At 39.5% G+C, this 287,062-nt stretch overlaps 6 protein-coding genes and 1 non-coding gene across 10 annotated transcripts; 3 read left to right on the forward strand and 4 right to left on the reverse strand.

The window, feature by feature from the left end:
- Positions 1-11,820: 11,820 nt before the first annotated feature.
- On the reverse strand, positions 11,821-27,099 carry Polg2 (DNA polymerase gamma 2, accessory subunit). Of its 2 annotated transcripts, none has more exons than XM_026402281.2 (8): positions 26,440-27,099; positions 22,446-22,572; positions 22,217-22,322; positions 21,054-21,227; positions 16,270-16,410; positions 16,073-16,153; positions 14,155-14,255; positions 11,821-12,009 (listed from the first exon to the last, which is right to left on the reverse strand). In XM_026402281.2, exons 1-8 carry the CDS (start codon positions 26,996-26,998, stop codon positions 11,844-11,846), a joined length of 1,455 nt encoding a protein of 484 aa, XP_026258066.1. In that variant the 5' UTR covers positions 26,999-27,099; the 3' UTR covers positions 11,821-11,843. The 2 variants fall into 2 exon arrangements, with proteins under 2 accessions (XP_026258066.1, XP_077656736.1); XM_077800610.1 differs by having other exon boundaries at positions 11,927-12,009; positions 14,149-14,255.
- A 2,758-nt stretch (positions 27,100-29,857) lies between these two features.
- On the reverse strand, positions 29,858-36,871 carry Ddx5 (DEAD-box helicase 5). Its single transcript, XM_026402299.2, has 14 exons — positions 36,766-36,871; positions 36,298-36,476; positions 34,918-35,083; positions 34,530-34,626; positions 34,305-34,438; positions 34,117-34,182; positions 33,681-33,822; positions 33,436-33,596; positions 33,166-33,338; positions 32,679-32,789; positions 32,426-32,487; positions 32,276-32,335; positions 30,791-31,015; positions 29,858-30,562 (listed from the first exon to the last, which is right to left on the reverse strand). The coding sequence occupies exons 2-14, from the start codon at positions 36,339-36,341 to the stop codon at positions 30,159-30,161; spliced, it is 1,845 nt and encodes a 614-aa protein (XP_026258084.1). The 5' UTR covers positions 36,342-36,476; positions 36,766-36,871; the 3' UTR covers positions 29,858-30,158.
- Positions 36,872-37,030: 159 nt separating this feature from the next.
- Positions 37,031-64,332, forward strand: Cep95 (centrosomal protein 95). Its single transcript, XM_077801171.1, has 20 exons — positions 37,031-37,390; positions 38,757-38,885; positions 40,156-40,263; positions 43,922-44,032; positions 47,158-47,263; positions 49,543-49,658; positions 51,851-51,982; positions 53,079-53,269; positions 55,190-55,302; positions 55,492-55,621; positions 56,194-56,344; positions 57,459-57,598; positions 58,876-58,974; positions 59,795-59,924; positions 60,668-60,837; positions 60,938-61,012; positions 61,697-61,849; positions 63,255-63,401; positions 63,696-63,767; positions 64,041-64,332. Exons 1-20 carry the CDS (start codon positions 37,261-37,263, stop codon positions 64,215-64,217), a joined length of 2,580 nt encoding a protein of 859 aa, XP_077657297.1. The 5' UTR covers positions 37,031-37,260; the 3' UTR covers positions 64,218-64,332.
- A 2,516-nt stretch (positions 64,333-66,848) lies between these two features.
- On the reverse strand, positions 66,849-165,129 carry Smurf2 (SMAD specific E3 ubiquitin protein ligase 2). The gene is made up of 19 exons (XM_026402282.2): positions 165,041-165,129; positions 127,185-127,223; positions 120,329-120,437; positions 114,478-114,611; positions 110,827-110,892; positions 108,249-108,333; positions 105,804-105,887; positions 102,341-102,543; positions 99,702-99,786; positions 93,688-93,846; positions 83,853-84,048; positions 82,350-82,453; positions 81,289-81,403; positions 79,157-79,335; positions 77,856-77,993; positions 74,920-75,040; positions 71,865-72,066; positions 70,561-70,636; positions 66,849-70,224 (listed from the first exon to the last, which is right to left on the reverse strand). Exons 1-19 carry the CDS (start codon positions 165,090-165,092, stop codon positions 70,125-70,127), a joined length of 2,247 nt encoding a protein of 748 aa, XP_026258067.1. The 5' UTR covers positions 165,093-165,129; the 3' UTR covers positions 66,849-70,124.
- A 78,361-nt stretch (positions 165,130-243,490) lies between these two features.
- Kpna2 (karyopherin subunit alpha 2) lies at positions 243,491-254,524 on the reverse strand. The gene is made up of 11 exons (XM_077800813.1): positions 254,417-254,524; positions 253,004-253,100; positions 252,715-252,852; positions 249,168-249,256; positions 248,178-248,446; positions 247,826-247,920; positions 247,466-247,729; positions 246,891-247,124; positions 245,955-246,137; positions 244,611-244,760; positions 243,491-243,798 (listed from the first exon to the last, which is right to left on the reverse strand). Exons 2-11 carry the CDS (start codon positions 253,076-253,078, stop codon positions 243,706-243,708), a joined length of 1,590 nt encoding a protein of 529 aa, XP_077656939.1. The 5' UTR covers positions 253,079-253,100; positions 254,417-254,524; the 3' UTR covers positions 243,491-243,705.
- Positions 254,525-267,229: 12,705 nt separating this feature from the next.
- Positions 267,230-267,302, forward strand: Trnar-ccg (transfer RNA arginine (anticodon CCG)). The gene has a single exon. It is a non-coding gene; the product is annotated as a tRNA-Arg (tRNA).
- Positions 267,303-279,946: 12,644 nt separating this feature from the next.
- C7H17orf58 (chromosome 7 C17orf58 homolog) lies at positions 279,947-285,274 on the forward strand. Of its 3 annotated transcripts, none has more exons than XM_077800858.1 (4): positions 279,947-280,022; positions 282,120-282,638; positions 282,806-283,000; positions 283,475-285,274. In XM_077800858.1, the coding sequence occupies exons 1-4, from the start codon at positions 279,947-279,949 to the stop codon at positions 283,663-283,665; spliced, it is 981 nt and encodes a 326-aa protein (XP_077656984.1). In that variant the 3' UTR covers positions 283,666-285,274. The 3 variants fall into 3 exon arrangements, with proteins under 3 accessions (XP_077656984.1, XP_077656983.1, XP_026258037.1); XM_077800857.1 differs by having other exon boundaries at positions 282,809-283,000; XM_026402252.2 differs by lacking the exon at positions 282,120-282,638 and having other exon boundaries at positions 279,948-280,022; positions 282,809-283,000.
- Positions 285,275-287,062: the final 1,788 nt, after the last annotated feature.

A 287,062-nucleotide genomic window follows, 5' to 3' on the forward strand; every position in this document is an offset into this window, starting at 1 on the left:
CCTTCTGACATCTCCACAGCATCGCTCGGCACTGTCCAATAGGAAGAAAATGTGACCCACATAGGCACTTTTGCATTTGTCTAGTAGCCTCAGTAAAAAATGAAAAGAAACAGATAAAATAATAACAATATTATTATAAATAATTATTAACCTAACCAACCCTAATAATTAATGATTATAATAATAATGTTATTGTTATTATTATTTTGGTACTGGGGATTGAACCCAGGGATGCTCTATCACTGAACTGCATTCCCAGGCCTTATTTGTTTTTTCAGACTGAGTCTCCCTAAGTGGCTGTGGGTCTTGCTAAGTTGCTGAAACTGGTTTCAAATTTGCAATCCTCCTGCCTCAGCCTCCTAAATTGCTGGGATTACAGATGCAAGCCACCATGCCCAGCAAAACAGGCAAAATTGATGAGAATTATATATTTTATTTAATCCACTATATATCCAAAATTTTATTATTTTCACACGTGCCACGAGCCCTATTTCACCCAGAATGCAGCATCGCTTCTAACTCACTGTGGCTGCCATGTTGGGCTGCTTGGCTGTGGGGTCCTACTGGGTCCAAGCTTCAAGAAGCCATCTCTGTGACAGGTTTGGATCAGCTCCGGGTGTCCGTGGCATGGCATGAACTCCAGTTCCTTGATCTAGTCTTATATTTTGTTCCCCCAGCTAGGCACTCTCAGCCACACTCCCCGTGACCCCCAGCTCCTGGCACACCCTGCAGCCCTTGGGGAGATAAGCACTTGCTTCCCATGGCAGAGACTGCCCTTCCCCACCCAGGCTCTGCCGAGACCCGAGCCTGACCTATGCGGGAGATCGGGATGGATCTTAGAGAATTCTGTGAAGCAAGGAGTGGAGATGGCCAGGGGCTGCGGGGAAAGGGATGGAGGAGTGACTGTCTCATGGGCACAGACCTTCAGTTTGGGAAGATGGAGGAGTTCTGGAGGTGGATGGTGTGATGGTGCCCAACAATACAACAGCATTTAATATGGACCTAAAATTGGTTAGGAGGGTAAATTCTATATTATGTGCATTTTAGCATAATAGTGAATCAAGATGAGACATATCTGCCTCACATCAGGACTTCCGATGGCAGAGGGAGGGTGCTGTCCTCAGAGGGCTCAGGGGAATTAGGAATTTCAAAGTCCTAATACCAAGGCCTCCTCCTTCCCTGTCCATGCCTGAGGCAAGAAAACTGCTGGATGTGCCCATGCGGTCTCCCTGGTTTCCCTACCTTTGATCAAATCCTCGGCTTGCTTGTGGGCAGGGCCTGCCCCTTGGCTTTGGGAGATGAGGCCATCTTTAGAGGGAAGGAAGCCCTCTAGGTTTCCTGGTTTGCCCTGAATCAATGGCCTCTCATTTGCTCCTTGCAAAGCTTCTAATGCAGGTAGAAGAAGCAACCAGTGCTACATAATTACCATTGCTCCAAACCTTTCAAGTGCAGGAGCTATTGCACAACCCGGTGCTCCACTTTCCACTGCACCTCCCTCTCCACCTGGGGGCAGGGGGAAGGTCTTAGGAATTGTGAAGCATGGCACGCTAAGGGTCCTCCCCACCCTACTCACCACCTCGGTGGAGCCCTTGTGGTATCTGTCCACCGAGGCTGCTTCCCAGGCCCATCGACTCCTCTTTTCCTGAACTAGACTGAACGCAGAGCCCAAGATCAGGCCTTCCGGGCACATAGCTCATCTGGGAGGTGGACCCGGGGAAAGCCAACAGAAGAGTATGTGGTTGAGTTGAGCACTACAGGGGGCACCTGGATGGATCCCACTGGAACCTTCTGGAAGCACAAAAGAGCCTCTCAGAATGGTCCACTTGAGCATCAGTGGTGAGAGGCATTGATTCATTGGCTTCCAACCCCTGCTGTTTGAAGACAGCGCCAGGAGGGGAGGCGTCTCCTCCAGTTCTAGGCTCTGCCTGTGGGTGTCCCACGCAGGCTTCCTTTGGTGTCTTACCCCATGGAGCAGCCAAGCCTCAGGACAGAAAAAAATGATGTGTGTTGTGTATTTGAAGTGAGAAGCTTGGGTACAGAGTGGGGGAAGCTCTAGAGGCAGCTGGAATCAGAGGTGAGGCCCAGAGGGTGTGACACAGAGCAAGAGGTAGCCGATATGCCTCTCAGAATTGCCTTTATACCTTAATAATGACAATGATAATATTTTATACCAACTGAGCAGGCACTAAGTGCTCCGGTGCATCTCCTCTTGTAGCCCCTGTGACGGCTTCTTGAGGCAGGTACTTCTATTTCCCTCCTTTCATACACAAAGAAGCTAAGGCACAAGGTCACTCAGTAAAGCCTGAAGACAGGAAAGGAACTCGGGTCTGAGTGACAGCTAACCTACATTTCTAACCACCAGAAAGTCTTTTACTTTCTAAGATGTACACTTGGGGCTGCGGCTCAGTGGTGGAGCGCTTGCCTAGCCTGTGTGAGTCACTGGGTGCGATTCCACATATAAATGAATAATAATAAAAAAAAGTTCCATTGACAACTTAAAAAAAAAAAAGATGTACACTTGGATGTTCAGAGTGGGTTTTGTGGAACCTGGTCACCAGAGGGACAGTCAAGGTCAGAAAGGAAGCAGGAAAGGCCAGGATGTAGCTCAGTGGTGGAGCACTTGCCTGGGTCCCATCCTCAATCCTGGAGAGAGAGAGAGAGAGAGAGAGAGAGAGAGAGAGAGAGAGAGAGAGAGAGAGAAATGGAGGAAGGGCACAGGGACCTGGGGACCACACATAGTCACTGAAGGTCAGTCAAGGGCAAAGCCAGTGGGAGGAGAATGCAGCCAAGCACACAGAACTAAGTCAGGGAAATAGATTCCTACAGCCACGGAGGTGGATGGAGTAGGTTCAGGCAGGTGGCGGGAGTCATGATCCTGGGTGACCCACAGGTCTGAAGCCAGGGTGAAGGCCTGCAGCCAGGCACGAGGACACATTCCTACAGGTAGCAGGCCCTCTTTAGTTGGCAGGATGCTGGCTTCTAGAGAGTTCTGACCAAAGAATAAAATAACATCATCTTGAAATAACCGTATCTACGGTTCTGATGAAAATGGTCTGTATTCACAGCTCTTCTGACACCAAATGTGTGGGGTTTTTTTTCCCATGTCAGTAACCAGTTTCCCAACTCTCCAAAACCACTGGCGTTTGATGACTCAATGCATTTCTGACACTAACCGCTGGGAGTTAATATCAGCCTCCAGGTTACAGGGCTCAGGCCCACAAGACTGCCCTCGCTTCAGAAGCCAGTTGAAAGTCTGGACCTCATGTGCTTCTGACCAAATGGCTATAAATTGGGAGTTCCTGCCACTCCTTAGGCTGGGTAATTTGCTAAAATGGATTATAAAACTTGGAACAAGTTTAATTCCCCTGCTGCTTTATTATAAAGGATATCAGAAAGGATGAACCCCTGGATGGCCAGGTGCCAAGGGCAAGGTCCAGGACGGTCAGGAGGGCAGGAGATTCTGACGCCACAGGTTGGAAGGCACCAACCTCCCAGCACATGATTCATCCACCAAGACATACCGTGTCCTTCAGTGTGGAACAGCCCCTCCGCCTCTCCTGGTCATTTGAAGGCAACAGGCCAATTATCATTTTGTTTTGTTTTTGGTTCCAGGGATTGAACCTCTGAGCTTTTATCCATTGAGCCACATCCCCAGCCCTTTTTTATTTTTTATTTAGAGACAGGATCTTGCTAAGTTGCTTAGGGCTTCATTAAGTTGCTGAGGCTGGCTTTGAACTTGCAACCCTCCTGCCTCGGCCTCCAAAGCCACTGGGATCAATTATGTTTTAATGTCCCTCACTGTGAGTTTACCTGATGTGACTGTGATGGAGACCAGGATGTCACAGAAGATGCCTGGTTCTCTCAGTGTGTCCTCTCAGGCAGCGCATGGTGTCAGTTTCTCTCATAACTGGTGATTCCTTTGATCACTTGCCTTCAGGAATGTCTGTTGGGTTTCTCAGATGAACACATCACGTTACATTAATTATAGTATTTTTGTAATAATTAATTTTTGTGGATAGGCACTTTGAAATGACATGAACATGCTATTTATCAGTTTGAAAATCATTTATATCTTTATGGAGTCATGGATTCCTATTTTATTCAATAAGTTATCATCCATGATCATCATGATTTTTTATTTACATATTTATGGAGTTGTAATTTCCTATTTTATTCAATAAATTATCATCCATTATTCCCATGGTTTATTATGATGCTCAAATCACCCTTGATTGACCAGCAGGGTCCCCTCCAAACTGGCCTCTGTGTGCTGTTGACATGTTCCCATCCTTGTCTAAATCTTTCCTTACTTTCTGGCACATTCTCTGAACAGTCCCTTACTTTCAGGTTCATCTTGTACTTGTCCTGACCCCCTCTGGAGTGTTCTATTTTTCCAGAGTCCTGGTTTCTTCCAGGTGATTCTGGACTCTAAACTGTGATCCTGACTCTCAGGGTGTTGCTGCTTCTAAACTCTTCCAAAGGTCAGAGCTTAGGAATGTATTTATGCACATACTTACATTTACACCTCCATGGATTTCTATGTCTCTGTCTATAGTGAAAACCATGAGTTCACACTGACCTCTCCAATTCCAGCCACAACACGTTCTAGTTTTCTCCCTTATTTATAAGGATCTTGACGACGAGGCAAGGGGCTCCCGATGCCCTCAGTGTAGATATATTGACTTTCGTCAGTTCCCCTGTGTGTAATAAGTCTCCCATGCAGACACCCCCTGCATGACACTTGGATCGACACCCCACACCCCTACACCAATGTGTCCTGCTGCAGAAGTCCCTCCACTTTCTCAGGTTCCAACATCTGAGCCAGAATCACACGCTCAACCCCAGACATTCTCCTCACCCTGCTCGGGCTTTGTCAGACCAACACCCTCTACACCCCACTAAGAATCTGACACCAAGGACCCTTAACACGGTCACCCCTCCTGGCTGCCCCTTCATGAGAATACCCTTGTCACTCCGTCTGGGCTCTGACACCTGCCCCTTCCCTTCCCACTTGCAGAACTCTGTGCCCTTCACAGGCTCCAACTCCACATATAGGCTGACACTCCACTGTGTAAGATGCCCAGTACCCTGAGCGCATCACCATGCCCTGTGTGGTTCCTGCTTCTCCCCAGGAGGGCCCCAACACCAGCTCCTAGTCATTGTGGTTCCACTCCACTTTACTGCCACCCGATGCTTGGCCAGCACTGACATCCTCTGGATTGAATCCAGGAAGGGAAGAGGAAGAGGATCTGCTGAGTTTTTCATTCAGTAGCTATGGCTTTCAGGTCTAGAAGTTTCATGTTGGTTCTTCTGCAAATGCATACCTTCTTTAAATTTTTTTCATTGTGAAATAGAGCACACATTATCTGAAAATGCATACAAGTATGCCTACAGTCTAATGAGTTCTATCAGGGAAGTGCTGATGAGCCTCCCATTGTGAGCCACATCCCCAACCCTATTTTGTATTTTATTTAGAGACAGAGTCTCACTGAGTTGCTTAGCGCCTCACCTTTGCTGAGGCTAGCTTTGAGCTCCTGATCCTCCTTCCTTAGCCTCCCCAGCTGCTGGGATTACAGGTGTGCACCACAGGGCCCTTTTTGCTCAACATTGTATTTATGAAATTCACTCTCATTGCTGAATGTAGCTGGAATTCATTGCTTTCCATTGCTACATTGTATTCCATTGTTAGAATATACTGTGATTTATTTATTCTACAGCTGATGAGGCTGTTAGAAGCAATGCTGCTGTGCACATCCTGGTGCTTGCGCCCTCTCCTGGCTCCCATGTGCATGCAGCGGACACATGACCCAGGAATGGCTGGAGAGGGGGGGTTCCTGGGTGTGCTTATCTTCAGTCCAAGCAGAGAAAGCCACATCGTTTTCCGGTGGAACCGTCATCTTTGCACACCCACGAAGTCTGGAAGTCCCCATTTCCTGCGTCTGAACCAACACGGTTGCTGCTGCTCATTTTAATTCTGTCCGTTTTCTTATGAGTATATAGTGGAATTTCATAGTGATTTTAGTTGCTTCTCCTGGTGACTGATAAGGATGAGCACCTTCTCCCATGTTTATGTAACCGGGAGTTCTTCTTTTACTAAGTGCCTGTTTCAGGATCTAACCTCTCTTTCTCCAGGACTGTTTTAATTTTTTTTTCTGATTTTTATTATTTGTTTTTATTTTATTTGTATTTTTTTAAAATTTATCGGTATCAGGGATGATTGAACCCTAGATGATTCAATACATCTTTTTTTTTAGATATATTCCTAAGCACTTGTTACTTTGACACAATGGGAAATAGGATTTTTATTTCAGTTTTTGATATATAGAAACACAGTATTTTGGAAGGTTGACTTTGGATCCAGCCTTCTTGCTAAATTCTCTTTTTAATTGTAATCCTTTGTAGATTTTCTTACACTACCTTTGCTGCCTGGGCTGCAGCTGCCTCCCGAGAGGAACTGGGGGCCAGAGTGGAGGGCAAAGCTTTGCCAGGAAAGCACCTGGCTTCTCTGCCCCTGCCCCCCTCCTGCTCTTGTGAGTGGAGGATGATCACGTGCCCTGCTCCAGGGGCAAGGCACCTGTAATTTCCTAGGCTTCTGAACTCAAATAGGACAAGGGTTATGATGCGGTTTGTTTTCATTTTTGTGGTGCTGGGGAGGGAACCCAGGGCTTCATGCATGCCAGGCAAGCACCCTACCATGGAGCCACACCCCCTACCCAGTAATGTGGTTCCAGAGTGCCACTTAGCCAGTCCAATGGCCTGTGTCTGTCCAGCTACTCAAGGGGCTGAGATGGGAGAGTTATGTGAGCCCAAAAATTCAAGACCAGCCTGGGCAAAAGACCTCATCTTAATAAATAAATAAACACACAAGAGACACGGCTAAGAATCTCTGGCGAGGTCTGGGATAGAGCCTGAGAAGCTGCCTTTATAGCAAGCTCCCAAGTGATGCCAACGCTGTTGGGTACCAAGATCCTAAGAATTTCCTCTTGAAGAATGGACAAAAATCAGGAAGGAGGAATGGCACAAAAGAATCCAGAAAATGCTATGAACCAGGACATTGTCCTCTCCACCAGCATCAGTCCTTAAGCATTTAACAACAGCCAATTATAAGCAGATACCCAGAGAAAGATTCACCCTGGCAGAAGGACATCCAGATGAGCAACCTGAATTGCAAGGGAGCTTTGCTTGTTTATTCAGAAAGAATACCAGAATGTCTATAACATTTGTTCTCCAAAATTCCAAACCAGCAGCATCAACATGGGGTGAGACATTTTTGGAATCGTACACTCTTGGGTCCCATCCCAGACCTACTGAAACAGAAGTTCTGGGTATGGGGCCCTACGTTTGGTTTCCAAAAGCCCTCCAGGTGAATGTTATTCACAAGAAACTTTGAGACCTACTGATCTACACAGAGCACAATTATCAAGTAGGAAAGTGCTGGGAGATTGGGAAATTAATGATGACTTAATTGTGTACAGTCCTACAGGTTTTGATAGGGTCTTGTGATAGTAAGATTATGTGTCAACTTGGCTAGGCCACAGTTCTCAGATATTTAGTCAAATATTAAAAAAAAAAACAAAACACACAAACAGGGCTGGGGAGGTGGCTCAGCGGTAGCGCGCTCGCCTGGCATGCGTGCGGCCCGGGTTCGATCCTCAGCACCACATACCAACAAAGATGTTGTTATTAAATTCTCTCTCTCTCTCTCTCTCAAAAAAAAAAAAAAAAAACACACACACACAAACAAACCTGAGACAGAAAGATAACAAGTTCAAGGCCAACCTTATCAATATATCGAGGCCCTAACCAACTTTGTGAGAACCTGTCTTAAAATAAAAATGAAAAGGACTGGGGATGTACAAGTCAGTGGTGAATTACCTCTGGGTTCAATCCATAGTACCAAACAAATTTTTTTAAATGAAAATAATCTTAAAATGGAGTCGACTTTCCTAGGCTTGACTTACTATCCAGAAGACATGAAGGACATTTGATTAGATAAACTAGTTAAAAATTATATTTAAAGTAAAAACCTCAATTACGTCACAAGAATAATGAAAGGGAAACATTGTGAACTCAGGTCTCAGATAAAGTGCAAAGGTCCATAATGCATAGTGAGCTCTTACTAATCATTAAGAAAAAGACCAGTGTGTTAGTCAGGGCTCTGTCTCTGTGGCAAAACACCTGAGAAAAACAACTTAAAGGAGGAAAGATTTATTTTAGCTCACGGTCTCGGAGGTTTCAGTCTGCAGTTGCTGGGTGGGGGCCCTGTGGCTTTGGGCTTCTGATGAGGCAGAACATCTTGGGGGGGGGCAGCATGGAACAGAGCAGAGCCCCTCACCCACCTCCAGGCATCGGGGGAGCAGAGGGAGAGAGGGGCTGGTGACCAACTCTTCAAGGGCACATTCCCAGGACAGCCTCCCTCCAACTGGGCCCCACCTCCTAATGTTTTCATTATCTCCCAAACCCCATCAGCTGGGGAACTTGTCTTTAGGGGCATATTTAAGATCCAAATGATAACAGCCAACAATCTATAGAACTCTCGCTGGGCTGAGGAGTTGGTTGGCAGGCGTGTGCTCTGGGCCCCACACCGCTGGTCCTGCTCCCTGCTCCCAGGGTGGAGGATTACAGCCTCCTTGGCTTGCTCTTGTGCAGCCTCTCCCTCAGGCTGTCAAGGGAGACCTGCCTGGGTGTGATCAGCAGTGGGTTCAGGAAGCCTGGAGCTAATTCCCTTCTCTCCTCAGCTGCCCTGGAGGGGAATGGACTCATTCCTAACCTTTGACCCTTTCCCAGTGAGCACTGCTAGAGACAGTGACTGAGCTCTCCAGTGGCACATAATTTAGGCTAGAGAAATTAGACACCTGAGGATCATGGGACATCTGTGCCTGTCTCTGTGGCCCATCAGATGTCCCGTGGGAAGAGTGCGCCAGAGCATGACCTTTCCCTGGGAAAAGGCCAGAGAATTACCATCCGGAGTGCAAAGTCTGGGTAGGGATCCTCCTGCGGAGTTTAGGAAGGTATTGCTGCACCCCCACCCCTTGTCCTGCCACCATTATGGGGCTAAGGTCAGAGTCCCTTCACACATCTCCTTTCTGCTCCTCTGCATTCTCTTTTCCACAGTGATCTTTTTTTTTTTTTTAATGTTTATTTTTTCAGTTGTAGTTGGACACAATACCTTTATTCCACTCATTTATTTTTATGTGGTGCTGAGGATCCAATCCAGGGCCCTGCGCATGCTAGGTGAACGCTCTACCACTGAGCCACAATCCGAGGCCCCATAGTGATCTTTTCAAATGAACAATATGCCCACTCTCTGCTCGAACGGTCCCCTCCTGTCCCAGTGGTTTCCAGCCTCCTCACTGTGGCCCTCGTGGAAGGATGTGCCCTCTCAGGTCTCATCTCCCACCTGTCTTCCCTTTGCTCACTCCTGCCTTCCTGGCTGGCTCTCTGCTCTGGGGTTATTCCAGGCCTTTCCTCTATCTACGCAAGGGCCTGGGTGCCTCAGTCCCTCTGTCCAGAACACATCATAAGGCTGCTCCTTGGCATCATTCCTTCTCAATTTTCTGACCACCTTTGTAGAGCTCCCTGCCCAGCTGTTACCCAGCACGTCACCTCTCCACTTCTATCACTCATCTAGAAGGCCTTCCTGGAGCCCCTACCTGCTCACTGTCTCACCTGCTCCTGCTGGGAGGTCCCCGACACCTATAGTCTTTGTGAACGAACAAAAATGCAGTCGTCCCTCAGTATCTATGGGGATTGGTTCCAGAATCCCCCTTGGATACCAAGATCCACAGTTGTGCACAGAACCTGTGCACATCCTCCCCTGTGCTTTAAGTCAGCTCCAGAGTATGCACACCCGAGACAAGTAAATTCCATCAAACAGTTATTTAGGGAATAATAACAGGGCAGGGGAGCATGTTTATACAGATGCAAGATTTTGTGTCCCCCACCCCACCCCCGAGTACTTTTAACCCACGGTTGGTTGAACCCATGGATGGGAATCAACCTACGGATAAAAGGCCTATGTAAAGATGTAATATAGGTCAGTGATTCAGGAGAAACACAATCCTGATATTGAAATCGAGAAAATTTCTATGCTTCTTCACATGAGGACGTACTATAAATATAGCAGGCCACTGTCTCCAAGAACATTCTTATAGCTAAGTCAACAATGAGTTTCAGGACTGTTTTTCTGTCCCTCATCCCCAGGACTGGAGGTTGAACTCAGGGGTGCTCTACCACAGAGCTGCATCCCCAGTCCTTTTTATTTTGGGGGACAAGATCTTGGTAAGTTGCCCAGGCTAGTCTCAAACTTGTGATTCACCTGCCTCAGCCAATGAATAGCTGGGATTTCAGATACACACCACTGCACCCAGCCTCATAGGTTTCTAACATGTTTCAATAGAGAGCAATGTGTTGAGGCTGGGGATGTGGCTCAAGCAGTAGCGCGCTCACCTGGCATGCATGTGGCCCAGGTTCGATCCTCAGCACCACATACAAAGATGTTGTGTCCGCCGAAAACTAAAAAATATTAAAAATTCTCTCTTTAAAAAAAAAAGAGAGAGCAATGTGGCTTAACATCAATGAGGAGAAAAAATTTAAAGTCTGTAAATTTTTACTTTGTGAAAATATTTATGAGGGCTGGGGTTATGGCTCAGCGGTAGAGCACTTACCTAGCACGTGTGATGCCCTGGGTTCAATCCTCAGCACCACATAAGAATACATAAAATATTTATGAGCATGAAAATTCATTAAAAGCATCTGGGTTGGGGGAAGTTCTGTCAAAAAGAAACAGTCCAGCTATGTAGCTCTCAACCTAATAAGGTTTCCTACTAAGGCAGACTAAAATGTCATGAGGGGATGTTTTGGGGGTGATGAAAATGTCCTGTTGTCACTGTGTTGGTAGTTACTTGTCAAAACTTATCACTTGAAATAGGTAAATTTATTTTTATGTAAATTATGCCCCTCCCCTGTATTAGGGATTGAACCCAGGGTGCTTTACCACTGAGTCATAGCCCCTGCCCTTCTTGAATTTTTTATGTTGAGACAGCTACTCAAGAGGCTGAGTGAGGCAGGAGGATTGGAAGTGTTAGGCCAGCCTCAGCAACTTAGCAAGACCTTGTCTCAAAATAAAATAAAAAGGGCTGGGGATATAGCTTAGTGGTAAAGTGCCTCTGTGTTCAATCCTTAGAACTACAAAAAACCCTTTTTTTTTTCCTGATAAAAAAAACCATGTTCGGACAGTAAGATAATACTGTACTCCAAGGGATAAGCTACATTTTACTAAATCAGTGCATTCTCATTTCCTTAGATGGTGACTGATCTTGGACCAACTGCTACATGGCCCAATTCTGATCAATGAGATGGAGAGATCTTCTGATTGCAGTGACTAGCAAAGCTCTTATTTTCATAACTAAAATGGGAAGAATCTTCACTGGCTAGCTCTTGTCTCCTTGACTTTCCTAATTAGAAGGTGGACAAGAAGGATGGAAATGCAGCAGTCACCTGTCATCAGGAGGCGACAAGTCAACATACTACAGATGGTGGTCAACCCAGTGCCTAGGTCCCTAACTATACAGAGTTACACTAGCTTTAGATGGTCTGTCCCCAGCATTTCTTGTTATATGAGAAAAACAAACCTCAAATTGCTTAAACCAGTATAGTAGGATTTTTGTTTCTTGTAGCTTAACATATTCTTGATATGATAAAATACATCAAAAGTATAATAACAAATGAATCAAAGAAAGCACCAAAAAATGTCTACTTCTTAGTGCAAAGGGACTAAAAACAATCCAAATGAACATAAAACAACCAAATTAGGAGAGTATTTATTATACAAATGTGAAAACCTATACATTCTTAGCTGATGACATATACTTGATTAAAAAGTCTTTTAATTTGGATATATGCATCATTTCCTTCATTGTGGTATCTCTATTTCTCAGCTGTATTAATCCATTCTCCAAAGTAGTTTCGGTAATCAAAACTGTGAAGAGGATACTCATTTCATCATACCTAAGAAAAGAGAAGTTCAACAAAACACATAAACTCAAATACACAAACCCACAGTGCCAGCTTCAACCACAGCCCTGCCACTTCCAACTCAAGGTCAGGGCCTGAGAGCTGAAGCATCAAACCCAACTTTTTTTGTTTCCGAATCATATTCAAAGCAAAATTCCTAGAGTTTGTAATGGATTGTAATTGAGGAAGTCTTGAGAAACTAAAACCAGAAACATAAACATTGGCACCGGCACCTCAACACATCATTTGGTGTGATATGGATGAACCTCATAACCCCCACAGCCTTTGGAACTTGGCTGTAATTCAAGAACAATGATTTTAAAGTCTAGTATAATAAACAATGTCATAGTAAAGATCAGGCGTACAGAAAATTATATCAACTACACGCATTCTTTATAACTTATAGCTTTGCTAATAGAGTTTGTAGTTCAGCAATCACTGAATATATCTACACTGGCCTTTCTGCTCAGCAAGCCACACTATCTCATTAAATGCTTACTTCCCTTGTAGGATTCCATCAAAAACTATTTTATCTATTTAGTTATTATCTGTTTTAGATTCTAGCTTCACAAAACCAAGACCAGGGAACTTTGTCTTGTTCAGTATCAAAATGCATAAGGCACAGTAGGTATTTAATAATAAATACATGGATAAAAATATGTGGGGACAAAAGCTGCATAAATAATAACAATACTTGTTACATCCGCATGACTCAAAGGTAAGGTTCTAGAACCTGTGAGGACTGGAAAGTTCAATCTCTTCATTTGATATATGATAAAACCATTAGTTGCTGTTTCTAAAAATAGAAAGCTATTTTTTGCAGACATTATCCAGAAGGTAAATTTTAAGGAGTTCAGAATACAAACTTTCAGATCACTTTATCCAAAAGACATATATTCAACACAAACAGTAAAAAATAAATAAGTAAATAAAAATACACCCAAAAGAAAGAAGAATGAATCATTTTTATTAATAAAATAGCAGAACTAGCAAGACTAGATAAAGGGAGATCAATTAGGAGATGAATCTAATACTACACAAAAGATACTGGTGACCTTAACTTGGATGACCTTAACTATAAAGACAGAGATGTGAATTTGACATCTATTTAGGAGGCAGGCTGACATCTTTGGTGCACCTGGGTTTTGACCGCAACCTGTCACATGAGGTCAGGTGTGGAAATTTCCACTTGTGAAACGTCAGCACTCAAAAAGTTTCAGGTTTCAGAACATTTCAGATTCTGAATTTTCAGGTTAAGGGTGATCAACCAGTAACCAGTTTCAGTCTTGAGTAATCTGGTGAGCAGAGGTGCCAATCCCTGAGAAGACTAGTTCTCTCCGCTTGGGTAGAATTCTCTTCCACTTAATCTCAGAATGAGCCAAGGAAAGGCATCATGTTCCTTGAGTTCTGATTCAACAAATGCACCTTATGTATGTAATGTCATCCCTAATGGATAAACTGAGGTACACATACTTCATGATATGAAGCTTTAAAACTGTACACAGCATGCGCTCAAATGTACCTTCTGTTCCCTGCTATAGCAATTAACCCATTTTGTCCCCTCATCCCAGAGGTGAAACTTGAATTGAGTAACAGATATACCACCACATACGGCAACTTTTAAATAACTATTATTTTTCAGAGGTCTACATAGTCTTTGAGAAAAGTAATAGATGAATGAATATAGTGTTTAAAAAATATAATTTCCAGGAGCTGAAGTTGTAGCTCAGTGGTAGAGTGCTTGTCTCATATGTGTAAGGCAATAGGTTTGATCCTCAGCATCACATAAAAATAAATTCATGAAATAAAGGTATTGTGCCCAACTTAAAAAAATTATTTAAAAATATATAATTTACATATACATTTGTGAAAATATATATAAAAGATATGTAAATTCTAGATTATGATTTCCAACCAATTTAGTATACCTGTGTCAATTTTGTTGAAATATTTGCAGAATTGAGAATGTGGGACTTAATAGGTTTATTAAAGGGCACATGGCTCTATAAAAGGGACAATAAGGAATAATTTTAAATTACATATACATTTCGAGTTTTATTTCAATTGTCATTAACTAAAGACACATGTAATAACTGAAAAAAACACATTTCTTATGCAAGGAAAATAACTCACTCTTACTTTGAATAAAGCTGTTCCAAGGAAGATGGCAAGGTTTCCAAGTATCCAGGCCACACTGAAATTCCACTTTCTAGTAATTCATTATATAGCCCTTGACAAACCTGAAGAAAAATATAAAGACCTCAAATAGAAAGAAATAAAAAACAGTGTCCTATTTTTGTGAAACCACAAATCACCTTCTTCAGTCTCTAAGTCCAGGTGAAGTGGTGCACACCTGTAATCCAGCTACTTGGACAAGCTGAGGACAATCTAGACAATTCAGCAAGACACTGACTCAAAATAAAATGAAATAATGAGGCATTAATATCCCATATTAATTTTTTAAAAAAATTTATAGATATATTTAGAGTTGATTTGAGGATGCGAGAAGCATTCATCTTACCTCTAGAGAACTTTACACCTTTGGATAAGCCTTGTGGGGTGTGGGTGGGGGGAGATAAAAGGTCTGGAGTCAGATTTATCCTGGTCCATTCTAATCCCACTTTTGCCACTATGTGAGTTATTTTCTTTTTGCCTTTCCGGATCGATTCTCTGTCCTTTCTTGTGTCCTTTCTGTGTCCAGGCAAGGCTGACCTCTTTGGACTATATTACTCTAGCTCTCTTTGACCCTCTGGCTTCTGTTGGGTCCACATATTAATGTTTATAACTTACATACTGTGTACTTTATAAAGTGCATACTTCCTCTGAAAATGATAATTTGCATAATAAACGCAAATCTTCTGAGAGATATTTTTATATCAAATGATTTTTAATCACCATTATCATTCAAAACAAACCCAATTAAACTAAAACTGGTTCTGTCAGATAAAAAACAGGTCCAAAGAGCAATGTTAACTCTCAACTCATGTGGGAGGTGAAAATTGAGCCCTAGGATTATGCTACCATTATCAAAGAGAGAGAAGAGCCAGGAGGATAAAATGTGAGAAAAACTTGTAGCATGGAATTCCAGAAGCCAACCACAGAAATGTCCCAAGAGAACGGACTAGTTTTTATGGAATGCTGGAGACAAAGTCTGACTGCAAATGGAAAAGTAATGACTATTAAATGACACAGTGGACCTTACTTCTTCTCAATGAGCAGGAGAGCAAAGCAAAACAAAGGAAAATTTATAATGGCCAGCACTGGCTTTGTCCCCTGGGCACTTCAGACACAGGGGCTTTGGCCATACCCACTTCCCCTCCTGTGACTATCAAAAATGCCTCCAGATATGACCAAATGGGGTCCCTGAGAGCAGTTTCTCAAACCCTAGGAACCTGCAAGCTGCAAGGGCGTGCAGCACAAGCCACAGTCCTCTTTGCTGGCTCACTACTGCCACTTTACAGACCTCACCAGAGAGGCCGGGTGGGTCTCAGTCCTTGACAGAAATGATGACAGCTAAAAGAGGAACCTCCCCCAAAAAATGAAAACCAAGCCACTGGTTTTTCTCAATAATATTTAATCATTAGACCAAGACAGGTAAGAAAAACCAAAATCACTGATCTAGAATCTCTGCTTATATCAACAAGCATTAAGATAAAATGGAAAGAAATAATCCATTAGACATCTGTATACATATTTTAATTGCTAAAATTGTGGTCTTTTTTTTTTTTTTTTTGGTGATGCTGGGGATTGAATCCAGGGCATTGCAGACAAGCTCTCAACCACTGAGCTACATCACAAGCCCTAAAACTATATAAAATCATTAAAATATGAAACTGAGTGGGCATGACTTCAACAGCAAAATCCACTGAATTGTATTCAGCTTCCTTTATACCATAGTTCAACCGTCTGTAATTAACCACAGTATTTACCCACAGTTCAATATTTAATTAAAACATTTCAAAAGTAAACAAATAAAAATAAAATTTCAAGTGGCAAGCTACCAAATTTACTTGGAGTAAGAGTCATAATTAAAATCACAGCTTGCAGGTGAACTCACTTGTCTTAGCTCCACGGTAGGGCCTCTTCCCACATCCAAGGCCACCTTTACAGGGACTAAGCAAGGGTGGAGCTTCAGGACCTAAGGCAATTAAAAGTCACAAGCAAAAGGGAGGAAAAGGGCACAATTAACATAAACAAAGGAAAAAGTTCCCTAAGTTTAGTTTCCCAAGTCCATCTCTGAAATATCAAAAGCACCTTTCTATGAAGGATTTTCTTCCTTGCAAAGGAGTTCTCGGTGAGCTGGAGAGAATCATAGAGGTAGGCTAGCACGCCTCGGTCCAGATCCCCACTTACAGACAGGACACAAGGTACCACATTTTTCCGTCCATCTCGGCCCTTCACAGAAAAGACTAAAGTTGTCACATTAACAGAATTCTTTATTAAAATTATATATTTTAGAATTATATGATCAGAATACAAACTTAGAAATTCAATTCCCAAAGCATCCCGTCTGGACCAGGCCTATGCTAGGCACTGGGCCCAAAGATGATGGGGACACATTCTGCACAGGGAGTTCAGATTTCACCAGTGGATCCCAGGCAGCAGCCACTCACAGTTAGCTGTGAATCTACAACACAACAGTGCTGGGCTCTGCACCCAGAATGGATGGACTAAGCTGGAGTGGAGCAAGTGCCACCTTTTCTCAGTGCTTCCTAGGTGAATGGTAGCTAGAAAGGGAACACTCTAATAAACATCTCTTAAGAACTTGACTTTTGGGTTAAAGCTGTAATTATGAATATAAAATATAATAAATACATTATATAATCAAGTATTGATAAACTTATTTCTCTTTTAAATTGAAGAATCATCTCAAATATGAAAAAAATTCAATTTAAAAAATTTTCAAGTTTTAAAACAGTTCTTCTTTCTTTTCTTCCTATTAGCATTGTTTAATGTGGATATTTGTTATTATTATTTTTTTCCTGCAGTGCTGGGTATTGATCTTAGGTCCTCTCATACATGTTAGGTAAGTACTTTACCACTAATGTACATCCCAAACCCTTTATATATTTTATTTTGAGACAGTCTTGTCGAGTTGCCCAAGCAGGCCTTGAACTTGCCATTCTCCTACCTCAGCCTCCTGAGTAGCTGGGTTTATAGATACATACCACTGCACCTGGCTGTAATTTTTTTTTTTTTGAATGCTTAAAAAACAACAACCCTCTTGAAAGTATTTATAAAACTAGTTGAGGACAGCTGTATTTTTTTGTTGAACTATTTAGTAGAATTTGTGCCTTTTTGTCTGTATGTGAATAAATGCTGTACATTTTGCAATACAAAAAAAAAAAACCCTCAACTTCTTTTAATTATCCATGATCAAACAGTCTTCATTAATACACATACATACAGACATTTGAATTACATATGATACTTCAAAGATTAAAAACTTGCCCTCAAAGGGCACTGAGCTTTCCGATATCTAACTCCATTAAGAGTTGATGTCTTTCACACATTTATAGAACTGATATTAAGATAATTCTGAGGCACTGCAAGAGAAAGCCTGCTTGTTATTAAGTATTAAGAATGTTTTGTTTTCTAATATTTTAAAACTGAATATCCATGGATGTGAAGCTATCCAATGGTAATTGGTCTTAGCTAGAATATCTAATATTTGGTTTCTCGTATCTTCTATCTTAACTGTTCTTCAGCCTTCACTGAATTGCTTTACTGTTCTGCTTTTTGCAGTGCTGGGAACTGAACCCAGAGTCTCATGCATACTAGGCAAGTGCTCTACCACTGAGCTACATTCCCAGCTCTCAAAGCTAAACACCAAATGGCAGAAATTCTACTTAATAATTTACAATATGTTCACCTAATGATGAATAATTCTGTCAACTACAGAAATAGAAGAATAATTCCATGGAAGAGCAAAAATTGTGCAGTAGAAAATGTTTCATTTGTGAAAATTACTCCAATAAAGAATATCATGAGGGGCAAGGGTTGTGGCTCAGTTGATGGAGTGCTTGTCTAGCATGTGTGAGGCACTGGGTTCGATTCTCAGCACCACATATAAGTAAATAAATAAAGGTCAATCAACAACTAAAAAAAATTATTATTATTATTTTTTAAAAGAATATCATGAGCTGGGTACAGTGGCACACACCAATAATCCCAGCAATTTGGGAGTCTGAGGCAGGGAGGATTGAAAGTTTGGGGCCAGCCTCAGCAACTCAGTGAGGCCATAAAGCAATTTTGAGAGGTCTTCTCAATATAAAAAATTAAAAAGGGATTGTAGCTGTGGTTAAACACCCCTGGGTTCAATCCCCAGACCAAAATAAAGACTATCATGTGACTAACAGCCATGACATAAGATCATCCTTAAATCACTATTCACAAGTTTGAATTGGTCTTTGTAATAATTAATGAAGTAAGTTTCATTTGAGAATTGAAACACCCCAAAATGAAGTATGACCTTAGTGGAATTATGTAAAATGTTCGTGAATAATCTAATTATTTATTAGGTATCTTATTCAAATTTCAAAATTAGTCAACTTTCTATTTGTTATACATGAATTATAGATTGAGCATTCCTAATCTGAAAATCAAAAACTCAAAAATTTTTTGAGTACTGACATGGCACCACAAGTAGAAAATTCCACACCTGGCCTCATGTGATGGCTCAAAGTCAAAACCCAGGCACACGAAAATATTACCTAAAATTATCTGCAGTGTCTGTGAATGAGGTGAATGTGAACTTGAAATTAATTTCACCAAGGTATCTTATTTTATATATATGGCAAATACTCCAAAAACTAAAAAAATCCAAATTCAGAACATTTCTAGTCTCAGGCATAGCAGAGAGGGCTACTCAACCCATTCGTTTTCTTTTTTTTTTAAAGAGAGAGTGAGAGAGGAGAGAGGAGAGACAGAGACAGAGACAGAGACAGAGAGAGAGAGAGAGAGAGAGAGAATTTTTAATATTTATTTTTTAGTTCTTGGCGGACACAACATCTTTGGTGGTATGTGGTGCTGAGGATCGAACCCGGGCTGCACGCATGCCAGGCGAGCGCGCTACCGCTTGAGCCAAATCCCTAGCCCCAACCCATTCGTTTTCATCATCCGAGCCCTTTCAAGTTGCAGGCACATTTTTCCCCTGTCAGACTGTATTAGTCCCAATGGCACATAAAACTCCCAAGTCAGAAAATCCACACGTTCAAACCTGGAACTACTTGAGCGATACAACACAGCTCCTCCTCGCCACAGGAGTGAAGTTTTAGAAGGCAGGGTCCCTTCTCTTAAGGGATTATGTCATCTGCTTAAATTTTAGAAAATTCTGCTTTACTTTATGAAGTAAAGGAAGCTCTGTTTCTCCCCCTTGCCAGGGCTGAGCTTGGTACGTCCAGCCCAAGAGGTCAAGGGCCAAACTTGTGGCCAGCATGACTGGTAGAGGAGAAAGGATACAGTGAACAGGGCCACACTTTTCTCCTTCCCTGTGCTCTGGTGAGAACACTAGGTAAGAGGCTGTATGTAGGGAGAGAAAGCATATTCAGTATCCACTTTTCGAACTAGCCTCTCTTCCTTCTTCCCTTCACATCCATCCAGGGTATGAGGGTGGAAGGATGGTGCATCTGGAGCTGAGCTTTGTCTAAACATGGTACAGAGTTTGGTTACATAGGCCAAATGAAAAATAAGTAAATACACTGAAAATACTTGGAGCCAGGTTGCTGTCAAAGAAGAGAATTACAAATTAGCACAGACGGAAAACTAGAATAAACTCCATGGCATTGGGGTGGAATCTGAAGAACTAGTATGAACTCCTAGATTTTAAGAGATACAAACACAGAGGTTAAGTGTGTAAATACACACATATGCAATCATCCACAACATTTCCTACTTGTACCCAGGATAGGGCCCCAAGCACTGATTTCTGGTTATATGGAATATACCTCATAGCAAAATCGGTTTTTTAAAATACATTATTCCTTTAATAGGAAATGGCTGACTTCATAGCTAAATAAAGAAAATATAAAATGAACTTCATATTTTTATGACAATTTGTTATAAAAAGGTGAGAAAGTGCTAACAGAGATGATGATGGAACATGTCAAAAGGACATTGGAAGGCTGGGGATGTGGCTCAGTGATAGAGAGCTTGCTTCCCATGCATAAGGCCCTGGATTCAATCCCCAGCACAGGGGCGAAAAGTAAAGGACACCGGAAATGTCTAGGACAATTTGGGAATGAAAATCAATACTGACAGTAATAGATTGGACCCTATCATAAAAACAGAAATCTGTGAATCCATACCAATACAAGAAAACGAATAAATGGGGAAAGAAGAAAAGTTCTCCCCTATAGTATATTGCTGACCAATAAATGTAGAAGGAATAATGAAATTGGTATTAAAAAAACATTTGACAATCCTCACAGTGATAGCTTATTTGGGCAAAAATGATGGATGGATGCAGCAAAATTTAGGGACAAAAAACTATCTGCCACCAAGGACTTATTAACAAATACAAAATGTTTATTAGCATTAGAGAACTCTGGCAGATACCATCTGAACCAAGAGATTAAAGTCATCATTCTCAGTGATGTACTGATGCCATGTGCCTCCCAATGGGGTGCGTTGAGAAGAGACGGCACTGCTTCTGACATAAACCAGACAAATCCACTCCAAGGTCATTCTACGAAGCAACTAGCCTGCACACCTCAAAAGTGCCAAGGTCATGAAAGATCAAGAAAGATAAAAGAAACTGTTCATCTGAAGCAGACTATACAACACACGTGATCCAGATTAGATCCTGGATCTATAAAGGTCCTCACCAGGCCTACCAGTTGAATCTGAAGGGTTCTGTGGAATGGATAGTAACAATGGATTGCTGCTAATTTCCTGACTTTGATGGCTGCACTGTGGTTATATAGAGGTCACCTGAAAAATACACACTGAAATATTAAAAGGTGATGGGACACCAGGTCTGCAATCATTCTCAAGAGAATCTGGGTAAAAAGCACACAGGAGCTCAAGGAAAAACGTACGTGTAATTTAGACACATTTCCAGGATACTTGCGTAGGAGTTCTTGATCCCCTAGATTCCACAGAGTTTCTATTGGCTCCTTTCCCCAGGGAAAATTGTAGTAAAGTTTGTTTCCTTTACGTCCCTCTTCATCCTGACAATCACTGCTGCTGAAATTAGATGGACTCATGGCAAACTGGAAAAGAAAGTTTGTCTCATTAACTTTTTACCACTAATCCCCCAATTAGTCCTAAGAATTAAAGTTGCCTAAGACACTATCCAGCAACTGACTGAAACCAGTCAAGTCCCAAGTAAATCTTCTGAAATTTAATTAAGTATGCGTGAGTATACTGCTAAACATACTCGTTTTTAGTCTGAAAGAACAGGTGAGAAAAACTATTGATGCAACTTTTTGTAGCCAATGAATAAGAGGGAATTTAAACATGAACTAAACTGGATAAAGAAAAAAGTGTGGTCACCATTCTTATCCTTCTGTAAAGTGCTTGGTTATTTATGATTTTTCCGTTTAGGTTTGGGATTTTTAAAAGTTGGGAAAAGGTAAGACTACAGCAATATAAAACCCTTCAACTTTTCATTATATAAAAAACTTGATTTTAAATTATAAAAACCATTTTGACTAACATGGAGCATTCACAGAGATAGGAAGCAAATGCTGATGCTGTGAAAGAGGAAAGGGTCGCAGAGAAGAATGGCAGGTGAGGGGTTTGAATTCTACCTTGTATGGTTCTCTCAGTACTGGGGATTGAACCCAGGGCATCAAGCATGCTAGGAAAGTGCTTTGCCACTGAGCTACCCCCCACTCCCCACAAGCTCTTTTTGAGTCAGTGCCTGCTAAGGTGCCCCGTCTGAACTTGAAACGCTTCTGCCTCAGTCTTCTGAGTAACTGGGACTTACTAGAGTGCACCACCATGCCTGGCTTGAAGTCTACTTTCTTATCAACAACAGTATCTGAGCTCAAAAAGTGTCTTTACCAAATAAAGTCTATAATCTGAACAATGAAAGTCATTACAAAAAATTTTTATTTTTATTTGTTGATTTATTATAGCTATCTCTTACAAATATAATGTAGCTACATCAAATCTAAGTTCATTTGTCACACAGAAAAGCATTACTCTTGACACATTAAGATGATTTACTTGTTAACTATAAAGTTATAATTAGTACCTTTCTCCACCACAGGAGTCGATGACGCAACCAGAAATCAAGCCACTGGCTTGAAGTCCTTGCAGAAGTAAACCATACTAGTGAAGCTTCAGTCCTCTCACCAATTCTTTAGACATCAAAAATATCAGAGTTAGCTCATCAGAAAATTTTATAATTTATCCAAAAGTGGAATTATCTAGTTCTTGACTATTTTTAAATACAAGGCTAGGTTATTTGCCATATTTTGTACCTTTTAACACCACTAGGAATCTGCTTTATTTCAGAAACAGGATGAAAACAAACTCCAATCTGAGCGAGGCCATAAGGTAGCCTCCTGTTTACCAGATCCAGGCAATTAGCATACTGCTCCAAGGCACCTGTCAAAAAACACACCAGTCATGTATAAATTCTACTCCAGAAATCCTTTTTTTTTTTTTTTTTTTGTGGTGCTGGTGATTGAACCCAGGGCCTTGTGCATGCAAAACAAGCACTCTACCAACTGAGCTATATCCCCATTCCTCAAATCATTTTTATCTGTAGACAAACTAATAGTGTAATGTTAACACAGCAGTGTAAGTAGCATGGAGCTAACGAAGAGAAATCTTAAATTACCACTTAATTTTTGGTAGTTTCCCCCAAACTGTTAGTTTGAAGATTCTCAAATCTGTAAGAAAATTGAAAGAATAGTAGACACTTGTATATAATGAACACCTGCATACCCTTCACCTAAAATCATCAATAATCAACATTTTCCCTAGTTTTCTTTTTCTTATTCTCACCCAAACACTTCAACATGCAACTCCTATAAAACAAAAACTACTCTCGGCTTATCTTTATTACACCTAAAAATTAACCACAGTATCATTCAGCACATGGTTGATATTTTTTTTAATATTTATTTTAGTTGTAGTTGGACACAATACTTTTATATTATTTATTTATATGTGGTGCCAAGGATCGAACCCAGGGCCTCCTATGCGCTAGGTGAGCGCTCTACCACTGAGCCACAACCTCAGCCCACATGGTTGATATTTTATTCTGTCACCCAAATTATCATTTTTTGCTCTTTTCTTTCTAATTAAGGTCCATGTACTGCATTTTAGGTTTTTTCAATCTTTCCACTGAGAAGACTTCCCCACTCAACTTTGCTTTCAATGACATTTTTGTCATCTGCTTTCTAATCCAGACTGTCATTCATTATCTCACATTTGTAATTTGTCTACTGTTTTTTTTTTTTACACATATCTTTATTTATTTTTATGTGGCTCTGAGGTTCAAACCCAGCACCTCACATGTGCTAGGCGAGCCCTTTACCACTGAGTCCCAGTCCCTATCTACTGTTTTCTTAAGACTGAATTTGAGCTAATTATTTTTAGCAGGAAAGCACACATTATTCCAATACTTACACAACCAAATTTGATTATTTAGTTAAGGTAATAAGTATCTACTCCCCAATAATATCCTGCTTTCCAATAATATCCCACCTGATATTTTAAAACAAATTCTTTTTCTACCCCTTCTTCTCTACCCTTGGCTTCATTACTTTTTTTTTTTTTTAATTAACACTATGGACTGTAGGATTTATTTTACGTAGTGCGTTATGATCCATCGTGATCAATGTTTTTTAAATGCTCAATTTGTGCAAAAATCAAGCTAGCTTCTGTTTCCCTTTGCTTTCTAGTCCCATTAAGTGTTCCAAACTCACCTAGTACTTTCCCTGCCCAAGACCTGGAATCAGCCACTTCTCCAAGCATTGGTTCATTTTAGAAATTAAGATCTTGGAGCTAAATGTGCTCATTGCTATTGGAATATCATTGCTTCTATGCTCTTTCAATAAAGACAGTTGAGAAATATGTAGTTTTACATGAGTTCATGCTGATATTCCCAGTTCACAATTAACATTACAGTTTATCCTTGCCTTCCTTTTTATTTTTGCCTTTTCTCTTACAGTGAAAATCTTGGTACCAATAACATTTACCTATTTGTTTTACCCTCTAATATACGTTAAATAATTTCAGAGTTAGAATTATAACATTTCTACTTAGAATTGTAAAAAAAGTTCTTTGTGCACTCAGAATACATCTCAGTAAATTACAGCACTGTACGTTACCTGATTTGGGGAAACTAAGTTGTAATGAGAGAAACTGGTCAAAATTTTGTTAAAATCTGTGTAAAGACAGGACATTACCAAGGCAGAAAGGAATGTGAGGGTCCAAGATCTGGAAAGTAGGGAAGAACAGAGAGGTGAACTAAATATTTAGTGATGCTCTTAAAATTCCCCAAGTAGTAGAGCATCATGCTGAATGCTGTTACTGGGAAATACAAAACTTGTTGTTGGTGACCCACCAAAAAAGAGCAGGCCTGGTAAATACCCATTTTTTACTGGGGACACCAATAGGACTACACACTAGAGGTGAAGATCTGAAGCCACATCCCTCATCAGCTGAGTCCCTGATTGTGTTAAGAAGATATGCATCACAAGGTTTGGGAGACTGAGGCAGGAATATCACAAGTTCAAAGCCAGTCTCAGCAACTTAATGAGGCCCTCAGCAACTTGTCTCAAAATAAAAAGGGTTGGGGATGTGGTTCAATGGTTAAGTCCCCCTGGGTTTAATCTCTGGTATCAGAAAAAAAGAAAGAAAAAAGAAGCTATGCACCTCACTCCCTCTCTGCATTTGCCAGAGCAAAAGTATATCCTCCCAGGAAGAAACCACCACCTGTAACTTCAATTTATCTCTACAACTTTTTATGTATGAATTACCTAGAATATCAGAGTCCAAATGACTAAAAGCTCAGAAAGAAACAGATACTAAAAATAGATACATTAGAGTTATTAGACATGAACATTAAAACATGGTTAATGTGTTGAAGAAAATTGATGACAAGATGGGGAAAAGGTCTAACATAATTAGTCACATATAGGTATAAAAATAGGGCAGGGCAGTATTTGGAGACAGAATGACTAAGAAACTTTTAAAAACTTATAAGTAGAGGGTATCACAACAGTTCAGATATGGGATGGAAGGGCACAAAGGCACTTGGAACAGAAAAAAAAGGCAAACTGGGAAACTTTAAGCTAAAAACACTAGACAACTAAGGAACTGGCAGTTAAATCAAGTAAGTTTCCTAACTAAATAGATGCTCAAATGAATGGATGTCTCATTTTCTAATTCTGCACCTGGAAAGACCATGCTTCCATTTAACAGACAGGAAAGAAGATGATCTGTTTCCTGGTCATGGTAAATGAGCAGATAGTGATTCAACATCCCAAAGTAAAGCCATCATGAAATAAAGTGTTATGAATAGAAACCACCATACTGATGACCAATTTTTTAAAATACTTATTTTCTAGTTTTAGGTTGACACAATATCTTTATTTTATATTTATGTGGTGCTGAGGATCGAACCCAGTGCCTCATGCATATTAGTTGAGCACTCTACCACTGAGTGACAACCTCAGCATCTGACCAGTTTGTTTTTATTTGCTTTATTTCATTAAAAAAATCTTTAAAAGGATACAATATGGGCATAACTATGGATGTTTACGATATTTTAAGTTACTCTATAGTACTAAGATGTCAAGGACAAAGTTTCACAAAAATAAGACCCTATGGCAGCAAGTATGTCCTGTAAAGAACCTGAGGTCCTTTTTTCTTTCAGAATTTTGGCATTATGTTGTGTTTGACTTTAAAGGCCAACGATGCCCCACAAATTACTGTGTATTCCTCAACAATTACTTATATAGCTTGATTAGTCTTAAGAGTTGGCAAACTCAAACATTACCTAAAGGGTCAAACCAGTCTGCAGATCTGTTATCAGTAAGATTAATTTGGGGAGAAAGGATGAATTTTTCCTTTTGCTCAAGCGGGAAAAGAAAAACCTTTTGATTAGTCAATTAGGTAACTGTGAAAATATTTGTAAACATTTTTGTTAACAATAAGCAAATGGTTCAAACACTTGATTGAACTCAGCTCTTAATTCTAGGCTATTCAATTGAGCTGTAAAAGTCTATGGGGTTGCTCGGTGAAACTGAGAGCATTACTAGCTTCTTCCATTCAAATTCTTTAAGAAACAGTAATAATTCCATGGACCAATTTGCTCCACGGACCACTTCAATGAGGCGAGACCCAGGTGACTTCCTTTGCATGGGGGAAAAAAAGGACCAGATGCAATCCCCAAACTTAGCGAGATTGCCTTTCTACCCCAAACCTGTTTTTGAAGCATGAAATCGTGAAGAACCATACCGTGAAGAAGATTCTCCCGGAGTTTCCCAGAAGTTTTTAATAAGTTCTCAAGAAATGCTACTAGCTGTTCCTTACTCAGTTCTTTGTCTTGCAAGATTTCTCGTAGAGTTTCTGCCGAAACTAACCTGAAGGCGCCGTCTCCCGGAAGTGAAGGGCCTGGTTCGTGGTGGACGGCGTCCACCGCGAAGACCTGCTCCCTGAACACCACCACCGAGGACCACCATTCTGCGGCCAAGTTCTTCCGCAGCTCTATGCCCAAAGGTCCAAAACCCGGGTGGCACCCGCTCAGAAGAGAATCTCGGCTAAGCTGCTGCTTAGTTCCGCTAAGAAAATGCCTTCTCTGACAAACCTCCACCAGCGTCTCACTCTCGGCAGACTCGGTGGCTTCCGTGTCCTCGCAGCCCCGGGCGAGCTCCGCGTGGGCGTCCGGGTGCCCTCCGAGGGAGCCACTCCTTTCCGCCAAACGCTCGGCTTGTCCCCCTTCTATTCGACCCCCAAACCCAGACAACAGACACCTGCAGACTTTTCTGCAGGCCCTGATGGCTACATTAGAGCGCATCTCCTTCAAGAGTTAAAGAGCACGATACCCCATCACTGTGAAGAGCCCAACAAACTGCCACAAACTGTAGGGGACGACGCCGCAGGCGATGGAAACGAGCATGCGCTGGAAGGACCCGCCTCCGGAAGTGAATCACTGCATTGACAGCCACTTCCGGCTTGCCCCGCCCGGTGTTGCTCACGGGATCTTTACCGTCTACCCACTGTAGTGTAGTAGCGCCCGCCCCCCGCCCGGGCTCCCCAGCCGGCAATTGCTGGTAATTGGTCCTTTTTCACCCGTATCTCACCTACTTTTCACCAGTGTCCTGCAGTCACTTGAGTCAACTTTAACTTCCATACTTTGAAATCCGGAAATACGACCAAAACTTGTGTTCTCCAAATCACCATTTAAATAAACTATTTAATCTTAGGTGTCCACAAAAATAAAATTTGGCTTCCATTTTTAAAAAGGTTTTAGCCAGACTCAGTGGTGCACGCCTGTACTCCCAGAGGCTCGCGAGTTCAAAGCCAGCCTCAGCAAAAGCGAGGCGCTAAGCAACGTAGTGAGACCCGTGATGTAAGGTCAGTACCGGTGATCAAAACAAGACAGATTAAAAGCCACAGCTCAGTGGTCGAATGCTCCCGAGTTCAATCCCCAGTACTCCCTTCTCCCCCCAAATTTAAAAAAAATATTTTTTTTTTTAACCATTTATGATGGTTTAGACCCAGACTTTCCGGGGCACATGCTGCCGGTAGAAAGCTCCTGGAGTTGTCTCGAATTGAGCTCCAGCCATTTTTTAAAAAATATTTTAGTCAATGGACTTGGGTGCCAAGATAAGAATCTAGTGCCTCACACATGCTAGGCAAGCGCTCTACCACTGAGCTATGACCCCCATCCCTCCAGCTGTGTTTTAAAAAAAGCCCTCCCCTGATACAGAACCCCTAACGTACAAGCAGCCTTTTTCAAAAGGGGATGTTTGCCTGGGTTTAGACTCCCAAGATCAGACCCCTCAACCACCTACCTAGCAAACATGTGATGACTTTACAATCACTTTTTGAACCGGAAGAGACTTTAATTGCTTAGTGGGAAAGTACAGCCAGAGATAAAAAGTCGCTGATTCCAAACTTCATTTCCTAATAGCTTCCCTCAGGTGGTTCTGGAAAGTTTTAAGATTAATAGGCCCAGTAGAGAGTAACAAGTAACCTACATTTCACTAGGTTCCAAGAAAGGGGCTGTTTACAAAGGGTAGTCATTTAGCAATCCAATTATTTATATTTGGTTGTTGCTGGGCCGGGTGGCACATAATTATAACGCCAGCAACTCAAAAGGCAGGATGTTTTTGAGGCCAGTTAGCCAGTCCTTGTCTCCAAAGGGATGAGGACGTTTGATCATGAAAAAGTTGTAGGACAGGTTCAAGAAATAATTCCTTACAAAGTGGGTGTTAACAGATGGGGGAGAGAGAAGGTAAACAATTATAGTGATAAATGTTCTTCTACACTAATTCACTAAGGAAGAGGCTTCTTCGCAAATAAATAAAGGAAGAGAATGGGGAGGAAAATAAATCACATTTATTAAAGACAACCACAGGCTGGACACAACAGACATGCTAAAAAGTGGACTGTGTTAAAATTTCAAAGGTAAATGTTTTTTTCCACAGTCCCACAATCACTTCCATGTTTACAAATTAAAAAGGCTCATGTTAAAGACATTAAACAATAAATATGTAATAAGTGCTCCAACCTATCCCAAAAGCTTTTTCTAAGTTAAAAATCACAAGACTAACCCATGCCATTGAAAACTATTCAGGCAGGGTTCTAGAGGCTGAATTCAGTTTTCAATGTTTATTAGTCCTAGAAATACCACTCCCTATCCCAGCCCCCACCTTAAGCATGTTCTCATTTTACATTTTAGAGGTAAGGCATTAACATCAAAGCCTCAACTTAATCCTCAGAATTTAAATGAAGACTCCTTTAGACTTTCAAAATTCTGAGGTAAACATATACCAGACCCTATTGGGAAGTAGTCATTGGTAAAATCGGAAAGGTGGGTGAACCAAAGTTAACTCTAATACTATCCCCTGGATTTTTTTTTTCTTTTAAAGCAATAATCTCCAGAATCTAACATGAAGACCTGACCCTTATAATTCACTGTGCTTTTGGTTATGTTGCCTCAGATTAAACATTTTGACGAGGTTTCCCCCGTTAAGAGTATGAATAGACCTTACAGTTTGAAGACCTCTAGAACTCCCTGAATTATGAGGACATTCATGACTCTCAGTATGACCAAGATACCGGAAAAGTCTTTAAAGACTAGAATCTACAAGTAATCTGCACTAAAGACATTATGCATATTCAATTGGTAAAGACTCAGTTCTCAGGCTTAAATGTTTGTTGTTCACAATACAGTCAAGAGCATGAATGTTTTTTTTTTCTGGTGGTACTGGGGATTGAACCCAGGGCCTTTTGCATGTGAGGAAAGCACTCTATATAACCCAGCTGCTGATATAATCTTTTTGAAAAAGCAAGTTATTTGAAGCTCTTTATAGATTTTGCAAAAGAACAGTCATATATGTTTGTTCCAATTCCATACAGGTGATTCTATTATCTTACCGTCTTTTCATCTTAATAAGGAACACAGGCTATTAAAAATGACTCCCTGATGTTGGAAGCTTACTGACAAAGCTTTTATACAATTTAGTCTAAAAAATCATAAATTTACCTAAATCAATCCCATTTTAAAGGGGCCTCTTGATTCCCATTTCCCAATGGAAAAAGCAGTCACTTTATTTTTTTTTTTTTAAAAAAGCAAAACCAAAAACCCATACCATCTAAGCCAAGTTTTACATGACAATGTGTAAAATAAAGTACAATTTCCACTTAATTCAGTCTTCAAATATCTTTTATTGGAAGGCCATGCATCGCCTTCATTTATTGTATTTCAAATCACTGTACAGTTACTTTTGTGAAAACACTGCCTGCATTTTCTAGTACAAAAAAAACCTAAAAATTGTTTCAGGAATGTAGAGAAATATCCAACTTAAATAGCGAAAAAGTGCACCATAATTACTGCTGCACTGCAGTCATTTCTGCATTTCCCATGTTTCTTAAATAACTATCGTCTGATAACACACAATATAAAGAGCAATTATGAAAAACAGACATTTACATATACTTCTAAAGTCTTATTGAGAATATCCTGTTGGCATTGGATAGCCAATCATAGGTGCAGCTGCAGTAGCAGGATATGCATATGCCTGTTGGTTCATACCATTGTGCATATTTGGAACATTACTTCCATATTGCTGAGTGCTATCATAACCATTCTGGTAAGTCCCTGTTGGATTACCAGTCCTAAAACTGGTCTGTATACCAGCAGACACAAAATTACTTCCAAAGCTCCCATTGGTATAATTTGCAGCACTGTAAACACCATTCTGAGTTTTTGCCCCAAAATCTCTCTTAAGCAGACTAGAGTAACCTCTGTCATAATTTTCCCTGTCTCTAAAGGTATTAAATCCACCCCTTTTGCCCGCAGAGTATCTGTCCCGACGGTCATCCTTCATGCCTCCTCTACCCCTGGAACGACCTGTTAAGAAAATAATTGCAAATTGATCAATTAGGTCTATGGCACAAATTATTGCTAACACAGAAAGAATTGGGTAGCTCTATTCATGCTAGGTTTGAAGTGGGTTTTACAATTTCACAACAGAAATTTCAAAATTTTACTCACCCTCCGGGTTCCATTTAAGTGGATTTGTAGATAGCAATGTGATCCCAAAACTACCCATATTTCTTATTGAAGGTTTAGCCTTACCTGAACCTCTGTCTTCGACCAACTGAAGCAACTTGGGATTAATTGCTTGATTAGCTTCACGAAGCACAGAGATAAGGTCGCTCACTTGCTTTATGTTATTAGGTGTAAAGAAAGTGTATGCTGTGCCTGTTTTGGTACTGCGAGCAGTTCTTCCAATTCGATGAATATAATCCTCTGAGGAGTTAGGGTAGTCATAATTGATGACAAATTTCACATCTTCCACATCTGTAAGGTGTTGCAGTGTGGCAAAATAGCAATGTACGGAGTTTTGCACACCACAACAGCCAGACCAAAAATAAAAAGTTAGACAATTGTATTCCCAAGAAGGTACGGGCTGCAAAAAATACAGTTAAAATGGTTATCCATTCCCTGTAGGAATACCATTGAGGTTGAAAAAAAAAAAAAAAGAAAAAGAAAAAAAAAAAAAGCACATGTCATCTGTACAGGTCATTGCCCACCCAGTGATAGCACCTGTCGAAAGGAATATGTATTCTCCCTAGCACATTCCCAAATCGGCAAGTCCCCTTACAGATCATCAAGTGACATCTGAATGCTTCTGCGCAGTAGGGCCACTTATAGTTTCACAGCAACCTCTTCATGTGCTCATTTTGAGGACCTTTGAACAAAAACGTACAAGGTCCTTTGCATTACACACTCATCAGAAGTTCAAAATTCGGGCCACACTGCTCGTCTTGCCAAGACCTTACAACCGCAGCTGCAAGAAAAACATACCTGTCCCCCAAAAGTTGTTTTTATGCACTGTGTCTCGTCTAGGCAAGCGCTTCCAAGAAGCCAGGATTCACTTGAGAATGTGTCTCTCTCTGGCAGGTCTCGACATGACGACTACTGTGTAGGTGAGGGAGGAACTTTCAAAGCACTGCTTTCTTTTCCCACTGACTAAGTGTGAGAAGTTGCTCCTGCTCTAGGTCTCATGTGCCAGTACTCACCAATTTGTAAAAGGCTTAGTACCTTTTAAAGCTGCTCTCTCCATTTCAAACTTGAACAAAAATTTCATTGAACATTGAAGTTTGGAAATATTTCTTCGACATTTCAGCAAACTCACTGAAACTCAAAGACCCACAGATCACAGTAAACATTTGGAAACAATGCTGTACCATGGCAATCATGCAAAGCATGGGACAGAAGAAATACCACGGCAGTGAACTGTGAGGATAACTTCCATTTTTTTCCCCCGGAGAGAACAGTTTATGGGGCAGAGATGGTATGTTCTGCCCTTTGAAGATTACTGGCACACTTTCAGCTTTTCACCTCTCTAATCGACTGGAAGCAGCCAGCCGATCACTAGTCCTCCATCCCCCTCGAGTCCTCCGATTGTCATGCCTAGGCCTTGCCACAAAGACTGCACCTTTATGTGAAAAAAACTTGGAAAAAATGCAGAGGTTAAAGAAAGCAATAAACTTTCTTTAAAAAAACTACATGGAGATCTTCTGGGAAACCAAGCCATGAATGCGAGTTTGTACTAACCTAGCCCTCTGGAGGCCACATCTGTAGCAATCAGAATAGGAGCTTTTCCGTGTTTGAATTCTACAAAGGAAGGCATATATATATATATATAAAACCATTAATCTGAGCAAAAAAATCCAAATTAATAAGAAAATTTCTATAAATACTTACCATTTAGAACCCAGTCACGTTCCTGTTGACTCTTGTCACCATGAATACCCATGGCAGGCCACCTAGATTAAAAAGCTACATTAGCAGACTAACATTTAAAACCTGAGGCAGATTCTAGCATTTCTGGTAGCAGACCTCTTTCATTTCACCAGAAATAAGATAATTTTTCTTATCATATGATCCCCATAAATGAAACCTAAGATTCATCACTTGCATTTTCCTAAAATTATTTCAACTGAGAAAGCCCACTTACCCATCTCTCCTCATTTTTCTAGTAAGCTCATCACATCTTCTTTTGGTTTCAACAAAAACAATGGTTTTATTCTCCTTCTCACTCATGATCTCTTCCATCAGGCGAATAAGTCTGGATATAAAGGAAAAATTATGCATTTTAAAAAGCAGATCAATGGTGATAGGTACACATTTACGTTCTGAAATAAAAAAGGAAACATCTACTATAAACCACTTATTCTGCTCTTGGTCCTTAAAGTAATCCATGGGATGCATTAGTTTCCTTTTCGTATAAGAATATTATAAATTTGATTAGCCAATTATCTTAAAGGATACAAGAAATTTTTAAGGATTGGCAGAATTTTAAACAAATACATTCATATTATCAAGTTAAAGTCACTTTTTACAAAAACCATTTTTTTTTTTTAGTTATAGGTGGACATAGTATCTTTTTCTTGGATTCCTTCGCTGCGTAAGATTTTTACAAGAATCAAAAATAAAATACTAACTTTTCATCCTTTTCTACGTCATGACATACATCCACAATCTGAAGAATGTTATGGTTTGCACTTAGTTCTAGTGCACCAATGTTTATATGAATATAGTCTTTCAGGAAATCTTCAGCAAGTTGCCTTACTTCTTTAGGCCAAGTCGCACTCCACATTAGGGTTTGCCTATCAGGCTGAAAAATGGGGGAGAGGAGATGAAATTGTAAAGATGATGAAATTGGAAAAAATGCAGAATTGAGTCTGAAAGGCAACATATACAAGGGTGCTTACTCTTATCTGATCCACAATCTTCCTTATTTGGGGTTCAAAGCCCATATCAAGCATCCTATCTGCTTCATCAAGGACAAGGTAGGTTGTTCTTCTCAGATTGGTTTTCCCACATTCTAAAAAGTCAATCAGTCTTCCAGGTGTTGCAATACAGATTTCCACACCTTCAATTAAATGGATAAATATAACTGTAATACCCAGAACTTATGTCACTGCTAAGGATGAGGAAAATCTTTTAAATTGCATACCTCTCTCCAAATCACGGATCTGTGGTCCCTTGGGAGCACCACCATAGATGCAAGTAGACTTCAATCGACAAGCTCTGCAGTATTCAGCAGCTACTTGCTGCACCTGCTGGGCCAGTTCCCGAGTTGGTGCCAGCACCAAGCACTAAGGAAAAGAAACAACTTTTTAAGCAGACTTGGATACTAGGTCTGTGAAGTTTTTTTCTCTGGGTGGGAGAGGGGTACTAGGAATTGAACCAGGTGGATACTTGCTTCAAAATGCTAAATTTGTACTGGCAGATTACTTATGCTTTATAATACTTAAGGTAGCTCAAGCTAAATTGGACGAAAATACTAACATCTCTACATATAAAGCACAACAAATTAGAAAATCGTTTGCTACACAGCCTACCCATCTCCACAATATCCTTCTGGCCAAATATTTAAAAAATATACTCACAATAGGCCCATCACCTCTCTCTAGGAATGGCTGATGATTGATGTGGACGATGGCAGGCAACAAATACTATTGGAAAAGAAGGACCATGAAAGAACACATTAGAATGCTATTTTTCCTTTCCCTCTATTTTCCTTGGTATTTACCACCAGTTAACCCAAAAGTTACAATGTAACTAAACTCTAACTTACAGACAATGTCTTTCCAGATCCAGTCTGTGCTACTCCAACCATATCCAATCCACTTAGAGCAACTGGCCATCCCTGAGCTTGAATTGCAGTGGGTTCTGTGAAGTTTTGCCTTGCAATCACGTCCATGACGTTTGCTGTCATCAATAAAATAATTTCAGTAAAAAAATTTTAATAAGAAAAAGGATGGAACACGAAAGGGGATGGAAACTGAGAACTAGCACTTACCAGGGAAGTTTGCTTCATAGAAATTCAGTACTGGCTTTGGACAGTTGTGACCTCTAACTGTAATTTCCTTGCTTCTTCTGTATGTCTCTACTTCTTGCTACAAAACAAATTAGGGCAGGTTAGTTAGACTCTAACTAAACCATCACCAACAAAAAAACCTTATAACGGACCAAAGTAAACTTTAACTACATTCACATACAAAAACCCTATATAGCATTAAACCACCTGTCCTATTACACCCCACCTATTTTATGTGGAAAATTCAAAGCCACCTGTTTGCAAGTCATACCTCCTCCCCAAGTCAAAGAATTAACTCTCTCAAAACTGGAGCTACTTTCAAGATACCTATCAAATTCTGACTTACTAGAAACCATAAGAAATTACTCACTGCTGTGCGTCTAGCCAAATCAGGGTGTTCCTGGTAAAAATTCTTCTCAAATTTGGGCAACTCATCAAGGTTCCACTTCTTTTTAACTAGTTTCTCCCCAGGATTTCCAAACTTCTTTCCAGATAGGGGCCCTGCCCTACTCCCTCCAAATCGAGGTGCACCAAACCTGAAATTAGGGAAAAAAGTTATTCACATTTCCAAAATCCACAGGTTCGAATACACATTCACTTATTATCCCTTGACATTGGCTAATGTATCCTTATGCAGATATACAACTTGAGTCCTTCCTTAAGGATAGGCCCATCACTTCTCTTTAGAAACAGTCATTCTCTTGACAGCCACAATTGGCGTCGCATGTCTCACTTCCCCTGGTCCCAGTACACACTACTGGGGCCAAACAACCTGGGATTCATAGGTGGGAAACTGGCTGCCCAAAAGGCAGAAGGTTCAGATTACAAGCGTAAACAACAGCTTGCATCTACTATTAGTCTTTCCCGCGAGTTTAAGAATTACGTAGGAGAAAGACAAGAAGGAAGCAGCTTAACAACGAAGTTATTTTTACGGCTGTTTTCAAGCAAAGCAGCTTTGGTGTTGTTAGATAACGGGACAGCCCTAGTAGTGAAAGCAGCCAAACGAGGAGGGTATTCTCGGGGACAATCACGCAGGCGAACTGAAGTGGGGGAACCCCGCGGAAGAGCTCCCGACCAAGGTAGCAAAATTATATAACGCGAGGAAAAAGAGAAGGAGGAGCCGGCGACTACCGGGGGAGGAGTCCCGGCCCGGGCGGAGCCGGCCGGGCGGCGTTCCCGCTGGGGCGGCGCTTCCCCCTTTGTCTCGCATTTCTCTCTGCGCCACATTTTCTCGACGCTGCCATTTTGAGCTCCTCCGCCGGGCGGGGTAACAAAGGCGCCGCCGCCATGTCCAAGGCCGGCATTTTGTGTTCGCGGCTCGGACACGAGACCGATTCCCCCGCGCCCGACACCCTCCCGCGCACCGATGGCCTCGCAAGCGGCCCCCCCAACGCCCACACATTACCCGGCGCCCCCAAAACCCCTCCCGAAAGGCTGCACCTATCGGCGGCGCCGTGGCCTCGAAGCGTCGCGCTTTCCTCCCCACGGAGAACGAATGTCCAGATTCCCCCCCACAGTTGCTAAATCCGAGGCCCCGAGGGCTCCCTGCCCACCTCCCAGCAAAAAGCCATCTTGAAGACAATTAACTGGCAAATCCCTCCTAACGGCTTTTACCTGAAAATCAAAATGGCGCAAGCCTTCTATTGAGGCCCTAGATGGGCCAAAAAGGCCGAGTCCCCCGCGCGCCGCCCCCCTCATCCCCTTCCCATCCCCCACCCACCCGGCCTGACAGGTTAGTTCCCACACTCACCCTCGATCCCGGCCGCGGTCTCGGTCACTCGAATAACCCGACATGGCGTCAATGGTTGCGGTTGGCGGGGAACGAAATGAAGAGAATCTGGAGCGACGAGTCGCTGTTAGTGGCCTCGGCTACGACGAAGCCTTGAGGGGGCGGCAGCGGCGGAGGAACCGCGATGACAACAATTGGAGCTAAACGACCAGAGACCGGTGGAAATGAATGAGGTGCCGGCCGAGTCCCGGCAGCCGGTTTTATAGTCTGGACCGCCTCCTCCACCGCAAAGAATGCTGGGAGCCGCTCTATGACCTAATCACCCCGCCCCCCGCGCAAAGGCCGCAACGCCCGCTGGCGTTCCGGAATCCGCCATGTTCTCACCCCTCCCCCCGCGGTCGCTCCCTCACAGTTGCCCGGTTTTCGCCCCTTTCACGTCTGTGCCCATCTATCATTGGGTTGCCTCATCTTGCAGTCTCTTAACTTCACCTTTTTCTTGCCTTTCCACACGTCAAGCGAGCTACTCTGTCCTTTTTCAGGCCTAGACAGGCTATAAAAAGGCCAGCACAATCCAACCCACTCGCCCCACTTGGTGATGTTTACGTCTCCGCAAGAGCCCCCACGCCCTTAACCAAATGAGGCGAGAAGGCGGAGCCTGATATTGTCACGTGACTGCCTCATGGGGTGAGCGGGCCGCACTACTTCCTTGGTTGGCGTCGGCGGAGGAACACAAACTAACTGAGCTCACCGGAAGTGCAGTTCTTTTGCCCCCGGGAGACGGGCCAGGGCTGCTGGATGACCTGGCCTGTCCAGCCCCGCTCCCTGAGAACACTTTCGCGGGATCTTGCCCGCGGGGAAGGGTTTCTTAGAGCCCGCAAACTGCTGCCTCGTCTCGTGCTGCGAAAGGAAGTGTTCCTGTAATGACCAATCAGCGGCGAGGAGCCGTTTTAACGTCCCTCCCTTCTTCACCCCTCCTTCCCCGCAATGTGGTCCGTTCCCCCTTCTGTTCGCTCCGGGTCTGCGCAGTGTGGCCCTAACAGGACGCCGTCACCCGCGAGCCCGCCTTGGAGTCCGGCGGTGACCCGTCTCCGCGACATGTCTGGCTCAGAGGCTGGTGAGTCTCGGCCTGGATCCCTGGTTTGTGGACTTCAGCTGTCCAACTTTCCGGCGGTCCAATACTGGGTCTGGGCTGCCCCTGAAGCTCGTGACCGTATGGCACATGGTCGCAGTCGCGGGTTCTCTGGATAAGGGTCTCAGCCTTACTACTTCTGTGCTTCAAGGCAGTCGGACAGCGACGTGGGCTGTGAAAGAGGGGTCTTGTGGTGAGGCTGGTAGGACATCCGCATCCTGGCTGCTATGCAGCAGTCAGAAAGATCTTCTCGGACTTGTATTTCTCTGGAATGTCCAGCCACTGTCAGTGTGTTCTCCGCTTTTGCATTGTGGGTGCTGAGGCCGAACCTACGTTTATATTGGTCTTGAAAGACGTGATATTTTTTAAGATACGTCGATGCCTTTGCCAAAGCAAAATAGCGGGATTTTGTGTTGTTGTTTTGCTGCCCTCTGGAGTTAAGGGTTTGTCTGGCATCGCTTTCGAAAAGCGAATTGATTTGGTTGTCTAGGACGCTTCGTCCTTTTCTCCAGTGCAAAACGGTTGTCATGGTTTGGTCAGCTATGAGAAATGGGCATGTGGAGGGAAATCGGTGTATGGAAGATACACAGACTTATTTGCTTCCAAAACGTGCGTCCATTACTTACCGGAGATGCATCTAATGCTAAAGTACTTTCCCTTTAATCACCAATAATTTCAGTGAACAAATGTTTCAAGCTTTCTACATTATCTTTAGTTGAGAAATCTTTAATCTTGATAATCCTAACACTGGGGGAGGGCCGGATGTGGTATAGCCCACAAAGAACTTCAACAGTATTTTTAAGATGCTAGTTCTGGAATTTAGGGATTTTTTAATGTATATAAAATGTAATAAAACCTAACAGATGCATTAGTGTTATCATTATTCCAGTTCTTAACAGCCTAAATTAATCACCACCCTTTTGGGTACCAGAGAGACCTTGACTTGCACAATTGGTAAAAACATAACTAATACTATTGGGAATTTTAAACATCCTCCATCAATTAGTTTCTAGTAACTTGAGATTGTCATTTGCAAACTTTTTAAAATAACATGATAGTCCGTTTACTTATACCTTTTAAGTAAAAACACTTATTTAAGGCTTTTATAAAATAAAAACTAATACTAAATAAGTAAAGATTTTGGGTTGCAACAATAAAAATTGAAATTATAAACTCTGGAAATCATCCCAATACATCTTTTCAAAAATCTTAACTAGGAGGGTCTTTGAAATTTTTTAATAAATTTCTTATTTTGTAGAGTTCAATATCTGTTTTGTGGAGGTTGTTGATATTTTGTGCTTGACTTTTCCTAGTGCTAGTAAAGACTTATTTTCTCCTTTTTCCCCAACAGAGTGGGTAACCATTGCCAATAACCTTCTTTTTAAATGTCACATACATCTGAGGATACACACACTTGAAGATTGTGATTCTAATGTTTTTATTGCTCTTTATCAATCCATTTTGGGAGAAAAAGTTCCAGGTAAGTTCACTGAAAAAATGGTACTAATTGTGTCTGTATTTTGGGCCAAAAGTTTCTAGTTCTTTTAGTTAAATCCCTTGGTATTTATAAAATTTTATTTTCTCTGTCTGCATCTTATTTCTATCCAAATGTAGTATTTTTATGCTAATGAATATTTTAGGGGACCCTCTCATAATAATAGCCTTGATCAAATCAGTTTGAAGGCCAGCCCCATTTAATCTAATCATATTAATGCCTTGTAAAAGTCACACCATTTCTGTAAATAAATCTTCAAAGTTTTAAAAATTGAGCAGAACTTGGAAATTTGTTGGATTCTGCTACTTAACCAGTATTACAAATAAGAATTGATGTTTATTTTGACCCTAATTCACTAAGATAGTAAATTTATATTTTAAGTTGTGATTTGCACATTTTGCTGTGACCTTGGTTAAATAGCTGAGAATTCTTTTTTAAATTTAATTTTATTTATTTTTTTATTGGTTGTTCAAAACATTACAAAGCTCATGACATATCATCTTTCATACATTTGATTCAAGTGAGTTATGAACTCCCATTTTTACCCCAAATACAAATTGCAGAATCACATCAGTTACACATTCACATTTTTACATAATGCCATTTTAGTGACTGTTGTATTCTGCTGCCTTTCCTATCCCCTACTATCCCCCCTCCCCTCCCCTTCCATCTTCCCTTTCTACCTAATCTGTTGTTGTTCAGTTCTCTCCCTTGTTTTTTTCCCCCCCTTTCCCCTCACAACCTCTTATATGTGATTTCGTATAACATTGAGGGTTTCCTTCCATTTCCATGCAGTTTCCCTTCTCTCTCCCTTTCCCTCCCACCACTCGCCTCTCAGAATTCTCATCCATAGATTCCTTTACTGCTTTCATTTCTTTGTCAAGTCTCTGCTTATGTTTGCCTTCCTTATCAACTATTCACATCCCCTTGAATTTGGAGATACTTAATTTTAAGAAATGATCCCAGAGTTTCCCTGTTCATCTGCATATTCTTTTACATGGTACTTAATGTAAAACATGTTTATATGTTGGGTATAGTATCAAATAATTAAATAATATTGAAAAATAAATATTCAACTAAAAAGATACTACTTTGTAGAATTCAGGCTTTATCATTTTATCTGTACTACCATCTGTCCAGCTAATGCACAGCTTACTTTTGTTGCATTTGGGTTTACTCAAAAGCCTAGTCAAAGACAAATAGATAAAAACTTGGATCCTCATAGATGCAAAATAATGTGACTTTTGCTCCACAGACCTCATAGCTATTCCCAAGAGTCAAGAGGATGATGCCCACAATGTACAAGCAGTGATTGATTCATTGGCCTTGGATTATCTGCAGGTTAGCTTGTCTCACATAACAGGTTAGTATATTAGATAATTATGCATCTTAGTAAAATAACATTAGGTATTGTTTAATTAACCAAATGAGGGATCTTATAGAACCGACAAACTAAGACTGAACCAAGACAACTGATATACTTAGGGCAATCATATATTAAATCTTTTCAGGAGAATTGAACACTGAGTTTGTGATGGATCTGGATTTGAAATGAATTTCATGTATATTTTTGTTTTGTTATATTAAAGCATACCCATGCTGCATGTTTTTAGTAGCTAAAAGTTAGAAACACTTAAATGCCAATTAATAGGGACTGTTTAGATAAACAATAATAGCTCTGGAGAGTGAACTGCGAAATAGGTTTAAAAGATGATTGATAATGCTCTTTGTGCACAAAGTGTTCCATTTTAGAGAAGCAATCTCCAGTGTATATTGTGAGAAAAACACAGTGTAGTTATATTGTATAGAGTATGCTGCAGTTTGTTAAAACGAGTAGGGAAAATATATATGCAGATATATCCTGTTGAATGCAGTCAGAAAGACTCTTGAAAAATAGATTTAAAAAACTTTAATAATGATTGCTTCCAACATGGGGAACTTCAGGGTTACAAGAAAGGGAGCCCAGATTTTCACAATATATCATATTTTTTTGAATTTTGAACCATATTATATATTCAAAAGCTTTTAATAATATAAGCTGCTTTTTAAAGACTTTTCCTAAAATAAAATGAAAGCTACTTTGCTGTGTTCCAAAAACAAGCATACCAAATATATTTACAAATCCTTATGTTTGTCAAAAGTAGTGAATAAGAATTATTCCAATAAATTATTTCAAGCTAAGGAACAGAGAATCTTAGGGACTTGAAGCTATATTTCAGTCCAAAAAGAAGGCGTATACTATTGATGTATTTTTCAACATTGGTTAAAGAAGATAAATGGTAATAAGGGTAGGAAATTGACATTTCTTAACTTAATATTGACAAGAACAAATTTTTGCAGAGATACAGTCATTAGTATTTAAGTTCAGTTCTAGGGGAGTAAATGGGATAAATCAATTTGGAGATAAATTATTTTAAGAAATGATCCCAGATTTTCCCTGTTCCTTTGCAGTTTGAAATTGCTAAATCACCTGAGTATGTTGGACATTTTCTGATATTTGTACTTTTGAAATATACTATAGAAAGATTGTAAACATACATATGTTTGCAGAAGTTTTTATTGTGAAGTTGCCTCTCACAAACTGCACTCACCCATGAGTTATTGCAAATTGCTTACCTCCTCCAGTAGATTGCAGAGCAGCTTTTGACTCCTTATGTTGTGTGCAAAGTAGTTTCTCTTCCACCACAAAGCAATGCTTTCTGGCCAACAGTCTTAATTGCTGGGTTGGCAGAGTATGCTCCCCATCCTGGAAACTGAGAAGTCTTGAGTATGCCCATGGGTATGCATATGTATTTTAAGCCAGAAAAACACAGGGCTTAAAAACAGGATTTCACACTCATTATTTCAAATAGAATAAAGTATTCCAACTCTAGTATAGTTTTGTATCATAAGTTAAGAGTGGCCAGCTTTTCTCAGATGTCAAACTTCTACTCTGCTTCTCCCATTCTGGTTTGAATTCTTGAGAATGCTAGGCATGATATCCCAAAGGGATCACCAGAGCATCACAACGGCCAAGTTCCATCCATACCTGATGTTGACTGGAATCCTTTTTTTTTTTTTTTTTTTTAAAGAGAGAGTGAGAGAGGAGAGAGGAGAGAGAGAGAGAATTTTTAATATTTATTTTTTAGTTCTCGGCGGACACAACATCTTTGTTGGTATGTGGTGCTGAGGATCGAACCCGGGCCACACGCATGCCAGGCGAGCGCGCCACCGCTTGAGCCACATCCCCAGCCCCGACTGGAGTCCATTTTAAGTGACATTAAACATGTCAAGTGTCCACGCTTTTGCCGATCCATTTTTATTCAATATTTCAACTTAGCATTTGTTAATAATCTATTAGGGGCCAAGTACTGTGCTAGGAATTGTTTCAAGATTAACTTCTGGATATTATGTAAATGTGGTAGGAGATGAGACTAGAGAGTTGAGGATGAGGCGAGATTAAAAAGGGATTTAGCCAAGCATGGTGGTTGTAACTCAGGAGTCTGAGTCAAGAGGAAGGGGGAATCTAAAGTTTGAGGCCAGCTTCAGCAAATTAGCAAGACCCTGTTTCAAAAGTTAAAAAAAAAAAAAAAAAGTACTAGGGGCTGGGGATATAACTCAGTAGATAGGGTGCCTGCCTTTCAAACACAATGCACTGGGTTCAATCCCCAACACCACAAAAATAAATAAATAAAAAATAAAAGTACTGGGAATGTAGCACAGTGGTAAAGCACTCCCGGTTTAAAGCCTCAATACCCCCAAAAAGGGGAGAGGATTTTTAGATTTAGATTTAGAAAGGGAGCCTGGATGAGATTTTGGGTGTTTTTTTTTCACTTCTTGCAGTGCTGGGGATCAAACCTCATGGATGCAGTTTTAATCAGAAATATGGTTTGATCTATACAGTATGAATAGAAGTAAACAGGGGAAAAGAACCATGAATTCCTAATGAAAAAGTATTGACTTTTTTTTGTTTGTTTTGGTATTATTCTACTGTAATTACCTTTAGAACAAACCAACCCAAAGAAATAGGATCCCACAATCTGAAAGTATTTTATTCTGTCATTTTTTTCCCACCAGCCTAATAAAGTTCTGCTTTGCTGCTTTATGTTGTGGTATGACTCTTATTAGAAATTTGATTTTTTTTTGGGGGGGGGGGACCAGGGATTGAACCCAGGGGCAATTAACCACTGAGCCACATCCCCAACCCCTTTTTATATATTTTATTTAGAGACAGGATCTTGTTGAGTTGCTTAGGACCTTGCTAAGTTGCTGAGGATGGCTTTGGACTTGTGATCCTCCTGCCTCAGCCTCTTGGATGGCTGGGATTACAAGCATGCATCACTGTACCTGGAAGAAAATCTTTTCTTAAATCCAGTTATTTTGCTTCTTGAAAAAAAAGAAGAAATATGCCATTGAATTATTATTATTATTATTAAACATTATATCCAAGCCTATTGTTTTTATTTTTTATTTTTTTGGATATAATAAATAGTACAAGATCAATGTTTTTAATATTTATAATTTTATTTCTTCTGAGTTTATAATCCATATATTCTTTCACAATGTTATATCCATTTCAAGATTATGAGACTTTCAAGGCAGGTATGGTTCTCCATCCCAGTGCTGGGAGGCTGAGGCAGAAGGATAGCAAGATTGAGGACAGCCTGGATAATTTAGCAAGAACCTAAAAAAAGGGAGAGGCTGGGATTGTAGCTTAATGGTATAGCGCTTGCCTTGCATGTGTGAAGCACTGGGTTTGATCCTCAGCACCAAATAAAAATAAGTAAAGATATCATGTCCATCTACAACTTAAAAAAATATATATATATCTACAACTTAAAAATATATATCTACAACTTAAAAAAAAATATATATATATATATATATTTTTTTTTTTTAACATTTTAAGGGCTGGGGATGTAGCTCAGTAGTAAAGTGCCCTTGTGCTCAATTCCTAGTACCAAAATAAAAACCTAAAACCAATTATGAGGCTCTCAATGGTTTTTATTAAAATTTTTAATAGCTTTATGTTCTGTGTTCAGGAGAAAATATTGTGAAAGGAGACAAAGAATCTATCAGGAATCTCCTAGAAATATTTGATGGATTGCTGGAGTATCTTACAGAACACATCAGTGAAACATCTCATGAGAAAAGTAAGTTTAAGAATAGAGGGGCTGGGCTGAGGCTATAGCTCAGTGGTAGAGTGCTTTCCTTGAATGTGTAGGGCACTCGATTCATCCTCAGCACCACATAAAAATAAATAAATAAAAATATTGTATCTATGTAAACTAAGAAAAATATTTAAAAAAAAAAGTATGAAGAGGCTGGGGTCAGAGCTCGGTGGTAGAGTGCATACTTAGTGTGGATAAGGCCTTGGGTTTGAACCCCAGCAAAAGAAATCCCAAGAAGGATTACATACCCTTTTGCCTTTTATCTGTTTGGTTATTTTTCTTAAGAAGCAGAATCACCAATACAATATGCTTGATAAATTTAATTGTATATTTCTAATTGTTTCAGGTGATTGGAAACTGTATCATCAAATCCTTTGTTAATTTGGATTGTTACTTATAAATAACTTTAAAGCTAATCTAAAATGGGAACCTAAATTTCTGTCTGAGTTATTTATTGTTCTATTATTGCATAAAATTTCTTATTCCAAAATTTCCTATGTCAGAATCACCATTTTATATTACAAATTTGGATATTACTAAGGCATTAGCAGGAAGAACTGGGGCATTTCTACCAACACTGTTATTTCATGATGGCCAGCTTTTTTTTCTTCTTCTTCCTTTTTTCTTTGCTTTTTTTGAGATAGATTCTTGCTAAGTTGCCAGGCTGGCTTCTAATTTGTGATCCTCCTGCCTCAGCCTCCTGAGTGGCTGGGATTATAGTCATGCATCACTGCACCTGACTACCAGCCTGAATATACTTTTTTTTTTTTTCTTTTTGGTACCAAGGATAGAACCCAGGAGCACTATGTCACATCTTCAGCTCTTTTTTTTTTTTTTTCCCCCCCTCTGAATCTGGCTTTGAGCATGTGACCCTCCTTCCTCAACCTCCTGAGCTGCTGGGATTATAGGCATGCACAACCATACCCGGCTGAATATTTTTATTTTACTCTTTAACCCAGTTACCCAAATTATAAAAATTTATTGTGATGTTTTTGTTTTATGAATATCAATATTGCCTTATTTTTATCTAAAAGTGTTATGGTTATTTAAACTTAATCAGTAGTACTTAAGGACTGTATCATCTTTAATACATAATACTGTTGATCATGAATGGAATAATATATTATCCGTTCTTATATTACAAATTTATCCAAAAAATTATCAGCACAGTAATTAACAAATTCTAATATGTTACAATAAAAAATTTGGGTTGCCTCACCTTTTCTAATTTCTGCCATCATGGATAGACCTGTGCTGTGATTCTAATACTTTAAATTAATCTTAAAGTTTTTAGTTAGAGATACTTCCCTATCTTTAATCAATTTCTGCTAAAATGATTTAAAAGCCAGAAGGGAAGATTGAAAGGTATACATTGGAAATTTCTTTTTCTTAAAATTCTAAACTTTTGGGTGTAGTTATGTGTTAAATGCTAATCTGGGTACTTTGGAAGGATTCAAAGCTGCATGTCATTGATTTTTCTTAAAACAAAAACAAAGACTTAAACCAAAAACTTGTACTTAAGTCAGGGAGACAGCCTTAAATACATACAATAGACACGAAAGAAGGAAGTTGGGGGCGAGTATTGAAAGTGATTAACCTGTGGAATTCACCTAATGCAAGGTTACCAATAGGTATTTCGATCCTCTGTATCATTTTGTCTTTTTAGCAGCAAAATTAAGAGACAGAAAACTATAAGTAAATAAAATTTATTTGAACTGTTATAAAGTCAACAACAGTTTTTACACTTCAGTGCTTGATTGTGGGGAGGAGTGGGAAGATAGTGCCTCATTGATGATAGAGCAGTGGGGATGGAGGGATGAAGACTGCTCTCATGTGAATCTAGTGGTAGTGAAAGGCTGAAGGATACTACCTCCCAGAAAGGTTGGTAGTATGTGGTGAGCTGAGCTGTGATAGGTGGGAGTTGCTGAGTTGGCCCTCCCTGGATGACAATTGAACAGTGTTAGAATCTAAGTTTTGAGTCTCACTTATGCAGGTCCAAAATGTACTTAATTGGCATTATTATCTGGAGCTGATCAGATTCTTCAAAATGACAATTGACAGGGCTGGGGTTGTCTCAGTGGTAGAGCACTTTCCTTGCAAGCATGAGGCTCTGGGTTTGATCCTCAGCACCATATAAATAAATAAAAAAATAGGCTATTATGTCCATCTACAACTAAAAAAAAAAAATTTTTTTTAATGCCAATTGACAAAATGGAAAGGAAGTCTTTGCTAGCATTAGTCATGCCAGCAGTGCGGGGCAGCTTCTCTGTGAAACCTGAGCTAGCATTATCATTTACCATTGAAGAATGAGGGATTTGAAGGCAAACCCTCACCGTCTGAGAAACTCTCTAGACTTGTTTTTTCATACGAAGCTTGTTGTAAAGATTAAGTAAGGAGATACGTTTAGCACAGAGCCTAGTTCAGACTATATGCACCATCAGTGTTGACAAATGATATTAAGATGTTGCTTGGTGAATACAGAAATAGAAAATAATGAGGTGGATGTTTGAACAGGAAATGTCTAGAATTACGCATTGGAATATCCGGAGAGGTAAATCTGAATCAGATTTTATCCTCATAACGCCTAAAATCATAGCCCTAGTGAATTAGTGCTGCTGGTGAAAGCGTGTATTCCTTGGGTATTTTAGGTTGGAGAAAAAGGTCAGTGGTCTTAAGAAAAATTTCATCTAAACCATGATATGTTCTGACTCTCACATGAGGCATGGTTGTCTTGGAACTTGAAGTAGGTTAATAGAATCATATTATTCCTGCCATCTTAATTGATTACCTCAGACATCCCTTACAGATGGAGAAGTATAAAGAATGATAAGTGAACCTATCACATTGCTTAAAAAAGAAAATATCATAATATACTTGGTAGGCCTTGATTTGAAAGCAACGAGCTTCTTATTTCTTTGTTACTTGAGTAACTCATTGAAGGTAATGATTTGATTCTTTCTAATTTCACTGTCATGGGAGCCTAGATTACCATTATAGGTTGGGGGTTGTCTCACTTTACTTACCTCTTCTGGCCTCTTTTATAGAAAAAAAAAATGGTATTAACTTGGGTTTTTTTGGTATTGTTGTTTTTAATCTGTTTTAAACAGGTGAAACTGAACAGTATTTTAAAGAATCCCATGAAGGAGAACCTTTGGAAGAGCTAGAAAGCACTAAGGAGTCCAAATCATCATGGAAAAGAGTTTCTTTTGGGAGGTAGCCCACAATGTCTGAATTTTATCAAAACAAATTGTGCTTTCTCATCTACTAAGAATTAAAATTGCACGTAGTATACCAGAATGGTACCCAAAAAAGCTAATGTGAACATTTTTACTAACTTCTTCTTTTTTATACCTTTTTGAGGGAGTTTTATGAACATGAGCTACATATAATACTAATTCTCCATCTTAATTACCTACTCATTTTTCATTTGTCCCTTGATCATGAAAAGATCATCATTTTTTCCTTGTTCATCCTCCTTTGAGTAAACTTGTAAAGTACAGAGAAATTCTTTTATGTGTGTGTGTGTGTGTGTGTGTGTGTGTGTATGTGTTTTTTTTTTTTTTATTTTTAGTTGTAGCTGAACACAATATCTTTATTTATTTTTACGTGGTGCTGAGGATCAAACCCAGGGCCTTGCACGTGCTAGGCAAGTGCTCCACCACTGAGCCACAACCCCAGCCCCAGAGAAATTCTTTAACAGCAAGAAAAAAGATGAAATTTGTCATGTAAAACTAAATATTGCTGTTAACATTTTGTTATATTTTAGTCCTTTATATATTTTTTTTGGATGAAGTCATACTGTTTGTAGGCATTATCTTTATTTAACACATCCAATCTTTTCCCAAGTTGTCAAACTATCTATAATATTTTTTTTTTAGTTTTTAGTATTGAACCCAGGACAATAGTGCATGCTAGACCAGCATACCACTACTAAGCTACATACACCCTCTGCCCTGCAGTAAGTTTTAATTTTATTTTACTTTATTTATTTAGCATGAGCCCTTGAGCCCAGGGCTTCATGCATGCTGAGTAAGTGTTTTACCACTGAGCTACATCACTAGCTTTTTCTTTTTCTTATTTTGGGATAGGTTCTTGCTAAGTTGCCTAGGATAGCCCTGAACTTGTTATCTTCCTGCTTCAGGCTCTTGAATACCTGGGATTATAATGACTATGTATCATCATTCACGTAGTTATAACATAATTTACTACTCCAATCTTATAATGTGGAGGTTTGTGATGGTGATGATGATGATGATGATGATGACGACGACGGTGACGACAAAATTCTTAAAAAGCAAGCCAGGCAAGAAGATTGTAAATTTGAGGCCAGACTGGGCAACTTCGCAAGACCCTATCTCAAAATAAAAAGGGCTGGTGACATAGTTTAGGGGTAGAGTGACCCTGGGAGGGGAGCCTTCTTTTATTCTCCCTTTCTCTCATGTCTTTAGGTTAAATTCAGGGTAAAAGAGTATGAATGTTTTAAGGCTATTAATAAAAGTTGCCAAGTTTTTCAAGGAGGCCATGACTAATTTACATCCACCAGCAGCATGAAAGAGCAGGTACTTCATGAGCCATTTTCATTGATCAATATCAGTTTTAAAATTTATGCTACTTTCATAGACAAAATATATTGTTGTTACAGATTTGATTGTACTCCTTGCTAACTAAAACTTGAACATAATATTGTGATTTTCTTTTAAATATCTAAATTTTGATTTTTTTATGGAGTATGTCATGGTTTGAAAAACACAGGCAATACCTTTTTTTGGAGGGGAGAGGTACCACGGATTGAACTTAGGGGCACTGAACCACTGAGCCACATTCCCAGCCCTATTTTGTATTTTATTTAGAGACAGGATCTCACTGAGCTGCTTAGTACCTTGCTTTTGAACTCACGATTCTCCTGCCTCAACCTCCCCAGACCCTGGGATCTTAGGCATGTACCACCACACCTGGCTGGCAAATACCTTTTTTTTAGGTAAAGTACATTGTGAAAAATGTCTCAAAGGAGACCCATCATAAGGTGAAATTCTTGACTTTATTTATCATTATATTTTAAAAAGTAAAACAATTGCAAAAGTGAGACAATTCAAAGATATTTAGTGCAAAATTAATGCCCTACCAGACTTCCCTCCACTCTTGCACTTTTAGATTCACCCGTGTTAGCTGTCCTCTGTATGTATTCTGTCCATTTCATCCTTGACACTTTATACACAGTTTTTTTCATTATATATCTATCAACACAAAACAAGCAGCAAGGATTGATAAGCATTAAGAGGAAGATCATGCACTATCATTTATTTTGTACATCTCAGGCTGCAGGCATGCTAGGCAAGTGCCTTACTGCTGAGTTACTTCCCCGGCTCTGTTTTTTTTCAATTTTTTTGCACCTAGAAAATGAGCAATCTGAATACCTGCAGGCTGGATGTTGGAAGCAGGAAGGGTCCTCTATGGTCAGGCTGGGCCCTGAGTGAGTGAGAATTTCTTTCTAGGAGCTCCTCCTCACCTGAGGCTTTGGGACCCTCTTGGGATGAAGATGAAGCAGAATCCACTGGTGAAATAATTAGACTCGGAGACACAGCACACACCTTTTCTCTAAGAAGTAATGGTGAGTAGTTAATATCAGTTATTATTCAGTATGCTGTTAAAACAATATGAAGATTATGTTCTTTAATATTAGAAGAATAGAGTCCTAATTGAACCTCAGCATTGAAATTCCAGAATAGCACCATTATGCACTAAATATGAATAGTAGTCTGAAATCATAGGCAAGTAGGAGTCACAAGCACAGAGGCACATAAGATCAAGGCAAATCTATGGGTGCAAGGTTGTCATGTACTTTGTGGGACCTGATATCCCGAGAAGAGAATTGTGGATGTATCTTTACAGTTTAGTCAAAATTCTGGAGTACCTCTTTCCCAAATTGGACATTTTTCATCATTTCAACTAATAAGTTCATACTCCAATAGCAAATTTCCTCCCAGGCTTTAGGCCATATTTCCAATAATCTGCTTACACACAGTAGAACTGTGTGTAATATCTCTCATTCCCAGTTTCAGGCCCTGTGACTATCCTACCCACCTTGCATGCCATGTTCATCTTTGACATATATTGTTGGGGTGCTCTTTCTTCCTATTACTGACAAACTCACTCTCCATAGCCCAGCCTCTCCTACCTGCCTCAGGCTGTCAACTCTGCGTTCTCTCTTCCTTTCTATTAACACCATTCCCACATTGCTTGGTAATTTATAGCTTGTTGTGTAAACTGTGAATTCCTGGGAAAGTGGCCACATCATAGTCATTAGGCAAATACTTACTTGGTGCTTTTCCTATACCACGCAGTGGTGAGAGAGTTGGGAACAAAACAGGCACAAATTCCTGCCTTCATGGAATTTACATTCTACCTGTGAAAACTGCTGATAAATAAAAATATATAGTAAGATTATTCTTGTTCATCATAATTTTTCAAAACTTAGGAAAACACCCATCCCAAATAAGTATTTTTTGAATAGAAAGACAAGAATGCTACCCCATAATTAGTACTTTGAATTGGAAATCAGGTGGTCTGCTTTCTCATCCAGACTCTGCTACTGGCTGTGTGACTTTGGACAAGGTTCTTACCTTTTCTGAGCCCCATTTCTTCAAATTTGAAATAAGAGAATTGGACTAAACCAACATTAAAGTCCCTGTAAGCACTAATACTCTAATTCCAAGGAATGGATGCTGCACTCCTAAGAAATTATGTTCAAAAACCCAAGTCTGAACATCACAGTAGACCAAAGACATGAGTTTGTCATTGAGAGAGGCAAAGTAAAGGACTTTTAGCACCATTATGCACTAAATATGAATAGTTGTCTGAAATCACAGGCAAAGTGTAAAGTATAGTTATTTCGTAAGAACATTACTTGAAGGAAGTCAGATACATTCACAGTGGAGGGGATGGTGATTTTAGAAATGGGTCCTCTGATATTAAGTGCCATGTAAACTAAGTACAACAGTAAAAGATGATTTACTATTCAAGAATCTCTAATCCAGAACTCTGAAGGACTGCAAAATCTTAAACTCTGTGAGCCACTGACATGATATCACCAGTGGAAAATTCTACACATGACCTCATATAACAGATCATAGTCAAAATTCAGGAAACACTAGAAATAGTGTATAAAATTACCTTGGGCTGTGTATATGAAACATAAATGAGTTGGGGCCCATCCCTAAGATCTTATTCTGTATGTGCAAATATTCCAAAATCCAAAATACTTCTGATCCCAAGCATTTTGGATAAAGGATACTCAATCTATACTTGTTTTCAAATTGTAGAGAGTGGAATTTGATTTAACGTTTTTAAGGCAAAGGAGAAAAGGTTGAGAAGGAAGCTAGCAAAGGTATTTGGGATTGATTTGATGAAAGGGCTTATGGCAGCTTCCTTTTATCATTAGATTAAGATGTCAACTGTCACATTCACAGGTATCTAATTTAGATTTTAATTTCTGAACTGTAACTCTTTGATTATGGTACTAGCCACAAACCCTAATTCATTTAACATCTTTATACCTAGAAATGCCCATATAACAATCAGCATTTCTACAACTCTAGCACCTATTTTTCTGAAGCAGAGTAATGAAACATTGAGTAAAATCTTGTTTTCAAGTCGTAAAAGTGATTCTGGACTATAGAACTGCCTTTTAATATGTTAGTTATTAAAAATAATTGGTATCTTTCAACATTCCTCTTGGCATTTAGTATAATATTTAGCAAACATTTTGATAGATAAAAAATTTACCTTTATTTTCTTTCCTAGGTGCTCAAAGTCCTGTCCACAAGCAGTCTAAAAAAATGTCACCCTCACCAGTTGCAAAACTACAGGAAGATATGTTAAACCCTCCCTCATCTAGTTTTCTGTTCAAGGATAGGACATCCTTTGTTGAAGATAGTGAGTCGTAATGTGTTGTTCGTTCTTTAGTCTATTCCTGGGTTGACACAGTCATTGTCCAGGACATTTGCTAATGGTCTTTTTACTTAGTTGCACTATATAAGAATCTTTTTGGTTTTACGTGATCTTATTTGTAATTGTTTTTTCTTAATTCTGAGCTCTAATTTCTGCTTAATATGGTCTTTGGCCACACATTTTTTTCTTTTTTCTTTTTTTTTTAAGGCAAAGGTGCTTTTTTAATTTTAGTATCTTTATTTTTATTTATTTCTTTAATGTGGTGCTGAAGATCGAACCCAGGGCCTCAGGCATGCGAGGCAAGCGCACTCTACCTCTGAGCTACAACCCCAGCCCCACCACATATTTTTACTTCCCCTGTTTTATTATCTAAGTCATCTTCTCTCAAAATATTTGGGGTTTTTTGTTTTTCTTTTAAGGATAATACAGTCTGATACATTTGTATATGTATATATACATACAGTTGATGGTCTTCAACTTATAACTGAATAACAAAATATAGTACTTGAAAAATATTCCTATTTATTACAGAATTTTTATATGGTAGTATTACATAAAATCATTGTTAATGGCCAGCTGGTTTTCTAACATGTGAATGAACCATAAGTTTACACAGCCATTCTTTAAACATTGGTTGCTTCCAGTTTTCATTATTTTTATTTCTTTGGGGATTGAACCCAGGAGCACTTTACCACTGAGCTATATCCCCACCCTTTATTTTTTGAGACAGGATCTCACTAAGTTGCTGAGGCTGGCCTCAAACTTGTGAACCTCTTGCCTCAACCTCCCAAGTCACTGGAATTACATGTGTGTATCACTTTGCCCAGCTCATTATTTTTAAATAACTTTCAGGGTCCATTTTTATACTATATAATATTAAGGTTACTTTCATTCTGATTTAATTAGATTTCTACTTGTTGGCTAAGGATGTATCACTGCTTTAATTATGTTTTGTGTTTTTTATTTTTAATCAAGTTAAAAAGATTTGTGTGTGTGAATGTATTTATATAGGTGTAGGTGTATGTAAAATGATTTATGTCTTAGAGTTTCATCGTAGATCCACTTTAATTTGTCCTACTAGTGGAAACCCCTTCTGTGAGTATGGTTCCAAGCGCTAGAAAGCTAGGGGAGCCCATCCGAGCAGCTATTCCTTTACATCCACCCTACCACCCTTCAGAACCTCGAGCACCCTGCCCTATAGGAAAAGAATACCTGCGTGCAAGTCACTTCTCCCCTGCCGGGAATTCATCTGGAGAGCACACGGCATTTTCTGTAAGTGGAAAAATTTGCTTGCATTTGGTTAGAAAGCCCATATTTTTAAAAATTCATTTACTTATTGTACTGGGTGTCAAACCAAGGGCCTTTCTTTTGCTAGGCAAGTGCTCTTCTACCACTGAGCTCCATCTCCAACACCAGAAGCCTATCTATTTAGAGGTCTCTTGTTAGAATAAGTCAAGTATATTGCATTGACCAAAGCATTGTACTTCTTAAAATCTACTTCTACATACCCCTGCATGTTCTTGTTATAGGAAGGTTGGGATAAAATAAGTGTATTTTATCCCAGGCACAGTTTTGGGTACTTTACAGGTGTTGGATAATTTATTCTTCCAAACAGTTCTGGAGAAATCATTATATTTTCTATGGAAACTGATGTAGAGAGGTCCATATATTGTCTGAGTTTACACAACAATTATTAGAGGCAGGATTTAAACTCAAGCATTCTGACTTCAGAACACTGTTGTATATCCCCAATTAAATACTTAAATATGTTTGAAATATTGGAAAATGTGAAAAAGCAAATTGCCACTGGGCACAGTGGTGCATGCCTATAACCCCAGCTCTTCAGGAAGCTGAGCTTGGCAAGTTTGAAGCCAGCCTGTGTGATTTAGTGAGAGACTATCTCAAAATAAAGAGGCCTGAAATGTTCTCAATGGTAGAGCAACCCTAGGTTCAATCCCAACTACTGTTTTAAAGCCGGGGGCAGGGGGGGTGGAAATCTATTCATCTGTATTTCCATTGTCAGCATGAACCCCTGTTATTATCTTGGCCTGTTGGCTTTTATTTTTTTCTTATGGAAGGGATGGAGAAACCCGGTCCCTTTAAAAAAAAAAAAAAAAAAAAAGGATATATATATATATATATATATATATATATTCTGCCCATATCTTCCTAGAAAGAACAGGCAAATATGTGCCAGGGTAAATTTATAAACAATGATACATTCAATTCTCATTATTAAAAAGTTCAAACAGTGCAGAAAAGGTACAAAGATGAAATAAACATCATTAGCATTAGGTAATCATCATTTTAAACATTCTCTGTGTCTGTTCAGATAGGAGGGTGGATACATTAAAGAGAGAGAAAGAAAGGGGTCATAAGATAATGGTTACCTTTGGGGAAGTCTTGCCGTGATGGTATAATGCCGTTATTGGTAATTCTTGTTTCTTCACTAGGGTGGCAGTGAATGGGAGAATTCATTTTGAAATAATTCACTAAGCTGGACATTTAAATTTCATTTTAAAAGTTTTTAAAATTTGATTAATTATTGCTATTTACTAAACTGTACTAAATTTAATAGAAGAAAAGGATTCTGAAGTGTAATTGAGGATATCATTAAATACTAAATAATGTTTATCACAAGAAATTTTCTAAGATTCCCTCTAGGAGATGGGTGTGTGGTTCAATGGTAGAGTATGTATGCTTAGTGTGCTCAAGGGCCCTGGGTTCAATCTGTAGCACCAAACATACAAGCAAAAAAGATTCTCTCTAAGGTTAAGAAAATATTATTGAAAGTGTTGGGTCTATATTTATATTTTGGGAAGTTTCAGGTTTGTTTAAAAGTGTTTCAATTTTAGACAGTTTTAGTTGATTGATTCTTCAATAGAAGAGATAAAAATTTGTGATTTGATCATTTGTAATTGTCTAGTTGTAGGCATTATCCCTGAAATTTCATGTTTGAGAACGCCTCACCTGGCTTTATATTAGAATAGCATTCTAAGCCACACTTTTCCTCTGAGTAGAAATGATAGACATGCTCCAGTCCTTTAACATTGAGTATCAATATGCATTTAAAAATAAAGGAAATTGAAGAATCTAGCTTTGGTGCCACAGTTTTATTGCGTCCCACCATCAAAAGGATTTTGCCTGTCGTCTTTGTAGCTTTTTCAAATTAACTTTGTTCTGTGTTAATAGGAACCAGATGATAGAGTTACCTTAACTTCCAAGTTGCCTGACAATAGTGAACAGGAAGCCTACCCAACTCGGGTCCCCAGCCCCAGAACAAGGAAGATTCCCAAAGGAAAAAGGTAACACTACCCAGGCTTACATGTTGATAGTTTGTTTGCAAATGGATTTGAAAAGTGAAGGGTACACTCTACAAATTTAGCTGTGGAAACCAGTATGAAATATATATTAAAGTATATATTACATGGTTATTTTGAACTAAATAAAGTATACGTGGCTACTTAAATGTCACATGGTCACTTTCGTTACAGAAGTGAAAACAGAGCTGCAGTCTCATCATGGGATTCACCTTCCCCGCAGAGGTCAAGAAAGAGGTTAACAGAACAAGAACTACATGTAGTGTCAGAGAAACTCTCTCAACGGCTCTGTGAGCTAGATTGGGCAAGTTTTGTTTTTTAATGTATAATTACTATGGTTAGTGAGCATTTCAGTGTCTCCCAGTTGAAGTTGAAAGCTAAGCTTAGGTATTGGAAAATCAGTTGAGTCTTAGTTATTGTGAAAATGTTCTAGAAGTCAAACAGGTAAGACATGAATAATGATCTCTTAACCTTTCTTGATATAACCAAGTATGACACAGATTTGTCCAAATTATATTGACTTCTGATGAAAACTAAATCATTTAATATACAAGTTAATGTTAAACCATTTATCTTTAGTTTCCCTTTGTTATTAAAGATGGATCTGATATAAAGTTGGATGGATCACTGATTGCCACAAAATGCAGTGAGACAACATTGAATTAATTAAATCCCTACTTGACTTACTGTTAAGCTTACTGAAACTGAGTAGCTGGTAGCATCAATATCCAGCCTTTAAAAGCTAAAGATGCATAAGCATCTGAAAGCTTATTATTAGTAACTATCAGAGGAAACTTTAAAAGTCTGCTGTCTACTTCTACTAATTTACATTCTGTTGAAATCAATGAAAGATGTTGAAAAGAATTTTCTCAATAGATGTTAAAAAGTGCTCTGGGTGATCGAATTAAAGAAAAGACTGTCTATGAAGAAGATATTATAAACAAAGAGATGGCGAATGGAAATGAGGAGACACTTTCTCAACATAGTGACAGCATCATGGAATATGAGCCAAAGAAGCTAAGGCCAGGTACAAACCCAGAGGGACCTAGAATGGTGGTGTCCATGTGAACTACTTAGGTCGTTCTGTGTGTTTTTAATGACTTTCTCATTTGAAAAATTTCAGAAATATGCAAAAGGATAAAAAAAAAATAGCACTTTTTTTTTTGGTACTAGGGATTGAACCCAGGGACACTGTATCATTGAGCTACATGCCAAACCTTCTTTTTTATTTTGAGACATGGTCTCACTAAGTTGCCAAGGCTGGCCTTGAACTTGCATTCCTCCTGCCTTAGCTTGGGGATTGCAGGGGTGTGCCACTAGGCTGGGTTTATGACTATTTTCATACTTTGACTGTTTATATATTACTTATCTAAACATACTATTGTTTTATGTTCTTTTAAAATTTTACATAGGGCTGGAAATACAGCTCAGTGTAGAGCTCTTGCCTAGCATGCCTGAGGCCCTGGGTTTGATCCTCATCACTCCCCAAAAAAAACAAAAATTAAAAAAATTTACATAGATACTATATATATCATTCTTCAGTCTGCTTTTTTTGTGTGTGTTAACATTGTTTTGGAAATCTATTTTGATACTTAAAGGTCCAGCTAATTCATTTTAGCTGCGGTATGACCAAATTTGCAGATGTATCCCATTGGTATGAGCATATATGTCACTATTTATTCATTAGGGAAGAATCTGGACTGCTTAGACAGTACTTAACCATGTTAACTTTTGTTTATAAGTATTCTACTTTGTAAGTATTTATAAGCTATGTGTATATATTTTCATCTTCTCCTTAGGATCTAGAATGCAGACACATGGCCCAGATAATTTATCTTTTCTCCATCTAGATTCTCCCCCCATTGCCAGTCAAGGAACTTTATGCATATAAATTCATATTGAATCTAATATTGAATTCAATCCAAAATTGAATATATAACTAAATGCTTGAGATGGTTCATATTTGTATTCATTTGTCTGTTTACTTGGTATGACTAAGTATACAAATATGAATTAGTTATAATACATTTAGCACACTTACTTCTCCTTCTCTTTGGATTTGGTGAGAACCAACTAATTGGTTTCCAGCTTAACATTCTGCCTGTCAGGAACTAATGGTAAATGGCCTTTCTGTGTTGCAGGATTTCCCAAGCACAAAAAGCCACCTTACAGATCCCATTCGCTTTCTCCATCTCCAGTTAACAAACACAAACAGTTCCAGATAGAGAGAAGGCGGCAGCGTAAGCCAAAAGAAACAGATATCCGCCATTTCCAAGCAAAGGTACTTCTCCATTCCTTGACTGTTGTTGGGTAGGAGACAATGCCATTTATCCTTGCTATCCTGAATTAAATTAGCATGCTGTTGATTAAAGGTTTTGAGTTGAGTGGATGATAGAGAATTATGTGATATGGTCTATGTCCCTCTTAAGGAGAATAAATCATGAAATTCTCAAGAATGTTAGCTTATTGTTCCAGTGGATTAAGGAAAAGATCGGTATGAGTTGGTATTTTCAGAGAGAACTTAAGATATAAGGGGAATTTGAGGTGGATTACACATGATAGATCATTTGAATTACATGATGGGCCACTGAGTATCCATTGGAGGAGATGGTTGGCCTCCAACAAGGAGACTGGTATGATGATGATTGCTGAGGACGACTTTCTGCTGTGGCAAAGGGATTTTGAAATGTTGCATAAATGTAGGACACTTAGTTGTTTGCTTTAGTAGGTTTCATAATCTCCCCACCTCCTTTTCTTTTTTTGGCAGTACTGGTGATTAAACCCAGGACCTCACATAAATGAGGCAAATGCTATACTGCTGAGCCCTTTTTAATTTTATTTTGAGACAGGGTCTCACTAAGTTGCCCAGTCCTCCTGGTCTCAACCTCCTGAGTAGCTGGAATTACAGGCATATACCACAACAACTTTTCTTTTTGTGGTACTGGGGACTGAACCCAGTGGCCCTCTACCCCTGAACCACATTCCCAGCCCTTTTTATTTTTTGTTTTGAGAGAGGGGCTCAATAAGTTGCCTAGACTGGTCTTGAACTTGGGTTCCTTCTACCTCAGCCTCCTGAGTAGCTGGGTATACAGGCATTTGCCTCAGTGCCCAGCTGTAGTATTTATAATAGTGAAAACTAAAATTAATTCAAATGTCTTACAGTAGTTATAATCAGTATGTAATTCATCATGTAACTTCCATTTAGGGGAGTATCAAAATAATTATAAAACCTGTGAGAAAAAAATGCATTATGTAAAATTTCATTTTATGTCCCAATTACATATCTTTTAAAACAACGTGTATAGAGCCTGAAAGGAACTGTTTATAAAAAGGTGGGAGAGAATGAGCTTGATATTTTTGGCTTGAAAGGTTCCTAGATGAATTTTTCCCCTACATATATATGTGGGTTTTTTTGTTTTGTTTGTTTTTGTGGTGCTGGGGATTGAACTCAGGGCTTTGTGCATGCGAGGCAAGCACTCTACCAACTGAGCTACAGCCCCAGCACTCACATGTATGTTTTTTAACAACTATAATATTATATAACCTTTCCCCATTTAGGCATTAACTGAAGCATTTGAAAGGGAGCTAAGAAGAAATAAAATTCAAGACAATATTGGATCTCAAAGGATAAATGAGGAGGAGGAGGAGGAGGAAACAGTGGGTAAAAGTCTCCACTATAATAAATGCATTTGATCAGATCAGTGGGAAGTACAGTTTTTTTTTTTGTTGTTGTTGTTTTTTTAAAAAAAAGACCCAACAGGGTCTTAATCAATAGCTATTTAGGAAAAGACAGGATTTCATTTCCTAATTTCATAATGTAGGATTTTTTTCCTTACTCATAGTCAGGTTGCTAAGATACAGCAAGACATGATACCAGAGAAAGCTAGTGTTTTCCCTTCTGCCTAAAACTTGTATCAATTTTTATGAGTTTCTACTTTCCAGTTCACCAGGGGGTTAAAAAATTGCATAAGCTGACCAAGTTAACGGGGAATAAGAGAAGACAGAAGCCAAGTTGCTTTATTGAGTATGAGAAACCCAAAGCATGTGTAATGCTTTTCAAAAGGTTGACTACAGAAACTAAATAAAAGCATGGGGAAATGCTTTTATTAAATGTTACTGAACAAAATGGGTTATGAAGTACAATGTGGTCACAACTAAACCTAATGCATAGTTGCTTGGGAATTTTTTTAATCTATGTGGGAAAAGTTCTGAAAGAAACAAGCATATCACAGCATTAATACTAGGTGTATTTAGCGTGTGGGACAAGGTGACTGAAAACTTGAAAAATTCCAAGGGACACCAATGGCCAAAAGATGTCTTTACCTTAGAATAAACGAACATTAGCTAGATTTTTAGAGATTTAGAAGAAAGGTGATTTGTCGAGGGATTGGTTAGCTATTTTGTCAGTATAAAATGTTTAAGATGATGTATGAAAGAGTTTTACTTACTTCCATTCTGTTCCATATCTGCTTTGAAGGGAAAAATATACAGAGAAGTCATTCATACAAGAACTCCCAAACATAGTCAGCCCTGGAAGATTTACTCCAGAAAATCCACAACTCAGAGTTCAAGAGGTGGCTTCCAAAGGCCAAATAAAGCAGCTCCAAGTAAGAACTACAGAATTGTACTTTATGAAAAACTGGCCAACTTTGAAAGTATGCACTGCATTCCAAGGATAGCTTTGCAAACTAACATCCACCAGTTAGCAGCAGAAAGTGACTCTTTATTACTGCCATATGGCTGGTTTTCTGTAAAGAGAGCTAAAAACTCTGAAGAATTGCCTTAGGGAAGCCTATATATTTACACCAAGAAAAAGCTGGGGCTACCACTCACAGCTCCAGCTTGAGCCTCACTCTGGTTGCCTTTTTTTGTTTTTGTTTCTGGGAAGTTGGTAGAATGCAAGGGATGCTCGAAGGCAAACAGATGGCCTGTCCAGCCTCTATATACTGATAGTTGGGTCATGTAAAATGCCAGATTTTCAACTATTCCCCAAAGATGACTGGCCTTCCAGCTACATGCCATTAAACAGAGTTTTTCTTCTAAGCACATGCCTACTAGGAGGGCTGACGAATCTTTTAACACATAGGAAGCATCCACCTACAGGTGCTGAGGCAGCCAAGCAGTTGGTATGCACTTTCAGGCCTAGCATATCATCAGTAAGAATGTTGAGCTTATCTTCATCCCTAACAGGTAGCTGGCTTACTCTGATCAAAGAAGGAATGCAAAAGTGATGAGTACATTTAGAATGGCTTTTTTCAGGATCATCACCATATCAACATACCAGGAAGATGGGGTAAGAGTTCTTATTGGCACGTTTCCCAAATTAAGAGCATCTTATTTGTCCTTACAGTGAAAGTAAATGAACACAGTCTCTTGCCCCTTATGCTGGAGCAGTTTCCATTTCTCTATGTTTCTGGCCCAACACTAAGCAAAATGTGGAAACAACAAATTGCACATGTTGAACAGCTCAATAAAGAGGCACACAGGGACAGTCGATCAAAGAAGAAACTCCAGGATGAAGTAAGTTACCAACAGTTTGCAGTGTAGGAATATAAACCAGAAAGGGGAAGATCTTGTACTTGAACATCATTGTTAACTTGCCTTGTTATTTCCCTTAAAGATAGAAGAAGCCCTGAGAAGGCATGAAATCCTCACTTCCCTTGTCAAGAAAGAATATGAACATAACAAGAGACTGGTATGTTAAGAACAAGTTGGGCATTCTAATTTTGAACTTAAAAGGAAATAAGTATAACTTAGTTTCTATCTGTATAGCTGAGCAGTACAGATTCTTCTAACACTTGCCTGCAGAAGCAATGAGGGCTTTATCCAAAATTGATTAGGGGCAAATGCTATAGAAATGCTAAATACAATTTTCCCCCCAGTGCTGGGAATTGAATTGAACCCAGGGGCACTCTACCACTGAATGGGTGAAAATATCTGAATATTTGAGTTGGAGGCTTTGGATATAGGACCTCATTTCATCCTCATTGCTTTGATATTGTCCTAATTAAATATTGACAACTCAAGCTTAAAAGTCCAGAGTGCCATTTTCTTGTTCTTGTTAAGTAGGCATTGGCTGTGACTTAGTGATCTCTGGTAGAGTGAGGAGACGAGACCCTCAAATTTGGGAGGTGCTCAGGTCCTGGCTGCTCTCTGCACTGTCGGGTCTTGCCAGTGCTGCTCTTCAGATCAAGGTGATGAAGCTGCAAAGGATGAGGGTTTCTGGGAACTGATGGTCTTTCACACTCTGTGCAGGATGCAGGGCCACTGTCCCTGCATGGCTGCCTTTCTGCTCAAAGACATCTTAAGGGACTCTGGGGGAGATGTGATGCTTGTATATGCCTTCCTCTTATCCTTACATCCTCTTCTCCTTTCCTAGCAAGACTTCAAGGACTGCATTTATAGACAGAGGTTGACCCAATCAAAAATAAAAGAAAATCGTCAGCAAATTATTCGTGCCCGAAAATATTATGATGATTATAGAGTTCAGTTGCGTGCAAAAATGATGAGAATGAGAACCCGGGAAGAAATGGTAAGTGTGTTCTTTCTCCCCAGCCCTGTTAAGAAGGTAAATTGTGTCTTACATTTTAGGACTACTTTCTTTGTCATAAGTCTTGCCTCAGTTTAAATCTGAAATCCGAGCCAAGTGGCACACGCCTATAATTCCAGTGACTCAGGAGGCAGAGGCAGGAAGATCACAAGTTCAAAGCCATCTTCAGCAACTTTAGCAAGACCCTGTCTCAAAATGAAAAATAAAAAGGGCTGGGGATATAGCTTAGTGGTGAAATGTCCCTGGTTCAATCCTAGTACCAAAAAAAAAAAGAATAAGTAGCGTCTCAAACCTGCTGAACAGATTTCTTTTCCATGGCTCCCCAAATGCCAACCACCTCATGTAAGTGTTGCACAGAAGTGCAGCATGTTTTGCTCTGGAGTTCCTGCCTTATACACATGGCTGCTTGAGAATTCGTTTCTGGAAGCGAGCAGTAAAGGATCTCTGTGATAAGTGAGAAAATACTGAACATTATTAATCAAATACACATCAAAACTACAATATATCACTGACATGCACAAGAATGGGAATACAAAAGACAAAAGTCAGTTAAGGATGAGAAGCTGGAACTCCCATGCAGGGATAATGAGGTTGTAAAGTGGTGTGACTGCTTGGGAAAACAACTTAGCAGTTCCTCCAGAGGACCATAAAGAGTTAATGTTACCCAGTAATTTTATCCTTAGGTATGGATGTACACACATATTCATAGCAGCATTATTTCTAATGTCAAAAGGGGGAAACAACTAGTATGGATGAACAAAATAATAATTAAATGTAAATATAATTAAAATATAAACTCATGTAGAATATTTAACAATAAAAAGGAATGAAGTACTGATATATACTGTAATGTAGATAAAACTTGAAAACATTGGGGCTGGGGATGTGGCTCAAGCGGTAGCGCGCTCGCCTGGCATGCATGCGGCCCGGGTTCGATCCTCAGCACCACATACCAACAAAGATGTTGTGTCCGCCGAGAACTAACTAACTAAATAAATATTTAAAAAAAAAAAAAAAAAAAAGAAAACATTATGCTAAATTATGCTAAGAGAAAGAAGTGTCCAGAACAGGCAAATCCATATATAGAAAGTAGATTAATGGTGCTAGCTAAAAGGAGGGGTATATAGGGAGTGACTGCCAACAGACATGGGGTTTCTTTTTGGAGCAAAAATGTTCCGAAACTAGCGGTAATGATGGCACAATTCTGAATTATTCAAAGCTACCAAAGTATACATTTTTAAGAAGGTTAGTTTATGATATGTGAATAATAGTAATAAAGCTTCCCGTTTTTAAAAATCTGTAAAAAAAATACTATTGGTATTTACCTGTAGTTGAGCAAAACGATCATGAAGTTCAGCTTAAATTTATCTTTGTCATTAAATGACAGATATTTAAGAAGCTGTTTGAGGAAGGTTTACAAATTCAGAAACAAAGATTACAAGACCTGAGAAACTATGCCAAAGAAAAAAGAGACGAAGAAAAGAGACAGCATCAGAATGAACTGGACTCGATGGAGAACTACTATAAGGACCAGGTGGGCTCATTAGAATGTGTTGGATCTTGACCACCTGTGTCAAAAGTTGGCTTAGTATACAGACAATAAACCTCTGTTTGTTAACTCAGAACTTTGCAGACTGTATAAATTACAATGACTCTATTTCCAAGACAAATTTAAGATAAAATAAGCTAGTGCTTGGCTATAGTATATTGTATTGCTTTTTTCATTTCTAAGAAAAGATTTTAAGCCTGTGAACAGGGTTTAATGTTTTCAGTCCAAATGTAAAAATTCTTACACTAAATAAGATTTCTTTTTCTTCCCTATAAACAGTTTTCATTGCTGGCAGAAGCCATATCACAGGAACGTCAGGAACTCAAAGCCCGAGAGAAATTCCAGGCTCAGGTAATAATTAACAGGATAGAAATTTTCTAGAAAATAGAAAACAGTATTGTACCTTTTAGGGAATGGAGAGAATACTAATAAGATAATCCATTTACCATTCAAGATATTTGTCCTGTGAGTTTAACTTCACTCATTCAGGTCTCTATAAGAGCTGCTGCTAAATTATAAATTTATTGGAGGAGCTTGATGAGCTGGAAGGTAGAGCAAAGACTAAAAATAGACAAGGGCTAGATAAATGTTTGGAGTAAAAGGATGACATGAATCCTCTTTTAGACATTACATAAGGTGAAGAGGGAGCTGAGATCTAAGATGGAGAAGGAAATTCAGCAACTACAGAACATGATAACGCAGAATGACGATGACGCTTTCTTCCGGGAACTGGAAGCTGAGCGCTTCAGAGCTCGGCTACAGCTGGCTTCTCTTCAGTATGGTCGGAATCCCTTCTCATGAGGCCAGATTTCATAGGTGAGGTTTCTGGAGGCCTTTACCAGGACAGAGCTAGAACTGAGCCAGTAAACAGTCTGAAACAGAAGAATTTTTTTAAATGCCTTATCTGTGTATTCATTCCAATACTCATAATATTTTAAATAAAAATGTTTTCTTAAAGCTTACTGCTTTTTCTTTTTTTTTAAATTCTTTTTGGATATTGGGGATTGAATCTAGAGACACTTTACCACTGAGGAGCATCCCCAGCCCTTTTTACTTTATTTGAAGACAGGGTCGCAAGTCACTAAGTTGTTTAGAGCTGGCTTCAAACCTGGCATCCTTCTGCCTCAGCCTCCAGAATCTCTGGGATTACAAGCATGTACTACCACACCCAGCTTGCTTTTGAATTTGACTTCAACCTGGAAAAGGGAAGTGAAGGTACATATTCTTCATTAGTCAGATTTGTGCTAAACTTAGCAGCCAGTCCCTAAAGCCTGTTGCTACATGTTAACAATAAACACACACACACACACACACACTCAAGAGGATTCCCCCCATCTCCCCCAAATTGGATAAAAGCTAGAATATAGGTTGGGTCGTCAGAGGTAGGCCTTTGAGTTGAGCCTTTATAGTGTATGTGCAGGATTCTTGCAACACATTGGAAGATAAGAGAAAAGAAGCATCACGGCTTCTATTGGGTGGGAGAAGACAGCAGTGAGAAGCAGCAAAGGGTATAAAGCCAGACAGTTTGCACATGGACTCAAAGTGGACAAGAGCACACCAACCAAATCTCTGGTTTGGGCATGTGGGGGGAGAGAACCCATGTAGGGATGGTGTCCTCCATAGCAAGGAGGCTTTAGAGAAGGCCAGGAGCAGAAAGCTTCAGGGCAATTATGGATATGGGGGCCTTGCTAATCAAAGCAAGTCGGGGGGCAGAGGGTACCACAGCAGGGATGCAGGGAGGAGAGAGGTTCCCATGAAGGCATGGGGAGGAGCTTGTGAGTGAAACAATGCCCAAGGAGGCAAGAAGGGGTAAGATCTGACTGTCCTGGGGTAAAGTAAGTGATTGGATCAAATACTGTGGTCTCAAGTGCTGCCCTCTTGGAATGGCAGCTGATAGAAAGTTGAGCTACCAGACAAGAGACATTTTTGCTCCTGGAGCAAAACCAATTGCTTTCTCAGCCACATCTCAACAAATTTCCTGAAAAAAGGCTTAATCATGTGCTCCTCCGATCTGAACTGATTACTTTGCTGGATGCAGACTGAGAACTGACTTTTGAGCCAGTTTGAATTTGGCCTTCACTGAGACATAGGCTGAAGCATTGGTTTGGAAATTGAGTTTTCTAATAGCCACCCACAGCTATGACACACAGCCTCGCATACAGGAGAAAAGCAGTAAATATCTGCTGAATGAACAAAGAAGTCGCATCTACTGCAAACAACACCTCCCATATAAAGTTTAACCTATTTTTTGTTTGCTAAGATTGCTAACACAGGGAGGTAACCCTTTTGTATAAATGCCTCATCTATCCTGGTGCTAGGCTCCCGTCCAGTTAAATTTGTCCTTGTAGACATCTGGGATAGAAAGTACAAATAAATGTAGTGGGAAATAGAGTTAACCTTGATTATAATTAGCAAAGGGAGAAACTTCTCCGGTTACCACACAGCAGAAAAACTTCCAACAAACATTAAATCAAACTTTCAGCTAATTTGTCGACTATTAAATTATCAAAAATCTTTACTAAAACCTTATAAATTTTAGCTAAAAGCAGTTAATGTGGCAATGAGACAAAGGAAAATAAATAAATTTCAAATGAATATTTAAAAGCACAGCATGGGGCTGGGGCGGTAGCCCAATGGTAGAGCGCTTGCCTTGCACATGTGAGGCACTGGGTTTGATCCCTCCCCAACATCACATAAAAATAAGCAGATACTGTGTCCATCTACAACTAAAAAAAAAAAAAAGCACAGCATTCCCACTCTTAAAACTCTTTAATACATGCTGCTACTTACAGGTCCCCCAGGTCGTCCATTCTGTTGTAGCCTGTGCTGTGTAGACTCAAATAGACTATGTTTTCTAGATTAAAAAAATATACCACATGCATTTCTTTTCCCATTATGTATTTTAGCTGGGTTTTCATTCACTAGCATTTACGGAGTTGTAAATCACATAACTTAAAATTCTTGGCGTTTAAGGAGAGTAGAACTGATTTTTCCTTTTCATTTTGAGGATTTTATTGCAACACCAAGGCAGGACTGGCAAATGTTGAGGTCCCTACCACAGCTCTGCCCTCTAGACCCGACAGTCCTGGGTACAGACTGGTTTCAGGACCATATCACTCTAAATCCAGACAGACCTCACAGCCCTCAGCAGGCACAGGCAACTCATCAAACTGCCATGGCAGGAGAAAACATGCACTTTCCTGCTCTACTGGAGAAAGAGAAGGGGTCCTGAACTCTCTAATGTGATAAAGGATCTTTAATGATAAAGCTCCTTAATGTGATAAAGGAACAACTAAGGCATGCATTTTATCACTCATGCTTATCACCTTTTATAGAGCCAATCAGATTTTTTCAAGACAATTCATTACACACAATATTCTTTAAAAACTTTGATGCTGTGATAGTGCAAACAGCATTCATTTTATTGCTCAACTTCGGCATGGGCACATACATAGTTAATTTTTAAAAACCATTTATGTAGATGTTATCGATAAAGCTCATGTAACTGAGTGAAAATACAAAGAATATCAAAGCTAAAACACTCTGTAATAAATACAAATACAATGAAAATGATAAAACTTTGTTTTTAAAGTCAGTTCAAGAGAAGGAAGAAAATTACATAAGGTGAACTAATTACATCTAGAAATAAAACAACTCAGCATTTGGTACAATCATCATCCTAACGTAAGAATGTTAAATACCACAACAAATGGCACCCGTTGACTACGCTGCAGCTTAAACACAGAAGCAGAGGGAGCTGCTCTACCAGACCACAGAGGTGGCTGGAACCATCTCTAACTCCGGCCAGTGCAATCAGTCCAATGCACCCGAAGTTTAAAGCAGATTTAGTGTTGTAAAATAAAGCAAATTACATTGTATTTAAAAGAGGAGAAAGTTGTGCTCTGGATTGTAAATACAAGAAAGAAAAAAGGACTTGATAAAAAATAAACCCATTCAGGGCAACAAACTATGTGCAAAACAATGTACACTATACACAGCACTATTTAAAAACTCTTTACATCAAGAAACAAGCCCTCTGAATCAAAATGCACCGCTGTACTGCATATAAGCTCTACAAAGTAATCACTGTTCAAAATAATGAATTCATGATGGAATTGGCAAAAGTATGGAAAGGTGACACTTAACATTATCCCAAATAATAGCTAGAGAAAGGACAGGGAAGAAAAACAGTTAAAGGGATGTGTGGAAATAAATATTCACATTAAACATGAGGTGCAAATCCAAGTTTCAATGATACACTGCGTGTTTTTGTTTGATTAGCACCCATTTGGAAGTAATCAGTTAAAGTAATTTTGAAATTGAAATCTAAATCATGTTTTCATTTATTATGTTGGTGGTACCATAGACATATTATGTAGGATAATTTCTTTCTCTTTAAGTTCTATTAAGTCATTATTATAAAGTTAAAAGGCACTCAAAAAGAGATGACATTTGCCTGTTTAATTTTTACTTATTCATATTTATTTATTTGTGTGTATGTGTGGTACTGGGGATTGAGCCCAGGGGTACTCTACTACTAAGCTAGATCCCTAGCCCCTTTTGATTTTTGAGATGGGGGTCTCAGTAATTTGCTGAGGCTGACCTCAAATTTGTGATCATCAGCCTCCCAAGTAACTGGAATTACAAGTGAGCACCACGCGCCCAGCTCTGCTTTCTTTATACTGTACATGAAAACTGTTAATATCATTTTATTATTACAGCATCCCTGTCAGTTATGAATTCTAGAAAATATTCATCGTGTATTTACTTTTTACTGAAATATTATAAGAGTAGGCACAATTACAAACTGCACTCGTGCTTTATAGAAAAGAGAGATGGACCTGTAACTAATGTACTTTCACAAAAGCTAAAAATTACTGATAATCAAATAGCATTTCTGTACATTTCAAGATTTTCTTCAGTACTAAGAATGCAGTAGGAAAAACAGTGGGAAGAAAGGTTGGCATAGCTGCACATTACTGCTGCACAGTTATTATGACTAGTTTTTGTAGCAGTCAAATTTGGCCAAATAAAATACATTAAAATATTCAGAAAACTGTTTTTAAAGCAGCAAAGTCTCCACTTGTTTTATCCTACTCATTTCCCTACCCCCCCCCCACATACCAACACACCCCAGGAAAGCTTACTTAGAATTCCAATATATAAAAGAAAAAATAGAAGCTGCTTTGGGTGAAGGGGGAAGGGATGAGGATAGGCTAGGCTTTCCCTCCCTTTCTAAACCATCACTCATCAGGCACCTCTGAGGAACCCTTTGGCTTCAAAAACACAGACTGGAACCCACTATATCACATGAACCAGAACATAAATATTCTTTTCACTTGATATTTAAACTGCAAAATCCAAAAGTTGTCCAAAATATCACATCAATGTTTTTAAAAACAGAAGGTATATATTTTTTGTTGGCTGAATTTAAAAATCCACCTGTGATTTCAGATTTTTCCAATCTCTCACCTCGGAGTTTTGGTTGCCTTCTGGATTGAATGACATGCCACGCACCTTGAAAGTCAGATGCAAATTTTCAACACTTAGGGAACTGGGATTCCTTTACTTCCAAAATTAATTCTTCCATTTTAAAGTGATTTGTACCACAGAGTTAAAGCTTGCTAAATAATATTTAGAAGAAAATTTTCATTCTTAATAATTTTAGTTGACTGAAGTTATAAGCAGCTAAACAAAGCTCCAGCGTGGTTTACTTGATAGACACTTACACTGTAATTAAAATATAAATTAGGTGCACTTATTAGAGGCTTTGGTTTATAAGAGCAGTATATATACTAAAGACAAGCTGACCCAGCAAAAGAATGAAAATCCTATCCCTTCCACATGCTCTGAGAAACTATAAAAATGCAGTATTTCAATTTAAGGTGAAAAGTAATTCCAAAAACTCCTGATCATATTGATTCAAGATAAAAACATCAGTTGTTTTTTTTCTTTAAAGTCTTCTTAAAAACAGGAACCCCTGAACATATTTTAGATAAGAACTAAACTACTAAGTTTAGACTAAATGGTTGTATTATGAATTTGATAACCAAAATTATACAGCTGTATTTCCAGGAAATCCATGCTTGAAAAATATAAAAACAACCCACATAGGCTAGGTTGAACCACATAATGCAAAATATAATGCTCTATAGAAAAACATGATTAAACATGTAAATGGCTTGATTTCTCAAAGATAATGATTTTTTTAGCCAATTGTTTACAAAGGTAGAATAATTCAAAATAACTTTATTTATTTATTTTTACAAAGAGCAAGTACAGGAGCTGTTCAAAATCATGTATTCAATCAAAATGAAATGTGACTTGTACCGACTGCTGAAGTTGTCTTGATGTATGAAAAACTTGAAATCTGTGAAGCGTTCTGAATAGATTACCTTTTATAAAAATAGTAGTAGTCTTTAAGTGTAGAATACTGCCTAACTCTGGAAATGCAGGAAAAGTCAGCATTCTGTAAGGTTCAAGATATTAATTTTAATAGCAGCTGAATGTGTCCTCATGGCAAAGCATAAAGACTTTTTTTTTTTTTCCTTGAAAAGGAATTTCAAAATTGTCCTTTCCCCTCACAGTGTCCTAAAATTTAAAAGGGGGGGAGGGCGTTTTCCTGTATTTCAGCATTCTTTAAACTCTGCTGAAGGGAGGCTGTCAGTCAGGGGTATAAATAGAGTCTGGGTAAGTCCTTGAAGTTCATCATTCCACAGCAAATCCACATGTTTCTTCAATGGCTGTTAGCAGCTTTTCATAGAGCTTTTCATAGCTTTCATAGGGCGGAATGTCTATTCGATTGAAGCTGTGAATAAGTAAATCAGATATTATAGAGTTCATTTAAACGATCTATATACTAAATGTGTACTACTAATACAACCATGTCAATCTTTATGTCACTCAGTATGTTAAAAGGCTGTATTTCTTTATAAAGTATAGATTACTAATTTGGGATTAGTAATCTATGCTTTAAAGATTACCAACTTCTGAATAATATTCTTTTAAATTACTTAATTTGAGTTATTTATCATTCCTTTTAAGTGTCAATTTACTGGTAAAAACAATAAATGAAAAATCAAATCTGTTAGGAACAAACACACACCTACACAGGACAGTGAGGAAAGTTAAAAAAATAACATACCAGGTATGGGCTTTTGGCAGGTTGTTAGTACAGGCATCGATCTGGTGGATGGTAAAGAGGCGTGGGCCTGCAGCACCTGCAAAGGAAAAAAATGGGTCAAATCACCGTGGGTATAAGTCTCCATCTCTAAAATCTTAGATTAAAACTGGTAAATAAGCCACAGGATGCAGGGATAGGAGAATGCTATAAATCCACACATGCTACCTCGGGGGCAGCAGAAAAAGAATCTGGGTTTTTAAAGTTGGTTTGGGTAAGGCTGTTTGCCTTTATATGCTACCATTTCATTTTTGGAAAAAGCGCTGAATTGAATCCTTTGGTCAAACTTCTTTTATAGATCAATATTCCAAAGAATGAGGGGAAAAAAAGTAACTGGGTAAATTCAAGATAAAATATATGCATAATTTTTTTTAAAAAATGACAACCTAATGCAAATTTAGATTTCATGACTCAAAATGGGCTAAGAGCAGATTAGTAGTTTATCATATACAATTTTAACACAGATGCCCCATATAAATATATGGAGAAGGAATACAATTTTGAGTTCTCCAAACAGGGAAAATAAACACATCTCAAAGGACACAACTTTGCCTGTGGAATTTCAAGGTATGCAATGTGCATGGCACTGACATTATGTACCAGCCTTGCTTTGTATATCCTCCCTCATCACCAGTAGCAGCAGCTTTTAAAATGAAGAGCTTAAGAGGTAAGGAAAGCACAGTGAAGTACCACAGTCATTAGCAATATTACCAACTCATTCAAAATTAAACAGCTTATTCCTCAGAAAACAATTCTTTAAAAAATGGAATATTGTTATACATCAATGGTGTGAGGCCATGCAATAATTGAAGTGCTCTGACCAAACAGATGGCTTCCATGACCCAAACTGCCTGTTTCTATTAAAAGAAAGAGTAGAGGGGAGAGGCATGCAAGGGAAGTAAATATTTTGCCAGGTTGAAATGTGAACATGAAATGAACAACTTCCACTACAGGAATGTGCAACAGAAGTATAAGCAAGCAACCAGAAAACAAAAGGCAGAGCATCACCATGAATAGTCCAGTCTAGCATGCAGCACTCACTACAATCACAGAGAACCCGGCAGAAAAGGCTCTTAGGAGGGGAACAAAAGAAGGAAGGAGAAGAAGATTTCATGGTATGTATTACAGATAAGAAATAGAGTGAAAAGAGAATCTGTTTATAAGCACATGGTTTGTAAAATATCTGTACAAACTAAATATTGCCATCCCCACCTCCACAAGCTTACAAGAAGCTTAGAGAAGCTGTGCCAGTCTCTCCCTCTTTTTACCTTGTAGTGCTTTGAAGCCCTGCAGAGGCACTCTAGATGATCCTGTCACAAACTGAAGCAATCGTGCTCGTCGCTCTTCATCAAAAAACTCCACAGCTTTCCAGAACCACTTAACGACATTGCTGTCTGGTGTACAGTGTTTTAACCGGGTGTTTACCTTCCAGTCATTGACATCTATTTTTCCAAGTCCACAAATAATGAGCTGTTAAAATATTGCACAAGTAGATGAGCCACTAGAAACCAAAGCCACACCAAAAATTCTTCAAAATAGAACTTAAGATTTGTGGTGTTAGTTCTCATTTGGTGCCTCTTAATCAAAGGTGCACATGATAAAACATTCCAAAATATATACACCAAATCCTATGCTCAGAGGTTCTAATTCATTGCATCTGGGTGACAGGATCTATATTTTAAAAACCAACAGAGGTATCTATTCACTGTAGATTCCCTCTCCAGGATCTGAAAAATCACCATTGTGTTGGACTCAACAAGACAAAAGAATTGTGAAAATTACACAGTTTTATAACAGAATTGCATTTTTTAAAAAAAGGTCAGAAATTGAGACACATACAGTTTATCTGTGCCTTCCACAGACCCACATCACATTCTATTAGTTTCAACACTATTAGCTTTGTGATTTGGGGCATTTCAATTCCGTCAGCCAACAGTTTCCTCTGCTGTAAAATGACAGTTACATCTACACCACCACATTCCATGAAAGTGACTCAGTACACAGCAACTCATGAAATGTTGTCTTGAATAAGTGATTAACACAACTTGCTTAATAATCTTAAAATTATATTAAAATATGAAATACATGAACACATTGCTATAGAACTCTGCTTAGCATCCTAATGCAGGGTTAGTAGAGATGAACTATATCAAAATCATTTGACACTACTAATACATCTCTTTAGGGTCAAAGACTAACTCATCTTATTAATCTAACATGTTTATAATGGTGAATTATGAAAGTATATAATGTAAAACACAATGTAACTTGTGTATCCTAGATTATAATTAATCCTATTAATCCAGTGTAACTCTAAAAAATTTAAACAATTTCAATATAGTAGTTGAAACTATAAGTAAATCCTACCCCTACGGAACAAGATCTCCAACGAAGTTTGTATAGGCTTCTAAAAGATTACTGAATCTAAGTCACTGGGAAAAGGTTACCATATAAGGATTATGGATGCATTCAGAACACAAAAGACACCTTCTAAATTCTTTGCTTTCTAATTTCCGCTCCTCTAAAGAAAACTCATTTAATGTTTCATAAACAGATGAAAAGGTCCTGTATCTCAACTTTAGTGCCCCTCCTGCTGCTATGTGTCCCTCCCCTTCCTGATCACCTCCTTCTGGCCATATTACTATGAATAATAAGTTGCAGAAGGAATGGAGATAGCACTAAGACAAACGAACCTTTTTAGATTTATTTGCAAACAGCACATTTAGTTAGGACACTGATATTAATGAATACATGTTTTAAGATAGTTGTAGATTTCAAATATTTATGCTATCCCTAATCACTAAATAAATGTGGAACCTTTGGCAGAATAAAACCTCATTAATTTTTCAAAGTAGTTCAGAAGAAACTTCAGATGTGTTTGTTAAAGATGTTTATTATGTGTTTGTTAAAGATGTTTATTATAACTTTAACCAGATTGTTAAACTTTAACCTATTAAAGATGTTAATCATTAAAGGTGACTATTAAAAGACGTTAACCATCTTTAACCAGATCTGAGGTGCTATAAAGACTAGCTTTAATCAGAAACAAACTTTTAACTGTTGAGTATAGCTACTGTTGGTATATGAATGTTTCTAAAGGTCTAAAGGTGATTAGATACTGTACAGTTTTCCTAAGTGTTTTATTTATTTCCTCTAATGATCTGTCTACTAAATGTTTTCTGGCAAAGTTTAGTACAAATACAACTGAGCTTAGACCTTTATCCAAATAAAGTTCAATATGATAGTTGACAAGGCTTTACTTAGTTAAATCGATAACCACTAAATCATGGAACAGAAAAAAATTTGGAAGAATATACACATAAGACATGAAGTCTGTTTAAGAGAAGAAAGGACAATAAGGAAATTAAGAATGTTCACATTGTGCCAGGCATAATGGTGCATGCCTATAATCCCAGGAGGTTGAGGCAAGAAAATCTCAAATTCAAGACTAGACTCAGCAATTTAGCAATGCCCTAAGGAACTTTGTAAGACCCTGTGTCAAAATAAAAAATAAGAAGTGCTGGGAAGGCTGGGGTTGTGGCTGAGTGGTAGAGTGCTTGCCTAGCAAGCTAAGTTCGATCCTTAGCACCACATAAATATAAAGATATTGTGTCCACTTAAAACTAAAAAATAAATATTAAAAAAAAGAATAAACGCTAGGGATTGTGGCTCAGTGGTAAAGTACCTCTGGGTTCAATTCCCAATACCAAAACAGGAGAAAAAGAAAAAATGTTCATAATGTAAGCTTACTCAAAGATATTCCAAGCATAAAAGACTTCCGGTGAATAAGAATTCTCAAAGCATTGAACCATAAAACTTTCAAAGCAGGGAGGAAGAGCATGAGAAGAATATTACCATTAAACAGGGAAGAGAGGTGGGAGGGAAAAGAAGGGAGAAGGGGAATTGCACGGAAGATGGAAGGAGACCCTCATCGTTATACAGAATACATGTATGATGTTGTGGGGGGGGGAGTGTGTCACATTAGATTGGGTAGAGAGAAGTGATGGGAGGGAGGGGAGGGGAAGGGGGGATAGGAAGGGCAGCAGAATAAAATAAACATTATTATTGCTGTATGTATATAGGTGACTGTATGACAATGTGATTCTACAACCTGTACAATCAGAAAAATGAGAAATTATACCCCATTTGATTCAAATGTATGAATTGTCAAGATCATTGTACTGTCATGTGTAACTAATAAAAAAATTTAAAAAATAAAAAACTTTCAAAGCATTAGAAACACAACTTACCTCTAAAAACAAAGAAACAAAATAATTGCTAATCTTATCACGCTAGATGATGTCATAACATGGATGTACTGACCTCTAACTCTTTCTCATCAAATGTCTTCAGCAGGTGCTGGGGAATCACTTCATTAAACCCTTTCTGCAGAGCCAGGAACTGAGCCTCAATGCCTCGTAAAAATCTCCAGTTCACATAGAGCCTATAAACATCAGGCAGGGGTTTCGTATGATCAGATATATTTAGATTTGGTAATTAATGTGAATCACTTCTTCAGCAACACTGTACTTTATAAACACCTAGCATCAAGAATTTATTCTAGGGCTGAGGTTGTGGTTCAGTGGCAGAGCGCTTGCCTAGCATGTGTGAGACACTGGGTTCGATTCTCAGCACCGCATACAAATAAATAAAAAGATCCATCAACAGTTAGAAAATAATTTTTAAAAAAAAAGAATTTTTTTCTAAAGTTTTTTTTTAAAAAAACTCAAACTAATGGGGATAAATGGATCCCAAGCTGTGAGGCAGTTTAATCTTGATAAAATGTAAACTTCCACAAATAAAAGCAATATTAATGAAGCAATTCTTCAAATCAGAGACACTACTAGTAAACTAGAAGTCTACTAGAGCTCAGATAGTCTGAGGTTCAACTCCTATTGGCTGAGGGTATAGACCTGTGGTAGAGCACGTGCTTCTTAACATGCACGTGGCCCTGAGTTCAATCTCCAGCAAGCATACACAAACAAACTTGATAAAATTTCTTTCTTATAACACACATTCCAACAAATCAGAGAAAAATAGCCCACTGACTCAAAAGATGACCATTTTTTCTGGCTGTATTTGAAAATGTTATCAGAATGTGTTGCTGGGTCTTCTGTTTATATCTAGGGCAGGACTATTGGGGAAAAGGAGGTAGGGAATCTTCATATCCAAAATGAGAAGAAACTAAAGCCAATAGCACTTTCTGAATAAATATTCATTGTTCACTGGAAGCTGTAAAAACTCTGGAAGATGTCACTTTATCCCCTCCCTGCCCCCCCCCTAAAAAGCACTAAACTATACATCAATTGTATAACTTGTGCTCTGACTGGAGTTTGTCATTTAAAAATAAATTGCTTTCATTTACCTGTCTACCCAGGAAACCTCTCAATCTAACACATCAGGACTACTTTTCTATCAAATTTGTTATCAATATTTCCTTTTCCAAACTTGGATGACTATTTCTCTAATTAATAAATAATTACTTAATACTATATTGGCTGGAGGATCTGTTTGTTGGTTTAAAGGGGCAGCAAAACCATATAATTCTTGTCCTTGTTTATCTCACTTCTACAGTTGCACAGGATTTATTATTGTGTTGATAAACACATAAGCCCTGGAAAAAGTAAATCTAAAAACTGAGGACACACTGGATCCTAGACTGACAATGCAGCAGGGATGAGAGAAATTCCAAGCCATTCTTACAGTTTTTATCAGAAATGTAACAGAGCAATCACCAATATAAAGAAAAATCAAACATTAACCATGGAGACCAAGTGAAACCTGAAAGTCCATTCTTCTGCCCTCTTTACCCTCCCTATTTTCAGGCCCCCACCTCTGCTCCCTCCTTCTAGCAAATACTATATTTGGTATAGAACCAAATAATTATACAGCCATATAATTAAAAAAAAACAACACCACAATTTTGTCCCTAGGTAATTCTTCTAGAACTTGCTTCTTAAATCTTATAGTTTATACAATCTCTCTTCTTAAACATCCACATAATATTATACTGAATGTATAATCATTTTACTCTGAAAACATTTTGGTAGTTAATTTTTCTATAAGCATTCTTTAACTGAACATCCTTATTCATATTTTTTTAATTAGATGTGTGTTTCTGTAGGAGAGTCCCAAAAACAGAACTGCCAGTGAAAAGGCATATGCAAGTTCACTTTGGTAGCTGTATCAACTGCTTTCCCAAAATCCCACCAACAGTGTATAAAACTGAGAGGTCTCATTTTGAAGAAGGAAAATTTTAGCTAATAAGATTTGGGGATAGGGGCTGGGGTTGTGGCTCAGTGGTAGCGCGCTCACCTAGCACATGCAAGGCCCTGGGTTCAATCCTCAGCACCACATATAAAGGTATTGTGTCCAAAAAAAAAAAATGATTTGGGGATAATAATATATACAAAATAGCAATAGTATTCATGTTTCTGTGTACATATGAAGCTCAAACTCCTAAATCTGATCCAGTTTTATATTTAGAAGACTTTAGTTACCATAGTAAGTATTAAACTAATTTCAAAATTCCTCAATTTGTATAAAACATGAACAACATTTTCTTATATTTCTCCCTCAAAACTCACTAGGTACTCATTTATAAATAGGCAAAGTGCTAGGAATACAACACAAAGTTCCCTGAAATAGCTATACTACACATAGCTTTGATGCTCCGAGTCTCTGGCATTCCCACCTATGTTCAGCCCCTCCTCCCCAATGAACCTGGGCTGGCCTGTGACTCATTTCAACCAAAACAATACAGCAGACGTCAAGTTGACAGTGCCATGCTAGTTTTTAAAAAGATCTGGAAGCTTCTGCTTTTGTGCTCTGGAAAGCCAGCCACCCCCAAGAAATCTGACTGTTTTGCTGGAAGAGAGATAGAGATCTTTGATGCTATAAAGGGAGTACCAAGGAGCCTAGTGGCAATGAGGCCCCAGACAATGCCCTCAGATGACAGTTGTTCCTGCCAGCCCACAGCCATTTGAGCCATCCTAGCTGAGTTCTCACTTGTAAGAATGAAGAGGCCACCTTGGCCCTTTAGTCCAGCTGACTTTTTGTGGAACAGCAATGTGCCATCCCTATTATTCTTCGCCCAAATTACTGACCCCTGGAATTGTGAAAAACAACAGTGACTGTTTTTAAGTCACTAAATTCTATGAAAGCATATTTTATAGGAATAAAACTACTTAATGTTTGTCCATACTGACATTCTAGAACATTACAAAAATTCTCAATCTTGAGAACAGATAAATGTTTACCTGACATATTCTTTTTTATTTTCTTCATTAACAGGGATACTCTTGCCATTTGGTTTGAGTTCATGCTGAATAATTTCACCATATGCGTTATGTTCAACACAGAAAGTATGGTCCAAAACACCTGTAATATCATTTTCACTGGACAGGAAACAGAGAAAAAGATACATAACTGGGAAACCTAAAACATCAGTCCTATAGGTTTATTAACTGGTGAGACAGATAAAACTAAGATAGTTTTATGATATGATAAACATAAGGTCAGATTCATTTTTTACTTTTTATACTACCACATACTTTTCTTGGGCAGAAAAGTAAAAAAGCTTTAATATAAATACAAGTAACATTTCACTTCCTTACTAATGAGAAATAACCTTGATCAAAGCTGATCTTTGCTAGGACCACAATGTAAGAAAAGTTCAGTTATATTTTGACATTCAGATAAAAGGCCTTAGGGAATCTGGGAACCTCCTTCACTGACCTGAATAATCCAGAGAAAGTAATCTGTATATTTCATAAAAGTAAGTACTACCAGCATATCTTCCTAAATTATTTATTAACTTAAATAGAATTAGTTCTTATTTATGATTCTTATTTATGATTCCAACAATCAGCACTTCATTAAAAAGCAATGGATTCAGAAATTTGCTATTCTTCCACATGCAAAACAGGAACAGAACTTTACCACATTGAGGAAATCATTACACATAGTACTGTATATGTAAATAGTATAGAATTGAGTATCCCTAATTTAAAAATCCTAAATCCCATAAGTTCCAAAATCCAAAACATTTTCAGTGCCAACATGCTCCAAATGGAAAATTCCACATCTGACCTCAAGGGAGGGGTCAAAGTAAAAACATAGGCACACTAAAAAATAAGTATAAAATTACTTGTAGGCAATGTAGATAAGGTATACCAAAAACATAAATGAATTTTATATTCATACTTGGGTCCCCCCCACCACAAAAATATCTTAAGTATAGACAAATATTTCAAAATCTAAAACAAATCCAAAATCTGAAAGCAATGCCAGTTCCAAACATTCTGGATAAAGGATACTCAATCTGTACTAGAATTTTTTCCTTTTTAAAGTAATAACACCTGCTAACTTTAAGGAATTTGAAATGTATAGGAAAGCAGCAGAAAGGGGGAAAGTCTTATGTGGGCCTATTACTCATGTAACTACATTTAATATGTTTTCAGCACATATTTTTTTAAGTTTTAAAATAAATAGTTTTGGAATGATTCTTTTTTAAAGCTCATATTCTAGCTATAATAAACAGATATAAGATTCCACCTACAGAATCCACACCAAACTGTTATGAAGATCTGGATCAACTAACTCCATGTCATCCAAAGTAATTGACTTTCCAAGCAACTGTTTATAAAAAGGCAATGTAAAACCACCATCAATATAATGTCCATGAAACACAGCCATTCCCATTATTCGTCCAACGAAGTGGAAATATGATAAATGTTCCTGAAATTGAAAAAAAGTTTATATAAATACTCAAGCTAGAAACTATCAAAGAAGTTTTTAAATAAAAAGTAAACATTTAAGTAGGCATTAAGATTTTTTGATAAATATCAAATTTGTACTCCGTGACTATTTAAATGGAACATATTGTCACATCAAAGCTCAATAAAACTCAGGAATGTTTCTGTAGGGCACACACAAGCTTTTATACATCACTATAAAATAACGTGTTACAGTTGATGCCTCTCTCAGAGGGTAAAGGTACTTTGTAAAATTTCTCTTTTAGAAATCAGTCCAAATTATAGTCCCACTGCAGCTTCACTTAATTGCCTGTAGACAGCTTCTCTTCCTAAGTTCATAATAATGTATAATAGGGTTTAAAAAGTATAGCACTAGCTGGGGTTATGGCTCAGTGGAAGAGCACTTGTGTGAGGCACTAGCATGTGTGAGGCACTGGGTTAGATTCTCAGCACCATAAATAAATAAATAAAGTCCATCAACAACTAAAAAGAGTATATTAAAAAAAAAGTATAGCACTATACTAAGTTCGCAATGTACAAGGTCCCACTCAACTCTCACACTCTTCTCTGAGACATGAACCATACTTATTATTTTTAGTAATTAAAAAATTGAGGCTTAAGTTAATGAGCTCACCCATATCACAAAGCTAAGTAAATGATGAGAACAGGATATGATTCCATGTCTTCCAATCCCAGAATCTGTGTTCTTAACCATTTCTATTATTCTGCTTTATGTCATAATTTAACCAATCTTCCTTCTTATGGATAACTGTTTTGTTTTTCTTTTTTTGTTCTTCTTAGATATACATGACAGTAGACTGTATTTTGACACATTATACATACATGGAGTATAACTTATTCTAATTAGGATCCCATTCTTGTGACTGTACATGATATGGAGTTTCACTGGTCATGTATTCATATACGGACATAGGAAAGTTATGTCCGATCCATTCTATTGTCTTTCCTATTCCTATCTACCCTCCCTTCCCTTCATTCCCCTTTGTCTAATCCAATGAACTTCTATTCTCCCCCCACCCCCACTGTGTGTTAGCATCCTTATATCAGACAAAATATTCAGTATTTGGTTTTTGGGAACTGGCTTATTTCACTTAGCATGATAGTCTTCAGATCTAACCATTTACCAGCAAAAATCATAAAGTAATTATTTTTTATAGTTGAGTAATATTCCATTGTGTATATGTACACCACACTTTCTATATCCATTCATCTTCTGAAGGGTACCTAGGTTGGTTCCATAGCTTAGCTATTGTGAATACAGCTGCTGTAAACAATGATGTATCTGCATCACTGTAGCTAATTTTAAGTCCTTTGGGTATATACCAAGGAGTGGGAAAACAATCAAATGGTGGTTCCATTCCAAGTTTTTTAAGGAATCTTCATACTGCTTTCCATAGTGGGCACCAATTTGCAGTCCCACCAGCAATGTATTGAGTATACCTTTTTCCCCACATCTTCACCAATCTTATGGATAACTATTGTTTTCAACTAGGGCTATTATAAATAATAAACAGCCCTGTGCTTAAATTGTTGCATATATCCATAATCATTCACCTGAGAAAATTTTCTAGAAGAATTACTGAGTCAAAGAGCATGACTAGGACATGAACAAGTAATTTATATTATAATAAACTATATTGAGCCAGGCATGGAAACTTATGCCTGTAATCCCAACTACTCATGAGGCTGAGACAGAAGGATCCTAAATTCTGGGCCAATCTCAGAAATTCAGTGAGACGCTGTTAAAAATTAAAAAGAATAAAAAGGAATGAGGAGGTAGCTCAGTGGTAGAGTACACTTGGGTTCAATCCCTAGTACCACAATCAATCAATCAATGTAATAAACTTCACTTGATATTTAGAGATAAACAAGCACTATAGGTCCCAATTCACATCATTACAACTATAAATCATACCGGATTCACTGCAGAATCAGGGTTGATCTGCAATGTATAGATGTCATCTCTTGAGTACTGGAAGAGGCCATAGTACGGATTCAACATTTCATGTGACAGGAGATACAACCATTCCCTAGAAAACAAGATATAACAAAAAATTTTTGTTAATCGATAATGTTTATTGATATACCATTCAACATTTTAGCAAATATTTTTCTTTAATTAAGAAAGGAAAACAGCCAGGTGTAGTGGCACACCCTGTAAACCTCATATATAAATGTTTCTCATTTGTCTGGTTGTATATGATGTAGAGTTACACAGGTAATTTTGGGCAATTTTATTACATTTTAGCATCAGAGAGTGTAAACACAGCTTAAGGCAGGAGGATCCTGAGTTCAAAGCCAGCCCCAGAAAAAGCAAGGCACTAAGCAACTCAGTGAGACCCTGTCTCTAAATAAAATACAAAATAGGGCTGGGGAAGTGGCTCAGTGGTTGAGTGCTCCTGAGTTCAATCCCGGTACCCAAAAAAAAAAGAAAACAAAGTAATAACTGTAGTTATACTTAAGTCTCTGCTCACTCAATTTTGGGCAATTTATTTATTTATTTATTTATTAAAGAGGGGGGGAGGGAGGGAGGGAGAGAGGGAGAGAATTTTTAATATTTATTATTTAGTTATCGGCGGACACAACATCTTTGTTTGTATGTGGTGCTGAGGATCGAACCCGGGCTGCGCGCATGCCAAGTGAGCGCGCTACCGCTTGAGCCACATCCCCAGCCCCGGGCAATTTTTTTAAATTAATTTTTTTTTACAGTTTTAAAATTTGTTCTAATTAGTTATAGATGACAGTAGAATGGATTTTGACACATCATACATAAATGGAGTATAACTTCTTAATTGTCTGGTTATACATGATATAGAGTTACACAGGTAATTTTGGGCAATTTTAATACATTTTAGCATCAGAGAGTATAAATTACCTAGCAGTTCAGCTACTCATGACAAAGCTATATCACAGGAAGTGTCTTAAATTTGTAAGTATAAAGATCCACATATCATTAACAGACAAGCAAGTCTTTACCTGGCAACCCCTCCATAATCAAGGCCTTCTTCTCCACGAAATTTTATCATTAATCTCTTCCAGAGATCTTTTGGTCTCATTTTCATCACCTGTCTATATGACTCCTGAAAAAAAATACATATATATTATTATTAGGTGTTTTTAACCTATTAAACTCTCCCTCCCATCTCACTCACAAAACACAATTTAAATAAAGTGAAATTTTCCATTAAATCAATGAATAAATTCCAAATATTTTAAAACGCTTAATCCTTCTGAAAGCAATTTATTTAATAAATATTGTATGAAAACCCTACTAGGTACTAGTAATGTTTCCACTCACAATCAAAAGAGAATTTGGTAGAAGAGCAGATTTTTTTAAAAGTTGGTTGAACTAATCTTAGATTACAGGCACCAGTAAAGTAAGTGTAAGAAAAACAAAGTTCCAAAAGAAAATCAGCAATCATAAAGTGGTCTTCACTACATAGACAGCCTTATATCATTTTAAAATATGAATAGTAGACTACAAACAAGGTCAGAACTGCTCTGAAAGTAAAAAGTGCATCCTAATTTAGGAAGAGGGTTATCAGGTTCCAAATGTCTTTTGTACAAGAATCCTCTAATGAATGGGAAACCCCTACCTTTGGCCTCTACCGAGTATTATAACAAGAATTTTGAAGCTGGCATTAGGACCATAATCCAAGGATAAAAGTATATAACAGAAAGATTTTCAATAAATTAAAGAAGTAGTCCAACAGTAATCAGACAAAATAATTATTTTTTAATTAGAGTCCCTTAACTTTCAGAAGAATCAGAAAGCAAGGGATAGATAATACTTGGGGCCTTTATCTGTGATAATCTATACTAACATGGGCTGGGGCTGTAGCTCAGTGGGAGAGCACTTGCCTAGCATGGGTGAGGCCCTCGGTTCAATCTTCAGCACCACATAAAAATAAAGAAATAAAATAAAGGCATTCTGTCCATCTACAACTACAAAAAAAATTTAAAAATAAATAAATAAAATTCACTAACAGGTTAGGTGTGGTGGTGCATGCCTGTGATCCCAGCTGCTCAGGAAGCTGAAGCAGGAGGATCACGAGTTCAAAGCCAGCTTCAGCAACTTAGTGAGAACCTGTATCTAATAAAATACAAAACGGGTCTGAAGATGTGACTCAGTGTATAACTGTTCCTGGATTCAATTCTCAGTTCCAAAAAAAATTTAATTAATTAATTAAGAAAAATAGAATTCACTAATAAATAAGAATTTGCAATGCAGGGACCAAATTGAACTAAGGGGAATGTGTGGCACTCTTCATTCCATTTAATGGCTATATCACATACTGAGTATCTCCAATATTACTGCCTTTACTTCCCACAATCAAAAAATATAAATGAGAATGCTTCCATTTGAGAGGGATATGAATCCCAAAAAAGTATTCTTCGAAAAGGGAGAATAAAGCACTAAATTTAATTTTCCTCTATTTTAAAATAATACTTGTCAAAAACAAAGATTTCCAAGTTTACCTCAAAAATCTCTTCCCTGGAAACCTCAATGCGGCAGTGGCCAGCCTGAGGCTGTTGTTGGGAAAGTTCTTGCCGCAAGACTTTCAGTTTCTGAACCAGGTCTCGCTTGTACCTTGGCACTGTCAGACACTCTGTCTCATCAGGGCATAATGAAACCACTTGCTGTTGCTGTTGGTCTTTCAACTGGTTCTGCCGACTGGAAGTAACAGAAATGCTATTATAAAAGTATTTTAAATTAAAAAGATTGCTATTATACATTTAAAATATCAAATACCATCAAACTATAAATCAAGTCTAGCTGTATCATTTGCCAAGCCTTATTAGGACATATGGTCAGCCTAATTTTGGGGGGGGGGGCAACAATAAACCAGTTCCAAAGTTTATTTCTTATCATCCACAAGAACTGATAGAATTAGATAATGAAGTTTATCCACAAAGCTTTATACTGCTGCTGGGAACAAATTTTTCAAATACCATTTCCATTTTCCTCTACATTTTTCCATCACTCATTTTAAAATTCAGGCAGATGCCACCACTGCTTGCTATCTTGAGTCTGTCTTTCTGGAAGAGCCAAACGAAAGTTTAAATTGGCAGCATGGCAGAAACTCTTCCTCTTTTATCTGTTATAATCTATACTACAACAATTTGGGAGATCATGTTTAAGTTATTGTCACAGAGAAATAAGCACTTTACAAACAAGTCTAAGTACTTTATAAAAATGACTATTTCTCTGTGTGTGTATGTGGTAAAATAAATATAAATAAATTTCAGAGACACTAAGAAAATTCACTGTTGTGCTGAAGTGACGTCTAACTACACATATAATACCACAACATGAAAATAATGTTCCAAGTACATAATAATAATAATTTAAGAGACACTTTACCTACATATGTTTTTATTCTCCTGACACAAATTCTAAGTTGCACTTGAGATTTTTAAAAAAGAACTCTATAATATAATGAAGTAGTTAATTCCAAAAGTTTGTCAGAAAATAAAGTTATAATTTATTACTGATATTTATGCAGACACCGAGTGACAAAGATGGAGTTTAAAATTAATTTTACATGCAATAGATAAGAAAATAATCTCTCTTAACCTAAAGGAAAGAGTAATGGTAGTGATGATAAAATACATGAAAATAACTCAGTTTGTTAGCAGGTCATCCTAATTTACTTTACATATAGTGATTCTCACACCAGGCCAAATTTCATGTCTAAAACATAACCATACAAACAGCATTTTTGAAAATGTCAGTATTAACTGTTCTTCTAAACATAATAATAAAGGTGTTATTACACATACACACACACACATACACACACACACTCAATGTTATAAAAAGTATTCCCTTGGGCTAGGTTTTGGCTCAGCAGTAGAGCGCTTGTCTAGCTTGTGCGGGGGAGCTGGGTTTGATTCTCAGCACCACATAAAATAAAATAAAGGTATTGTGTCCAACTACGACTAAAACAAAATATTTTTTAAAGTATTCCATAAAAATTATACAATCCTATTTTTAAAAAATTAACTTGGGGGACGAGGGACATGGCCCAGTGGTAAAGAACTGTTTGGTGTATGTGAGGCCCTGGGTTTAATTAAGTCCCAGTACTACAGGATGGGTTGGAGAAAACTTGGGTATATTTCATACCAGATACAAAAACTAACTCAAAATGGATCATAGACCTCAGTGTAAAATCTAAAACCTTAAAACTTGTAAACAGAGGAAAATATATTTATAACCTGTGTTAGGCTATGATTTCTTAGATAACACAAGAACAAGTGAATAAATTAAACTAAAAAATTTTAAAGAAAATTTCTGCTTTTAAAAATGCACCAACAAGAAAATGAAAAGACGAATCATAGACTAGAAGAAAATCTTTGGAAAGCATATATCTGACATGTAAATATCCAAGAACTCTCAAAAACTCAATAATAAAAACTAAACAGCTCAAGGGGGCTGGGGTTGTAAGCTCAGTGGTAGAATACTTGCCTAGCATGTGTGAGGCCCTGGGTTTGATCTCCAGTACCACATAAAACTAAAATAAACAAAATAAAGGTATTGTGTCCGTCTACAACTAAAAATATCTTTAAAAAAACTAAACTAAACAGCTCAAATGAGGGAGTAGAAGACAAAGATTTCCCCAAAGGAGATACATGGATGGCAAAGAAACACATGAAAGATGCTCAACATCATTTGTCATTACAGAGAAGCACACTAAAACCAGAATGAGATACCACTACATACCAATTAGAATGTCTAAAACTAACAAGGTTAATCATACCAAGAGTTAGTAAGGATACAGAGCAACATCTCATGCATTGCTGGTGGGAATGTAAAATGGAACAATACTTTGAAAAGCGATCAGGCACTTTCTTTGAAAATTATACATAAATCTACCATATGATTTAGCCTTTCTACTCCTAGGTACTTTTCTACCCAAGAGAAATGAGAGCATATATTCCTACAAAAACAGGTACATAAAGACCTTTATCTTTTATAGCCAAACACTGGAAACAACGCAGATGATATTCCATTGTAACACTAAAAAGAAATGAACTATACATGTAAGAGAGATGAAGCCCAAAATTATTTGGGGTAAAAGAAAAGAAATCAAACAAATATACTGTTAAGATTCGATTTATCTAATATCCAAAAGGTAGTGTTGTGGATTGTCCCCTCCCAAAACATGTTGAAGTCTCAACTCTTCAGACCTGTGAATGTGACCTTATTTGGAAATAGGGTTTTTGCAGATATAATCAAGACAAGATAACAATGCATTGGGTTGGTCCTAAATCCAACTGGCATCCTTATAAGAGAGGGGAAATTTGGATGTAGATACAAAGAAAATAAACCTATAAGATGATTGAAGGCAAACATCAGAGTGAAATGTCTACAAGCCAAGGAACACCAACGTTTCCAGAAACCACCAGAAGCTAGAGGGGGCATGGAACAGATTCCTTCAGATCTTCCAGAAGGAACCAACCCAGCTGACTCCCCCAGTCTGGACTTCCCTCCAGAACTGTGAGGGAATGAATTTATTTGTTCACCCAACTTGTGGTATTTTGTTGCAGTAACCCTGGGAAACTAATACAAGGTGAAAGCAGCATAGGGAGGGAGAGGAAAAGAAATTACAAATGGGCATGAGGAAACTTTTGAAGGATGGATATGTTCACTTTCATGTGATGATAGTTTCTTGGGTATATAACATGTTAAATATGTTAAACTGTATAAAAATTTATAGTTGATTGTATGTCAATTATATTTCAATAAAGCTGGGGTCTTTTTTTTTGGTACTGGGGATTGAACTCAGGGGCACTCAACAACTGAGCCACATCTCCAGCCCTATTCTGTATTTTATTTAGAGACAGGGTCTCACTGAGTTGCTTAGTGCCTCGCTATTACTGAGGCTGGCTTTTAACTCTTGATCCTCCTGCCTCAGCCTCCCGAGCCGCTGGGATTACAGGCATGTACCACCGCGCCCAGCAAAGCTGTTTTTTTTTTTTTTTTTTAAATCCAGAGACAGCAAGCTCATTCACAAAGCCTTGTGTGAAAGACTGTCTGAAGACCTGCAAATAGAAAAGGCTTAAAACTGAAACAGTAAATAATCTCAGATTCAGCCACCAAAAGCTATTATTTCTCATACACACAGGGAAAAGAAAAATACAATTACCCAATAAAGCAGTCTGTCTCTTCAAACTGTACTAGGGTGCAAAAGGCATTTATGTAAAGACTAATGTCTATGCTAGGAAAGAAACACTGCAGGTGTCAATCCTATATCCTTCAAGATGTCTAACAATGCCTAGTGACTTAATTAGGAAATCAAACAATTTTCTTAAAATAAGTGAACCTGACATGCAAAGACTCAAATTGTAAAGTCCTTGCCCATAGTGATCTTTAAAAAGAAAAAGTGAAAAGCTTCCTTTATAGTAATAACTTCCTGCAATGCCAATCAAAGGAAAGGAAATAATTACTGTTAAAAGAATAAAAACAGGGGGGCTGGGGTTGTAGCTCAGTGGTAGAGCACTTGCCTAGCACATGTGAGGCCCTGGATTCGATCCTCAGCACCACATAAAGATAAATAAATAAAATAAAGGTATTGTATCCATCTACAACTATTAAAAAAATAAAATAAAAACAGGAAGAGAAAAAAAGGGAAGAAAAAAATACCTCTCTACAGTCAAACTGGTTGAATTCAAATCCCAGCTCTCATGCTCTTTATATATCTCTAGACAACTTATGTAACTGAGGCTCCATTTTTCTCATTGGTGAGAGGGAGACAACATAGAGTTACAATAAGGATGACACAGTGCTCAGAGCACACTATGCAGAGTGAATGCTAATCATCAGAACTGTAACGGTATAGTTACTGGGTTAAAAAATCTATAAAGTTTGCTTGAAGCAGGAAAATTAAAAAAAAAAACAGATTTTAAATTATTTCTTAGAAGAATATGTCCTTTGCCAAGTTATTTACTGAATCCCAATGACAATATTTTGTAATAGTTTATCAACTCTGTACCATCACTGACAGAGTATGTGCTGAGGCCTCACAGGTACTGCATAATCTTCATAATATTAAAAAAAAATAACACCAATAGTATTTCAGGAGGGACTTGGGAGTTAAGGAGGGAGAGATTAAAGTACTATATAAGAAAGAACTTAAATAATATTCTCATAAACATTTTATATATAATAGGCCTAGTACATATTTCTAAGAGGTAACTTTTCTTATCACTTCCTTTCAAAAATTTAATTACCAGTTCTTCTTAGTTTGAATCGGAGAGTTCTCTCTAAAACATAACTTGCTCCACTACATTATTTTCTAGCTCAGATAAGTACCCTTTCTATGATTGACTGCAATCAGTTCTCACTTCCTAAATGTTGAAATAGGCACACACACACAAACAAAACCCTTAATTAAAAATCAAAATCATCTAAAAATACTTATGAAAGTTATACAACAATAAAGTCCATACATCATAGCTTCTCCTACAATTCAGACTAAAGGTTAAACTACTTTCACCAATTCATAATTAGCCTAATAGCAACAGCAATACTCCAATAAGATTTTTTGGAAAAAAGAAAAAATTTCAGACAGAAAACAATAAGACTACAAAGTAAGAGAACAATATATTTGACAGATCAAAGATTTAGATTCAAAATTCCTTTAACCCAGGTTTTTTTTTTTTTTTTTTTAATACCAGGGATTGAACCCAGTGGTGCTTAATCGCTGAGGCACATCCCTAGGCCTTTTTTTTTTTTTTTTTTAATTTTGAGACAGGGTCGCACTAAATTGCTTAAAGCTTAGTTAAAAGGCTGAGGCTAGCTTTGAACTTGTGATTCCTCCTGCCTCAGCCTCCCAAGTTGCTGGGATTACAGGCATGTGCCACTGCACCTAGGCCTAGTACATATTTCTAGTACATATTTTATTGTTATATAACTTTCATAAATATTTTTAGATAATTTTGATTTTTAATTATGTTTTGTTTGTGTGTGTGTGTGCGCGCGCGTGTGTGTGCATGCCTGTTTCAGCATTTAGGAAGTGAGAACTGATAGCAATACAATCATAGAAAGGGTACTTATCTTTAACACACATTTAAAACACATCCCCAAAGTCTTTTAAAATAGAAATAAAGCATCAACATAAAAAAAGAGTCTTCTATCCAACATATCCTAAGATATACAAGGATTAATGTAACAACAGTTAAATTTTAAAACTGATGCCTTATGATGTGGGGGGAGGGTGTACTGGAGATTGAACTCAAGGGTACTTAACCACTGAACCACGTCCCCAGCCCTTTTTTGTATTTATTTAGAAACAGGGTCTCATTGAGTTGCTTATGGCCTGGCTAAGTCACTGTGGCTGACATTTGAATTCATGATCCTCCTGCCTCAGCCTCCCAAGCCACTAGTATTATAGACATGCGCAACTGCTCCCAGCTGAATATCCTTTTTAAAACTATAATCTAGGTTAAAATTGTTTCCTTTACCACATCATGATAAATCCCAGCTGAATATCCTTTTTAAAACTATAATCTAGGTTAAAACTGTTTTCTTTACCTCATCATGATAAATTCACTTGTACATACAAATTTTGTTTTACATTTTATATCTGAATAAAAACTAACTCCTTTATCACTTCTAAGTTAGCTTCTGATAGAAATTTAAATGTTGTGAATAATTTTTATATATTTGTTCTAATATAACATGACTATAAACCTCAGAGAAGATTTATCAGGTTGGAGACTTTACAGATGACACTCTGTCAATTGTAGTTCTGAAATTCTGTCCTCCTTAAAAAACAAAAGGAAACAAACAAAAAAACAGATACACAAATGTTTAAGCTTTTTCACAGCATAATAAGTCAAAGATATTAAAGGGAGGAGCAATACTTTGATACAGGGCTGGGGATGTGGCTCAAGCAGTAGCGCGCTTGCCTGGCATGCGTGCGGCCCGGGTGATCCTCAGCACCACATACAAAGATGTTGTGTCCACCAAATACTAAAAAATAAATATTAAAAAAATTCTCTCTCTCTCACTCTCTCTTAAAAAAAATACTTTGATACACACACCATACACACACAAACACACACACACACACACAAAAAAAAAAAAAAACAGGACAGGCAAAATGGTGCCTGCTTGGAATCCCAGTGATTCAGGAGGCTCAGGCAGAAAATTAGAAGTTTAAGGCCAGCCTCAACAATTTAACTAGGAATGTAGCTCAATGACCAACCGTCTCAGTTCCACCCCAGTGCAAAGAAAAAAAATTCACTTGAGAACTATCTACTGGGAATGACCATAAAACTTGGAGATAAGACAAAGGCAAATGTTGATGATATTAATGCTACTTTCTAAACAGAATTGGAAAAATAATAATCATCAGAAAAGCAGTCAATTGTTCTTCAAATTACCTCCTATAATTTACTCAAACAGAAAAGGCAACTGACATTTCTAATCATCCCATCTAGTCCTATCTTCAGAACACTAATTTTAATTCAGTTATTTGATACAACTAACTACTCAAAAGACAGAATACCTATAACTATTCTACTGAAATGTTCACTGGCAACATCAAGTCAAACTCCAAACTCCTACTACCTAAAGAGGTGATTCTGAGGACAGAAGATAAAATAGAGTACCTCCTGAGGCTTTTCTGGGCCTCCAAAAGAGACAGAATTCTGAGTCTTCAATAAATACACATCTACCAAAAACTTGGGTATGCTACATACTAAAGAAGGAAAAATGTAGAGAATATGGGCACTCTTCTTAAGTAATTCAGGGTCCAGTGGGGTAGGGGAAGCAGGAAGGTAACAAATAATGATAATACTAAAACAAAACAAAGCTCTCTATAGAGAATGTCAACATCTCATGTATTCCTTATCATCTCCCCAAATCCCAGTTAGTTACTCCCATATGCCACTTAAATCCACACACAAAGGAAAAAGTCCCAATAGATTAAAGACTTGCCTAGTAAAGAAAAAAACTCTAAATGCATCAAAAATTCATCTACACTTCAAATTTTAAAATTTAAAGGGCATACTAGAAAAGTAAGCAAAGGATGTAAACTATTTATATGAAATGCCATACAACTGATCAACAGGCCAACAAAAAACTGTTCAATCTGAATAGTCCATGGTCAAAAGATGTAAAGGGGACCTCCACCAAAAAAAGAAAAGAAATCCAAGCGGCCAATAAACCTATGAGAAGTTGTTCAACCTCATTAAAAAATAGGAAAATGCTGGCAAATTATAATTACAAAGCATTAATAGGCAAATACCAAATACTAGTAAGGTTCTCAAGCAACAGGAACTCATAAAATGCTGGTAAAAGACTCTAGAAAAATTGTGCTTCTATATTAGAATGGGAGGAAAAAATACTCTATGATATTGTAATTCAACCACTAGGCAAGTGCCCCAGAGCAGTGTTATTCAAAGGGTAGACTGCAGATCCTAATGCTCAGAAAAAGCCCATACATATTTCTTCAAGTGCTTACAAACTGTAAATCTGCCAAATACTTGTGAATTTGTAACCAAAATTTTAGAATCTTCTATCCACAATAAAGTAAGATCTATTGACATAATGAGACTGCTAAGATAACTGTATACATTTAAATGAAGGAACCATAGATATTTTAAATGCTTCATTCTGTTCTCGTAAACAACTGCTAGATACCTCTCATTTAAATGTTTTGCTTTATGAAACCTTGCTCCAAAAAAATTAATGAATCAAAGATATTTTCCATTCTGAGTTATTTAAGCTTTAACTACTTGGAGGTGGGAAGAGGGGTGGACTGGTTACTGGGTATAATACCCAGGGTCTCATACTTGCTAGGCAAATGCTTTACCACAAAGCTATATCCCCAAACTTTCAAAACACTTTTGTTATGAGATAGGGGCTTTCTATGCTGCCTAGGCTGGTTTCAAACTTTGAATCCTTTTGCCTCAGCCTCCCAAGCAGTGGTTACAAGATTGTGCCAACATGTACAGTTTGTTTTAAAATTTTAACATTCTTCATAAGTACTTGACTTTTGAGTACTTATCATGTATGTTAGGAATGAGAAGACAGACCATGTAATATTTTTTAGACATGATAGAGTAAGTTATTCTGGAGTCAGAGAGAACCTTGTTCTTCAAAGTCTAAGGCCAAGAACCTTGTTGATATACTATTGTCAAAGTGTTTTTGCCGGGGCTGGGGATATAGCTCAGACGTGGAGTCGGCTCTCTATCCCTCCCTTTCCCCACTCATACACACACCCAACAGTTTCATCAAAATTGTTGAAAAAGATACCTTGGTGTTTTGCTTAGTAATGAAGTTTCCTTTTCTCTCTTTATTTACCCCTCCCCTTCCTCAGAAGGCAATGTAGGAACAAACAAAGTTAGGAAAAAACTAGACAGCTAAAGAAAAAAGAAAAGCAAAGATACAAATAACACCTACAAACAATGCTCAATAACATAGTTAACAGCCAACTAAAGCCAGGATGTTCGGTATGAATCTGGACATGGCCACTTACTGCCTGGCGACCTACAGAAAGTCAACCTCTAGATTTCAGTTTCCTTATACATATAAATGGCAGTAACTACCTCAAGGAATTTGTGGGGAAAAAAATTGTTAATATATATAAAGTAAAAGAACAACACTTCACAAATAATAAAAGCTATTGAAAAGCCACTAATATTAGTTGTGTTGCAACAGCAACACAAAAATACATTGTTCAGCCTCAACTTCTGTCAAGCTACTGCCTATCGGAAAAAACACCCTCTCACTTGAATACTTTATTTATTTTTTTTTTTTTTTTTAGGTTTTAGGTGGTCACAATATTTATTTTGTTTTTATGTGGTGCTGAGAATCGAACCCAGTGCCTCACACATGCTAGGCGAGTGCGCTACCAGTTGAGCCACATCCCTAGCCCCTCACTTGAGTACTTTCAATACATACCTTTATCTAACATTTCAAGTTCAGTTCCTACTTAAGCATAATAGAATTAAAATACTCATATGTCTGAGTAAACTCTGTCACACTCTTACATAAAATTTGATCAGTAAAAATAATAAATTGAAGGACTGGGGATGTGGCTCAAGCGGTAGCGCGCTTGCCTGGCATGCGTGCGGCCCTGGTTCGATCCTCAGGACCACATACAAACAAAGATGTTGTGTCCGCCGAGAACTAAAATAAATAAATAAATATTTAAAAAGAAGCCAGAAAACTTTAAAAAATAATAATAATAATAATAAATTGAAGAGAGCAGACATTCTTTCACATTGATTATAGAAAGTATCCATCCATTTCCTCTGGTTCCAGCAGGTATTTTTATATGTATTGTTTCAAAAAACTTACTTTAAAACTAAATGCAAGTTGGCAGAGAGTCGAGGATCTGTAAATTGTGTTGTTCTGTTGTTATGGTCAACGAAATAAACTCTGCCTGTTGCAGTATTACGGATCTCCCATCCAGGAGGCAAAGGACCAAGCTCTTCACAATTGATGTTGCTAAGATCCCTGCAAAAACAAATATAAAGTAAAAAATACCTCATTGCTGTGCCTGCTGAGCCAAGCAAGTGTAAATGACATACAACAATTCCATGAAGTCTGAGAAAATGTATTGTTTTAGAAACTTGAGATGTTGAGCTGGAATCTTTAATTCCCAGTGGTTTAACAAACTTGCATGTTCAAAACCCAATCCATAAACAGCTCAGAAGAACTTATCACAAAGCCTACGTTTTTAGTAGGTCAGTTTCTCGACTTTAATGTAACACAGATTTTAAATTAATATAAAAGTAATCACAACATTTGCCAACATAAACTATACTTCAATATTTGTTTGACAGAAAATACTGTGTTACAAGTATCAGTGATAAAAGGAAATAAATGTTTTCTAAAATTTCCCTCAACTATTTCTTTCTTTACTACATCAAAAATATGTGTAAATAATGTCTATTCCATGAGTAATTTTAAGCTCTCCAACAAAGCAAAACTGGAAATGTTTTTGAAATTATGATCCTATCATAAGTTCAAGGCTAGCCTCAGCAACTTATCAAGGCCCTACACAACTTAATGAAACCCTGTCTCAAAATAAAAAAAAATTAAAAGGCTCAGTGGTAGAGCACCTCTGAGTTAAATCCCAAATACAAAAAAAAAAAGAAGAAGAAATTATGATCTTGAAAATAATCACAGCTTTTTTTTTTTAAAGGATAACTAGCTCATTTTGACTTTTGAAGTCTGTGAACTTGTGAATAAAAAACCTGTTTGATACACCAAAAGAACAACACACTAAGGCTAACTACCGCTGCAATAAAAAAAGCTAATAAACTTTTTTGGGGGAGGGGGTGGGGGTAACAGGGATTGAACTCAGGGGCACTCCCAAGTCACATCCCCAGCCCTATTTTGTATTTTATTTAGAGACAGGGTCTCACTGAGTTGCTTAGCACCTCACTTTTGTTGACTCGGGCTTTCAACTCTCAATGCTCCTGCCTTAGCCTCCCAAGCCGCTGGGATTACAGGCAGTTAATAGACTTTTTTAAAGCTGTATATGGATACAATATCTTTATTTATGTTTTTATGTGGTTCTGAGAATCGAACCCAGTGCCTTGCACATGCTAGGCAAGCATTCTACCACTGAGCCACAACCCCAGCCCAGTTAATGCATTTTAATGAACCAAAGGCCACTGTTATTATATTGCACACACTTAAAATACTATTATATATAAACAAGGATTTATAGGACCTTAAATAATAAGATAAGGAGCCTCAAGTTATTAAACACATTAAGGTGCTAGGAAGTTAATATGCTCTGAGTAGGCATGTCCTATACCTGACACTAGGCATTGCTTCCCTTTGGTTATTCATAATGAAACCAACAATAAGGACTATAAAATCCTATCTATCCTCTACACTGTTAGAACAAAAATCTTTCAGAGTGCAGATCCCAAAGTTACTGTCATCATCTACTGGGACAATGAAGTCACTGTCTTCCGTGACCCCACTAAAGCCTCATGTAACAATGAGTAATATGCTCAGGTCATTTCAAGCCCAAGTGAACCACTTCAAGCTACAGAAATTACCTGTAAATGCTAAGGAACTGCCACTCTTTGAAAGTGACCAAGAAAGCTCAAGCATCTAGACACTAAAACTGTTTGCCTTTTGTGGTCTTTAGGGGCTTGGGGGAAGGGGGCTTGAAAAGATACAAGCAGCATGTCTAAAGTAAATTTAAACTAGAACATAATTGTGCTGATAAGATTCTTCAAAACCACGTTTTAAAAGTTAAACTAGACAAAGATTTCCGCCCCACCCCCTCAAGTAACAGCTTGTTCTGGGTGAAACATGATGATGGGCACAAATGGGCCCTCATAGATTTGTTGAAATGATGACTTTGACTTTTGTTTAGAGGTGCTCCAAGAGGATTCTCCTGACCTACTCCAGGGCTCAGGATGCTGAGGGAGGAGGATGGTGAGTTCAGAGAAAGCCTCAGCAAATCAGCAAGGCCTTAAGCAACTTAGTGAGACCCTGTCTCTAAATAAAATATAAAAAGGGCTGGGGATGTGGATCAGTAGTTGAGCACCATGGGTTCAATCCCCAATATAAAAAAAAAAAAGAGAGAGATCCTCTACAAAACAACTAAAGTTTAAAGGGAAACATATATTTGAAGACATAGCTAGTCACAAAAGAAGCAAGGAAAAGCTCCAAGAATCCTACTAAAAGAGGTAGGGAGGGAGGGAGAAAAAGAGGGAAGGGAGGGAGGAAAATGAAGGTGGAGCTGGTACTTGAGTGGCCAGTGTGGAGAGAGAAAGGCCATCAGCAAGGTTGGGAAAGGAAACTAATAACTTTCCCCAAAAACTGAGATCTCAAAATAATGAGGTAATTCCAGGAAAACTACCTAAAATTCTACTTCAGGTCTCGAGAACCCCAACTAATCAAGATCAAATAATAAATTCACAATCTAAAATCACCAAACACTTCAGAAAAGAACAACATTGTTAAAGTCAGGAGAAACAATAAACCAGAATCAGATCCCCAAGCACTGTTAGAAATCAAAAAGAGAACAGTGATGATATGCAGTTTTTTAAAAAATTAAAAAGGTACCATTACAAAATGAACTATCAATGAAACATTATTAAAAAATAAATGAAGGGGCTGGATTGTGGCTTAGTGGTAGAGCACCTGCCTAGCATGTGTGAGGCCCTGGGTTCAATCCTTAGCACTATATATAAATACATAAAATAAAGGTCCATTTACAACTAAAAAGAAAAAATTTTTTTTAAATAAAAATAAATGGTGATATTTTCTTAAATGGAACTTTTATAAGTAAAAAACAATGATAGAAATCAAAGAATGAGAATTCTATTGATATAATGTAGAAACTAATTTTTATATTATTTTATTTAGAATTTTATTGATCTACAGTAATACATGGGAGAGGACTGACTAAAAACGTAAAAAACTGGAAATAATTTTTATGTCCAACTGGGAACTGATTAGAGAAAAATGGAATGTTATGCAGCCATAAAAATACAAATCTGAGCCAGGCACAGTGGTGCATGCCTGTAATCTCAACAACTCAGGAGGCTGAGGCAGGAGAATCACAAGTTCAAAGCTAGACTCAATGATTTAGCAAGGCCCTAAGCAACTTAGTGATACCCTGTCTCAAAATAAAAAATAAAAAGGGCTGGGGATGTGGATCGATGGTAGAACACCCCTGGGTTAATCCTTGATACAATTAATAAATGAATCTGAACTTCAAGACTATAGCCAATATACAATAAAATGAATAATTAGGCCTTAATCATTACTTTAAACAGAAATGCAAAGCATAATAAAATGGGACTTCTCAGATAAATTTAAGTGTATGGATATCTTTAAATGATAATTCAAGTTTATCTTTCTCGCTGCCGCAAAATCATTTTTCTTCTATATACGTCTTACCAATGACTTTAAGTAATTTTAAAGAAAAGCTCATTATTTATCTTCAATTTGATAAACAGAATCCAAAACACTTCCTTTCATAATTTAACAAATTCTGATTTCTAAAAGTTAGGACCTTAAATTTTTTTCCCAAGCTTAACTTAAAAGATACAAAATTCTCTCTCTACTACTAGTTAAAATTTAACATTTATACCACCAAGAAATGGCAACTTGAGCATATTTTGCTGGCTGCCACCCTCAAAAGATTCTAATTAAATTATATAATCAAATATTTTCTATAGTTTTATTTATAAATAAATAGCAAGTGTCAGGGCAACCCAACATCAGCTAGTCACATCTGTTTTTTGATTCAGTTACAAACAGAAGACTGAGTCAGCTTTAGGAAGGAATGTTCTCTTGACACTCCCTGGGTTTTTTTTATGTTGAGGGGGTTGATATACAAAACATCCTCACTTTACAAAGGTACACATGTACCACAGAAAGTTGATTTAGAACTTAATTTTGAATTCCAAGCTTTTTGGCAAATCAGGCTGCACTACTTGGTACTTTGTACATGCTCATTAGAAAAATAACTCAAGCTGGGCTGGGATTGTGGCTCAGAGGTAGAGTGCTCGCCTAGCATGCGTGAGGCACCAGGTTCGATCCTCAGCACCACATAAATATAAAATAAAGACATGTGTCCACCTATAACTAAAAAAAATAAATAAATATTTAAAAAAAGAAAGAAAAATAAAAGAAAATAACTCAAGCTAGCAGTGAAGCATGCCTATAATCCCAGGTCTACTGGGAAAGCTGAGGAAGAAGAATTGCAAATTCAAGGACAGCCTGGGCAACTCAGGGGGACCATGTCTCAAAATAAAATATAAAAAGGGCTAGGGACTTATCTCAGTGGTAAAGTGCCTCTGGGTTCAATCCCCAGTTTCGAAAAAAAAGAGGAAAAAAAAAAAAACCTAAATATTTAGTACCAGAATGTATTTAAAATTACACTAATTATTAAATTGATTTGTGTGTCATTCCATCTTCTTGAAGTCAGAATACAACTGATATTTTGGTTAACAAATGCAATGCCTACAGTTCAAATGTATAAGTTTTAATTTTTAAATAAAATGGAATTGGAATTCTAAGCTGTTTTCTTTATTCTTTTTCTGGTACTGGGGATTGAAGCCAGGGAGCTCTACAACTAAACTAGATCCTCAGCTCTTTTTAGTTTGTTTATTTGCAGTACTGGAGGTCGAACTCAGGGCCTTGTGCATGCTCAGCAAGTGTTCTACCACTGAGTTATATCCCCAACCCTTTATTTTTTTATATCAAGACAAGGTCTCACTAAATTGCAGAGGCTGGCCTTGAACTTGCCATGACCCTGTCTCAGTCTACAGAATTGGGATTATAAGTGTGTGCCACCATACTCAGTCACTTATTTTCTTTTCTGCATCAAAATGAAACTATTAAGGAACACATAGAAGATCGCTGAATAATTTGTACAAGATTAAAAATTTTTAACTTAATAAAAAAGCCTGACCAGAAATAAAACTTATTATCTCCTACCTATTTTTTCCTGTCTTTTTAAAAATTAATTTATTTATTTTAATTTGTTATACATGACAGGAGAATGCATTTCAATTCATAGTACACATAAAGAGCACAATTTTTCACATCTCTGGTTGTACACAAAGTAGAGTCACACCATTCATGTCTTCAAACATGTACTTAGGGTAATGATGTCCATCTCATTCCACCATCTTTAATCTCTACCTATTTTAAATGCAATATTTTAGCCCATGTTTTGGCTTGCCTTTTTTTTGATACTTGGGATTGAACACAGTGATGTTTTACCACTGAGCTACATCCCCAGCCCCGCCCCCCTCTTTTTGTTTCCTTTTCCCAGAAACAGGGCCTTGTTAAATTGTTGAGACTGGACTTGAACTTGATCCTCCTACCTCATTTAAAATGAGACTGCAAACTGGGGGCAGTAGTGCACGCCTGTAATCCCAGTAGCTTGGGAGGCTGAGGCAGGAGAATCAAAAGTTCAAAGCCAGCTTCAGCAAAAGTGAAGCGCTAAACAACTCAGTGAGACCCTGTCTCTAAATAAAATACAAAATAGGGCTGGGGATGTGGCTCAGTGGCCAAGTGCCCCTGAGTTCAATCCCTGGTACCAAAATAAGGGAATAGGTGTGATTGCATATGCCACAATGCTCAGCTGTCTCACTTTTTTTTTAAAGGGATCAGAAAAGGGGACTGGACACTGGTGGGGGGAACTGGTGAGACTTCAGAGAAACAGGTAAGACTTTCTACTGAATGTCAAACTCAAATGACTGTCAGAGTCAAACATATATATAAACTATTTTTAAAAGTTAAATATCTTTTTTAAAAACTGCAAGAAACCCAAAGTAAGATGTATATTCATTGTATGAAGAGTACTTAAAATATATTCTTACCTAGGTACTCTTGGATCATGCCATGTGCTCACACCAGTTTGAGTGTGTAAGAAATATACCTGACCTTGTTGCGTTGTCCTCTGTTCTGTAAAATAAAGAAAACTAATAAGAAGAACAAAATTCAGAATGTCCAAATCAAATACTTTTACATACTCTGGGATGACATACTAATAGGGAAAATTTCCAGTCTATTTCATTATGAAAACCAGCTTCACAAATCACTTTTTCTGTTTCCTAGAAACAATTATATGAAAGTTACAGACCAGATATCTAAAACCTAACTAAACTTATAATGTAGTGCAATCGCAATGGAAAATAGAAAATAAGACTGTGATAACACCAATAAGTAAACAAGACAAAGGTAAAGAAGTGATCTCTTTTTTTGGAACTAGAGACTGAACTCAGGAGCACTTAACCACTGAGCCAATCCCCAGCCCTTTTTATGTTTTATTTTGTGACAGAGTCTCACTAAGTTGCTTAGGGCCTATGTTGCTAAGGCTAGCCTCAAACTTATGACCCTCCTCCTCAGCCTCTGAGTTGCTGAGATTGAAGACATACACCACCATGCTGGGCCAGAAATGTATTCTTTCAACTATATTTAGGCTAAAACAGACACACAAAAAAGATGAGCTACAAGGAACACATTATAAAATCACAAACAGGTAAAGGGCTGGGATTGTGGCTCAGTGGTAGAGTGCTTGCCTAGCACATGCGAGGCCCTGGGTTCGATCCTCAGCACCACATTAAAAAATAAATAAATAAAATAAATGTATTGTGTCTAACTACGACTAAAAAAATTAATATTTTTAAAAAGTTTTTAAAAATTCAATATACAAGACAACAAAACCATTGTTAATATTTATTAGCAGAAATTTATTTATAAGCTTCTAATTAAGTCAATAAACTTAAACTGCAAACTTTAAAAAATTTTAAACAAAAATGTTTAAATTCAGTTACAGATGACAGCTGTAATAATTTCAGCCTTGGTATCTACCTTATTTCTGTTTTAGTTGTATAAAATTTTTTTTAATCTAGATCACACAATATTATAAAAGTATAACTACTCCTATTCCAAATAGCTTGCCTTATAATCTCAAAGATAAATGGCGAAAGATAACTTTATTTTAAGATCTATACATTGACAATAACAGCTAGATTTTATTGAGCATTTTCTATGCCACTCTTTCAGATACTTCACATAAAATATCATTTATTCATGCAATAAACCTACACTATTGGCACTATTACATTTCCCGTATGTTCACAGAGGCTAAATACTATGCTCAGTGTAACATGGCAAAGCTGGGATGTGAACTGAGGTTTGTCTGTTTCACATACTGTAAAGTAATCTCTGAGCCATAGCACAGTTAGTGCACAGTTTTTTTCTTTTCCAAATTATAGAGCTAAAAATGGCCCTGCACAATGGTGTATGCTTATAATCCCAGTGACTTGGGAGGCTGAGGTGGAGGATTGCAAGTTCAAAGCCAATCTCAGAAACCTAATGAGGCCTTATGTAACTTAGTGAGACCCTGTCTCGAAATAAAAATAAAAAGGGCTATGGATGTGGCTCAGTGGTAAAGAACACCTGGCTTCAATGCCCAGTGCCAAAAGCAAAAAAAAAAAAGAGCTAAAATATGTTATTTGTTGTTGTTTTTTGGTACCAGGGATTGAACACAGGGCACTTTATACTATGGAGCCAAATCCCCAGCCCTTTTTTATTTTTTATTTTGAGACAGAGCCTCACTAAGTTGCAAGTTGTTGAAGCTGGCTCTGCACTTGCAATCCTCCTGCCTCACTTCCCAAGTTGCTGCCTGCTGTAAAATATGTTTTAAAATAAAATTAGAATCATGAATTTGCAGAATAGTTTTTTAAATAACTCAATTAAAAATAAGAAAACTTAGATTAGGCAATTCCCAATGTTGGTCATTAGGTGTCACCATCAGCCCAAAATAATTTATCTACAGTCAGTGCTAACAGGGCAAAAATTTAGTTAGCTTTTTAGCAAGCAAGCGATGCCAGTCAAGTTCATAAAATGCTAGTGTTTGTAAGGAGTGATTAGAAAGTCTGTATTCAATTAGAAGATTCACATTATCTTCCACATGAAATTCTATAATTCCAGGAAATTACCTAAGAGTAAAATCATCTTATACAAAAAAGTGACTAAATCATTTACAATAATCCCGTCACTCAGATAATCAAAAATTATAGATAACAAAGAACAATAAACACCATAAGAAATACGCCTTTGAAATTATTCCTAAATATGTTTATCCAAAACCAAAAACCACACTGTATGTCTAACTTCAGATGACCTTTATCAATAATAATGCTACCATACCTTTATACAGTGCCTACTTGCAGAGTTGTCTCACTATGATTCAGGTTTCTCACAATACCTTGTGATAAGGTATTAGTCACATTTAATTTAAAAGAGCATAAAAGCTAAAGTAATTAGTCAAACATTGGTTAGGTAGTCTTCTAACACTTCAAAGATTTTTCAAAGTTGGGAGGTTTTATATTTGCTTTTATTTTCATGCAGAATCCCTAAGCTCAGATTAATAAATTTTTAAGTTAATTTTTGTTCTTAGAAACTAAAATCAGTAAGCCACATTTTGTTTTTCCTTTGCTAGTAGTCATACCATAGCCTTCTGGTAGGTCTGGAGGAGTGTGTAAATGTGTCCTGCTCATATAATTTCTATGTCGTTGAGACCTGACTCTCCTCTCTGCCAGCCTGGGATCTGAAGACTGTCCACATGTTGCACCATTTGTTCCACTAATTGGAGTATTCTCATCAACAAAGCAGCTAAGAGGTCTGCCAGGACTAGAATATTCAGATGCCGGTCTATTGAAAAGTAACAAGGAAACAAAGTTATCAATTTAGATATCAAAAGTAGAGTTCTCTACAGTAACAATCACTTATCATATAAGAAAATGGAATGACTGACACAAACATAATGATTTAAGAACTCTGGCAAAAGCAAGCCTGAAAGCTTTAGGCACCAGAGAAATGGAAGTGATTAGCATGTCAATTATATATTTAAATATTGGTTTTAATTGCTTTTTATATAAAGTCCAGATATTTATAGATTTGAATACTGGATTTACAAAGCATAACTTGACGTAATACAACCGACCTCTCAGACCTGATTTCCCACCATTCTCCCTCCCAACTTAGCTTCAGCCACACTGATACTCTTTCTGTTCCTTGAACTTCTCAAAAGTCATTTTACCTTTAGTCCTCAAAAACGGTACCTTTTCATTCCACCTAAAATACTCATTTCTCCTATTATCCCTGGGCTTGGTTCTTTTTTATCATTTAAATCATAATTTACACTTGATGCCTCCTTAAGAGGTCTTTCCAATCTTCTAAACTAAAGAAGTCATCCAGTCGTTTGATAGTCCAGACAGAACCCAACCTATGATAGTTCACCTTATGATTTTTTTGACTTTACAATAGTGCAAAAGCAACCAATGTTTATAGCAACAGTACTTCAAATTTTTATCTTTTCCTGGGCTAGCAAGTAATACACATAGCATACTCTCAAAATGCTAGACAATTGGCAGGGAACTGGAGCTGCCAGTCAGGCATATGATCACAAAAGTAAATGACAGTCTACAGTACACTATGTTGGGTGTGGTATGTTAAGTATATTCAATGAATTTCTGACTTAAGGTATTTTTAACTTACAATGGGTTTATCAGATATTATCCAATCAAGTTGAGGAACATCCATACCTTGCCTTAGTTCCTCAACACAGCAGTTATCTCTGGTATTTTTCATTTTTTACAATCTTGTTTTTGTTCATATTCCCCCACTAGAATATTTATTGAAAAGGGGGGTGGGAAGTCTGCTAATTTTATTCCCTACTATCACCTAGTGCTTGTTGTGTTAGTACAAGTAGCTCAATAAATACCTATTGAATGAATAAAGGAAAGAAGCTATTTGTCTCTATCAAGGAGCTTTCAGACTTATTGGAAGTCTTCCAAAACAAAATATTCAAGAATTCATTTTTACAATAACATTTATAAGAACCAACATTTTATACATGTGGAAATTAATTCTATCAACTTAATGAATTAGAAGGAAATAGGCTTCATTCAAACACTGACACACATACCCATTCACTTACGCTCATTTATAATAAATATGTTTTTCAACTTCAATAAAATCCTTGACAGTTTATGCTACAAATGCAACATCTTTAAAAATGGCAACATAAACTAAGCTTTACTTGACAATTACAATGTGATAGAGAAATTTTATGATTCCAATGAGCTAATCAATTAATTCCCAATAAGTAAAAGAGGTAAAGCTTATGAGAAGCAATCGATAATCTATTTCTGGTGCCAGTCCTGCCCAGTAGAAGGAAAAAAGCAAACAAAACACTGAACAGAGATGACAAATAAGCTTTGATTTTGCTTTTTAAAAGAAGAAAATGTGAACGGATAATTATGAATGTAATGCACTCCACTATTGTCATGTATGTAAGAAATAAATTTTTTAAAAAAAGAGGAAAAGGCGGGCTAGTGTTGTGGCTCAGTGGTAGAGTGCTTGCCTTGCACATGTGAGGCACTGGGGTCAATCCTTAGCGCCACATAAAAATAAATAAATAAAGATATTATGTCCACCTACAACTAAAAATATTTTCTTAAAGTTGGCAAGGAGAACTAAGTCACTTACTCTATTCATTTTCAGTTACTTTAAAAGCATGTCTTTATAGTTCTCAAAAATGAGCTTGCACCCTGATGTCTTTATAAATTAAGCTCCATAAAAAAGGGACTACATGTCTACCATTCTTCAAGGTTTAATTCAGAGTCACCTCCTTCACAGTTTTCCTTTGCAACTTCAACCAGTTCCTCATCACCCACTCTAAGGTAGGTGCCCCTCCATAGTGTTCTTATCTTGATCACAGACCTTACTTGGACTTGATATAATATGATCTCTTTATGTGACTGAAAGAATAGAGACCCTGTACACATATTTTATAATGACCATTCAATAACAGATGTAACCACAAGCTCAAAAAAAAAACCCCACAGATACCCAGAAATAAAATGATTATTCAATTTATTCAAGTGATTCAATTAATAAAGATATATATTGGTACTGGGGAATTGAACCCAGAGATTCTTTACCACTGAGCCACATCTCTAGTCCTTTTTATTTTTTGAGTCAGGGTCTCACTAAGTTATTTAGAGTCTTGCTTATTTGCTGAGGCTGGCCTCAACCTGTAATCCTCCTGCCCCAGCCTCCTGAGTCGCTGGGATTATAGGCATAGACCACCATGCCCAGATCAATTAATGTTTATTAAATAATACCATAGGCCCTGGCGCTCCAATACCAGGATGACCTGTCAAACAATCTTTCTTGATGATTATTACTACTTGGGGGGTGGGTACCAGGGATTGAACCCAGGGGTGTTTACCCACAGATCCAGAACCCAGCTCTTTTTTTTATATTATAGACTGTCTCCATGAGTTGTTTAGGGCCGCAATGCTGAGACTGGCTTTGAACTCAAGATCCTCCTGCCTTGGTCTCACAAGCTGCTGGGATTATAGGCGTGTACCACTGCACCCAGCTGTTGATGATTATGTTTTTTTTTTTTTTAGGTGTAGATGGACACAATACCTTCACTTTATCAATTTATGTGGTACTGAGGATCGAACCCAGTGCCCCATGCATGCAAGGCAAGCACACCACCACTGAGCCACAACCCCAGCCCCGATGATTACTTTTTCTTTTTTTTTTTTAAGAGAGAGTGAGAGAGGGGAGAGGGAGAGGGAGAGGGAGAGGGAGAGGGAGAGGGAGAGAGAGAGAGAGAGAGAGAGAGAGAGAGAATTTTTTTAATATTTATTTTTTAGTTCTCGGCGGACACGACATCTTTGTTGGTATGTGATGCTGAGGATCGAACCCGGGTTGCACGCATGCCAGGCGAGCGAGCTACCGCTTGAGCCACATCCCCAGCCCCAACTTTTTAAAAATGATAGCAAATATCTGCTCTAAAATCTACGAAAACAATCCAGTAAAGATGAGAGATAAAAAGAAAGGAAGTTCAAGAAAGTGACTAGCAAAAACTATCAGAAATACCTATATGTTCTTACCGTGTTGGGCGTTCCCATTGTGTAGTTCTTGTTATGTGGTTAAGATACTGAATTCTTCCAGAGGCAGTTCGCCTTTCTTCCCAGCTTAAATAAAAATATTGAAAGATAAGGCATTAATAGGATTTAATAGGAAACTAGGACACTGAAGATTTTCACTGTGATCACAAAGGTTATCTACTATCACAAATCAGACCAAATGGAAGGATCAAATCACAGAATAAAGATTTTTTTTCAATTTACTTTAGAACTACATGATATATTTTATGAAATGCTGAGCTTCTAAAATATTTACACTGAGATGTGACAAATATCTTTCCATCAGCTACAGTGAGAATTTTCAATGATGTAACACTCAAATTATACTAATTTAGTGAAAAATGGCACTATTAAAAATATGTTTAACCATAAATTAATGTAGCTAGTAAGCACAAAACTAAGCATTGGAATCCAGGTGGCCTAAAAAAAAAATCACTCTCAATTTTTTAAAGTAAAATTTCAAAAAGCATATATTTAAAAAGCTTTCAAAGCAATCTGTCTATCCAAACTTTTTTTTTTTTTTTTTTTTTTGATGGTGCTGGGGGTTGAACCTAGGGCCTTGTGCATGTGAGTCAAGCACTCTACCAAACTAATTTTTAAAAAATCAAGAATGCCACTTATCCCTCAACTTTTTATTGCAAATCATATAATGAAAAAGGCAAAGGACTACAGATATGTAATATTTTCACCAAAATATTAGCAGAGTTTTGGGGAGATTAACTTTTTAGCAGAAAATGAAAAAGATGCTAGGGGGTTCCTCCCCCCACCATAGTACAATAGTCATGGGCAAGTTAGACTAATGAGCCCATATTGCTATAATCTCTCAATATTAATTAATTATTTCAATCTAAACCTCCCCTTCAAAAGTATCATATTCTACCTCACATCCAGAAAAGACTTAACAGACATTAAAAAGCTGAAGTGGTCTATAAACAGAGTTAATTATAGCAATTTTTAATAGTTTAAATAAATTGAGCAAATACCACAGCTTAGATGTAAACATTTCTGTCAAAAGCTGGGTGAGATGGAACACGCCTATAATCCCAGCAATTAGGGAGGCTGAGGCAGGAGGATAGCAAGTGTAAAGCCAGCCTCAGCAACTCAGTGAGGCACTAAGCAACTCAGCAAGACCCTATCTCTAAATAAAATATAACAAAGGGCTGGGGAACAACAAAGTAGCTCAGTGGTTGAATGTCCCCGAGTTTAATCCCAGGTAGAAAAAAAATCCATCAAAAATAATTTGAATTGAAACAAAACCAATTATATACTTCAAATGGATCCAATTTATTGTGTGTAAATTACACTTCTTTAAAGTTAACTAAAAATACTTTGAAAGTTAAAAAAAAATTAAAGACAAAATTAGTATCAAAGATAAAGAGTAGTGATAGAGCTGGGGCTGGGACTCAGTGGCAGAGCGCTCGCCTAGCACCTGTGAGGCACTGGGTTAGATCCTCAGCACAACATAAAAAATGAAAATATAAAATAAAGGTGTTGTGTGCATCTACAACTAAAAATATTTTTTTAAAAAAGATAAAGAGTAGTGATAAAGATCAAGAGCTTAGGAATTAAAACTCAGGTATGTGCTCCAGCTCTGCCACTTACTATGTGAGCTTAGACAAGTTACTTTACTTCTCTGAGCCTCAGTTTTTTTATATGTAAAATGAAAGAGAGGCAATAATAGTAATAACAGAAACAATAGTAGCTAAAATTAAACACTGTATGCAAGATACTAAAGTGCTTTAAGTAAATGATTTCATTTAATTTTCTCAACAATTTATATTATCAATCATCCTTCTTAATAAATAAATAAATAAACTGAAGCTTACAGAAGTTAAATAAATCAATTAAGGTCATAAAGAAGAGTAAGGACTGGAACCAAAGTGATCAAACACCAGAATTGTATGTTCTACACTACCTTCCAAGATGTTTTAAGAATTAAATGACGTAATGTTTATAAAGTGCTTATAACAGTATTTGATCCATACATGTTCAATAAATGCTACTTTGTCGTAATTACTATTACCCAAATTATCTTTTCCAACCCTCTAAATAGAGCAATGTTTCAAATCTAGTACCTACATGGTCTCTTTGGAATAATTTAATCAAGCAAAAAAAGTTTTTCTTTTAATAGATAATATGTGTAGAAGAGTTATATTTAGCAAAATATTTTCACTTGCTTCTTTGTCAAAAGTTTTTTTATAAAAAAAATAAAATTTAACAGACCAAACTCATAGCCTATTTTATAAATTTGTTATGACAAGATCCTTCTAATTTTCCAATTAGAAAGAAAACCTTCATTATGAAATTGATCAAGCAAATTTCTAAAGCATATAGTAAATATCAACTTTTTTATTATTTTACAGATAATCTTTATATATTTCTCTAATGATTTTAGTGATATTAGCTTACCCATCTGGTAAATCATTATCAAACAAACGACTGCAGTCCACAACTTGTCCTCCTGTACCTATTCGGTCTCTGGACTGAAGACTTACTATTGTAAACAACAGAAACATTACTAAGATTCATAGAAAGAACTATTACAATCTAAAATATCTTATCTTTAGAAGGCATCTGGCTTAGCTTTTTTTAATACCTTAGTAAAATCTATAGTTTATTTTCACATAATTTTGCTCTTTAAGAGTAATGTTAAAAAATATTAAGGTTTTCTACACTTTCTCATGTTCTTGGAGAAAAGTCTAATTTATTGTAATGGGGCAATCCAAGGTCACTATTGGACTTAAGAGACACAACACATTAATGGTATACTCATGTATAAAGAGGTTAGAAAAGCTCACATTCATTTGGGTTTAATTCTTGATAATCTGACCATCTTTTAAAAATACCCCAAATTTGGCAATAAGCCAGTCCTTACACTCTGTGAGTTTTAACAATATGTCATCCTATTACACTAGTGCATTGTAATACCATCACTATAAACAGGACATATGAACTGAAGAGTGGTCTCTATCAACTAGCTTGGCACTGAAACCTTGGACAAAATACTTACCAACCTAAGGTTGAAAGAGAGAGAGAGAGAGAGAGACACAGACACAGACACACACACACACACACACACACACACACACACAGTAAAACGTTTGATGCCTTACTATTAAACAACAGAAACATTACTAAGATTCATAGAAAGAACTATTACAATCTAAAATATCTATCTTTAGAAGGCATCTGGCTTAGCTTTTTTTAATACCTTAGTAAAATCTGTAGTTTATTTTCACATAATCTCAGCTACTGGGGAGATTGAAGCAGGAGAATTTCAAATTCAAGATCTGCTAGGGCAACTTAATGAGACCCAGTCTCAAAAAGATGAGGATGTAGCCAAGAGGTAGAGGACTCCTAGCTTCAATCCCCAGTACTGGGGGGCAGAGTGGGGGATTAAAACATTTGTTTTCTATGTAGTATACTCCAGTATTTCTAATGTAAAACAAAATATCCTATTTTTATAAATGTAAATTTATACCCAGTAAAATGATTTTGTTACTCCTAGATATTAGTTGGCAAGCATTACCTAACATCAAATCAAATACAGTAGAAGCTATTGCATGTAAAAGGACTGTATGCCAGGATTTTTTTTTTTTTTAAAGAGAGAGAAAGAGAATTTTTTAAAAAAAAATTTTTTTTCAGTTTTTGGCAGATACAACATCTCTTTATTTGTATGTGGTGCTGAGGATCAAACCTAGCACCCCGCGCTTGCCAGGTGAGCGCGTTACCGCTTGAGCCACATCCCCAGCCCCCAGGATTTATTTTTGACATGTTTTTTACACCTTTCTCAATTAAAGAATGACAGGCATTCTCAATAATTCTGTAATGCAAATACTTCCCTGGGATAAACCCCAAAAGAGCTTTGTTATGTGGCTACTGTGGCAGTTCCCCAACTATGAAACTAATGCATTGCCTTGTAAAATGAAGTCTTCCAAATACTTAGGAACTAAAATCTTTCTGGCAGACTCATAATAAAATCAGTTTAGTCTAAATTCTGCTCTATCAAGAAGTATAAGATTCCAATTGCATTTTCTTCTTTTAATTAAAAAAGCTTCAAAAGTGCCTTCCTCAGTGTCCTACTACACCGTGCATCTTCATCAAATCTCAGTATACCAAGTCTTTTTTTGTTGTGTTTTTTTAACTTGCAGTCAATTTATTAAACTCTGCAGGATTACAACTTCATATTAAATAGCCTCCTTCTATTTCATATGGTTTCCATGTGATTGCATCAAGGATTAGCCCCATGCCCACTGAAACTCCTCCAGTACTTCCTGCACATAGGGCTTCCTGCACATCAGTGCTTGGGTCTTGTCTTCTGGTGCTTTGTGTGCTTGTGCCTTCTCCAGGGAGGCCAAGGAGGCAGCTCCGCAACAGGCGTTCAGTATACAAATTCTTAAGAAAAGTCTCCAGAAATATTGTATGAAGCCTTTTTCTCTAGGTCAATTTAAGACAGTCTATTAGCCCATTTCTAACTGAGTGCCTTATGACTCAGGTGGAATTTCACCCTCATTTCCATTTAGTGTTACACTGCTATTGTTCATTCTATTTTTTTAGCACCATTTTCAAAACTGTAAAGCATTCAACATTAAACAAAGCATTAAATTTTAAAAGTTCAATATTCTATTCTTACTCTTACTCCAAAACTAGTTCAAGAATTTTCAGAAAACTTTAATAACCATTTCCCAAGTTTACCTCAGTGCTCTACCATATTTCAGTACTTTGAAAGAATTCCTGGCTTAAAGAAACAAAATAACAACACTAGAAACTACAAATTTTTTTTATATTAAGATTTTTAAAAATTAAGTTAACCTGAATTCTGTATATACTGTAGCATTTTTCATGACTCATCTTTAATTAATGCCAATACAGTGAAGCTGTATTTATTATATTTTGAATTAGAATTTATTATATTTTGAATTATATATTTGAATTATTATATTCTGAATGAGGTCAAAATTCACATAAATTTAAATTGGACACTTACCTACTATCTGTCCTCTAACTGTATCATTGTCATTTGGCCCAAGTTTGCATAGATCCAACCTCTGATCTATTTCAAATCAACAACAACAAGAAAAAATTTTAATTAACTGGAAATTAATTCTAACATCTATTAAGTGACAATTTACATAATCCATTAGAAATCAGATCACTTAAGGAATTAATCATGTTTTAATTATAATACAAATTTCAAAATACTCTTAGCTGTATATATAATTAGTATAAATATCTCAACAAGTGTTGGTAATTAGGACTTCAAAAATTACAACAACAGTGGTGTATTACATTGTCAATAGGTAGTTTTTTCTTTCCAAAGCTTTCAAACTACTTCAGTTTTAGTTGTGGCTTACATCTGAATAGCTGTTGGTCTTAAACAACCTGAGCCTTGGTTTTCTCATATATGATAAAACTTGCCTTCGATTTTTTTTATAACTTTATTTATTTATTTATTTATATGTGGTGCTGAGGATAGAACCCAGGGCCTTGCATGTTCAAGGCGAGCGCTCTACCTCTGAACCATAACCCCAGGCCCTTACCTTAGATTTTTAAAGGATTAAATGAGATAATTACAAATCTCAGTACAATATCTGGCATGTAAGTGTTCAATAAATGTTAGTTGACATTATTATTATTATTTTTATGCAACCATTCCAAATGACACATACACACAATAAATATTAATAAGAAGCCAAAGGAAAACTTAAGATCTGGGTTTGATTTAGTTCTGCCACTAATCATTTAGGGGCAACAAATTTATTCTCTTCAGTGCCTCAATTGTAAAACAAATACAACTTTGACCTGGCCCTCTAAGGAACAATGTCACCCATTAGCATGGTGGTTTTACTTTAATTATAACACATATAGCATTTTAAAACTTGCTTCTTAAATAATCATGAATTGGTAAAAGGAGGAGACCATATCTTAGTCTTTGTATCCTCCAATTCAATCTGGAAGAACACTACATCAGGTGCTTAAAAATGGCTGATACTAGCCCATGGCACACGCCTGTAATCCCAGCGGCTTAGGAGGCAGAGGCAGGAGGATCACGAGTTCAAAGCCAATCTCTGCAATTTAGTAAGGCACTAAGCAACTCAGTGAGGCCCTGTCTCTAATAAAATGGAAAACAAGGCCAGTGGTGTGGCTCAGTGGTCAGTGCCCCAGAGTTCAATCCCAGTTTAAAAAAAAAAAATAGTTGATACTATCACTACATATCAAAAAACTCAAATAAATTAATGCTATAAAACATTTACAAGCAGCACAAAGAAAATTCTGTACCCCAAACTACAACTGCTGGCTATCCAGACAAAAACACAAAATGTTTTTTCCCTCTGCAAAATAAATGGTGCTACTGGGTTGGCTATACAGTGGATGTCTGCAGAGCATGTTCCCTCTTCTCCTATTCAGTTCTTCCAATGTGGCATACACCCTTTGTCAGAGGCTTTTGCTTTTACTTCTCAGTCAACAAGATCCATGCCTTTTTCATCTTTGTATCACCAAGGTTCAATAAACATTGTGTAACCTGAACAAGGGATAATGCCAGACATTTATTTGATCTGTAAGTTTTACATTTGCCTGCTGGATTGGGAAATAAATGTTTGTTTTTACATGTAGACCTTTTCCAAACCCAACCTCTCTTTCCTGTTGGTCATCACCCTGTTAACCCAGAAATTTAAGGATTTCTCAGATTCCTTTAAATTCCTGTGATTCAGAATTTCTAGCTCTGTTTTCTCCCTTTTTCTTAACAGGTGAACATTTGTAAATCTGGGCTGTGGTATTGCAGTCCATTAAAAGAGTTCATCTCTTAATATATATTCAATGCTATATTTACTGTTTTTTAAACTTAAGTTCCTTAGTTAAATTTTATGAGTTTATTAGTACAGGAATCTGGGCCAAAATTTCATGATAATAACAATATTTCTTTATATTGTATAAAAAAGAATTTTGTAGAAACAACAACAAAAAAAATCTGTTGAAAAAGATATTTCCGGGCTGGGATTGTGGCTCAGCAGTGGAGCGCTCACCTAGCACGGGCGGGACCTGGGTTCGATCCTCAGCACCACATAAAAATAAAGACATTGTGTTTTGTACATCTACACCAAAAAATAAATATTAAAGAAAGAAAAACATATTTCCATATATGTTCCAATGGGAAGACATTACAAAACTATAGAAATAATTTTTAATTTTTATCATACATGCCACTCTCAGCTTTGTCAATTATATGAATTACACTTGTTAAAAATCAATCTGTCCATCTGTTATGGATATAACTTCTAACATCTTGATTTTGGTATATCTCCTAAAGGCCAGGCTGATGATAAACTGAACCTAATTTATAGTTAAGTAGCTAATACAACTATGTTGTACTCAAAATAATGTCTTATCTTTCTTTAACTTTTAATTTTGTTCAGCAGTTTTATATAACAATCTTATCTACTAAAAATTCTCCCTTAACTGCCACCTTAAACACTCCAATCACCTAAATAAAAACTCAATTTCATCTCACAGATCCACCAAAACCAGAAAAAGATGCTAAGAAATTTAAAGAGCATGCTACAGGGACACTGCTACATCGATGTTCATAGCAGCACAATTCACAATAGCAAGACTGTGGAACCAACCTAGATGCCCTTCAATAGATGAATGGATAAAAAAAATGTAGCATTTATACACAATGGAGTATTACTCTGCATTAAAAAATGACAAAATCATAGAATTTGGAGGGAAATGGATGGCATTAGAGCAGATTATGCTAAGTGAAGCCAGCCAATCCCTAAAAAACTAAGAAAGGCAATTTGTCAATCAATGGAAGGGTAACTGATGTGATTCAGCAATCTGTATATGGGGTATAATTGGGAGTTCATAACCCACTTGAATCAAATTGTGAAATATGATGTATTAAGAACTATGTAATGTTTTGAACGACCAACAATAAAAAAAAAAATGCCAAATGTCTTCTTTGATATAAGGAGAGTAACTAAGAACAGAGTAGGGACGAAGAGCATGAGAAGAAGATTAACATTAAACAGGGATGAGAGGTGGGAGGGAAAGCGAGAGAGAAGGGAAATTGCATGGAAATGGAAGGAGACCCTCAGGGTTATACAAAATTACATACAAGAGAAAGTGAGGGGAAAGGGAAAAATAATACAAGGGGGAGAAATGAATTACAGTAGAGGGAGTAGAGAGTGAAGAGGGGAGGGGAAGGGAGGGGAGGGGGGATAGTAGAGGATAGGAAAGGCAGCAGAATACAACAGACACTAGTATGGCAATATGTAAATCAATGGAAGTGTAACTGATGTGATTCTGCAATCTGTATACGGGGTAAAAATGGGAGTTCATAACCCACTTGAATCAAAGTGTGAAATATGATATGTCAAGAACTATGTAATGTTTTGAACAACCAACAATAAAAAAATTTAAAAAAAGGCATATGTACTTTTAACACCTTTCTTTTCATCCTTCTGAAGTTCACAAAATAAATACAGACCAGGAATTTTCACCAATGTTTCAGACATACAGAAGTTAGATTTCTGAACCCCTATAACATAACATAATTAAAATCATTGTAACAATTAAAATAACATAATAATAAATAACATATTTTTAAATTCAAAAATCACTAGTATCTACTCACAACCAGTGTCTTTGAGGCGGTTGATACCATTGGAAAGAAGACGAACACAACCAAGAAATCCAGCACCTTGTTTTTTATGGATCTTCTTGTGATTCCATACACTGATTGTAACTGAATCAGACTTTCCAATATACCTAAAAAATAAGATGGCAACATAGGTAACTTGGTGGTTACAAGTGATATAAAATTTTTCTTTTGTCCTTTTTATATTCTGAAGTTACAAATATATTTCAAAGTATGGCTAGCTAGGTCATGCAAAATCTGTTTTGATTTCAATCAATCTCCAGGTCTGAATTTAAATTTTTAAAAATCTTAAAATATATAGAAATAATTTTAAATATATCCTTGTCATACCTGCTACTCTCAGCATGGGTAACAATGCTTGTTAGTTTAAAAAAATAAAATAAAAAATAAAAGCTCTAGCAGCTAGTGTCTAGTAACAAGGAAGTTTATAACAATTATTTCTTTCTAAGAACAAAAATCCTAAAAAGTACTTCTATTGGTTACTCTTAAAATATAGTTCAATCACATGACCCACCATCTCAGAGACTTACTTCACTTTCAAGGGACATTGTCAAGGCTGACAGACCAAAAATCTGACCTACCTGTTATATTTTTAAATGTTGTAGAACAAAAGCTGTTTGTAACGCTTTTCCCCTGCTTCTTCCCTGTATGCAGGCCTTGAGGGAGCAGGACTCTTGTAGATTTCACTTTACTGCCTGCAGACAAGCAGAGCAGGGAAAAGCGTTACTGTTCTTGTCTATGCATATGTCTGCAATTACATAAAAGCTCCACCACAGCCAATTGTTAACATGGAATCAACCCATGCAAAAACATAACATAATTATATCAGTATAAACTAACTTCATTTCAAGACTCTAAGATGTCAAATTTTTGGTCCAGCAACCTTGATCATAAAAGTATCATTTAGTTTTAAAAAAATTACTTACTATATAAAAAGTATAAACCACTTAAATGAGGGCTAAAACTTTTAAATAAGAACATGGAAGGCATACTTGAGTCCCTGGATCCAGTTATACCTAAAGAATGTCCACCCAGGGTTCTTAATTATACAAACCAATCATTTCTTTTCTAAAATGAAGCCAATTTGAATTTGGCCTCCAATGCTTACAAATGAAAAGATATGAACTAAAATATCAATCAAGACACAAACACCAATTTTCCAACACATCTATAACATATATCTTGGTATGTATCTACTGCATGCGACGTCAGAATTCCAGAACCAGGATCAAGCATTAAACAAATAAATCACCTCAAACTAAACATTAAAAAAAAAAAAAAAAAAGCATGTTAAATCAGTTTCCCAACTAGCTGGCCTGAACTGTACATATGCTGAAATACGGATTTTAAAGGTAACAGAAATTTTTTAAAAATAATTTTTTTCAATTTTGGAGTTTTTTAAAATTAAGGCATTGTACATAGTAGTTGAGTTCATTTTGACAAAATCATACATGCAAGAAATTTGATTTCAATCCCCATTTCTCCCCACCCTGGCTGATCCTCTCCTTCTCCCTCCCCTTTTCTCCTTCCTCTACTCTACTGGTCTTCCTTTAGCTGCTTATTTTTTTGATTGGTACTTTCTAAATATGCATAAAGGCAAAATGCCCTTTGTTACCTTTATATATGCATGTAACATAATTTTGTTAAATTCATTCCATATTTCCTTCCCTTTCTCTTCCTCCCTCCTCATTCTCTACCTTCTACTCCACTGATCTTCCCTATACATTTATGATATCTAATTCCCCTGGCCAACCTTCTTTCCCATATTTTGCTCTAGCTTCTACATATAGGAGAATACATTCCCTGATTTTCTGAGTCAGGCTTAATTCACTTAGCATGATGTTCTCCATTTCTATTCATTTACCAGCAAATGCCATCATTTCATTCTTCTTTATGGCTGAGTAAAACTTCATTATGTGTATATACCACATTTTCTTGATCCATTCATCTACTGACAGGCATCTGGGCTGATTCCATAATTTGGCTATAGTGAATTGTGCTGCTATAAACACTGAAGTGGCTGTATCACTGCAGTATGCAGACTATAGTTCTTTTGGACAAATACAAAGGAGGAGGATAGCTGGGTCATATGGTGGTTCCATTTCTAGTTTTTAAGGAATTTCCACACTGTTTTCCAGAGTAGCTGTACTAATTTGAGTCTCAACAACAATGTATCAGTGTATCTTTTTCAACACATCTTCACAAGCATTTATTATTATATGTGTTCTTGATAATTGCCATTCTGATTGGAGTAAAATGAAATTTTTGTGTAGCCTTGATTTGCATTCCCTGATTGCTAAAGATGCTGAACATTTTTTCACATATTTGTTGGCCATTTGTGTTTCTTCTTTTGAGAAATTCTATTTAGGTTTTTCTGCATGCATACCACCACACGTTTTATGTACACTATGATGTGAAAAGATTGGAAATCTCTACATTAAGCTGTAATACACTTTTGGTAATTACAGACCTTCTGGAAAATAGTCAAACTATGAATTACTAAAAATCATTAATTGTACTGTACTGCTTAAGTGTACATGTCACAAACATTCTGTCCAAATATCCTGAGCCAGAAATGAATCAGAACTATAATAATTTTTTACACCTAGTGAAGTATCTGTTCTCAATTTAAGGAAACTTCATTCAATATAACATATAGCACATAAAAGTCAATCATTTTATAACTGAAAGTTAAACAGAGGTTTCTATTAGGTTCTACTAAAACTTCTTCAAAAAATATATGATTTATAAATAAGCCTCAGGACATTCTGTCATGAAGGATACTTCTATATGAAAACATAACATTATCATACAGACCAAAATATGATGTCTACATTAAAGATTTTTGGCTAAAATATAATTATCAGAATTTGTAAACTTAGCCAATTTAAGGTAAAGATTTTGCAAAATGATTCTAAGCATTTCCCTGATCTTTTCCCTTTCAAAGTGTATCTTGGAAACAAGCAAGATGAAATCTAGGGCTGGGGATGTGGCTCACTGGTGAGGTGCTTACATGATATGTGCAAGGCCTTGGGTTCAATCCCCAGCACACACACGCATGCACACACACACAGAAAGGAATCTAAGAAGTACATGAAAAGTTGCTCAATATTGCAGTTGGGCACAGTGGCTACACACCTGTAATCCCAGCAATCTAGGAAGCTGAGGCAGGAGAATCCCAAGTTCAACTCTAGCCTCCACAACTTAGTAAGGCCCTATGTAACTCATCAAGACCCTGTCTCAAAATGAAAAACAAAAAGGGCTGGTGATGTAAGAATGTAGTTCAGTGGTAAAGTATCCCTGGGTTCAATTGCCAATACCAAAAAAAAAAAAAAAAAAAAAAAAAAAATGCTCAACATTGTTAGTTAAAACCACAATGAAGTTATCAATTCATACCCACTAAGATCACTATATTTTTTTAAGAAAAATAATAAGCATTAGCAACAGAGGAATAGAGAAAATGCCCTGAAATTTTTCATATGAAAAACAATAATCAGGGCTAGGTTGTGGCTCAGCAGTAGAGCGCTCGCCTAGCATGTGCGAGGCCCTTGGTTCAATTCTCAGCACCACATAAAAATAAATAAACAAAATAAAGATGCTATTGTATCTAACTAAAAACTAAATGTTAAAAAAACCCACAATAATCACAAAAGACCAAAATTAGGATGCCATTAGCAATAATCTAAACTTGTACTAATCCAAAACCCATGCTGTTCCAGCCACATGGGATTAGTGAATATTTCAAATGTGGTTAAACCAAACTGAAGTGGGATGTTAGGTAGAAAGAAAATAAACCTCTGATTTCAAAGACAATATATGATATAATAGCTCAATATTTTATATTGAATGTATGTCAAAATGTCAATATTTTAGACACTGAAATTAAATAAAATATATTATGCTTCATTTCTTCTGCTTTTGTTTTTCAATATGGCTACTGGAAAATTTAAAATTACAGATGAATTCCCACTTGTGGCTCACATATTTCTATTGATGCTAATGTAGACCTTAAATATAATGGAGTAATGTATTTGAAATTTGGAACAAAAGTTATATCTGGGGCTGGGGATGTGGCTCAATGGTAGCGTGCTCGCCTGGCATGCGTGCGGCCCGGGTTCGATCCTCAGCACCATGAACAAACAAAGATGTTGTGTCCGCCGAAAACTAAAATTAAATATTTTTTAAAAATTCTCTCTCTCTCTCTCTCTTAAAAAAAAAAAAAAGTTATATCTGACCTTACAGTCTATACCCAAACTATCAGGTAAAAAGGCGAAATATATTATTAGATCATATCTCAAAAAATTTTTTCTATTTTTGCACTCTCAAAATGACAGTGGAAGATAGACTTCACCAAAACAGGGGAGTAAGCAAAACACAGGAAGTCACTGGAGCTAGAAGAAACCAAGGCAATTCCTGACATAATGATAAAGGCAAATCCCAGGACAACTGCAAGGCAATTCTTAGAGAACTACCAAACCAGATTAGAGTAAAGGACAGAGGGCCCTGGAAGGATGTCTCCAAGAAGAAAAATCCAATGGAATATCTAATAGGACTGAATGTATGGTGTGGATGTTTACTTCCGTAGCAGAATTTGGGAATTAATTAATGAGACAGAAAACAAGACAAATGACAGAGATAACTATTAACTTCAGAAACAAAAGTGGTCAAGACAGAAAAAATAATTCTTGTACACCATGTGATACAGCTCTGAATATTTACATAATCATATTCATGTAATCACAGAACAATGATTTAACTACAAAGGTTCATATAACTATACTAAAGAGCTAAAAGAAAGGAAGGGGCAAGTGAGTATCTTTATGGGAGTGGGGATGAGTGGTATTAGTTTTAAAAGCTTAATCATCTTCTCAGGTAGGAAATCTTAAAACATCTAAAACCAGGGCTGGGAATGTGGCTCAAGCAGTAATGCGCTTGCCTGGCATGTGGGGGGCGCTGGGTTCGATCCTCAAAACCACATAAAATAAAAAAAATAAAGATGTGTGTCCACCAAAAACTGAAAAATAAATATTAAAAAAAAATTCTCTCTAAAAAATAAAAATCTAAAACCAGAAACAAACAAAAAAAATAATGGAGATGCTATAAAATATTTTGAAATAGAAGAAAATATCAGAATAAACATCCAAACTCATTAAAGCAGTTAGTTTGAGAATGAGAATCGGGAATGAGAATGGGACCGAGAATACTGTTTTCCACTAAAAACCTTACAGTACCATGTGCCTTTTTTAAAAGGTGAATATACTATGATTAAAATATAATTTAAAGAAAGTAGACACCCAGAGAAGCAATTCTGATTCCTAGTTCTATACTTTTAACTGGCATAGAGTGAATTAATACTTTTATTTCAGTGAAAATGGGGGAGGTTCTATATTATGAGCCAGTTTTCCTTTTTTTTTTTTTTTTTTTGTTGGTACTGGGGATTGAATCCAGGCATGCTTTACCAGTGAGCTATATCCCCATTCTTTTTATTTATTTTTTTAAACTCTGACACAGAATCTCATTGTGTTGCTGAACATCTCACTAAATTACTGAGGCTGACCTCAAACTTGCAATGTTCCTGCCTTAGTATCCCTAGTAGCTAATATTACAGGCCACTATGCCTGGCCATTTTATTCTTCACAGGCTTTTTAGGGGTACTGCATCTTTCAAAACCAGGTATTAATAGGCCAAAGCACCTTTCCAGGAACTGGGTTTTGTACCTTTCCTGTGAACACCAAATTATACCTTTTCTAACTCAGACAATTTTCTATGATTCTTTTCATATAATATTAATTCTGTATTTTATTTCAAATTAATCATTTAAACCTACAGGTCATAATGCTGATTCCACTTTGGATCGAGTGTATTCTTCACAGTATCTGTAGAATGGCATTGCCCAGATCCATCAACCACCACTTTAGCAAATGGATCAGGAAGGCCTGTGAAGAAAGAGGAAGATTAGTGTTTTAAAGAATATTTTACCATGTAAGATAAAAGATTAATTACATAAAAATTACCATTTGCTACAAAACAAAAGATTGTTCCATTCTTTTTCAAAAGTTTAACATTCAACTACAAATGAAAGTGGCCTACTTTAAGCCACTTAAAGTCACTTCCACATCAAATACCAAAAGTATATTTTTTCTTGTTCCTGCCTCAAAACATTCTCAATTAAAGTACCAAAGTACAGAGTTTACCTCATACTGTGGAAGTTTCCAAGGACTATTACCAGCCCTTTGACCTCAGGAAGGTTCATGGCTCACCCTTTCCAAATGGCTCCCTTGGTAGCTCATTTAAAGAGCTCTTTAAATATAGGTTTTCACATAAGAACATGGGCTACAGATAATCAAATTAACCAACAAATTTTACTGGATAACCAACCATGTGCAATTACAGACTAAACAAGAAGGGTAAAATCTGCCATAAAGGAGCTTACTGTCATAATGGAGATATAAAACAACAAAAACAAGTGTTTGGCTGTACTGATTAAAATAGCAAACACTTATAATACTATATCAGGTAATATTCTAAATGCTTTATATATATATATATCCTTAATCCTCATAATAACCCTATGAGGTAGATACTGTTATTATCCCTATTTTACTGATAAAGAAACTGAAGCACCAAAGGATTCGTTAACTAGCCCACAGTAATAAGTGGGCTAAACTTCACAGTCTGAAGTTTAGATTCTAAACCCATACATATGCAGGCTGGCTTTCGAATACTTGCTCTCAACCACTATACTTCCCATTTACCACATGTTTAAACAATAAGTACAACAAATAAGAGCTCAGGAAACCAGGAGGACAGTTCAACTTCAAATAGTATATAAAGGGTGATAGGGCTTTATTATTTAAATAGTAAATAAAGAATGCCAAGGAGGGTATAATAATATTTAAAGGGCTTAGAGGAATCTAAACAAGGTATTTGTGCTAAAAGTAAGTATTATTTGGAGAGATAAGACTGAACTAGTAAGAAAAGCTTAAAAGTCAGAAAATAGGTTTGGAATAATTTAGCTTATCAGCAAGGCTACAAGTTCTTGAGCATGACTGTAAATACAGTCATATTTTTCTGTTAGTAGTATTCAGGGTAGACTAGGGAAAGGAAAGATCGTAGGCCCAGAGATTTCTGGGAAGTTGTTATATAATCCTACAGCAGGATGAGAAGCCTGGAATTAGGGAAATCACGTGAAAAGGGAAAGGAAATGACAGTTAAAAGACCTACTCTATTAATAAGAAACTACTGTTAAAGATGTCACCACAAAAACAGTCAGTGGTGCTTTCGACAAAAAGAAGAAAATCAGAGGAGGAACTAAAAACATTTAAGAAAAAAAATGAGAATTTAGATGTTAGATATAGTGAGAGCAGACTTCTTCATGAAAAAGGCTGAAAACACTAGAACAAAATGCTAGTAAGGTGTTGATAACTGGAAAAATTTTGCATCTCAAGATCTACAATAATTTTTTAAGTCAAGATCTAATTTTTCAAGATTCATAGACAGACAGAAATCAGTTATTCAAAGCTGGGCACAGTGGCTCACACCTGTGATCCCAGAAGCTCAGGAGGCTGAGGCAAGACGATCCTGAGTTCAAAGCCAGCTTCAGCAACTTAGAGAGGCATTTAGCAACTCAGCAAGATCCTGTCTCTAAATAAAATATTAAGTAGGGCTGGGGATGTTGCTCAATGGTTAAGTACTCCTGGGTTTCATCTCAGTACCCCACCCCTGCCCCCAAAAAAGAAAGAAATCACTTTATCCAGTTCTCCAAATCTATGATCTATCACCTTCAAATAAACAAGGGAAAAACCAAACTTTAAGCATTAAGTTTTAAAGAAACTTAAGTTAGGATATTAAATCTATTTAATTATATTACTTTTAAAGTTTAGTCCTATTCATATTATTTCAGTAATACCTAACCATTTGTAAAAGTGTTTAATGGAAGAATATTTTTACCTCTTCCTTTAATAGCAGTTAAGTATTTTCTGGGAAGAGTCCACTCTAACTTGTTCTCTTGATTCTACTAAGTAAACATAAATGTATGCACGTATGGAAACAAAAGCAAACAAAAATCACATTTCTGGCTTTTCCTTTGGGTGTCATTTAATTAATTAGAGAATTAAGGATTAAGAGAAATAACTATTTCCACACAAACCTCCAGGTGTGGCATCCAGATCCTTAATGAAATAGAAAAGTCTGAATCCCAGGTACCTTTGTTTTTCTTTTGTTAAATGACACAACAAACCAAAATATAAGCTCTACACAAAAAAAAAACACCTGGGTTTCAACCTGATTGTTATTCTACAAAAATTTGAGAGTAAACTTACTCTAATGTGGTCAAAAGTGATCAAGTTTTCTGACACTAGTGAGACCTCTAGTGGTAAATATAAAGTGGCTAAAGTGTTTTCTGTATTTTAAAAATTTCTCAGTTCTCCCCATAATTTCAAGAACCTCCTTAATACACAAATGTACTCAGTGAATGGAAAGAATAACGATATATATGTATGTGCAGTTGTTCTAGAGAAGCAAGACTATTTATTTTTATATGGTGCTGAGGGTCGAACCCAATGCCTCATACATGCTAGGCAAGCAATCTACCTCTGAGTACACCTCCAGCCCTGAAATAAGTATTTTAAATTAAAATTGGATTTCTTTCCAAAAGAAACAAAACTTTATTTTTGATAGAATAAAGGCAAAAAGAAAACATTTAACGAACACATCTTGCTTCTAAATGACTTTGATTTGGCTTCTATAAAATATTTTAATACATCATCTTACACAAAAATATTTTTTGAATGTTGCATTAAAAAGAGAAAAAAATAGCCAGGCACAGTGATGCACGCCTGTAATTCCAGCAGCTTGAGAGGCTGAGGCAGGAGGGTAGGAGTTCAAAGCCAGCCTCAATAAAAGTGAGATGCTAAGCAACTCAGCAAAACCCTGTCTCTAAATAAAATAAAAAAGGACTGGATGTGGCTCAGTGGTTAAGCGCCCCTGGGTTCAATCCCTGGTGAGGGGGGGGGGCGGGAGGGGGAGGGAGAGAGGGAGAGAGGGAGAGAGAGGGAGAGAGAGGGAGAGAGAGGAAGAGAGAGAGAGAGAGAGGAAACAAAGACAATATCTCTAAAGAAAATAGATAATGGACATATGGATAGATACATGATAAAACTAACAGTAGTAGAATTTACATGTTTCCTCATGGTTGAAAATTTTCCTGCTGAAATTTTGGGGGAAGGGGGAAGTATTTTTTTTAAGAGACAATGATCTTGAAAACAGTTTCAAAATATGAGTTAACAAAACTTTACTAGCAAGGTAATTAATAGTTATTATGCCTTGGAACAATTGGTATCTCACATGCAAATTACTTTACAAAAGACAATACATGGAAGAATTTTTTTCAACATAGTAAAAAAATATTTATCTATTTCCTCACTCCATAGTTATTTTCCATAGTAAAATTTACTTTTCTCATTGAACACAATTTAAACTAAATCACAAGCAAAACTTACCTATGTTTTATTATTAATAATAACTGCATTCTGGGCTGGGGCTGAAGCCCAGTGGTAGAGCGCCCACCTCGCACGTGTAAGGCACTGGGTTCGATCCTCAGCACCACATAAAAATAAATAAAGATATTGTGTCCAACTACAACTAAAAAAAATTTTAAAAAATAATAACTGCATTCTGATCAATCATATACTCAAATTTTAAAATTTACAAACTCAATTTTCTCTGAAATTAATGTGGACAAGTCTCAACTTATAAAGAGGTCAAAAATATCCCAAAGTACAGGTGTGAATCTATCACAGCAGAGATCTAGAACCATGGTCAGTGTGAATCTGCAAGATATTTCCTCCCCTGGTTGACTCCTTTCTGAAGGCCTAAGATAAGCTCTCCTGTTTCCCTTCCCCGGCCATTAGGTATCTCCCATTCAGAGTTTTAAAAATAATCAGAGTTTTCCCTGATCTTATTATCCCTACAGCAAATCTCACTCTTTTTTCTTAAATTATTATTTTTTAGCTATAAATGGACACAATACCTTTGTTTATTTAATTATTTATTTTTATGTGGTGCTGAGGATTGAATCCAGTGTCTCACACATGCTAAGCAAGCACTCTACCACTGAGCTACAACCCCAGGCCCAGGTTCACACTTTTAAAATTATCATTTTTACTGCCTACACTAATGAATAAGGAAGACAGCCTTCTTTCTTTCAACTACAACTTAAGGAAGGTCCCATAAAGGATTACACTCAATTCTCAGAGGTTTACAAAGAATTGAAGTAAGATTCCTCTAGATTTTCAAGGAAAACTATCTGGACATTTTATTGAAGAAGCCATGCCTTGGGACTATGGGGGAAGGAAATTAATCTGAAAAGGAAGGCTGAGAGACAACATTGAAGGTTTTTTTTTGTTTTTGTTTTTGTTTTTTAACATTGAAGGTTTTATCTTCAAGCCATAGCAGATGTCCTAGAAAGTACAGAAGTAGCTGTAAGAGTGCTCCCTCACTTCATCCCTTTTCTCCTTATCACCAGCCTATCTAATCCTATCTGCTGCTCAGATCAACCTTAAGGAAAGTTAAGAAAAAAAGCTCACCTTGGTTATTAGGTTTTTAGTATCAAGGAGGAAGTGGATCATTGATTGCAGCATGATAAATTATAAACTGGTGGCAGCAAGGAGAGACTGGGAGTTCTATGGCCACTGAGCTCTCCCCTTGCTGTGACATCTTGTGTGATCAAGAGCTCATGGTATATGAATTAAAGACTGCTTGCAATTTTCTTCCTATGTTTCAAATTATTCTATTAAATGGCTTTCCCATGTAAACACAAAGGCACATGAAAAGATGTAACTTTATAGATTGTTATTTTTAAAACCTTAATTCAGGTTCTACTCTAGGAATTTTATTCCATGTGGAATAAAGTAAGTATAATTTTAAAACACAGTGGTGCACGACTGTAATCCCAGCAGCTCAGGAGGCTGAGGAAGAAGGATTCCCAAGTTCAGAGTCAGCCTCAGCAATTTAGTGAGATCCTGTCTCAAAATAAAAAACATAAAAAAGATGGCCAGGGATGTCACTCAGTTAAGTACCCCAGTTTTCAATCCCTGGTACCAAAAAATATAAAACATATCAAGAGCTTTTTTAAAAAACAAACAAAAAAAAAACACTCAAACACCTGAAAATTATACCATACCAAATCTGTACACACAGCGTGTTTTTCCTGGGTGACAGGCCTTAAATTTTAAAATCTAATGAATTGCTTTCTGTTTTTAATTTCAAATATTTTACATATAAAATTCTGTTGAGTAAGACATTTTTACTAAAAATTGTGTCATTTTTACTCAATAATAACTATTGTAAAGCATGAAATTACAAGGGTAAGATTTTTCACACACAAAAGGTACTTCCCAATCCTCTCTCACAAAACTTAACCCTAAAGAAAGCCACAAAAAATTTTACAACCACTTGTTTGTCATAAGCACATCTATAATCTACAATCAAATGTGACAGATTTCATTCCTACAACTCTGTAAATTCTAAGAAGGCTCAATAACTTTTTTTAACCTCCCATTAAATTCTAAAATTTATTGGTAAAATTTCCTACAAAATGTGAAAAAAGAAAAAAGTATTCAAAAATATTTTCTTAAAAATTTTCTAAAAACCTAGTAATATGCACAACTTTCACATGTATTACACACATCTGCATATACACACATTCATATAAATATCTAAAAGGGTAAATAAAAGGAAAGGGATTAAGGGTAAAAAGCACAAAATCCCCTAGAAAAATGTGATGCTTAATGGCTTTGAACCAAAGCATTCATAAAATAACACTGAGTATAAAACAACAATAAGTGCTGGTGAGGATATGGGGAGAAAAGGCACACTCATACATTGCTGGTGGGACTGCAAATTGGTGCAGCCAATCTGGAAAGCAGTATGGAGATTCCTTGAAAAACTGGGAATGGAACTACCATTTGATCCAGCTATCCCACTCCTCAGTTTACATCCAAAGGACTTAAAACAGCATACTACAGGGATACAGCCACATCAGTGTTTATAGCAGCACAATTCACAATAGCTAAATTGTGGAACCAACCCAGATGCCCTTCAGTAGATGTATGGATAGGGAAACTCTGGTGAATATACTCAATGGGATATTACTCAGCATTAAAGGAGAATAAAATCATGGCATTTTCAGGTAAATGGATGGAGTTGGAGAATATAATAATGAGAAGTAAGCAATCCCAAAAAAACCAAAGGCCAAATATTTTATTTGATATGAGGATGCTGACTTATAATGGTAATGGGTTGAGGGGGGGAGCATGGGAAGAATGGAGGAACTTTAGATAGGGCGAAGGGGAGGGAGGGGAAGGGAGGAGACATGGGGGTAGGAAAGACATGGAATTAGTTAGACATCATTACCCTAAGTACTTGAGTGAATATACGAATGGTGTGAAAATACTTTGTGTACAACCAGAGACTTGAAAAATTGAGCTCTATATGCATAATATGAAATGAATTGCATTCTGCCGTCATATATAACAAATTAGAATAAATAAATAATTTAATCTAAAAAAAAAACACCAAGTATCTCTCTGAATAGAGAAATTCCTAAACTAGACAATTCTGAAAATATTATCTAAAAAATTTTACAAAAGATATGCAAGATTTATATTTAAAGTTAATTTACTTACGGAAAAAATCCTTTTTCACCAAGTTTTTTGCACAGAGTACTGTAAAGGAAACAAAAAAATACATGGGAAAAATTAAAATAAAATGGTAAGATTGCACTGTTTCATTTTAAAACACTGAAAACAACAGTGGATAATTAAACCCTTACTGCAGTGCTTGTATGAAATATGATCACAAACTTTATCATTAAAGACTAACAAACAAAAGACAGCTGAACAGCAATGGTTGCAACTTTAGCAATGATCACCAGTAACAGCTGAGGGCAAGAAATGTATAAATCTGATATTCTTAATCAAGACCCAATTCCTATCTTCATCAAGACCTATTAGAAAAATCCAATGGCAATGAGAAAAATAATTCTAAGGGAAAGATCATAAATTCAGGTTGTCATGTCTATTTTAAGGATAAAATAATTTTACATTTAAGAGGATCATACACAAGACAAATGAGACATTTTAAAAATAACATGTTGTTACCATCAAAATGCCACAGAAACTTTGTAGGAGAAATAAATTACCATCCCCTAAATCATCAGCTCAATGACATGATGGGCCTAATCTTTTAAAATTTTAAATTAAAGCTAGAGATCACAAATCTGAATTTTCTTGCATTAAAGTATTACTTAAATAGAAGTATGTGAGTATATTAAAAGTCACTGAATTGAACACTTTACAAGGATAAATTTTACAGTATATAAATTATATTTCAAATTAAAAATTGCTAGTTATATAGAGCCATATGTCTTTAAATCAACTTCATTAGAGAAAAAGGTCCATTTTCATATATTCTTAATTAAATCTATACAATATATATGTAATGTATGGCTAATTTGTATCCACTTCTATTTGCAGTTTTAGTGATCTGTTTCATTAATTATAATTACTGGAAGTTTAGAGTATAAAACTCATTTGATAAAATAAACTTGGGTAAAAGTCTAAATTTAAGCAACCACTTTAGAAATATAAATAAATATTTTGAAAACAGATGTTATCAGTAAATAAATGAAATAGCAAGTAAGCACAATGAGTTACTTGTCAGAATCTCAGACCATAAAAAATCATGGAAACCAGAGCTATACCTAAGAAATACCAAATTACAAACTGGATTCAAAAGAATCTCTCCCCAAATTTTTATCATCATATAAACATACATTCAAACCCAAAATTATAATCCTTGATATTAATGAGGTGATTTTTTTTAAATATTTATTTATTAGTTATTGGCGGACACAACATCTTTGTTGGTATGTGGTGCTGGAGGATCGAACCCTGGTCGCACGCATGCCAGGCGAGCGCGCTACCGCTTGAGCCACATCCCCAGCCCAATGAGGTGATTTTTTAAGCCACGACTTATCCCATAATTCATTAAGTGAAACCATTTCAATTCCTATTTTAAAGAATTTTTTAAAAAATGAAAATTTCTCTAACTTCTTGTCACAAACTTACTCTTTTCATACTTCCCCCCCCCCTTTCACTTACAATGCCCACTCTCCGGTCTCTAGATCTCATATACACTCTACCAGAGTGCCACCTCCCACATCTACCTTGTCTCCGCTTTGTCAGCATTTAAATTTACTCAAGTCCTAAGCAAGTTTCCCTCTAGCAACCTGTTCCCTTTCTTATGATACTTCTTCAAAAGAACTGTCTACACTTTGATTTCACTTCTTTATCTCATTCCAACACCTCAATCCACTTAATTTGTCTTATTCCCTCATCACAAAATGCTTTTCTCCAAAGGCTTAGGGACCTAATTATTAAATCCATCTAAAGGATATTTCCATTCCTTATCACGCCGGACCCTCAGAGGCATTTACCATTATTGACTACTCTCTCTTCTGGAAGCTCTCTCTCTTTTTGCTTCTGTTTAAAAGCACATTCATATAGTGCATAAAACTCATTCTAAGTCTTCCTTGCCAGATCTTCTTATACTCCATCCATAAAAGTTGAGGTTCTTTAGGGTTTTGTCCTAGGTCCTCTCTTTTTACTCCATAACCTGAGGATTATAGATGCCCATTTTTTGGTAAACTTTGGAATTATATGTAAATTTCTATCAGTATGTGTATTTTTCTAGGAAAAGGAACTCCTAACTTTCCTGGAAGAGAATTCACAAATTGATAACACTCTTCCTCCTTCTAGAAATATAATTTTGAAGGGCTGGGGTGGTGACTCAGTGGTAGAGTGCTCGCCTAGCATGCATGAGGCACTGGGTTCGATCGATCCTCGGTACTACATAAAAACAAACTAATGTATTCACCTAAAACTAAAAAGATACATACATAAATAAATAAAAAGAAATATAATTTTGAAGAGTCACTTTTCCATATATTCTCCTGAGTCTTTACTCCTTTACTCTATGGTTTTAATGATACCTCAATCTCAAAATCTTAGCTATATCCAAAACTAAATATGTTCACAAATGAAATCACCATCCTCCTCTGCCCCCAAAACTGCTCCTCCCTCCAGTTTCATTCAATAAACAGCCTTGCTTTCCTCTCTTTTGCCCAAGTCAGAAACTGACACAGCAATCTTCACTATTCCTCTCTCTCCCCATCTCTTGGCAATTACCAATTCTAATCAATTCTCTCTCTGATATATCCCTCATCTGTCCACTTCTCTCTAGATGAGTACCACAGCACCTTAGTTCAAGATCACTATCAACCAGTGTCTAGAAAATTGCCATAGCCTCCTAATTAAGTCTCCTGCCTCAAGGCTCACCCCCACCAGTTATACATACTTGACCCAAAGTGATCTTTCTAAAAATGTGCTCTCACCCATTTCCCTTCCTCCCATCCTTAAAGAACGGTCTTCTGACCCAAAATTATATTGGCTTCAATGCCCTTCAAAAGCTCTGGCTTCGTGGCGCTGGCCTCACACGTTCAGGGCCCTGGGCTCGATCCTTAGCACCACATAAAAATAAATAAATATAAGAAAAAAAAAAAAAAGAGCTCTGGATTCTATTACCTCTTTGTCCTCATTTTTTTTTTCATCAAAACTCCCCCTTAAATCCCCAAGTATAAAATCCAGCCATACTAAACTTTCACTTTCTCAGAGGCACTCCCATTTCTCACATGACCAGAGCCCTGAGATGGCATTTCCACTGTCTCAAAAACATTCCGCCAGGCTTCTTCACCTGCTCATCTTTTAAGTCTCAAAAAGGGAAGGAAATCTTTTACAGCATGTTTCTCTTAACCCTTGACAGACTTGTATTTTCCCCATACTTATGACAAGCACTTTTCACATTTCATTATAACTTTTTAAGTTTAAATTTTTCTTTATAACTATGGCGGTAGCAAACTCCTTATTGTACAAATCATGTCTCCCTTATCTCTTTTTATCTGGCATCTGATGAGCACTCAGTATCTACAGAATGAATGAAACTGACTCCAAAATAACTCAAAAATAGTTTCATTAAACAGGATATTTTTTAAACTATATAGCAGATAAATTACCAATTCTGATATAATCATGATTTTGACTTATGAAATCCATTTTAAACACACTTTCAGGTCATGTTTAATACTTTCTTTTGAAAATCACAAATCAGATGCTATTAAGGGCAACTAAAAAAATAAAATGAACATTAAAACAAGTTTGAAAGTTTATGAAGAGAAATTGTATTTTATTAATTAAGAGACTAGGAAAGATAACATCAGGGTCCTAAAAGAAACAAGACTTAGTTTAAAATATTAAATTATCAAAATTGCCAAATTGCTATCCTTAATGCTGGATTCTCATCAGCTCCAACCAGTTTTGCATAATTATTTTATGCCCTGGAAGCAAACACTCTTATTTGTAATTTTTAAAAGGAAGATTACCAAACATGATCTGAGAACTGGTAATTTTATTTATTTGTATAAATAAATTATTTTCACACATTACAGATTTTACTGAACTGTTTTGGTTTCCTGGGAATTTATCTCAGAGACTAGACCAACAGCTCTGTGGCCTTTCATCCACGTAAGTACCAATTATAGGAGTTTAGTGAAATGCTCAAAAAATTCATGAATTTCAATATGACAACTCCTGATTACTTCACAATAATGAATTTTCAATTAAGAATGTGTATGAGATTATTCTGAGGAAGGTACATAGACTCTTTTTTTTAATAATGAAAAGTAATACTAAGTTGGGGAGTTCTGAGGCTCAGGAGGAGTGGCAGTCTGGAGGAGATTTTATTTCTTTTGTATGTTTCTTTCATTTTTTAAAACATTTTTTAGTTGTAGATGGAGACAATATCTTTATTTCATTTATTCATTTTATGTGGTGCTGAGGATCGAACACAATGCCTCACCAGCTACAGAATTCACTAGGGGGCTGGGGATGTGGCTCAAGCGTTAGTGTGCTCGCCTGGCGTGCGTGCGGCCCGGGTTCAATCCTCAGCACCACATACAAAGATGTAGTGTCCACCGAGAACTAAGAAAAAATAAATAAATGTTAAAATTCTCTCTCTCTCTCTCTCTCTCTCTCTCTCTCTCTCTGTCCCCCTCTCTCTCACTCTCTCTTTAAAAAAAAAAAAAAAGAATTCACTAGGGACAATGTCTCAAACCATCTGTAGGTGCACAGTAGATTAAATTTATAATACTACTTTGATCATGTTATAATCTTCCTTCAAAGTATTTTTCACTCTTAAGTCTACATCCCCAAAACCTATCTTGTTGTATTTAGTCCACTTGCCCATTCTTCAGATAAATGATTTGAAATGATTAGGAGATATTCCAAATAAATTAAGATAAGCTATGCTAAAGTATACGGATAATGTTTATTTCACATGAATACAGCAATAATCATCTTGAGATGCTTAATGAGAAGGGGATACTTCCTACATTTCTTAACTTTATTTTTACTTGTCTTCTTAAAGAAACATAAAAAAGAGGGCTGAGGTTATGACTCAGTGGTAGAGTGCTTCCTACATTTTTTTCGTTCAATATTTCCTGAACATTCACTTTGTGCCATGTACTAGAATAGATTCCTTAGCTACAAAGATAAATAAGACATGATCCTTTGCCCTTAGAACTCACAGGTCAGCTACAATTCAAATATTTTGTCATGAATACCTTTGGTTGCTTTGTTTTCCTCAAGAAATGTTTAATAATTTTGTAAAATCTCTTTTGTATATTTTATTTGAGGCAGCAATAAAACCATCTGCATAAGTACAGCTGACAATAAATATTATCATTTAAATTAAGTCAACAATTTCTTTCTTTCTTTCTTTTTTGGGGGGGGTGAAAAAGGAATTATCTACATGCAAAACACCAGGTAATAAGATCAGAGTAAATTCCAGCTGTAGGAATAAAATTCTATGCTGTTTTTTTTATTGAGCTAGATTCATAATGAATGACTGTCTATGCTTAATGTGAATAAAGTTCCCAACTGCACAGCATCTCCTTGCCAAAAATTTCCCTTCCTCCTCCAGAATGGAGCTGCATTCCAATTACATTGCTGATTGGAATGAGACTGCCTGAGAGAAAGGAAAAAAGAAAGAGGGGGAGCTCAGACATCCCATTTTCCTTTGCCCCACAAAAAGAGATTGTATAACACTGTTTCTGCAACTCAAAAGTTGCATAGACTATTTTTTAATAGAGTAAACTTCTCCATATTTCTCTGGATGTTCTTTGAACTTATATTATCATTGAAAAAAATAAAACTGAAATCCAAAATAACATTTTAATATGAATTTCAGCAAGTTACCCCAGTGACTTACAAATATATACTAAGATGCACCGTTTCTAATCATCCATACAACAGGTTAGATCTTTCTGTTCCAAGAAACAACCTCTACTTCAACCCCAACATGAAATAAAAATGAAATTTAAGTTCTACAGAAAACTTAGAGACAATATAATTTTTACATGTTTTAGTGTATCTGTACCACAGATACTCTACACAAAGATTCATAAATAAAAGAATTATTATAAAATGTTGCAGTGAGCATAATTATCAGATACAACCTTATGAGCCTAACAATAATGAAGCCATTAAGTAAATCATGGCATGTTGAAATACTATTAGACAGCCATTAGAAATTATGTAAAAATATTGACAAGTAGCTGAGTGCAGTGGCACATACCGCTAAGCCTAGCAACTTGGAAGACTGAGGCAAGAGAATTTTACTCTAGGCCAGACTCAATAACTTAATGAGACCCTCAACAACTTGGCAAGACTCTCTTTCAAAATAAAAAATAAAGGGCTGGAGTTGTGGCTCAGTGGTAAAGCGCTTGCCTAGCACGTGTGGGCACTAGGTTCAATCCTCAGCACCACATAAAAATAAATAAAGGTATATGTCCATCTACAACTAAAAAAAAAAAAAAATTAAATAAATAGTAGGCCCAAATCTTTATCACGACAGATTAGGCCCCAACTTCCTTAACAGGACTCCTAAAGTATAAGAAATAAAATCAAGAATTAATAAATGGGATGGATTCACAAACTAAAAAGCTTCTTCTCAGCAAAAGAAAACAATCAATGAGGTGAAGAGAGAGCCTACATTTTGGGAGCAAATTTTTGCCACATGCACGTCAGGTAAAGCACTAATGTCCAGGATATATACAGAACTCAAAAAACTTAACACCCGGGCTGGGGTTGTGGCTCAGTGGTAGAGCACTTGCCTCGCACGTGCAAGACCCTGGGTTCGATCCTCAGCACCACATAAAGATAAATAAGTGAAATAAAGATATTGTGTCCAACTACAACTAAAATATTAAAAAAAAAAAACACTTAACACCAAAAAACAAATAACCCAATCAATAAATGGGTTAAGGTACTAAACAGACACTTTTCAGAAGAAGATATACAATCGATCAACAAATACATGAATAAATTTTCAACATCTCTAGTAATTACAGAAATGAATATCAAAACTACTCTAAGATTTTATCTCACTCCAGTCAGAATGGCAGCTATCAAGAATACAAGCAACAATAAGTGTTGGTAAGGACTTAGGGGAAAAGGCACATTCATACATTGCTAGTGAGACTGCAAATTGGTGCAATTATTCTGGAAAGCAATATGGAGATTCCTTAGAAAACTTGAATGGAAACACCATTTGTCCCAGCTATCCCACTCTTTGATCTATACCCAAAGGACTTAAAATCAGCAAACTATAGTAACGCAGCCACATCAATGTTTATAGAAGCTCAATTCACAATAGCTAAACTGTGGAAGCAAACTAAATGCTCTTCAACAGATGAATGGATAAAGAAACTGTGGTACACATACACAATGGAATATTACTCCACATTAAAAGAGAATAAAATTATGGCATTTGCAGGTAAATAGATGGAGCTAGAGAATATCATGCTAAGCAAAGTAAGCCATTCACCAAAAACCAAAGACCAAATGTTCTCTCTGAAAAGTGGATGCTGGGGATGGGGCTTTCAGGAAAATAGAGAAACACTGATTGGGCAAAGGGGAGGGAGTGGAGGGGAGTAGGCTACGGGGGCAGGAAAGATGGTGGAATGTGATGGACATTACTACCATATGACTACACATATGGTAAGTGGCTACATCGTATACAATCAGAGAAATGAAAAATTGTGCTGCAACTGTGTACAATCAATCAAAATGCATTCTGCTGTCATATATACCTAATCAAAATAAATAAATAAATTTAAAAAAAAATAAATAAAAAATAAAAAGAACTGGGGCTGTAGCTCAGTGGTAAAGTATCCCTGGGTTCAATCTCCAATTCCAAAAAAAATTTTTCACGAAAAATATTTTCTTATATGCTTTTAGAAAATGTCTATTTAAATAGTACATTTAATAAAACACAATTTTAACAGGGAATATAAAGACACTGGATAATATTTATCAAATAGTTACTATGTGCAAGTGTGTATCAGCCATTTGTGAAGTTAGTATCTATATTTCTTAGGATGAAGAAACTGAGAGTCAGGCACAGATTTATTAAAACATTATACTATAAGTGACACAGTTGAAATTCCAACTCAAGTAGTCTAATAAAACCCAAAGTCTTAATCACCATATGAATGAAGCATACTCTCCCAAGTCTGATCTTCCTTCTTACAGGATCCTACTTAGGTTAAAGCAATTATTGGTGACCAAGGTTCATAAAATCGTTTATTGAAACCTAGGTTACAGAAGGACCTTCTCCAAAAAATCAGTAATTCTAATCTTTCAATACATATAGCAGGTTTACCTCTGTAATCACAATAGCCATGCTTTATTTAGCTAAATGTCATGTTACAGCTACATTTTTTTTACCACTACATTTAATCAAGGAATTTTAGCAATTTCTTTCATGCATGTTGCAGAATAAACTAGGCCTCCTAAGTTTAACTTAGTACCTGGCAGATATTTAGTATAATTGATATGTTAAATGACATATTAAAAACAAGTTCTTTCATAATGAGGTTAAACCTGACAAAAATAAACAAGTAATATCACCATTTAAACATTTCACCAAAGGCAAAATTGGTTCTGATTTAAATTTAAAATGACCTTTTTAAACCACTCACATCAACTTTTTAATTTTTTTAAATTTCAATAAACATGGAGATTTGGGATTTAAAAAAAAAAAAACCTTCCCAAACAAGTTTGGTTTTTATTTTTTTTTTAATTGGGAGAGGTGGGGTGGGGATGCCAGGCACAGAAGCACAAGCCTATAATCCCAGTGTTTTGGGAGGCTGAGACAGGAAGATCACAAGTTCAAGGCCAGTCTCAGCAACTTAGGCCCTAAGCAACTTAGCTGTCTCACACTAAAAAATAAAAAGGGCTGGAAATGTAGTTCAGTGGTAAACTGCCTCTGGGTTAAATCTCCAGTCCAAAAAAAAAAAAAAAAATTGTGTAAAGTGTGGGGGTGCTAGGCACTGAACCTAGAAATACTTGTCCTCTGACTTTACTCCAGTCCTTCTTTTGTTTTGTTATTATTTTTTTATTTTAAGACAGAGTCTCACTAAGTTGCCCAGGCTGGCCTCAAACTTGCCATCCTCTTGACTCAGCCTCCCAAATAGCAAGGATTACAGGCATGCACCACCATGCTTAGCACAATTTTTTTTTTTAATGAATAAAACAAGACAAGGGTATACAAATGATTTTTTTTAATTAAGTGCAAGTTGAACTTTTTCAATACAAAAATAATAATCTACTTTGGCATTATAAATGCAGATATTATTTGTTCTAGCCATCGTAACAATGTTTCCTTATAGTATCAGAATTTTAACATGTCTTTCAACTGGCATAATAATAAAGATCTGATTCACAGGTTAAACTTAAGCCAAACAGCACATTCAACATGAGATAAATACATAGTATGTACTCTATTGATACCTTGCACATAGCAAACGCATTACAGAAGCTATATTTTGAAAACCTATCTGAAAGCATTTTAGCTATATATCTTAAATCCGCAGTTCTGTGAATTATTTTCTCCAACTTGTGAATGAATATTTTCATAAAGGTACCATCTTCCATTTACAAATTCACAATGTTTTAGGCATCTCCTATGCTGTTTGCAGACCAAACATTATCCTAATTGAGACTCAGTCACCACCTCCTTTAAGGGACACCTTCATTCAAAAAGACCCACTCAGCCCAGCCTGTAATTCCAGACTCCAAAGGCTAAGGCAGGACAATAGCAAGTTTGGAGGCCAGCCTGTGTCTCAGAAAAGAAAAAAGAAAGAGAAAAGAGGGCTGGGGATGTGGCTCAAGCGGTAGCGCGCTCGCCTGGCATGCGTGCAACCCGGGTTCGATCCTCAGCACCACATACCAACAAAGATGTTGTGTCCGCCGAGAACTAAAAAATAAATAATAAAAAAAATTCTCTCTCTCTCTCTCCTCTCTCACTCTCTCTTTAAAAAAAAAAAAAAAAAAAGAAAGAGAAAAGAAAACAATAAATCAAACAGACCCACTCCTAACTGATGGTTGTCCAAGAAGTTGAAAGAGAATACCTAAATTAAGCCAAACAGTAAAAGAAGCCACATACCAAGGGAAGGAAGATTGTATTTTAAGATTCAAGTATTTAGACCTTTCCATGAAGCCTAAATACTTAGTTTATATGTAGGGAAAGATCTATATCACTTTCTGGGCCACTCCCAAGTTTTCCTCCTTTTTCTTTATCTCTTTTTTTTTTTTTTTGAGACAGTATGACTTATACTATAAGCACCATAAAACTGAGGATCAGAATGCCCTGAAAACTACTTAATGTCACTTTGCTTCAGAGACCCTCATCTGAAAATGAGGATAAAATGAGGACACTAAGTGTCACCTCACAGTGTTGTTTTAAAGATTAAACAAACTGAAACACATAAAACATTTTGCACCTACTATATAATAATAAATATTAACTGTCATTCTTCCTACTCAAAAATTTCTAAAGAAATTCACTTAGGCTGCAAGTACCTTAAGAAAGAAATAAAGGAGTCTAAGTTTGGCAAGAAGTTTATCTTAGCTTGGGCTGCCAAAACAAATAGTACAGTCTATTAACTTAAACAACAAACACTGATTTATCTGGAAATAAGTTCTAGAAGATGGAAAATCCAAGATCAGGTGCCAGTAAGATTAAATGTCTAGAGAGAGCCTTCTTCCTGGATTGCAGACAAGTCACTACTAAAAGGCAAGTCAAGGAACTCTACAAATACAGAACTCTTGCTGATTCCTTGCATGGTGAAGAGGAGAATTGTGGGAGGCCATCCTCGCACGTGATTTGAGTTACCTCCCTGGCTGGGCGAGAGGCGCTTAGGCACAGCAGTGTCAGTGCTTTCCCTACCCTTCTCCAGGTCCGAGGGCTTGTCCGTGCAGAGGTCTATCTGGCCACTACCCCAAAGACCCAATCGTCGCCCCTGACCTTGGGATGCTGCCCCCCTTAATCTTCATTGGGTGGGATTTTCCCCAGAATTTTTTGTTTTCCCCAATAAAAGTTTCTCTCTCCCCCCCCCCGTTTAATATTGTTGTTGAATATGATTTAATCTTAAAAATGACAGAGACATTCCTCATACAAGACATAATGTAACTACTGCACATGCAGGCACTGAAGTAGGTTCATTGCTTAACACACATGGGGAGTCCCTATTTTTCTGTTAAATCATTGGAGAATTTATTTCACTGGAAGAGTTAAACAGAAACTTTATAACATCCTCTTAAAACAGACACCCTACTGTTGATATTATCTCTGAAGTTTCAGAGTACCCTAGTTTTCCTAGCCTAAATTTTGTCAGTAACATTAATGGCTATACCATCATTCCAAACCTGATACACTCAGTAAGTATTATGGCCCCAAAGTAGCTAACTTTCCTCACTGGAAAGGACTGCACTTAAGAGGCTCATTTCAGGTCCCCCTCTCAGTGGCTACAACAGGCAAGCTTCAAGAGGCCCACACATGGGTTTATGTTAAAGCAAGCTACCAGTCTGGAACAGTGGATTTCTATGCCCTTAAAGGATCTTCTTACTGAGTCTTAAAAGGCCTACTTTGACTCCAAGAAACACAGAACTTGCCCCATAACCCCAGATCAAGTTAAGGACAGATAAAGACAGCTCCTATACAACCTATCAGAAAACAGAATCATCTGTTCCTTTTTTAAAAAGATTGTTACAGTATTACGCTGGTGAGTTAATTCAAATAAGAAGTAACCACTGTTTTCTCTTAGCACAGAGGTACTGAGCTTAATTTTCCTGGTTAGTCTATGCACTGGCAACTAGCTATACCCTATAATTTTGTCATGGGCACATTCAATTAAGACACATACACAAGCCACTGCTTATCTGGTCAACAAATATATATGTATCACCAGCCTATCAAAACATGCAGGGATTTTGCTTTCCAAAAAGGGAACAGGGACATTTTGTGGTTGTTTAGTTTTAAAAGACCTACTCCATTTCTCTCTCCCAGAAACTACTCTGTCAGATCAGGTTCCCTGCTGGGCAGTAAAACTACTTTATTGGGTGCTCAATTTTTGTTCCCTAATAAGTCTTTTTCCCTTCAATAACTATTTCTAAGGTTCTCCCCATTATTAAATATTAACTCATCTTTCCTTCTTCCCCTCAAATTTAACAGCATCATCAATCCACACAGTCATCAAGAAAACCTGAAAGTTAATCTGTATTCATCATCCATGTACCTTTACAGTAAGTTTTCTAACACAGAACTCAAGACTGTTTTACCTGCTTGCGTAAATACCCTCAAGGCTTTCCAACACACCTAAACCCACATGGGACTTTATGATATGGTCCCTGATGTCCAATACAATCTCACACTATATCCTCCACAAGTACCTTTCACTTATCACTTTCCTTCAATGCAAAATGCCTCCTTCGTTATTCCTTAGCTTATATACCTGAATAAATCCTATTAATCCTTAAAAACTGAGCACAATCATTGTTTAACCTCTACTCAGAAAGTGATCTTAACTCAGATCTCTACTAACCTGGTCAAATTAGATTTTCCTTTCCTAGTCTTCTCAGGATATTGTGTTTATCTCTAAAGTATAGTGAAATACCATACTGTAAGCTACCTTATAAATAATGTCTTAACATCTCCTCTACCACAGTCCCTGACACATATCACGTACTCAATATCTCTTACCCAAATGAATTATGTTCTCAGCATGTTGGAATGTCACTACTCTAATGGTCTGAGGTCTGTTTCTTAAGGATGAAACAAAAACTGTAGTGAGTAAATAAGATGCTCACTATCTTCTAGGTACCATCTTTCACATAAACTGGACTTTTAATAGCACATCAATTGAATGAGGTAGATATAACTTTCCTTATAAGAAAACTGAGACTAAGAACTTCAAAACTACCAAGTAGAAAAAGGATTAAAATCCAAATTTCTTACTTCAAAATTCATACTATTTCCACGACAATTTTGAAACGATTTTTAGGTGTACTTGACAATACATTTCACACATTTAAAATGTGTGATTGTTTGAATCCGAACATAGTGACATATGTCAGTGATTCCAGCGACTCCTGAGGCTAAAGCAGGAGATTGCAAGTTCAAGGCCAGCCTGGGCAACTTAATAAGGCCCTGTCTCAAAATAAAATTACTTTAAAAAAGGGATGGAGTGTGACTCAGTGGAAGATGTCATCTGGGTTCAACCCCGAGTACCACCAAGAAATAATAATAAACTCTAAAATTTTAAAATATATAAAATATATAACAGAATTAACTCTTTTCACTACATTTTGCTATTTACTTATCAGTAAAATCTAGAGAGAACAGAGCTCATCTGCTATGGCAACTTCACCTCTCGCCAAAACCTGATTATAAATTGTAAAGATTATACAAGAACTCTTAGGCAAGTTAAAGCAATTATCACTGCATTGGAATTAAAAGGACAACCAGTCCAGGATAAACCCTAAGTTTCCAAAGAGATAAAATTTCCAGGGGAACCAACTGACATCCTGAGAAGCTATCTTAGAGATGAAGATTTATGTCCAAGGGGAAAATCTTTAAGATAACATTGGCAGGGATACTGGGGATTGAACTCAAAGACATTCAACCACTGAGCCACATCCCCAGCCTCTTTTGTATTTTATTTAGAGACAGGGTCTCACTGAGTTCCTTAATATCTCGCTTTTGCAGAGGCTGGCTTTGAACCTGAGATCCTCCTGCATCAGCCTCCCAAACTGCTGGGATTACGGGTATGCGCCACCATGCCCAGCAAAGATGACTTTTTTTTTTTTTTTAAAGATTTTATTTATTTATTTATTTATTTATTTATTTATTTATTTATTTTAGTTCTCAGCAGACACAACATCTTTGTTTGTATGTGGTGCTGAGGATCGAACCCGGGCCGCACGCTTGCCAGGCGAGCGCGCTACCGCTTGAGCCACATCCCCAGTCCACAAAGATGACTTTCTAATAATACTGCAGTAGAAAGAAAAATCTACCAGGTAAACCAATACTAAAAAAAAAAAAAAGAGGATAAAATGAACACTATGTTAACAAAATTTTAATAATAATACAGCAAAAGGAGACAAAAAGCAAATCAAAAAACAGAACTAAGAAAAACAAAAGCTAGGAGAATCAATCATAGTAATAAAAAGGTAAACAAACTTTCCACAACAAAGGAAAGCCTATTCAGAACTACAGAAAGAGTTGCATTGAGAGTAGTTTTGACTTGAAGTCTATAAAAAAAATGAATTTGGGGGCTGGGGCCATAGCTCAGTGACAGAGTGCCTGCATCACATGTGTGAGGCATTGGGTTCAATCCTCAGCACCACATAAAAAAATAAACAAATAAAGTCAAAGTAATCTTAAACCCTGAGGAAGATATAGAGAAAACTTAACAAAGACAACAACCCTAAGTGTTAGGTTTAGAATAATTTGGGAATCTCAAAAAACAAATGAATAAAGTACCCAGAAGGAGCTGTATTAAACAAGTCACATGCTAAGATACATGAAACTACCTATGTTTCAATTACATACATACAGAAACTCTCTCAATATGAAGACTAGTTATAAATCTGACCTCAGTAAATGGAGTAGATTTATAAAAGGACAATAAAATGACAGGCTGGTCACCTGGGGTGAATGGAAGAAAAAAGCACCTGCTTGTACCCCAAGGAGACGAAGTATAAAGTTAAAGCAGATGAAGCAGTTAACAAAAATTCTAGAAGTTGTTTTGTTTATTTACAAGCTGCTTCCAAAGTCTTCTTGCCTACCTGAAATAGAAAATCATTTGAGAGATTATCAGCCTTTTGGGAGTTTCTAAAAATATATGATCCTGTTCGAATTAAATCCACAAAATAAGAAAAGCCAGTTACTCCGTAAGTCTATACAGAGCGCTTACCGGCCAAAACACAAGAAATTAGTTCCTACCACCACACCCAAACTGGTGCAACAGGTTAGATATGAGCAGTAAAACAAGAGAACTGTCTGTTAATATTATCAAACCTAAAAATTTATATTTAAAGCCACTAGAACAACTATGGCAGGGGAAGTGGGTCACAAATAATGGTCCATTCAGAGTTGTAACAAGTTTATTAGCACAAATATTTTTTTAAACTGTTGTTAGAAAATTATAAGAGCTACTCAGAGTCTGCCTCTCAATAGTTTAACTGATGATGAGAACAGTTGCTTTTACAGGCTTCTTAAAGGTCCCAGTTAAGGGCTTTCTCTGAATGACTTGGGAGAACTTACAACATGCACCCAGAGGCCCTACTTTCACCAGCACTCAATTAGGTCTTAGGTGTCCCTGAAAAAGCAACTGAGATACAGGCAAGTAAATCAAAAAAGTCTGTTAAATCACTTAAGAATGGCATCCTCACCAAGAACAGTATTACAAGAGTAACAGACAAAATCTGAGTAGCTGCTTAAATGAGAAGTGAAAACACAGAAAGGAAAGCAAGGCTATTCTTTTCTAGAAGTCCAACCTGAAAAGAAGAATGGTGGAAATTAAAGGAAATCTACTAAGGCAGGAATTTTAAAGATGAGAGACACATGGATATTTAAATTCTAAAAGAAGTGGAAAAGGCTACTTGATAGGACCAGATAACAGCTCTAGAATTAACCTTATCAAACCTGGACAGATAAGGAATTCGTGTTAACTGATATCTGAAAATCAGCCTGACTCCTATGATACACATTCAGAACACAAAATGTACTTAATCACCTCCCTCTCCCAAAACAAAAAATGTAAAACAAAATAAACAAAAAACAGAGAAACTCAAAAATACCCTAAATTCAACTCCTGCCCTTATGATCACACACTCTTTACTGGACATGAGAAGTATCCGCACAATAATAACTAACATTCATTGAGTGTTTTCTACTTCTCAGGTACTTTATATGGGTTAGAGCATTAGTTTCTCTGGATTAATATATTCTCACTCTACAGAAGGAAATTAAAGATTAGAGAGGATCAGCACTTTAGTATCATACACTGCCTCTCATCATCAATTAACCATTCCATCCTATTATTCTAAGCCTCTCTATATATAAAAGGGAAAAAAGGCAAAGCTCTTAATCTCCAGAAGTTTCTACTGCTGGCACATTAATCACAAATTTCTCCATCAGCTCAGAGGTCTGAAGTTAGACTGGCTGAAGTGTCCTGTGAAATCCACACAAGGTTAATAACTGACCATGCATGCCCCAACATACTCTTAGCCTCAACCCTCCCACAGATATGTGCAGATTAAATCAAATGAATCTCCAATTGACAAGCAGCTGTGAAAAAGAGACACAGGGGAAAAGGAAAAAACAAACAAAAAACTCTCTTAATTCAAATCACAGACTATCTGACCTAAAACCTGGTTATAAAAAAGGTCAGAAACACTTCACCTGCCCTTAAAAAAGGTGGGGGGGGGGCGGGGATTAGACAAACAGTAACTGCTTAGGGGGAAAAACAAATAAAAACCAAGTGTTCAAAGGCCTCCAAACTTCTGTCAAAAGAGCTAAACAGGGGCTGGGGTTGTGGCTCAGGAGTGGGTCCTGGGTTCGATCCTAAGCACCACATAGAGATAAATAAATAAAAATAAAGATACTGTGTCTAACTACAACTAAAAAAAATAAATATTCTTTTAAAAAAGAGCTACACAATTTAGGACTACACTATAATACAGAGCTTAGAGACAGAAGTAAAACACAGTTGGGTTCAAATTCCATCTCCCCCAACACCTAACTTACTGTGAGCCCTTGAATAAATTATTCAACCTCTTTGAGATCAGTATTTTCTTGTGGTATGTCATATGCATATCCAACTACTTCACATTGCTTTGAAGATTAAGTGAGATGACTTAGGTATATAATTTCCCAAAATATGGCAATTAATACACACAGGGGAATAGGGATGTAGTTCAGTGGAAAAGCACTTGCTTAGCACACAAGAGGCCCTGGGTTTGATCTCCAGCAACAACAGGGAGCTACCGAAATTGATGTATAATTTATTATTAGAATAGAAGATGGAATCCCTAATGATAGTAACTGATTTCTCTATACCTAGGTATTAAGAGTTGATATGAGGGCTGGAGATGTGGCTCAAGCGGTATCGTGCTCGCCTGGCATTCGTGAGGCCCAGGTTCGATCCTCAACACCACATACAAACAAAGATGTTGTATCCACCGAATACTAAAAAATAAATATTAAAAAAATTCTCTCTCTTAAAAAAAAAAAAAGAGAGAGAGAGAGATGAAATGAAAGTTGATCCGGGTCCCTTGAAACAGAGGAACTACAACTTCAAGGAAAAGACAAAGTATACAAACAGAAGCAGAGAAAGGAGACTTTCTTCTCACTAACCCCTCCATAACCTACCCTAGTATCATTCCATTGGAGGTGAAATGTATTAGCTGAGTAACAATAATAAGTATGGTTGTTTACAAAAAATATTTAGTATATATTTAGCATGTAACACAAGAAGAACCATTAAATGAGTAATCTGCTTTGTTGCAAGTTTAAATTCCAGAATCACCACCTTCGTTGGTCTATTTTGTTCCCATAACATGAATGATCTCACGATTTCAATTAATTATAGGAATTATAGATAGCAGTAAAATTCTAGTCCCTACAATTAACAGTAGCATGCACCTGTAGTCCCAGCTATTCAAAAGGTTGGGGAAGGAGGATCACATGATCCCATGTATTTGGAACAGCCCTATCTCAAGATGAAGGGAATGTCATTGTGTATGTGTGTGTATACAAAAACAAAACAAAAAAATAGCTAAAATACTTAATGCTAGACAGGAATATCTCAGCACTATTTTTAAATTTTTAAGTTGTTGATGGACCTTATTTTATTAGTTTATATGTGGTGCTGAGACTCGAACCCAGTGCCTCACATATGTGAGGCAAGTGCTCTATCATTGAGCCCCAGCCCCAGCCCTCAGCACTATTTTAAAAACTAAAAACATAATGTAGGGGCTGGGAATAGCTCAGTAGAGTGCTTGCCTCGCATGCATAAGGCCATGGGTTCAATCCCCAGCACCACAAAAAATTAAAAATAAAATAAGTAAATAAAGTGGCTTTTCACTAAATCACTTAGGGGGGAAAAAAAACAGGGGCTAGGGCTGTGGCTCAGCGGCACAGTGCATGCCTAGCATGTGTAAGGCCCTGGGTTCGATCCCCAGCACCACATAAAAAAATAAAGGTATTGTGTCCAACTACAACTAAAATATAAATATTTTTAAAAAACATAAACACTCTGGAGGAATTCTGGAACTATATATTTGATGTATTTCCTGCCTTTTGAAAAATTCTGCAGTTTAGCTGGAATGCCACGGATTAGAAACAAAATAGCTACAAATAAATTAATGTTAAACATGCAGTACTAAATTGAATTCCCAAAACATTTAGAGTCAGTACAAAACGTAGTTCAAAATAGGAAAGTTCAATTAACAGGACAAAAAATATTTATCAAGCACACAATCATATGAAAGCACTGTGTATGGAAAATAAACACTATTAAGTTGTATCATCTAGCGGTTTAGACAAACAGCAGAAAGCATTATATGACAAGTACCTTATTAAGTACAAAGAGTTTTTCTGAGATTTCAGAGGTAAGAGCTCAAGTTAGCTTCTAAATTATTTGAAGAGCCTGCACAAGGGAGGTATAATTTTAACTGAACTCAAAGAATGAGGAAGAAGCAGAGAAAGGACAACCCAGAAAAAAGAAACACACAAAATTTAAAAACAAAAAGGGAAGGATTATATGAGAGGGTGAAAAGAAACATGTCAAGTTTGCTAGAACCTATTAAATAAAGGGAAAAAAAAAAAGACTTAAAAGATAGAATGGGGTCAATTTTTGGAATGGCCTGTTTGAATGATAGGTTAAGGAACCTGAATCTGATCCTCTCAACAACAGGGAACTACTAAAAGTTTCTGAGAGGACATGATTAGAATGATCTGGGGTGTCCAGAATGCTATATATAAGTCCTTTCTCCTGTAGCCCAGAGAAACCCGTTTGTTAATTACAGCAACAATCTCAGTCTGAAGTCAAAAGGACTGAATTACCATAGTAAAATGAGGTAAGACTGGAAACAAAGGGATTGGTCAAGAGAAATTTCAAAGACAAATAATAGGGATGGGGCCTGGGAACATGGCTCAGTGAACGAAAGGTGGAGCAATTATAAACCCCTTGCTTGGACACATTATACTAATCCTACCTTCTGATTAAAATCCAGACTCCTTAGCCTATCATACATAACCATACATAACCTTGCACTTTCTACTTTTTAATGTTGATTACACTTCTCTCTCCACCTGGAGATTAGAACAGCTTGGCTCTAAGAAGTAAGCTGAGACCATGAATATTACTTGTGCTAATAGTAGGACAGGAAAGATTTCCAAAAGGAAAAGTAGGACAAAAGTTACCAGAAGAAGAGGGAATGGATAGGCAGATAAAAACCAGAAAGCATCGTCTACTTAAGTATTTGGTAGTTTACAAGGTAGGGGAAGGCACTGGTAAGTGACTACATCTGGGGCCACATTTAAGAAAGGAGAGAGGGCTGAGGTTGTGGTTCAGTGGTATAGCACTTGCCTAGCATGTGTGAGGCACTGGGTTCGATCCTTAGCACCACATAAAAATAAAATAAAGGTACTGTGTCCATTAAAAGAAAAAAAAAAGAGAGAAATTAATTTTTTTCTATTTTATTTTTTTTATTGGTTGTTCACAACATTACAAAGCTCTTGACATATCATATTTCATACATTATATTGAAGTGGGTTATGAACTCCCAGTTTTACCCCAAATGCAGATTGCAGAATCACGTCGGTTACACATCCACAATTTTACATAATGCCCTATTAGTAATTGTTGTATTCTGCTGAGAAATTAATTTTTTTTCATTGTACAGTCCTTGGTACAAGCTAAATTAGTCACACATATTTAGCTTTAAAAACTTAAAATTATGTAACAAAAACATAAAAAATGAGTAACACCTGATTTCTTCAAGCCATTTCAAATCAATCACACTATCAGAATAAATCACAAGTCTTGTTCTTCATAGTTCAAGCCAAATAACACTACCTCAGGGCAACTCTGATCTTTCCCCTCAAAATTTTAAAATTTTTAAATAGGAAACAAAACAAAACTTTCCTTGTCTTCATATCAATATAAATCACTTATAAACTTAGAAAAAGTAAATTTCCCGGGCTGGAGTTGTGGCTCAGTGGTAGAGTGCTTATCTGATATGCATGAGTCCGATCCTCAGCACCACATATAAATTAATTAATTAATTAAAAGATCCACTGACAACTAAAAAATATTTTTTAAAAAATTCCCTATTAAGATATATTTTTGAGCCAGGGCCTATTCAAAAAGAGTTTCAATATATTCCAAAATGTAAGGTTATCTTTCAGTAGTCATTTATTTTTCTAGCACTTTATGGTGACTTTCAAAATTTCTAAAATGTATGTATACTATGTTGTAACCAGGTTTTTAAAAAACTTCACAAAAACAACTTTCAATCTTTAAAATACAATCAGCCTTCCATCTCAGCAGGTTCTGCTTCTAAGGATTCAACTAACCACAAATAAAAACATTCAGGAAGAAAACTCATGAGCTGCTGGGATTACAGGTGTGAGCCACTCACCCAGCTCAGTTTTGTTTTTCTTGTTATTGAGAAAGGGTCTTGCTATGTTGGCCAAGCTGGTCTTGAACTTATGGACTCAAGTGATTCTCCCACCAAAGCCTCCCAAGTATCTGGCCTACTCCTGTATCTTCATACTATTTTTAATCCCTTTATCTCATTAAATGGGGTTTGGGGTTAGAGCACAAACAAACATGGTAGTTTAATCCCCCATGCTTAAAAATAAGACAGTTCTTCAACAATTTTATATGATCCTAATATACATCCTGGGGTACGTGCAGGTATATGAAGACTAGAATTTATACAGTATGAGGACCCTACTTTATTAATAATACAGAATTAGGCATGAGAGTAGATATTTAACTTAAGAGTAAGACAATAACTCACAAATTTTAATAAGCTGACAAATATCACAAACATTATAAAAACCAGAAAATAACAATATTTTTGATTCAGGCTTTTTGAAATTTGTTTTGAGATAAAAGTTATATAAACATGAAATCCACCATTTTAAACTATACAATTCAATAGCTTTTAATATATTCACAATGCTGAACCATCATCACCATTACCTAATTCCAGAACATCTCTATTATCCCAAGAAGAAACCATACCACCTATTATAAATCACTCTCCCTCCCCATCCTCTGGTAACCAGAAATCTACTTTCTGTCTCTATGGACTTGCCAAGTGGAACCCCATGTGTCTAACGTCTTTCAAACAGGTCCATCCATGCTTAGCACATATTGGTACTATATTCCTTGTTAAAAGCTAAGTAATATTCCACTGCATAAATATGCCATCTTTTTTTAATCAATTCATCAGTTACTGTATATATGGGTTGTTTCCACCCAACTATTTTGGCTTTTATGAATAAAGCTACAATGCACAAGTTTTTATGAGAATTCGTCTTCAATTCTCTATGTATACCTAGGAATGGAATTGATGAGTCAGATGGTAATTCTATGTTTAACTTTCTGAGGAATTGCCAAACTGTTTACTACAGTAGTTGAACCATTTTACATTCCCACTAATAATGCATAAGGTTCCAATTTCTCCACATCTGTTAGAATACTTATTTTCCTGGTTTTTTTTTTAATTGTAGACTTTTTTCACATTTTTTAAAGATTTTAAGATGGACACAACATCTTTATTTATTTATTTATATGTGGTGCTGAGGATTGAACCCAGTGCCTCACATGTGCAAGACAAGCGCTCTACGGCTGAGCTAACCCCAACCCCTTTTTTTCACATTTTTATTAGTGCATTTTGTTGTACATAATGATGGGATTTATTGCTACATATTCATATATGCACAAATATAATAATATAATTTAGCCAGTATCACTCCCCAGCACTGCCCCACCTCCCACCCCTAGGTTCCTTTCCTTTGTTGATCTCCCTTTGATTATCATGAGATCTGCCCCCACCTTTCTTTTTCCTCTATAGATTTTTGCATATGAGAGAAAACAGTTGTTCCTTGACCAGGGTTTGATTTATTTTGCTTAACATAATGGCCTCTAGTTTTATTATAGACTTTGGTGAGTATAAACTAGTTATCTGATTTGTAACTGTGATTTGCATTTCCCTAAGAGGTGTGTGGGGGGATATATACTTTTTGGGTTTTTTGTTGTTGTTGTTGTTTTGTTTTTGTTACCAGGGATTGAACACAGGGGCACTTAACCCCTGAGCCACATCCCCAGCACCGCCTCCCTTTTTTTGTATTTTATTTAGAGACGGGGTCTCACTGAGTTGTTTAGGGCCTCACTAAGTTGCTGAAGCTGACTTTTAACTCAGGGTCTCTTGCCTTAGCCTCCTGAGCCGCTGGGATTTCCGGCATAAACCACCAAGCCTGGCTAAGGTTTATAATATTTCAGCATCTTTTCACATTTATTGGTCACTGAAATATCTTCTTTGGAGAAACATCTATTCAAATCCTTTGCCATTTTCCTTTCATTGTTAAGCTGTAAAAGTTCTTTATATATTCTATATAATAGATACTTATCAAATATATGATTTGCAAATATTTTCTCCCATTCTGCAAATTGTTTTTTCACTTTCTTGATGGTGTCCTTTGAGGAATAAGATCTTTAATTTTGATGAAACACAATTACCTATTTTGTTCTTTGGTTGCTTGCGCTTTTAGTGTCAATTTTTAGAAATCACTGCCTATCCAAGGTCTTGTATTCCCATCTAAGAGTTTTATGGATTTAATTTTTATGTTTTATCTTTAATCCATTTTGAGTTAATTTTGTATATGGTATGAAGGAGGAATTCAATTTTTCTTGTATAAGGGAATATCTAGTTATTCTAACACTATTGATAAAGGTTATCTTTCTTCGTTGAATCTGGACACCCTCATCAAAAATCAACTAGCTATCATGTTAGCCAGCTTTCTATCACTGTGACAAAATACCTGAGATAAACAGGTTTTTGGCTCATGGTTTGAGAAGTTTCAGTCCATGGACACCTGGTCCCATCACTACAGACCTGTGGTGAAGGAAAACATCATGGCAGACAGCACATGGCAGAGATCCTTACCTCATGGTGGCTGAGAGAGACAGAAGAGGTTGGGGACAAGTTATACCCTTCAAGGGCACATCCCCAATGACCTACTTCCTCCAATTAGGATTCCAACTCTGGAGTTTCTACCACTACCTGCTACCCACCCATTAAGTTAGGAACCTATCATTGAATTAATCTATTAATGAGGTCATACCCCTCATGATCCAACCACTTCCCAAAAGCCCCACCTCTCAACATTGCTGCCAAAGTTAGGACCAAGTCTTCAACACATCAGCTTCTGGAGGACATTTAAAATTCAAACCATAATGGGCTGGGGATATGACTCAAGCGGTAGCACGCTCGCCTGGCATGCGTGCGGCCCGGGTTCGATCCTCAGCACCACATACAAACAAAGATGTTGTGTCCGCAGAAAACTAAAAAATAAATATAAAAAAAAAAATTCAAACCATAACAACCACAGATGTACAAATTTCTTTATGTACTCAGTTCTACTCCACTGATTTATATGTCAATCTTTATATCAGTACCATAATTTTTCATGAGTTTTATGTCATTTTCTATTGGGCGAACAGAAAAATAATTCAGTCTTTCATCTAGCATAGTTAAACTTTTTTTTGTTGGGGGGGGTGGGGCACAAGGGGCACTTGAACTCAGAGGCACTTGAACACTGATCATATCCCCAGCCCTATTTTGTATTTTTTTTTTTAGAGACAGAGTCTTACTCAGTGCCTCAATAAATTGCTGAGGCTGGCTTTGAACTCTTGATCCTCCTGCCTCAGCCTCCCAAGCCACTGGGATTACAAGTGTGCAATACCATGTTGGGCTAATTGAACACATTTTTGTTGTTAATTGATGGCTTAGAAGTTTCTTTTTTTTTTAATATTTATTTATTTATTTTTTAGTTTTCGGTGGACACAACATCTTTGTTTGTACATGGTGCTGAGGATCGAACCCGGGCCACACGCATGGCAGGCGAGCGCGCTACCGCTTGAGCCACATCCCCAGCCCCTTAGAAGTTTCTTTAAGCAAAGGGTCATCTTCTGTACTGCTTTGTAAACTTTAGGATTGTCAAACTTGGGAAAACACTTAAGTGTTTTTCAAATAAAGCTATAAGAAATGGAATAATTTTCCACCAACTAGTTTTTAGTATCAAACCTTATTTTCCCTGTACTCATCATACTTCATGTGCCAGATGACATAAGACACATTCATACCACTGTATTACCTCTAGCTCTGCAGGTTTATGCCACAATACCAAATGGGTTAGCAAAACAGGTAGTATTTTTAGAAACCATTCCTATATGGGATGGCTAGCAATGCCCTGATTACACATAGACAGACTGTGAACCACAGAAATATAACCTGCTAAAACCCAACCAAATGTATTCCCAAATCACTTTCCTCACAGTCAGATCCCAAAATGCCCACAGCCATTCATTCCACTGCCACCCAACACGATAAGTGTAACAGAGGGGAAGTTGGAGTAAAAAGACAGCAATCTTAGCTGACTAAAATAAGTTTGCAAACTTCAAAAATCTGTAATCACATATTGGCAATGTTCTGTTTCTTGATCTATATGCTGGTTATGTAAATGTGTTCAGCTTCTGAAAAATGCTAAACTACATATGCTTAAAATTTTTGTACTTTTTCTATGCATGTACCCTACACCAAGAAAACATTATTTTAAAAAGGACCATGTAAACAGATTGCTAGAGTACTTCCCAGACCCTCAGATTGGGTCCTAAAAATTAATATACATTATTTTTCACAATAAATCCACCTTTGTACTTAGCAAACTGGATATGACAAAATATGACTCCAGTACCAATTCAAAATGAACTTGCTATGGGACTCGGAAAATTCATATGTGACCTCCCTAAACAATTTTCTCACCAAGTGAGGAAGAAGTAAGTGTTCATATACCAGGTAAATGCAACACACACATACACACACACACACACACACACACACACACACACACTCTTCTGCCCTGCAAGAAGTTCCAATCTATTAGGGATAAAAACAATGAGAAATAGGGAAAAAATAATCTACTAATGTATGGATTTCAGTTAATAACAGTGTACCCTTACTGGTTCATTAACTATGACAAATGTACAATACTAATGTAAGATTAATTAATAAGAGGAGAAACTGAGTATGGGAAATATACAAATTTTCCATGGTAACTTCATAATCATTCTGTAAATCTTAATTCTAAAATTTAAAGTTTATTTTTTAAAATATTTAGTTATAGATGGATACAATACCTTATTTTTTATATTTATGTAGTACTAAGGATAGAACCCAGTGCCTCACACATGCAAGACAAGCACTCTAACCACTGAGCTACAACTCCAGCCCTAAAGTTTATTTTTTTAAAAAGACTAATAAAGCTGGGCATGGTGGCACATGCAATCCCAAAATCTCAGAAGGCTGAGGTAGGAGGACTGCAAGTTCAAGGCCAGCCTCAGTAATTTAGCACTAAGCAACTCAGTGAGACCCTGTCTCTAAATACAAAACAGGGCTAGGGATGTGGCTCAGTGGTCAAGTGTCCCTGAGTCCAATCCTTGGTAAAAAAAAAAAAAAATTTAATTAAGTTACATATGTCAAGAAATTTTAAAAAATTAATTGAGTTACATATGTCAAGAAATAACAAAAATCTGTAATTATTAAAAAATTTTCTGGAAAATAAAGGCATTTGATTTCCCTGACAACTTGATTAAGTTCTTCCATTCTGTTGAAAATTAAAGAATGGAAATTACCATTGTCTTGTGAAAAGCTGTTACCCATGTTTGGGGATACAGATCAGTGGTAGAGTACTTGTCTAGCAAGCATGGGGCCCTAAGTGCATTCCCCAGTACCACCACCCCCCCAAAAAAAAAGTTACCCAGTCATTGGAGCCATGCCTTCTCAACCTACTTCACTAATATTTGGATTTGTCTCTGGTGGCCTGGAAGGCCCTCTTACCACAGGACAATGTCCCATTTGGGATAGCTGAGCAATGTACCTTTCTTTTATAAAAAGGAGGGTAGAAAATATGATATACTGTTCAATTTTTAGAAATTAGAAACAAAGTCCCCCTAAAAATATCCATGAGCTTTCATTCTTTTATTTCACTCCATTGCATATTTCTAACTGTAACACTATTTAGTTATTTAATCCATCAAGTCTTCTCATCAGTCTGTTTTCACTGCAAGTTCTCTGACAGCAAGATCACTGTCCTAACCTCTTCTTCCAATCTCAGGCCTAAACCTCAGTATTAGATACATGTAAGACTCTTAGCAAATGTTTACTGAGTGAATAGGAAAACATGAACAAATTTCACCCTAGTCTAAGTCTTCTTCATGGATAGGGAAAACAGAATTAAGAGCCAACTAAACTAGAAATCAGAGGAAATTAAACTATCATCACCAACCCTCATTTTAAAGTAATAAAAATATCAGTTTCCTACATAAGCTAAAAATAAGAAAAGTGTGAAACAACTAGAAAATAGGAAACTAAATTATACAAGAATTCAAATTTTATTACAAAGAACTTTTGATGTACCGATCCTAAATTTTAAAAGTTGGTACCAACTATTCCCTTGAGAATCTATTATTAATTCCTTCATAAGAGTTTTTAAAACCCTTTTCATGAAATTAAAGGTGTCCATTTCACTTTTTCCAGTTCAGAACACCTACAAAGATAAGATCTGAATAGTAAGGAAATGAGAAATTTTAAAAGCAAAAAATTAAAAATTAAAAAATTTTTTAAATATTTTTTTACTTGTCAGTGTACCTTTATTTTATTTATATGGTGCAGAGGATCAAACCCAGTGCCTCACACATGCTAGGCAAGCATACTTCCACTGAGCTACAACCCCAGCCCCCAAAAAGCAAACACTTTAAAATCAGAGTTCTTAGCTGAAGGATCACAAGTTCAAGGCCAGCCTGGGCAATTTAGCAAGACCCTGCTTCAAAATAAAATTTTTAAACGTACAGGGGATGTAGCTCAGTGGCACAGTATTTGCCTAGCATGCACTAGGTCCTAGATTCAAGCCTCAGTACCACAAACAAAAACAAAAAACTCCACAGAGCTCTGAAATAATTATCAAATTACTAAATCATCTTCCTAATATTGACAGACTACTCATGCAAGTGAAATTTTTTAGGTGATACTCTACAGATGTATGTCTAGTGGATATCAGTCTGATCTTTATTTTGTTAAGAAGCTAAATTTGTAGAGCATAGTAAAGGAGTTCTGTTAATCAAATCAAATATTAACAAAAGAACTCCTCAGTCTTCTTTTGTGGGGGTGAGGTACCAGGGATTGAACTCAGGGAATCTGAACTACTGAGCCACATCCCCAGCCCTATTTTGTATTTTATTTAGAGACGGTCTCACTTGAGTTGCTGAGCCCCTAGCCATTGCTGAGACTGGCTTTGAACTCTTGATCCTCCTGCCTCAACCTCCGGAGCCCCTGAAATCACAGGCATGCATCATTGCTCCTGGCAGTCCTCTATCGTTATATCTTAATGTCATCAAAATTACTAAGATATAGATGTCAGTTAATTCAATGATACCACAAAGAAAAATCTTATTATTGTTTTAAGTGAGGTCCTAACAACAATGAAAGCCTCTTTGAATTTCATCACTCTTTAATTCACATTTACTGAGGATACATTATGTATCAAATACTATGTTAGAGATACTATTTTGAATATATCGAATGTCACATTACTTATCTTAAATTTTAAGGATTTTTCCATCCTTCCTTTACAAAATTCCCAATCCAACCAACATGTTTTATTTCTCACTGGAAGAAGAAAGTTATATTCAAAACCCAATAATGAAGGGTCATACAAAAATAAAAGTAGAATTAATTAGTTTGTAATTCTGATAGAATGAAATAATTTTTGTTTCTCCTTCTACAGCATGTAGTATTTAAAGAATTTATGTAAGAAAACTATACTGAAGTATGGATTTTCATTAGAAGCTTGGGTCATGTTTCAGTTTCTAATCCTTCAATTAAATTTAACCCAAATACACTGATATAGACCTTGGGTTTCAGTTTCACAAGCCTTCCTCAAGCTTGACATCTACCTACCTGCACAGAAACATCTCCATCTACTGGCAAGAAGTGAAACTACAGGCTATTTTTTAATGCCAGCCCCACTACATGGAAATAAATCAAATCATAAATACTTGCTCTAAACAGAGGCCCCATCTACAGCCTCCATCCCCAATCCTAAATTATCTAAAAACTATCCTCCAAAGGACTGCTTATTAACAAAAATTTGGAGAGGGAAGGAAGAGAGAAGAACAATTGTTTGTCTGCTAGAGTACTTTAAGATACAGTATTTAGCTGGGTGTGGTGACACATGCCTGAAATCCCAGGGACTCAGGAGGCTAAGGCAGGAAGATCACAAGTTCCAGGCCAGCCTCAGCAATTTAGTGAAACGCTGTCTCAAAATTTAAAATTAAAAAAAAAAAAAAAGGACTGGGAATGTATCCCAGGGGTAAAGCACACCTGGGTGGAATCTCTAATAAACAAACAAAAAAAAGATAACTATTTCAGCACATAATCATCACCACTGTATTAACGTGTATTCTCAAGTATTTCATGCATCCTACTCTTATTCCAAAAAGTTTATACATAAATGATTTTTAAGTAACACCAGCATTTTTTTTATACTTCACACAATGGTTGCATACAATAGCACAAATACAGTAATTTAAACACCTTACGATACACTGTTACTCCAGGGTACACAAGATATTTTATGCCTATCTTAATAGACAGATCAGTTATTTTTTTTCAATTTTTTCATTTATTCTTTTTTAGTTACACATGTCAGTAGAATGTATTTTGACATGTTATACATACATGGAGTATAACTTCCCATTCTTGTGGTTGTACATGATGTGGAGTTACACTGGTCATGTATTCATATATGAACATGGGAAAGTTATGTCTAATTCATTCTGTCTTTTCCATTGCCATGTTCCCCATTCCCCCATCCAATCCATGAACCTCCGGCTCCATAGCCCTCCAATTGTGAGTCAGCATCTGCATATCAGAGAGAACATATTTGATCTTTGGGTTTTGGGGATTAGCTTATTTCACTCAGCATAATAGTCTCCACTTACCAGCAAATGCCATAATTTCATTCTTCTTTATGACTGAGTAATTTTCCAATGTGTATATATACCAGTTTCTTTATCCATTCATTTGTTGAAGGGCACCTAGGTTGGTTCCATAGCATAGGTATTGTGAATTGAGCTGCTATAAACACTGATGTGGCCATATCACTACACTATGCTGATTTTAAGTCTTTAGGATATATGCCAGGGAGTGGAATAACTTGGTCAATGGTGATTCCATTCTAGTTTTCTAAAGAATCTCCTACTGCTTTCCAGAGTGGTTGCACCAATTTGCAGTCCCACCAACAATGCATATCATTTAAATCAATATCTGTATTAGTCACTGTTATCTGTATCTGCTCATATAAAATAGAAAATTGGCTCTAATTTATTTTAACACAATCTTGGTCAAAAATAACAAAATATATTTATATAAAATTTTACAGATAAAACAGTATTTTTCAAATACACTATTTCTTATCTTGCAGATTTTAAAAATAACACTGTTACTTTAAACATGCATTTATAACTAAAGACACAGGCACAGAGAAAATGTGTGATTTGCTTCAGGGCACAAAACTTGTAAGTGGCATAATTAGGATGTGAACCCAAATTTTCTGTCTCCAGATTCTATACTCTTTTCACAATATTCTGACTGCCTTCCATAAAATTACCAAGTATATCTTACCGAGAAAATACAACCCTAGGTACATGTATAAAGACATGAATGGTGTGACTCTACTTTGTGTACAAGCAAAGAAATGGAAAACTGTGCTCCACTTGTATACTATGAACTGAAATGCATTCTGCTATCATGTACAACAAATTAGAAGAAAGAAATGCAGGAAGGAAGGAAGAAAGAAAAATATAATCTCCATTATGGGTTTCTGCTTTGTGACAGTTCTCAGGAATGCAGTTGTCAAAATAGTCTAGTTAGATTTTAATATAATTTTCTTTCTTTTGTCTTGTAGAAAAAAATAAGCAAAAGCAGTAAGTACTCATAATCCAACCCACATTTAACAGAACAACCCTTTCTGTGGTCACATTTTAGATATTTACTCTTTTTTAATTGACACATAATAATTGTACATATTTATGGGGTATAGTGGGATGTTTCAATACATGTGTATAATGTGTAATGATAGATATGCTTTTCTTTATATTCCACCTTTTCCAAAACTGATTCGAAGGGGCTGATGGCTGGCAGACAGGTAAACTTTATTAAAGTCAAGCTTGCGGCAATCCACATTCATCAGTAAGAAATGAAAACTAATTTAAAATATTTTGAGGTATGAAATAAAAATTTTAAAAAGAAAAATGTAAGGGGCAAACTCGGCTTATTCTGATTTCTTATATTTTTCACATACACTATTTCTCCATTCATGGCACTGTAATAAAAATTATCAGCTGGGCATGTGCTCAAACCTATAATCCCAGCTACTCAGGGGGCTGAGGCTAGAAGATTGCAAGTTCGAGGCATGCACTACTGTGGCCAGCAAAAAAATTTTTTGATATTTATGGTCAATTGTAAAATGTACCCAAAACTTGGCTGGGGCTGTAGCTCAGTGATAGAGCACTTGCCTAGCATGTGTGAGGCACTGGGTTCGACCAGCAGCACCACATAAAAAAATAAATAAAGGTATTGTGTCCATCACAACTGAAAATTATTTAAAAAATAAAATGCCAAAAACTGATCACTAAAAAAAATTAGCATCAAGTGAAATATTAATAAGCTCAATGTCTACCTGGGAAAATTGCTCTAATAAAGCAAAAAAAAAAAAAAAAAAAAAAAAAAACATGTAACTGCATTCCTAAATACAAGTTATAGCTAAGATTAGAAAATAACAATAAGTACCAGAAATATAAGTTAGCTGAAATTAAGTTAAAATACAAGAAAATTATAAAATTATCCTAATCAAAATGGATCAAATCTTGAAGAAATGTAAAAAAAATAAAATAAAATTTAAAAAAGCAGTCTCCTGGGTGAGAAAACTAAGTACACTTAAATACCTCGTTTTCACAAAGTGCAATTCTCATAATAATACAAATAAAATTTCTCTTTAAAGTTCCATATTTATACCAAAGAGCAAATGAGTGAGCCAGGCACAGTGCCACAGGCCTATAATCCCAGACTCAGGAAGCTGGGGCAGGAGGAGCTCAAGTTCAAGGCCAGCCTGGGGCAACTTAGGGGGATGTGGCAGTGATAGAGCTCCTGATTCTATTCCTGGTAAAACACATGCATCCCGTGTGTGCGTGTGCATATACACACACACACACACACACACACAGCAAATTAGTGAAAAAAAAAATTGGGGGCCTAATGGGATTTTTTTGTGGGAGGGTTTGGGGGGCTGGCAATTTAAACCCGCGGTCTCAGAATGCTAAACATGCACTCTACCACTGACCTACACTCCTATGCCACAGTGAGAATATTAAATTAAATTATAATGCTATAATAATAAAAACACTATAGCATTATCAAGAGACAGATTTGACTCTCAGTAATTAAACTGTAATAAATATCACAAACACTGTGGAAATGAAGAATTGGTTAATAAATATTGATGAGCAGGCTAAAATGGCAATTTGAGGGTAAATGGTTTCTTAACCCTCTTGGGGGGAGTTACTAGGGATTGACCACTAAGGGATGCTTTGCCACCAAGCTACATGTCTAGTCCTTTTTTTATTCTTTATTTTTAAACAGGATCTCACTAAAATACTGAGTCTGGCCTTAAACTTTCGATCCTCCTGCCTCAGCCTCCTGTCAGTGGGATTTTAGGCATGCATCACCACTCCTAGCTTCTTACACCATTTTTTAAAGACACTAAAATAAAATGAATTTAAATACCAAGTTTCTGAAATGGGACTTCCTAAGTATAAAAATAACAATTACAACAAATAAAATAAAAATAACAAAAAAAAAACTTCACAAAAGTCGAACAAATGGGGCTGGGGATGTGGCTCAAGCGGTAGCACGCTCGCCTGGAATGCATGCGGCCCGGGTTCGATCCTCAGCACCACACGCCAACAAAGATGTTGTGTCCGCCGAGAACTAATAAATAAATAAATAAATATTAAAAATTCTCTCACTCTCTCTTAAAAAAAAAAAAAAAGTCAAACAAATTTGACTCCTAAAATAACAAATTTCTGCATGTCTAAAAACAGTCAAAATTAAAAGACAAAAAGTACCATAGAGATGTTTGTATCAAATATGACAACAGATTAATATATTTTAAAGTCTCAGGCAGATCAATAAGAAAAACACTAAGTCCCTAACAGATAAATAGAACAAGGCCAAACAACTCAACAATGAAAAATATAATTAGTAAGCAGAAGAAAATATTCAACTTCATAAGTAAACCTTTAAATAATGGGATAGTTTTTTGTTTTATTTTTAAAGACACTATTCATTCATTACTGCTCTAATAGGCACAACTCTTTTAGAAATCAGCCTAAAGAAAATTTAGTCAAGAACCTAAAAAATATCAATACACCTAAACCCGGTAACAAACTTTCTTTGGAAATATCCTAAAACATAGTACTTTTTTTAAAATTAAAGTTATCTACACCAAGATGTTTACAAAAATTATTTGTAATAACAAAATTTGGAAGTGTTAGAACAAAAAAAAAAATCTGAACAATGGTCACTATCAAACCCCCTTAACTGATTATCTTAAAGCCGGTCTTCACAGATCCTATTGGAATCCTATCCTCCACGTCATTCCCAGACTGTTTTTTTTTTTTAAATAAACCTTTTTTTTATTTTATTATTTTATTTATTTATTTATTTTAGTTGTAGATTAACAGAATGCCTTTATTTGCTTATTTTTATGTGGGGCTTAGGATAAAACCCAGTGCCTCACACATGCTAAGCAAGCACTCTGCCACTGAGCTACAGTCCCAGCCCCCCAGACTGTTTTTAATTAGAAAATATACCAAAGCTTCAAATACTTTAATGGTTCCCACCATCTTAAAATAAGTTTTATTTTTAATCGAACTTCTTGGAAAACTATAGTAATATCCTAAATAGGCTAATTTGTCAATAGCCTCATCTCATCACTCATATCCAGTGCATTAGCCATAACAAACTACATGTACAACTATATACAGAACTACTTGTATCTCTGCATTCATTCAATAAAAAACTAAAAAGCTCCTAATCCATGCTGACACAAGGACCTTGCCTTCATGGAGTTTACAGCGTACATATTTACAATAAACGCCTTTCAGGAGTTAGGTTTGATAATGGAGAAAGAATTTCTTAAGAGTCATAGGGGTCAATACAGGTCAGGAAAAGTTCTAGGGATAATGGTAATCCTTGAGTTGAACCTTAAAAGGTAAGAAAGAACTGCAAGGGGTGAAGGTAATTCCAAATGAATGTAATGTATTTTATTTTTCCACAAAACTCTTAATTCATTTGAAACAGCCTTTCTATAGAGACAGATAATTTGGGTTCTAACATGTACTTAATCTCTTATTTCACAGAGCTATTGTGAGAATTAAAAAGTGATAATAGAACAGAAAGTTAAACAACATATCATATTTAGCCAGGGTCAAATAGTACTGCCTACAGACCATGATGATATTCTCACTCTGCCCTATTGTAATTATACAACAATTTATATTCATAATAATGAATCACAAGGACAACATTATAGTCTGTTAAGTATGGCCTATTTTAAAAAAGTTGGAATACTATAACTTTAAAAGGCTCTCACCAAAAATGACTAAAATAAAATATTTGTGTTCCTTAAGTGTGACCTTTCATTTACCTTGAAAATTGAATTATATGCAAAATAAATGTTGTGATAATAGTCAACCAACAGAAAAAGTAGAAGCCATGATTAAAACACACACACACACACAAACTCACACACACACACACAAACACACACTTCACTCACCAAGAAACCCAAACTGTGTGAAGCACCTAGGCATGTTCTGCTCCCTGTCCAAAGGAGGTTAGACAATAAGAGAGAACTTAAGAGAAAAGGAAAGAGCAAAGCCACACTGGCTTCCTCCTCAGACACCAAGAAAATAATATGAACTGGGGATTTTCAAATCAATCACTAATGTCCCTAAAAGAAGTCATTATGGTGTACAGAAACCTGCAAGGTGCAATCAAGTTGTAATTTTTAAAGGTTTGTTATCAATAAAATACACAATTAAATAACATTAACCAGAATAAAGTAAGATTTTAAAATTAATTTTCTTTAATTTATAGATCTGGTTAACCTCACTACCAAGATTTTTATAAGATAATAAGATGAGAAATAGCATACAAAAACATCAAACTTACAAAAAGTCTCAAATAAATGTTCTAGAGAAATAACCTACTATTTCTCCATATCTAAGAATTTAAAATAATAGAAATTACACTGAACTGCTTTTTCCAGCCTTTGTTTTTTTAAGAACAATATGGTATTTAAATATATATATGCTCTCCTTTTTGTTTTTACTACAAGCAAACATAAACAGTATTTTCTATACAAACTATTTCTCACTATTTTAAGAAAACCCTGTATCAGATAAGCATACTATACCAATTACACATTGTAGAATCAATTTTCACTAGAAATACTAGTCAAAAATTGATAGTATTGCCCACACAGACCATTTTAATGATCAAGTGTTAATGTGTCATAAAGAAGTAATTTGAGGGCTGGGGATGTGGCTCAAGCGGTAGCGCGATCGCCTGGCATGCGTGCGGCCCGGGTTCGATCCTCAGCACCACATACAAACAAAGATGTTGTGTCCACTGAAAACTGAAAAATATTGAAATTCTCTCTCTCCCTAAAAAAAAAAAAAAAAAAAAAGTAATTTGATGGACCAAATCAGATTTTAACCATCAATGTTCTAAGGAAGCTCAAATTTGGGGTTAGCCCCACTTTCTTAGCACCAAAAAAAATACCACAGTTCATTAATTAATTGTGGTTTTAGGAACAATATGTGGAAAACTCTTATTATCTATTGTGGACAGAGATATCATGACTTAAATACTTATCCTTCAGAGAGTGTGTGTGTGTTCCTGCAAGATATGTTAGCATCTCAAAAAAAAAAAAAAAAAAAAGAATTGCTACCACCTTTCAGTAAATGAGCAATTCTACATTAAGGATATAATTGAGTAGCTACAGTTCATAAAGCACCTTGGAATCAAAGGCACACTACAAATTTAAATATTAGTATGATATGAACTGAAAGCACTGAACAATAATTTCAAAACATCTTACAACCCAAATGTACTCTAAAGCAAACAAAATTCACTGTGGGATGTGCTGTTTTCTGAGGGTTTTGTTTTGTTTTTGGTTGGTTTTTTTTTTTTTTTTTTTTTTTTTTTGTAATTTTTTTCCCTCCATTAGGAAACCAAGATCTAAACGAACTGTTAAACGCTTCGTCTAAAGGTATGCCAAACATTTCTTAAGGTCTTAACAAAGAATCAACTTTTTAAAAAAATAAAATAAAATGAGGCCTAGGTTAAATATTTTATTTGGCTCCTCAAGATGGACTGAGAAGCTGGGCACCAGCTCCAGACCAATTCCTGGATGAACATCAAACACAGCCCTGTCATTTATCCAGTCAGTCAAAACAATCTTTTCCATCTAACTCTTTAATGTTTATGTCCTAAAAAGCTGCTAATTGAATCCAGTTCTTGAGATCTATTTGTTAAAATCTATACTATCTAATTTGTAAATGATGAACAAAACTGAAAAAATATAAGATAACTTTTCTGGCAAAACAGGAGAAATTCCATCATATGTAACCAAAAGATATGGTGGGGGAGGGGGTGTTGTTAATATTTGTCAAACTTTAAAACTATTCAGAGGCAAATTCCCAATGGCTTTAAGAAACTATAAGAGTATGTGGGCTGTTTTACAATTGTATTTAAAATTCTTCAGAAAAATCTAAATATACAAAATCATTCTATTTAGTTCAATGTTTCCTTTCCCCACCCCCAAAACTAAATGTAACCTTTCCTAACAAACTTTGCTTATGAATTTCTTATAATGAATCATATACAGTAAGGAAGCCACAGAAAAATACTTCAAGATCTACTGAATCACACTAAAAGCCTCAAAACTCATATTACCTGCAGAAAATCAAAATCCCTGTTTTCTCCCTTATTTTCTCTGTATGTATATAGCCTAGAGGGAAATAAATGACAACATTCTGTTTCAACAGTTTTTGCACACCTAGGATTCACAGATTTCTTCCAGGACTGCTAGCACAGAACTGACTCCTGATAAGAACAACAACAGATAAACTAAAGCAACAAAGATCCCTTATAAAGGTTTCCACTGACTTCCCCAAAATAAGGAAATTGAAAGGGTGGTAAGGACATGCATCCCCCAACCTAGGGTTTCTATTAAGAACCTCTTAGTTAATGATTCTTTGCAATTTTCCCTAGAGAAAGCAAAACTGTAAAGAAAGTAATTTTTTTTTTAATTGCAGGCAACATACATTCAAGCTCAAATACCAAATTCTCAAATACCAAACTCAATGCAAGTTTTTATCTAGAAAGTTCAGCCAGTGGACCGGGATGTGCCATGAGTATTCGACTAGAAAATTAGTCCATATAAATCTCAAAGTCTACTGTGGGCAAACATAATTACAGCTTATTCTTACACTCGGGCACATCCACACAAATCCTCTAAGGAAAATTTACTCAACACACATCCGAACATAAACGGGACAACTTATCAACGGTAAATGATGAAACTACTGTAACTACACTGATTTCAATTACACTTTCAAACCAAATGAATTTTTTCCTTAAAAATGAAGCTGACAAGTTCATATAATACCAAAAACGGCAACGTAAACAAAACATACCTGTAACGTTAAAGATTTCATGCACATGGAATCGTAAACACTTTGTAAGAATAGTCTTCTATCTAGCAAACCCCTCTGGACATTCTTTTCCATTTAGAAAAGGGAAGGGGGAGAGGGGAGAGAACGAGAGAAAGTTTGCTTGAAAGTCTGTATGAGCACATACTTAGAAATGTTACCCCCCCCCCGCCCCCCCCCAAAAAAAGTGTTTCTACAGCAGATCTAAAGTCAGACTGTGAGCCACATTCTGCGGCCTACAAGGAACAACCCAAAACATGCTACCCTACAATCAAACACTTCCAAAACACAGAGTGTACAATAAGCCCGAGTTGTGGGATCAGGCAGACACACCGGAAAAGTCAACCTCAGTCTCCTTCCCTCTCCTTAGACGTGCGTTTAAGGTGTGTGGCACCGGCCACACTGGCCGGCAGCATAGAGTCAAGGTTTTGCACGCGGGCATAAGTGGGTGTCCAAGTTAACAACTCGGGAACACACACACACACCCTCCCGTTAAGCACTCCATCTTTAAGGAGTGTTTACTGCGCGCAGTCAGCAACCGGATTCAATAATCCCCTTCACGACCCCACCTGGGCAGCAGCCCAGGGGCTGCTCGCGGTCGCGGTGGGGGAGAGAGGCGAGCTCCTCCGCCCAGACGTCCCGACCTCAGATCCGCCAGAGATTCGGCCCGGCGCACCCCTCCCCTCCACAAAAGACCTCCTGGCTTTTTCAAGAATTTCCAAACCCGCGCGAGTGGTCGTCCCACGACTCTCCCTGAACTAGGCCTTCCCACGCCGCGACCCCCGAAGCACCATTGATCGCGACCCTGGCCCTGCCCAAGGCCACAGGCACCCCCCGCCGGCTGGCCCACCCCGCCGCTGCCCGGCCGCCCGCCGCCCCCCTCACCTGTCAGGCGCAGCTTGACGGGCCCGTTCCTCCGGCCTCCGGGGTTAGACATGTCCCCGGCGGCGGGGGCGGCGGCGGCGGCGGCGGCGCTCCGGGCCGGCGGGCGGGGCGGGGGCGACGGCGAGGCGCGGCGGAGTCACCACAGCGGCCGGGGCTCGGGCCCGAGCAGCCGGCGCCGCGGCCGCCTCGGCCGGAGGGTCCCGGATGTGCCGAGCGTCGTCGCCATGAGCCGCTGGGGGAGCGGGACGCTGAGCTCCCCCCTCCTCCCACTTCTCCTTCCCCGGCCCCGGCCGCACAACAAAGCGGCAGCCGCGGCCGCGCCGCCGCCGCCCGCGCCCCCGCCGCCGCCTCGCGACCGCCGCGGCCTTTCCCCTCCACCCGGCTCGGCGAACCCCAGAGCCGACGAGGCTAGTCGGCTGAGGCAGGCGGTGCTCGGCGCGCCGGAGCAGGACCCGGGACTCGGCCGCTTCCTCCTCCACCCGCCCTCTTGTCTGAGGGAACCGGGTCCTGGGGCCGCCGCCGCCACCACTCGTCGACTCGGGGGGCGGGGAAGAGACAGGAGGCGGAGCTGGCGAGGCGGGGCCTGGGCGGGGCGCGGGCGCGCGCCGGGTGCCCGGGGCGCGGGCCCGCGGGGAACGAGGGCGCTGCTGCCCTGGGTCCGGCTCGGGGCTTAGCGCAGGATCCCGCAAAGCCGCAAAGCTGCGGCGGCTTGGCGGCACCTAGAGGTTCTGTGTACAGCCCGTTTAAGGGAGCGCTTGTGTCCGCGCAGAAAAGACCGCATTTATTATACGCCCACTTGCGTGCAGGGTGCTCTAGGAGGCCAAGGCGAGCAAAGTTAGAACAGACTCCGTTGCCCACCCCCACCCCCACCCCCCACTCCCAATTTATCGTCTCTCCCGAGAGCGAAGGGAGTATATTCCATAGTCAGTGTTACAGCAAATCCCCTGGAGTGCTTTGCTCCTAGTATTGTAGTTGCCGCCTCCACCCTGGACTCACCTGGTGGACGAGATCAGGTTACTCGCCTGCCCAGGCTCTTTTTCCAGCTGCAGCACAAGGATAGGGAGATGATACTAATACCATAAACGATTGTTAATAAGATAAGCCTTAGAGAGACTTGTGAAAAGCTTTTTGTACAGTACTGTTTGTTTCGTTATCTTGGGAGGAAAAAGTCGAAAATGAAATAAAAATAAATATGACTTACCCTTTGACCCTGTAATTGCACTGCTAGGAATTTATTCTTGACAAATAATACAGAAAATGTTCTTTGCAAAGTTTGGCTAATAACAAAAAGGGGATGGGAAAAGAGCCTAATGGTGAGTTACATCAACTGTATGGATTTTTTATAGTCATTTAAATGGCAATTAGGACCATCATGTAACATGGAAGAGTTTATGTACAGTGCAGCTTAAAATCAGAATAAAAGTTGTATGTAGTGCCAAAGTACTACAATGAAAACTACAGCGTGAGAAATTTGTGTATGTGTGCTTTGTTAGCTTTGCTTAAGGCAGTTATACCTACTGAAATGAAAAATTTTTAATAAAGTCTAATATATTTTAATTCTAATCAATGTAATTTGTTGCATTTAATTCATCAGGGAAGTCACTTCATTCTCCAGATGAAGTTACCTCCAAGAGCGTTTCATTGGTCTGAAAAACACCCCTACAACTAAAGGGATCCTCAAATTATATAATGTTTCAGAAGTCAGACTAAAAATACAAGGGACAGTGCTAGAAATTCATTCAATAAGTGCTAAGTACCTATTATGTACAAAGCAGTGAACACAGTTCTTTAGAAATACTTCCTTGTACTACAGAAGATCTGATGATACAAGAATCAATTTAAACAATAGGTGCTCTCACTATGCAAGAGGCTAAACAGTGACAATGAACTTAGCAAACTGATGAATACATACACATTTGCCTTATGGCACACACTTCGTTCCAAACACCCACTGACATAATTTGTAGCTTTGTATTAGGTAATATAAGTTAGTATTTCAGATGATAGGGAGCCTGGGAGAAGACTGCTTGTTGTGAAATTTAAAGTAGTACATTCAAATGTGCAAATGACAGTGCAGGGAAATGGATCCAGGCATAATATGCAAAGGAGGAACTCTGTTTAGACTTGCTTATAAGTTTAAACCTATAGTTTAAAACAAAAATTCAGATAAGAATAATATTTTAAAATCATTCAATATATAAGGAATAATCTTTCTAAAAGATGTTCACTTTATTAATTGATGTTATCCTTACCATGTTAAATGTTATTTGACGTTGACTTTAAATATTTAATGGAGGGCTGGGGTTGTAGCTCAGCGGTAGAGCACTCGCCTCACAGGTGCCGGACCCTGGGTTGGATCCTAGGCACCACATAAAAATGAATAAGTAAAATAAAGGTATTGTATCCAACTACAACTAAAAAATAAATTTAAAAAAAAAAAAATATTTAATGGAAAATAAGTAATCAGAGGTTTATAATAAAGTAAGACAAATGACAAAGTGGAATAGTAATAATAGGAAAGTTATTTTGAATGCATCTCTTAATTCAATGAATTTAATGGCCTCAACTAGTCAGACCCAGACTAAAGATGCTTGGGCCAGAAGCCATTAAACTAACCGACTAACACACACACACACAGACACACACACACACACATATATATATATTCATATATATTTATATTAATTTTTATATATTTATATGTCCTGGAGATTAATGCTCTGAGGTGCAGTTGGCAAAGATTTTTCTCCCATTCTGTAGGCGCTCTCTTCACGTTCTTGATTGTTCCCTTTGTTGTGAAGAAGCTTTTTAATTTGATACCATTCCATTTATTGAGTCTTGATTTTACTTCTTGTGCTTTAGAAGTCTTGTTGAGGAAGTCAGTTCCTAAGCCAACATGATGGAGATTGGAGCCTACTTTTTCTTCTGGAAGGTGCAGAGTCTCTGATCTAATGCCTAGGTCTTTGATCCACATTAAGTTGAGTTTTGTGCAGAGTGAGAGTAGAATCCATCAGACCTAACTTTCCTAAAATGAATACATAATCAGTGTAATTCCACATCACATACAACCACAAGAACAGGAAGTTATACTCCATGTATGTATAATATATCAAAAAACATTCTACTGTCATGTATAACCAAAAAGAACAAAAAGAAAAAGAATAAAGATGTCTAATAAAAAAAAAGAAAAAAAAAACATATCCCTCCCTCCTTTAAGATATTTTGAAAGTGTACATTATAATGAAAATATGCAGAAAACTATCAATTGATACCTGGAACTTCAGAAGGACAAAGAAGAAAATTAACTGGGAGTTGAGAATCTTACATAATATTGATTATATTCATTCAAGCAGAAAAATCTTTCAGAAAAGGAAAATAGCATTGAACATGAAGATAGGGCCATTCTGCAATAAATTCTATGAGATTCATTCATTCACCTTTTTTTTTTTTTTTTTTTTTTGGTACCAAGGATTGAACCCTGGGGCACTTAACTACTGAGCCACATCCCCAGCCCTTTTTTTTTTTTTTTTAATTTTTATTTTATTTAGAAACAGGAACTCACCGAGTTGCTTAGGGCTTCACTAAGTTGCTGAGGCTGGCTTTGAATTCCTGCTTCAGCCTCCAGAGCTGCTGGGATTACAGATGTATGTGTACCACCAAGCCAGCTCATCCAAGGCTTTGTTTTTTTTTTTTTTTTTTTTTTTAAGAATTTAACCTTGGGCTGGGGATGTGGCTCAAGCGGTAGCGCGCTCGCCTGGCATGCATGCGGCCCCGGTTCGATCCCCAGCACCACATACCAACAAAGATGTTGTGTCCGCCGAGAACTAATAAATAAATATTAAAATTCTCTCTCTCTCTCTCTCTCTCTCTCTCTCTCTCTCTCTCTCTCTCTCTCCTCTCTCACTCTCTCTTTAAAAAAAAAAAAAAAAAGAATTTAACCTTTGTTTATTTGATTTTATACGGTGCTGAGAATCAAACCCATGGCCTCACTCATGCTAGGCAAGCACTTTACCACTGAGCTACAAACCCCAGCCCTCATCCAATACTTTCTGAATTCTTTCTATGTACCACTCCACTATACTAGGCCTTGAAAGATACTGTGATGGAAAAAAATAATAATAATTAAAGCTCAGACTAGTAGAAAAGAATTTGAGGAAGGAAAAGAAGGAAAGGAGTAAAAATAGGAAACAAGGGAGAGATGGAGAACTTGTATTGACATAGACTTAATTTAACTAATAGTGCTTTTGGTTAAAAAGCTTAGTAGCTCCTTAGGTTATTTGGTGATGAAAATACAGGTTCCTAAGACCATCCCAGGTCTTCTGAATCAGAATTTCTTGAAGTTGGTTTCAGGAGTACTTATAAAACTTCACAGTGCTTATAAAACTCTGACCCACAACCAAGTTTAGGGACTACTAACTCCAGTGGTTCTCAAACTTCAGCATGCATCAAAATCACCTGAGGAGCTTGCTAAACACAGATTGGTGCATCCCACTGTAGAAGGCAAGATGGGGGTCCGTCTAGAATTGAACACTGGTATTTACATTTCTAACAAGTTCTCAGGTGATGCTGCTCCTCAGGGTCAACTGCAGTATCCTGAGTTACACTATTAAGAAAAGCTCAACCTTCATCAGATTAAATTTCAGCATTCAATGTACTACCTCACTTCAACATAGCAACACGTTTAGATGTGTTTTTTAGAAAAGGAGGAATTAGAATTCTTATGAAATTCAGCCTTCGCTTTCTCCCTAAAATAGAAATCCACTTCGAACATAAATTGTGGCTGTACATACCCTTAATGGGTGGGGGAAATGCAAAAAAAAATCTTTTCAAAGGCATCTTCTTCCCTTATGGCTTTTTTTTTCCCAAATATTTATTCTTAAGTTTTAGGTGGACACAATATCTTTATTTTACATTTATATGGTGCTGAGGATTGAACCCAGTGCCTCCTGCATGCTAGGCAAGAACTCTACCACTGAGCCACAACCCCAGCTCTCCCTTATGGCCTTTAATTTGCTCTGGGGTAGAATTGTATACTTTTTATCAAATCATTATTTCAGGCATCTGTCTCAAGTATACTAACATCACCTATTTCATACCAATAAAATCAATCTTTTTCCATAAATATCACTTAGTAGAAACTTCCAATGAAAATGCTATAATAGCAATGATTAAATATAATTTTTGAGCAAAAGCTTTGTACTTTTTCATTAATGTATTTTACTAATCACTTAAAATGGTACTCTTTATGATGGTCTCCTGGACCATAGGTGAAAATCTACACTGTTATGCAACTACTTAAAATCTTTTGTTTTAAACATGTTCCTGTTTTCCAGAGCTAATGTTAAATTTGATGTGACTTTGCAAGAAAATGCTTACCATCTGTAGTTGGTATTTCTTCTGCTCCAGCCATTAATATGTTTTTTTACATGGAAGAGTTGTCTCCAGCAATAAAAAGTCTGTCTGAGGTAAGGTTATGTTAATAGTGGTACTCCTGTGAAGCTATTTTTATAGTGTAAATTTCAAATTTAATACAGTGTATGCACTATGGAAAAAGCAAGCCTTGGGCACTTAGCAGTTTATACCACTGTGTAAAAGTCAACATTTTTTTTTCATTTTTAAAATATCATGGATTTAACTTAATTTAACCTTAGGTCTATTTTCTTGCAATTGAGCTTGAAACTGATAAAACAGCACCCCCGGTAGTTATTGCCATCAACCTAACCTTCCCGCCCCCCTTTATACTCATTTTATCCTCTGCCTCTCCTGTCCCAGTTTTTATGAACTCAAATTTGTGTTCATAAAAACCGTCATGGACAACAGTCCCGCTCTGACAGGGTTAGGATTAAGTCACATTCTGAGCTGTTCTCCAGGGCCACTTCTATGATCCCCACCTCCCAGCAGAACTGGGCTCCATCACTACATATCTCCTTGCCCTCTATCTTGGCATTCTGAACTGGCAGTCCCTACACACATCCCCTTCTAAGGAAACCTGCCCTCACCTATAACTCTGAAATAACAACCTGGGTTCCAACCCCAGAAGTTACCATTTACTTGGTTGGGAAGAAGCCCATGAATTTGCTTTCTAATACTGCTGGTGCAGATAATCCACTTTGAGAAACAACCGCCTTCCACCAGGGACAAGTCTGGGTAGCCATAGGCAAGCTTGACCTCAATGGAGCTAAGGGTGGATAGTTAACCAAGAAGTCAAACAGATGATGATGGTGGTGACCATGGTGATGATCCTTTTTCCTTTTTCTCTAATTTCAGTACTGGGAAATGAACTCAGGGATAGTCTCCCACTGAGCTACATCCCCATCCCTTTTTCATTTTCTATTTTGAGACATGGTCTTGCTTCAGCTGCCCAGGCCGACCTCAAATTTGCTACCCTTCTGCTTTAGCCTCCTGAGTAGCTGGGATTACAGGCATGCACCATCATGCCTGACACCAGATTTTTCTCTCCTTGGAATGTATGATGGGTCCCCCTGGAAAACTGAGCGGTGGGACCTGAGTTGAGAGGACATAGAGTTAGCAACCGAGGAAGTCTTTTTAAGGCCTTTCAAATAGATCAATAAAAGAGGAAATGGTTCTCTCCAAAGAGACTGATAAAGCAGACTGAGAAGCTGAAAACAAGCTTCCTCACCCTGAAGGAGATACAGAGGGATGAACAAATTCCCTGCTAGCACTTCTGGCCAGGTATACTTATTAAACTTCATCTCCAAGGGATTCCAAATTTTAGTGTGACCTGTTCTTTGCATTCACTTTATCTCCATTTGGAACCCCTTCCCTCTTCAGGCTTGCCTGTTCTTCCCCAGAACTGGAATCTCACCTGCAACCAGCCTGTGGTTTGGACCTTATCACCAAAAGGCAGCACTACTAGAATCCCCGTCAATTTAATACACATCTATTATGCACTTGAAATAGCGAGATGTGCTGCTGCAAGTGTAAAATACACATTGGATTTAAAGATTTGGTGTGGAAAAAAAAGCAAAATATCTTATTAATATTTTTTAATTGATAACAAGTTGAAATAATATTTAGGATTTTTTTGGGGGGGTACCAGGGATTGAACTCAGAGGCACTTTACCACTGAACTGCACCCCCAGCCCTTCTAATTTTTTGAGTCAGGTCTTGCTAAGTTGATTTAGGGCCTTGAACTTGTGATCTTCCTGCTTTAGCCTCATTGGGATTATAGGCATGTACTATAAGAAATATTGAGTTAAATAAACTTTAGCATTCAAGTTAAATTCACCTATTTTTACTTTTTGCAATATGGCTACTAGATAATTCAAAATTACAAATATGATTTGCTTTCTATGTCTTTTGCATGGTGCTGATCTAGAGGGGAGGACCATCCACCCATACACCTCCAGAATGTTCATTACTCACTGGATTCCCCACCAGTGATCTTTATGGTTTTCCCAGTATCAGATTTTGCATGCATTACCCTTTAGACTTTTCTTTACCCAACCAGTTCTCCAACCAGTTTCTACAGTGGTCTTCTCAACAGTCCATCTGACCTTCATAAGAGTGACCTTATCTGATGCCACAGGACCCTCTTCCAATCCTCCCACACTTACCTGGTTTTGGCTGAAGTTGACCATCATGTCCTATGCCTAAGTATCAGAATTGGACAGATCTTATATCACAAATTCATGTTTCCAATAGATAGTGAGATAGACAACCTCTGTTATGTGTTGAATTGCCCTCCTCCCACCAAAGATGTGTTGATGGCCTGACCCCTGGGTACCTGTGAACATGACTTTATCTGGAAATAGGGTCTTTGCAGATGTAATCAAGTTACAATGAGGCCATAGAATGGGTTCTACTTCAACATGAGTGGTGTTTTTGTAAGAGGAAAATACCATGTAAAGACAGGGGTACACAGAAACAGTACTGAGTGGTGGCAGAGACAGAGATTGGAGAGATACAACTGGGAGCCAAAGATCACCAGGGATACTGGCCCCCACCAGAAGCTAGGAAGGGGCAAGGAAAGAGTCTACCCAGAGTCTCAGAGGGAACACCTTGACTTTGAACTTCAAGCCTTCAGAAGGGTAGGAGGATAAATTTCTGTTGTTTTAAGCCACTCAACTTGTACTTTGTCATGGGGAATCTAGGAAACTGATCCAACCTCTAAGTTCCGTACATACCTTGTCATATACAATGCAGGTGGCAAAGTCCATTTCCCAGCTGATTTTCATTATTTGTCACATTTACAATACTGTGCTATTTTATAAACAGAAAATCATGTAACATTAGGTCACTTGTGTGAACCCATTTTCAAATGTCTTAAATATACAAACTAGCTTGTTACACTATGAATTCTGAGTTGAAAGAGAATGTAATTTGAAGAGACTGCATATTTTCCAAAGCCAATTTGGTGATTTAAGCATGGAAGTATTACAACGAAATGTTTGAAAAGTTATCTGTGCATGTTTTGCTGTAAGCTGATATCATGAAGCAACACATCTTTTCAGGATGAGGTAGCAGCCTCAGCCCCCAGGGAAAGGGAGCAGGGGGGGATCACTCCACTACAACTACTTTGGACAACTGAGCAACATGAGCAGACTCAAAAAAAGTCATCTCCAATCATCTTCAAAATACAAAACTGTAGTAGCTACAATGCGATTCTCTAAGGGTGGGATGGGAGGAGATGTGGAAATATTTGTATGATGCAGTCTTGATGGGTAATGCAGAGAATACGGGCCAGGATGAGATCAACGTGACTCCTAAGCCCATGGGTCAATGTCAAACTGTTGCTTACAATCCCTCAATGGTTGCTCGTTCCCTTGAGGATGCAGTCCAAATGGCTTTGAATGGCATTCCTGGTGCTGCCAGGGCCCTGCTTGCCTCTTCAGCTTCATTTCCTCCTTCTCGGGTCAACCTGTGCCAAAGGACTCAAGGCTGTCGTCTTTCATGTTCCCATCATGGTCAGTTTCTCTGCTCCCCTTCAGACTGAGGCTGGCTTTGAACTTGCAATCCTCCTGCCTCAGCCTCCTAAGCAGCTGAGATTACCGGCATGCACCACCGGCCCAGCTCAGGTAACTGAATTCTAAGAGAATCTCTAAACTTCACAGTGAGGGGAGTTGGTCTACTTTTCCAAGTCCTGAATGAATTTTTTAAAAGATGGAGAAGTCAGGAGCTTCACATTAATTTATCCTCTTCTATAGGGAAGGTAACATCAAGGATCGAGTCAGAAACAAAGTCCCCTGCTGTTCATTCAGAGTAGACTCAATGAATTTTTCAAATCCCTTTAAAGCGATGTCATTTTCTACTTCCCAAATGATGATAGAGGAAATGTTTAAATGTATCCATTTCCTGGGAAAGCTGATATTGTAACTGTGGAGATATTTATGGAGCAAGAAGAGTCCCTTACCTACAGAGATGCATAAAGACAGACACTAGAACTTGCTCGGCAGGGTGGCACATATTTGTAATGCCACTTAACTTGGGAGGCTGAGGTGGGAGGATAGCTTGAACTCAAATGTTTAAGACCAGCCTGGGCAACCAGGCAAGACCCCATTTCAGGAAAAGAAAAAATATGTATATACTAGAACTAGAATTTCTCTATAATTGTTTTTGGCTAGACCTTCAGTGGTCATTCCTTTTTTATAACTTGTTATTGTGGGTTTAAAATCTTACCCACTGAATTTATTTTAACCATACTGAAAAGGAATTTACAAATAAATATCAAAACACATGTTACACCCTATAATTCCATTCCTAGGAATCTATTCTAAGGAAATAATCAGAGGTATGCATAAAGACGTATGCAAGGTTATTCGTCTCAATATTATTTACAAGAACAACAAATTGAAAGCAATTTAAATGTACAAAAGGAGATTGGTTTTAAAATAATTGGTATAGTCATATGATAAACCATTATGTAACCATGGAAAATCGTGTTCCCAAAGACTTTATTTTTTTTTCTTCAGATGTTTTTATATTTAAAAAACATGAAAATTCTCCTCCCTCCCTTTCTCCCTAGAGGAAACAACCATCATGAATTTGGCATGCATGCTTTCTGTACAGGTTTTCATACTTCATTTACTTAGTGACATAAAGGAATGTTTATAATATAAATATGTATGAATTTTAAAAGAAAAAAAACCAAAAAATATGTATGAGGAATAACCCTAATCCCAATTGTTAAATAAAATATATTTCTGGGTTCATTTGTTCGAAATAATATATGCTAAGAATATACCAGGTGGCTGAGCACTGCTCCTAGAGTGTGTAATCTAGTGGAGGAGGACAGATAACCAACAAGGACGTGTTTTGTATGTGCCATAAAAGGATAAGAAAAACTATCCATTGCTTCATAGCATGACTTTTCAGTACTGAGATCGTCAATCCCAGTGATTCTCCAGTTTTACTGAACATGTTCAAAAAAAGATGTCACCTCTTTTCCACTGAACATGAACCAAGGACAGATACTTCTGGGCCCTATTGTGGCCCACAATGGTAGACACTCTTTGAGCTAAGATTCAACACAGAGGAAGAGAGACCAAGAGACACAGAGAGAATTCTGATCTTGATTATCCTATGTGAGGCCCTGTATCCAGCCATTCCTTAACCACCACCTTGGGTCAGGTTTTCAGTAACTTGCCCACAAGTATCTTAACTAATCATTCAATGAAGCAAAATCTATCTGGTGGAAGTTGCAGTTAACTAGGTCCCACATGAATCTTCACTGAGGAAGCAAAGCATTGGCTGCAGAACAAGCAAGATTGACAAACTTTTGTAAAGGGTCAGATGAAAAATATTTTAGGCTTTGAGGGCCATAGAATATCCATTGCTACTATTCAAGTTTTTTTTTTAAAGTTTTTAAAATTATTTATTTATTTTAATACCTTTGTTTTATTTATTTATTTTTATGTGGTGCTGAGGATTGAACCCAGGGCCTTGCACATGCTAGGTGAGCACTCTACTGCTGAGCCATAACCCCAGCCCCTACTACTCAAGTTTTAATGCAGAAGCAGCCATACATGAATGGGTATGGCTGTGTTCTAATGCAATCTTATTCACAAAAGCATGCAGTGGGGCTAGTTTTTGGCTCACTGGCCATAGTGTCTACCCCTGCTCCAGACCTAAAGGCATAAGTAGAAAGGAAAGTGTTAAATCTGAGAGAATGAAGAGGAGTCACTAAGTCATTTTTCCCAAAAGCTGTGAAATCAGAAGCCACTTAGAAGTTGAAGGAAAGAATCCAAAGCAATCAGGCTAGAGATGTAGCTCAGTGGTAGAGCACTTGCCTAGCATGTACAAGGCACTGGGTTCAATCTCCAGTACCACATCCACACACTAAAAAACCAATATAACCATAATAAGAGCTTCATCCATAGAGTTTCTATGTGCTAGATATTACATTAAGGAAGACCATCTAGGGTACTTAGGTTAATTAGGACTAAATAACCTGACTCAGGCTTAAACAATAAAGATTAATCACCTTTGCTAACAAGTAGTTTTGAGATAGGGTAGATTACATGGTTGGAGTTTCAGTAGTTTAATAATTTTTTTTAGGGTTCCAGGTTCTTTCTGTCTCATGCCTCTGCCTTCTTCACGGCTTGGCTTCGACCCCAAGTAACTCTCTCCATGAATACAAGATGGCGGTTCCCATTCCAAGACTTACACCCAGACCAGAAAATCTTAAGAAACAGCATCTCTTCCTCGGTCTTCTTCACAGAGTACAGAAATTTTTGCCAGAAGCATCCACAGCAGCATGTTTCCTTTCGTCAGAATTTTTAAAAGTGCTCATTCTTAAACTCAGCATTAGAAAAGATAATGAACTTAAAATCAAAGGAGACAGAGAAAAATCAAGAAAAAGAAATGGAATTTTCAAGATGAGTTGAGATGAACCAGGAACGACCCCCTCATCTTGACCATGGATTAATACCTGAGTAAAATCAGAGATCTTTCAAGAAGGAAGTATGGGGAACAGGAGTGGATCTTGGATAAGGAACCACAAGTGATATTGTGAGACAATATTAGTTTCCGTGTTTTACAGATGAGAACATAAAAGTAGAGAGAGGAAAGGGACTTTTCCAAGGTCACAAAGCCAATGAGGGAAGAGACTGGATACAGGTCTAGGTCTGGGATTACATGTCCAAGACCTTGACCACAACAGTTAAGTGCTGTGGTAGGGAAGCTGAGGTGGTTAGAGAAGAACAAGACAGCTCCACAATTTGTCTCATCAAGTAAACTTTTGCAATACAACAAACAACCTCAAAATTCAATGAGTAAACCCACAGCGATTTATTTAGCTCACAATTATATGGGTCAGAAATTTGGGATGGGCTTCTGATTTCATCTGGACTCACTCATGGCTCTTTGATCAGCTGGCAAGTCATCTGAGGACTGCCTGGTCTAAGATGGCCCCGGCTGGGAGGGTGCCTTTGCTCCTCATGGGCCCTGACCCTCCATCCCTCCAGCCTGGGCTTGTTCACACAGAGTCCAGGCAGGGTTCTGAAAGGGAAGGAAGAAATCCATAAGGCCTCTTGAGACCTAGCTAGGATCTAGGAAGAGTGATTTTTTTGAACAAGAACTGAGCTTAAAAAAAAAAAAAAAAAAAAAAGGTTTTCTTTTTTCCTTCCATGAAAGATTGATATTCTAAGGCCCCATTCCCACAGTTGAATTCAGGGGATGTTCAGAAGGTTGGCTTATTTCATGTCCCACATCACCTAGGTTTCTCAAAGACAAAAACTCTTAGCCAAAGTTAACAAGTAAGGACAAGAAGCAGGACATGGAGGCAGAGTTTAAAATAAAACTAACACTATGGTCAACAGATAAGGCTAGGATAAGACCAGGCCCCATGAGGAGAACACCTGAAAACCAAATATTTAAACCCAAAAACAAAATTCCACCCAGACTATTTGTGTCCTGCCTCAAAACATAGTCTATATGGCAATCATCCAGACGCAGAGTTTCTACTAACCTGGCAAAATAAATATAAGCTACACATTCATTCAACAAATATTTATTGCACCAAACCTCATAAGCTTGAAATGAATAGAATTCTTTCTTAATTGTCAAGTAGCTGTCTTCAAAAATACCCTTCAAATGACTTATGATATCTTTATAGGGCCCAAGGGAGTTTCCCCTCCCTATTAGAATCTTTTATTCACAAAATTATTAAAACGTTGTGGACTAATTCATCTGAAAAGACCCATAGGTCTTTGTTCTGAATTCATCTGAACTCATTCACGGCTATCATTCAGAATTTAAATCTGTGACTGTATGTAGGCAGGTACAACATTCTAGAGTTAATGTCTAAAGAAAAGCAGTGAGTTATGAGCCCATTCATAAATGTACAGTCTTGGGGTATGAACTGACCCAGCATGGAGCCTGGCCTGCAGCATTTCAGAACATGAAATTCAGCTCACGTGAATCCTCATACCAAGAGAGCATTTGCCAAAACAAGCAAGTTTCTCTAAATACAGGTGAAATAATATTCTTCCAGAGTAAATCCTCACAATGAGAAAACATACAGAGTCAGTTCACTCAACACTCTCAAAAATAGTTTTCCATAGAACTGAAGCCATGAAAAGCAATTCAGCCAGTCAAGAAAGAAGACGGAATTCCTCTCCTGCCGAACCGTGCAGAGACCTGTCTCTCCCAGTACACCCAGGTGAGTGGGCCCACCAAAGAGCCAAGTGGCCCGAAATAAGGTGGTTCTGCTGGCTCCATTATCCAGTGTGTTCTTGGGAAGAAGCAAGAATATAGAAATCTGCATGAGTATGAATACAGAAAATACATAGAATACAGAAATACAGAGAATAAAAACAAGCCATTGGGCTGGGGGTGTAGCTCAGTGGAGGGCGTTTGCCTAGCATGTGTGAGGCACTGGGTTCCATCCTCAGTATCATGTATAAATAAACAAACAAAAAAGGCATTGTGTCCATCTACAACTAAAAATATTAAACAAACAAATAAACAAAAAAGCAAGCTATCTGCTGGGTTATTTAGTGAAATTTCCTTTTTGGAAATAGCAATTTCTAATCCACCATTTTTAATTACATTATAGCTAAGTAATATACAGTATAGTCCTTTTTCTTTTCTTTAGGTGCTAAGGATGGATTCCAGGGGTTGGCTCATGAGAAGTAAGCACTTTATCACTGAACTACATGCCAGCCCTACTATTTATTTATTTATTTATTTATGGTACTGGGGATCAAACCCAAGGATGCTTTACCGGTGAGCCACATCCCCACCACTTTTCTTTACAGGAGTTCACTTAGTCACTTAGGGCCTCTCTAAATTGCTGAGGCTGGCCTCAAATTTGCTATCCTCCTGCCTCAACACCCATCCTCCCCCAGTCATTGGAGTACACCACCATGCCCAGCTCCAAGATGTTCAATTTTATAGAATGTCATAGGGCCACTAAAAATACCAAGCAAGTAAACTATATCCATATATTGAAATGTATATTTGTAATGAAGTTAAGTTTAAGGATTAGGCTTCATTGAGCAGCACATATTTACAATGAAGTTCAGAACGTGTGATTGTGGATGGAGATGTAGCTTGGTGGTATAGTGCTTGTCCCACATTCACAAGGCCCTGGGTTTGACCCTCAGCGCCTGCTCAAAAAATAATTCATGATTGAGTGGAATGATTCTGTTTGAAATAAATAGCAAAATATTTTAAGCTATCTTTATGTCTAATTATAGGAGATCTCTTAAATAGATTATGGTACACTCATACTACAGAATATATGTAACCATTAGAATAATATTATAGAAATATATGTATTAAATTTACAGAATATATTCACATATTTAAATATATAGAATATACAAATATTTATATTTCTTGACATGGGAAAAATCCTTCTAACATGTCAAGTAGAAAACCCTTTATGATATCTTGCTACTGTATAAATACATTTCTGTTATTTTATGCTTTTATTAATCATGTAAATCCATTTCTTAACAAAAAATATTATCTATATGCAGATTTAAATATCTTAAAGGAAACACCAAAATGTAACTAGAGAGAGTTTCTAGATAATAGGACCATAGGGATTTCTATTTCTTCTTTTCTATGTTGCATTTTATACTTTTTCTGTAATAAACATTTTGGTTTTGTACTAGGAAATGAACCCAGAGCCTCATGCATGCTAGGCTAGCGCTTTCTACTACTGAGCTATATCCCTGGACCTTTAAATTTCTGTTTTGAGACAGGATCTTGCTAAGTTGCCCAGGCTAGACTTGAACTGTGGTCTTCTTGCCTTAGCCTCTTGAGTAGCTGGTATTATAGGTACGTACGTGCCACCACACCTAGTTATAATGTACACTTACTGTTCATGCAATAAAACAGTTAAAATACTGAGTTTTGCCAAGCATGGTGACACATGCCTTGAATCCCAGCTACTTGGGAGCCTGGGCAAATTAGTGAGACCCTGTCTCAAAATATAAAACAAAAAAGGACTAGGGATGTAGCCCAGAAATAAAGGGCCCCTGGGTTCAATTTCAAGTACCAAAAACAAAATTAAGTTTTAGCAAGTAAAATATGCAAATAAGAGAGAAAAAATAGATATCAAATGTCAACAGTGGCAGCCACCAGGTGATGGCATCCTACAGGATTTTTGTTTTCTTCAACTTTGATGTGTTCTCCATTTTCTACTAAGAGCATATATTAGAGTCATATTGCATATATTAGTAATGTTACATATTACTAATTCCTATTTCACCCCCATATGGGATGAATGGACAGGGGAAGAGGAATGGTTACACAGGAGAAAGCCCACTTCAAGAAGTTAAAAACAAAACCTTCATTATCATCAACTCTAGATTCCATAGAATTCTTTCTTCAGAAAAGTCTGTCAATAGGGCCGGGATTGTGGTTTAATGATAGAACACAAGCCTGGTACATACGAGGCCCTGGGTTCAATCTTCAGCACCACATAAAAATAAATAAATAAAATAAAGGTCTATCAAAATATATTATCATTAAAACAAAAAGAAAGAAATGTCCGTCAATAACAGGATTCCTACAGGATTCCTACATGAAACAGATAAAAGTGCAATTTGCAAGTATCAGGGACACCTCCAAATAGTGAAGGGATTCCCTAAATCAACACCGCCCCCTCCCTGTGGTCATAGTACCTCTCGAGTCTGTGAGAAAACTGGAGCTTAACTGGGTCCCTTGGGTGTCTTAGATCCAAAGAGTCAACTGTTCAAGTAGAAGTTGAGGGAGATGTGGAAATGACTTCAGGCTTTTAGTTGACAATGGGCGCAGCCTGAGTCATTCTAGTAACATGGGCTTTTGGGTGAATTATAGCAGAATTCCACTGAGGATGAGAGGCAGCATGGTCCCCCTCTAATCACAGCCCATCAGTCCACACTGCGAGCAACAGTTAAAGTCCCAGCTACTAAACTGTCCAAGGGATAGTGAGAGAGGAATCAAAATGCTAAGGGGCTGGGCGCACGCCTGTAATCCCAGCAGCTTGGGAGGCTGAGACAAGAGGATCAAGAGTTCAAAGCCAGCGTCAGCAAAAGCGAAGTGCTAAGCAACTCAGTGAGACCCTGTCTCTAAATAAAATACAAAATAGGCTGGGGATGTGGCTCAGGGGTCAAGTGCCCCTGAGTTCAGTACCACCCCACCCTGCCCCCAAATACTAAGGGACTTCAAATCATGTCCTGTGAGAATGTTTGAAGAAGCTAAGAAAGAGATTCAGGGGTTCCTAACAGCTGCCTTAAAAGTCCTGATAAACTGTCAAGTTCAACAGAATTAAACTTGTTCCATGTGGTTCTGCAGGAAGGACCCAGGACCAATGCAGTAAGGTTGGGATTGGAATTCTGTTGAGACAGACTTTCAGACATAAGAAAGGTTTTTTGAGTTTTGAATCCGCAGAGGACAGGCTGGCTATGAACCTGCTCTTCAAAGTGTGGTGTGGAACTGCAGCATGAATTTCAGGGGAAGTCCATCAGAACAGTGCTAGACCACAGGTACCAGCTCAGACCTACCCAACCAGAACCTGCCGTTTAAAAAGATGTCTATGTGACGACATGCATATTCAAGTTGGAGGAGCACTGGCCAGACCGCCTGCCTGGGGAGAGGATAAATGCCCTATTGTTCTGGAGAGAAACCCAAGACTGCTTATACTGACTCAGGAATTGTAGAGAACTCAAAAATTGGAGGACTCTCTGAAAATGTTTTGTGAGCAAGAATGTTCACTGGAGCAGAGTATGAATTTGAAAAAAAAAAATAAAATCATCTGAATACGACAAAAGCTATAAGAAATATTATACGGTCATTAAAATGATATTTGGGTGAATGTTTAACAACATAAAGTGTTCATAATGTTAAAGGAAAATAAATTACAAAATAATATGCATGATGTGATAGTTTATGTACTAAACATTCATTCTGAAATAATAGTAAAATGAATATAAAGTGTCATCTAGCCAATAGAGATCAATGTTGTTAAATGTTTATTGTAAGAGTAATAATTGCTTATTATAAAATTTGGAAAATGGTGAACACTCTAAAGGAGAAAATAAAAATATCTTATTATCTACCACCAAAGATAACCTTTCTTATTATTTTGGTATATTTTCTTTTTTCCTTATGCTATGTAAACTTAGATATTTTTAGTTAATTTTTTTCTGATTATAAAAGTAATACAAGTTCAATATAGGAAATTTGGAAAATCATAAAAATACCCAAGAAGAAAATTTAAAATACTCAGATGCAATCACTATTAATATATGATTTCTAACCAATTTTTTTTTTGCGGGGGGGGGGCGTTCTAGGGATTGAGCTCAGGGTCACTCAACCACTGAGGCACATCCCCAGCCCTATTTTGTATTTTATTTAGAGACAGGGTCTCACTGAGTTGCTTTGCGCCTCACCTTTGCTGAGTTTGGCTTTGCATTTGCTTTTCCACCTCAGCCTCCAGAGCTGCTGGGATTACAGGTGTGAACCACTGTGCCCAGCCAATTTTTAATGTTAGGATTATTTTTAAAATCAGATTGTTATTACTTTGGGGTTTTTTTGTTGTTGAGGTTGTTTTGGTACAGAGGATGGAACCTTGGGGCACTCAACCACTGAGCCTCCGACTTTTTTTTTTTTTTTTTTTAGACAGGCTCTAACTTGGTTGCCTAGGGCCTCCCTTTTTGCTGAGGCTGGCTTTGAACTCCTGATCCTCCAGCCTCAGCTTCCCAAGCCATTGGGATTACAGGCATGTGCCACTGCGCCCAGCTAAAATTAGTTTTCTATTTAGATTTTTTACTGTTTCTATACCATTAAATATTATTTGAATACAAATTAGTATCTGTCACATTTTATTGTATAAATATATACATGATTTATCATCCATTCTCAAATTGCTTAACATTTATATTGTGTCCAACTTTTTATTAGTAAATATGTATCTTGAATATTCTTATTCATAAATCCCTAGTTTCTTTATTAGAATGAATTCTAGAATTGGAATTACCTTGAGGTCAAAGGGCATGAACTCTTTCAAAGCATAATCCTTTTTTCAGAAAGATGAGATTTCTCCCTCACTTATAGGCTGTCAGTAAAGCCTGGAAGAGTCTCTGAATTCAGATTTTTCTCTGACCTAATTTTTTAAAATCACATGCTCAGTTTCTTCCATATCTGTTTGCATATCCTGATACTGATACACTATTTCTTCATGGGTCAATTTTGGAAATTTATATTTTCCCAGAAAATTTTTCTGCCTCCTCAGGAATTACAGACTTGCTATACTAGAACCGGAAATCATATCATGTTTTTTTTTTTTTTTTTTTTAAGACCAAGTTTCACTGTTGCCCAGGCTGTTCTCCAGCTCCTGGGCTCCGGCTTCTGCCTTAGCCTCCCAAGTTGCTGGGACTACAGACACAGCCTCCTCAACCTGGCTTAAGGGGTTTCTCTTCTTTTGATATTATATTTCCTCTCTCATTATTGTCAGGGCTCTTAAACTACTACTACTACTACTACTACTACTACTTCTTCTTCTTCTTCTTCTTCTTCTTCTTCTTCTTCTTCTTCTTCTTCTTCTTCTTCTTCTTCTTTTTTTTTTGATACTGGGGATTGAACTCAGGGCACTGAGCCCCTGAGCCATATCCTCAGCCCTATTTTGTATTTTATTTAGAGACAGGGTCTCACTGAGTTGCTTAGCGCCTCACCATCGCTGAGGGTGGCTCTGAACTTGAGATTCTCCTGTCTCAGCCGCCCCGGCCGCTGGGATTATAGGTGTGCAGCACCTCGCTCGGTCAGGGCTCTTAAAATTCTTAATTAGATCATGATATTATTTTAATATTTTAAAAAATCAACCCTCCTATTTATTTATTTATCAACTCAATCTTGTGAATCTGACTCCTTTATTTTTGTATTATTTCCTTCAGAAAACAATAAAAGAGATTACAAAGGGAAAATTTATTAATTTATCCATATAAAATTGTTTCTTATACCTTTTATTGTGGTGCTAGGGATTGAACCCAGGGAAGCTTTACCACTGAGCCATACCCCCAGGGCTTTTTGTTTTTTATTTTGAGACAGGAGCCTCATTCTAAGTTGCTGAAGCTGTCTTCAAACTTGTGACCCTCCTGCCTCAGTCTCCTGAATCTCTAGAGTTAAAGGAATGGTCCACTGAGCCCAGCTATTCTTTACAGCTTTGCATATCCAAGATAAATGCACATAAATAAAAAAGAGATACAGGGCTGGGGTTGTGGCTCAGAGGTAGAGTGCTTGCCTAGCATGCACGAGACACTGGGTTCGATCCTTAGCACCACGTAAATGTAAAATGAAGATATTGTGTCCACCTAAACCTTAAGAATAAATATTTAAAAAAAAAAAAAAAGAGATACAGACTATATTCTGTTCTCAAATGTAAATGGGAAAACTTTTTTTTTTTTTTTTTTTTGGTACTAGGGATTGAACCCAGAGAAGCCTAACCACCAAGTCACATCATCAACCCTTCTAACTTTTTATTTTAAGACAGGGTCTTCCTAAATTGCCTAGGGCCTCACTAAATTGCTGGCCTTGAATTTGCAATTCTCCTGCCTCAGCCTCCTGAGCTACTGGGATTGTAGGCATGTCCCATCACACCCAGCTAGGAAAACTTTAAAAAAAATTTTTTTTTAGTTGTTGATGGACCTTTATTTATTCACTAATTTATGTATGGTGCTAAGAATAGAACCCCATGTCTCACATATGCTAGGCAAGGGCTCTACCACTGAGCTACAACCCCATCCCCTAGGAAAACTTTAATAATTTTTATTATGTAGAGAATTCAAACAAACTCATCAGAAAAAGACCCACTAGTCCAAAATATTAGTGGGCAAAATATTTATACATCTAGTTTACGAACAAATATTCCAACAAATCAAAAAATTCTTCAAATATTAATTTAACCAGGAAAAAAAATCTATAAATAAAAACCTCATATTGGTCAGTTTCATAGAACCTTTTAAAAAGTTTTATTGAGATATATTTCACACTCTGTAATTAATAAAGTGTATAAGTTAGTGAGCTTTAGTATACTTACAGTTGTACGCCCATACTATTAATTTTAGAATATTTTTATTATCCCAGAAAGAACCCTTATAACCTTTAGCAGTCTTTCCCCATCCCTCTCTCCTGAGCTGTAGATAATTACTTCTACTTTCTGCCTCTATGGATTTGCTTAGTCTGAGCATTTCATATAAATGTCATCATACAATAGGTAAACTTTGATATCTGACTTCTTTCACTTAGGATCATGTTTTCAGGGTTCTTTCATATTGTAGAATGTATCATCAGTATTTTGTTTCTTTTTATGACTGAATAGTAATCACTCTGTTGATTCATTCATCAGTTATTGGATATTTAAAAGTTATTTAAACTTGGAGGTTGTTTTAAAAAAAAATTCTCCCATGAACATTTGTGGCACATGTTTTCATGGGAAAGAACTCACTGTCTTTCCCGTGGCTATAAATAAATAAATGTGATGTAACCCTTTGACAAATCCATATATAAAATGTCCGTTCTTTTCGTTGTTTGCAGTGCTGGGGATGAAATTCAGGGCCTCAAGCATGCTAGGCAAATGCTCTACCACTGACGGCTACACCGTAGCTCCCCTACTTTTAGACTCCATAATCCCACTTCTCAGAATCTGACTCAAATACATAAATAACACACAATGTAGGAAAACACTAAGCAGAAAGTTGCTAACTATGGCTGGGCACAGTGACGCACATCTGTAATCCCAGCAACCTGGGTGGCCGAGGCCTGAGGAATACAAGTTCCAGGCCAGCCTCAGCAATTTAGCAAGACCCTGTCTCAAAATAAAATGTAGAAAGGGCTGGGGATGTGGGTCAGTGGTTGAGCACTCCCGGGTTTAGTCCCTGGTACAAAGAAAAGAAAAAAAGTTCAAGACCAGCCTCAGCGACTTATGAGACCCTGTCTCAAAATAAAATTTTAAAAGGGGCTGGGGATGTGACTAGGTGGTAGAACACCCCTGGGTTCCATCCCCTGTCCTGGAGGTGAGGGCTGGGAAACATGGCTTATTATGATATTATTTAACTGATTTTTCTTGTCCCTCCCTCAAAAGGTACACAAATAAGAACCCACCATCCTAATCACTGGATTTTGTTTGTTTATCCCAAAAGGTTTTTCCAAAAGGGGAAATCCTTCAGTCTGTAAAAGGCCCACCTGTGAGACAGTGGCCAGGCAGTTTACCCATAGGTCCCTCTAGAAGGAGGCTGTCAGGCCCTTGGCCATAGGCTGGCCATTCCGGCACATTTCCCCAGGAGGATAGGTCCGAGGAGTTCCAACCTCAACCCTTCTCAAGCTCACCCCTTAAGTCCCCTCTCCAAGCTCCAGGTCCTTCAGGTGACAGGGAGGATCAGCTCAGTCAGCCAGGGACACTATAAACCATTAAGCCTCCTAGAGCAGAATTTTCCACCCCTTCCCCAACAACTTTGGTGCTTTACCCTCCAGGGCGAATGGGTGGGGTGGCCTCACTCTCTCCCTGGGGCAGAGGTGCTCCTTCCCTTCTACCTACCTAACCACGAGAAGCCACCCATGGGGGACTTCTGAAAGAACAGTCCTGTGGCTGACAGCTTCTACTTTTAAATTTGTTTAATTTGTCTGTTGCCTTCAACACAACAAGTTTTATTTACTTCTTTATTTGTAGGTGGTGCTGAGGATCCAGCTCAGGGCCTCTCACGTGTGCTAGGCAAGCGCTCTACCACTGAGCGACAGCCCCAGCCCTCTACTTTTAACTTTTAAAATGTAAATAAATCATTGACTTCTCCAGCAGCGATTTCACTCAAAAATTGAAAAAAACACAAAGATGAATACCTCCAAGAGGCATTCTCCAACCTGCCCCAGCCCTCTCCCAGAGAGTAGCTGGTTATCAGATAAGGAAATTGATACATATCTTTTCTGGAAGTCGCATTCTTTACTTATCATTCCATATCAGTGCGTAATCAGATATTGTTTGGATATATTTTAACTTACTTAACCACTCCTTTATTAGGTTATTTCTGATCTTTTGCTAACTAATTCACAGTGCAACAAATACCCTTAAGAAGTTACTGCATGGGTTGGGGCTGTGGCTCAGAGGTAGAGTGCTGCCCCACCATGCGTGAGACACTGGGTTCATTCCCAGCACCACATACAAATATGTGTACACCTATAACTAAAAAATAAATATTGGGGAAAAAAAAGAAGTCACTACACAAGACAAATCGAATTCAATGTGGTGTACTTTTTTTTGGACCAGGGATTGAACTCAGGGACATTTAACCACTGAGCCACATCCCCAGCCCTTTTTATTTTTTATTGAAGACAGAGTCTCCCTAAGTTGCTTAGGGCCTCACTAAGTTGTTGAGGCTGATCTTGAATGTGCAATCCTCCTGCCTCAACCTCTCAAGTAACTGGGGATAGACCTGTGCCACCACACCCGGCCACTGTAGTGTACTTTAAATTTAGGTAGATATCACCAGTTTGGTCTCCACAGAGATTAAGAGACAATTTAAACGGAGTGAAGTTGGAATTCAAACCCAGGTCCTGAAAGTCCAATTTCAGGCCCTTAACCACTAAGCAAACTGCCTTTTTGATGTTACCAATGTAATCTATGAAGACTGGTCCTGACCAGTAGTTTCCACCTGAATTTCTCTTGAGAGAGGATGAACATGTTTCTTGTGTTTAAAGATAGTATATGTAGCCAGGCACAGTGGCACACGCCTGTGATCCCAGCAGCTAGGGAGGCTGAGGCAGGAAGATCAAGAGTTCAAAGCCAGCTTCAGCAAAAGTGAGGCACATGGCAACTCAGTGAGACCCTGGCTCTAAATAAAATACAAAATAGGGCTGCGGATGTGGCTCAGTGGTTGAGTGTCCCTGAGTTCAATCCCTGGTACCCCACCACCACCAAGTATAGTTATATATGGTGTGTTTCCTTCTCTGTGAATGGTCTATACATAGTCTGTGCCCATTTCCCCACTAAGCTGTTGGGTTGTTTTCTTACCAGTTTGTAGAACTCTTTGTATAATAGGGAAATTAGTGCTTTCTGTATGCAGAATTGAAAATAGATTTCCTCATTTGTCTTTTGACCACTTTTGGTGGTTTCTACCATGAAGAAAATATATTTTGGGGGCTGGGGTTGTGGCTCAGGAGTAGAGCACTCACCTAGCAAGTGCAAGGCCATGGGTTTGGTCCTCAGCACCACATAAAAAATTTTTAAAAAAAAGTATTGTGCCCAACTACAACTAAAAAATAATTATTAAAAAAAAACACCAAAGAAAAATAAAATATATTTTTATATAATCATATCTATGCTTTTTTTAAATTCTGTGAATTCTGGGCCTAGTTTCAGACTTAGATGAAATTTCCTTTTATTAAATAGCAAAATATTCTCCAATGAATTTTTCAAGTATTTTTATAGTTTCTCTCTCTTCCTGATTTTTCAGCATCTAAATATTTGGCACATTTGGAATTTATTCCAGTGAAAGATAAGTGTCCAAGTTTTTTCTCCTCAGCAGGCTACCTATTTGTCCCCACACTATTTTTTTTAATTATCAATATTTCCTCATTAATTTATACTAGTCTTATCATATATTAAGTTCCACTGGCAACATTCAAATGATACTTTGTGAGTGTGTTTGGTACTTGGGATTAGATCTAGGGATGCTTTACCCCTGAACCACATCCCTAGCCCTTTTTATTTTTTATTTTGAAACAGGGTCTTGCTAAGTTGCTGAGGGTCTTACTAGATTGAGAGGCTGGTCTTGAACTTGTGATCCTCCTGCCTCTACCTTCTGGGTTGCTGGATTACAGGCCATGTCCTGCCAGTTTCAAATAATACTTCTTTACAAAGAAACAAAATAAAACAGAATACTTTGGGTGTAACCTTCTTCATTGCCCTTACACACTACATTTATGAACCCATGCCAGGAACACCTTGAATACTTAACAAGAGACCAACAATAGAGTCTGGTTAAAATGTATCCTTGTAAATCTCCTTGATGGAATATTACACAACCTTTTAAGCAATGATGATTAAAAAAAAAATGTCAAAACATGAGGGAGATACTTCCAATGAAGATGTCAAGTGAAAAAAGAAGGATATAAGCTTTATGCAAACCAAGAAGATGACCACACTCTGAAAACATTCGCAGAAAAAGAATCATATGAGCAATACCCCAGAAGGAGGAGAGTGATTTGGTTGGAATGTGGGATGAGTGATTCCTCCCACTCCTTCCCATCCCCAAACCTTTCGGAGTGATGATATCAGCATCATTTTCAAATTTTCACTTTTTAATATGGCGTTTGTCCATATATGTTTTTCTCCTTTGCCTTAAGACTGCATGAAAATGATAGTTAATAAATAAAAAGATTAGAAACTCACAAGTACCAAAAAAAAAAAAAAAAGGGAAGAAAAAGATCTCATAGTTGGAAAATTCCAGTGTGTTTTCAGGAGACAGCAAACTGGTAGAGGAGTGGTAACAGACACCACAGAACTGTGAAAGAAGCGACCAGAAGGACTGGGCGGGGTGGTGATTAAAGTCAAGCGTGTCACTTGTGGACAGGACTCCAGACTCCTCCTGGGCGACAAGGCTGACTCACTGTGTGTGCCCTCGGGCCAAGACGCATAGAGTGTTCTTGCCTCTTTTCTCCCAACTAAACAAGAGACTCTGTGTTCAACTTCTCTAGCTTCCACTTGGAGCCGCAGGAGAGTTAATTACTATTTGAGAAGGTATGTGAGCTGGTGGAACAAAAGACCCAACAGGCTGGAGGAGGGTTTTTTACCAGCTAAGTAACCCTTTAAGCCCTGTGGGGCTCTCCTGCACCCGCAGACCAGCTCTCAGGTCCTGGGCTGGGCAGCTACAGGTGCAGCCTGAGGCAGGCTTTGGCCAGATGCTGGGGTCCCGGTGAGAACCCAAATGGGGGTGAGAAGACCCGCCAAGATACCAGCCCAGGCACTTTCTTGGACAGCTACTTCCCCAGAGCTGGTGACCTAGCCTCCTTTGTCCCCTACCCAGGAACCCATTCCTCTGCAGATCTGGAGCTGTCTTTAGCTCTCATCTAGTGTCCCTTGCATACCAGGAGCGGTAGTGCCCTAGAGTTGCTGCTCAGAATACACTGATGGTGTTGGCAGATACATTGACTCAGAAGGGACACACGATCTCTCCCACACGCCACAACCTGGTTTTCAAGAACTTGGTGGTAAGCTTGGATCCAATTTTTTTTTTTTCCTATGGATGGGAAACCAAATCGAGTTATAAACACTCATTCCTTCAATTGATTGTATTCATTCCTTCTTTGACAGAATGAATTTCTAAGCCTAGAAATAAATGCAGCTTTCCAGATCACAAGAATCATGTCTTGAAAATCCACTGTAGGGGCTGGGGCTGGGGCTGGGGCTCAGTGGCAGAGCGCTTGCTTCACAGGTGTGAGGCACTGGGTTTGATCCTCAGCACCGCAAAAAAAAAATAAAGTGAATAAACTAAAGATATCGTGTACACCTACAACTAAAAAAACTATTTAAAAGAAAAGAAAATCCACTCTCGCTCAGTTCCTGTCCAGGACCATAAGAAAATAAGAAGAAATATAATCTCTAGGGCCAGGAGTCCAGATCAGTGGTAGAACATATGCTCAACATGCACAAAGATCTGGGGTCGATCTCTAACACCGAAGGAAAAAAAAAAAACCTCCTCCACCTCAGAGCTAGTAGACTATTTATACTCATTTTGAAGACTCAAGCATTCTCTTCTCCATGAGAGCAGGGGTCACATCTATCTTATTTACTGCTATTTATTTCATTCTTTCATCCAGGAACTATTTAGTGAGCACTTATTCTGTGCCAGGCCTGATTCAGGTACTGGGCTACATGGGGGAACAAAAACAGAATAGCTATTCTCCTGGACCTTAGATTCTAATAAGAGATGGACAATAAGTACATGAATGAATAAATTTATAATATATAAAGCGACGATAAATGCTTAGGAAAAATAAAGAAGGGTCCTTTCACCATGTGGCAAGAAGGTTCCATCTAGGAAGAAGAAAGTTGCCATCCCAAATCAGCTGCCCCCCTATTCTTGGGTTTTCCAGCCTCCAGAACCGTGAGCTATAAATTTCTGTTGTGCTATGGTTTGATTATGGTTGGAGTGTGTCCCCCAAGATATCATGTGTCAGGAGCTTGTCTCCCAGTGTGGCAATAATAAGAAGTTGTAGGATCTTCAAGGGGTGGAGCTTAGGCTGGGGATATGGCTCCGCCTAGCATGCAGGAGGCTCTGGGTTCAATCCCCAGAACCACCAAAAAAAAAAAAAAAAAAAAAAAATTAAGAGGCAGGGCACAGTGGGAGGTGGTTGTTGTTGGTCTAGTTTCCTGCCTCATGCCATGTGATCCCTTCCTCTGGCACATGATCCTACCATGATGCCATCCACTGTCTGGTCCTTGCCAGAGATTAAACCAGTAGGGCTTTATAATCTTTTTTTTTTTTTAAAGAGAGAATTCTAATATTTTATTTTTTTTTAGTTCTCGGCGGACACAACATCTTTGTTGGTATGTGGTGCTGAGGATCCAACCCGGGCCGCACGCATGCCAGGCGAGCGCGCTACCGCTTGAGCCACATCCCCAGCCCTCGGGCTTTATAATCTTGATCTTTCGGATACAACTGTGAACCAGCACCTCTTTTCTTCATATCCAACTCCAGGTCTTTTATTATAGTAATGGAAAACTGACTAACTGTAAACAATTAGAAGAAAAGAAAAAGAAAGAATAAGGAGATAATAGTGAAGGAGGATGTCATTTCACATAGGTTAGTTGGGGAGACTTCCCTAATATAGGGAATGTCAAGGAGAGACTTGAATAAGGCGAGAGAATGAACATCTGGAATAAGATAGAACTGTAAGTCCAAAATCCTCAGGGGAGGAACAACCAAGAAGGGATAAGTTGGAGAAAATCAATGAGAAAAGTGTCACAAGAGCACAGTGAGAAAAGTTGGGGTGCAACCAGAAATGGGGGTTGGAAAGAGGGGGTGGCATTAATGCAGGGCCTTTCAGATAAGGCTGTGTGTAAGCCGGTGATACAATACATGTAGAGAAAAGTCCACAAAGTATAAGTGAGGAATTCACAAATTCTCACCAACTGGACCCACCCATTTAAACCACCTTCTACACCACATTATAGAACCTTCCCTCCTCTCTCATCACCCACCCACCCACCCAAAGAGAGCCACCATTACAACTTCTACCACCACAGATGAGCTTTGCCTGCCCTGAACTTTGCACAGACAGAATCACACAGCTTTATCCTTTGTGTCTGGCTTTCTTTGCTCAATGATAAGTTCACGAAATTTGTCTCTGTTGCGAATAGCCATGGTTTTTATTTTTTCATTGTCATGTAGCATTATATTGCATAAATACAACCCAATTTATCCATTCTTCCATTGAACAGCAGTTAGATTCTTCCCAATTTGGGGACTATTTTGAATAATGCTGCTGTGAGCAATGTCAATGGGATCTCCTGTGACACATGAGTGTGAATTGTGGCTGAGCAGACATTCAGGAGTGGGATTATGAGATTTATGTTTTGCTTCAGTAGACACTACCAAACTATCTTCAGACTTTGTTTTTTTTTTTTAACTTGAATGAAAAGAGCAATAATTTAAAGGTTTGAAATGGAGAAATCACATCATTTGACTTACCTCATTAAAAAATCACATACTGGAAATTTTAAAAGATACATTTTCAAAATGCTTACCATAGGAAATAAGATCCACACTGAAGCTGGAGTGGTGCCACATGTCTGTAATCCCAGAGTCTCAGAGGGCTGAGGCAGGAGGATCACAAGTTCAAAGCCAGACTCCACAACTTAGCAAAGCCCTAAGCAACTTAGTGATATCCTGTCTCAAAATAAAAAATAAGAAAAAGGCTGGAGGTGTGGCTGGTGGTTAAGCACCCCTGAGTTCAATTCCTGAAATAAATAAATAAATATTTAATCTGAATAGAAAGGATAATTCCAAATTTATATCTCCAGCCAGGACCTCTCTTCTGAACTCAGACCTGTGTCTCCAATGTCTACTTGATAATCCACAAGGTTGCATAATGAACATCTCAAACTTTCAAAGGCCAAAGCTTCTAACATTCTGCCCTGGTTCAGTTCTTCCTATAGAATTTCTCATCTTGGGAGCTGGGAGGGGGGGCCGGACAGATGGTGGAATGAGATGGACATCATTACCCTAGGTACATGTATGACTGCACATATGGTGCAACTCTACATCTTGTACAACCAGAGAAATGAAAAGTTGTGCTCCATGTGTGTACAATGAATCAAAATGCATTCTGCTGTCATGTATAACTAGTTAGAACAAATAAAATTATATATGTATATTTTTTTAGTTGTTGATGGACTTTTATTTTATTTATTTGTATGCAGTGCTGAGAATCGAACCCAGTGCCTCACACATGCTAGGCAAGTGCTCTACCACTGAGCCACAGCCCCAGCCCTAGAACGAACAAACAAACAAACAAACAAATAAATAAATAAATAAATAAATAAGAGTTTCTCATCTTGACTATTGGCAGCTCCCTTCCTTCATTTACTTGAGCTGCAAACCCAGGTGTTTTCTTTGTCTCCTTGTATTTTCTCACACCCCACACTTGGTCTACCAGCAGATGCTGAGATCTCTGTCTTCAGAATACTCCAGAACCACTGCCCATGCCTCACCTGTCCACGCTTCCACCTCTCTCCCTTAGACTATTGTGAACTCCTCCTAAATGGTTTCCCTGCTTGCACAGCCTGCCCTCACGCTCTTGAGACTACCTTCGCTGTAGTTTCCCCAGAGATCCTGTTAATACATAAGTTGATCTTGTCACTTCTCTGTGAAAACCTAGTAGCCTCCTGTATCTTGGCGTGGCGGTCACGGCAGGAAGCGGCTTCTTTGAACCTCTCACTTGAACTCCTCTGACTCTCCTGCCTCACTGCACTCCAGCCACCTGGCCTCTCGTCAACCTGTCCTGGCATCAACCTGCCAAGACCTTGGTACCTGCTCTTCCCTTCACCTAGAAGCCTCTAGCCCCTAGCTAACTGCCAGCTGGATCCCTCACCTCCTGCAAGCCTTTACTCAAAATCCCTTTCCCGGCCACCTTGTTTAATAATTCACCCTCCCCCAGGACCCAACACTTGTGTTTGCTTTCCCAGCTTTGTTCTCTCTGCTTAGCATTTATCACTCGCTTACATGCTCTAATTTTTCACATTTTTATCTTGTTTATCCACTGTCTACCCCAGTGGAACATAGTTGCCATGAGGACATTGATTTCTATGTCTTGTTTACCACTGTAGCTCGGCATCTAGAACAGGGCTTGGCACACAGTAGGCACTCAATAAATATTTATTGAATGAATGGATTCTTGCCCTAGATCTTTTTCTGATTACCTGTGCCTGAGAAGCCGGTGACGAATCAGCGGTGGTTTCTGAGCACCTCTAATAAGTTGGAGTTGCCAATGGAAACAAGCGCCTTCTATACTCTGCTTCCTGGCATGCAGGGACCTGGGAAAAGCAGAGATGCTGATCGGTATCTCTGGCTGGGAAGGAAGATGGGATTAGGTACTAGAAATAAGAGGAAGGATGTCTCCGCCCGTCTGTTCGGAGACTGCGATCTGCCTGGCACGACGCCTGCTCCCAGAAACAGGATGTGTCCAGAGAGGAAGTGACTGCAGACGTGGAGCAGGATAAAATGCCCCGTGCCTGAGACAGAACACTTGAGACTAGTCATTCTGGAGCCTTCCAGGGTCCATTCCTGGGGGATGAGTAAAATCCGCTCCATGGTGCTGCGGTGACTCATTCTCTATGGCAGAGAATCGCAGCCCCAAGTCAGGGAACAGGTGCTTCCTTCTCTGGGACGCCCAGCTGAGCAGACGGGATGCTGAAGGGGAGAAGGTGCCCATGCCAACCCCATGACAGCGAGATGGGTGGTACCCACAGGCTGGCTCCCAGGCCAGCACCTTCCCAGGGACATAAGGGTGAGGAAGTGTAGCCTTGGCAAAGCCACAGTAGGGAGCAATAACTGAGTCCTGAGTGAGAAAGCAACACCTGCATTTAAGGTCTGAAGGAAACATGGAAGGGAGTAGCTACGAGGCAAGACATCTTCCCTAGCTAGTCTTCCTCTATTTGAGGTCAGAGGTAGACAGTCTAGAAAGCCATTGTCTGGGAGTCGCTTAGGAAGCTGCTTTCTGCACTCTCCCAGGAGTGGAAAAGGGAGCTAGCTTGTCCCTACCCAGCCCTGCAACTGGGAGCTCAGGCATCCCGGCAGAGGTCACCGCCCCAACCTGATTGAGATGGTCCAGGCTCAAGACCACAAAGGCTGTGGCCTGAAATCTTACTCTGCAGCCCAAAGAGAGAAAAATCTATAGACATTTCATAGTAGTTCTGACTTGGCAGGCTCTAAAATTTGGGCTCTGCTTGTTGGCCAAAGGGCAATAATGTCACAAAACCCATACCAGAAAACTTGATGAAAAAACAATTTGACCGTTTAAGCGAAGACCCACAAACACAGTGCTCAGGATGGAAACAGGCAGCGACATAAATTCAAGTTTCCAGAAGAGCAGAAAAACCACTCTGCATAAACCACAGAGATCTACAGACAAGGCTTGGCTGGGCCTTGAGTTTATGGTGAAATGGAGTGGGCAGCTCAAAGTTTGGAATGTTATTATGAGTGTTAAAATTATGCTAATAAAAGCCGCAGTATTTTTTTTCCTCCCTCTCTGAAAAATAAAACAAGCATCTTTAAGCTTGTTCTCTGATAAAAGTTTAAAGACATAGGAGGTGTCATTCTGGCATGTGGCTTCTAACTTATTTTTTTACTGAACAGCTCATATGTTAGCAATTGCAAAGCAATCTACACTCTGCTTGTTTCACATGAGCAATTGATCGTGAGCATCTTTTCATGTCAGGATACATCTGCACCTTTCTGTGTGCTTCCTGTAAATGAAGAAACTAGGGGTTTTCCTCTGTGGGAGAGCTGGAGCGATCCTAGGAGATGGCCCATAGAGATCTCTGGGCCCCAAAGCACACATCCATTCTTTCTCCAGCCTCCGATAAACAATCCCATGACAAGGAGCTCATCGCTTGAGTCCTTTCTCATCTTCAGCAAAGACTGGCCCACCTTCTGTGTGACAGCCAGAAAGCAGGGAGGCTGCCACCCCTCGGCTCTCTTGAGTTCCTTCTCTCCCTACAATTTCATCACGTTGTCCCAACCTCAGGTCTTCCTTTCTAGATCCTGGAGCTGAAAGCAAAGCAGATACCAGTTTGCCTGAGACGCAGGGTTTTCTCAGGGTGTGGTACCCTGGTATCCTGGAAAACCAGGATAGTTCCAGGAAATGCAGAGCAACTGATCGCTCTAGCCCCCAAATTGGGGTGCATGGTCAATCCTGAAAGAATTGCTGGTGATCCCCTCTTTACAGCTCTAACAAGGTCAGGTTGGAAGTTTCTAGAATGTACACTCTCTGAGCTTCTCATTGACCGGGCCTTCTTAGGTTCAGTGCCCACTCCAGTGACCATGGCCAGGACAGGGAATGGATGGAGGGAGGCAGACAAGAACCATCAAATATGTTAGAGTCAGCTGAGGACATTGACCACTTCCCATTCCACAAAGCCTTCACGTGCCCCAAACCAGCCCTCACCTCTCCCTTAAGTTTTTCCAATTTGTCCTCACATTAAGGGCTTCCCAGACCTTTCTCCTGTGGGGTCAGAGAGAGGATCACCCTGGGAGGAGACCTGAGGCTTTACTCCCACCTGAGCACCAATATCCTTGAAGAAGTGGATCTGGGAACAAGATAGTCACCCAGAGAGGAGCTGTGAATGACGGACAGTCCTGTGAGGGCAAAAGTCACAGTCCCCGCTCCACTACTGTGGGAGACACTCACTGCCCAGTGAACAGCAAAGACAGACAACCAGGGTCACCTCACGTTGAAATAATACATCAGTAAGAGTTTCCAAGAATCAGACCCATTTGTTTTAATTCGGCCTCCCAACCCACAGTTTTCCTTATATTCCTGGATAATCTTTGGCACATTTGTTGTACTTGATTTTTCATTTGACACCCATTGATTTCAATGCAGTGTACTTCCCCTGAAAATATAATGAGCGTATTATTTGAAAGTATCAGTAGCATATGCTTAAAAAAATACATAATTGAGGGCCTAAGAATATAGTGCAGTGATAGAGGGGGTACTTAGTATGTATGAGGCGCTGGTTCAATCTCCAGTACCAAAAAAAAAAAAAAAGGTGAATAAATAAATGAAAGACAAACTCCCCATGCAGAAGAATTCCAGATAATTTCCATAGATGGTCCACTCTCAAGAAGGTTGATCTTAACTCTGCACTCCTGAAGTGGGGGTTGTACGTAGTGACTTTCATCCAAAGAGTACAGGTTGGAAAGGGGCAGGAGGAAATGTCTTCACAGTGGAGAGACCTGACAAACCCTACCTCGGCCAGGTAACTAAAAATGATCTTGTCCTATGGCTCCTGACTTTGTTGATGCTCCCAATCTGGTGCAAGAGAAAGGTCTCTCTTAGCTCTGCTGTCAACCAGCTCTGAGTTCCAATCCTACCTGGGTGCGCTCTTGGGTAGTCACAACCTCCCTGAGCCTCAGTGTCTCCATGTGTAAGCGAGAAGAGGATCAGAATGCAGTGCCCTACATGTGACTCTCAGCAATGGCAAAATTCCTGATTACGTTTGAAGGTGGCGCCCTGAGGTGCTGGAGCAGGGGGCAGGGGCAGATTAGCTGGAGAGTCCTGTTGTCACCAACCCCTCACCTGGGCAGCTCCCCTTGTCCTCCCGCATCCGTCCATTCATTCATTCTTTGCTAAAGGCAGCAAGGTCAAGGGTCTTTTAGAGCCTGTAGGTCAGTTTGGTTAGGGGCTATTTTGCACAAAGCTTGGCCTGCTAACTTTAGGAGACCCCAAGGGCACACTTTGTAGAACACAGTGTTCCTACCAGCGTCTCTAACCACAAACCCCAAGAGTCTGAATGTTGAGACACTCAGGAAGTCTAAAGGATCCTCTCATCTTCAGAAGCCCAGCCCAGCTCACGGGAATGGCATGCATCAAAGGCAGGAAGTCTCTGACAAGCCTGTCACAAAAGCCACCAGACGCTGGTTACCTTTATGTGGCTGCACAAGAGGTCGGGCTCTCAGGGAGGGGTGAGGTGGTCTGGGGCCTCCACAGTCAGGGTGGAACCCAAGCCTGAGAAGGCGGCCAGAGCTCCCCGCCACAGGAAGCCTGGCTCCCCACTACCCAAAGAGGGACTCCAAGTTGGGGCCTCAGCTCCCTTGTGGGATAAGTGGCATTTGAAACTAGTTTCCTTCCTTCTCTGTTTTTCTTTTTTCTTTTCTTTTCTCTCCCCCCCACAGATTCCCTAAGGTAATATTAAGCGTGCACTGCAAATCCTAGGGATAAGACCACAGGGAAACATGGAGCCGAGGGGCAGCCTTCTTCCAAGATCTGACTCATCAGAGGTCTGTGACAGTCCTGACTGGCTTGATGGCCCAGGGTGCCAGCTCCCTGACCTGGGCCTCCTGGGGGGAAGGAGGGCTGTACAAGAAAGAAGGGATGGCTGCAAGGGCAGGCTGGCAGGTCTCAGGAGTTTGACTTGGTCTCGATTGTCTGTAGGGATGTCCCTGCAGCCAATGGGAGAAAAAAGGACACAGGATCTCTTGATTGACTGAAGCAGCATCTTTGGAGAAGGAGGGAGATTAAATAACAGGCTGATCCTGAAACCCTGCTGGCTGCCTAAAGGCCCTTTATGCTTCACCCACCTTGGTTTCAGGAATCCAGAAGCAAACCAGAAAGTGCAAGTAAAGGAGTACAGAGAGCAAGAGATGGAAACTGAGGCAGAGAGACAAAAGGCATCCTGGGACAGAGGGCAGCTCCTATTTGCAAAGCCCCACTCTGGGTTGCTAAACCCTGCTAGGACATTTAACTAGCATCCTCACAGTGTCTTACAGAGAAGGAAATCCACCCTAGAACCACAGCTAAGGATAAGCTAAATCAGGATTTGGACACAGGGCTGCCTGATCCAGTTCCGGGCTTTCAGTACAACTCTGTGCTTCATCAGCCAGACCTCAGAGCTGCTGGCTGCCTACCTTGGAGCTGCACTTGACCATGGCTGCTTTTCTTTGCTTATAACTTTCAAAATAATCACCATGTAAAATAAAATCTTAAATGATACAGTCAATCCCCCAGTACTGCAAAATTGATAACAGGACAATAATAAGAATAGAACGATAGAATTAAACCATTAAGTGCTGACATGGTAGAGGAAGTGGGTTTGGCTGCTAGAGAAGCAAGATCAAGAAGTCTTAAAGCTCTGTTTCTGTCTACGTGGTAGCAGTTCTTAGCTGCTGGGGATCCAGGCTCTTTTTATCTTATTACCTGTCCTCCCAAGAGGAGTGTGGTTCAAGAGGGGTCACCCCAGCAATGGGCACATTCCAGCCAGCAGAAAGGGGAGCAGAGTCAACTGTCATTCTTCCCCATGTGTTACGGGGTAGAATGTGGTCATGGTGACTACGTTCAGGGGCCAATGGATTACAGGTGAGCCCAAGAGGGGCTCCCCTCACCTTAGTGGCCAGGCTGCTTCATGACCCCAGCACGCCCTTCACAAGGATGGCCTGCTCCATGTGCACCATGACGTGCCAAAGTTGGGTTCTACTGACTTGTAACACTATAACCAGGTGACCTACAGGTCTGGAAAAGAAAGGGGCAACATCCTCATGGTGTGAAGGCTGAGAAAGAAGAATCATTCATGCAAGGACATTTCTCCCTGAACTCATTGTACCTGGGGAAAACCTTTCTTTCGGTGGCTAGAAAATAACAGAGATTCTTAAATCCTAAACAATATGTTATAAACCTAAACAATCCTAACGAGCATATGTAAAGTGAATTCATGAGGAAATAAAAATGATCCCAGTGATATTTATCTCAGAAAGCCAAGGATTGTTAAACATTAAAAATCATCATAATAACAACTTGTCTAGCAGGGCATGGTGGTGCACACCTGTAGCCCCAGCCACGTGGGAGGCTGAGGCAGGAGTGTTGCAAGCTCAAGGTTAACCTCAGCAGCTTAGTAGATATGGCTCAAAATAAAAACCGGTGGGAAAATGGCTGGGTGGGGGAGCACTTGCTTAGCAGGTACAAGACCCTGGGCTCAATACCCAGTACGCAAAATAGTGACAATCGTAATAATTGCTTCGGAGACAGCTTGGTCAGCAATTTTCAGGTTGAGATGTTAAGAATTCCCGGGAACACTGAGTACTAGAGGAAGGAGTCCAAAGCTCAAAGACATGGGATATTTAAATCATCAACTATATATCTGCCTCTTGGCCACCCCTACCCATCTCTCCCTTTCTCTACTGTCAAGGCCTGAAGGACATTCCCTTTACCAAGACTTCGAGAAACACATTGTGACAAGGACACCAATAACTTTCATCTCTGTGGCAATTGTCACTGGGGACTGGAGATGAAGCTGGGGGGTGCTGCAAAGAAATTGGCATCCTTGGTCTCAATAAGAATATCCAAATTCCAGAAGGGTAGACACCAGGTGGGTGCTGGTCGGACACCGTGTGGCACAGTTAATGAACGACAGGGAGCATGTGCAGACTTTTTTGTGTCACTGGGATCTGTGGTGATGAGCAGTTGATCACAGGGATCCTAGGAAGCACCTACTAAGGTGCGACTTTAGGGGCTGGGGTGGTGGCTCAGTGGTAGAGCACTTGCTTAGCATATGTGAGGCTCTGGATTCGATTCTCAGCAGCACATATAAATAAATAAAGTTCCATTAATAACTAAAAAAAAAACAGTATAAAAAATGAGAGATCTTAACAATTAAGGAGGAAACACTCCAGGTCTGCTGGGCAGAAATCAAACTTGATGCCACATGGGGATCACGGCCTCCTCGGCAGCTCTCAGACCTACCAGCTCAGAGGCCCAGGACCCACTGACTGAGGGAGAGGCCAAGACCCTCTGAGGAGGGGTCTGCAATGCTCATAGATATAACTGTGAATCTCACCCAAGCCTCAGTCCTGAATAGCTGTATGCTGGAGAAAAGAAATATCCAGACCTTCTGGGGCTTCTTAGATATTAGCTCTGAACTGACATTTCCTGTGACTCAAAACACCTCTGCAGTCTACTGATAGGAACTTGAGTTTTTGCAGAACAGGAGTAAGGAGAATCTTGAGACAAGGCAACACTCCGTGTTGTTTCAAAAAAAAGACAGGCACCTAGTATGTAGTACGGTGGGCGGAAGAATGCCACCCCCAAGACGTCCACTTCTAATCCCAGGACCTGCGAATATGCTGCATTGGTGACGAAGGGGAATTAAGGTTGCAGATGGAATTCTGTTGGCTAATCAGATTATCTTAAAATAGGGAGATTATCTTGAATCATGTGGTCCACTCTGATCACAAGTGTCCTAAAATGTGGAAAAGAGAGAGACAGGAGCAGTCTCGGGGTGGTACAATGGGAGGGACCCAAACAAACAAGGCTGGCTTTGAAGATGGAGGAAGGATCCATGAGCCAAGAAACATGTGCAGCCCCCGGGAGCTGGAGAGGGCGAGAAAACGCTTCCTCCCCTAGAGCCTCCAAAATCGTGGGCTGTGAGTGCCATGATTTTGGCTTAATGAGGACAACTTCAGATCTCCAACCTCCTTAACTGTAAGATAATAAATGTGTTGTTTGAAGCCACTAAGTCTAGGGACTGAACCTGGGGCCTCGTGCATGTTAGGCAAGTGCTCTCTCACTGAGCTACCTCCCCAGCTCTAGAATATGGACACACTTAGTAAAGGGCAGAATCCCCAGGATGGTTTTCAGAGTGAGGATATGATGGCAGGAATGCTAAATAGAAGGCCTGGGTCTCCCCACATCCCAAAGGTCCTGCCATGACAGCAAGCCAAAAACAGCTCCAGACTCGTAGGGAAATTGCAGTCATCCATGCCACCACCGGACACCTGGAAAAGGCAGGGACAGCTGTTCCCATCTCTTGCCCATATAACACAATGTAAGCCCCAGGTGGTCACAGAAAGTGATCGCCCCAGACTCAAACAAGTATTGGCTATGCCAATGATAGCTGTGACTCTAGGGACTAATGCACAACTACTCACCAAAAAACACGTTTTGGCCTGTGTCCATCAGTATAGGAAATAATCAGAAGCAGGAGCCCATACAGATGATCTCTGCTGTTTTGCCTGAGGGATCTGTCCACTTCCGTTTCCTCCATCCCATGCTAGTCCAGAAGGTGTTGATCATCCCAACAGCCCACAGAACACCATGTGGGTCCGTTACATGGATGAGCTGTAAGTAACAATCGCCTCACACACCTCAGTAAGCCACACGTCCTAGACGGTGGGCCACAAAGCCTGCCACCTTGTGAGGTTTTATGGTCCAGCAGTCTGGGGCACATCAGAACATTCCTTCTAAGGTAAGAGACAAATTCTTGCCCCTTGTATTGCTCACCCTGAAGTCCACCTTGGTGGGCCCCTGAATTTTGGAAATGACTATCACATATGGGCATGCTACTCTAGGGGACCTGCGGGTCTGCCAGTGCTCACAAAGGAAGAGAGTTTTGTCACAGTCCAGATCACTGTTCTGCCATTGGGCCTGATGATCCCCGCACACCCAATGCAACCAGAAGCATCTCTGGCCTACACAGAGGCTCTATGAAATATTGCCAAGCCCTCCCAGAATGACAGACTGGGGAAAGGCCAGGCCCCCCCCCCCTCTTTTTTTTTTTTTTAACCAATAACTACTCTCCATTTGAAAAGCGGCCCCTGGCTAGTAGGGCCCAGGTAAGTTGTGGACACCTGATCATGATCAGGTGAGATCATTATAAAGTACCATTGGTATAACATCAACTGTCTGAGCAGGTAACGAGGAGCTCCTGTAGCTTCGTCACCTCTCCCTCAACCCACATTATGGACTCATGGAAATTTCCTTCTGAGCAGTTTGCAGAGGAGGAAGAAGAACTGGCAGGCTTGCCTTCTGGAAAAATCAGTGTTATAGGATGACATCAACTGGAAATAGTTGACCACGACACTACATCCCACTCTAGCCTGGCCATGAACGACACTCGTGAAAGGGAATCTTCCCAGCAGGCAGAACTTGAGACCAAACAACTGACTGTCCACTTCCACCCTGACTCCTTGGCAGCTAACAGGTTGGCGGACTGATTGGGGGCTTAGAAAGAACAAGCCTGGAAACCTGGTAGCAGGGAGAGTCTGGAGGTGGGACATATGGATGGGTCCCTTGGACTGGGCCCAGGGTGTGAAGTCATTTGTGTCCCCCAAAAAATGCCCAACCAAGGACATCCATGGCAGAGGAGGCTCTCTGTCATCAGGTGGCCAGGTGCCCCATCTCTGGATCTCAGTTGAGTCCTTTCCCCAGGAACCCCAGTGCTTCCTCAATGGGCCAAGGCACAAAGTAGCCAAGGCAGCTGGGAGGGAGTCTATGCATGGACCAGACCACAGAGACTTCTCCTTGCCTAGGGGCTGCAGACACCACTAAAGGCCCTTTCTGCAAGCAGAGGTCAACACTGCGACCTCAGTCTGGCATTATTCCTGGTGCCTGGGGGTGGGATGGGACTCTCCAGCCACCTGGTATCAAGTCTTTTGGTCACAGTGATGAAAAAGCTTACTAAAGCAGGTTTGATTTTTTTTTTCTACCTTTCCTTGCCTCTTCTAGTCTAAAGGTATAAGAAACTCCACACCTGGTCTCCTCGACAATAAAGCTACACCTTCATAAACCATCCCTTTATAAACAAAAATCACCCAACTTGAGTGTCATCTGTTTCCTGGTGGGAACTCACCCACAACACAGCTAACACTTAAAAAGCACATCTTATATGCTAGCCGTCGGTATCAGAATTTTACATATAGCACCCATCCCATCATCCCAAGAAGCCCACAGGTATCTTCTGTTATTATCTATAATTTGCATATGGGGAACAGAAGTACAGAACAGAGAAGTGACTTCCTCAAGGTCACACAGCTACTGGGACTGGGGTTGTGGCTCAGCGGTAGAGCACTTGCCTAGAATGCGTGAGACACTGGGTTCAATTCTCAGCACCACATATAAGTAAATAAATGAAACAAAGGCCTACAAACAACTTTTTTAAAAAGTATTAAAAAATTAGTATCTTAAAAAAAAAAAAGATCACACAGCCACAGATCCACGGAATAATGAATCCAGAATCTATGCTCGTCACCACTGCGCTAAACTGCCTTCCTTCCTGATCACACTACTTGCTGAGTACATAGGTGTTAGTGACCATTTTCTTTTTCTTTGGGTTGCTCAATGTCTGAATTGTCTTTCTGTGTGTCCGGGGTAGAAGCCTAGGACCTGGGTGTGGCCGTTAAGAATCAGTCCTGTGCTGTGTGGGCCATGAGTAACTCCACCTCTGGAAGCTCAGGGGGCAGTCTCTTGGGGTAGTGGCCCCTGGGCTACTGGTAGAGTCTCCAGGGTTGAGTGATGGAGGAATTGGCTGTGGGAGCAGTATTTTGAGGTCAAAGGACCAGTGTTCCCTGCAATTCTGAGAGGTGCCACTCTCCTCCTCAGAAACCAACTGGAGTTGACTCCTGTGGCCTGTAACTTATTGATGTATCTATATTGTTCCCCTCTCTCTCTCTCTCTCTCTCTCGATTGAAACCAGGGCTACACACTGAGCCCTTTTTATTTTATTTTGAGATAAGGTTTGCTAAGTTGCTGAGGCTGGCCTTGAATTTGCAATCCTCCTGACTCAGCAGCCTCTGGAGTCACTGGGATTACAGGCACGTAGCACATGATTTCCATTTCTCTATTTTTAAGATATTTCATAATAAAGAAAAGTAAGGATTAAAGATAAAAGATATATGATCTTCTTTTTAAATTTTTTTTTAGTTGTTGATAGACCTTTAATTTATTTATGTATTTATAAGTGGTGCCGAGGATCGAGCCCAGTGCCTCACACATTTGCCAGGCAAATGCGCTACCACTGAGGCCCAGTCCTAGCCCCAGTCCCACTGATCTTCTTGATAAAAACAAAAAGAGTATGCAAGAACCATCCACATTCGTAAATAATAGTAATAATAAACTCAGGAAACTAGACTGGGGTCAGCTTCCTTAACCTGGTGAAAAGTTTTATGAAAACATGCACGAATACAATGAAAATGTGGAAGCCCTCTCCTTAAGATCAGAAAAAAAGAAATGAAAACCCCCTGTCGCTATTTCTATTTAATATTGTATTGGAAGGCCTAAGCCGTGCAATAAAGACAAGAAAAATAAATTAAGTGGTATTAAAAATTAGGGAAGCAAACTCCAAGAAAATCCTTGGACAAAATATTAGATTTAAAAGAGTTCAGAAGAGTTCTGAATATAATATTGGCATATAAAAACCTGATGTCATTCCTAAAAAAAAAGTCCCATTTAAGCCAGGCACAGTGGCATGTGCCTGTAATCCCAGCAACTCAGAAGCCTGAGGCAGGAGAATCACAAGTTTGAGGCCAGCCTGGGCAATGTAGTGAGACCCTGTCTCAAAATAAAAAAAGCACTGGGCATGTAGCTTAGTAGTAGAGCATCCTGGGTTCAATCTCCTGTATCACACACATACACAAAAAATCCCATTACAACAGCAACAAGCATTTTATGATATTTAAGAATAAATCTTAACAAAATACATATAAAACCTCTATGGAAAAAGTTCCAGAATTAGTGAAAGACATAGAACTATATACAGCTAATGGAGAAATAAAACCTGCTCATAGATGGGAGGCTGAATATTGTAAAGATGTCATTTTCCATCCAAATTAACTTTATTATAATTTATAATCAATAATGTGTCTTCAATAAAAATCCAAACAGTTGGGGCTGGGGATGTGGCTCAAGAGGTAGCGCGCTCGCCTGGCATGTGTACGGCCAGGGTTCAATCCTCAGCACCACATACGAAGATGTTGTGTCCGCTGAAAACTAAAAAATAAATATTAAAAAATAATAATAATAATAATAATAAAAAATAAAAATCCAAACAGGTTTTCTTGTGGAATTTGATAAAGAAGAACAAAAACTAAGAGAGTTTTGAAGAAGAACATACCCTTCTGAATGCTCTAATAATATATATATTTTTTAAATGTTTATTTAGTTGTAGGTGAATACACAGTATATTTATTTTTATGTGGTGCTGAGGATCGAATCCAGGGCCACACACATGTGAGGTGAGCACTCTACCGCTGAGCCACAACCCCAGCCCTCTAATAATATTATAATTGAGACAGTGTGATATTTTTGCAAGGAGAAATAAATATAGAGACCAGTGGAAGAGAATATAGAGGCCAGAAAATTACACTCACCATATGAAGACAAATCTAACTAAGAGGACACCCCACTTTCTCTGAGAAGATGCTGGGATACTCCAAATAGTGGCACTGGCACAATTAGTAACCCACAGGAAAGGAGATAATTGGATCATCTGTACCTCAAACACACACAAACATAAATTCAAGGTGGATTGACACTTCAATGTGAAAACAAATATTTAACACATTTAGAAAGAGCTGGGGGCTTAGCTCAGTGGTAGAGCATTTGCCCAGCAGGCCCAAGGTCCAGAGTTCCATCCCCAGATGGAATAAATAATTTAAAATAACATAAAAACATTTAGGAAGAAAATCAGGGGATTTCTTCATAACATTGGGTAGAAAAAGATTTCTCAAGTAAAACATAAAATTATTTCTAAGACATAAAATTATTTTTTTTTAAAGAAAAACTTGTGTTCCAAAAGAAAGAAAGACAGAAAGAAAGAAGAAAAGATACCATAACCAATACTGAAAATAAAGTGACAGACTTTAGGATTTATTTTTAAAAAAGATAAAGAACTTCTGTAAAATCCAGAAAATAACAAATAGCCCAAGTGGAAAATGGGCAAAGGATATGAAGAGAAAACTCACACAAAGCCAGACACGGTGGTTCCTGCCTGTGATCTCAGCTACTCAGGAGGCTGAGGCAGAAAGGTCACAGGTTCAAGGCCAGCCTGGGCAATTTAGTCAAGACCCCGACTCAAAATAAATTTTAAAAAAGGATGTTGCTAGGGTTGGGGTTGTGGCTCAGCGGTAGAGCACTCGCCCAACTCATGCGAGGCACTAGGTTCCATCCTCAGTACCACATAAAAGTAAGTAAATAAAATAAAAGTACTAGGTCCAACTAGAACTAAAAGGATGTTGCTGACTACTTGGCTGCCCTGGTGAGACCTTGGGGATCCGTCACTAGCACTGAAGGGAAAAAGAAACAGACAAAATGGCAAGAGGGCAGGGTGCAGGGGTGCACGGCTGTGATCCCAGCAGCTCGGAAGGCTGAGGCAGGAGAATCTCATGTTCAAAGTCAGTCTCAGCAAGAGCGAGGCACTAGGCAACTCAGCGAGACCCTGTCTCTAAATAAAATATAAAATGAGGCTGGGGAGATGCCTCAGTGGTCAAGTGCCCCTGAGTTCAATCCCTCATACCCTCCCTACCCCAAAAAAATGGTCAAAAGCATGTGAAAAGAGCCCCCTGATTCATTAATAGGGAAACAAAAACTAAAACAACCGAAAGACCACTTTGTATCCTTTAGGACTGACAATGTCAAGTGTTGCTAAGAATGTGCAGAAATGGAAACCCCCCATTGGGTACTGGTAAGAGTGTGAAACCAGCACAACCACTTTGAAGAACAGTTTGACCCAAACTGGCAAAAATCAGTGGTGAACAAATCCTTCGATTCATCAGTCCAGCTTCTGAGTAGGCACCATATGTAAGCTCTCACACACTTGCCAAAAGGAGATAAACATAAATGGTGCAATTCTTTCCGTCATGCCAAAAAACTGCAAGCAACTCAGATACCCATTAATGGAAGCCTGAATAAATAAATTGCATGGAGTTGTACAAGGGAATACCACTCAGGAGCTAAGAAATACTCACAAATGAACCAGAGCTACATAGATGACCATGGATAAATTTCAAAAATGTAAATTTTAAAGCATGTTGAAATATAATATATACATGATATAATTTATAATTAATCAGTTGCCGTAGTCCGGCTGCAACAAAATAACCAGGGGGGTGACGAGCAACTTGTGTACATTGATACAGCAGGAGTGGGAGCCATTTATTGTAGGACAGGAGGGGTATATATACATTCCACACAGCTTATCTTAATTAACATAAACTCCATACAGCAGTCAACCAATAAGGAATCTCCACACTTAATGGCTCACTGGCGTTACTTCACAAACCACTCCCCCTGGCAAAATGCCAGGCGCCATCCACATCCAGACTTGTTTACAGACCCTAACATTTCCCCCTTTTGTTTAATTTAAATAACGATCATAGTGGTTTTTACACAAACACCATAAATAATCGCTACAAGCAGAAGGGGAGGATACAAAATGCCACAATACCAAGCCAATTGATGGCTCCATGCAAGAAGCCCTTGGAAAAATTATACCAGCAATGACACCGTTAGCAAAGATACCAAGTTACAATTTGTTGTAGATTACAGTTTTTTGTCTCAGTCCAGGTAAAGCAGTATCTCAATAGATTAACTCACAGTCCAGGTAAATCACAGTCCAGGAAAGTTCTGCAGGCAGCTAGCTTAAATCACAGTCCAGGTAAGTTCTGCAGGCAGCTAGCTTGATCCGAAATCTCTTTCGGTTCTCAGCAACACTGGAAATTCTTCCACCTTCGTCTTCACTGGCAGTGGGACAAAGGCAGGAACTCCGGATGGCTAAAGAAAATCCTGTAGTATTCCACTAAGAAAACAACCTGCTGAACAATTTAGTACATTATCTCAAGGTTTTTTACATTTGAAATAGGCCTTAATGGCGCTCACTACTCATTAGCTTCCAGGTGTGGGAGAACCATTGTAGTTACTGGCCTTGGAAATGATCAAACTTCAGGGACGTGGCCGTCTTCCACCTGCAGCGTCCTGGGCAGCCCCAGATGGCCCTGGGGAGTGTCCAGGACTCAAACTGCTTCCGGGCACAGGGAGCAAGAGCCCGAGGGACCGTGCCTCTGGGTCAGGTTTGGATTTGGGGTCTCGCAGTGGCGTTTCGCTCCCCCAGGCGGGGGGCTGGGAAGAGCCGGCTGCCACCACTTGGAAAGTCCTTGCTGCGCCATGACCGGCTCGCGCACGTGGCAGCCGTCGCACCAATTCACGCACCCTCCGGTAACAAAAAGTATTTAGTAATAGCCTTTTGCTGCAACTTTTTTCCTGATAATCCTTCTTCTTCTGAACTTTCTTTTTCTTTCTGATTAGAGTTCCCAGGCTTCCATCAACACATGCCCTAACTATTCTTGGCTCCACTGGGGTGCCTTCTTCCCTTAGTAATTTACTTCTCACCCCTTCCATATTTTCATCACAAAGACAATGCAACATTTCAAGACAAAACAAGACACAAACATACTGTATCAATCTTTTCCATTTTCTCAAAATGACCATTTTTCCTCTCATCATATCTGCCTAGGGATGAGCAGATTTGCTTCTGTCCTCTCTATGGACGGGCAGCTTTTTTTCGTCACTTACCCCAGAGTGTCCCGGGGCTCCCTGTACGGGCCACCATATGCCGCAGTCCGGCTGCAACAAAATAACCAGGGGGGTGACGCCATCCAGACTTGTTTACAGACTCTAACAATCAGTAACCCCCCAAATAATCAATGTATAAATAAACATTCTAAAATTATAATGATTTGCATAGAAGTTCAGGAGAGTAGTTACCGCTGGAGAAGTTTGAGAAGGGTACAAGTTTGGTGAGGAGTAATGATAGGGAATTCTTCTTCAATGTTTGATTTTCTAAAAAGAAATGAAAAATTATGAAGTAATCATGGCAAAATATTAAAAGACATTAAAAAAGATGATAGATGGACCAGGGTTGTGGCTCAGTGGTACAGCGCTTGCCTAGCATGTGTGAGGCACTGAGTTTGATCCCTGGCACCACGTAAAAATAAAGTAAAGGTATTATATCCACCTACACCTAAAAAATATTTTTAAATTTATTTTTTAGTTGTAGTTGGACACAATACCTTTTCTCTGCTTATTTATTTTTATGTGGTGCTGAGGATTGAACCCAGGGCCTTACACGTGTTAGGAAAGTGCTATACCACTGAGCCACAACCCCAGCCCCTAAAAAATATTTTTTAAAACAGATGGTAGGTGTAGAGGGTACTATACTAAACTCTGAACTTTTGTTCGAAATATTTTAATTTTTTATTTTTGTTTTTGTAACTGGGTATTGAACCCAGGGGCACTTTGTCACTGAAGTGTATTCTAAGTTTAAAATTTTTTTTGAACTCTTCTTCATAGAAATTGACAAGTTGATCCTAAGATTCACATAGAAATGCAAGGGGCCAGAATAGACAAAATAATATTTGGAGAACAAAGTTGGAGAACTCACACTTCTCAGTTTCAAAACTTCCTACAAAGCTACAGTGATCAAGACAGTGTGCTACTGGCATAGGATGTTCACATAGATCAATGGAATCGATTTGGGAGTCCAGAAATAAACCCTTGTTTATCCAAAGATGGGATGGAACATAGGTTGGTTTTAACATTACAAATAAGTGTAAGTGGCTTTACATTCAATTGATTTTGATAGGTGGTATCAGAGCAAACAATAGGGGAAGATTAATAAATTCCCAAAGCATTGATAAATTATTAATTAAATAACAATCGTTGTCAATTTATTATTAATAATTAATGTCTCTGTAAACATTGTTGAGACAACTAGATATCTACATGCAAAAGAATGAAGTGGAACCCCCTGCCTTACATCATACACAAAAATTTACTGAAAAATGGATCACAAACCTAACTAACCAGAATGACTCAATTTGGATTAGACAATGATTTCTTAGGTGTGACACCAAAAGCAAAAGCAATAAAAGACAAAATAGATAAGTTGGACTTCATCGTCATCTTTGTGCTTTTGTGCTCCCATGGACACTATCAAGAAAGTGAACCAGGAGCAATGGTGCATGCCTGTAATCCAAGCAACCTGGGAGGCTGAGGCAGGAGAATTGCAAGTTTAAGGTCAGCCTCAGCAACTTAGCAAGACTGTAAACAAATCCTGCCTCAAAATAAAAAAATAAGGCCTAGGGTTATGGCTCAGTGGTAGAATGTTTGCCGATCATGTGTGAGGCACTGGGTTCAATCCTCAACACCACATACAAATACATGAGATAAAACTATTGTGCCCATCTACAACTAAAAATATTTTTTAAATAAATAAAATAAATAAGTGAATAAATAAAAATAAAAAGGACTGGGGATGTGACTCAGTGGTACAGCACCTCTGGGTTCAATCCCCAGTACCAAAAAAAAAAAAAAAAGAATGGGAAAAAAGCATTTACAAATCACATATCTGATAAGGGCCTACTATCCAGAATATAGAAAGACCTCTTATACCTCAATAAATTATTGTCAACAAAATGACAACTAATCTAAAAATGGGCAAAGGATCTGTGTAGACATTTCTCCAAAAACAGATAGACAAGCGGCCATGAAAAGATGCTTAGTATCAGTAGTCATTAGGGAAATGCAAATCGGATCCATAGCAAGACTCCACAGCACATCCACTAGCATGGCTACAATTAAAAAATATGGATAACAGGAAGGGTTAGTGAGGATTTGGAAAAATTGGAACCTTCACATATTCCCAGTGGGAATGTAAAATATCATAGTCACTTTGGAAAGTGGTGAACCCTTTCTCAAAATATTAAACATAGTGTTGCTCTACATTGCTCGAGAACCCAGCAATTTTACTCCTGGATCTCCACCCAAAGAACCAGAAATATATCCACACAAAAATTTGCACATAAATATTTGCAACAGCATTATTTATATAATAGCCAAAATGTGGATATAACCAAAATGCCCATCAATATTGAATGGATAAACAAAATGTGTTATTTCCACACCATGAATATTATTTGAAAATAACAATGCATGAGCCGGGCACCGTGGTACATGCCTGTAATCCCAGCAGCTCGGGAGGCTGAGACAGAAAGATCACAAGTTCAAAGCCAGCCTCAGCAATGACAAGGTGCTAAGCAACTCAGTGAGACCTATCTCTAAATAAAATATAAAATAGCGCTGGGGATGTGGCTCAGTGGTTGAATACCCCTGAGTTGAATACCCCTTGTACCCCCGCTAAAAAAATGAATGAAGTAATGATTTATTCTATAGCATTTATGAACTTTGAAAACATCAAAGAAGACCATATATTGTGTGATCCATATACATATATGCAATGTACAGAATAAGAAAATTCATAGATACAGAAAATAGATGCTTGCTATGGCTGGAAGACAGTAAGTGGGGAACGATAACCTGGAGGTTATGAAATGTTCTAAAATTAGATGGTGGTAAGGGCTGAATAACTCAACTTACTAAAAGTATCTAATTGTACATTTTTAAGGTATCAGCTTTTTGGTCCATGAATGATAACTCAGTTTTTAAAAGTGGAAGACACTATATCACTACCTCGCAGTCTGTGGCCTCCTCTGTTCATCCCCACCCACCTCCACCCCTCACCTGCAAGAGGAGGTTCAGGGGAGTGTAACGGGAGAGTGACTTGCCCCCTCCTTCGAAGACCTGAGAAAGTGAACCGGAGCCCAGCAACAGAAAACCAGATTTATAGGCTGCAGTGTGTCAGCGAGGGTGACGCTTTATCCAATAGCCAGGCAAAACACACCTTTCATGTTAGGAAAGGAGTGAGCTATGGGGTGAATGAGATGCTTTACAGGGTCACTTCATACCTTAGACCTGCATGATTGCCTAGATGGTACTTATAAGATTGTGACAGTCCTGTCACAAAAGCACAGCAGTCCCTTGATGAGCAGTCACTTTCACTCATGCTGCAAGCAGATCTGAATACAGTCATATTTCCGATGTGTAAAACATTTGCAAAGAAAAAACCTGTGTGCTTTACGAATGTATTAATTCAGGCATCCACCCATCTAGCACACAGACACAGCTAAGGAATGAGCACCTTTTGCCAGACGCTGTTCTGGGCCTTGGTGAGGGAGACAAGATGAACAAGATAGGGAAAGCCTTACTCCAAAGGAGTCAGGGAGACGGAAAACAAACAGGCAGCGAACAGGACAGGGGATGATAAATGCTATATTGACAAAGCAAGCAGGGTGAGGGGATTAAGGGTCTGGACAGAAATAGGCCATTCCTGAGAGTCTTCTCTGAGAAGACCCCATGGGTCCAGGGATCTGAAAGAGAGAAGGGAAGGCAGGAGGTGGCAGTCACCAGCTCTGCACACACCTGAGAAGCAGGGCCATGCCAAGACTGGTCTGAACTACAGCAGGCAAGCCAGCAGGGCGGCAAAAGAGAAAACGAGGGTTTCCCTGTGATGCCGGAGGATCAGGCAGGAGGGTCGCAAGTTCAAGGCCCAGTCTGGGCAATTTAGCAAGTCTCCAGAGAAAATGAAAATGACTGGGGATGTAGCTCAGGGGTCAAGTGCCTCTGGGTTCAATTCCCAGAACCAACAACAATAACAATAAAACAAACAAACAAACAAAAACTAAAAAGGAGAGAGGAAAGTCGGGAGATGCTGCTGGGCAAGGAGCTGGGTGGCAGCCGTGTCTATGTCCAGACCTGGCTTTACCTCAAGGAGAGCTGGAGGTGCACGGAAGGTTCCAGGCAGGCCGTGATGTGTTCTCTTTGTTGATTGTGCAGAGAATGAGGTATGAGCAGCAGAAATGGAGGCAGAGAGACACAGCAGGCACCGATAAAGATCAGGCGGAGACGCAGCCAACTCAGTGGAGTTACCTCGACGTGACTCCTACCTTGACGTCCATCTGAACAGTTCGGGTTTGTTCTAACAGGTAGGCATTCGCTTTGGACTTCGAACATCGATGTTCCGGGGAGATAACCACTCATCTGGGACACATGTGCACTGCCAATGGGGATGTAAAGTGGCTTAGCCACCGCAGAAAATAATTGGTCGGCTCCTAGAATTGCCATGTGATCCAGCAATTCACCACTAGATACAGACCCAAAAGAACTGAAAGTGAGGAGTCAGAGAGACATCTGTGCACCCGCATTCCTAGTAGCATTATTCCCAATAGCCAAAAGGTGGATCAACCCCAATGTTCTTCCACATGAAGGACAAATGAATGAATAAACGAAGTGCGGTGTACACATACAGTGGAATATTACTTAACCTTGAAAAGGAATGAAGGGCTGGGGTCGTGGCTCAGTGGTACAGTGTTTGCCCAGCATTTGTGTGAGGCCCTGGGTTTTATGCCCACCACCACTAAATTAATTATTAATTAATTAATTAAAGGATTGAAATTCTGATACATGGTGCAATATGGAGGAATCCAAAAAGCATTATTCTAAGTGAAATAAATCAGATGCAAATTCCCCTTATATGGGAACCTAGAGTAGGAATATTCATAGGACAGAAAGTATCACAGAGGCTGGCCAGGGGCAGGGGGATGGGGAGGTACAGAGTTTCTGTTTGGAAATAACAACAACAACAAAAAAAAAATTCTAGAAATGGATGATGGCAATGGTTGCACAAGACCATGAAGGTGCCCACTGCCACCAAGTTATACCCTTAAAATGGTTAAAAGACTAAATGTATGTGTATTTTAGCACAATAAAAACAACTCAGGGACACAGGTGTAATCCCAGTAGCTCCAGAGGCTGAGGCAGGAGGATCGCAAGTTTCAAAGCCAGCCTCAGCAAAAAGTGAGGCACTAAGCAACCTTGTCCCACATTTCCTGTCTCTAAATAAAATACAAAAAAAGGGCTGGGGATGTGGCTCAGAGGTCAAGTGCCCCTGAGTTCAATCCTCGGTACCAAAAAAACAAAAAGAACCCAGGCGCACTTGACCACTGAGCTACATCCCCAGCCCTTTTTATTGTTTTTATTATGAGACAGGGTCTGGCTGAGTTGCTGATGGTCTTGCTAACTTGCTGAGGCTGGACTCGAACTTGGAATCCTCCTGCTTCAACCTCCCGAACCACTGGAATTACAGGTGTGGGCCACTACATCCAGCCTATTTTATATTTCTTTGGTCACATTTTAAAATGGACACAGATAAGAGTTACTTTTGATTCTATCTCCATTTTTTTTTTTCATAGCAAGTCATCTTCATCCCACCTCAGTTCAGACTAGCCACACCTTATGTGCTCAAGGGCCACCACCTATGTGGCTCCTGGCTTCCCCAAGGCAATAAGGGCAAGGCACGGGACCAGCCCCTGATGCCCTGGTCCATCCCCAGACCCACCACGTACAAGCCACAGGGAGCTTTGCAAAGTGTCTGAACCATGGAGAGTCTCTAGCTCCTATCATGGGAGTTTCCTAATGAAACGGAGTCAACAGTTCCCCTGGGATGATATAAACTCATACAGGACCCCACCGTGACATCTGATTAGATCTATTTATCAACACCAGAATGCAATATGTTAAAAAAAAATCTGTCATCAGGTAATAATAACCCAAAGCAAGGTAAAAAATACTTCTGCACCCGTGGGTTGTCAGGAAGGATGCGGGGAAATGGGAAGAAGTTTGTGACATCAGTGGATAAGCCACAGTAGCCTTCTTCAGGAAGAGATGTCCCCAAGCCACCTGCCACTGACAGGGGTGTGTGAAGCCCCAGGAACCCAGGGCCATAACTCCTCCGCCCATCAACTTTGTTCCTGGCTATACAGTGCCATTCTCTAAAGATGGAGTCTGGAGCTTCCTTTTTTGGGAATTTTGTTGTTTTCAGGGGTGGGGTCATTTTAAGAGGCTGGGCCATTTCCTGATGGTGCACACTGAGCCGGCCTAGAGGCCTCAGGCCCAGCTGGAGTGCGCGCAGCCAGAGCTGGAGTAAGCTTCATCCCACGCTTCCTGTCGGGTCCAGGCCGCCTGAGTTTCCTGGTGACGCTTCCCTGCACCCGGCTGATTCCAAAGCCTGGCAAGACCTTTCGCCAGTCAGAAAATCGGAGGCAGCAGCTTTGTTATTTCAGATTTATCAACCTGCAGGCTCTACTTGGCTTATATATGTGAACGTTAAAACCAGGTCGGGGGCTGGGGATGTGGCTCAAGCGGTAGCGCGCTCGCCTGGAGTGCGTGCGGCCCAGGTTCGATCCTCAGCACCACATACCAACAAAGATGTTGTGTCTGCTGAGAACTAAAAAATAAATATTAAAAAAAAAAAAAAAAAAAAAAAAAACCAGGTCGGGTGTGGTAACCAGGTCCGGTGTCCACCTGTCTGTCATCCCAGCGACTCTGGAGGCTGAGGCAGGAGCACTGCCAATTCAAGGCCAACTTGTGCAACATAGTGAGACCCTGTTTCAACCTTTTAAAAAGTGCTTGAGGGAATGTAGTTCAGTGGTAGAGGGCCCCTGGGTTCAATCCCCAGTACTGGGGCAAGGCAGATGGAGGACAAGATGTGTGACAGTTGTGACAGCCCTGGTTATCATACAAGTGGGCAGACTTCTCTGAATGAGCAGCCTTCCAAATGTCAACCCATTTCAAAGTAATTTAATTAGCATCATAAAGATGACAAGCTGTGGGAATGTAAAAAAGGTTGCAGCCATTCTTGAAAATGGTTTGGCAATTTCTTATAAAGTTAAATATTAAATATACACCTGCCTTAAGACCTAGCAATGGCCCTCCTCAGTGTTTATCCCAAAGAAATGAAAACTCAAAGTTCATACAAAATCTTGACAGGGTGCAGTGACCCACTCCCACCATCCTAGCTATAGGACTGTAGCTACATAGGACGAGCTGGGTTGAGGGGGTGGGATTGCTTGAGCCCACAAGTTTGAGACCAGCCTCTGCAACGAGGGGCTGAAGTTGTAGCTCGGCGGTAGAGCGCTTTCCTTGAACACTGCATGCGATTCCCAGCACCACATATAAATAAGCAAAATAAAATAAAGGACCATCAACAACTAAAAGAAAAAAAAATTTAATTCTATAAAAAATTTTTAAAAATCATAACAAAACAAAATCTTATGCACAAATGTCTGTAACAGCTTTATTTGTAATAGCCGTGTATTAGTCAGGGGTCTCCAAAGAAATGGAACCAAATGGATATTTGTAAGGAATTGGATTGGGCTGAAGGGGTAACCAAGGCGTACAGTGTGTGCCTCACAGGCACAAGACCCTGGGTTTAATCCCCATCAAGAAACAATAGGGCTGGGGCTGGGGCTCAGTGGAAGAGCACTTGGCTAGCATGTGTGACGCACTGGGTTCGATTCTCAGCACTGCATATAAATAAATAAAATAAAGGTCCATCAACAACTAAAAAAAAAAAAGTAATAAAAAGAATTGGAGCTTGACAACTGCAGGACCTGCCATCAGTAATTTGGAGAAGCAAAAGTATATTTCTAGCCTGAAAGCTGGTAGACTGGATACTCAGGAAAGGCAGATATTTGGGTTTAAGTTCAAAGGCAGGAAAAAAATATATACCCATCTCAAAGGCAATCAGGCAGAAGGAATTCTCTTACCCAGAGAAGGGAGATTTTTTTCTTGCTTTCAGTTCTTCAAATGATTCTATGATACTCACCCATTAGGAAGGTTGATCTGCTTTATTTAGTCTATCAATGTTAGGTTCATCCAAAAGCATTCTCATAGAAATAGCCAGAATAATGTTTAACTAACAATCAGGGCATCCCATGACCCAGCCAAGTTGACACACAAAATTGACCCCTGCAAGTAAAAAAACAGAAACAAGCCAGAAGTTCTTCAACAGGTGAATGGATAAACACATGGTGGTACATCCATGAAATGGAATACTACTCAGCAAGAAAGAGGAAGGAGCCATTGATACGTGCAACAACTTGGATGGGTCTCAGGGCTTTCCACGGAGAGAAAAAAGCCCATCTCAAAAAAAAGTCAATGTGATTCCACTTGAACACCATTCTAAAGTGACAAAATTATAGTAATAGAGAATAGAGCAGGTCTTAGGGGTAGGAGAATGCTGTGGCTGGCTATGGGGTAAGATGAAGGAGTTGCCTAGTGGTGATGGAACACTTCTGTGTCCTGACAGTGGTGAAGGTGACTTGAATCTATGCAGGTGATGGAATTTCACAGAACATTTTTCCCTAAAATGATGATGAGTGTCTATCGGCTGAGCCTCTATTATGTTCCCAACACTGCCGTGTGTGGGGTGTGTGTGTGTGTGTGTGTGTGTGTGTGTGTGTGTGTTGCTGGAGATGGAACTCAGGCGACCAATATGCTAGTCAAGTGCTTTACCACTGAGCAGTCCTGGGTTTCTCTTGAAACTTTACATGCAATATTGACAGTTCCCTTGTGAATGCACCTATTAGTCCCATCTTACAGACAAGGAAACATGCTCAGGGAGTGTCATGACTACCTGTGGTCCCACAGCCCATGAGGGGTAAAACCAGGACTGAAGCCGAAGCTGGCCGACTCCAAGACCCTTTCCACCCTTTCTCCTCTACCAGACACAAACTCCAAGGAACGGGCCTCCGCGATTCCCATGAGAGGTCATCCCAGCCTGAAGTCATCTCACACCACAGCTGAGCCACCTACCCAGGTCTTTGTGCCACTCCCTGACCACTCCCAGCGGTGACGGGCCCCAAGATGAACATGACAGTCCTACTCCGGAAAGAAAGAGGGGGTGAGAACTAGCAGAGAGAGGAGGCCATGGAGAGCAAACTACAGGAGATGCCCCGCAGGCAGTTGCCCAGCCCGAGGTCAGGGGGCGCCTGAAAACCTCACTTGAGCCTGGTACGGGGGCGCACGCCTGTCATCCCAGTGGCTAAAGAGGCGGAGGCAGGAGGATCACAAGTTCAAAGCCAGCCTCAGCAACAGCAAGGTGCTAAGCCACTCAGTGAGACCCTGTCTCTAAATAAAATATAAAATGGGGCTGGGGATGTGGATCAGTGGTCGAGTGTCCCTGAGTTCAATCCCTGGTACCAAAAAGCAAAACAAAAACCTCACTGGAATTCAGATGGCAACCCATGTTTCCTGGGCATGTGTCTCTGCAGGAAGCCTCCCTCTGTCCCTCCAGGCTGAGCTCGGGGGCCCTTCCTCCATGCTCCCCCATTAGCAGGGTTTACCTATGTAGTTCTGGAACCACCAACATAGACGTGGTGAATCTGGGAGCTGACTGCAGAACCTGGCCTGGGAGGAGGCTCAGTGTTTGTTGAGTGAATGAATGAGAGACCAGGAAGACAGTCCCAAGGGGTGAGGCTAGGACGGTGTCAGTGACAAGGACTGGAGCAGAAGGAACAGGAGCGCCACAGCCAAGGCGGCAGCTGTTCTTCCGCTCTGGCCACACGGGCTGCCGTGAGGAACGTGGGCCACTCATTGCCACATCTGATTTTTCAAGAGAAGCCAAAATCCAGGCTTTGATGATGAGCTCCTGATTTTTTTTTTTTTATGTTGCAAACTAATTTTAACTTTTTTTTTTTTTTCCTAATTAAGTGAAGACCAAATGAAACACACATGCTGGTTGAATCCTTCCTTGGGGACTTGGTTTGGGACGGAGACTTTGAAACTTCAGGATGTTCCAGAGTCTCTAAAGCAGTGGTGGCAGAGAGGCCGGGAGCAGGCAAAGCAGGGACGGCGCGTCCAATACCCATAAGCCATTAGGTGCCCATTCTGGGGCATTCCAGTGGGAGAGGCTCAAAAAGCAGAAGGCACTTGGAAGACTGTAGGGACAGAGCGCGGAGGACCTCAGGACTGCAGGCTCTTTGGCGATAGGATTCTCATATGACTTGGACCCTCAAGAAAAATGCACTTCTTTTGTCGTTGTAGATGAACAGTGTGTCTTTATTTTTATTTGCTTCACTTTTATGTGGTGCTAAGGATTGAACCCAGTGCCTCACACATGCTAGACAAGCACTCTGCCGCTGAGCTGCAGCCCCAGACCCCCATTATGCATTTTTTAAATGATCATATTAGATTATTTTTCTCCCCACACTAGAGACACAAGGACCAGACAATCCCACCTAATGGACAAAAGATGGTCCTAACAGATCTGTTTAAAGAGAAGCCTGCTTTGCTACTTGCACCAGAAGAATCTTTTTTTTGGGGGGGTGAGGGGGTACCAAGGATTAACCCAGGGGTGCTTAACCACTGAGCCATAACCCCACCTCTTTTAAATTTTATTTTGAGACAGGGTTTCACTGATTTGCTTAGTGCCTCGTTAAATTGCTAAAGCGGGCTTTGAACTCATGAACCTCCTGCCTCAGCCTCGGAGGAGCCAGGATTACAGGTTTGTGTTACTACACCCAGCCACCCAGACAGGGCCCTGGGAAAGAGGTCATGGGAGGGTGACTCAGCCTTGGCTGAAGCCTCAGCTGTGGGCAAAATCTCTCACCTTCCGCCCTTTGCTTTATTTCTTTGACCAGCTAGCTGACCTTCTCAAACTAAAAAAAAAAAAAAAAAAAAATGTACAGCCAGACACAGTGGCACCTGCCTGTCATCCCAGCAACCTGGGAGGCTGAGGCAGGAGGATTGCAAGTCCAAGGCCAGCCTCAGCAATTTAGTGAGACCCCGTCTCAAAATTTAAAATAATAATAATAACAAACAAGAAGGGCTGGGGACATGGTTCAATGGTAAAGCATCTCGGGGTTCAATCCCCAATAGCAAAATAAGAAAAAAGAATTTTTTTTACAAAAGTCAGATGACCCGGGCTCAGATCTTCCCTGGACCATCTCTGGCTATGTGACCTTAGGCAGATGGCAGCTTTGGAATCCCGCTTTCTCCGTCTTTAAAACGTGACTACAATATGTTGCTACGACACGTCCCTTGCTATGACGTGATGAGAAGAGCATTTCATCTCTTCCACCTTCTTCCCCCGTATCTACATCCCCATCCTGATCATGAGAAGACCTCAGGAAAGAACGAGATGCTGTCACCAGCCAGAGGAGACTAAGGAGACAGGACGATGTGACACAACACAGTGTCCTGGATGAGAAGCTGGAGCCGGAGAAGCCCAGCCACTGGTGAGGTCCAAACGCAGCCGGAAGTCCTGAAAAACCATGGGACGAGGAGTCCTTCCACCATCTCGCTCCCAAGCCGCCTCCTTTCCTGAACACTCAGCCTGAAGGTTCTGGGGACAGGACAAGGTGGGTGCCCAACTGTGCAAGGAGCAGGAGCCCACACCAGCACAGTCTGACTGCAGGTCCCAGCCCAGGCAGGGTGAGAAGGATGAGCAGGGCACGGCCAAGAACGGGGAGTTGGAGTCCAATCAGGGAGGGGAGGCCATTGCTGTCAAGGAGAGTCACCAATAAGGAAACGGAGAAGTCTAGGATGATCCCTGAGGCATGGGGTGACACTTGGATGTATCAGGGTAAATTCATGTTTTTTTTCATAAAGATAACAATAAATATAAAGGCTGGGGAGGTAGCTCAATGGTAGAGCCCTTGCCCAGCATGCACGAGACCCTGGCTTCTGTCCCAGCACCACAAAAAATTAGGTAAATTAGAGTTGGGCACAGTGGCACACACCTGTGATCCCAGCTACTCAGGAGGCTGAGGCAGGAGGGTGGCCAGTTCAAGGCCAGCCTCGGCAACTTAGCAAGACCTTGTCTCAAAGTGAAATTTAAAAGGGAAGGAGCGGGGCTGAGGATGGGGCTCAGGGAGAATATCCCGGGTTGAATCCTCAGTACTTGAAAAAAAAGTAAATTAAACAAATAAATAGGTCAATCAGTCAACCACTGATTAATAGGTAGAGAGCTTTTAGTTTTGCATATAAAGTTATGTGAACAGATAGTGATGATAGTTGAACATGTGCATGTATTTAACACCACTGAACTGTACACTTAATCATGGTTAAGATGCTAAACGTTGCTATGTATATAATAAATATATGCAATATAAATACCTATAACATGTACATATTTAATATACATAGCTACAATTTTGGGGGGTGCTAGGGATGGAACCTAGCACACGCTCTACCCCTGAGCTAACCACTTCCACACTCCCACAACTTTTGAAAATAATAAATCAATACAGATGTGAATAGTTGTGTGCTTACACCTATGTCCCCTCACTGTCACTGAGAGGGACAGGAAATAACCTCACCCTACGATCAAGGAGCACACTTAGCATCCAGATCTTGACTTCTAAATACCATTTCACCAAAAAGAACCAGGGTCCTTGGAGAACCAGCTGACTCCAGGGCTGGGACAGGGAAGGACAGGTAAGCCTGGAACAGCCTGGTAGAAAGCTCAGAGAATGATGGGTGGTAACCAAAGGGGCACAGCAAGTAGCTTGAATGGGCCCCCACTGGCTACCCCAGGAACAGATTGATCATTAAAATTCACAGTGACCGTAACAGATTGCAGCCCGGTGAGCCCACTGTCCACGCAGACGTGAATTCCTTGCCCCAGATCACGAGGGGTGAGGGAGCACTGAAGGGTGCCCGCCCTCAGCCTCCTTTGGCACTTTTCTTTTTTCCTAAACTCACACTGTGAGTGGGAAGAACATGACCCATGGAGCTAGAGGCCCAGAAAGTTCCTGGAGGACCATCCAGGACTTCTGGACTTCTGAGATCTGTCCAGTCGTACCCTGCTTCACATGGTGCCGGGGAGAGGGACGATGCAGGGGTCCCAGTGAGGGCTGGGACGAGGGGCAGGGGGAGGAGACAGCCCACCAGAGGCTGCTTCCCGAGCACCCCCTGGTCAGGTGCTGAGGGCAGGGCCCGGGGCCTCCTGCAGCCCCAGGTGCCCACATCTGGTTCACATCGAAGGGTTTCTGAGCTGGAAGAAGCCCAGCGGACTTGGCCGAGCCATGTGGCTCAGACACCAGGGCACAGCGTCACCTCTTCCATGGTTCACCAGGCCTGGACAGCGCCCAAGGGCTTACAGAGAGGACGCCGTGGGAATGTGGCCATCTTCTCTGCTGAGAACCACATTATCTGGGCCCAGCTCCACCTAATGGACAAAACAGCCTCCTCGTGTGTCCAGGGAGGCTGGTTCCTCGACTTGCAATGACTCAGGCTGAGGCTGTGCACGCGGAGCGCAACCGCGTCTGCCCAAGGAGCTTGCTTGTGCCGTGTGGGGTGCCTCCCTGGGCTGGGCAGGGCCAACTGCTGGCTGTGCCGTCTTCAGCAACCCTCACACTGTCTCTGAACCTCAGTTTCCCCAGGGGTAAAATGGGAACACTCCCTCTTCACGGGGCCACAGTTGCCCTGATGAAGTCACTAAGCACAAGGCACAGCCTGGCGCCAGAAGACTGTCCATCCTGCCCCCCATTCCAGTTGGTCCTGTGGACGCCTGGCTTATCTCTTCTATTATTGGAAGGGAGGGAGGGGGACTGTTGTATCCCCAGCAATCAGCACCACCCCTGGCAGATGAGGCAGGGTGTACGGAGCGAGTGGAGCTCACTGTTCCAGTCTTGCCATTTGGTGCCGGGGGTGGGGGGGAGCTTCCTTAACCTCCCTGACCTTCCCTTTCTTCTTCTGTAAAGGTGGCATCTGCGTCCCTGGCTCCCAAGTGTTCATGGGATTGAGAGGTAAGTGTGCCAGGGGTGGCATGTTTGTGGTAAATACAATTTTCCTTCTCAGACTCAGATCGAAGGCTCAAAGAATCGCTCTGGGGTCAAAAGGAAGCACTTCGGGGAAGAACCTCTTAAAACCGTCTGGCTCTGGCCCTTTTTCTGCCCAGTGTTAGCTCTTCCCTTTTCTATAAATCAGTAGCAGCCAGAAGAGAGCCGGTTCGTTCTGGAGAGAACCCTAAGGCCTAGAGTCCTATCCAATGGCCCTTAGAGGCCTCAGCTTCTCACCCCCATCTTGTCCCCTGTTATCCCCAAACCCAGAGCAAGAGTCCAGGACCCTGCCTCCCCGGCTTTCTCGGAGAAGATGGTGAAATCAGAAAAGGATGGGACACGGTGACAAGCCCCTCGACCTCGGGATGCCTCCGAGTCCTCGTCTGCAGAAGGGCTGAGGACAGCAATCCCTCGCAGCGCGGTGACAAGGCTCCCCTGAGAGGCCTGGGCGGATGGAGCATGCGGGATCAGCGCCTGCAACCTAGGTGCCAGTGAACGCTCCCCGTCCCGTGGGTCCCAGGCCCTAAACCATCCCCGCTGAGCAGTTCAGAGGTCACCGGGCTTCAAGCTCACCCCTGACTTCCGAGTCAGCCAGCTGCCCCTCCTGAAGCACCACCGAATCCGGTGATTAGCTCTAAATTCCTCCCACCTGATCATCAGGGCCCTGACTCAGACATTTAACCCCTTCTCTGAAATGTATCGCTCCCTTATTCTCTTGTTGTTCTGAGAGCTTACCTGATGAACTCTGAAAACTCCTCTAGGAATGAGGTCCTAGTTTTACATCCATTTTGTCAAGTTGGACACTCAGGCTCAGAGCAGTTAAGCAACTCACTGGTGATCACACAGCTATTTGGGCGTCAGAGCCTGGATTGAAACTCCAACCTGTCTGAATCCAGAGCCAGGCTATTAGCCACTGAGCTCTACTGCCTCCCTGTGGCCGTTTTCCCAGCTCACAAACACCTCCAGGCCCAGAACAAACTCAGCCTCCCCCTCATCGCTTTTGATAGTGAACCCCCACGCCCCTGTTCATGTTTTCAAAATGCATGAAAGATTGACCCACCATGAAAAAAAAAAAAGAGAGAAAAAACTTCATTGAATCTATTTCATCTTACCAATAGCTTCCATCTTCTGTCCCCAGACTGTAAGGAAAACGTTGTTTCTCACCTTCTTGTGTAAAACCAAAAGAATCCACTCACTCACTCGCCCTTTAGGATTTACCAGTAAGCGACCAAATCAGCCTCCACATCACAGAAGCAGCCACAGGAAAGGCAAGGGGGAGAGGCGGGAGTGGCCCACGGACAAGAATCTGGGCCCCAAGGTGTGAGGGTCAATGGATGTGAACTTGCAAATAATAACATTTTTAATAAAAAGGAGGCTGTGTTTCCTTTCGCTGGTCCAGACAGCTCAGCCTCCAAACTGAGGCTGAAAGCGTTTGCTAAGAACGTGTCCAAGTCCCGAGGCAGGGCCCCCTGGTGACCGCTGTCTGCTGCTTCCTGGCTGCCGGGCACTGTCTTGACCATTTTATCTGGGGAAGCCAGGTGACCCCCACTACAACCCGGGAATAGTCCCATGTTCAGAGATGAGGAACTGAGATACAGAAACGTGAAATAACTTACCTAAGGTCTTAGCAAGCAGGTGGCTAGGGTGGAGCCCCACACGGACAGACACTCCCAGCCCCTGCCCAGATGCCCAGGAGGGGAATTTCTCCTTTGAGGAGGGAAATTAAAAGCCAAGGTCTAGCCAGCGCAGTGGTGCAGGTCTGTGATCTCAGCGGCTCAGGGAGGCTGAGGCAGGAAGATGGCGAGTTGGAGGCCAGCCTCAGCAACTTAGTGAGGCTCTGAGCAATTGAGTGAAATCCTGTCTTAAAAAATAAAAGGGGTTGGAGGTGTAGCTCCGAGGTTAGGTGCCTCTGGGTTCAGTCCTCAATACCATTAAAAAAGGAAAAAGCCTCTTGGCTGGTTGTGTGGCCTGGAGAGAAACGAGAGGAAGGGCAGCCGTAAGACGAGAGCCTGCTGCTATATTGTCCAGTTTCCTCATCTACGAAACAGAAAGGGGGAAGCCCAGGAAGCACGTCCTTGCCATCGTCACCAGCTTTACATGTGCCCACCGTTCTTTCCCTCCCTCCCTCCCTCCCTCCCTCCTCCTCCCTTCCTCCCTCCCTCCTCCCTTCCTCCCTCCTCCCTTCCTCCCTCCTCCCTTCCTCCCTCCTCCCTCCCTCCCTCCTCCCTTCCTCCCTCCCTCCTCCCTTCCTCCCTCCTCCCTTCCTCCCTCCTCCCTTCCTCCCTCCTCCCTCCCTCCCTCCTCCCTTCCTCCCTCCTCCCTTCCATCGTGTGGGGTTGCACACGGGGACTCGCCCCTCCTAGGCACTGAGCCCCGTCCCCAGCCCCACTCATGCTTTTTAGAGGTAACCGGGTTTCCTGTTCTTCTTTCTCCCAGACCCATCTCAGGATGACTGCTTCTCCTTTCCACATCCTGGTCCATCTCTGGTCTCCCCCACCCTTGGCCTCAGTCGTGTGCCCTGGAGGCAACATTGATCCAGGGGACGGGGACCAGGAGAGATGACCAGGGTGGCCCTGATGGGAGTCTGCAGGGAGGGCTGAGCCTGAGGTGCTGAGGAGGGTTGAGGGCAAGGGGGGAGGGGAGGGAGCTGCCCACACGTCCCTGTAGCTTCCAGAGACTTCCCCAGGGCCCTGGCTCGCTCCGCAGTTATCTTGCAAATAAACATTCCTGAACCAACCCGTGTATCCACCCACCAGGAGTGGCCCCTTCTGATGGCCCAGACCCTCTTGGCTCAGATTGCAGCCAGGCGTGCCAGGCAGCGGACCCTGGCTGTGACAGACACCTGGAGTAAGTCAACTGAAAGGGAGGAAAGGCTTATTTTGGCTCACGGTCTGGAGGTCTCAGTCACTGTGGGCTGGCTCTGCTGCTCCGGGGCCTGTGGCGGCCCAGTGTCATGGTGGGGAGGAGGAACAGAGCAAAGCTGCCCCCTGAGGGCAGAGAAGCAGAGGGCAGGGGCACACCCCTGACCTAACTTCCTCCAGGGAGGCACCTCTTAACGCTTCCAGCACCTCTGGATGGCGCCACGGGCTGGCCACTAGGCCTTGAGCACATGGGCCTTTAGGGGACATTTAAGATCCACACCGCAAGACCAGAACCTTCGTCCCTGGGAAGTTCACCCAAGGAACGACCGTCAGTCTCCACTGCCTATCGCCCTGACAGAGAAGCTTGCCCTGCAGGTCACTGTCACCTGCAGGTAGGTTGGGAGGGTCACGCTGACCCAGCTATGTCCTGAGTGGTCAGGAGCCCAGGCTGTGGGCGGCACCTGTCTTCCCCGAGGAACGCCCTGGGCACATCCCTCACCTCCCAGCCAAAGCAGGTGGTGTGAGGGCCCCGCCTGAGCCCAGGCGGCCTGTGCTCTGTCCACACCTCACGATGGACTAGTAAAACCCAGGCCACAAGAGGTCCTCCCCTCCAGCAGCAAAGCTGTGGACTCTGATGGAGAATTGACGGTCTCTTCCTAAAATCCTCCTGCAGAGAGCAGGGAGTGATCTGGAGAAAAGGTCTAACTTCCATAAAGTCTATCAACTGTGTGAGCTTTTAAAATTTAATCTTGAAGTCACTTTAAACTTCAAAGAATCATGCAAAGAAAATCTTGCCACACCAGCCCTTCAGCTCTTTCCCTCCTCTATATTTTTATTTTTTTAGTTTTGCAGTACTGGGCATTGACCCCCAGGGACTGAACTCTACCCCTGAGGCACATCCCCAGCCCTTTTTATTCTTTATTTTGAGACAGGACCTGGCTAAGTGGCTTAGAGACTCGCTAACTTAGTAAGGCTGTCCTCGAACTTGTGATCCTCCTGCTCAGTCTCCTGAGTTGCTGGGATTACAGGCGTGCACCACAGTGCCTGGCATGTCCTTTACATTTTTAATCTTTGCTGAACTATGAGTGTGAGTTCTATGCCCCTTTATACCTGAATACTTTGTTATTTTTGTTGAAGGATAAGACTTTTCTGTGTAACCACAGTATAATTTTCACATTCAATACACATGGAATTCGTATTTCATATTGCTATCATATTATTATTTACAGTGCGTGCGTGAATATTGCCATTCGCTCAAGTAATCTCTTAATGTAATTTTTTTTGCCCAAAGATCCCATTCCAGGGAAGACCCTGTGGCACATGCCTAGAGTCCCAGCCACTTTGAAAGCCAAGTTGGGAGGATTTCTTGAGCCCGGGAGTTTGAGACCAGCTTGGGCAACGTAGCAAGAGCCCACCTCAAACAAACAAACAAACAAAAAAGATGCGATCTTGGATTATGAATTGAATTTGGTTATTACAGTTTGCATTGCTTTTCCCCAAAAAAAGATACGTGGTCGTTGTAACCCCTGCTACTTACCATGTGACCTTATCTCAAAACAGGATCTTAACAGAGACAATCAAGTTAAAATGAGGCCATTTAAAGTGGGCACTAGTCCAATATGACCTGCGTCCTTGTAGGAAGGGAAATGTGGACAGTGGGAAGTAATGGGAAGAGACGGCCATGACCAGCCAAGGAGAGAGGCCTGGGAGGGACCTGTCCCTCATGGCCCTCAGACGTCTGGCACCTTGAGTCCAGACCCGTGAGACAGCATGTTCCTGCAGTTCCATGTGCCCCGCTTGTTGCTGTCGGCCCTTCTGATTTGATTAACAAATAACCCACGGCCAGCCCAGCCACCCAGGGAAAGAGCTCAGCCTGCTGCCCTGAGAGTGGACTCTAGGCCTCTCTGGCTTTCCAAGTGGCCCAGCTCCAGTTAAATGAGATCTGGATAGACGTTCTCCTTTTTTTTTCTTTTCTTTTCATTCTCTGGTGCCAGGGATGAACCCAGGGCCTCCCACACACTAGGTGAGTGCTCCCCGCTGAGCCACCCCAAACCCCTACTTTCTCTCTTTAAACGCCTGCCCCGGGGGATGGGGTAGGCCCGTGCCCAGTGCTGGGCCCAGAGTGAACAAGATGTGGATCAAGGGAGGACAGACGACACCTTCCCCTCAGGGAAGAAGTGGACACAGTGTGGGGACAGCAGCAGCAGGAGGGGGTCAGAGGGAGAGGAGGGAGGGGCTGCGTGGGGTGTCCAGGAGGCTTCCTCTGTGAGTGGAGGGAGTCCCAGGTCTTCTAGAGAATGGCATTTTTAAGTTTGCAAAAGGAAAGGTTGGAATTAAACCTTTCAGCCTCTTTCCTTGAGCAGCACGTCCCCAGGCTGCCTCTGGCTCAAGCCCGGGGTCTCCCTGGCCATTGGGCTTCCAGGAGGCTGGAAATAAAGAGCCTCTCTCTGAATAAGCGATGTCAGAGGAGCGGGACGGCCTCCCTCGGGTCACTTCAGGACAATCAGGACCTCTGAGCTCTGGGGCGCTGCAAGTGGTTCCCTCTCTGGAGACATAGGGGCACCCGATTGCCTGGAGCCCATGATGCAGAGAGAGGTGTGTCTTCACCAGGGGCCTCAGGAGAGTGTCACCAGCCCAGAGGCATCCAACGGTTCTGAGCCTGGGACCCACGAGGCTCAGCCTGCTGCCCTGAGAGTGGATTCTAGAGCTGAATGGGCCAGACGGTCATGAATATCAGATCCAAGACTAATCGTGGACACTGCTCAACCCTGAATCTCTTGGAACCTTTAAACCAGGGTGTTCAACCTCCACGCTGTTGACCTTTTGGACCAGATAGGTCTCTACTGTGGGGCTGTTCTGTGCACTACGAGATGTTTAGCAGCTGTCCCTGACCGCTAGAAGACAGTAATGTCCCCCTCCCTGGATGTGACAACCAAAAATGTCTCCACATTTTATCCAGCGTTCCACTGGGAGGGAGGGTGTGAGCAAACTTTGCCTTGCTTTAGATAAAAGACTTTTATTTATTAACGATTACCTGAAATCTAACCAAAGGCCTAAATGACCCAGATAAAAATGCCAGTAGCTGAGGCCCCCGAAGCAAAGCGCGGAGGCAATTAATTACGTCTTGCTTAGCCTGCTCCTTCCTCGCAGTTTTGATTGCATTAGGCAGTTCGTTTCCCTTCCTCTCCACTGCTTGAATTGTTGCTGTGCAGGGCAAAAACAGCGGCTGGTCCACCTCAGAGCTGGCTGCATTTCAATAACAGCCCCGAGGATTCTCATGGGGCTTTCCAGGCTTAATTAGCTCCGATTTGTAAAGTTCCTTAGGAAGCGCAGGCCAGGATGCGATGGGAAGTCCAAGTTACCAGGATTCTCGCCACACTCTTAAAAAGAACATTCCCGCATTTGAAAAAAGGCTGGTGGGGCCAGAAAGGAGCTGAAGGAGTGGGTCTGTGAATGGCGGAGGTCCTTGTGAACTGCATTTTGAGACCGTAAAGAAAGAGAGTAATGCTTTCCAACTTTCTGGCCCTCCTCCTATTCTCTAGAGCAGGAAATTATGTAAAGTATTTCCTGAACAGCTGAAGTATGTCAGAAACCTGCTTGCATTTTCTACATTATCTCCAGGAAATGGACACTGAAGAATTTCTTTGCAACAAGAAACTATTCGAGCTCTGTCGCCCATTTTTACCTGAAAGGCACAGTCACCGGCAAACTGTGGGAATCGGAGAGCCATTCTCAGATCATTTTGATGGCAAACCCCGTGTTGTAAATGACACACCATGGAAGAGAAGAGAATTCTTCTTGAATATACATATATAAAAAATATATTCATACTCTTTTTAATCTGTAAATGCACACTAGCATATATTTAGAGAGAGGAAGAGACAGAGACAGAGAAACAGAAAATGAAGAACTTTCTTTGCCAGGTCATTTAGCAATATGTCAGTAAAAGCTTGCGAGTTATCTAGTTACTCTCACTTAATCTTTGGGTGGGGTAAAAATGAGGTCAACCTCTTCTGTGTTAGGCAGAATTCTAGAACATGCTACAAGAGTAAACTGCTTGGCCACCTCCCACCTCTAGAGATCTGTTTTCTCCACAGCCTGCCCATAAATCTCCCCGGTGTGGGAATTGGGAAGCATCGTGCCCCAGCGAGCCAAGTTTGAACCTCCCAAGCCAATCTGGGATGGGGTGTTGGTGAGGTCACAGGACTGAGAACCACCTGGGAGCCAGCTGGGACTTGGGCTGGCAAATTCCTCAGGTCTTCTATGAGAAGAGCAAGTAAGATCACCACTGCAGAGATACCAAAAAAAAAAAAAAAAAAAAGACAATCGTTACCTCTGGAGGAAAAGAGTAAGGCCCACAGAGGGGCCAGTTCCGGAAGAGAATGACACATCTGATTGGGCTGGTGAAGGCCAGGCCTGCTCTGAGCTGCCTAACCACAGTTATGAACCATTTCTTGTGCAGCAGCAGAGCGTGGATCAGCACTTGGGAAGTGTGTGACTTCCCTCTTTGAGACCTGGCTGTCAGGAGTCAGATGAGCACCGTTGTTACTGCCCACCCGCTAGGGCCCGAGGGAAACCAAACTCGAGGCCAAGAACTGGAGGCCGGTGGAGAAGTGCAAATCCCCACTGTATGCTCTTCCTGGGGACAAAGGCACCCCAGGTTTTCCGTGTTTCCTCATGATTTTGGAATGAATGTCTGTGTGGGTCAGCTTTCCACCACCGTAAGAACATACCTGAGATAATTATGAAGAGAAAAGCTTGGTGTGGGATGTGGCTCAGGGGTAGAGCAATTACTCAGCATGTGTGAGGTTCTGGTTCCATCCCCAGCACTGGGGGGTGAAGGGGGCAGCTTTATTTTGGATCACAGTTTTAGAGTTTCCAGTGCATAATCAGGGACTTTTAGGCCTCTTTTAGGCAGTGGCCGGGAACGTGTGACAGAGAAAACGGCTCAGCTCATGGGCAGAAAGCAAAAGATGAAGGAGCCAAAGTTCAACAATTCCCTTTGAGGACATGTTCCCAATGACTTGTTAGGCCACTTCCTAAGGGTTCCACCATCTCCTAGTGGTACTACCCTGGGGACCAAGAGTAGTACTTTAACTTCAACATGTGGACCTCCAGGGGACATTCAAGGTCCAAACTACAAGAATGTCGACAAAACGCCATCTTTCTTGGGTGTGTGTGTGTGTGTGTGTGTGTGTGTGTGTGTGTATGTTGTAAGGATTGAACTCAGGCTTCACACATGCTAGGAAAGCACTCTAGCACTGAGCTATACCTCATCCCACAAATCCCATCATACACACACACACATACACACACACACACACACATACACACATGTAATCCCAGTGGCTTGGAAGGCTGAGGCAGGAGGATTGTGAGTTCAAAGCCAGCCTCAGTAAAAGCAAGGTGCTAAGCAACTCAGTGAGACCCTGTCTCTAAATGAAATACCAAATAGGGCTGGGGATGTGGCTCAGTGGCTGAGTGCCCCTGAGTTCAATCCCTGGAACTCCCACTAAAACCCAAAAGCTACATTGGGGCTGGGGATGTGACTTAGTGTGAGGCCCTGGGTACTAAAGGAAAAAAAAAAGTTACATGGAAGGAAAAGGAGGGGGAGGGGAGGCACAGGGGAGAGGTGGAAAAGGGAGGAGGGAAGGGAGGGGAAAACTTGAAGTTTACTAAATCAATGTCTGCTCCAAGTGACCGAGACATAATTTGAGAGGATGGACAGGAAGCGGGGGGGGGGGGGGTGAATGTCATTGATCCCCTTAAACTTTGGTGTAAGGCAAAGGGTTGAAAAAAGTTCTCTATTTCTACCTGTTTTGCTACATTTTTGGAGCTGCCTTCTGTATACACCTTGACTCTTTATTAATTTTAAATTAAGTCAAAGTTTTTGTACTCATCCACTCCTTCTTCACAATCCCCCTTTTTATGGACGAGCTTCCAACATTTCTGCCTAATCTGTTCAAGTTCTAAACATTAAAAACTTCTTCAGACTAGAAAACATGGCTTTGTTGTTGCCACCTCAAAAGTGCAACTCATTCACAAAGCTTCGTAACGCCAGAAGAGGCTTCTGATTTATTCTGACAGATCTCAAGCATCATCAGTTGGACCTGGGCGGTGCAGGTGACTGTTCTGATGGCCAATGAGGAGTCAGGTGAGGAAGTGCTCCAATTGCTCTGTCCAGTAGAATTGCAAGAAAGGGAAACAGTGGATTCAGAAAGAACAAGGAGCTGTCACTGGGATATCTGGATCTTTTTTTGGTGAAGTGGGTACCAGAGATTGAACTCAGGGGCATTGGACCACTGAGCCACACCCCTAGCCCTATTTTGTATTTTATTTAGAGCCAGGGTCTCACTGAGTTGCTTAGCACCTTACTGTTGCTGAGGCTGGCTTTGAACTCACGATCCTCCTGCACCACTGGGATTACAGGCGTGTGCCACCATTCGACTGTCACTGGGATATCTGTAAAAGATTAAAACTGATTCTTGGATTTGGTGGGCCTTCTTTGGGCTGGTTCTATTGTTCATAAAACCATGTCAAGCTCAATACCTAAAGGCTGAAAAACATTCAACGTTTGGGTAGAATCCTAGCATTGAGTATACTCAACAGGCCATCATGATGATAGTGTGAGTTGTTTGTTTGTTTGTTTTTTTGCATTGCTGGAAATCAAACACAGGGCCTCAAGCATGTTAGGGCAAGTGTTCTACATCTGAGCAGAACACTAGCCCCTTGTGTTGATTTTAACCTGTGATTGACAAACTAGTAATAAACTAGTAATAAACTCAGCCTAGTGGATAAATACATGAAAATAGGGGTCTATGGAAGAACTAAATATTTTCTGATAAAGGACTGGGAATATTGGTAGCACTTATCTGGGATATTTATATCCTGCAGTCATTTGTATCTGCTCTGTTTACACCAGGAGTTGTGTCCTTTAACAGCCTAAATGTGACCCAAGGACCTACGGAAGAAACAGAATTTGAACTCGGGCAGATATGGCTCCTTCATTTCTTGTTTTTGCTGTGTGAGCGATGGATGGCAGGCAAACACTCCACCACTAAGATAAATCCCCAGCCTCCTGGCTTCTAAATACTAGTCCATTCCAAGGTACCACACCACCTCCCAGGATTCGGATGGGGAAAGACATTTATGACCGTGTGAAGCCTGGGAGGAATGCATGAACGGATCGGTTTAAGAGGGTTTGGTGTGCACAACTCCTACACAGTGTTATGAAACTCTCCCAAATATTTAGGAGGAACTGGGTGTGGAGAGACACCAGAATTATGCTTTCAAACTATGCCAACAACATGCCATTTAACATACAAATGCTCAAAATTAAATTATACTTCTGCCCTCATCGGACCCTACTTGATAGCTTGGGTGTTTTTTGTCATCTTTATGAGCTGAGGTTATGAAACTAAAATCAGTGATGTTGCTAAACCCTTCACTCACACTGCCCTTTGGTGGGAGGGGGGGCTGCTGCATGATTTGGCCAGGTTTTGTCCATCACAAATTAGGTCAACAGCCCAATTTCAAAAGAAAGCACCATTAATGACATGTTTCAAGGGTTTCCAAATTCAGTCAGCAGGGTTTTGGCAAACTCCTCCCAGGGCGGAGGGAGGTAAGTAGCCAGCTACACTTCCCTTAATGGCCTTCTGAACGTGGTCCTCCATCTCACAGGGTTTCCAACTGCCCATACAAACAAAATTGGAGGTTTTGCTTCTACTGCTAATAGCAGGATGGAAAGGAACACATCCCTTTGGTGAACAGTATTTTGATTTAAGTTAACTCGGTGAGAGAGAGAGAGAGAGAGAGAGAGAGCGCTGAAGCAAATAGCCTTTTGACAATGAAGATTTACAATTACAAGGAAAGTATCCCAAGTTTTCAACTCGTTCAAGTAATGATGCAGTTACAGAAACGTTGAAGGTAAAGGGGGGAAAATCAACGTTAGGAAAGTTTATTTCACTTTGTCCAAAAACTAGTCATGGAGCTTGATACTACAACAAAGATGCAAAAGTTCTTTAACAACTTAAAGAACCAATACTTTCTAAAATGTTTAACTCTGATATTCCATTTCTTTTCTTTTCTTTCTTTCTTTATTTTTTTTTTGACAGTGTGGGTGATCAAACCCAGGGCCTTGGGCATACTAAGAAAGCATTGAACCACTGAGCTACACTCCCAGCCCAATAGCTAATCTTTTTGTAATAGTTACCCTTCAAAGATTATTGCAACACCCAAAGTAAGTGTTAGCAATTTTAACTGTGATAGTCGCTTCATACAATTAGAAGTGTTACTTCTCAAACTTACCTACTATAGTGCAGAAATGAAAGTTATAGGCAAAGATCTAGCATTTATTCAAGTACTCAGTGAGACTTGAAACTGCTAGGGAAAAAAAAAAGATTTGGTGCATCAATAAATTAGCCATGAAAAACGGAAAAGTTGGTGGCTATCTAGTACATTGTCACGCTATAAAATGAAGTTGTGCAGATGCCGCAGATGCCACTGCCATGCCCTGTGGTCTCTTATCTGGGCACAGCCTCTGCTATCTCGGTTGCGAATTCCAACGCTACCTCCCTCCATGGTCGCCACCACTGAACTGGAAGTCTCCTGTAAACCAACCTCTGCCTGCAGGGCTACCACCATTGCTGCTGCCTCTGATTCCACCACTGCCAGCCTGAGGTTGCCAGGTCTTCTTTCTTGGCGCTGCTGCCACAGAAGAAACCCCTGCCCCAGATGCAACTGAAGCCTCACTGCTGCTGACCCGCTGCCTGCGCCAACAACCACCATCGCTACCGCTGCTATGAAGGCCTAGAGGACTGCTTCGGGGGAGACTCCAGGTTTGGTTGCACGTGGCTGCATCCATTTTGGGACATCAGCCAGGGCCTGGGGCCTGGGTGCCAGCAGGTTTACCACCATGAGAGCCTCTGTCTGGGGACTCCAGCTGGGACCTGCAGGTGCAGTGTGGGGGTGCCTGCAGTTTTGGAGGAGCCTGGGGTCTTCCTGCTGAGAGTGCTGGTGGCCCTTGTCTTGCTGCTGCGTCTCAAGGTTACTCCTTTGCATGAGTGGGTTCCTGGTGGTCTCTCTGCAAGTAGGAGCAGCATTGAGACCTTGGGACTGCAGCGCGGCTGACCCTGTGGTAACTGAGGCCCAGATCAGTGGGATAGAGATTGGGTTTTCGAGGGCTGATCTGGGTTTGGTGATCCTGAGAGATGTCAGAGTCAGGCTAAGAATCTGTTGAAACCTGATAGAGACAGTTTGACTTTGCAGCAAGATTTTTTTTTTATTTATTTTTAGGTATAGGTGGACACAATATCTTTATTTTATTTTTATGTGGTGCTGAAGATCAAAACCAGGGCCTTACACATGCTAGGCGAGCGCTCTACCTCTGAGCCACAACCCCAGCCCGACAAGATTTATTCTATTTTTTGATTCACTAATCTCTCTACCATATTTGGAACAGGATATTTTTCATGCATCAGTATGTGGAGGACAATGATATATGAATGGAGTTTTGCATTTTTTGTTGTATTCTTATGTCTTTAATTTTTTCTCTTTCTTCATATCCTTTCTCTCTCTTGTCTATTTTCTTTCCAACTTTTCTCCAACCAACAGCCAATCTCTGTCTGCTCCTCTTCCACTCTTCCTGTGAATTTTTACTTCTAGCTTTTCTCTTCCTCCCTCACAAATATTGCGTACTATACTACCTCTGTTCTCTCATCCACCATTTGAAATTGTAAATCGTTTTAACAAATTGTTTGTACTATAGATAGTTATTGAACTCATCATTTTGGTTTAATGTGAGAAAGCAGTAGACACCATAGTGGGAGCTATTAGGTTGAAGGCTACATATCATATACACCTGGTGCTGTTGATATTGGTCTCACCAGTAAAGTAGAAGTGCTAAAAACCTTCAGGGACACTATAGGTCTACAGGGTAGAATTTATCCTGCCTTAGATCCATACTTTTAGATGGGAAAACACACTAACAACATGAAAAAACAAGGGTATAAAGTGCCCCAAACAAACCAAGATGCTTCACCAACAGAAACTACTGATAACACAGTAGAAAATGTCCAAGAGGGGCTTGGGATGTGGCTCAAGTGGTAACGTGCTCGCCTGGCATGTGTGAGGCACTGAGTTCGATCCTCAGCACCACATAAAAATAAAATAAAGATATTGTGTTCACCTAAAAAACTAAAAAATAAACATTAAAAAAATGTCCAAGAAGGAATTCAGATTGTATATAGCTAAATTGATATGAAAAATAAAGGATAGTATAAGGAGTGAAATCAAAGAAAAAATACAGGAAGTGAAAGACCATTTCAGTAGAGTTAGAGATTGTGAAAAAAAAAAAAATCCTTGAAATGAAGGAATCAGTAAACCAAATTATAAATTCAATAGAAAGCATCACCAACAGACTAGACCACTTGGAAGACAGAACCTCAGACAATGAAGACAAAATACATAATCTTTTTTTTTTTTTTTTTTTTTTTTTTAATATTTTATTTTTTAGTTCTCGGCGGACACAACATCTTTGTTTGTATGTGGTGCTGAGGATCGAACCCGGGCCGCACGCATGCCAGACAAGCGCGCTACCGCTGAGCCACATCTCCAGCCCCAAATACATAATCTTGAAAGTAGAGTTGAACATGCAGAGAAGATGGTAAGAAACCATGAACAAAAATCCAAGAATTATGGAATAACATGAAAAGATCAAATTTAAGAGTTATTGGAAGAGATGAAGGAGCAGAGATACAAACCAAAGGAATGCACAATCTTTTCAATGATATCATAGCAGAAAAATTCCCAAACCTAAAGAATGGAATGGAAAATCAAATACAAGAGGCTTACAGGACCCCAAATGTACAAAATTATGGCAGACCCACACCAAGACACATTATAATTGAAAGAACGATCAAGGCTTGCTGTCGGAGAAAATGCCTGTTTATTGAGGAACAGCTCTGCATATTTATAGAGCCAGGGGTGGTTTGACAGTTATGACAGTTTAATTGTTGAAGGGTTTGACAGTTGGCATGGGGTGCTTTCTGATTGGTGGGTAAGGATCATGTGAGCCAGCAGGGCTCACCATTGGACAGTAGGATCACGTGAGCCAGCAGGACGATTGGACGGCTCTTCTTGGGGGATGGGGAAGTTAGTCTTTGGAGCCGGGGCAACTCCCAACAATAATGAGAATGACTAACACAGAGAATAAAGATAAAATCTTAAAGGCTGTGAGAGAAAAAAATCAAATTATGTATAAGGGGTAACCAGTTTGGATCTAAATTGATTTCTCAACAAAGCTAGGAGGTTCTGAAATAATATATTTCAAGCTCTGAAAGAAAACAGATGCCAACCAAGAATTTTATATCCAGCAAAATTAAGTTTCATATTTGAAGATGAAATTAAAACATTCTATGAGAAACAAAAATTAAAAGAATTAACAACTAGAAAACCTACACTACAGAGCATTCTCAACAAAATATTCCATGACGATGAAATGAAAACCAGCAAAGAGAGGATCTACACTAAAGGGACATTCAACCAAATGATAAAACTAAGACAAATTAAAAAAACAGAAATAAATAAAAAAGACAGGGAATACAAGTCATATCTCAATAATAACCTTGAATGTTAATGGCCTAAACTCATCAATCAAAAGACATAGATTGGAAGATTGGATTAAAAAGCAAGACCCAACAATATGCTGTCTTGAAGAGACTCACCTCATGGGCAAAGACATCCACAGACTTCAAACCAAAGTTAACCAGAAGAGACAAAGAAGAACATTTCAGACTTCTAAAGTATATATAAGTGGGAACACTTATAAATATTTATGCCCCAAACAATCGAGCATCTATGTACATCAAACGAATCCTTCTCAATTTCAAGAGTCAGGGATGGGGATGTGGCTCAAGCGCTGGCACGCTCGCCACATACAAACAAAGATGTTGTCAGCAGAAAACTAAAAAAATAAATAAATAAATATTAAAATTCTCTCTCTCTCTCTCACTCTCTCTCTAAAAAAAAAAAAAAAAAATTTCAAGAGTCAAATAGGCCACAATATAATAATACTAGGTGACTTTAACACACCTCTCTCACTATGGACAGATCTTCCAAACAAAAACTAAATAAGGAAACTATAGAACTAAATAATACAATCAATAATTTAGACTTAACAGACATATATAGAATATTTCATCCATCCACAAACACATGTACTTTCTTCTCAGCAGCACATGGATCCTTCTCTAAAATAGACCATACCTTATGCCACAAAGCAACTCTATACAAAAAAACAGAGATAATACCTTGCATTCTATCAGACCCCAATAAAATAAAATTAGGAATCAATGATAAAATAAAAATAAGCTACTGTAACAAATAGAGACTAAAAAATACACAACTGAATGATGAATCGATAGTAGAAAAATTAAGGATGAAATAAAAAAAAATTGTTAGAGGTAAATGAGAACACTGATACAACATGTCAAAATCTCTGGGACACTATGAAGGCAGTACCAAGAGGAAAGATTACTGTGTTGAGTGCATTCATTAAAAAAATTAAAAGTCAACAAATAAATGACCTAACACTACATCTCAAAGCCCTAGTAAAAGAAGAACAAATCAGGCTGGGGATGTGGCTCAAGCGGTAGCGCACTCGCCTGGCATGTGTGCGGCCCGAGTTCCATCCTCAGCACCACATACAAACAAAGATGTTGTGTCTGCTGGAAAAAAAAAAAGAACAAATCAACACCAAAAGCAGTAGAAGACAGGAGATAATTAAAATCAGAGCTGAAATCAAAGAAATCGAAACAAAAGAAAAAATGACAAAACAGAAAGTTGGTTTTTGAAAAAATATATAAAATAGATAAACCCCTGGCATGCTAACGAAGAGAAAAAACTCAAATTACTAAAATACATGATGAAGAAGGAAATATCACAATGGAAAACATCTGAAATAAAGAAGATAATTAGAAACTATTTTGAAAATTTATTCTCTAATAAAATAGAAAATAACAAAGACATTGATCAATTTCTAGAGACATATGACCTACCCAAATTGAATGAGATCATACATGATTTAAACAGATCAATTTTAAGTAATGAAATAGAAGACACCATAAAAAGCCTACAACCAAGAAAAGCCCAGGACCAGATGGATTCTCAGCCAAGTTCTACAAGACAGATAGATAAAGAAGAACTCAAACTATCACTATTTGTAAGGATATGATTCTGTATCTAGAAGATCCAAAAAATTCCACCAAAAGATATCTAGAATAATTTAATTCAGCAAAGTAGCAGGATATAAAATCAACACCTATAAATCAAACCCATTCCTATACATCAGCAATGAATCCACTGAAAGAGAAATTAGGAAAACTACTCCATTCACAATAGCCTCAAAAGAAAAAAAAAAAAAAACACCTTAGGAATCAATCTAACAAAACAGATAAAAGACCTCTACAATGAAAACCACAGAAAAAAAAACTCAGAAGATAGAAAGATCTCCCATGCTCCTGGATAGGCAGAATTAATATTGTCAAAGGCCATACTACCAAAAGCATTATACAGATTTAATGCAATTTCTATTAAAATCCCAATAACATTTTTCATAGAAATAGAAAATTTATTTGGAAAAATCAGACCCAGAATAGATAAAGCAATCCTTAGCAAGAAAAATGAAGCAGGAGGCATAACAATACCAGACCTTAAAGTATACTACAGAGCTATAGTAACAAAAATAGCAAGGTATTGTCACCAAAATAGACTTGTAGACTAATGGTACAGAATAGAGACACAGAGACAAACCCACATAAATACAGTTATCTCATACTAGATAAGGGTGCCAAAAACATTCACAAATGGTGCTGGCAAAACTGGAAATCCATATGTAGCAAAAAAGAAATTAAACCTCTCTCTCTCACCCTGCACACACAAAAAAAAATCAACTCAAAGTGGATCAAAGACTTAGGCACTAGAACAGAGACCCTGCACCTAATAGAAGAAAAAATAGGCCCAAATCTTCACCATGTTGGCCTAGGATCTGACTTCCTTAACAAGATTCCTAAAGCACAAGAAGTAAAATCAAGAATCAATAAATGGGGGCTGGGGATGTGGCTCAGCGGTAGCGCGCTCGCCTGGCGTGCGTGCGGCCCGGGTTCGATCCTCAGCACCACATACCAACAAAGATGTTGTGTCTGCCGAGAACTAAAGAATAAATATTAAAAAAATTCTCTCTCTCTCTCTCTCTCTCTCTCTCTCCTCTCTCACTCTCTCTTAAAAAAAAAAAAAGAAAAAAAAAAAAAAAAAAAAAAAAAGAATCAATAAATGGGATGGATTCAAATTAAAAAGCTTCTATCCAGCAAAGGAAACAATCAATAACATGAGGAGAGAGCCTATAGATTGGGAGAAAATCTTTACCACATGCACCTGTGATAAAGCATAAAGAACTCAAAAAACTTAACACCAAAAAACCAAATAACCCAATCAATAAATGGGCTAAGGAACTGAACAGACACTTCACAAAAGAAGAAATACAATTGATCAACAACCAGAGAATTGCAAATCAAAACTACTCACTTTAGTCAGAATGGCAATCAAGAATACAGGCAACAGGGCTGGGGAGGTGGCTCAAGTGGTAGCATGCTCGCCTGGCAAGCGTGCAGCTCGGGTTCGATCCTCAGCACCACATACAAAGATGTTGTGTCCGCCGAAAACTAAAAAATATATATTAAAATTCTCTCTCTCCCTCTCTCTTAAAAAAAAAAAATACAGGCAACAATAAATGTTGGGAAGGATGTAGGGAAAATGGTACACTCATAGATTGCTGGTGGGACTGCAAATTGGTGCAACCACTATGGGAAGCAGTATGGAGATTTCTCAGAAAACTTGGAATGGAACCATTTGACCCAGCTATCCCACTCCTTGGTTTATACCCAAAGGACTTAAAATCAATGTTTATAGCAGTCAATTCACAATAGCTGGACTATGGAACCAACCTAGGGGTCCCTCAATAGATGAATTGATAAAGAAAATGTGGTATATATGCTCAATGGAATATTACTAATAGTGAAATTATGGCATTGGTTGGAGTTGGAGAATAGCAGGCTAAGCAAAACAAGCCAATCCCACAAAACCAAAGGCCAAATGTCTTCTGTAATGTGGATGCTAATTCACAATAAGGCAGGGGGCACTAGGGAAGGATAGCGTTACCTTAGATTAGGTAGAGGGAAGTGATGGGAGGAGAGGGAAGAGGATGTGGGAATAGGAAAGAGAGTAGAATGAAAGGGACATTATTATTATATGTATCTATGTGACTACATGACCAATATCATTCTGTAACATGTACACATGGAAAAATGAAAAATTCTATCCCATTTGTGTATATCAAAGTGCATAAATGCATTCTGCTGTCATCTATAACTAATTAAAACAAATTAAAATTTAAATTCCTAAAAAAAAAAATTGTTATGTAGTCATTCTCAAAGATACAAAACTTGGCCCACAGATGAGTTAAATGAAAACATCCCTGCTTCTATGGATTTCAAACAACTCCAAGGAAACTAGTATGTTAAGAATTTTATCTAAAATATGGAATGTATTTTTGGAAATTAGCTATCTCCTGTCCATGACCTCACCATTAAGTCATGTGTTTAACAAATCCAGACCTTACACTTATCAGCATGTCTACTGGACTAGTCCCCCTGAAGTTATTAAGCAGAAACCTGGAGTGTCCTAGTTTACATTACCTTTTGTCAAGTTGAAGATCCAGCTTCTAGGAAAGGACTCAGGTTGGGGAAAGGAAGGAGGGAAGTGAGTAGTAGGTAGGAAGGTAGAGCCAAGGTTTCTCCTCCCTTTGGGAGTCTTTGTACAGAAAAAGCTGAAAATGACCCAGGGCTCCAAACATGTAACATGGAGGTTTAGTGTTCCATGTTGGGAACTTGGCTGTGGAAAGTGTTTTAAATACACATTAGCCAGTGTCCTTTAGCTTTGTACTCTAACAAGATAAGTCTTAAACATTCTGTTCCAAAAGGCAAAATGATATTTATGTGTGTATCAGTGAACTGGGGTGGGGAAATATTCTCACGTGGTCAAGAGAAGGTATATGGAAATCTGTTGCAGTGTACTACTAGTGACAAAAATACTATATTCAGTTCTTTACTGAATACAGTAGCCCTACAGGTCATAAATCACTTTTTTTGCCACACCCACATCCCCACCTCCACCACCATGGGTTCCATGGGAAAAGCAGTTGTCAGTGCTTCACATTTCAGCAGTGGAGACTTGGCTTATCTTTGCCACCAATCTAATGAGCAGAAAACTGATCACAGTACTTAAAAACTGGGAGGCCAAGGAAGGAAGATCACAAGTTCTAGACTAGCCTTAGGAACCATTAGGACCAAAAGGGGAAGAATCCTAGACCAAAGCCAGGAGGCTCAAAATCTGGCAGGAACAAACGGGGTATATCCTTGATGACATCACAAACCTGACATCAAGTGATGCCTGTAACCAGGAATCACCTCTGGTTAGTTGCATCGGTTAGCTTAGGTTACTCTTCATTTACAATTAAGAGTCTAAAGTTATAAAGCACACACAGGCATGGTGAAGTAAAGAAAAGGGTGGAATTTAATCTTTATTTACAGGACACTGTAAGATACGAAATTCCACATAGAAATAAGAAACCCATTTAGAGGACAAGTTTCATACAGTATGTACAGTTTGGAACTGTTCAAGTATAGTTTTGTTGTAAAAAGTGCTACAATAACAAACCACATTTAAAAAAAGCTCTTAGTAGAGAAACAGTAAGACAAACTTATACCGAACATAGTACACAACAAACTTTATGTCTCAGCTGTACAGCCTAGAAGTTAAAGGTCCCTGGAGTCCCATCCTGAACTTGAAAGGTATAGCCTTCAGAGGTAGTTTCTGGCACAACATTTTGATCTTCCTCTTCCTGAAAATGTTAAAAAAACAACAATACTATAAACAACAAACATGGCACACTTCTAAGCAATAGCTGTCTAAAAGTCTGCACTTATTCTTTTGTTTGTTTTTGTGGTACTGGGGATTGAACCCAGGGGTGCTCTGCCACTGAGCTACATCCCCAGCCCTTTTCATTTATATTTTGAGGCAGGGTTTCACGAAGTTGCCCAGGCTTGCCTTGAACTTGCAATCCTTCTGCCTCAGCTTCCTAAGGATCCAGGTTTAGAGGTGTGCACAACCACACCAAGCAAAGAAGTGTACATTTATTCCTAAGATTTTCATGTGCACATTTCACCTTTATTCATGCACCATATTCTAGTATCTGACACAGGCAGGAAGAGGGCTGTTAACACTTGGCCAATTCATTAGTGCCCAAGAGAAGGTTCTGAATGGGCTAAGGAATGCTGCTACAGTGACCGAAAAGTTGAAATTTCTCTTCTCCTTCCATCACTTTTTAGTAGGCAAGGAAACAACAATTTAGAACGGCCCTGGGTTTGGCCCACTTCTCTATCAACTTCCACAAAGACATCCATAAACTTAGCCTTGGGATATTCTAAGATTTCCAAGCCTGTTCATTAGAAAGTAAACTAGCAAATTGAATAATACCACCATCAAGCCAAATATTAGAGAAGCAAATAAATACAGTAAATCCTACAAACACTGAAGTTCGCTCTACTTAACAAGAACACAGGGCTCATTTTAAAAAGTGTGAAGGCAAAAAATCTATGGGCTTGACTTTACATGTGTATTTTCTAAGTTATTAATATTACCACCATTACTTACCTCTACTGAAAAATACTTCTCAATCAAGTTTAAGGAGGCCTTGTACACAGACTCATTTTCATGGTTCTGTAGGGCTTCAATTTTGTCCAAGCCTCCACATTCTTCAATCATTATACTCAATTTCTCAGTTTCACCTAGTTTCTCAGCAGCCTAAAAAAAATTCAAAGTTTACTGTCCTATACTCTTGATTGTTGTTTCAATGCCAAAAACAATATCCATATTTTCATTCTAATATGTAGCAGACAGAAATAAACCCTTAACAGTTGCTTCAACAACACTGTGATAGTTTTATGTCCATTTTATATTTTCTGGAAATTTTCAAGGTGATCAGATCTCTTAGCCTACTACTGATTGTAGCTGTCAGCCACAGAGATCTTAGAGATCTTAGATTGCAACTTTTTCCGTACATCAAAATCACATGGGCAATTACTAAAGCAATACTACATTCGAGTTCAATCAGTCTGCACTGGAAACAGAATTATTCCTCTGTAAAAACACCCTAGATAATCTCAAAGTGTAGTAAAGGTAAAGAATCACTGTCTATGGACAAACATGGCTTATCATGGATGTGCTAAAAACAGATTTCTCTGATAGGAATATTACTTGCGATCCTCCTGCCTCAGCCTCCCAAGTAGCTGGGATTATGGGTAGGGCATATCACATCAGGCAAAGTTAAATTTCTTTCAAAAGTCCTCAATTTTTAGGAGATAATTAAATATACACATGACTTAACTGATTTGCTTCAAAATAATTTTGGAATTTTAGATGAGTGATTAGGAACACTGGCCACATACTGATGAATTGTTTACATGCAGAGACTGGAACACTAGCATTCTTTGTTCCAGACTTTACTCTATATGTAAAAATCTCCAGAATCAGAAGTATAGAAGTTGATGAGTAGTACTTAACTACCATCAATTACTATGACAAAGTGCCAGATGCTGGAATGCTTGGTTGAATTAGAGATGGAATCAAAAGAAAAATATTAGATAAATAAATCATTCAAATTTGATTTCACCAAAATGTGGTATGGATAATCTCCCCTGAAGAACCTGACTTTAAGACAAATACATCATCCTTTTCCCATCTCCTTTCTAGCTCCTTGTTCTATGGTGGTGCACATGTATAGTATAGTCCCAGCTACTCAAAGGATGAAGCAGGAGAATGGCTTAAGCCTAGGAATTCAAGAGTAGCATTGGCAAGACACCTCATCTCTTCAAAAAAGAGAATGTGGCTCCACGTCAACAGGCTTTCTGTATACTGAGTATACTTAGCTGCCCCCACCAAGTCTAAAAGTAAAATGATCATGACAAAACAAACAAACATCACCTTGTTAGAACTTACCTGAAAGATATTTGAAATGGCATCCAGAATAACCAGAATAATTTTGCTATCTTTCGCAGTTAAGAGGTTCATCAATGGTTCTATTATGCCACAATGAACAAGATATACGATCTGTTCAACTGTCCCACCGCTTGTATAATTGGTCACAGCCCATACAGCTTCCTTCTGTGTCTTAAAATCTGCCTGATAAACATAAAAAAAATGGTTTTGCTTCAGAAAAGTCAAAAGAAATAAGATATCACAAAAACAATGCCTAAAACTACCCAACTGGTTCTATCCAACCTTGAGTGAAAAGGGTTAATTTGGCTATTACTCAGTTATACAACAATGTTCTTTAAGAATCTTGCTGTGGGACTGGGGTTGTAGCTCAGTGGTAGAGCACTTGCCTAGCATGTAGGAGGTGCTGGATTCAATCCTTACCACTACATAAAAATATATAAGTAAAATTAAAGGTATTACATCCATCTACAACTAAAAATTAAATTTAAAAAAAAAAAAGAGAGAAAGAATCTTGCTGGGCCTCGTGGTACAGGCCTGGGATTCCAGTAACTTGAGAGACTGAGGCAGGAGGATCACAAGTTAAAGGCCAGCCTCAGCAATTTAATAGAGCCTATCTCCCCAGGGGAAAAAAAGAAAGAAAAAGAAACAAAAATAAAGATCTGGGGCAAAGCACTGCTGGGTTCAAATCCTAGTACTGGAAAGAAAAAAAAATCTTACCAAGCAAGCCTGCCTATAAATACCAACAGTTATCCGATTAAATCCTAAGATTTTGGAGCTTAGGTTGTGGCTCAGTGGTAGAGCACTTGTCTAGCATGTGTGAGGCACTGGATGGATTCTCAGCACCACATATAAATAAATGAACAAAATAAAGATCCATCAATATCCAAAAGTATATAAAATAAATAAATAAATAAATAAATCCTAAGATTTTGCTACCTTAGAGAGAACACCAACGAGGAATGGGACTAATCCATGATTGACGACTTGCTGTATCTGGTCCTGCCGGCCAGCTGTGATGTTTGACATTGTCCATGTAGCTTCCTTCTGAATATTAGTTTTTGGGTTAGTCAGCAGGCTGGGAAAGACAGCAAGTGCACCTGCATCTATCACAACCTGAGTTTGTTCATCTGTTCCAGTCACAATATTCCCTATGGCTCGGAGAGCAGGAGTCTGAAAAGAAAGAAAGAAAAAAAAAATTCCGATGGTCACCTTTTACTTTTTCCAATATTGTTCAAAAGTTCTCTATCCCGGGGCTGGGGTTTTGGCTCAATGGTAGAGTGCTCACCTAGCATACACGAGGCACTGGGTTTGATCCTCAGCACCACATAAATGTAAAATAAAGATACTGTGTCCATCTAAAACTTAAGAATAAATATTAAAAAAAAAAAGTTCTCTATCCTAAAAGATTTGACAAGCAAGAGTCCCATCATTGCCTGAAAATAAATAATATTTTAGTATTATCAATCAGTTATCCTCCTTACTTATATGCTCTAATCTAATGATTAACTTACCACAATTGGCAATTCAGAAGCTCCCAGAAGCTTCACAAGTTGGGGCACAACTCCTGTTTTCACAACCATTTCAATGCGTTCATTTGGACCATCAGTAAGGTAGGAAATTGCCCAGCAGGTATCTGCTAATACTTCTGGATCATCATGATGCAGAAGACGAACTAAAGTGGGAAGAATTTGCTCAACAGCATCTAATGGGGGTGCAGGATTCTTGTTGCGACAAAGATTTGAAAGTGTCCAGGTAAGATTACGTAAGTAACCACACTGAGGGAAAAGAAAAAAGTAATGAGGGCCTGTCTTGAAAGGCAAGAGAAATCAGAATAAAAATGCAAGTAGCTTTACTTAATGTCAGTAACTTACTGCTAAAGTTGACATATCAGGAACTGCAAGAAGAGCCAACAGTGGGTCCACTGCTCCATATTTAATAACCAAGTCTCGGAAAACTGAACCATCACCTGAAAACAAAAGCAAGATTAATCATATCTGCAGGCCCAGCACCATCAACACTCAGTGACTGAATGCATCCTCAGAAACTCCCTAACTTACTTAGATGCCTCTCTGGTGCCTTTTTTAGATGCCTCTCTCATCCCTAATAAGGGCCAGAAGCAAGCTCAAAACTTGACACACAAGTCACTATAACTTGTAACACAGCCCTTCTCCCACCTCATTATGATTAGATATATTCAGTCAAAAGAATTTTAAGTGGAAGTACCTGCAATGTTTCCTAGAGCCCATACAGCTTGTTCACTGATGTGAGCATGGGGAGATGCCAAGAGAGAAATGAACGCTGGGATAGCACCTCCATCCACCACTGCCTTGGTCTGTTCTGATGTCCCAGAAGCAATGTTAGTGAGTGCCCAAGCAGACTCAAACTGAATAGGACTACAATCAGTTCTGCCTAAGAAGGACACAAATTTTGGAATCAAACCAGCCCGAATTATGTTGTCTATGGGGGGCTGTTTTTCCCGAGAAAGCAATTTCCTAAGAGAAAAGAAAAAGGGAAACAAAAGTTAAAGGTGATTAATAGAAGACATTTGTGTGAAAAAACAATTTAAAATGGAATTTGAACATTTAGAACTTTAGACAATCTTTTAAACAAGCACTACCTGCTGAGCACTACATACTGAAGACAACCAGGAACATAACAAGCTGAAGAGATGACATATGGTGCTACATATGTGGTACAGCTAAATACCTTTTTTCCAAAAAATATAAATATTGGCTGTAATGTAGATTACTTTCCTTGCAAAAAATTTGACTTGAAATACTACTTGGACAGAATTTTTATATTTTTAAAGTACATCACAAAGTTAACAGTAATTAATCACTAAAGGTGGAATTTTAAGGAATTATAGAAAATTATAGTTAAAAGTATCACCTACAGAAAAAAATAATTTTTCCAGTATTGGGGCTTGAACCCAGGGTGCTGTACCTCTGAGCTATTAACTGCCCCCACACCCCACAGTTCTTTTATTATTATTTTTTTACTCGAGACAGAGTCTCCAAGTTGCTGGGCTGGCCTTGAATTTGTGATTCTCCTGCCTCAGTCTCCTGAGGTGCTGGGATTACAGATGTGTGCCACCATACCTGGTTTTACTTTAGGAAAAATTTGAAATAAGCCTAAAGCTGTCCCCTTCCTGCCAAAAAATTCTAACAATTCTTAATATCTTAAGGTTGCCCGTACTAGAGAAATAAGACTTACCTAGCAGCTTGAGTAGCTTGGAGTTGGCTTTCCAAATTGTTGCTATTTATGCCTTTGACAATGTCATCAACAGACCAATTCACAGTGCCCTGAAAGAAAAAGGGAAATTTACAGATTATTTTAAGGCCAAATTTAAAAAACATAATCCATGCTTGCCATTGTTTAGACACTTAGATTTATAGTAAGTTACTAAAAGTTTGGCCCTACATTTAACTTTGCCTGCTAAATACTAATTTTATATGTAAAACAGTTCTGAAATTTGGTGTTTCACTGGAGTCTCAAGTTATTTAAGCATTCTGTCAACAGTGTTGGCTAGGTGCCACTGCTGTCACTGGTAATCCTAGTGGCTCAGGAGGCTGAGGTCCTAAACAATTTAGTAAATCTCAAAATAAAAATTAAAAAAAAAAAGGGTTGGGGATGTGGCTCAGCATCCCTGGATTTAATCCCAGGTACTAAAATCAAAAGTGCCCCTTTCTCTAGGAGCTCACAACCTAACAGTAAAAATGTGACAAGACGACAAATAAAATAAATGTTATAGGCCAGGCACAGTGGCACAGGCCTGTAATCCCAGCAGCTCAGGAGGCTGAGACACGATGATCACAAGTTCAAAGCCAGTCTCAGCAACTTAGCAAGGACCTATGTCTAATTAAAATACAAAAAAAAAAAAAGGCAGGGGTGGGGTAGGAGGTGGCTCAGTGGTGAAATGCTCCTGAGTTCAAAGCCTGATACCAAAAACTTAAATATTCCTAGACAGCATTCACTCAGTACTTTCTGCAAAAAACAGTGCCTTAGGTTATTATAAGATGAAGGGATTTGAGTAATAGAATCCTAGAAAAGGCAGGCAGGAGTCAGGCATGGTGTTGCATGCCTGTAACTGCAACTACTCAGCAGACTGAGGCAAGAGGATCACAAAGTGGACACCAGCCTCAGCAACTTAGTGAGACCCTCAAAAATTTAAAAGGAGCAGGGCTAGGGCTGTAGCTCAGCCGCAGAGCACTTGCCAAGCATGCATGAGGTACTGGGTTCGATCCTCAGTACCACATACAAAGAAAACAAAGGCATTCTGGCCACCTAAAACTACAAAAAATATATATGTTTTTTTAATTTAAAAGGGGGGCTTGGGTTGTACCTTAGTGGTAGAGAGCTTGCCTCTCATGAGTGAGGCCCTGGGTTCGATCTCAGTACCACATAAAAATAAAGATATTGTGTCCATCTACAACTAGAAAAGAAGAATTAAAAAATAATTTAAAAGGAACAGGGCTTGGTAGCACAAGCCTGTAATCCCAGCAGCTCAGGAGGCTGACGCAAGAGGATCCAGAGTTCAAAGCCAGCCTTAGCAAAAGTGAGGCACTAAGTAACTCAGTGAGACCCTGTCTCTAATGGGATGTGGGTCAGTGGTCCTGAGTTCAAGTGTAGGACAGTGCCCAGTATTTTTTAAGATGAAAGGGATATATCTGAAGATCTAACTGGATCTAATTTATTGAGGGCCTTCATAGAATATTGATTTTTAGCAGAGAGAGAACATGCCTAAAACAGTAAACAGGCATCACTCAATGGTGGGGATAGTCTGAGAAATGTGTTGTTTGGTGATTTTTATCTGTGTATAAACATCATAGGGTGTACTTACACAAACCTGGAAAGTACAGCCTACTATACTCTAGGCTGTATGGTACATAACTACTGCTCCTGGGCTATAAACCCATATAGCATGTTACTGTACTGAATACAACAGGCAATTCTAGTATAATGCCAAATATTTGTGCATCCAGACATATTTAAATGTAAAAAAGGTATAAGAGAAAAGATTTAAAAAAGGTACAAGGCTCTTGACATGATGGAGCTTGCAGGACTAGAAGTTGTACTGGCTGAGCCAATGAGCGAATTAAAAGGTCTGACATTAAACTATATACTTCTGGACACTTAGGCTACTCTAAATTTATAAAAAATGTTTCTTCAATAAATTAATAAATAATTAAACTTAGCTTCCTATAATTTTTATACTTTATGAACATTTTGATTTTGTAAAATTTATCTTAAAATACAAAACACATTAGATATGCAATGCTTTTTATTTATCCTCACTTTATTAGCTTTTTTCCATTTTGATCTTTACGTACTTTTTTAAATTAAAAACTAAGATATGAGTATACACATCAGCCTAGGCCTGTACAGGTCAGCACTACATGTATTACCGTCCTCCACCTCCCCATCTCAGCCCACATAGGTCCACAGGAGCAGTATTGTACATGAAGCTGGCATTTACTATGGTAACAGTGCCTTCTGGAACATCTCATGAAGGACCTGCCTCAAGCTTTTTTTTTTTTGGTACCAGGGATTGAACTCAGGGGCACTCGACCAGTGAGCCACAACCCCAGCCCTATTTTGTATTTTATTTAAAGACAGGATCCCACCAAGTTGCTTAGTGCCTCACTTTTGCTGAGGCTGGCTTTGAACTCACGATTCCCTTCCTTAGCCTTGGGAGTCGCTGGGATCACAGGCGAGCACAACCATGCACAGCTCAAGCTCTTTTTAAGGAGGAGTAATTCTTTTCAGAAATGTGCCCATGTTGTTTTGCTTTTGTTGTTTTTCATAATAGGTTTACTTATAAGGAGAAAATGTACCATGAACATTCTCTAGTCATTTTCAGTAGTGGAGTCCATCTTTTTGATCCCTTCTCATACTGAGGACTGAACCCAGGGGCTTTGAACTACATCCCCACACCACACCCCCCCCCTTTTTTTTTTTTTTGAGATAGGTTCGATAGGTTCTGGATAAGTTGGTTGCTCAAACCATCCCTGAACTTAAAATCCTCCTGCTCAGACTCTCAAATAGCTGGGATTATAGGCAGGAACTCCAATGCTCAGCTCAAACATTTTAAGAAGCTTGTTGAGGTCTGCAAAAACTTCTGTTAAATCCTTTACTTCTTTTTCTTTCCTGCAGTTTTTCTTTTCTCTTATCTCTTCTTTAGCTATGCATTCCTGTTCCAGTTCCACATAATCCTATAGGAGCACCATCATATTTGCAGTCTAGTTAAAGGAAACAGTGTGGCACACAATGTAGTGTTGGAAAAATTTTAAGAAAAGAGTATATGACACAGAATAAAGGGAATAAGATAAATTTGGAAGTTACCATAAATATTTCAGGAAGAAAAAGATTTGAACACTGGTAATAAAGAAAACCAAAAACATAAAAATAAAAATAGAGAACATTAAAAAATTCTGAATTAAGTTGCAAAGTGGTTAGTTCTGAACACAGTTAACATTGATTGAAACAGTTAGGTCAAGGTACCCAGCTAGTAGCCAGAAATGCAGGGAAACTGCAGGAAGGTCAGAATTCAAAAGAGTTTGGAATCAGCTTCAGTAGATTATAGAGGATGAGTAGGAAAGAAGATACTCATAAGAATTGCTGACTGGGAGCAGAAAAAAATCTTCACTGATTTGATAGTAAAAACCATAATATTATGGAATATTACTATGTAAATTTCAAAGAAACATCCATACTGATGTTCTGGATTATGGTAATAATTCATGAACTACATTGTATTTACCTGATTGTTGCGGTTTTCCTGTAGTGGTGAAGTCGCATCATCAGGAAAGGAGCTTACATTTCTCCTTTTCAGCATCTGGTCATCCTTCTTAGCTTTCCTCAGCTCCACATTAACTTCTATTCGGCGCCGCCTCATTTCCTTGAGAAAAGATAACAGATCGGTTCACCTATCACATCTATTTTTGTTGCCAAGTGAGGCATTTAAAAAAAAAATCCTTCTAAGTCTTAACCCCTTCTCAAGTATATTCTCATTTGAAAAATACTACAGAAAAACAACAGAAGATACTTACTGTACTGTCTTTTCCCTTGTTCTTGAATCTGTTAAGCCGGGCAGCTGGTGAATTAGCATTCTCATTGGTGGACATGGTATGAGACAAAGGGAGAAAGCTAAAAAAATGGGAGGAAAAAAAAATTCTGTTATTATTTTGCTTTGTCAATACGAAAAACAAATAAGAATTATCAAGCAAAAATTGAATCCACCTCTACTCTAAGAAGGCACTTCAAGTTTCCAGCACTATGGATGTGGTTTTAATCAAAAGAGAATTATCCCTGCCTCTCTAAAAGGAAACTATGCATCAGAAATATAATCCAAGCCATATAAATTAAAAATTTCCAGTAAGCACATAAAAACAAAAAGAAACAAGCGAAATTAATTTTAATATTTTAACAACATATCCAAACTATTACTTCAACATGGAATCAATATTAAAAATTGAGATATTTTACATTTTTTTTACACATTTTGGAAATCCTATGTGTATTTCACATAGCACACAGTGTGTCTTATACAACATACTGCATATTTCAATTCTAACTATCATTTTTTAAGTGCTCAGAAGCCACAAGTTCTGCTCGCCACCTCAATGGACAGTGTAGACATACTCTAAAGTCCATTATAGTTAATGGAACACAAAGTAGGGGAACACAGTTGAATTACAGTAAAAACCTATGTCCTTGGAAGGCCTCTGAAGGCGCTCCCTGCCCTACTGTCTTTTAAAATGATCAAAGTAAGCCCACTGTCCATACTAGTTAAATAAAAATCGGTTCATCTTGCCAACACTGGAAACTTGTGACATGGGGCTGCAGCATCTTCAGCATCTTGCACACATTCTCATTTCCAACGATTTCCAGTGAATGCATCCAATCAGGATGACATCAATTGTGCGTCAGACTCAGACACCTAAAACCATACTCCAAAAGATGACAAGTCAAAGCCCTCCTTACAATCTGCTGTCTTTAATTCCATTATGCTCGTCCAAGGTGCTGTGACACTGTGACACAGCCTACCTAGGGCGTATGTGTTGGAGAGATCTCTCCCCAACTGCCACCGTCAACCTCATCTTCAGCCTCTGTGCCCTGTGTCTTCAACCCCTTCAAGGGGGACCTACAGCGGGGAATGGGTGAGAGGCCAGGGCCACCTCGATCACCCCGGGACATTCGCCCTCGGTCCTGTCTCCTGGATTCCCTGGGCCACGACGCGCTAGGGCTTCCGCTGCGGTTTGCAGCGCCTAGATCCCTAGAGCCCGAACCCCGCATTGCGAAACTAACCCGCCTGGTCAACGACCGACGCCCCAAGGCCGCGTCAACCTGGGAGGCCAAGGCCAGGCCCAGATAAAACCCCGGGCCTTCCTCCCGCCATCCACAAGGCCAGGGTGGCCCGCTGGCAGCCGTTCGCTCGACCCGGCTGTGGCCTGAGTCTGTACCTGCACAGCGGGCTCAGGCTTCCACAGGAGGCGGTGCGGGGCTTACAGGTTGCGGATCGGCTGCCCTCCAAACGTCCACCGCGGCTCAGCCCAGAGACGGTGTGCCTCGTGCAGCCGGCCGGCGCGATTTAAATTTCCCGGTGACTCCGCACTCCGATTGGCTGGTTCGAGCCTAAGCTGGGCACCCATTGGTGGATTTGAAAAACACGTTAGGCGGGGAGGTGGGGGGGAGGAACAGACGGCTAAAAAGAAGGGGAGGACAACCTCGCGAGATGAGGGAGTGGCCGGGCGATCCCAGAGCGCTTTGCAGGCTGGAGTGGGCAAACTCCAGGTCCCGGCGTGCAGCGCGAAGGGGCGGTTCCCCGCCGCTGCCGGCCCCAGTTTAGGGGTGCGCAGCGTGTGGTCCCGTGTCTTTTTCCTGTGCTGCTGCCTTAAATGCTACAAAATTATTCTAAAACTCATCATGTTAAAAAAAAAGTCTTTATATAAAAATATTGATTTGCATTTTTTCCTCATAGCAAGGGTTTCTGGATGGAAGGAAGGCATAGAGCAGATTTGTGTTGCATTTTTCAGTTTCGATGTATACATATATTTGTAATTGTGTCATGAGACCATGTAGAAGCCACAGATAGGTTCACAAGATTTTTATTATGCCTCTTCAACCTCTTTTTTAACTTATCAGTTTTAAATAATTTCAAATACAGAGTGGCAAAATCTGACCTAGAGCTGCCAAATATTAATGTCACATTTTCTATGTAGACATGTGTGTATACATGCATACATATAACTGATTTTTATATATCGTTGAGCCTTTTGTTTCATGTCCCTTTACCCCTTAAATATTTCAAAATGTATCTCAACGGGGCGGGGAGACATTCTCTTACATAATCACAGCAAATTATCAAACTGTTGCCGTGTATTTCATTTAAAAATACTTAAAAGATGGTTATAAGCATCCAAATCGTGGACCACTTTGGGGTTTTTTCCTGAAGTTTTTCTGCGTCTTAAAAAGAGAGTAATTGTAGGAAAGTTATATTGGTTTGTTTATTTATTTATTTATTTTACTACAAGTAAATTCAAACAGTGAACTTTTTCCTCTCTTGCAAGCATTCATGCCAGCCTCATTTGGTGTGTCCCTGCCAAGGAGTTCATGATGGGTTGCTCTTACTAGCAGTCAACATAATCCCATCCCTCTAAGTGCAAGAATGAGGAAGGAATTCATCTCTAAACCAATCACTGCAAGGCATTTTCTTGGCTACTGTGAATGGTTCAGGGGCAGGCACATGACCTAAATTCGTCCACTTGGGAAGCCTATTTCTTTTGTTTAATGCTTGAAGGTAGGAAAACAGGTACTCTTCTTCTAAATAGGAATGAGAGTCCTTAGAAATTTGAGTAAGAACATTTGTAGAAAATTCTTGCAAGCTCTGATCAACAAACTGCCCTATGTTTGAGGGTTGCGGTGATACTTCGGAAGGTTTGCACACGTATGTGATCCAATGTTTCCTGTACTGTTAAACTGGTTTCTCTTTTGCTGGAAAATAGTAGATGTTCCCAGAAGTATTCTGAGCTGGGTGTGGTGGCACATGCCTATAATCCCAGCGGCTCAGGAGGCTGAGGCTGGAGGATTGCAAGTTCAAAGCCAGCCTCAGAAATTTAGTGAGACCCTGTGTCAAAAAAAAAAAATTAATTAATTAAAAAAAGGAGGTGGGGGTGGGGTTGTGGCTCAGTGGTAGAGTGCTCCCCTCCAGTGTGCAAGGCCCTAAGTTTGATCCTCAGCACCACATAAACATAAATAAATAAAATGAAGATGTTGTGGGGGAAAACAAAAAGGAGCTGGGGTTGGAGCTTAGTAATAAAGCACCCCAGTACCAAAAAAAGTGTTCTGAGTATAGTACATTAATTAATATATTTGTCACACCTTTCTGAGGTAGAACTATTATCTCAACAGATGTGAAAACTGAATCTTGAGTGCTTAAGTAATTTGTCGAGGCTTACATGGCCAACAAATGACAGAGACGGGATTCAGGAAAAGTGAGATCCTTGCTCTCATTAACTATTCTGTACCAGTGCTTGAAAATGACCTGAAACACAAGTAAAACGTAAATGTTGCAATTGAAAGAAAGATAGTGTTGTCCTGAGGAACCACACTCTACCAACTCTCAGCCATTGTAGGTTAGATGGGGATGCAGGAAGGACCTCATCTGGCCTAAACCAATGGGAACATTCCATTTCCCAAACACAAAAATTGGTGTGGTGATTGTGATGGTGTGGTTTGACTATGGCTTGAGGGTATCCCCAATGGAAGCTTAATCCCAGTGTGGTGATATTTGAGAAGTGGTGGAATCTTCAAGATATGTGGCCTACTGAGAGGTAATTAGGTCATTGGAGGCTTGCCTCAGAAGGAGTTAATGTCATTCACAGGGGACTTTGGCCAGAGGCTGAGGTAGGAGGATTGCAAGTTTGAGGCCAGCCTACACAATTAGCAAGATCCTCCCTGAAAAATAAAAAAGATATGGGCTGGGGCTGGGGCTCAGTGGCAGAGCACTTGCCTAGCATGTGTGAGGCACTGGGTTCTATCCTTAGCACCATATAAAAATAAATTTTAAAAAATAAAGATATTGTGTCCATATATAACTAAAAAAAAAGGTAACTCAGTGGGAAAGGACCCCTGGGTTCAATCCCCCAAAATAAATTAATTAAATTAAATAAGCCTGGCCCTGAATGTGTCTTTGCTTCCTGTCTCACCTTGCGATCTTTCTATTGTTCCTTCTCAAAAGTACTTCTGCCATGATGCCATGTGCCAAGTTGAGAGGTAGACAAGAAGGCCCTTGCAAAGCTGAACAGATGCTCTCAGCCATTGTAGTTTAGATGGGGATGCACTTTGAATCTCCAAATCTATTAGCTAAATAAACCTCTTTTCTTTGCACATTAGCTAATACCTTGTGTTTTGTTATAGCAACACAAGGCTAAGACAGTGATAAAGATGTAACAAGGAGATCAAATGTCCACTGAAACCTTTGAGAGTGAGATGTTCCCTCTTTTCTACTGGACTGGGTGCTGTGATGATGGGAGTCTGAGAACAGAACTCCTCCAGAGAAGCAAATCCAAAATGTAGATCCTTGAAACAAAGCTGAGTCAGCTCAAGCCTGAGGCTGGTTGTATTCATAGACTCTGATTATATTGGAAAGATTTTTTAAAATAGGATTTTGACACCACCACCCCCAACTCCAACTCCACTAGAATGGAAGTTCAATGAGAGCAAGAGTTGGAGATATATACACATACACACATTAGTTGTAGAGGGGCACAATACCTCTATTTCTTTTTTTTTTTTTTAATATGGTGCTGAGGAGCAAACCTAGTGTCTCACATATCTGGCAAGTGCTGTACCACTGATACACAAACCCAGCCCAAGAGCAAGAGTTTTGATCTATTTTGTCCCCTACTGAATTGCCAACACCTGGAACAGTGTCTTACGTGGGGGTAGATGGGGGTCAGGGTTTCCACTTACAAGCTGGGGTGGGAGAGACAAACATTCAGTCCATAACATCCATTCAGATGGTCAGAAAGCAGCAGCCCAGAGAGAGAGACAGGGACCACCTGCTGCTGAGGTGGACTCCTTTGGTTTCTGCCTTCCTTCCAGGCCTCCTTGTTAACTCATCTTTCAGTTCTGTGAACTGTGCATCCCTCAAACAACCCCCTTTCTGAGTTACGTGAGCAGAGCAGCAATGGCTGATTCTCCACCAAAGCTCACGTTCCTCTCTCCATTTAGAATAATTATTGTGGGAAAGTGGCCACCTAGCCAGTGACTCTATTTCTCAGTCTCAGGTTTGGTGGAACCATCCATCTCGTTCACATGAACGTGATATGTTTGTCTTCTGAATCCGAGTTGAGGAAATGAGTGTGTGTTTTTTCTACCTCCTCTTTCTTGGTTTGAAGCAGAAAAGCAGAACCACGTTGGGGCCATACTTGGAAGATGTTGGAACTGGAAGGATTCTGGGTCCCTCTATCACCTGCCACACAGAAACTCCCATCTTAAGTTTTACGTGAAAGAGGGGGGAAAAGAGTCTTTTGTGAAAAGTCACAGATATTATAGGGTTTATCTTTTACAGCAGCTAGAGTGAGTCTAATTAATGTAGTTCAAAGTAGATTTCTGTTGCTAGCAGTGCAAATTCCCCAATGGAATGAACAATTGGTACTGGGATTAAGAAGTTGGCAATAGACTCACAGAGAAACAAGAGGCATTTTGAGATATTTAAATCAGAGCCTGAGATGGAATGAAAGGTGGGGATTTCATCAATATTCCGATATGGGAGATGGCAGTCCACGGAATGCATTATTGCAAATGACCTACTTGAGTTATCACCCACTGAAAGGGAAGCGTTGGGGACAGAACAGCTGTAGCAATAAACACATTTAAAGGAGCCGCAGAAAGCTGAGGTAGGCTCAGCGGGCAAGCTCATGTTGAATGGTTTCCAGTGACTTTTAGGGAACCTATGGCAATGTCTAGGGACATTTTTGGTTGTAACTTGAGAGGTAGATGCCGCTGGTATCCAGGCATGAGAAGCCAATGGTTTTTGCTTAACACACTGAACAAACCCTGACAAAAGAATTGTTTAGGTTGTGGTTAAGAAAACCTTGGGTTAGCCAATATGAACTAAGAAAACGACAAGCTCAAATGCAGAATTCTGGCCTCAAGGAATGGATTCATGAAGCTTGCTGCCTGCAGTGGGTGGGCTGGCAGACTCTATGGTTTGCACGAGTTGGGAGAGATTTCTGAAACCACACCAGAGATTAACTTTTGTGACTGATGAAATGCACAGCCAGTGGGTTTCCAACCTGCCAGGGTCTGTAGGTGACAGGGCACAGGGAGCTCCTGGCGGTTCAATGCTTGGTCCACGGCCCTGAAACATCAGCATCAAGTTAAAACACTCGGGCCTCTCCCGAGTACCCTCAGTCAGAATCTGCCCTCAACAGCATCCCTAGGTGTCCTGGTGAACATTAAAATAAACACTGTAGTAAAGGACCTGGAGAACTATGTGCCCCCAGTTACCAATCTCCATGTATGAGCTGTATCACAAACCTGCAGTCCTTAAAGGGTAGGCACCCTGTAGGAAGGAACTGTTATAACACATTTGCATACTGGGTACCTCCATCCTGTTTTTCCTAAAGGGATCCATGGCCCTTTCAATAATAACTGGGTTTAGGGGGAAGAGAAACATGACTGATTCTGAGGACTTGGAACAGCACTACAGTCAGGGTAGAACCTGTAGGGTCATACGATAAAAGTGGTTTTTAACCTCAAGTCACTGATTTGGGTCTGGGGCTGTTTGTTCCTGAGTCTGTGGTTGAAATGGACATTCTCAATTGCTGGTGGGACCCTCGCTAGTTTCCTCACCCTACTGTAAAAAGCATGGCCACTGCAAGTGGGAAAGCCACTGGTAGAGCTCCCGTGGGTTCAGTCTCCAGTTCCAATAAGCAAATAAATAAGAACTAAGTTAAGGGCTGGATCTGGGGCTCAGTGGAGTGCACTTGCCTGTCATGGGTTGATAAAGGTCTATCAACAACTGAAAAAAAAAAGAACTAAATTAATAAAAAAGGAACTCAAGAGCAAAACTGCATCTGGGGGAAACTACAGAGATTAGTGCCCTGTTTGGGACTCTTCAGCCGTAACTCCCCTCTTTCTGGCAAACAGCTCTTAAGTAACTGCTGAACACTGAAAACTCAGGTAGCACGAGCTGCCAAGGGTGAGCTGGGGATCATTTGATCCCCAGCCATAAAGTTGGGTGGACACAGCAGTGCTCCAGGGTGAAGCAGAAGCCAGGGAGGAGGGAGCAGGAGCAAGCAGACCCAGGAGGGAGAAGAAAACTGTGAGCAAGAGATTGACATTTTCAGCTGCTGATTTCTTGCCTCAAGAGACATTCGTATCATCCAATGACCACTTCAGTGGGCAAAACGAAGACACATCTGCATCACGTGGCATTGGCCAAAGTAGACTGCTCCTAGTTGATGGCTCATGTGGAGGTGGCCTTGAAGGAGAGTAAGCACTAAAACTCCCACAGGCAGAACTCTGAGCAGCACTTTTTCTTTCTTTCTTTTCCTTTTCTTTCTTTCTTTTCTTTTCTTTTTTTTTTTTTTTAGTACCAGGGATGGAACCCCAGGGCATTCAACCACTGAGCCACATCCCAGCCCTATTTTGTATTTTATTTAGAGACCGGGTCTTCACTCAGTTGCTTAGCACCTCACTGTTGCTGAGGCTGGCTCCTGCCTCATCCTCCCAAGCAGCTGGGATTACAGGTGTTAGCCACTGGCGCCCAGCTGAGCAGCACTCTTTCTGATACACCATTTTCCTAAAAGGACAGAGAGCTTGAGGTGAGGATCTATATACTAGAACACTAAAAACCAGTTTGGCTAGCTGGTTGGCATGATGGGTGTTAACTGTTTACACTGCCCAGCAGATAATCACTCTTCTGCTACAAGAGTAATTCCTGAGTGTCCTGAGGGAACTGGTGCTCACTCAATCCAGACCATGTGATTGGGCAAGGCGGACTTGCCTTGGATGGACTCCAGCTGGCATAAACCTGGGAAAGTAATCCTTCCCTAAATCATGGTGGTTGGTTCATGCAGTGCCCATGACTCCATCTGGATTAATAGAACTGGACGTGGGAAGCCGGGCGTGGTGGCTGGTGCATGCCTGTAATCCCAGTGGTTCATGAGTTCAGAGCCAGCCTCTGCAAAAGCAAGGTGCTAAGCAACTCAGTGAGACCCTGTCTCTGGATAAAATGCAGAATAGGACTGGAGATGTGGCTCAGTGGTCAAGTGCCCCTGATTTCAATCCCCAGTACCCCGTTGCCAAAAAGAAAAAAAGAACTGGGAATTCTCAGATGAATAGGAGACAGGTGCACTCCCTCTACAACTGGGAATTACAGTCATGTATGCAAAGTCGGAGCTCCTGTAAATCTCCCACGATGAGGAAAGAACCTGTTTGAGAATGGAACAGTACAGCAGAATAAGAAGAGAATATCCAGATTCTGGGGACACTTTTAAACTCCCAATCCAGACACACCTAAAGGCAAACCTATCTCTAGATTTAGTTGTATAAACCAGTGAATTTCTGTTTTAGTCAGATTCTTCGCTGTTGTGATCAAAAAACCCGACAAGAACAATTTTATTTGGCACCCAAGATTCCAGAGGTCTTGGTCCATACACAGCCGACTCCATTGCTCTGTGCCCTAGATGAGGCAGAATCTTATCAAGCAGGGGGCGTGACAGAGGGCAGAAGGGCATGATGGAGGAAAGCAGCTCAGACGTGACCATCAGGAAGTGGAAAGAGTGAGTTCCACTCACCAGGGAGAAATATAAACACCAAAGTCCCGTCCCCAGTGACCTGCTTCCTCCCACCACACCCTACCCGCCTAGTTACCACCCAGGTATTCCGTTCAAGTGGACACATGCACTGATTAGGTTAAGTCTCTCCTAACCCAGTCATTCCACCTCTAAACTTTCTTTTTTTTTTTCTTTTTTTTCTTTTTTTTAAAGAGAGATCGAGAGAGATATAGCGGTAGAGAGAGGAAGAATTTTTAATATTTATTTTTTTAGTTCTCGGCGGACACAACATCTTTGTTGGTATGTGGTGCAGAGGATCGAACCCGGGCCGCAAGCATGCCAGGCGAGCCCGCTACCGCTTGAGCCACATCCCCAGCTCCCCACCTCCAAACTTTCTTGCACTGCCTCACACAGGAGCTCTGGAGAGACACTTCATATTTAAGCCACAACAATGCCTTATTGCTGAAGCCAATTTTGGATTGGCTTTTCTGCCTCTGGCAACTGAAAGACGGTCCCAGAGGTACAACAGTTCACTTTATGATTTTGTGGTTTTTATAATGTTACCAAAAACAAAATGCATTCAGTAGAAACTTTTAAATTTGAATTTTGATCTTTTCCTGGTGTGAGGTCAACTTTCCATTAAGGAACAAATACCTGATAATCAATTTACCAGGGAAAAAGGTTGACTTGACTCAGTTTCAGGCCGTGTGTTGGCCCCATCACCTTTAGGCCTGTGGCAGGGACAGTTTGTCATGACAGGAGCACATGTTGGAGGAAATCACTCACTTCATGGTGGTTGGGAATCAAAATGAGAGAGGAAGGGGCAGGGTCCCATGACCCCCTTTGGGGGATGCCCCCAGCAACCTAACCTCCTCCCATGAGGCCAAGCCTTTAACACATGGGCCTTTGGGAGACATTTGAGTTCTAAACTGTAGCTTCTGGGCTATCCACAGGATACTCCCCCACAATGCTGGGCAGTGCAGGAAGCCGTAGCTTCCAGTCAGCCATGAGACCCTAAACAGCAGAGGGCCTATCATGTACTGTTGGCAACATGGTGTTGGATACCGTGTTTTGTGGCTCTGCATCCATCATGGCTTCAAATGCCCATCTGTGTGGGTACCTGAGATATTTAACACTCTCTCAGAAAATGGGCTTTGCATTGGATGATTTCACCCAACTTTGTAATGAGCAAGTTTAAGGTATGTTAGGCATATTAAATTCATTTTCCACTTGAAATATCTTCAATTTACAATGGGTTTAATCAGGCTATAACCTCATCATCAGGCTGAGGATCATCTACAGCGGTGGATTCAGAAAAGTAAGTGGGGAGGATTGATGACACAGGCGGTTTAGGGAAGAGGCACATGTATGGGTCTCTTGGAATGAATTTAGAAGGCATAGGCATTTGAGTCGTATGAATAGTGACTCAAAAGTCTCCACCGTGGGACAGGCTCTTAATATCCAGGTGGCCATGATGATCTCTTTTGTGGATGTCTCTCAGTGTCTTTCTCTAGCCAGTACAGAACTTGATTAATAAGATCATAAAATACCTGGCCAAGGCAGCAAAGGCTCAGGAACATGCCCTTCCTGACACTGAGGCCACCTCTCCTGCTGGGTGTCCAACCAGTCCTGTTGTTAACTTCACACCCTGAAAGGATGACTCAATTACTTAGTGGTCAGGACACTAAAAACGGATGAGGCAGTAGAGACACTGAAATTGGACTGGATCTTGTTTACTTTCTGGTGTGTCATTCTGCTGACAGCACCAACATTCATTCACTTTCTGCAAGTTCTCTGTGTGTGTGTGTGTGTGTGTGTGTGTGTGTGTGTGTGTGTTTAACTGGGGATTGAACTCGAGGGCATTTTACCACATCCTCAGCCCTTCCTTCACAATTTTTATTTTGAGATAGGGTCTCCCTAAGTTGCCCAGGCTGGCTTTGAACTTGCTGTCCTCCTGGGGATTTTAAGTATGTGCCACCAAACCCAGCTTCTCCAAGTGTTGCTGTCATGGATCCTCATATAACATTGCTCCAACAAGACACTGCACAGTGAAATTAGGGAATTTCCAATTAAAATAATGGGATACCAGCCAGACACAGTGGTGCATGCCAGTAATCCCAGCTACTCAGGAGGCTGAGGCAAGAGGATTGTAAATTTGAGGCCAGCCTTGGCAAATTAGCATGACTGTATCTCAAAATAAACAAAATAAAAGAGTTGGGGATATAGCTCAGTGGTAGAACACCTGCCTAGCATGTATGAGGCCCTGGGTGCAATCTCCAGTACCACAAAAAATCATCATCATCATCATCAACATCATCATCATCATCAACATCATCATCATCATCAAAATAATGAGATATGATTACATACCATGAGAAACTATTAAAATGGATAAAATCCAAAACACTGATAATGCACCAATGATGGTGAGTATGTTGACCAACAGGAACTCTCATTCATTGCTAGTGAGAATGAATCATGATATTTGTTATTTACAAAAAATGAGCCGAAAACTTATGTCTACCCCAAAAGTTGCATACAAATGTTTATAGCAGCTTAACTGCCAAAATTTGGAAGCAATCAAGATGTTCTTCAGTAGATGAATAGATACACTGTAGTATATCCATACAATGGAATATTATTCAATGATAAAAATAAATGAGCTATGAAGCCACAAAAAGACTTGAAGGAAACTTAAATTCATATAGCTGGGTTAAAGAAGCCAATCTGGGGGCTGGGGATGTGGCTCAAGTGGTAGCTCGCTAGCCTGGCATGCGTGCAGCCCGGGTTCGATCCTCAGCACCACATACAAACAAAGATGTTGTGTCCGCCGAAAAACTAAAAAATAAATATTAAAATTCTCTCTCTCTCTCTCTCTTAAAAAAAAATTAAAAAATAAACATTGCACATTATGAATAAAATGACTGGAGTGAGATGATATCTTAGAGTGGTTTAAAAAAAAAAAGCCAATCTGCAGAAGCCATATACTTATGATTACAACTACAGTATGTGACATTCTAGAAAAAGCATAACTATGGAGACTGAACCGGAGGCTGAGGCAGGAGGATCACAAGTTCAAAACCAAATTCATCATACCTAGGTCCTAAGCAACTTAGTGAGACCCTGTCTCAAAATAAAAAGGATTAGGGATGTGGCTCAGTGGTTGAATGCTCCCAGGGTTCAATCCCTGGTACCAAAGTTGGGGGGGGAACGACAAAAATCAAACCCTGGACACTGTAAAAAGATTAGTGTGGTTGGAAGGGATTCTTAGGGGGAGGGAGAGAGGGAGGGAGGAATGAATAGATAGAACACAGAGCATCCTTTTTTAAAATTTTTTAGTTATAGATGGACACAATATTTTTATTTTGTTTATTTGTCTTTAAGTGGTGCTGAGGATAGAACCCAGTGCATCACATGCGCTAGGCAAGTGTTCTACCACTGAGCCACAACCCCAGCCCACACAACATTTTTAAGACAGTGAAACTATATTCTATATGGCACTGTACCCCTGCATTATTTAACTCAAGCATTATTTTCTAATATACATTTGGAATATACTGGACTATGAGTTATGCAGATCTTCCAAGTGTTCACAAACCACACTGTACATTAAAAAAAAAAAAATCACACTCATGAGCTGTGGCTGTAGCTGAGTGGTAGACTCTTGCCTAGCATGTATGAGGCACTGGGTTTGAGCCTCAGCACCACATAAAAATAAATAAATAAATAAATAAATAAATAAATAAATAAATAAATAAATAAATAAATAAGAAAGAAAGAAAGATATTGTGTCCATCTACAACTTAACTAAAAAAAATCATACTCATAACACTACCTATGTCATCAGGAAAATGTTTATTTGAAAACTACCAAGCTCATGGTAGTAGACACAAAATATCAATGTTTAAAATGTTTTCTTGTAAGCTTGTTTCATTAACAACAAATAGTGTCCATTATTTTCTTGGAGTGACATGCTTACTCTGTTCACTTTCTAAAAAATACCTGTAGAATGCCCAAGTCCCAACAATCATAGCTTGTCTGTCACTAAAATCTACTTTTTTTACTTCCCATTAAAAAATCAGCTAGTCCCGCCTACTCTCAAACATCTTTTTTCAAAAGACAACCATCATATTTTGGTATGGGGCAGAAATGCAGACATGACTTATGAATACTTTCCAGTTTGTCAAAGTTGAAGATACATGCTTGAGAATGGAGGCTTAATACAATTATTTATTCTTACAGCTTTACGTGCCACATTGCTAAGTAAAGCTGTTTTTTTCCTTCTACCATGTGCAGAAGGTGAAGAGTTTGACTACCAGTACAGCCTCAATTTGCTAAGGTGCCAGTTTTAGCCATCATTGCTTCTGCAACACCATCAGTACAAATGTCAATCAATGAATACCTTCTTAGCTTTGATGAAAAGCAATTCCTGGATGTCTCATGGTTCAAAGGCCAGAGGTAACGAAAGTGATATACCATACACAAAAAATTAAAAATATACACAAAAATGTTAATAGTGGTTAATTCCAAATGATAGAACTAGGGCCACTTTCAATTTTCTTTGTTTTTACTTTATTTTTGGAAGTTGCAAAGGACAAATACTACATGTGCAAGAAGAAAACAAGTATTTTTAAATCCTACAAATGCAGCATCTACATGCAGCGAGCGTAGAGATATTGTGCATAGAACCAGGAAGTCTCTGAATTCTTATCCAAGATTTTTAAATGAAGAGAAAACCCCATTAATCCGGAGGCAAAGAGAAGACGTGAGGAAAATGGATCTAGGTGAGTGGTGCTTGGGAGAAAGGGCAGGTTGATTTGAAGTTCTGTTGGGGTGAAAAAGCCTGCTCACCCTGGAATGGGCCAACAGTCCCCAGCACACAGATTAACAAACTCATCTTTGTTGAGTAAAAGCAAGAGAGAAAGGGAGGGAGGGGGCGGCGAGGTTCAGGAAGTTTAGGCTGGGGTTCCAGTAAAGCGGAGGCCCTGATGTGCGAGTGCTTCCCCGCCCTTCAGTGCCGGGCCCCGGGGACGCTGGAAAATGCAGACGCGCGGGCCTGCTCGGGACGAATGAATGCGAGCACAGGAGAGAAAGGCAGGCACTGGGATTTTGCTTAAAGTTCACTTGTGGCGCCAACTCTACAGCCAGTATTCACAACCTTTCACGAAGAACTCAACGGGAAAGGAGACCGCTCAGTTGCGGTCCGCGTGCCGCACACTAAGTTCCCGAGAATCCGGAACTCAAGTGCCAGCGCGCGGGACAGTGAGTGACAGACACAGGCCGAGAGCAGCCGCTAAGGACCGGCTGCGCAGGCGCAGTGAATGCCCAGCGGCAGGCCTGGCGCCGGAGGGCGCAGGCGCGCGTTGCTGCCGCTGGGGGCAGCCTCCAAATCACACGCCACCCTTACGCGAGACGTTGGTGCGCGGGGGCGGTGCCGCGATGATGGCATCACGTAAGGAGAAGGTGTGAGAACCCGGATCCTGTGGTGACCCAGTGGCCTAATGGATAAGGCATCAGCCTCCGGAGCTGGGGATTGTGGGTTCGAGTCCCATCTGGGTCGCACGGAAATTAGTTTTGGTGGAGAGAAAGGTGATGATAAACAAGAACGTCGACTGTGCAATAGTCACTTCGCTTCTCTGCAGCGATTGAGATCGATTGTAATACAAAGTTAGACAGCGTTTTAAACCACTGTAACAAATCTTTCAGGTGGACACTAAATCTGCCTCCACAAAGAAGAATTTACTCTCATTTTAAAATAATTTCCCCCAACGTTAAACTATTTTTTTTTCCATTTGTACAGGGGTTACACTGCAATAAGGTCTTATCTACGTGAGTTTGATTATAGACATTAATAAAATTTTCTCTAAATAATAAAAATTACTTCCCCCAGCTTTATTCAGGCATATAATATACACAATTATATACTTCTTTATTATATGCAATTATTATATACTTTTATAATATACACAATTATATTATATTGTGTATATTTACTGAGAGGAATTTACTCTTTCTTAATTTATACAGATTTATTTGTTTCTTATCCACACGGATTTTTTCTTTCTTTCTTTCTTTTTTTTTTTTTTTTTTTTTTTTTTTTGCGTTGCTGGAGATCAAACCCAGGGTCTGTACTGACTTTGAAAGAAAAAATTCTTAGAAAACTGGTAAGTGGACAAACGGTATCACCTCTTTTACTGTCTAGCTTTTCTGGCTGAGCTTCACACTGGGCAGCTACATCTGCAAAACTTTCTCCTCATCCTAATCCCAAGGGATGTGTGAGCTGATCCAACTGGGCTGCCTCCAGATTGCCAGTGCTAAACAGATTTTATAGAAAAGCAGCTCTGCTGTTACAACATTCAAGCATAATAAACATAATTTATGGGTTCTTTTCCTCAAGTATTATGAATAAAAAAAATTGTAACTAGAACATAAGGGGTTTTGGTGTGTGTTTTCTACAAATTATTGATATAAAAGAAATACAGAGTTCAAACTGTTAAAGATCAGTTCACTAACATGAAAAGTTTAGACTCTTTTTGCAAACTTGTACAAAAAGAATGTCACCAAGTTAATTTCTACTCCTTGAAAACAACTAAACACTAAAGCCACTGTGGTAAACTGGATTTGAGTCTCAAACAGGAAGAAAAAAGGGGTTTTGGTGGAAAAAAATCAGTAGGATCTATAGTAATATATGTTGATTTCTTTATATATATATATATATATATATATATATATATATATATATATATATATTTTTTTTTTTTTTTTTTTTTAGTTGTTGATGGACTTTGTCTGTATTTTTATGTAGTGCTGAGAATTGAACCCAGTGCCTCATGCTAGGCGAGCACACTACCACTGAGAATCCCAGCTCCACAATGTTGATTTCTTAGGTTTTTTTTTGTTTGTTTGTTTGTTTGTTTTAGTATTTACTTTTTAGTTGCAGTTGGACACAATACTTTTATTTTATTTATTTATTGTTACATGGTGCTGAGGATCGAACCCAAGGCCTTGCATGTGCTAGGCAAGTGTTCTACCGCTGAGCCACAACTCCAGCCCAGTTTTTGGGTTTTTTTTTTTTTAACATTTTTTTTTTTTAGTTGTTGGTGGACCTTTATTTTACTTATTTGTATGTGATGCTGAGAATCGAACCTACTGCCTCAGGCTGCTAGGCAAGTGCATTACCACTGAGCCACAACCCCAGCCCTTTTAGTTTTGACAAATGATCATGATAAGATATCATGTTAAATCCAGGGAAACTGGATATATGAGAACTCTTTGTACCATCTTGCAACTTTTCCGTAAGTCTGAAATTATTCCAAAATAAAAACTGTATTAAAACAACAATAACAACTGAACCACCAAGGGAGAGGTTTAACTGACACCCTTGTCCCCCTTTTTAAGATTAGGAACTTAGTGCTGAGTTTTTAAACCAGAAAGCATCAACAAATAAAAAGACCAGAGGATACATTTCATCCCACTCCTGGTGTCTCAGAGGTGGGAGTTGGTGACCACATTAGGACTAGACATGCAGTAGGCGCTTGAAACAGTCTGAACTGCATTAACTCCTGCCTGTCATCTGTAGACAGCATCTGGGGGAAAATGGTGACAGTGTGACCCTGGTTCCCTAAATGCAAGATTGCTCATGGATATTGATATGTGCAGATTCACCAGGCCCTGGGTGGCTCAGTCCTCCTCCGTGGTGCCCTCCTGGCCTACCTCTGCCCTCCGTGGCTCCCCTTAGCCCAGCAACTCTCTGGCAGAAGTTTCTCTCTCCCTCACAGTGGCTTGTTCAGCTGAAGTCAGCCAACACTGATGGAGTGTCTCCTGAATACCCCAGATTCAGGTCATTCAGTGCAAATTCTACGCTTTTCTCTTCCCTCCATCTCTGGTGTGTACCTGAGTCCTTCCCTCTCCTGTCTTAGGAGGAGAAAATGTCCCTCCCACTGCCCTTGCTCTGAACCCTCTCTCTGGGAAACTTAGCTGGCACTTAGCGATCTGTGGAAAGCGCACTGCGCGCACTCCCCCAGCTGTCTGTCTTCAGCTGGCCCCTCTCTTCCTTCTGAGCCCCAAGGCATTCTGCAGTGCCTCCTTCCAGAAAAGCTCATCACCGGCCCTGCAGCGCCTCTCAGGAGTCCTGCAGGCCCTCTCTCCACCAGGAGGCCTCCAGGATGCTCTCCATGTGATCAGCAGCCTTTCCATGCTCTGTCCTTACTCCCCTGCCACCAAGCCCGCCCCTTCCCAATTGTGACCTGTTAGTTGGAAAACTGAAGAAATACCTTTCAGTCCTCGTCTTGCTTTTATCTTCGATCCTTGCCCCCAAAGTTTCAAATTCTTGGCCAATCCTTCCTTCCTGAAGCACTCTTCCCCAGGCTTCCAGGGATCTCTTTTTCTTGTTTCTGCAAACAACGGATCAGTGGCTCCAGTTTCCTCTTGTTGCCAACAGTGGCAGCAAACCAGCCCCAGGCAGAGTACCCCACAACTCACTGGAAAGGCCAGAGGGAGTCGCACCCACCAGGAGAAGGGGAAGTAGAGCCTGAGGGCCAGATTTGGGGACCCCAGCAGGAATCAAGGATACACCAGAGGACCCCAAAGTGCAAGAAGCTGGAAGCGCACTGTTTCTCAGAGCCAGAGGGCCACCACTGATCCTTTTCTCCATCCCAGAGAGATGCCACTCTGTCCAGAATCAAGGTTCCAGGGGACAGTAACAATTGTTCTAGCCTGGGTCAGCTTGGGTCATAGATGTTTCATCTGTTGATTCATGATGCCACCAAGGAATTACTCTCCTACCCGCCCTTTGTACAAATAGGAAAAGCTCATTTCTTAAACAGAAATTTGAGTCAAGAGTGGCACCAGTGCTTGTCATGTTGAATACCCTTGCTGTCCCTTGGCATAAACCTTGTACGTTTTCATATTCCATAGTTATTCTATCACCACTGTGGATTTCAGTTGTTGTAAACTGTAAAAGATTCACAGGCTCACATTTAATTTTGCAATATAAAGTTTGTGCCCTTTGACTAGGAGACAAGAGCGTGCAACATTGACATTAACAACTTTTTTCCTCTAATATTTAGTTTTTAGTTGTAGTTGGATACAGTATCTTTATTTTATTTATATATTTTTATGTGTTCTGAGGATTGAACCCAGGGCCTCGCACGTGCTAGGCGAGCACTCTACAGCTGAGCCCCAGCCCCAGCCCAAGATAACAACAACTTTTAACTAACAGTAGCTGTGTCACATTTTTTTTTTAAATTTTTAATATTTATTTTTTAGTTCTCGGCGGACACAACATCTTTGTTTGTATGTGGTGCTGAGGATCGAACCCGGGCTGCACGCATGCCAGGCTAGCGAGCTACCACTTGAGCCACATCCCCAGCCCCAGCTGTGTCACATTTATTACATCAAGACTAAGAAAGATAAAACTGAGATATATTACATAATATTTGTTAAAAGTGGTTTAAAATCAACTTGAAGATTTAAAAATGCTCTGCTATGATAAAGGTCAATCATCTCTTTTATCCAGATAGTTTGGTTAACTTTTTTAGTTGTAGATAGACACAATACCCTTATTTTATTTACTTATTCTTTTTATGCAGGGCTGAGGATTGAATCCAGTACCTTCCACGTGTTAGACAAGCACTTAACCACTGAACTACAGCACCAGTCCAATTTGGTTTACTTTATAGACAGCCAGTTTTACTCCCCAGGGGACATTTGGCCATGTCTGGACACATTTTTAATTATCACAAGTGGGAGGAGGGGGCTCACCTGGCACCTACTGGGTAGAGGTCATGGATGTTCTTCAACATCTTATAACCCACAGGATGGTCTAGCCCAAAATGTCCACAGTGCCCAGGTTAAGAGGCTGCCTGAGAGGTGTGGCAAGCAGGAATTGTATGGCTGTATTACTGATGGGCCATGTTGAAATATGTTAGGGCCTCATCAGTTGTCGCCGTTTTTGAGATTTCTTCTTGGTTCCCCCACACAGGCTCAGGAGTAAAGTGAGAGAGGAAGTCAAAGATGGCCTCTAGAGACCCTTGGGTGAGCAAGGTGTAGACCTGCCTCCTTTCTTGAGCCTCAGGCCTAATTCTGAAATCCTAATATTGCTGAGCAAGAGAGACTGGCCTGTGAAGAGATACATGGTGGAATATACTGGAATTCATTTGATAACACAGAGAATGGGGTGACTATGCGTATTAGCATTATATGACTATGGATCCAATTGTTTGGAGAAATTAAGTTATTTGAATTTTTCACAAAAAAATTATCTTTTATTGAGTCAGATAAATATCAAGTATTTATTAGGGTCATGATTTATTTATTGATTGAAATATTTATTTATCTCTCTGTTTTTCTATTTATTTATTTACTTATTCATTTGTATGTGGTGCTGAGGATTGAACCCAGTGCCTCACACTTGCAAGGCAAGCGCTGTGCCACTGAGTTAACAGCCTCAGCCCTTATTTTTTAATTATAGGCTGGCTGTTCTACTTATGAATTTTTTAAAAAATAATTGTTGTCAACACGAAAGATACATTCAGGAAAAACTCACCCATGTGAGCACTTCAGGGTTCACAAACTAAACAACTGCACTCAGACCATGAAACCACTCCAGGCCGATAGCAGTTTTCCAAGCCTATAATCCTGGCAACTGGGGAGGCTGAGGCAGGAGGATCCCAAGTTGGAGGCCAGCCTGGGCAGTTTAGTGAGACCCTGTCTCAGAATAAAAATTTAAAAATGGAGGGTTGGTGTTGTAGCAAATGGTAGAGAGCGCATGAGTTCAATCCCCACATCACAGAACAAAAGACAGGAAGGAAGGACGTGGCTCACCCAGGAGGCCTCCATTGACTCCCCTTCAATTACTGCCTCTTCTAACAGCATTTATTAGTTTGGCCTATTTTTAAGACTTGGTTACGTTGGAATTTTAATGTTTCAACGTGTGGATAAATACAAATCTTTATTAGTATCGCATTAGTGCAGCTTTTCAAAACTCATTTAGGAATGCTGGAAAAATAACAGCAGAATCCATATTAAAATACAAGGCAATAACATTAATATTCAAAATTTTGTTTTTAAGTTTTACCAGGTTCCAGCATTAAAAAAAAAAAAATGAGTAATGATGCCAGTTTTTCCTACTCTCCTTGGGAATTCCAACAAAGGGGCTGAGAACCAGAGCCTCAGGCCCCATCTTCAGGGGATAGAGGTGGGAAGAAAAGGGTTAGCGGAGGCTCCTGGCCGCACGTCGCAGGAGCGGCCAGCAGAGGGCGCCTCTCCAAGGTGAGGGTCGCACCCTGCGAGGCTGAACAATACTCCCTTGTTCGCCGGGACAGGCTGGGGCGTGAGCGCGGCGCCTCTTTCTCGGCGTCTGGATTTGCCTCGGTGGCCTGCAAGGCTTGGGCTAACGCTGCGGTCCCGGGATCTAGACCAGGGCAGAAGGCGCGGGTCCAGAGCAAAGACGGGAGGCGGTGGGCGTGGCCGCTCCCCAGCCAGTCCCCGGCGGCTGGCCCCCAGAAAGGGCGGAGTGACAAAGGTTTTATTGTTTCCAGCTGCTGAGTGACGGGGTGATTTGTTATGCAGTAAGAGATGACCAATACACAGCGGAAGGCCTCTGATCATTAAATAACAAATCCATGAAGAAACGTTTGCTTCTCTTGCCAGGAGACCTGGAACACAGTGCGTGCTGAGGTCCCAGGGTCCAAGGGGACAATCACGTGCGGGTTCCATTCGGGTGAAGCTGAGGCTGCTGAATCCACAGGCCAAGGAGGGGACCGCTGGAGAGGGGCTGAACGTGGGACCCCCTCCAGCTCACCCTCACCAATTCAGCCTCACGGGACGGTATCAGGAGACCCCGCCTCTGAAGGGTGCTTCAGTTCAGGATGAGGGTAGAGTCCCTCAACTCTCAGTGTCTTCATAAGAAGAGATGTGTACCAGAAATATTCATCGATTGCAGAATAGCTGGATATTACAGACCAGCAAAAAGAAAACCTCAACTATAATCCTGCTCAGAAATAACTACTGTAAATATTTTCACATATCAGTTTCTAAGCTTTTTCTGTGCATTTATGTACATGTAAATATATTACATAATTTCTGGATATAAACGTGGGATGATGGTAGAGAGATGATTTTTGTCGTTGTTTACAGATAAATTTATGACATGGTTTTTAAAACTTGAATACCTATCAACATCTATATGATTCAATAATTATAGGATCCCATGATCATTTTAAATGACTGAATTCCTATATACTGTATTGTTAAGTCAAAGGCTATGATTATTTGATCATTTCCATATTTTTGCTACATAGTACTGACTGGACCCCTAGATGTATCATATTAGTTTACACAGAGCAGTTAGTATAGCAATGTTAGAACATTTCCCCACTGTTTTTCCCCATACTGTATTTCCCCACACTGTTTTAAAATGTTTGCTTTTTAAAAAAAAAAAATTTTTTTTAAGAGTTCCCTTTGTTTTCTGTGGCTTTTCTTTGATTGCTGATAATATTGCACATTTCCCCCACATGTGTATTGTCTATTTGTATATCTTCTTTTGTTAATTGCCTGTTCATATGATTTTCTCTATATGTTGTAAATATTTCAACAGAACATTTTGTTTAATTTTTAACTTTTTAGTTTTTTTTTTTTTTTTTTTTTTTTGCCATAGAACTTTTAAATTTTGTACACTAAAATCCATCCGTCTTTTGTTTAACAGTGTCCCTGGTGTCTTTGGGATATCCTTAAAAGACTTTCTCCAATTTAAAAAAAAAAATCACACACACACATATGTGTATATGTGTGTTTGTATATGTGTGTGTGTATATGTATGTATGTGTATGTATATAAATGGAGAGAGAGAGAGAGATGGGGTGGGGGAGTTCCCCCATGTAGCAAGGACTGGAGTCTTTTGAAAGAACCAGCAGGAGCCTACAGCTGCCAGCCAATGAATGAACCTGAAGGCAGGCCCTCCCCCAGCGGAGCCTGCAGATCACACCGCAGCCCCAGCCCAAGGCGGCTGAACTGAATCCTCCTGAGAAGAACACTAGCTAAGCCAGGGCCATTGCCAGCCTACAGAAAGTATGAAATAACATGTTTGTTGTTTTAATCTGCAAAATGCTGGGATACTTTGTTCCATAGCAATAAATGACTAATACGGAGTGGGAGGCTCTCAAGTCCTTCCTTCTCCAATTTCCTTTCCTCCCAGAGGACCAGTTCCTTATCCTGAACCTGGAGCTGCGACCATTCTCTTGGGCAGTTTTTCCTCTTGTGACTATCCCAACTACTATTTTAACAATATCTTAGAAATTATTTTTGAAGGTTTTTTTTTTTTGTTTTTATTAGTGGTACTGGAGATGGAAACTGGGGGTGCTTTACCACTGGTGCTTTATCCCCAGTCTTTTTTATTTTTATTTTTTAATTTCAAGATAGGGGTCTCACTAAGTTGCTGAGGCTGTCCTCAGACTTGTGATCCTCCTGCTTCGGCCTCCTAAATAACTGGGATTACAGGCATGTGCCACTGTGCTTGGTTTGAAAGTTTTGTTTTGTTGAAAACTCTAATTCCAAATTTTGGAATATTCAACAAAAATAAGTGCCATTTTCCCTCAACATCATTAGGAGATTGGTTCCAGGATGCCCTCAGATACCAAAATCTGTAGACACTCAAGTGCCTCATATAAAGTGGAGTAGTATTTGCAAGCAACCTACACACATTATCTTGTGGACTTGACATCATCTCTATGCCAGGCATGGTGGTGTATGCCTGTCATCCCAGCAGCTTGGGAGGCTGAGGCAGGAGGATGGGAAGTTCAAAGCCAGCCTCAGCAACTTAGCGAGACCCTAAGCAACTCAGTGAGACCCTGTCTCAAAATAAAAGATAAAAGGGGCTGGAGATGTGGCTCAGTGGTCAGGTGCTCCTGCGGTAAATTCCCAGTGCCAAAAGGAAAAGCAAAAATCACCTCCAGCTTACCTGCAATATGGAACACAAGTAAATCTTATGTGAACAGTTGCTCTACTTACTGTATTGTAGGGAATAATGAATGACAAGAAAAAGTCTGTGTATGTTCAGACAATTAAAAATATGTATTTTTCTATCAGCGGTTGCTTGAGTCCACAGATGCGGCACCTGTGGATATGGATGGCCAACCCACATAAATGGTGTCTCCCAGCAAACTTTAGTTGGCCTCCACCTCCTCTGAACCACTCCTTTCTCTCTAGCGGGTACTATAATGTTGCATTTCATGTAATGTGTTAATGTTATTTCCCATAATAGTCTGTCTGCCACTTGGGTGAGGATTTATGTCTTCATAATCCAGGACTTAGCCTCGTGCTTGTGGGAACAAGTTTAGGGGTTGTCTGTGAAAGTCTGAAGAATTTTGGGACACCCTGGCCCCAATCAAGAATGTTCCTGAAAGAGAACTAAAATGAGATTATAATTTACTTAATGGAAATCAAAGCAATGGTATTATATTCTTTTTGAAGAACAGTGTGATTAGTATTTCTGGCTTCTGAAACATGCCTAGAACATTGGATTCTGATACCAACTTGTATATTGTAATTCTCTAGCACTGACACCCAGAGTTAGCACTGACTACTGATTAAGTGGAGTGTGGGCCATAACATGATTGCCCTTATTTCAGACCAACTGGTAACAAATCTGGGGGATCCTCGTGATCCTGCTCAGGTTTCATAATTCTCTAGATTGACTCGAAGAACCAGGGAAGGCGCTATGCTTGAGATTACAGTTTAATGTAAAGCATGCAAATTAGGACCAGCCAAATTAAGAAGCACATAGGGCAAGATCTAGTTGGGTCCCAAATGTGTCCTTCTCTCTGTACAACAAGCATATTGAGGGCTGGGGATGTGGCTCAAGCAATAGCGCGCTCGCCTGGCGTGCGTGCGGCCCGGGTTCGATCCTCAGCACCACATACAAACAAAGATGTTGTGTTTGCCAAAAACTAAAAAATAAATATTAAAAATTCTCTCTCTCTCTTTAAAAACAAAACAAAACAAAACAACAACAACAAAAAAAAAAAAACCAAGCATATTGACTTGCAAATCAACCAAGAAGTTTCAAAGTCCAGAGTTTCCAGTGGGGGTTTCATTGGGAAGATGTGATTGATTAAATCATTGACCATGGAATTGAACTCAATCTCTAGAGTCTCTCTTTCCTAAAAATTGTTGGACTGGCTTTAAAGTCTCAATCCTCTGATCATATCATGGACTTACTGGTACCTATCCTCATCCTGAACCTTTCAGGAGACCCTTCCAAGAGCCACCTATTAGTATAAACTCAGTTATGATTCAGGAAGTTCATGAATAATAAAAACACTGCTATCACTTGGAAAATTCCAACATATACCTAGTAGATGCTCAATAAGTGTTTGCTAAGCAGAAAGATACACTCAAAATACCAGAAATGGTCAAAGAAGGGGATGCCAATTAGGCTCTTGGATTCTTCCACCTGATAGGAATACACACATATTGTGCACATGAACACATGAGGCTATGCTAAACCAAGGCCTTAAACATCCTCATCACATGACAAATTCCCTGCACTTTGGCTTCTATTAGAAAGCACCCTGATGATAATTTGGTTTCCCATGTGGCTTGTTTGTAGGAGGGTGCTCAGCAGGTTGACATGAGCATGCACATCTGCCTGAGTCAATTTTCCATTATACATTCATAAGTACACATTCCGGCTACACAGAAAAATCCCTTTGAACGCTTTGTGCTTTCCACCCTAGTTTGGTTTCTGAACCTGCAAGGCAGATGCTGCTGCTCAAGACCTAGTCCTGAATCCTGGAAAGTTCTTCCAACTGCTGCCCTGGGAGCTATGCTGCTCTCTCTTTGTTGCTGTATTTCAGGGAGTGGCTTCGGGGCATTCAGAACATGGCTGCCACAGCAGAGTTTCAGGAACACCCCAGATTGGATCTGGGTGACTTGAACATCATCTCATAAAAGTATGTGTGAGATGCGGTTGTCATGGAGAAAGTTGAAACCTAATTACTTGTATTCCATTTGGCTTAAAAAGAAAGAAAGAAAGAAAAGAAAGAAAAGAAAGAAAGAAAGAAAGAAAGAAAGAAAGAAAGAAAGAAAGAAAGAAAGAAAGAAAGAAAGAATTAATTTGGAAAAATACAATGTGAGAATATTGATAATCTGGGCCCCAAGAGCCCGAAGCTGCCTGTGTTTATCTTGCCCTCATGGAGTGTGAACACAGACTACTCTGGTGTACACAGGACTTGCAGTAATGACATTTTTCTGGAAGAAATAGAAAAAATGTGCTCCTTTGCACTTGAGTGAGAGAAGATTAGTTGACTCCTCCTTCAGGTGTGATCTGATTTAGTGCTTTAGAGGCAAGTTTCTGATTCATAATTATACCTGTGACTCGCTTTGACAGTAAACTTTCCATGCCAAATTAATAAATGATAGTCTAGTTTATGCATCTGTTTTTTTTTTAAGAGTTCGGGCCCTTGATCAGTCAGTCCATTAACCAAATTGAGTTGAGCTGCAGAAAGCAGCCAGCTCTTCCATTTTTTACTTTATCATTAATTTATTTGTGCTGGAGATTGAACCCAGGGCCTTGTGCATGCCAGGCAAGGGCTCTACCACTGAGCCCCACCCCCAGTTCCGGAGTCTCCTTCTAGATGACCATTCTGAACACACTATACCCTCAAACCTCAAACACACCCATTAGGAACCTGCTTGCTCTGCATTATCTCTGACATTCTCCTCTTTGGAGTTCCCAAGCAGTGGGTAGTTCATTGCCACAAACCCTTTATTTAAGCCATCTGCTTTGTTGGAGACCTTGATGGTAAGATTTTTTTTTTTTCTTTTCTTTTTTCTTTTGTTGTTGTTGTGGTGGTGGTATGGAGGATTAAATCCAGGCCCTTGCTCAGGCTAAGCAAGTGCCTACCACTGAGCTACATCTCCAGTTCAAGAATATTCTTTCTTAAGCTAAAGTTAAGCCAGTGACTTCACAACTCCTTCATTCTGGTACATTCACAGGACAAAACCAGTGCTTTTGTGTACCCTGGCTGCCTATCCTGAGTCCCTCCACAAGAACTTGAACATGAATGAGATCCTGTCCTCACACCACCCTCTGGCTCTCCTCTAGCTTCCCAGTGTCTTTTTTGAGAACATGGTCCCCAGAATCTGTTCGGTCCACTAGCACTATTCTTCTGAGACAAAAGCTCTTGGTGCAGCAAGTTTGTTTTCTGTTTTAGCAGCTGCGCCTCTCTGTTGGCTCTTGCACTTCAGATAAAGTTCCTCCATCTCTTTCTATTGCAATTTGAAGCTGTGGACAACCCCAGTGAGGCTGGGGATTTACTCTGATGACCTTGTTTTCCCTTTGGGTTTCTGTCCAATCCAAGGGAAAGTCCCCTTAGCTCAGGACCAACTTACAGTAGTGCTGTCTCATTTAATCAGACCTAAGCAGTGAATAAGGGTTTTCCTTAGAAAGAATAAAAATCTCTACCTTTTTCCAGGGTGCAGGGAAGGTGTTTTTCTCAGCTTTGTCTCCTAGTACTTAGCAGGTAAAAGCCACTCAGGAAGCACTTGATAAATCTGAAATACCAATTTCAATCAAGGGAAGAAGGAAGAGAGGGCGGGAGGCAGAGAGAGAGGGGAACTATTTTGTCCAGGGCTTTCCCCCTCCAGTTCTGAAATAGCGATATTGCATATCAGCAGACCTGGGAGGCAGTGACTTGGTTTCTCTGGGAATCGCCTCACACATTCTGGAATGTATTTTCTGTCCTCTGGCATCTCTTTCCTTCCACAAGCCAGAGCTGTCTCAAGCACTGATTTTCTATTAGTTGTTGACTCAAATCTAGAAAAACGTTCCCATCACTCATTCTCCCCTACCTTGTCCCTCAGCCCCCTCAGTACCTTTATTCTCTTCCCTTGTCACCCCATCCCAGCCTGCAACCCACCCGGGTTCAAAGTTCAGGATATGATGTTATCTTTGCGCACAGATCCCAGGACAGACCTTGCCAGGGACAACTTCGAAAGGCCATGTGCTCGTCCCCCTTAGGAAGAGGGAGAGATCCCTGCTGCTCGGTTTTGTTCCAATGGTCTGTTCAGCCGGCGATGCCCGTTTCCCCAAAGGCTGCCCCTCATTAGCATGAACGGGGGTGGGGGTGTGGAGCAGGGGTGGGGGGAGAGAAAGCAAGCCAAAGCCCTGGCTCATGTTAGAGCCTGGGAACCCTGTCTACAAAAATGACAGCTAGAGCCCTCTGGCTTCTCTGTTTGATCGTGGGATCATCCCCCGAAGCCCCGGTGGCGGAGAGAAAAGGTAGGATCGCTGAAATGCAGAGCGCTGCGAGAGGAGCAGGGATCCGGCGGGGACTGGCGAGAGGACTGGACCAAGGGCGGGACGAGGAAGGGGTCGGAGCCTGCAAGAGGGGGAGACTCCGGATCTGTGTGCGTGTTAGAAAGGGGGTAAAATGGGTGCCCAAGATTGTGTCTCTTGGCGGCCTTTTTGGAGAGAAGCCGGTTCAACTACTGAAACGGTCCAGGGCGAGCCAGGCAGGCTGGAGAAAACTTTGCATGTTAAGTAGTTGCTCCGTCCCAGAGGAGGGAAAGTGTCAAAAGGGGTCGTGGCGCGCCTTTTGGGAGCCGTGCCCGGGCCGGGCTTGCAGGGCGCCCAGGAGCGTGGGGTCCGCCTTGCCGTGGGTGGGCACCGCGCCGGGTGCGCCCAGGAGGGCTGGGGCGAAGGTGAAGGCGAGCGGAGGTCCGACAGCACTTGTCCCCTCTCCCCGCAGCCCCGGCGAATAGGCTTGGGACACCTGAGCCAGGGTTTGTTTTTAAGACACAATACTCACATTTCATGCATGACATGAAATTGTTACTGAGGGAAATGAAGAAACCAGGCGTTCTCTGCAGAATAGTGTTTTTGTTTTGCTTTTATCTGGATTCTCTATTCGCTGCGTTATCTCTGGGAAAAAATACCTTCCGTACCTCACAGGGCAATTTACTTTGGGTTATTTTTCCAATGGAGATGAATGACTTCAGTGGCATTTAACCCAAATATCAGATCATCTTTCCCATGACAACAGATGGTGATATCAACGGGGAAGTAGTTGTGAGGTCAACAGTTGACAGTCAGGAACTGGACATCCACCAGAACTTTATTCAGCTGTGCAGGATACACCCTTCCAATAGAGTGAGTCAGAATCAACCTCTTTGCAGAAACATGAACTGTAACCAGCCATTATTGTTGGGCAAAACCTGATTTTAAAGGAGATTATCAATTTGGCAAGATAAATCACTTTAAATAAAGTATTGCCAGGGCTCCAAATAGGCAGATCAAGCTCTTTAATGCAAAGGGAGGGGAAAATTAAGACTGATTCCCAGTTCTTGTGTCTGATTGGAGGGTACTGGGACCCAGGCAAAGGGCGGGGGTGGGGGGTGGGGGGGTTGATGTTGTGTAACTGGGCATGGAACGTTGCCCAGCTTCCAAGCTGGCTGAGGTTTGCTCACTGACCTGTCTGTAGAGCTGGAGAAAAATCATTAATAATTTAAAAAGTGTATCTTCATATCATACCATTGAGGAGATTTTCTCCACCATCTAATGGGGAGAAAATTGGAAGCAATGTGTGCTTTTACACTTAACTAGGGTCCTCTCTCTGCCTCCCAGTCAAGCTTTTAAAACCCTTTCTAAGCTGTGGTTTACCAGTAAGTGGTGTCCAAGAAGCCAGATAAAAATCCACTCACAAATGCTTGATTCTGCAGAGACCCAGAGGATAGTGTAAATACGGATGGGAAAACCAAATAGTTCTGTTGTCAGGGGCGCTTAAACAATTAGGAGAACCTGTAACATGAGACTTTCCCCCTGGGGCTTGCTCTTGGTACTTTCTCAACAAACTGTAAATAGCAAAAAGCCGGATGTTTTCATACACACACACACACACACACACACACACACATGGGCAAAAAAAATTGCTATTTAACTAATGCTATAAAAAATGTTGAATTCTAGAATAGAAAGCTGTAATTTGAAAACCTATAGATTTGAAAAGGTTCCTTAACAGAAGAGAACATTGCAATCAGGCCTCCGATTCCCTAGACGGTGCTTGCAAAATTTTCTTAGTTGGCCCCATTAGACGGCAAGACCCCCCTTTCCTTCCTTTGAGGGTTAGGAAACGTGTCCCTCCCCTTACCACAGGGGCGTCCTCCTGGTTCTCTTTCCATCACTTCCAGTTCTCTGGGCCTCCCCACCTCTGCTCTTACAGGTGCTTGTGAACTCTCCCTCGTCCCCAGTCTCCTCCTTTCCCGGAGCCCTTCCTTCGGTTGCCCCCAGGGATCCTCCCTCCGCTCCAGGCCCGTCTTCTCTCTTCCCCGCCCACGGCCCCAGGCTTCCCCTCACGACTTCTTTCCCTGCACCCCGCAGCCTCGCCGCCACACAACAGAAAGCCCGACCCCAGCGGCGGCGCGAGCACGGAGGAGACACCCAGACCCCAGGTGCAGCAGGTCCCGGAGGCCCCGCGACGGCCGCGAGCGGCGGACGACACTCCGCGCGCCTGGCCGGATCCCCGCCGCCGGAAGCCCCCGCCGCCCGCCGAGAACCGGGCCGGCTTCCGGGAGGCGGCGCGCGCGCCGGCCGGGCCGCCGGGGCTGCGCCTCGGGCAGGCCGAGAACCGCGCGTCGCCGCGCCGCGCGCCCGCGCCGGAAGACTCCCCGCGCGCCCGCGCCCGGACCCTGCGCTTACCGGCCGAGCGGTCGCCCGCTCGCGCCGCCGAGGCCCCCGCTGGCTCCACCCACCCCAACCGCCCGCGCGCCGCCCCGCCCCCGGGGCCCGCTCCCGCGCCGCCGCCACCGCCGAGGGAAGCAGAGCCCGGCGCCGAGCTCTGCGCGCGCGCCTGCAGGGCGGACCTGGACGAGCGCGAGTCGTACTGCGAGAGCGAATTCGGTGAGCCGGTCCCAGGCCGAGGCGAGCCTTTCCGAGCCCAGAGAAACCCACCCGCACGTTCTAGAGGCCCCGCCCGGCCCTTTGGGCTATTTCGTGATTTGTTAAAGTCGCGCGGGGCAATGAGAGGAAGTCGCTGTAATGCTTTTCTCCAAACTCTGTTTTGAAAGCAGCCGTGAACGGAATCGTGCACGATGTGGACGTGCTCGGCACGGGGATCCGGCTGGTGACTCTGCTGGTGGACCAGGACGGGCTGTACAAGATGAACCGCCTGTACATCACTCCGGACGGGTTTTTCTTCAGGGTCCACGTATTAGCCCTAGATTCCTCCAGTTGCAATAAGCCATGTCCAGAATTTAAACCTGGTATTGAAACTGACCTAAATGACCGCTTCATAGACGTACTCTATTCTGCCATTTGTACCTTCTTTTGGGGATACTGTAACTAATAGAATTTGGATGACAGGTTATAATTTCGACCTCTTGTGATTTAAGACCCCCATGCCCCGCGAAAGGATTAAATTCAAGTAGGGATTGGCACGAAGCAAGCCCTTAAATACATCAGCAGGTGGAGTGAATAACATTGTTCCCAGAAGGGATAAGACAGAACTGCTTCTTTTGGCCCCATGCATTGGGATTAGGACCTCTGTTCTGTAATGTCCGCTGTTTACAGGTTACCTGGCTATTTCCTAAAGGTCTCTAGACTGTCCCCACGTGTGGCCGGTAGGTTACATGATTTCAACATGTGCAGCAAGATAATAAAATTCAAACTCAGGCATTTCTTGTCTTTCTATGGCACCTAAAGCCACCATTAACTGATGTTCTGGTTGTTTTGTTCAGGCAGCAGGTATATTGTGATGGGCCACATCTACCACAAGAGACGGCAGCTCCCTACAGCTCTGCTCCAGGTTCTCAGAGGGCGGCTGCGGCCAGGAGATGGACTGCTCCGGAGCAGCAGCAGCTATGTGAAAAGGTTTAACCGGAAAAGGGATCGGCAAGTTCAAAGTGCAGTTCACACCCAGTGCATTTGAAACCACCCATCCCGGCATTGATGGAGGGCAATGGAGACTTGAAAAAGACATCAAAGGTCTATCTTTATGAAATGGGGCCTTTCTTTACAGTTTGGGCCTACAGCTACTTTATGAACTATTTGTACAGTTCCAGCTCTAATCTTCACATTGTCACTTTGTTATTTACAAAATGCCTCTTATGGTATATATGGAGCTCAAGGGCAGTTATTCAAATGTAGTCCCAGACAGTGATTCACCTAGCTCAGATACCTGACCTGTCCAGTTAACAGATCACTGCTTCATGTTAGGTTTTTAAATTATTTTAATTTAATACATTCTTCAGTAGAAATAGTTCACAAAAAAAAACATTTCTTAAATTTAAATATACACTTTCAATAGTTTATATCATGTATCAAACCAAATTTTATACTCAAATCATCACATTTATAACTGTACATAACAGTAAGCACACGAGTCAAAAGACATTTATGTATGAAATGTCATTTAGATCAAACACTAGGTCAGCGCTCAGGACATGTATTAAAATGTTACATATGCAGAGTACTAAAGGGCTTAATTCAAGCAAAATAGTATTCAAAGCAAGTGTTCCTGATGTACCAAAATGTAAGATATAGTATATTTTCATGCCTCACTGTTCCCAATAACTTATGTTGTGTGCTGAACTGGCAGCTATTCCACTGCTAAATATATTCTGGATGTATCTGATGTCATTTTTCTATTAAGACCAAGTATCATGTTTGTGTTTGTAAAGCAGTAAATCTTGCCTTGAAATCAGATCTTGGATGCACCTGGGTTTTTTAGCCTGCATAAGCCAAAAGGTTTGAGAAAAAGATTTGTTTCAAACTTGGTCCCCAAACCCTGAAACCAATTTCCATCAATGACAGCTCACAAGCAAGTGAATTTTAAACATTTTCTGGACGGTTTGAAAAAGGCTAAGTTTAATAATGATATTTATATTTGAGTCCAATAGCAATTTCTTTCGGAGGATTGAGCTGTCCTTCAGTTAACTTGAAGCATTGTGAACACAGACAACAATATGCATGAAGTTTCCTGCCAAAAGAAAGAACTGCACTGCAGAGAAAGGCAGACTGTTTGGTCTCAAGGTGACTTGCTCAGGGAGCTCCCAATGTTAATGGCCCGAGAAGCACTATATATCTGAAGGATGTCCAAGATGGGGCACTGGAGAATTGACAAGGAAGCAAGTAGCAATCACGTAAAACGAAATATCTCATACTTCTGCCTCAAACATGGCCTTAGAGGTGAAAATAGAGGTTCTGATATTACTGAGGGACTTTTAGATAATTTCTCCAAAATGAGTCTTGCCCAAATGTATTAAAAAATTTACCAGAATTTCTTGGGAATAGCTTCCTTATTACATAACTATTGGCATTAGAGTAAACAGCTAACGAATTAAGTTTTAAGATAAAATTCACTCAGTCATAAAATACTGTCAGTCAAGTCAAATTTTTAATTGTCAGAAGACTATTTAAGGAACATGATAGGAAGATTCCAATATAGCCAGATAGATAAACTATTAGTTATCTAATAGTGAGGCACTTCTAAATACTTAGAATAATATACCAAATGGTCAGACTTAAGACAAAACTTATAAGTGGTCCTAGTTTAAGAGAAAAAAAAAGCCTAGTGTGGCGGCTCACCCTGTAATCCCAGCTGCTCCTGAGGCTGAGGTGGAAGGATCACAAATTGGAGGCCTGTCTAAGCAACTTAGACCCTGTCTCAAAACCAAACCAAACACAATAGTAAATAAAATAGATAAAAATCACTTTTACATAAACCTTAGTTAGGTTTTGACTTAGCTTGATTTGATAACACTATTTATGAAATATTTTGGAAATATAAAAAAAATGCAAGAGCCCTGATATTTGTGACATTTGGAGGTCACACAGCTAATAATGTACATCCCAGAAAAACATGCAGGCCAGAATTTGAGACTGCCTGGATAAAAACTAAGGCCATCATTCATGGAGTAGTGAGGCACAGCTGAGGTAGAATGGCAGTGGGCTGGGGACATGAAGAGGAGACAGTGGAGAACAGACTGGGAATTCCAGGTTGGGCAAAATACAAAGTAGAATCTCTTTTTCAATATCCAGTCAGGACTTGAATACAATCTTTTAATTTGATGGAAAATTTTAATGAATTCATTGTAGTTTCTAATCCTCTTATCCCATTGATAGATTTTTCTTAGAACATGGCTTTGTGCTCCAAAGACTGAAGAGCCCTTTGTGCCTATGTGCACACATAATAGTCCCTCATCAATAAAATACTCAGTTGCCTTCAAGAGTAATTCAATGGTGACCCTCCTCCAAATTAAACTGTTACTTTAGAATTCAAGGGGGGAAAAAGTACTTGTTTTTTCTTTTAGTAGGGAAAGATCTACAAGACATGAATTTTTTTCTTTCTGGGGTACTAGTTTTTAAAAACTGTCCTTTGAAGGTATTATTTGGCACTGTTCATCTTAAACTTTTTTTTAAATATTGATTTTTTAGTTGTATTGGGACACAATATTTTTTTTAGTTGTTGATGAACGTTTATTTTATTTATTTTGTATGTGGTGCTGAGAATCGAACCCAGTGCCTCATGCATGCTAGGCAAGTGCTCTACTACTGAGCCACAACCCCAGCCCCACAATATTTTATTTTTATGTGGTGCTAAGGATAGAACCCTGGGCCTCACATGTGCTAGACAAGTGCTCTACTGCTGAGTCACAATCCCTGTCCCTCATCTTAAACTTTTTTTTCCCCAGGTTTACCAAGGACACATATATGCAAACATTTAAAAACTGATGTGCCACCTACAGTGCAAAACCTCTATTTCAAAACATATTTGAGCATACAAGAAGTATGTTAGATAAAGCAGGCCTTTATCATTTGAAAAATATGGCATATTTCTTTAGTAGAATTTGGTCCAAACTGGATCAAGTGGTGTGATCTTCTGAGAAATGTCTTTTTCGTATATTATTCTAAGTATTTAGAAGTGCCTCACTCTATTTCAAATTATTAAAAATACTTCAGCTGGCCTTTTCCCCCTAAATACTCAGAATTCATTACTTTGCCCATGATGTATTACCATTCACAATTTAAGGACTAGAGAACTGAGACTTCTGGGGAACAGCTTTGAGCAGAGAAGAGTGACTTTAACAACAGGTAGCTCTGTCAAACTCCATCGCGTGTAGACATTTTAAAAGATCACTGAGTTGGCTTCAATTTTTTTTTCTTGCGGGGGGCAGTACGGGGAATTAAACCCAGGAGTGCTCTACCACTGAGCTATACCCACAGCCCTTTTTATTTTGAGATAGATAGGGTCTTGCTGAGTTGCTGAGGCTGCCCTTGATCTTGTGAACTTCCTGCCTTGGTCTCCCAAGTCTCTGGGATCACAG

The sequence above is a fragment of the Urocitellus parryii genome, chromosome 7 (genome assembly GCF_045843805.1).
Source record: "Urocitellus parryii isolate mUroPar1 chromosome 7, mUroPar1.hap1, whole genome shotgun sequence".
In the NCBI taxonomy this organism is placed as follows: Eukaryota; Metazoa; Chordata; class Mammalia; order Rodentia; family Sciuridae; genus Urocitellus; species Urocitellus parryii.

Coding starts and splice junctions, on each gene's coding strand:
- Polg2 (XM_026402281.2), bottom strand. CDS start 26,998: ATGCGCTCTAATGTAGCCATCAGGGCCTGCAGAAAAGTCTGCAGGTGT. Junction 14,256..16,072: donor CTACCGTGGAGCTAAGACAA/GTGAGTTCACCT, acceptor ATTTTTCTTCAG/GTTTGTCAAGGGCTATATAA. Junction 12,010..14,154: donor TTGGAACAGCTTTATTCAAA/GTAAGAGTGAGT, acceptor CTCTTTTCTTAG/GTATGATGAAATGAGTATCC.
- Ddx5 (XM_026402299.2), bottom strand. CDS start 36,341: ATGTCGGGTTATTCGAGTGACCGAGACCGCGGCCGGGATCGAGG. Junction 33,823..34,116: donor AGAGAGGTGATGGGCCTATT/GTGAGTATATTT, acceptor TCTTTTCCTTAG/TGCTTGGTGCTGGCACCAAC. Junction 32,790..33,165: donor GACGTAGAAAAGGATGAAAA/GTTAGTATTTTA, acceptor CTTTATATCCAG/ACTTATTCGCCTGATGGAAG.
- Cep95 (XM_077801171.1), top strand. CDS start 37,261: ATGTGGTCCGTTCCCCCTTCTGTTCGCTCCGGGTCTGCGCAGTGTGGC. Junction 49,659..51,850: donor CTTTTCTCTAAGAAGTAATG/GTGAGTAGTTAA, acceptor TTTCTTTCCTAG/GTGCTCAAAGTCCTGTCCAC. Junction 60,838..60,937: donor AGAAGAAACTCCAGGATGAA/GTAAGTTACCAA, acceptor TTTCCCTTAAAG/ATAGAAGAAGCCCTGAGAAG.
- Smurf2 (XM_026402282.2), bottom strand. CDS start 165,092: ATGTCTAACCCCGGAGGCCGGAGGAACGGGCCCGTCAAGCTGCGCCTG. Junction 99,787..102,340: donor AGACCTACCAGAAGGCTATG/GTATGACTACTA, acceptor TTTATTTTACAG/AACAGAGGACAACGCAACAA. Junction 93,847..99,701: donor CATGATCCAAGAGTACCTAG/GTAAGAATATAT, acceptor TTGTTTTTGCAG/GGATCTTAGCAACATCAATT.
- Kpna2 (XM_077800813.1), bottom strand. CDS start 253,078: ATGTCCACCAATGAGAATGCTAATTCACCAGCTGCCCGGCTTAACAGA. Junction 244,761..245,954: donor CCATTTCAAATATCTTTCAG/GTAAGTTCTAAC, acceptor AATTTTTTTTAG/GCTGCTGAGAAACTAGGTGA. Junction 243,799..244,610: donor AGAAGTATTTTTCAGTAGAG/GTAAGTAATGGT, acceptor TAACATTTTCAG/GAAGAGGAAGATCAAAATGT.
- C7H17orf58 (XM_077800858.1), top strand. CDS start 279,947: ATGACAGCTAGAGCCCTCTGGCTTCTCTGTTTGATCGTGGGATCATCC. Junction 282,639..282,805: donor GTACTGCGAGAGCGAATTCG/GTGAGCCGGTCC, acceptor CTGTTTTGAAAG/CAGCCGTGAACGGAATCGTG. Junction 283,001..283,474: donor ATGTCCAGAATTTAAACCTG/GTATTGAAACTG, acceptor TGTTTTGTTCAG/GCAGCAGGTATATTGTGATG.